We start from the raw sequence: 288,358 nt of genomic DNA on the forward strand, positions 1-288,358 counted from the left end.
AGAAAACAACTTCTCTTCCTACCTAAATGGAGCACTTAATTCAAAGAGTCACTACTGGAGTTCACAGATTGACATTTCCTTCCAGTTCCTTGGCCTTGCACTGGAGAATGGTACCTTAGCCAAGACAAACTCGTGGCATAATTGTTGCAACTTTCTGTTAGGAACATATCTATGCTCCTAAGTAATCTGGTTACTTAGACAAGTTAGTCTGGTGTCACAGAGTTGAATAAGAACATAATGTAGAACTTCAGACAGTGTTACCATTCATACTTGAGAGGTAGTACAGGATTAAAATTCACATGGACATCAGAGGGTTAAGCTAGTTCATCAATTTAATTCATTCATGAATGTTTAGGTTCTAATAGGTTATTATTAACCTTTTAAAGTTGATGTCATTTATAAATTTTCATTTATGTCATAACCCTGGCTGAATGTGTGATTTTCTATGATTTTATATTCTAAAAAATGAAGTTGCTCTTTCCCCATTCCCTCCTCCATTTTTAAATAAAATAGCACTAATAGAATAAGTTAGTGACACAGGAGTACTGATCTGATTTTGTGTGAATTTAATGGGTAGATATTATAGGGAGGCAGATTTTAGCCTGATATCAGGAAAACTTTCTGGCATTGTCTTATTAACTGGTAACCTATCCCATTGCTGGCAGGATTCAAGTAGTAACTGTCCCTATCACTAGATTATCCTGCTAAGGATGTTGTAGAAGGGATTTACGCATTGGTGTAGATTCTGGGCAAAAACGACATTTTAGAGCTATTCTATTCTAGCTCTAAGAGACTATATACTACTAGTAGTTATACTAATACTATTAATACTACTTCTACATTTTGCTATTAATAGTAATAATTACCAGTTGTAAGCATGTATTATATGCTATATACAGTGCTAGACATTTTACATATACATCCCAGGTAAGCCTCGTATCGACCCTCTGTAGATATTATGCTCACTGGTGTGGATTAGAGACCTAATTGTTCTCTATTTTTTTCTTCATGTGTGTTGTCTTGACCTGTCTAGTGGACTACAAACTCATTCTTAGGAGAGAAGTAGTGTCATATACTTTGTATTATTCCTTACAGTTGCTGCAAATATGGAAGGGTGGAACAGATGCAGCTTAAAAGTTGTGTGCTCAGTTCTGTTGTGCACGTCACCCTGACAGGTTTTTCAGAAGACTCCTGAAGCTTTTTTCCTGAGTCAAACTTCCCAAGTGGTACATACATTGGAATGGTTCCTGCAGAACTCTGAGATCATTCTTACTGAATGTTTTACAAAGGGAAAGGGAAAGAAGTAGAAGTTGGGAAGAGAAGGAACAATATCCAACCTGTAATCACCTCCTCTTCCCCACCAGGACAAAAATTCCCTTACTTGCTTGAACAGTGTTCATTTCAGGATTTTGGCAAGGCAGGGGAGGAAATTTAATTATGCCTGTGAATGACAGATCACTGTATTAAAATTATTGTTTTAACTCACTGGAATCAATTGCTCATATTATTTTGTTGTCCTACAGATGTCTCTGTTAATGTCAATGGAATGATTATAGTGTCAAGATGTTTCGCCCACTGAAATGTGATAAGATGTTTATGGTTTGACATATTGAAAATAACATTTGTTATATAAATGCCAAGCATGATCACTCTCTTGGTCATTTACAGCAATGAGAAGAGTAACATGCTGGAACCCTAAATGTCACATGGCCTACATAAGAGGTATTTTATGGTTGCCTACATCGTCATTACGATCAGTCAGCTTTCTATAGAATCATATTTTTTATTATGGCTATTTGCAAGCAATCATTGGTGTATTTACCATTTTCCGGGTTTTAATATAATTGTAACTCAGGGAATTTGAAATCCATAAAGTTTTAGATGGGATATGCCAATTGGATAATGAAAGTGATTTGGAAGCACAGATACTCTGTGGGGGATATCATCTTTGTTGAGTAATGTGAAGGCTCAGAGTTCTGCTTCTGACAGGTGTAAATAAAGTTTGGGCCCTAAAGAAGGGGCATGTGGCTTTTGGGGAATATTAGCAGGGAGGCTGCTTTTTAATCCATGGATTAATACTAGTAGATTCTATTTGAGGATCAGATCTGTGCTATGCAGGTTGGGGAATGGTATTCATTCTTCCTTCCACACACCTAGGATGAAATGCTAGTGTTAAAAGGGAACTCAGTGGTCAGCTGGCCTCACATTCTAATCCTACAGTCAAAGAAATCTAGAGACTAATCAAGAAGCAGAAGTCACCTAGTCGCCATGTCTTGAATGACATCTTTGACTTCTAGTTCAGTGGTCTTTCTTCTTTACCCCTCACCCCTATAATTCTTTCTAAACCTTAGCCTTCCTCGGTCTTATCTAAAATACCCCAAAGCCATGGAAATGGTTACTATAATGGAGCAGCTACAAATTGGGTATTTTCTCAGCTCTCTGCCATCTTAGTTTCTGTGTAACCTTGGGGAAGTTACTTAACATCTCTAGGCTTCAACATTCTCCTCTATAGAATGGGAAAATAATAGTGCTTCCTCCAATAGGGTTATAATAAAGATTAAATTATTTAACATATGCAATGTATTTAAAACATTATTATTAATCGCAGTTTATTTGTCTTTAATAATGAGCATTTAATTGTGTGTACATTTAAATTACTTAAAGGGCTGTTTTTTATGGGAATTCAGAAAGACACTGAATTAATGTTAATGTTTTTTTGGTGTAATTATTTTAAGATTTCTTAGATCTTATCTGAAACATCAATTGGGAATTTTTAATTACAAGTCCAAAAAAAAATAATTCATCCTTGGATTATTTGAAGGGAAGCTCAAGGAACATTAAAGATTATAAATTTTCAGCTCCATAGTCACAAAGATTTTCTTATCATCTTCAGAATTATGTTTTTCAGGTAGGGTAGGAATCGAGTTTTCCATCATATTTTCAAGCAATATTCCTAATATTGTTTGAAAGTTGTGTATGTTTGTGTGTTAAAGGAACTTTCTTTATAATCTCTTTAAATACCTTTAATGATAGTGAATCCTACATTTTTGGACTACTGTGGGCTTGTCAGCTTAGAATGCAAGACGTATTCAAATCTTGCTGATGTAATGGATTTTGTTTTTTAAAATTTTAATTACACATTTGAAGCCCCAATTGCACCCTAAGGATTTAAGTGCTTATGGAAACTCAAACTATGAATTACACTATTGCAGGAAACTTTCCACTTCATCAGATTAGTATCACCATGCATTCCACAAATACGTTTTGCAAAATTTCCCAATATCTAGAAAACTTTGATACTATGTTATAAAAGGGTACTTAAATATAGATGAGAAAGATAGATGTTTGTCTTCTCCTTTTGATATTGATGTTAAATAAAAGATGGAATGTTTTTGTTTAAAACCAATCCCTCATTCTGCACCCACCTCCCCACCCCCGCATCCAACACAATAAGTAAAGGGCAATGTGAACAAAGTCTTCCTTTAGATCTGTTATTCATTTTAAGTGTGTGTTAGGAAAAAGGTCTACTCTGGGTATAAAATCTAGCAACAAAAAAGAGAATTGTAAATAGAAAAATAAAACATGTAGAGGAGACAAATATTCTGTGCACACAGATTTAAAATCCCAATGGGGAACACTTGTCAGAAAGAGAGACTACACACACTCATTAATTTAAAAATAAGTTCCCAAAGAGTAACATTCCAATATATTAATTTGCCACAATAGATTTATCCATTGAAATCAGTCCACCAGTCTTGACCAGCAAGTAGGATCTTAATTTTACCATCTAACAGTTCAATTGAAATAGAATAAAGATTTTCACATAAATATCTTAGTGACATAGACTTTCCTGGTTGACAATGGTAAATTTACTCAACGTTCAGTCAATTCACAGGTAATGAAACTCTTTGTTAAGTGTTATCTCCTCACACAGTAGCAGGGTCTTAAATGGAAAAGGGTTCTGTTCATTTTCTATTTAAATCACAGGAAGAGATTATAGAATTGAATAATGAAAACAGCTTATTTTTTGGAAATCAGTTAAAAAATCTGAAGTTATGAATAGAAAATAATAAAAGAGAAATAACTGTCTGGATTTCCCCCCTTCTTTACAGTGATATGGTAGAAATATAAGGAAAATGCTTGACATCCTTTAGTTAGGAAATCTGGTCCCTTTACTTGCTTACAGGGCTCAGTTTTGAGTAAGAAAAGAAAGAATATTTTTGGCTGCAGCTTTAGTAAACAATGAATGATGAAAAATATTGCAGAAATGTCTTCAAGAGATCAGACAATTGAGAACACAGACTATATCACTTTGATATTGTCTACATTCCTCCACAAAGCTTGGCAAATGAATAACTGAGCCCGATTTTGGTGGAACGAGACAAGGAAGTACTAGTTCCAGCATCAAAACAAGCTTATGAAAACAACCAACCAACACAAAACAGTTATTTCTTCTCCTGAATAATAAAGACATCATGTTTGCATATAGGACAGCTTTTGCATTATTGCTCTATGTATAAGAATATACTGAGGAACTCATAACAGACTGCACATTACAAACTTAAGGTTCTTTGGTGAAGAATGAAAGAAAACAGTATTTGAGCTTTAAAGAAAATGATCTCATCCATTTTGCTTTTATCTATTGATCCGTTGGATCCTCTCACAGAGCAGGGAGAGGTACTGTGTGAGTTTCACCATGGCAACGATCACCACGCCCCCAGCCATCATACAAGTTGGCCAGAACAGTGAATGGAACAGCACGTTGGAACTGTAGAGTTTGGTTAGGATGACACTCTTCTGGTTTCCTTCTGGGTCAGAATAGCAGGAGAAGTGTTGATACTTCCTGAAGTTTTCCATGACGACATTCACCAGGGACATGGATTCTTCAAAACTTTTTCCACACTTAGGTATATAGGAGCACTGTGGAAAACGAGATAAACTGTCACCAGAAGGTACTTTCTTTGTACATATCTGATACTAGGAGGAGATGGGATACTGAGGTCAACTTAATGATCTGTGAAATAACCATGATGGTTATTCTTTTCATATTCAAACCAGTGTCTCCAGAAACCCCAAGACCTCACATAGTAATAAAAACAATGTTTGTAGCTGTCTGACCCAGATGTACCTAAATAGTTCACTCATGTATAGTTTAATTGTTGATTAGAATTGGATGACTCCAGTGGATTCTTTTTACCATAGCTGAGCATGGTGAGTTTTAATTATTCCCTATTGAACCTACTTTAACATGGAATCAGAGTGTCAATCTTTCTGTCTTTTATCTATCCACAGCAGTCCCTGTAATATCAGAAGCTACCAGGTCTCTCAGGGAAAGTAGTTTATTCTTCTCTTTTTGGCTTGGCTTAATTTATTCAGCCAAGGCAGCTTGGTTACCTTGCTACTGTAGTGAAGGAAATAGCTATACCTCCAGTGAGTTTCTGAAAAAGAATCCTGGAAAGTACAGAAATACTGAATAGTTAAAGAGCTGTGATGAATTGTTGGTGCCCAGTTAGCGTGGCAAAGTAACTTTTTCCATAAACCAAGGAAAAATAAAACAGAACCAAATGAATTTACTTTTCAACCATCATTCATCTGAAAATTTACACTATCTTTTCTTTGATCTTTTCCCTCTCTTATCTTTCTTGTTATAGCTTTTCTACATGTCTCTCCTTTCTTCCTACATACTTATGTCCTTGGATTTCTTTCTTTGTATCTCATTTCCTTCCTTGCCCTGCCCTGACTCCTCACCTCACTATATTTTCCCCTCTGTTCCTTCTTCCTATCCTTTCTCCTTTCCCTGCCCTCTCTTTTCTAGCTACAGAAGGAAGTAAAGAATTTTGAGTTTTTATGATTTATTGCATATACTTTTTACAATATTTATTTATTTATTTACATATTTGTTTTAGGGGTACAGGTCTGTGATTCATCAATCTTACACAATTCCGAGTGCTCCCCATAGCACATACCCTCCCCAATGTCCATCACCCAGCCATCCCATCCCTCCTACCCCCCTCTACTCCAGCAACCCTCAGTTTGTTTCCTGAGATTAAGAGTCTCTTATGGTTTGTCTCCCTCTCTGGTTTCGTAGGGGAAGGGAGGGAAAAATGCATATACTTTTGAACACACTTTTTTCCTAATTTAAAAAGCAGTCTTTAAGTATATGAAATCTCTATGACCCTTTTCCCTTGGTCTGTAAATGGGCAGTGACAAAACTGATTTTTTGAAAAAGTTAGGAAGAAAGTGATTTAAGTCACTTTTCAGGGAGATGTGTGAGTCCTAAACTAACTCTTACCTCTCTTTATAATTGCCTCCTAACAGGAAAAAAAAAAAAAATCCGTGCCTATAATTACACACATTATCAAATGGTTAATTTAACTGATTTACCTGAATTGGTTTGTGACAAGATCACAGCTAATCTATATAATGTTTTGGTGTAAATTAGAAAACTATGCCCCCTCTTTAGAACACTATTATTTTCTGTTGAAAATTGTCATAATACACTGATTTTATGAAAAAAAACCTACTTTTTTTTTTACTGCTGTTACCAATTTATAAGTCATGCTTACCAATATTCACATCTATGACTTTTACCATGTGACTGGTACCCCCAAGGTTGTGCAGTGCACAGCTCCCACAACTGTATGTGGAGACACAAATGAGGTGGGCTAATGTTGAACTTTGAGGTACATTGATGGAAGCTTTGGGGCTGGGATCCTGGAAGATCTATAGATTTCACAGGTAGAAAATATAAAAGAAATGGAATGAGTTTTGCTAATGGAGTATGTTTGGATTACTCTTTTCTTTCACTTTATTGCTGGGCACGCAGGCACCTAGCTTTGTTTATAGTGCTGTAATCATTGGATTCTTTGACTCTAAACAGCAGGAAGATTCTTATTTAGTTAAGAATGGAGGTTGAGCATGCTGGTATTTATGGTAAACCAGGCTTAAAGTAATGTTCTCATAGCAGGGCTGGTTGACACCTTCAAATTTAATCAGCTAAGAAGAAATGTGAGTACACTCATAAATATGAGTACAGCAGAGAGCTGGTGCTAGCACGACATTAAGGGTCTGAAATTATTTCCAAAAAAGCAGAATTTCTCAGTGAGTTACAACCTAGTATAAAATTAGCCTATGACTCCATGAAACAAATTTTCTACCAGTTGGATGTCTTTGAATCAAAGGGTTTAAGGCAGGATGGAGATATCTACCTTGATCATTTTTTTCCTTCTTCAAAGCTGCCTCATGTCTTTACAGTTTTTAAAAATGTTACCTGAAGCAAAGCATTAAAAAAAAAATCACAGATAAGCCATTTGTGGTTGAATTTGAACAGAACCAATTTAGATTACAAATGCTCAGGCTTCTGTATATTTTTGTGCCAAGACAGTTTATAGTAGTAGTTCCCATGGCTAACAGGACTAAGTTATTGAAGTGATCTCAATAAAAATGGCATTCCATTAAAAATGGAGTTTTTTCTTTTCTTATGCTCTTGTGAATTGGTCTGGCTTTTAATTTTTTTTTTTTTAAAGAAATGTTTGTCAGTCAAATGACAATAATTCTGTCACTAAGTAAGATTCTTCCAAGTAAAATGAGATATAAAGTACTTTTGAGACCGTCTAGCAAGGTTGCAGTACAGGTTTAATACTGCTTATTAAAGTTTCAAGCCTTCAGGGTCTCAAATGTGTGTATTTGGAATGGCCAGATAAGGCACGTTCCATACATGATCGGACTGACTCTACCATATGTCAGTCATTCATTTACTTTTATTATTGATGGGTCCTTCTCTTGTCATTACTAATGCATGAGATAGTATAATGAGCCCAAGTTGTGTTATCTAGATCTGGTTACTATGTTTCTGTAGGCAATTTACTTTGCTCCTCAGAATCAACTTCTTTATCTGCATAAAGGGGTTAACAGAGACTTCCAGACAGGGTTTGTGTGAAGATTAAATGATGACTATGCATAAAGCCTCAATAAATTTTCACCTACATATTTTCTTACTGGAGTATCACATTGTCCATGTGATCTTCTAAAGCCTTTGACCAAGTGCCACATATTAAACTCTGAAACCTCTAAGGAGGGCGAAATTATTAGTTATGTGGTGTTCACAGGGGCAGTCCTGTTCAAAGGCTCTTATCTTATGTTCCTAGCTTTTGTGTCCCAGGAGATTTGACATTTTGTTGAATCCTGTACTAGGATTCTAGGTTTCTTTCTCTATGGCTCAAACTATAGCCATGTGTATGTTCTTGAGGCTGGTATGAATTTGGGGTGAAGATTTAATGATCTCATGATTTTATCACATGTTTGGTGGATAATTTTATGTGATTGATTTAGAATACACAGAATGCATTTCAACAAATGGAAACTTTACTATCTATGCTTACTTGGAAAATGTAATGTAGACTGAAAAGATTAAAATCCCAGCATTTTAGATCATACTTTTTTTGGTGGGAGGTGTGGGATAGGAAAGATTTAACTTTTAGATTCTTAGTGATATATAACATAAAGGAACATAAGAGTAATCATTTTATATACACAAGACACTTAAGTACTAATCAAAGTATGTTAATATATACATATTTTTTTTTTCCATGACCTCGGGTTATTCTTTCTTTTGTGCCTTAACATATGGAAATAGAAACCTTGCAAACCTCTGAGGCAGCCATTCAATGGAAGATTTAGTTTCACATCTCTCTTCTTAATCCAGAGTTTTGTTAATAAACCTTATTGCTTTCCCAAATCCCTTAAATTCTCCTTAGTATTAAAAACCATAGAGCTCGCCCACAGGTATGACCTTTCCTCTCCCAGCTGAAGAAACCCAGCTCATGGCAACTTCTTTTGTTCCCTTCCAGGGCAATGAAGGTCCAGCAATTGCATCTTTTCTACAATTCTTTGAAAAAGTGACTGAAATTTTTCTTAGTCTAACTTCCAGAATCTTACACATCAATAGAGTTATTTTTATTCTGATGATGGACAGAAGTTTTGAGAAACTACCTGTTGGGCTTTGCTTAGACATGCTTTGCTGTGCATGTGAAGCAAATAGTGACAGGCCTTCACCCTAAAAATAAAAGATGTGTGGAGAAGTGGGGGCAGGGGAATGGGGATGGTTTGGCTGAATAACCTCATGGGTCAGCCTTTTTTTTTTGTTTTTTATGATGGTAGAAAATGAACTATCAATTCTCAGCATCATCTCAAGGGAAGGGTTTATTTTTCACTTGTTCTTTTATAAAAAGAGAAGGGGTTTATTTTCAGAGAGGGGTTAGAAATTTAATGAAATCTAATCAATGTTGATTGTCTCTAATGTGTCAGGTAGCGTACTAGACAGAGCCATCAAAAACAGAAACAATACAAGATAGGTCATTAGAAAGAAACAGGAAGATATTACAAAACAAGGATAGGGTGACACAATGGGACCAGGAATGAAGCTAAGAAGGTTTTGAGTAAAGATATACCCTTCACAGAGGTGGGCTCAGAACTTGTTAGTAGCCCGAGCATCCTAAGCCCACCATGACCATGGGGTAAAAACAAAAAAATTGCTCATGTGAAACAGACATATTCTTGGTTCTAAAGTCAGATGGACCTCTTTCTAGCGTAGAGATCAGCAGCTGGAAGCCTTGGGTTACTCTGGTCCCCACGTGTATTTTGAACTTCCGAGTTGTTTTTTTTTGGGTATCAGTAATGGGCAGAAGAGGTGAGAGAGTAAATTCAGATGTTCCTTTCTTTCCCTTTTGAGACTTCTTGTTTCTTATCATCACTTCTAGAACAGCGAATCCCACAAAATTTGGTTTAGATTTGTTTAGTTTGCACTTCTAGTGTCTGTTTGACTTTGGCAAGTGGAACTCTGAAATGTTTGGGAGAGGAAAACAGAATTCACACTCTGCTATGCACAAACATTTCTTTCAGTATTGAGACACAGATCCCTCCCAAGAGACGTGTTCCTTTTCTGTGTTCCAGAGCTTTCACCTTTGTTACGACATTTCTGCTTGATTTAGAGTAGAGAAGAAGTTAAAAGGACCTAGGAAATCTACTAACTAAATAAAAGTCACCTGGAGCCTTGAGATTACTTAATACCCAGATGGCTAAACCATGGAGGCCAGCCCCTCCCGGGTCATGATGTATGCAATTAGGCCTAAAGTAAGTCACATACCTCTTCTGACCTTGCCCTTTGCCATGGTCCTCTTTCTCAGCAATTGGAAAGGAGCAGATTCCTTCTCCATGCGTTTCTTCTTGATGCTTAGTGCAGGCTTCTTTGGGGCACACTCTTCCTTTCATTTCTGCACAAAGGTGCTCTGGGCTGTCCCAGAATTTAGTTTTGGGAGCAATGACTAAACTTTGTCAATCATAAAAGTATTTCCGAATCTCTGGCCCATAGGTAGTTTCAGCAAATGTCTAATAGATATCCTTCAATTTAAAATGCTAATTATGGGAATTTCATCTGTCACATTTTCGGGCATGTTTCCCCCCACCCCCTTCCCCTTTAAGGGTGCACTTCTATCTGTTTAGTATCTATTCTGTGTAAACTCGTGCTGAATACACATCCCTGCCTTCCCTATGGATCACAGATAATTCTATTCCTTGTGCAATGGCCTTTTGATCCTAAGCAGCTCTTGGGATATGATGGAATGGCATGGATTCTCACCTGTTCACTAAAATATGCCATCCAAGGATAAATATTTCATAGAATTAGATTTTTCATCTTTTCAAGAGGATGCTCTAATGTTTTTCTCTTTAAGAGACAGCAGGATGAGATGAAGAGACTTAGATTTTTATTCAGACCTAATTAGTTAGTGAATGTGTGACTTTGGGAAAATTATTTCATTTTCTGAGCTTAGCTACATTATTGCAAAAAGTGGAGATAATAGTGGTACCTAATATGTGGGATTGCTACTGTAATTAAGTAAGTGAGTTCATGTAAAATATTTAATATGATACAATGGCTGGCACGTTGTAAACTCTTGATAAAATTTGACTATTATTTTAGGAGTGTGGTTTTAGTCAGGATTAAATGAGATGATTTTTATAAAGTTTTTACCCGAGTGCTGGGGACACAGTATATAGAAGACACTTGATAAATGTTTGATCCTTTTATTTCTTACCTAGATTTTCAACTTCCTTCCATTTCTTTCCTTTAATCCTTACCCTATCAATGCAATGCAGAGGAATTAAGCGCTTCCAAGCTTTGCTTAGGATTTTGGGATCTCACAACATCCAAACTCAAAGCTAAATGAAATCTAGAGCAGTGGTTCTGCCACTGTCTGGAGACATTTTTAGTTGGAGGGAGGATGATGCTAGACATCTAGTGGGTAGAGGCCAGGGATGCCGTTAGATATCCTACGTTGTACAGGGCAGAACCCACCCTCATAGAACAACAAAGAATTATCCCACCAAGACATTGGTAGTGCCAAGGTTGAGAAACCCTCGTCTAGATATGCATATTCTCTGCATTTAGGAAACCCAGAAGGCTTCCAGAATGGGTGACGAAGAGAGGGACGGTGGTGAGTTTGGAGTTGCAAATACTTGGCTAATTTATAGAACTTATTCTCCACCAAAAATAGCTATCTTCCCCATGACAATTATCTATAAAATAGAATAGAATAGAATATGGTACTATCCCGCATACCAAAGAATGGATGTGATATTTGTTCTTTGTCCCTGTTTCTGGAACAGAGGTCCTAAAACCCTTGAAATTTCCTAAGTGATAAGAGCTATAAAGGTGTCTTTTGTTAGGTTAATAAGGTTACTTTGGGATGACACTTAAGGATGGGGCTGGCTACCAGGAGAACCCCCCCCCCCATGTGATTAGAGGGTTAGAACTCTCAGTCTTAATCCCCTGACCTCCTGGGAGAAGGGATGGAGATTGAATCGCTTGCCAATGGCTAATGGTTTAATCACTCATGCCTATATAATGTAGCCTCCATTAAAGACTGATAGAACAGGGTTAGGAGAGCTTCCAGGTTGGAGAGCGCGGGGAGACCTGGAGAGAGTGGCATGCTTGGAGGGGGCTCTGTGCTCCTCCCTGTATTTAGCCCTATATGGCTCTTCCATCTGGCTGTTCCTGAGTTGTACCATTTTAAAATAAGCTGGGACTCTAATAAGCAAAATGTGTCTCTGAGTCTGTGAGCGACTCTAGCAAATTAATAGAGCTTAAGGAGGGGGCTGCTGGAACTCTGATAAGCTCTGATGAGCCTGGCATCTGAACTCCAGGTGGGGGTAGTCTTGTGGGACAGAGCTCTTAACATGTACAGTGTAATGCTATCTCTGGGTAGATAGTATCAGATTTGAGTTGAATTGTAGGACACTCAGCTTGATGGTGTGAGAAACACCCCCTCTTCCTGCCCCACACACATTGGAATTGCGTTCAGAACCCCTTTAATGGATATATTTTCTTGTCTTATACCAAACTTCATTTTAAATCCACTCTCAGACCAGATAGTCATGTTTTGAGAATCCCTGGTAGGCAGAATAGGTTTTAAACTCCCAAGGGAGATCAGCATTGAAGAATTTAACAACCATAGTGAATTAATTCTCAGCCACTGTTTATGATTCCTCTGATGGAGGAATCATAATCCTTGCGGCCCTGAGAGGCAGGGGCCCTTGAGCCCACTTGCAGCTCCCTGGAACGCTCAGCCAATTGCTCTACAAGAGCATGCCCGCTTATCAGCTTAAGCAGCTCCAGTTGTAATGTTGACAAGAGGCTGGGCACTGGGTTTAAAGGTTGAAAAAGAAAGAGTATATGAGAGAGTGTGAAAAATTAAAAATAAAATTCTTTTGGATCTTTTCTACAAAGATACAGACAGCTTGACTGTTTCTTTTGCCTCCTGTTTTCTCAGATCAAACTTGGTCGGTAATGCCTTATGTATCTCAGTAAAACTCTGCCCATTTCTTGGTAACTCTGGGGAAGACTGTTATTTTTAGTGAGCTGGGAGGAGGGTAACAGGAAGGAGGGATCCACATAGAGATTATTTTTATGTTTTCCTCAGGAATATCCTGAATATTCCTCATATTGCATGAAGACTGTGCTTTAATGTCCTTCAGATGGGGAAGTAACTGTACTTTTAATACATATATTTCTTTCTTTTATTTTTTATTTTTTAAAATTTAAATTCAATTAGCCAACCTATAGTACATCCCTTGTTTTAGATGTAGCATTCAACAGTCTGTCAGTTGTATATAACACCCTGTACTCATTGCATCATGTGCTCTCCTTAATGCCCATCACCCAGTTACCTCCCCTCTAACAACCCTCAGTTTGTTTCCTATAGTTAAGAGTCTCTCATGGTTTGTCTGCCTCTCTGATGACTTCCCATTCAGTTTTCCCTCCTTTTCCCTACGGTCCTCTGCCTTGTTTCTTATATTCCACATACTAGTGGATCCATATGATAATTGTCTTTCTCTGATTGACTTACTACATGTATTTCTGATTAAAGACAGAGGACGGCTATCCAGGTGTGAAGAACTGTGGGGCCAGGAAGGTGAGCCACCTCTGGTGCCACCTTTTCCTTGGGAGTGTATGCTGATTCTAGAAGGGAGCTGAGAGTCTAGAAAACTGGATGGCATTTTGGACAGCCTTGCAGAGCTGGGGGCAGGAACCATCATTGAGGGCCTATCAGATAGGGAGCCTGATGACCCCCCATTCACTTTGTGTTGGGACCCTAAGGACTGCATCCTAGGAATAATGGCAACCTGAAGTAGACAGATCCTCAAAGGGACTTGAGTTCAGACTTGTATATCTCAAGTTTATGAAGTCAGAATGAGGTGATCACATATGGCTCATACACTCAGGAACCTGGCAGAAGCAAATGGGAGTACTTTTTGGAAAAGATGACATGATGACCTCATCCTAGGCTTAAAATTATTTTTATAAATGATTTTGCAAATATGATACCTAATAAAAAATAACCAGACATTACAAGACAAACATGAAAATGAACAGGAGAAGAAAATCAAACAGCATTGGTACATAGCAGCCTTGGATATTGAAGTCCTCAAGATAAACTTTAAAATAACTATAATTTTATTTTTTATGTTGAAGGACTTAAGAGACAAAAATGAGGGTATTTCAGAAAACCAGAAATGGCAAAACAGACTCCGATGGATATTCTCAAAATGAAAAAGACAGTACGAGAAATTAAGAATGCAATGGCGGGGGTTAAAAGTAGGTTTGTCAGAGCTGAGGAATGAATTACAAATTAGAAGCTAGGTTAGAATGCAGAATGAAGCACAGAGAAATTAAAAAGAGGGAGAGTAAGTACACAGGAGATACAAAGAGAAAGCTCGGCATAGGGCCAGCTGGAGTGCAAAAAGGAGAAACAGAAGTGAATCGGAGCAGAGATCATATTTGTCCAAATACTGACTGAGAACTTTCCAAAATTGATGAAGAACATCAAAGAACACCAAAGGAAGCCCTGGGAACACCAAGTAGGCAAATAAAAATAAATGTATACTCTGCCACATAACAGTTAAACCATGGAAAACCAAATCAAATGACCTTTAAAATAAACCAAGATTACCTTCGAAGAAGCAGCAATTAGCTGAGAGCCGATTTCTAAGTAGTAATAAAGCTTGCCAGAAGATAATGGAATGTATCTGAGGTGCAGAAACAAAGTACCAGCCAAGTTAGAGTTTTATGTTCAGTAGATGTATCCTTCAAGTAATAATGTCTGCATGAACTTAGAGTATCTATTGGATAAAATGGCAATAATATGTAAGTTGAGAAGATAATAAGTAGGAGTGAAGATGTTTTAATGTCCTTAAGTAGTCAAGATTGCAAGTTGTAATCTCTAGGCTAAACCCTAAAAGAATGGTAATACAACAGATAACTTCCAAGAAAAAAAAAAGGGGGAATGGGATTATAAAAATAATCTAGTGAGGAAAGGATGGTCTTTTCATAAGCGGACGTGGGCAAATGGCTGTCCACAAGAGAAAAAAAGAAACCCAGAAACTAGACTCCTGCATAAAAATCAGTTCCACTCTAAATGTACTCTAAATGTGAAAGGAGATGATACTCTAAATGTGGAAGGAGAACTAATAACGTTTCTAGAAGATAATTTAGGAGAGCGACTTTGTGAACTCAGGACAGGTAAAGACTTTTTAAACAGGACAACGAAATGCCAGAAAAACCAACCAATCAACCGAACAAAAAACCCAAAAACCAAAAACCAACCAACCAAACAAAAAAACCCCCCAAAATCAACAACAAAATAGCTCCCTCCCCAAACCCAAACATCAAAACAACCACCACCACCTCCACAACAGCAAAAACAGATTGACAAAATTTGACTATATTAAAATTAGAAAGTTCTTTCATTCAAAGACATCATTAAGGGAGTGAAAAGGCCACAGAATGAGAGAAGATATTTTCAACACATAAAACCAACAGAGGCTCATAACTAGATATAAAAATTCCTACAATGAATATGAAGAAGAAACAATCTGACAGAAAAATGGACAAGGGACTGGAACAGAGATTGCACAAAAGAGATATCCAAATGGCCAATAAATAAATGAAAAGGCAGTTGGCAACATTAGTCATCAGAATCCCAAGGAGATATCACTACATTAGCTAAAATTAAAATTACAGGAGATACCAAGTGTTGGTAAGGATTTGAAACAATAAAAACTCTCTTATCTTTAGGGTTGGTGGGAATTTGGAAAACCGTTTGGTATTTCTACTAAACTTTCTCAGATAGGTGTACCCTGTGATCTAGATATTTCATTCCCAGGTTTATACCAGACAGAAATGTGAATGCTTATACATCAAGAGACATATACAAGAATATTCATGGCACAATTATTTGCAGTAGCCCCAAAATGTACATGACTGAAAATGTCCATCAACAGTAGAATGAATAAATAAATTGACACATTCATACAATGGGACATGATACAGTAATGAAAATGAATTGCTAACACCAAGTGGAAGGGCTCTAGCAAACGTTAAGTGTTATGTGAAAGAAGCCAGACACAAAGGGAAATATTCTGTGTAATTCCATTTATATAATATTTAAAAACCAGACAAAACTAAAAGATGATGTTTAAGGATATATGCTTAGGGGACGACACTACGAAGAAAAATACAAAAAAAAGTAATTGCCATATTGTCAGGACAGTTGTTATCTTTGGCATGGGACAGAGCCTGTAGTTACTGGGAGGGGGCATGAGGGATATTTTTGTGGTGCAGGAAATGTTTTACTTCTTTACTCTCGTGGTGGTCTCTATAATAAATGCTTGAGCTGCACACCCTTTCATTTCTTGCATGTTTCAGTATGTGTGTTATAATTCATGGTTAAAAGCAAGGTAATGTGGCAAATAAACCAAACGATGAACTAGTATTATGCTGACAGCAGACAGATACAGGTCCTAAATTTTTAACTGAGCCTTCCTATGGTAGGTTCACTCCCTGTTTATAGCCTAAATAATGCATTCACAGGGCCGTAGTGATAAAATGTCAAAACAAGGAAATGGAAATTTGTCCTACTTTTGGATGCCTCTTCACCTTTGGCCAATTTCCAGTTCCACAGAGATCTGAGAGTTTTATAGGCATTCACCATTACAGGTCAGCTTTGATTTAAAGATCTGACTTGAGGGAAGATCTTGAAAAACAAACACTTGTGGGAGAGCTAAGCTTTATATATTTGCAGAACAGGGTTAGGATTGGTATTATTTGTGGCTGCCACAAACCAAAGGAAATCAGAGCAGACATTTTCAAAAGACAGACTCTGAAATATTCATTATGTTCAGTCCTCAGAGATACCGGCAAGGATTTTTTAGTTACTGTGACCAAAAGGCAAGGTGGATTTTCTTACTTTGTGTCAATATATCACAAAGCAAATCCTATGTTCTAGCATCTAATTTACAAACCACTGCATTTTTTCCCATACATATGTATCATTTAGGTGCTGATAATTGTGATGAAAATAAGTTTTTACAAGAAAGAGTGGGGTTCATGAGGGTTGTATCCTAGTAATGAGGGCCAACTGTCCTACTGGAGAGTAGCATCAGGTTCTCTTGGCATATCTAAATTGCTATCATAAATCCAAAGCTCAATATATTTAACTTAAAATTGATAATGGCAGGTGGGTTCTGTTGACACTTTACTGGTGATCCTAGACCTTATAAATGCAAGTGTTATGTAGAGCTTTCATACAATACACATTTGTTGAGCATCTACCCCATAGATTTGAATATATCAGTGCTGGAAAATTCAGCCTCTATGAACATAATATATAAAAAGAAAGAAACACAAACACATACACTATGACCATGGATTGAAGGGTCCCCCTGTGCAGGCACTGTGGTCTGCTCCATACCTTACATACACAGCTCTGATCCTCAAAATGACCTTGCAAAGATGTTAGAGAAAAGGAAGTTGAAGCTCAGAGAGATTAAGTTACATCCCTATGGCCACAGCACAAAGTGACAATGACTGTGGGAAAGGAAAATACTGTTTTACTCCAGTGCTCTCAGATATATGATGAATACCTGTTTTTTTTTTTTTTTTTTTTTCTGGCTTGTATGACTTGGACTAAGCTGCACATTTGCTTTGAAAGACTCAGTCTATTTGTGTATAAAATGATAGGATGTTTACTCTTCTAGATGAAAGTAAAGGGTAAATCTGCACTACCACAAAATGGAGGAATGATTTGTCTGCAACATGCACAGAAAATAAATGTCTCCCAGGCAAGAGTCAAATAGTTCTGTGAAGGGATGAGGCAGGGCCTGCTTCTCAGTGGTATTTTCCTTTGAATGCTGGCACAGAGGAACTTCAGAGGGAGATGGGCTTAGCGTGGGAGCTCTGTGGGAGGTGACCGAAATGTGGTGTGTGTGCGCCACGCTCTTACCTTCTGATTGATTTTCATGGTCTCTTCGGTGTGGTAGAGAAGGAGCTTTTCACCAGAAGAAGTCAGGTTAACGTATACCTGGAGGCAGGGGTACTGAGAGAGTTTCCAGCAGTCCGGACCACAGCTGAAGGAGCAATTAAATGTTTCTGTGATGGACGCATTCACCAAGGTGCATTGAGACTCCTCAGTCCACACGCTACAGAGAAAGGGGAGAGGGAACAAACACAGGCCTGGATACTAAGAACGAGGAAGATGTCATCAGAGGGGATCGTCTGTCGACTCCTTAACCTGAAGAATCTTTTCCAGATCTATCATACAATCTATTTGTTAAAGTTTACGCCTTTGAATAGAGTAGCTTTAGGCCAACTGCAATATAAACATGAATAAACTTTGCCTGCCACTTGAAAACGTTTCCAGTGACTTCTGTCAGACGTACTATAATATCCAGTGCTTGGTTTAAGTTAGGTTCTTACTTCCTTCTCACATTCACTGGTAAGCATAAGGCATCTTTTATATCGCAACCTGTATTCACCCTGAGCTCTACCTTGTAAGCAGCTTCCTGCCACACACCAGGCCTCACTTGTTATGTCTGCCTAGTTGGTAGGCAGTGAAGGTGTAAGGGAGAAAGGGAAGGGAAGATGACAAAGGGGTGGAGGGGCTTGACATATAACTTGACAGACAGAAGGACTGTGATATATTTCTTTTCTTTTTCTTTTTTTTTTTTTTTAAAGATTTTATTTATTTATTCTACAGAGAAAGAGAGACAGTGAGAACAGGAACACAAGCAAGGGGAGCAGAAGAGGGAGAAGCAGGCTTCCCGTGGAGCAGGGAGCCCGGTGTGGGGCTCAATCCCAGGACCTCGGGATCATGACCTGAGCCGAAGGCAGACGCTTAACACCTGAGCCACCCAGGCACCCTCTGTGATATATTTCTTTACAGTCTTTCTAATAAGGGAGAAAAGAGAACTCCACCCTTTTATTGTACCCAAAGGAATCACTTGTGGCATCTGTCTTCACCCTACTTGGTGCTTTATATACATTTCCAAAACTTTGTAAGGTGGGTTAATTTTTTTAAAAGGTGAAGGTCAGAGAAATCAGGAAACAGGTAAGGGCACACAGCTAGTAAGTGATGGAAATGGTGATTCTACCCACTCCTCTATTTCTCGAAGACCCGGGCTCATTCCATGGCTCTGTGTTGCCTCCCTTTGAACACAGTGGCAAAGAGACCCTTCTATGGAGATAATGGGTTCATGTCAGTGCCCTAGGAACCTCTATTAGAAAGATCAAAAAAAGGAAAAAAACCCTCCAGCTGCCCATTGGTTAGTTTTTCATTCCAAAATACTTATAATTTTATGATCAAGGATAATATTTGTGATTAAGAAGTGACACACTGGCAATCAGTTTTTTTTTTTTTTAATTTTATTTATTTGAGAGAGAGACTGAGAGAGAGAGAGCATGAGATGGGGGAGGGTCGGGAGGGTCAGAGGGAGAAGCAGACTCCCCGCCGAGCAGGGAGCCCGATGCGGGACTCGATCCCGGGACTCCAGGATCATGACCTGAGCCGAAGGCAGTCGCTTAACCAACTGAGCCACCCAGGCGCCCACTGGCAATCAGTTTTACTTCTGGGTATAAGCTGATTACCATAATGATCAGAAAACAGCACATTTTCTTTGCAGATTAATACCCCCTCCTTTGGCTGGACATGTGTTGACTTCCCTTTTCACGTCCGACTTCATGCCAGGCCAGGATACTAGCCCTTGCCCCCTCCGGTGTGGCAAGTTGTATTTTCCTAGGGCATGGATGGTCAGGTTTTGCTTATACAAAGGGGAACAAAGTCTCAGATGGTTCTAAGCAGGTGTGAAGATCTGAAGGCGGTTTGGGGATCAGTGAGCACTCAGGCCTGAGGCGTCAGCGCTTTCCCTGAGAAGGAGCACAGCTGAAGACATCAGAGCCCCAGCACAGAGCAGCCACAAACGGGGAAGATGACGCCTTAATTTTAGCAAATTACTGTATTTCTGCTACATTTTGCTTCTAAAACGAAAGTATTAATTTAAGTAGAGAAATGAATGCCACAAAATCGCTTGATTCTCTTTCAGAGCGAAATCTCAATTTTTCATTGGAAAGGGCCTCGTTTCTTTACGCTGAGCCACTGTGAGACTTTCCCCATTAGTTACAGCAATACCAGGCTGCCCTGTCCTCAAAGCATCCAATTTATGGACAACAGTTAGCTAGAGAGGCTGTGGGGATTTATCACGCGGCTTACTCAGGGGGAAGTACACTTGCTGTTTCAGTATTTAATGGCCTCCCTATCTATTCAGTAAACCTAGGGCAAATATTAAAATAAAAAGGGTTCAGACTCTGTTATTGTTATAAGTTGATGCATAGCAGTGTTTCTCAGCCTTGACAGCACATTAGGATCACTGGGGGGAACTTTGAAAGATACTAGTAACTGGGTCCCACTGCAGACCATTAAATCTGACCTTCTGGGGGCGATGGTGGGGGTGCTGGGCATCAGTGTTTTTTAAAGTTTCTCAGAAAATATAAATGTGCAGTTGAGAACTACCGAAGTGTGGGGTGATGAAGAGGGGCGTGGGCTAGAAAAGGAACGATGGTGGAGAGCAAAGGTGTGAAGAGGCAAGAATAGGGACTCTGGAATGAGTGGGATGTGGGTTTGAATCTTATCTCTGCCATACGCTATTGTTGTGTGATATCAGGCAAATTATAACTATCTTGAGCCTCAGTTTGGCCATTTTTACAATGAGTGTATTCATATTGAACTTCCCTTATAAAGTATTCATGAGCATTAAGTCATGTCTGGAAAGTCCCTGCACATAGTAGGCAGCCTATACACAGAACTATTCTTATCATTATTATTTAATAACATTATTAAAAATATTACGTGCCAGGCACTGTTCAAAGTACTTATTGGGAAAGAAGGTGAGGAAGAGGACCTTAGGGCTGATAAGCTATGGGAGAGGAAGGAGAAGGGGAAGACCAATAACCGTGTCCCAACAACCCAAAGGCATTACCTCTGCATGTATGAGCGCAGGAGTGTGATTCCCAGCAGAAAGTACATCATGATGGAGCAGACCATCATGGCCAGTCCCAGGAGAATGGCCCGGTCCTCTCCTGCCTTCAGTGCTGTGACAGTTTTCCTTTTGTCCAGGAGGTCATGGTCCCTGATTTTTTGGTAAATATTTCTGAGGTTGAAAATAATACAGTCTTACATGAAGTTCACAGTTAATCAGCACACCCCTAAAGAGTGGGTAAGTCTCTGCCCATGCCTTCCTAGGGTAGAGGGGCCTAGAGGAGCCCTCCAAACCTACCTGAATGCAATCAGATCCCAGCATGTGACTGACAATTGCCTCCCAACACACACGTGTACACACCAACCTTGAGCAGAAAAAATCACCCTTCTTTACTTGGGGCCCGTGTCTAATTGGAAATGCTTTTTCCTTCTCTTAAATCTAAAGAAAGAAAGCACTCCCTTCAACTCTTAAAATACTGCTTTGGATTTGCCATTTAACCTCCAGCTGGTCATCATTGATCTTTTTATACTCTCTGAATACCTAAGGGAGCATTAATTCAAATAAATGGCAGTAGACATCAGAAATCTATCAACTTAATACCTTATTTCCCTTCAGTAGTAATAGACAGAAGTTATTTTGGTTAATATTTTTCTCAAGCTTAAGGTTGCTTAGGGCTCTGTTGACTTGAGATTTATAAGCAATGTGAAAATGTGGAGTGGTGACCCAGTCTTTTTTTTTTATAGATATAAAACACTTGATTGAGTTTCGAAAAATGCCAGTCAGGGCCAGACTCCATAACTTTGGATAGTTTTATTAGTACTTTTGTTTTTTATTTTAGAGCTGAAACTTAGGGTAAGAAAGAACATGAGATTGGACCAAACTGGCTCCTGAGTTCAAAACCCGACTTCCCACTTACTACCTGTGTGATCAATGCAAGCTCCTCAGTCTGATTCCCAGTGTCCTGCAAAGTGGGAATAATGTTTAACTGCATAACAATGGTTAAATGAGATGACCTAAGTAAATTATCCAGAAGAATGACTGACATGAAGCATTTAACAAGTGCTCCCATTGGAAAATGGGGTGGGGGGCTACAGCTCCATGACAGGAGCATCAAAATATCCTAAAATTGCTACAATCTTCCAAAAAATTTCTAAATGACAGAATGGCAGGGAAATGAATAATGTAGAAAGCTTATGAGTGGAAGACTGGATCTGAAACAAGATCTGGAGGAGAAGACAGAAAAGAAGAATTTGCTGGGGTGCTGGATGCTTGGAGAGATAAGTGAGAAGTGTGGGATTCGGTAAAACAGATGACCAGGGAAGGAGCAGCTCGGGCTCCTTTAGTTTCTATTTTGAGAAGGGAGCTTTGGAGTACAGGGGTTCAGGAGTAGGGGAGTTGCTGGCCTTATTTAGGGCCTGGGAACAGAGAGAAAGACAAATAGAAAGCTGAAAATGAAGAAACTCTTATACCCCAACATACACAAGAATAACCAGATTTTCCTTTAAATTTTTTATCACTAGTCATTCTTGTTGCTTGGAAAAGAAACCAGAGTAAAATCCAGAAAGGAACTTTGCAGGGGAGGGAAGAGATGCCTGTTATTTGTACAATTGTGTGTATATTCAGGGCTTCTATTTTGCTTTGTGCTCCAGGATGGCCTTACTGATATTTATGGTTTGCATGCCATTCTGGTTGGCCACTTCATTCTGGGCTGGTTGTTAGATATTTTGATTCCCTGTAGAAGTGTGAGAACATGTATGGACTTAATATTTATTTCCAAAAGGTTATAGGGTATTTATTAATCTAGTTATTAGAGTGTAAAATTAACCAATTAGCTTATTATTATTTAAAGTTCTCTTCATGAGGTAGTTTATACAAATCTACTGTTTCCTTCAAGAGTGGGCCCATTGTAGTAGGAGAATCATAGCTAAATAGAAGCCATCTTTTTGTGGTCATGTTCTTCCTACCTTCCCCCTCTTCTCACTCTCTATGCTCATTATCTTCAATGCCAGAAGTCCTGAGAGTCCGTATCTTCCACTATTCTCCAGCTCCCAAGCCCAATTCCTCCAGACTAGCTGCTCTGCTCTGTTTTTGACTTCCATAGGCTGGCCACCACCTGCCCGCTAAGTTTTTCCATTTGTTTCCTGAGATTTCCTTTGGAAAATGAAAGATTTATATCAAAGCTCTTTAAACTTGACTCCTTCTTAACTTGAATTAAAAAAAAATCTGTGCCCATTAGCTGCCAAAGCCAGTAGTAGGCAGGAAGAGATGGGCTCAGCCTCTGAGTGACTTCAAAGAGCTGTTGTAATGTGATGTCACTAGGCTATTATTTATCAAAATGTATTTAATTCTGATGGCTGCCTCTGAGATTTGCATTTCCTGCAGATGGAATCCAGCAAAGGAAAACAGCAGTCTCACAGTTCCAGAGGATTAGGCTGTCACTCCACATCACTTATGTCAGTCCATACCCATGAAAGATGCAGTGTAATCAGTCAGTTATGTCACCAGGACAAGAAGCATATAAAAATGATTCAAATGAGCAATTTAAAAACAAATCACAATCTGGAAATGGTTAACAAATGTTCTTCATATGCTCTGAAATTGTAGAGAAGAAGGAAAATGATTGGTTTCCACACAGGCCAAAATGTATCAAGGAAATCAGAATATTACTCAGCAAAAATAAAGTGGATGAGTTGGGTGGGCCATACCCATGAAATTCATCAATAAATTATTATTGAATTCATGGATAAATTAAGGAATGAATGATTTGGGAGAACAAAGAGCTCAGTTTAAGTCCATACACTTATCTTGAGTGCTGATAGCCTCTAGTTCCTGGGGATATGGCCCCTGCCCAAGACAGACATGAAAATAAATATCAACATAGGGTAGTGAATTCAATGATGGAGCAATTCACAGAGTGAGTACAAAAGAGGAGTAATTTTCCTCTAGCCTGAGAGAGCAGGACAGGAAGCAATGAGGCATTAAGGTTAGGGAAGGCTTCCTGGAGGTAATGCCTTAAGCAGAATCTTTAAGATTGAATCAGAGTTAACCAAATGAGACAGGGACTCAAGGGGATTTCAGACAGAAGGAATCACATGAACAAAGGGATGAAGATTTGCAACTGTTTGGTGACTGTCAGAAACTACAGACATTTTCATATTACTGGGATGAGTGTGGGGCCAGGGAAATGGGACAGATGAGTTTGGAAAAGTGGTAGGTCATGAAGGATTTTGGAAGTCATTCTAAAGAGCTTGGCTTTTATCCTGTAGTTAACAGAAAGCTGTCAGAGTGACATAATCAGAACTGAGTTTCAGAATGATCACTCTGGCTGCAGTGTGGAGATTAGATTAGAAATGGAGCAAGACAAATCAGAAAGGATTAGGAAATTTTTACTGTAGTGTTGGCAGAGGATGATGAGACCTGGATATAGGATTGAGGTAGGATAGATGGAGAGAAAGGGATATATGGAGAAATATGTGGAGATAAAACTTTAGGGTTTGGTAATTGATAGAATGTAGAGGATGATGAGGAAGTCAGAAGGATGTAGTTTAAATTTATGCCCAAGTACTTGGCTTGGATCACTGGGGAAATGGTCAAAAGAGTTAAAACTGGGATTCTTATGTCCTTACTCTTCAGGGTTTCCAAGAAAGGACTTTTGCTGCTCTGGCTAAGAAGGGAGAGGCTGATGGTGCCTTTATACATTCTTGCCCTCACAAGCATAGTGTCCTAAGCTCAGGTGGAGGAGTGACTAATTTGATTGGTGAGATGGGCCAAAGCCTGACAGTCAAGGGGCCAGGTCTATCTTTGGGGTGAGTTTGAATATCATCATTCATGTATGGCACAATTTTTAAAAAATCCTCTTGGACTTGTCTTTGTTCAGGCCTGGTATGCCTTGGCCTTCCTTTCTCCAGGTAGTAAGCCCCAGTTGGGGAAGGCAGTATTCACAGCCTGAGGCTCATGGTTAGTTAGGTGGGCCCTTTCACGCCAAGCTGTCTTCAGTGCTATATTTCAGGCTTTATACTACGAAAGCTTGTGCTGTGGGAGTTACTGTGCCACTACGAACACAGCTGGTATTTTCTCTCTCTTTGGTTCTTTGCATTTATTCTCTATGAATCTACCTGAAAGGGGGCAGGGGAAGACACAAGGGAATGAAGGCCAGTATGGTTCAATGAAGTAGAGGTCTCAGGAGGAAAAGTTTGAGGCATGGCTATAAATTTGGTTTTGAATATGAGAGATGTCCAACAATGGGAAAAGAGCATGAATTTGGATTTATAAGTTTGATGCAGATCTAGCCTTGGTATGTTCCAGAAAAGCAGTATGTTTGAGCTCTGTCGAGGCAGTCTTGGCTTCATGGTGAACTATGAATCAATATGGTGGATATAAGTCAACATTTATAGATGGTGACAGCAACAAATAGTAGATATGTACAGTCTTTACTACATGTACAGGAAGCATTCTGTCCAAATCTTTTTGGTGAATGGGAGTTATTAATAAATGTACAAGCCAAATCCAACAAAAGTCTGGTAATAAATCCACAAGGCAAATCCAAGTATAACAAAATATCTTGCATAGAGATGGATTTTCAATTGTCCAATAAAGCTTTTTTTCCCAAGCAAATTTGGCACAATACAATTTTATTTCGAACTCCATATCTGGATAGCTTCTTAAAGTTTGATATTAGGACTCAGTCTATAGTTCATAAACCAATTATTTATGAGATTATGTGATAACAAACATGGCTAGAAAGAGTAAAGTGTGTAAGATTTTTCTCCTTAGTCTTCCCTATTTAAATTCGGATTCCCCTGGTAGTTAGCCTGCTGGGAAAAAAATATTCAGATTAAGGCAGGGTAAGGGTTATTTATTAATTCAAGATTCCCCTGGTAGTTAGCCTGCTGGGAAAAAAAATATTCAAGGTTAAGGCAGGGTAAAGGTTATTTATTAATTCATTTGTTTATTTGTCAATATTTTAAAATCCTCATAAGATGAAACACATCATGCTGAGTTCTGGGGATACAAAATGAGTAAGACATGTCCTGAGGGGGCTGGGTGAGAGACCAGGAAATTGATTTGAGAGAAGAAAAGGAAGCAAATCAATGTTCTGGGGCCATTTGCCAAAAGATCAGTTACTGAATAGCTAATTCACCAAGAGCCGATTTGCTGAAGGATCACTTTGCTAAATGAATAGTTTGCCTACTTTATTACACTTAACATAGACTTATTTTAAGGAGTATTGTCTTAAGTATAGTAAATGAATATGCATGCCTTTTTGTTATGGATATTGTAAGATTGATTCAATCAAAAAGTAAATTTTTCTTATGAATATATATTTTTTAGCAGCATTGTAAGATTTGACTTTTTTTCAAAGCTAAGCTTCCTAGGGAGACTGAGTCTCTTTTTAAATATATTCTTATGAATACATTCACAGATATATCTTTCTTGACTCTGTGTGCGAATATATTCTTCTAATAGTTATAACAAAAATTTAGTGTTTCATTTGGGAGAATCTCAGTTTACACCTATTTTTTTCAAAACTTTTTTAGAATCATTTGCTGTTTTCCTAACATTTTAGCATCATTGAGATTCTTATGGAAAATTTCATACTGACTAATTTGATAGATTTGCCAATTTTATCAATTAACCAAAATTTGTTTCTTTTAACTATTCATAAGGTTATGGTAATTAATTTTGGACAGGAATTTTAACAGCTTTTTGAAGATTCTGTAAAGTTTCATTTGAAAAGTTTTTTGTTTTTTTTTTTTTGTCCTTATAACATCATCTTACAAAATGTTTAAGTTGTCTCTGCTCTGGTCCTGCTATTACAACAGGAGAGGTCTGGGTAAGAATGGTGGGACCCTCTGCTGGGGGAAAGTTGAAGAAGTTGAACTGTGTGTAATGTGCAGTTTGGCAACATGCTAACCCATAGAACTATGTACGGTTACAATGATCATATTGAGTTTCTGGCACATAGCTAAATTTGAGAAATTCATTGAAATAATTGGCCTTTTTTTTTTTTTGTATAGTGGCTTCAGGCAAATTGACTATCACTGTGTTGGGTATTCCTTGAACTGGGCATTCAACAGATTGGTGGTAGTAAACTGTCCCAGGGCTATGCTTTATAATCAGGAAGGTGGTGTAGAAGTGTGCCAATGAAGGCTATAACTTGATTTCAGCAGCAATGATTAAGGGTTCTATAACAGACTGAAGTGAGTTTTTGATGAGCAAACAATTGAGAAAGAGAAGGGTATCAGGCAGAATGTGAGAGATTAGTAGTTGAGTGTGGTTGGATTCTAGGATCTGGTGGGCGGGGGAGGCAGGCAACAAGCTGGTTACATACGCAGGGGCCAGAGGTAAGGGACCCTGTGTGTGTTCTGAAGTTAGAAGAACCACTAGAAGAATTTAAGGAATGAAATGATATAATTACATTTGTATTTTAGAAAGATCACTCAGTGTGGCTGGTTGTTTAAAAAAGTTTATGTCTGGAGGTAGGGAGAGGCTGATTCTGAAACTCTTCCCATGTTTCAGGTGTTTGATAAAAAGGAGTGGAAAAAAAGGAGTAGCAGAGGAGATGAAAGTTTAGATCCAAGCATCATTTGTGTCCAGAATAAGTAACACTGTGTGTTTTAATGAGATTCTCTCCTCAGAGAAACAAAAGACACCGAGAGTGCTAGAACACAGAGAGGGCAGGGAGATAGGTCCAGAGCTGTGAGAGGACCTGGGGAGGGTGTGGAAAAGAGAAGTAGAGAGGATATGAATAAAAGTAAATAATTCTGTATATCTGAAGTTACTTGGGGGAGATGCTTCAGAAACTCATACGTAATAACTAACATACTGAATATTTATATTTACGTCATTTTGGCCTAATGAATACTGAGCTGCTTAAGAATTAGAGCCAGACCACATTCATCTTTGTAGCCTCAGTCTCTTGCATTTATTAGGGTCACAAAATATGTTCCTTTTATGTGGGCTAGAAATGACTACAATATGCTTAGGTTGTGAGGTAGCCAGCATAAGGAGGCTAAATGGCCAATAGAAACCGAATAAATCAGAGAACCATGGCTAGAACAGGCTCCTGGCTTTTTTTTTTTTCCCTATCAGTGCCCATTGGACTCTACCATCAACAAACTTAATATTCTTTCCAGAAAAACTTCAAGCTTTCCAGGCACTACTAGCTCTCATTTCTAGACTTCAAGGAAAAGTGTCTTCTGTTAGATCTTATGGGGTGAATCTGTGGGGCAGTGGATTGCTGAGTGCCACCTGAGCTGAAATGAGCAGAGTTGCTATATATTTCTGTTCCAGGAACACTAAACCCGCTATCTCACATGGCAGACTGGGAGTAGCATTGATTAAAACAGCCATTGTTCTGTCTTTTGTCCACGAAAGACTTCCAAAGACTTTTTGAGATGTGCTTCTTCATATGTATGTCCTCTTCTATTAGTTCCAGATTTCATGTTTTTTCCCCTTGAGCTAGGAGGTGTATTTTTATGCAGTCCATTTTGATTAATTGAATTATTATTCTGTTTCCAATCTTTTAAAGTATACATTCCATTGGGTGAAATGTGCTTTGAGTTTTGGGAACAAATGACAGTCACTTTTAATACAGTCATTAATATGAAAGGTTTTGTCCATGAACCTAATGTTATTGTGAACTTATTAATCCACAGGACTTCCCAGGAAGTCTTGTAAGATTATTTTATGAATAATAGACAAAAGATGAGAGCAAAATTATAGAAACAAAAGTAGGAGTTATTTCTTTTTAGTCCTGCCTTTAACTTACCAGATCACACAATTTCCCAGTGATATCTTATTTTTTAATTCTTATTTATTTTTTACCTGATCTACTAGCATATTGGAATTGATAAAAAGTCCTTAGTGAAAAATATAGAAGGAAAGAGAAAATTATGTGAATCATTTAGATAAATTAAGGTATCCTTATAACGTAAAGCACCTTTGAGAAGTATTACCTTTATGTTGACCACATTATTTGGCTCTATTGCAATAATGTTATAAAAATAAATAACAACAACCAAAAAAAAAATAACTAGAATGGCTCTATATATGGAAATAAAAATCAAGTTCCAAAGAACTCATAGGTCATAGAATAAAATGTGATAATTTAATCTATTAAGGACTTAATGATAATAAAAACACTGTAGAGTGACTAATGGGATGTGACTAAACCAATACATAGTTAGAAATGTATAATATTAAATGCTTGTATTAGATAATAAAGGGGCCTGAAAATTAATATGCTAGGCATCTAACTTAGGGAGTTATAAAAAGATTAAGAGAATATATTAAAAGAAAATATAAGAGGGAAATAATAAGTAATAGAAGATAAATTATATTAAAGGATCAATGAATTCAAAATTAATTTTTTGAAAAGACTAATGAAATAGACAAATCTCTGACAAGACTGATCAAGAATAAAATAGAGAAGGGACAAAAAAATATTAAGAATTAAAAAACCATAGATACATACAGCATGGATTAGAAAGATAATAGAGGATATTTAAAGCAACTTTATAGCAAGACATTGAAAACTCTGAAATACATAATTTATTGAAATATACAGCAAATTCTTACAAATATATAGCTTACTGAAATTGATTCAGAAATAAGTAGAAAATCTAAACAGTTCTAAATTATTAAAAAATAGAATCATAAATTTAAAATATCCTCATGATGGAAATACCAGGCTCTGATGTTTTATAGGTGAGTTCTACCCATATCATACAAATCATTCTGCAGTATAGAAGAAGATGGAATGTTATACAACCTATTTATGAGGTTAACAAATTTTGATGCCCAAAGCAAATCAGACAACACAAAAAGGAGAATTATGGACCAATTTCATTCATAAACATAAATGCAAAAATTTTAAAAACAAGTTGGCTTACTAAATCTAGCAATACATAAAAGTGAAAACACATCGTGATCAATTTGGGGCTATCCCAGGAATATAATGTTGGTCATCATTTGAGTATCTATTAATGTTACATATTATATAAACATATTAAAGGGTTACCATTATATGAAGAGAAACATATTTGATAATACTTAACATCCATTCATGATGAAAACTCTTACTGAATTAGAAATATATAGGAACATTCTTTTTTTTTTTTTTAAAGATTTTTTATTTATTTATCTGAGAGAGAGAATGGGAGACAGAGAGCATGAGAGGTGGAGGATCAGAGGGAGAAGCAGACTCCCCGCTGAGCAGGGAGTCCGATGCGGGGCTCGATTCCGGGACTCCAGGATCATGATCTGAGCTGAAGGCAGTTGCTTAACCAACTGAGCCACCCAGGTGCCCCCAATATATAGGAACATTCTTAATGTGGTGAACAATATAGAGGAAATACCTATAGTAAACCTGATACTTAATGGTGAAATGTTTAAAGGACCCTCTTTATGAGCAGGAACAAAGCAAAGATGTTACACTATTGTCTGTTTTATTTAACATATAGCATAGCATAATATGGAAAGAAAATAACTGAGTGGTTTATTTACTGATAAAAAGAAGCAAAAATGTATTATTCACTAATGATATGACTATGAAGAAAATACAAAAGAATCTATAGATAAATTGTTACAATTAATTAGAAAATTAGCATAGTTGAAATAAAAGTTGATATATCATTTCCCTTCCCATGTGCCTGTAAAAGTAGAAAATGCAATTTAAACATTAAAAAATCAGTACTTAGGAGTACTTAGGAATAAATCTAATGAACTATGTGCAAGTTCTCTTTAGAGAAATTATAAAACTTTATTGGGAGACATTAGGGAAGACAAATCAATGTAGAGATTAATTATATTCAGAGAAAGACTTGATACATAAGGATGCAAATTTTCAATAAGTTGATTAATAGATTTCATAAAATTCCAGTAAAATTTCAGGAAATTCAATAAAAATTTCAAGCAGGGTAGGTATGACTTGACAAGCTGGTTCTAAGATTTATATGGAAGTACAAACATCTAAGGATAGCAAATACACTCCTGAGTACAAAAGAATAGGTGGGTGACTTGTCCTGTCAGGTGTCAAGATTATCACAATGATAAAATTTGTAAGCTCAAGGGTGGTGTCTGTCTGAGGTAGACGAAGTTGACCAGTGAAACAAAATGGAGATCCAGAAACATCCATGTGTATGTGGAAACCTAATATATGATGCCTGTGTGCTTTTAGATCACTGGGGAAAGGATATCCTATCTAATAAAAGGTGCTGGGCCAATTGGTTACCCACAGAGAAAAAAAAAATTGGATGCCTACTTCACAAAACTCAAAAGTCAACTTCAGATGATTAAAGATCTAATTGTGAAAGGCAAACCTACAAAATGTTAAAGAGACTGTGAACTTGGAGTAGGAAGGGATTTCAAAATGTTCAAAAAATTGCTAACTTAGAACACATTAAAATAAGAACATATGTTTATGAAAAGTCACCATAAAGAAAGTGCAAGCAAGTATCAAACTGGGAGAAGCTATTTGTGCACGATAAACAGACAAAGGGTTAATATAAATTTTTACGAAGAATTTCTACAAATCACTAAGAAAAAGACAAAAAAATCCAGTAGAAAAATTGACTACATATTTGAATAGGTACTTCACAGAAAAGAACAAGGGAAATAGGCTAAGTCTTATTAGTAATCTGAGAAATGGGAATTGAAAGCACAGTGCCCTCTTGATTAATGAAAGTTAAAAATCTGAAAACCCTAGGCGAGGTTGTAGAGCATTGAAATCACATTAATGGCTGCTTCGGAAAGCAATGGCATTACCTGGTAGAGTGGAAGCTGTGCATACTTTTGAACCAAATATTCCTAAATTAGGTACATATGCTAAGAAATATTTGTACAAAGTGTACAAGGAGATACAGACAAGAGGGATTCTAGCAGCATTGTTGGTACAAAAAGAACTAGAAATAATGCAAATGTCTATTAGCAATAGACTGGATGACTAAATGGTGGTATATTCATATAATAGCATACTACACACCAGAGAAAAGGAGTTATAGCTACTCACATCAGCCCTGTTAGATCATAGAAACATAATGTTTGGTGAAAAAAGTCAGTTGCAGAATAATTCATAAACCATGATTCCATTTATATAAATTCTCCAAACGTTCAGAAGTAAACAATATGTTGTTTAAAGATTCAAATGTGATAAACTCAAGAAGAAAAAGCAAGGGAATGATAAACAGAAAATTCAGGAAGGTGGCTATCTCTGGATAGGGGCTGGGAAAGGGAGAAGGGTGCTATTAGGGAAGTATCCTCAAGGGCTTAAAAAATTCTGATTGTTTTATTTTTTAACCTTAATGAAGGGTACTCAGATGCTTCTTATTTCACCATCCTTTGTGTGTTAACATGATAAAAATTCCTTTATATCAGCTCACTATTCAATAAAAACAATCCAAAGAATATTTGATAAAAACTCAGCTGTAATGTCCTTAGCCGATAAACTCTCCCTTCTTTAAATTCTGAATGAGTTACTGTTGCTGCTGTTTTATTTTGCCGCCTGCAATTTAGGGATTAAGCTAAGCTCACCTAACAAAGAAATTTGCTCAGAGATGAAAAAGAATTCCTTCATACTGCTCGTGTGTGGAATGGAGGATAAGGATAAAAATCAGGGTTTTGCATTTACAGATGATCAGAACAAGGACTGTCTTTGAATTCAACGAATGAAAAAAATGCGAAATTGACTTCAACTTCCCTTGAGCCATAAGACATTTGGTTTCAGAATTTCCGGTGGACTTTTCCTTCCACTTGGTTGCTCTGCCTGTCTGTAAGCTATTTCCTGATGTTCCAGCTTTTGAGGAATCCCAGGGAAGCCAATATCCTGACCAGCTTGGCTGTGGTCTCGCGAAGAGGTGGTGTGGAGTGGAGCTGAGGACTTCTGGTTGCCTGGCCTCTGGGATTGCTGTAGGAACCCAGCTGCAAAAGCCAGACCCACAGAGGCCAGGTTTACAGAATAAGAAAGTGAAGGTGGAGCAATTACCAGCAGTTCTGGGCAGTGCTGCCAGACAACGTAGGTAATTTATTTCCAAGTAATTAACTTGAGGACCTTAATTATCTGGACTCATTATCAGCCATCATCACCTTCATTATCACCGTGATCACTGCCACTAAGAGCATCTTAAGAGAGCAATAGACGCTGTTCCAAATCACTTTTAGAATCTGAGTCCTATCCTACAAGAGTCTTGACTTAGGCAGTGAAGGTGAAGGTGTGGTCAAGGGAGAGGTACAGACGAATGAACCAACATCAAACTAAGGATACTGGCTTAGTAGCAGATTCTGTTGCTGTATCCATTGGCTGTTTTTCCACTTGCCTTTGACTTTCAAGGCTAAAACCATTCAGATGGATTTCACAGGCCTTGGCATTTCTACCCCATAAATAAAGCTTGCTGAAAATTATTTCTTATAGTCAATATGTAATTATTTTAAATCTCCAAGTTATTGGAATCATAATTTGAAAATAAAAGAATGAAAGTAAGTAATTTAAGAGTTTCATATAATTTTAATGGTGTAGAATATGAAGCTAATTATTGGCTACCTTTAACTCCACAAACATTGCCCATATATCATATCCACATGTTTACTATCTCTCCTTTGATATGCAATTTTCAGCTGTAACTTAACACAGTCTCTCCCCTGCAGGCTTGGACCTTGACTGCTGCTCCAAGTTTCTCATGTTTGAAAGAGCCCATGGGGGCGCCTGGGTGGCTCAGACGGTTAAGCATCTGCCTTCGGCTCAGGTCATGATTCCAGAGTCCTGGGATCGAGTCCCGCATCGGGCTCCCTGCTCAGCAGGAAGCCTGCTTCTCCCTCTGCTTCTCTCTCTGTCTGTCTCTCATGAATAAATAAATAAAATCTTAAAAAAAAAAAAAAAAAGAAAGAAAGAGCCTATGTAAGCTGTGGGATGGATGCAGGGGAGAGAATATGACCTTGAGTTCAAATTCTGATTCCATCACTGGCTAGTTGTCGGACCCTGGGAAGTTATTTAAAATCTCTGTGCCTCAGCTTCCCCATCTGTAAAATGGACACAATAATCTCTATCTTATAAATTAAGAGAGCAGTTTGTGTAAAACATGTAATATACAGTAATTGCTTCTTAGGTGTTAATCTTTTTGTAAAGAAATTGTATATATATATATATATCAAAATATACTTAATTAAATTATTCAATGAGAATAAATAGAAGGTGAAATAAATCACACTTCACCTGCTCTGATGAAGTCTTCAAAACCTCAGACAGGCTAGCCACTGAAAGTCACAATATTGCTGTAGGGAAACAAAACCTCTGCCATTTTTCACCATCACACGTTGGTGGGCTTTTTTCTTTTATTTAGGAAATGAGATGACATGCAAAATATGGAATTTTCAAATGACACACCAAGTTGTAGTCTTATAGTAAAGATCTTGCTGAAAGAGGATTCACTTACTCGGCTTGAAAGCAAATGAAAAATAACTTGATTAAGCATTGAGAAAAAGCATGTGGAAACCTTGAGATGAACAAAGATAGGGAATTTTCAGTTGATCTTGTGTTGTGATGAGCACTAGGACTTTGTTCAAATGCTAGTTGCCTTCTGGGCTGTAATTTTACTTAAACATCATATCATTATTTTTCCCATAATTAAGATAGTATAACACATTACAAAGGACTTGGAAAATGGAGAAGTGAAAAACATGTTTTTCCTTCACGGCTTTTTCCTGTGTATACATATTTTTGTTGCTGCAATCATAGTTTGTATGTAATTTTTCAACTTGATTTTTCAGTTACTATTATGTCAAAGCATTTGTAAGTGCTAAGTGATATATTACATTCCATGATTTATTTAACAGATTTTCTATTATAAATACTAAAGTTGCTTCCAAGTTTTTTTTGCTGTTATATATAGTTAATTCAAAGAACAATTCTGGTTTCAGAATTTTTCAAAGGATTTCCTCTCTAGGGTAATACTTTAAAAGGAAAAATAAAAGTACCAGTTCTCAAAACTGCATTCAAGTAAACCTCCCTCAGGTTCCTTCTTGTGTCCAGCATCATTTATCAAGCCTGGTTTCTATTGGATTCTGCAAAGTTGCAATATGCTGGTATAGATAGTGGTGTTTTAAACTTCACCAAATCCAAGAAATAGTGTAAGGTCAATGAGAAAAGAGAGAAGGAGAAGAAAATAAATGGAGAAAAAACCGAATATTTAAAAATGGCCAGAGAATTTTATGAATGGATTTATTCCCTAAACCCAGGTGGGGGTGTGGGGGGGGGGCTGGACTGAGCTGTGTAATTGTCATTTTGTCTTTTATGAACATAGCCTTTGCCTTTCAATCTTTCTTCTCAATCCTCCATTCCTCCCTTACCTGAGACTATTCTTCTAAGGACGTTGAGGGCTCCATGGACTTGTCCATCCTCTTTTCATCCTTACATAGTTTCTGCTTTCCTTCCCTGCCATATGTCCTTGAAATGCAACTTTCATCATTTTGGTTCAGTATTTACTGAGCATTTACTGTGTGCCGGGTGCAGTGGTGGGGGCTGGAAATTCAAAGGCGAGTAAACCACAAAGTCTGTGCTGGTCAAGATGATGGTGGGAGGCTGTGAGTGAATGGATATCTGAAAGTAGGACTGGAGCTAGCCAAGTGTTGAGTGGGTGTGGATGTGCATGGGTGAAGCGCATTTCTGACAAGGAACAGCCTTTGCAAAACTGCACAGAGAGTGCAAGGGGAAAGGCCAAAGTTTCAGAAAGCCTACTCCCTTGGTGTAGAGCCCATCCCATGTTAACACTTGTGAAACACAAAGCTCAGTTGCCTCATGCTTTCCTACTGGCATGCTGTCTGTGTAGTCAGGTTAAATGATTCTGAAAAGCCCCCCGAATCCCCGTGATTTACCTTTTCTCATCATGTCTGTAAGATGAAGAGGTCCGGCCACTGGTCCATATAAACATCTTAGAGGATGTTGGTCCAGGGGCTCCTTTCCTTATGGTGGAAGTCCTGGAGGAGTGGTGGAAAGACCTAGACGGGAACACACTGAAGTTAAATCCATTACCTTAAGTTTGGGAACTCTGTATCAACAGCAACCAATAGCTTTAGTGGACTGACTCTCTTAAATAAGGTTTCTGTTGCTACAGAGCAGTGCTTCTTAAACCTGGCTGCACATTAAAATCAAGTTTTTCAAAAGGTTCCTCGTTGTTTCTAATGCACTGCTAGGGTTGAGAGCCACCGCCATAGGGAAACATGGCTTTCTAATTGGTGTTAACATCATATTCCTTCCCCACAAATCTAATTTTGGTATGGTTTCACACCCTGTACTACACTGTATTTTTCCAAAAATTTGGTTCAGATTTAGATACTAAAATTCTATTTCTCCTTTCCTATTCAAACTGTTTTCCTTGATGCTGACAGATGTGACATATTGGTGATGAAACATCAACTTTTAAATATGCTCTGCTGTTGCCAAAGCTGTGGGTTTGTTCCATGGTGGCCGAGTCTCTGAGGAAGTCACAGAAGCAGAAGACCAAGCAGATACTCTCTGGCTCCCGGAGGCCAGGTTTATAGGATCCAGAGTCAAGCTCTTGGAGGAATGTTGTGTTCTCTTGGTTAGGATTTGGCTTATGGGTTTAATTTTTTCATCTCCAAGCATAGCACTAAAAGTAGTTAGCTATTATAATTTATTTTCTACATAATAGTCATTTTTTAGGGATTTAGAAACATGAAATATCATAGAATCATAATCACATCTGAAAGTTAAAATAATATTGAGCTAATGGAACAAAGGAAGGAAGGAAAGTGATTTCTTCATGATTCACAATCACTTGTGGCTTTCCTTTTGGTTGAACACTATATTAACGGGAGGCATGAGACTGGAAATATTAGCTATTATATGATATATTAGCTACTACATGTCAGGCACTTTGCATATATTATTTATGCATATATCATGAGATGTATATGCATACATTTATGTTGTGCTGATATTATGAAAACTGCAAGGTGGATGGTGCTATTATTTCCAGATTACAAATGATGATTCCAGGAGATTGAGATATTTGCTCAGATTTAGAAAAAGTGAAGCCATGCTCCAAAACCAATGTCTGCCTGCTTCCAATTTTCATGCTCTCTGTAGAAAGATATATTATGGTCTTAGCCCAGTGATTCTCAAACTGTAACATGCATATGAATTACCTGGGGGATTCTGATTCAGTGGGGTCTGGGGTGGGGCCTGAGTTTCTGCATTTCTAACAGCTCTCAGGTGATGCTGATGTTGAAGGTCTGCAGAAAACACTGAGCAGCAAGGGCCAGAGCAATGGTCTTAGAGCGAGTGGTTGGCTAGAGGCCCAATTTTGTCACTACCTAGCTGTGTGGCCTTAAGAAAGTCACTTAACTTTACTAGGGCTTGGCTGTTTTTAATTTGTAACATAGAAAGTGTGAAACAGAGAACCTTTACGATTGCTCTCAGCTCCAACATTTTGTGATTCAGTAAATAGTAGAGTGAATCTAGGCATATTCAAGGCATTGTGTACCGCCTTTCTGGGACGAGGTCTAGGAATAGATCTCCTTCTGCAACCCTGGGGTCAGCATCGGAGATAGAAGGAACAGAGGCCAAGGGGATAGCAGGGGCTTGGTAATCCGTATAGATGCAAGAAGTCATCCTCCCATCCCCAGTCTCCTAGGATAAATGGTGGGAATTAAAGGATACACCTAAATGGATGCCCTCACCAGTTTTAGAAGGGCTTAGAAGTCAAATCTGCTAGCTCTTTAAATGACTTGGATCTGAGATATTTAAAGTTGGTTACGTTCCTTTTTGAAGATCTTTAAAACATATAAAATAAGATAGAGATTAAATCCATTATTAAAGCCAGTTAGCCTTCAGGAAATAAGAATGATTTGAATCTACGTTGAATGACCTACTCCATAAGAATGATTGACTTAAACTTCCAGGAAGTTATTTCAACACTGACTCTGGCGGAATCTTCTGCTCACCTTAGTCATTCCTAAAGGACTAGGGATGTGGAGTAGATGGAAAAGTGACACAGTCTTGAGTTAAAGTAAAGCAATAAATTACTGAGGTCCTGCCTTGTTACTGGTTATTAACCAGCATTTCATAGACACACCATGCATATTATAAATGCTTTGAAATCATTCCAAGGGAAAGGAGCTGCAATGATTTTAATATACTTAGGATACTTTCAGACTATGTGTCATTATTCTAGCGTGGCACCCTTGCTCTGTTGTTTTAAGATGATATGGAAAGGGGAAGACGAAAGATGTATTCATTCTAATTAACTGTCTAAAGCTTGTTGGAAAGGACTTAATGACTCCTCCAATAAGTGGATTTGGAGTTTCTCCAGCCCAGTTTTCTTTCATAAAGACAAACTATTATTTAAACCCTGCTAGGTTTGTTGTTAATTAAAATGAAAGGGAGTAGCTGCTTTAAGGACAACAGTATAAAGGTTCTGTGGAAGGTGAAAAAATTTCCAGGCTTCAAAGAAACACCCAGGATATGTTAATGGAAGCTGGTTTGGAGGTTTTCTTGGCTCAAAGGCAGTCCTCTTGAACTGTTAAATAATTACCTCAACTCCGCTCACTTTCTAAGACAAGGAACATCTCATTTGAGTTGTGATTAGGAAAGTGATAAAGAGACAAAAAAGCACTTTCTACAACTTTGTAATTTGGAATCCTAGCATCAGCAGAGACCTGCGTTAGCAGAGGCACGGGCTATGGGCAGCGGGAGGCAGCCTGGATCCAATTCCATCATGAAGTGACCTAGGACTTTCAGTGAACCTGGCAGAGCCATGACCGTATGACTACAGACGAATGAAGTCGGAAAACCAGCAACCCTAAAAGACGCCATCTCAGCCTTGGATGAAAGCAGGTTATCCGCGAGACTGTAACAATTTCTTTGGGTCAGGAACCTATAAAAGGCCTCTTTCCATTGCTCAAGCACACCCCTCATGAGTTTCTACTTCCTTGACTCAGTTTGTGCCTTCTCTCGGCCTCCCTTCCCCACCTGGTGAATGAGAGCCTTTGTTTCCAGGGCTGGCTCAGATGTCACCTCTTCTGTGAAGCCTTTCTTTGACCCAGGTTGGCAGCTTCCTCTGCTCTGCTCTCAATTCTTGGTATTCAACCTCTGTTAGAGCAAAGCATGCTCTATCCTGCTTGTACACAAATCTGCCTCCCCTGCTAGGCTGTGGGTAATGCAGGGCAGGGCTGCACCTTACGCACCTTTATGGCACAATGCAGTTCACACAATGCCACCCTGGTTATGTTTGCTGCCCTCACTATCCATTTGAAAACATGATTGTCGATATGACTTTGGCCTCCTGTGCTGGGCTCACTGCTCCTGGGTGCAGCTGTGGCTCCTTCCTGACACTTTCCTGAGCTCCAGATGTCCTTCCCTCTTCCCACTCCCACTTCCTCTTGCTCCTTCTCCTGACTCTCCTGCTCCCTCTGTCTTTTTTCAGTGACTTGGGCAGAAAGTTCTATTGCTCGCTGAATTATCATCCAGTAAGGTTTTCTTTAGAAAGGCAGCATGGCCCCAGGAGAGCAGATGGGGCCTATGCATTTGTTTGCCTCCTGGCATCACCACCTACCAACTATGTGACTTTGGACAAGTCAGTTGAACACCACTACATCCTTGTTTCCTCAGCTGTAAAAATGGGAATGGTGACATTTGTTTTTCTGGGTTGCTTGGAGAATTGATGAAATAACAGACGCAAAATACCTAAACTAGGATCGAGGCACATAGTAGGAACATACTAAACATCAGTTTCTTTCTTTTTTCCTCTGTTATTAGTTTTGATAGCAAAATGGACTGGATTTTATCTTTTTTTTTTTTAATCCAATTAACTTGCTTTGTACTTGTTCATCGAGATTATTGATTTTTTTTTTTTTCCTATGGGTCAGTGGCACTCTCAATAGAGGAAAAACAGTTTTCTCAGATACTGAGATAATAAAATCTGAAGTACTTCCTCATTCATATTAAGTTCTGATACCTATCCTGAGCAAGAAGAGCAGAAAGAGAGTGTCCCTGAACCCTGGCCACACCTTACAATCATCTGGGGAAATGTTTGAAAAATACTGGGTCTCCAGCCAGACCAGTAGAACCTTTGGGGTGGGGCCCTGGCTTTGGAGTTTTGGAAAAAGCTGTTTGGAGATCCTGCATTGGGGTTGCAGCCAGGGCGAGAAACAATTGTTACAAATGCTCAGGTTCTGATTTCATTTCAGTTGAATCCTTTATGGAGACTCCTCCTGTCTCTAGAAGCTTCAGCGGGGGAGTAACAGTTCTGAGTCCTACTCTGTGCAGTGGCTTCTCCACTGGTACCCATGTCGAGGCCTTGAGGTGACAGCCGCAAGGACAAGTGGCATATGAGGCAGGGAAAGAGCATGCGGATGCAGTTTTCTGGTGTCAGTGGCCTTGAGCTATGCATATGGGATGCTCTCAGCGCACTCTGCTTTATTAAACAGCAAGCAGGAGCCAGCAGAACTATTTAACACATAATTACATGTCTAATCTCGCGTAAAATTGTAACACTAATGACATCACAGCAGCAACTTAAAAGGTCACTCTGAGCACAGAAATTTAGGAATGCTTCTAATCTGTGAGACTTTATCTTTGCAGATGGCAAATTATATGTTCTCCATAGGAACTGAGTTGTTTTGGCTTCAGGGCCTTTGGAGGGAGAAGCCAAATGTATGGTGATAATTTTAGACCTAGTGATTGAATTTAGAAAACACTGGTCCATCTTAAGAGCAGTTTTAAATGTCTTGGGGATGTTTTTTTCTCAAAATAAACTACTTCGTCTTGTTTTAATTCATTTGGGTGTCCATTTGTTGGCATTTCTTACATGTCTTGTAGGTGCCAGGCACTGTACTGGGTGATGGGGGCACCACGCCACCGTATCTGCTTCTAAGGAGTGCACCATCTATGGAGGAGTCAGGATAATAAATCAACACGCCCTCTACCACAACTGTTCTTTCTAAAGGGTGCTGTGACTTCCCAGTGGGCATATCTAATAGTTACTTGTCTCTTCACATCTTACTTAACTTGCTCAGCTTACTGAATTTGATCCTAATATTGTTGGTCATTTTCCACTTCTAAAAATGCTTTACAAACTTGATGCATAGGATAATGCTCTCTTGTTTCTCTTTCTCACTCTCTAGCTGCTCCTTCCATTTCTTTGTTGGGTTCGTTTCTCTATCTGCCCCCTAAATGTTAGTATCATTTGGGGGACTAGCAAGTACTCTTGAAAAGTCTCTTGACTTTGAGAAGTTCTTTATAGATCTTGGATACCAGCCATTTATCTGTAGTGTCATTTGCAAATATCTTCTCCCATTCTGTGGGTTGCCTCTTTGTTTTGTTGACTGTTTCTCAAACTCAACACCCAAAAAACATATAATCAAGTCAAAAAATGGGCAGAAGACATGAACAGACACTTCTCCAAAGAAGACATACAAATGGCTAACAGACACATGAGAAAATGTTCATCATCATTAGCTATCAGGGAAATTCAAATGAAAACCACATTGAGATACCACCTTACACCAGTTAGAATGGCAAAAATTGACAAGGCAAGAAACAACAAATGTTGGAGATGTTGTGGAGAAAGGGGAACCCTCTTACACTGTGGGTGGGAATGCAAGTTGGTACAGCCACTTTGGAAAACAGTGTGGAGGTTCCTCAAAAAAAATTAAAAATAGAGCTACCCTACGACCCAGCAATTGGACTACTGGGTATTTACCCCAAAGACACAGATGTAGTGAAAAGAAGGGCCATATGCACCCCAATGTTCATAGCAGCAATGTCCGCAGTAGCCAAACTGTGGAAAGAGCCAAGATGTCCTTCAACAGATGAATGGATAAAGAAGATGTGGTCCATATATACAATGGAATATTACTCAGCCATCAGAAAGGATGAATACCCAACTTTTACATCAACATGGATGGGACTGGAGGAGATTATGCTAAGTGAAATAAGTCAAGCAGAGAAAATCAATTATCATATGGTTTCACTTATTTGTGGAGCATAAGGAATAGCGTGGAGGACATTAAAAGAAGGAAGGGAAAAATGAAGGGGGAGAATTGGAGGGGGAGATGAACCATGAGAGACTACGGACTCTGAGAAACAAACTGAGGGTTTTAGAGGGGAGGGGAGTAGGGGAATGGGTTAGCCCAGTGATGGGTATTAAGGAGGGCATATACTGCATGGAGCACTGGGTGTTATATGAAAACAATGAATCGTGGATCATTTCCTTATGTATTGTATGGTGACTAACATAACATAATAAAATAAAATTAAAAAAGAAAAGAAAAGAAAAGTCTCTGGACAATGCCTCCTAACAGGAATGTGAAAGACCTTTCTTTCCCAGTTTGATGCCTGAAAGACTGACTGAATGGCTCTGTTTGCGGCTCAGTGGTAGAGGTAAAGAAGTGTATTGCTGAACACTAATGGCCTTTTTGAGAAGAATCAAATAAAAGAAAATGGGTTCTGTGAATTATTATTTCAGACTACTTTTCAACAGCTGGGTTGACAATGTACAGACTCCTCTGGCTAGAGATGGGTGTGGGAGTTACTTGCGACCTCTGTCACATATGTGGGGCAACTGTTGTTCATGTAATCAGGATGTGTTTGACTTCTGCTTCAGGAGGATGTAGCCCCAGTTAAATAATGGACCTGTCCTTTCGCCTGCTGCTGACTTGGCTCATTGAGCTTAGCACTTCAGAGGCTCTGGGCTTCTAATCTTCACTCTGTAGCTGAGTAATTGTATGAACAAAGGCAAAACACTCCTTTTTCCTCAGTGTTGCCACCCGTGAAAAGATGACTGTGGAACTGAACTCTATTCTTTTAGTTAATTCAGTATTCATTTCTTCATTAGCAAAAACTTATTATTGAAGATGTGACATACGGCAGGCACCGAGCTAGGTATTAGGGATATGTTGGTGAACACAGCACGTATGACCCTTTTTTTGTGGACCTTATGGTCTAGAGGAGGGGACAGACTGGTCAGACGGGTGTGCATGGGGGCCTTTAATATAAGATTGTTATGCATGTGTGTAATGACGTAAGTTTTGCATTATATCTACATCAAAAATGACTATCTCAGGGCTTAGTTGAAAAAGCTTTGAAATTAGTTTCAGGTTGAAATCCCAGCTCTACAACGCAGTAATTATGTAACCTAAATACATTGTTAGACTTCCCTGAGCCTCATTTTCCTCATCAAGAAAATCAGAGTAATAACAGATATCATAAAGATTCACCATGCAGATAATTTGAAATAATGTATGGCATTGAGTAGGCACTCAGTAAATGTTAGTGTTTTTCATTTGGAGGAAATAGTAGAAATTTTTTTTCCCAAATTGCCATACCAATACATCAAGTCCTTCTGCTTGAGTCATTTAAAAAAAAAAAGTCTTATGTAGAAATGGAATACACATTTCTACATGGGCTTAATTAGTCCAGTATTCCATAATTCATTTCTTAATGAGCTTTTCAAGCGGATAATCACAACTGATGTTCAGTTTGATTCCTTCTATGCTACATATTTAAAACTGGTTTAATTGTTAAACATTCACTCTGTTGGGCATCACACATACACAGCTGGTGTAAGAAAACCTGCTCATAACTCACGTGTGCCTCAGATTGGTACAAATGACAGATTTATGCTGAGACCATCCATCTCTTCTCGGTGAATGTGGTTTAATTCTTCTATTTCAGTTGAAAATTAAGGATTCCAAACTATAATAGCTTTTTTACAGAGAAGAGCTAGAAATGCCAATAATAAACATAAAGGTATGAGGTTCTTCTCCAGACCTATATAAATAATGCATTTATAGGCATTGTTTCATTTAATTCTGTAACGTGTAGGAGAGCTCTCAATATTTACCAAAGAAGGAAAGCGATAATCAGAAAAGTAAGTTATTAGGCTTAAGTCACAGAGTTATTAAGTGATGATGTCCGATTTTCAATCCGAGCCTGTCTAACCCCGAAACCCACGCTCTCTCAACCTCTTTTGAGGTTTTGAGAGCCCTTTTGCCTCCTGGCCTCTAATTCCTCATATATAACATGAGGGAATTGAAAGAGATGAGTCTAAGTTCCTTTCATCTGAAAAATTTTATTTCGTTCTGCTTTGGAGAATTGCAGCCAAGGTCTGTTCCTACGACTTGACTTCTAATTTGTCTTTGGTGAGATATAATTTCTATTTTACATTCTATTAATTTCTTAAATGAAATCTTCAGTAATACTCATGGGAAAGCTAGTAAAGTAGACGGAGGAGAGATTAAGCGCCAAGTAAGACGGCAAAATGAAAGCCCCTCAGTGATCCTTGAAAAGGTTTTCTGTAGACCCAGGCATTGCTGTAGAGTTGGACATCTTGGGTACAAACTTTGTTTTGATGTTAGGATTCCAACAGACTCTTCTACTAATTTCTCCTACTCCCTAGGCTGCTTCCCCATACAGCCCATCTCTAACCCAATTGTTAAACCATCACTCTATCCCAAGGGGGAGCTATGATAGTTGAAATTTTAGATGCTCTAGCAGACTGGTGAGAGAGATATTTTGGGGGCAAAAACATATGGTTCATAGGTCCAGCTGTGGTGGTCACTGAATGAACTCTATTTGTCCATGGCCTCTCCCAGTAGGCTCTCTGAACTGACTACTGATAATACATGTAAAATTCTACTTGCTGAACTTGCTGTTCTCAGCTCCAAATTGAGTATCCCAGCTCTTTCTTTTTGCCAACAGGACCATTCCTTTGATTTATCCTTGTCTTTAATTGCTAAATGGAATAGAAACCATAAGCTCTGAAAGCAGAGAAAACTTGAGTTCAAGCTCCATTTCTGCCCTTTTGCTATCAATATTACATTGGATACAAGCTAATTAACTTATCTGAGTCTCAATTTCCTTACCTATGAAATGTAAATATGATGCATCCCTCAATATTTGTTGTGAGGATTAATTAAAATAACGAACCTGACATTATTGGCAGCTATTTATTTATATGTAGCTATTTATTTATGTGTACATAAACAAATGTTTATTTATATATCCTAATATACTTAATATGCCAAATTAAGACCATTATCCTAATGAAGGGATTTGAAATAGAATTCCAAAAAAATCATTGAATATTAGCTGGAAGAGATATCAGAAATATTCTAGGGCATATGCCAATATTGAGGCTTGGTGGTTTTGGGTTTTCTTGGATAAAGTTTTTTAAGACTTAGATAAAAGGCAAATGTGTCTAATTACAAAAGTAGGTTTTTACAATGCAAAGGCACTAAGCTGGCAAAGGAAAATATTTTTAAAATTCTAAATCATACTTTGATCCAGTGGAAGGAACTGTACTTAAAGATACAAGAAAAAAAAAAATCAGCAGCAGAAATAGTGATTCCTTTTTGATGGCTACAAGTTGAAGAAAAACCCATTCAAACTATTTAGACTTTATGGTGAATAAATATGAAATTAGATAGTCCTTTTTTAAATCTATGATTTTACTATTGTCTGGAAAATACCTGATATGATAATTCAGTTGCTGAGGATAATTACAATATAAATAATATAAATACCTTGAGATAGTTTGCTTAAAGAGCTTGAATCTTCTCTTTGTTGCCTATATGATTTTGGGTTCCATATCAGGGACTAAGAGAAACCACCTAAGAAGATGAGTGAGGGTCAGAAATTAGAATCCTAGTTATTCTTCAACCCACACATTTACCTCTAAATGACTATACAAATTGGAAAGAGGCAGCATGGATCAAGGAGGCAGATGGGAATCACTTTTACCTCTTACTTTCATTTCTTCCTTGCTCTCTGACATGGGATGAGTTAATTAACCTCTCTGAATCTCAATTTCCTTATCTGTAAAAATGAAGGTTGTAATGCCTCCAAAAATTGTTTCAGTATTTTCAGTATTAAGTGAGAAGACATGTCAAATTTCTGGGACATCATGGGTACTAATCAATGTAAATCTCTCCCCAAAAGGAACTGATTTGTTTACCTTGTCCAACATCTGTTATCAAGACCCACACGAACGGTCCCTTTTCAAGTAGGGAAAAGCAGCCAATGCATATGGTTGGTTTGTTGAAAAAAGAGACACCAATCCATTTAGAAGCATTGATTAAAAGTTGCTTCATATTAGAAGATGTTAAATATATAGGGATGAATGAAAGAAGTGATTTTCCTGTCCCTCATGCCTCATCACTCAGTCTCCAAATTCTTGTATATAATTTCTTACTGTCTCTAGAGAACCACTGTCCAATAAATGTATAATATGAACCACATATGTGATTTTAAGTTTTCTAAAAGTCACAATGAAAAGAATAGAAAGAAACAATAGAGATTAATTATAATAATAAATGTTATTTAACCTAATATACCCCAAATATTGTTGACATGTAATAAAATAAAAATGATTAATGGAATAATTTACACTTTTTACAAAAACTAAGGCTTTAAGATTCAGTGCATATTTTACACTTGTAACACATGGCAATGTGGATTAACCACATTTGAAATGCTCAATAGACACATGTGTCTAGTGGCTAGTGTTTTGAACTATTTCCAAATCTACCTTCTGTCACTACATCAATTTTTGCAACAATAATACATCATCAAGAACAATAATTATTTTCATTTATTGAGTACTTGCCATGTGATGAGTCCTGTGTTTTATGTGCATCACATTGACAACTACCCTATGTTATGGAAGAGGAAACTGAGGCTTAGAGAGAGTAAATAATCTGAAGATCATACAACTTTTTTAAATGGCAGATCTGGTATTCACATCCAGGTCAGTTTGATTCTAGTGTCTATCATGCTATCTGTCTAGATTCCTCGAATAGCCTCCTAACTGGTTAGTAGCCTTACAGCAGGACATTTTGACACAGTACGTCAAAATAGGCACTTCAAATTGTAATACCATTATTTTATTATTATTACCAAGTAATTTTTGTCATAGACATTCCCGACCTTCAGCCATCTTTGAACCTAAACCTATCTGTTCTCACATTCATGAGGACCAGCCAGACCCTCATTTCATTCCCAAGTCACTTAGAGGTGTAGGGCTGGGGTGAGGTGCAGGGATGTAATCAGTGTTCAGAGTGGACCAAGATTGCTGGTGAAAATGCCAGCATTGTCCCTAAAAAAGCGTTGAAGTTTCCTTAGCTGATTCCAGATCTAGAGCAGGTGCTATGCAAGAAGAATCATACCAAGTAACAAGGCATCTATCAAAGACTATCAGGATCATTTCAAAAAGATTTAGGAACTGACTTAAAGATGCAAAGAAAGAACAATCTGTCAATCAGAATAATAATAAAATAGATGGAAATATAGCAAATATGTTTCATTTGTGATTTCACAGTATTATTTTAAAAAACTAACTGGTTACCATTAGAAGATGCTAGGAAACAAACTTATTACTTTGAAAATTGTTCAGTATAGGAAAATAATCATTTATCCTACATTTTCAATATTAACTAAAGCATTGGGAAGCCAAATAGTAGGTGAAGTAAAGTTTCTCTTTATAGAAGCCTTTCACCTAATTAAAGAGGATGGGATATTAGAATTAAACTATTATCATTTTTCAACTCCTAAGAAGCCAAAGTTCCTAGACTTTGATCATCAATGACTGTTGTCATCAAAAAAGAAAGCCAGTCACAATATCAATTATGAATTAGTCTTGTCAAGAAACCCCCAAACTTGAATCTGATCAATCCTCTGGAGCCAATGAGCAATTTATCGAAAACAAAGAGAACAGAAGAAATGTTATAAAATATAGTGGGAATGCAATCATTGAAATTGAGACTTTGAGGACAGACAACCTGGAGTCTTTAATAAATAATTGCTAAGATAAGATAGAGAAGGAACTTGTAGATTAAATGAGACTTAAAAAACATTATTTACCAGTTGTAATGTGTGAATTTTATTTGGATTCTGATTTACAGACTGTGAAAAAAAAAGTCATGTTCTCTTCTGTTTTTAATCTTTATTGCAGTCCAGTTCCTCTTGAAGTATTTTTTCTAAGCATACTTTTAGTCAGGTTACTTCCTTGCTTAACATCCATCAATGGCTTTCTATTATCTGTAGGTAAACCCAAGGAAGATTTCACAGGTTCTATGTGCTCTACTTTAAGGAAGATGTTATGTGTGAACTTTAAGGAAAGTTTCCTAGAAGAAGGGGAATTGATAGGATAAGAAGGGGAAGAGTATTAGGCAGAGTTTCTGGGAAGGACAATCGAATAAGCTCATTGATGTGAGCATAGTATGTGGAGATTGGGTGGGAGGTTGGAACTTCTTGAAGTGTAGGGTCGATGTTGTGTAGCTGGAGAGTGAAGAGCTATGAAAACCAAGTCTGGGAGGAGCTGATACTTGTTGCATTGGGATTCATCATTGTACTTTCTTTTTGCTCCCTAAGTATCAATATAAGATGAAGCTCTTCTTGAAAGCAATGATTCTTAATCTTTTCCCCTTTGTGACACACATTCACATCACTTTACTCCATGAGCATGACCAAGTTCTGAAGGTCAGGCTGCAGCATAGGTCCCCAGTTATGCACCAGCTTTAATGCGGTGGTCTTCATAAGCAATCACAGTGCAGTGTGTCTTGTTACCCCAGCTGAAAACCCCTCTTGTGGTGGTGGTGGTGGTAAGGTAGAGTCCAACAGCTGGTAGCAGGAGTTGGGGTCAAGAGTGCTGGAGCTACAGGGAGGAATGTTCTTTTAACTGGCTAATAGAGCCAGCAGACAAATCCAGGTCAAAGAATGAAGTGCAAATACAAACACCAGGATTATATTCAGATTTAAAGATTGGCCATAGTGTGTTCCCAAGAGAAAAAGGTGGTTAAGGACCATGGGGAATGACACACTGGTTTCCTGTCCTCTCAGGATTTGAGACAAGCTTGGCTCCAGGATGCAGGGAGTCAGCCTGGTAAGTCAGGGAAAGGATCCTGGCACAAGTGAGGCAGACTTGGAGGCAAGTGCTTTCCATCTTTATTCGTGTGTGACTCTCTGCTTTCCCCCTTATTGACTGTGTGGCTTTGAGTTGACAATTAAGCATACCTTAGCTTGTTTCCTTATTTTTAAAATGGAATTATTATTGGCAAATGGAAGGAAATCAATCAGGTAGTTCTTTTTAATGGATTTATCTCAAAGCTTCAGTTATGTCAAGGTCAAAAGATGACCTATTTCTTTTTCCGGAACATTCTCACCTTATATAAACTGATATATAAAATCAAAATAAAGCTCTTCTCAAACTCATGTTTTCCACATTGCTTTTAAAACACTTCAAACAAATTGTAGAGGAAAAAGATGGTCATTGTTTCTTTCAAGGAACAGAATTCTGTAAGAAACAAAAAGAAATGCAGCTGCAGTAGCCAAGGATAGCTGCCACTTGAGTACATTTGGCTAGAATAGTCCATCATGAATTGTTGGTCCAGGGAGATTGTTTCAGTTGCTGTGGCATACATAGATCTAGAGTTTACACAGCGCTTGGATAAGCAGGGTTATTGAGGGAAACTAGATGACAAACCAACCTAAACTAGTGTTAGTGATATCAATATTTGTTTTATGGAATTTACCAAAAAGAATCAATTACTATAAACACCTATTCACTGTTATCTGACATGGTAAGCCCTTTGTCATCTGAGACTCGTAAGATCCTTAGAGGCCATTCTTCCCTTTGTATCTGATGCTTTAACCCTTTGAAATGTTCTAAATGAGGAGTTATCTGGCTATTGATTAAAAGACTCCAGTGGAGAGGAATCTACTTTCTCTGGAGAAAATGTCCCCCTTCCCTCCCAACCCATTGTTGGACATTTATATTTGTTGGAAAGTGTTTCTATAATTTGAGCTGGAATCTGCCTTCCTAGAGTTTCACTATTGCTCCTGGTTCCACAGTCTGGATTGCTTTCCAGATGTTTCATTCAGCTGTAATATCCTGCCAATACTTCTTCACTATAAACTGAATGTTATCCAACTGTTTTTCACATAACATGATCTCAGTTACTTTTCTTATTTTAGTCCCCTCCTCAGGCCATACTCCATCGGTTAATGTCTTTCCCAAGTATCATGAGCAGAACAATACTAAAATTTCTTATTTAACAGTGCTATGTATCTTAAATTAATTTAGTTGCCACAGAACTTCTATAAGATAGGTACTCTTATTATTCCTATCTTACTGATGAGGAAACAGAAGCATAGAGACTTTAAATAACCTGCCCAAAGTCACGGAGCTGATAAGTAGAGAGCTAGAAAATGAACTCTAGCTGCCTACATTAAAAATCTACACTCTTAAACACAGCACAATTGTATTTTTCTGAATATAGTACTTCTAGTGTCATCTGATTAGTGTTGAGAATGACAAAACTATCACCTCCTTCTATGTATGTGTCCTGAGAGACCACATTCATACTTTTGGCTGGTATGATTGACCATGATACATACAGGGGATTAAGTCAAGAGTCAGATCCTGAAATTCCACACCTGCCTTGCAAAGGCTATGCAGAGGTCCTTATCTTGAAGATGATGGAGCCCTACTTTGCATTTAAGATGATGGCGTCCCATTTTGTATTTTTTGATATCTGTCACATATTTTTGAACAAAAGGGCAAACCACATGATCATATCTACATATTTGAAAATTACTCTGAAGCTAGTATCGAGGATCAATTAGAGTAGGATGAAATGATAAGCAGGGAATTAGATGATGGTGAGGGCAATAATCCAGGCAAGATCCAGAGGAAGTGGAGATGGTAAAGGATGAAGAGATCCAGGCAATGTTTGGAAGGTTTTGAGGTCAGAACTCGGTGACTGAGCAGATTAAAGGTAGGCAAGGTGATGGGAAGAAGATTATAAAGGATTTTCAGGTTTCCCTTGAGGACTGTGTAGATGGTGGCATCACTTATCACATCAGGCAATGTAGTAAAAGGAGCGGTGTTTTGGGGCAGGGTGGATGGAGTTTGGGGGAGGGCAGGGGGTGATCAGGTAGGATAAAGAAAATGCCTGGCAAAACATCCAGGAGAGAGGGCTGCGGGCAGTGGACGTGTGCAGGAAACCAGACGGGAGGCCCAGCTGTAATCAGGGTGCTACAGTTTGGCTTTTGTTCTTGGGAGCCCCAGAGGATGAAGTCTCTGAGCTGCCCTTGATGTCTTCCTGTGTCAAAACTCAAGCAAAAGCCCTTCTTTATTGCCTTGTCAGTTGTAAATGAATTTACTTTTACATAAAGAATGATGTTTGACAAGAGCCATATTCATCACTTCAAAATGTTCCCCGAATACTCTAGCAGGGTGACCATTTGGTATAAATGGCATGTCTGATGACTGTAAGTGGTTCTCTCTCAAGAAAATGAATTCCTATTGTAAGAATCTAATATTTTTAGTGTGAAAATACAGGAAATTGAGGTCCCAAGAAAATAAGAATTAGGAGTCTACTTTGTCTAGAATACAAATGTTAAGTCATTCTTCTTCAATTTCCTCTCTAAAAAAAGTATTCTCCTTTTTAAATTTTAAATCTTTTAAACAATTTTTGTGAGCTTCTTATTTACTGATGCATTCATTTATGCAATATTTGTTAGAAATGTACTAGGTCAGATACCATACAGGATGTGAGGGATCAATTCCCTGTTTTCGGCCATTATCAGAAATATGGGAATTCTTTTTTTTTTTTTAAAGATTTTATTTATTTATTTGAGACAGAGAGAATGAGAGAGAGCACATGAGAGGGGGGAGGATCAGAGGGAGAAGCAGGCTCCCTGCCGAGCAGGGAGCCCGATGCGGGACTCGATCCGGGGACTCCAGGATCATGACCTAAGCCGAAGGCAGTCGCTTAACCAACTGAGCCACCCAGGCACCCAGAAATATGGGAATTCTTAAAAGCAATCAAATGTTTAAGCATAACAGTGAACATGGTGAATTGGCAACAAATATTAATTTGTGAACTGCTGACCATTTTTAATAGCCTGTTTATTCTTGTCTGAATCAAATATTAATTCCTGCTCCAGAGTATCAAAGATGAAACCATATGTCTCTGAACTTTGATGCATTTTCTGGAATCAGGCTGCAAATATTACATGAAATAGAGAAAAGTGATCCTGGTTCAGAAAGCCGTTCTGTAACCTGCATTTGTATGAGGATGGTTCTGGGAGGACTTGTTAGCCTCTGGAAGTTGAAATCTTTTGCTACCTTACAGAAGAGCTTCTAGTCAAAATTAAGGTCAAAGAGACAAGGAAAATACTGAGGTGTTAGATAGAGGGAACACACACGGGACCTTTAAAACTGCCCTAGGTTTTCAAATGACATCTAAAATGTTGGTATAGTTTTAAGCGGTTGTCCCTACCATCTGCTCTGAGAGTAGGGAAGAGAAAGATGGTAAAATTGTTCTCAGTTTGAGTGGAGAAAAGGAAGTTCCTGTACTTCTAGAAGTAGTTCTTGGGAAGCCTATTACATGTGTGTCCTTTCCAGTCCAGAGCTGGGTCCTCCCAGGGTGTGCTTTCCCCAGTGTCTGTGACACAGGTCTGGCCCCACGTGCCCGCACCTGTCCTGGTATAGGAATGAGAGCAGATGACTCCCTGAACTCCAAGTGTTTTCTTGCTCAACCCCTTCAGATCTAACCACTTCCTCAAGACTGAGATGGAAGCAAGGGGGTCTAAGGAACAGAGGGCCCTAGGACACTGTAATGGACTGAATGTTGGTAATTCCTAACCCTCAAGGTGATGATATTAGGAGGTGAGGTCTTCGGGAGCGGATTAGTTCATAAGGTGGAGCCCTCGTGAATGGGATTACTGCCCATATAAAAGGGACCCTAGGGAGCGCCCTCGACCCTCTGCCATGTGAGGACACAGTGATAAGATGGCCCATCTATGAATAAGGAAGTGAATCTTCACCAGACATGGAACCTGCTGGCGCCTTGATCTTGGTCTTCTCAGGCTCCAGAACTGTGAGAAATACATTTCTGTTGTTTATAAGCCACCCAATCTGTGGTATTTCTGTTATAGCTAGTGGACTGCATGGACTAAGACAGATGTAGTAAATGCTCTGTAGATCTCTTTCTTATCTCGCTCATCCTTATTTCTTTTACCCTCTATCTTTCCAAGTTCCAGTCTGAAGAAAGGGGTAGCACTGAAGGCTAGGATTGTAATTGAAGCAGAAAACCTTGTCCTATAAAACCCTGAGTTAATATGTTTGAATAGGGGTACACCAAATATTTTCAGCTCTGTGGCCGAAATGAAAATATAATGGCTTTTTGTTTATAAATGAGAACCGGCAAATGGAGAACTCCTTACCTCATGCAGTTTGGCAATCGTTTCGGTAAGAGAGGATGAGGTGTCATAAACTTTCAGAGGAATATGCCTCGTAAATTTCTAGAGTCCCAAAGAGGGACATTGATCTGGAGTGTGGGTTAGTGAGGAGGGTGAGGAGGAGGGGGTGATGAACATGCGTAGGTGGTCATTTCTAAGATGTGTGCATTCTCCTCACTATATTCCAGTAAAGATAATGTTCTGAGTATAAGAGTGTCCTGTTGTGTTAAAAACACATTTGTCTGAACAAAAGGGTAAAGCCTATTTGATTATTCTGGACTCAGATTCAAGAAGGGGAACAAGCTGGCCTGAGATTATTAAGCATTTACTGCTATAAAGAAGTAATCACTATGCAAATATATGACTGGATGATCTGGAAGCCTGCCTGGGGCCATAAGATGCCCTGGACTATGCCAGGTTTCCCTTTGCAAGTAAGGAAGTTGTAAGGGGTATCAGCAGCAAAAAGTAATGGATACCTTCTTCTTCTGAAACTGTCAGCAGAGCTCAGAGCTTTGAAGTCTTTGAAGTGATGGAGGCAAGTGCTATGGTGCCACTGGCTTTGAGATCTAAAGAAACCACCAGGGGCGTTCGGGTCAGGCTAAATATCTGAAAGTGTTCAGGAGATGGTAACGGGTGACCAAGCTGAGCTAAGTCAGAGAGCGATTGCTACCAGTTACATAAGACCCCCCACAGGCTCTAGTTCTTTAAAACTTGCCTCAAACGAGTCACTTTTTCAACATGTATTTATTGAGCACTGTTACACGCAAGGCATTGTTACCTGCATAGGAAAAGTTAACAGAGGATAAAACCGATCCTCATAAAGCTACTAAATTAAACCATATAAAGTTGTGGATATTTGGCCGTTTTTGACCCATGCAAATGGCAATTCTATATGGTTTCACCTAACACATTCAAGTGGGGATAAAGAGATGAAAAATAAGCGAGACTGTACATTTTTCATGTCATTTGGTGACAGGTGCTTTGGGGAATGTTACCCAGGGTAAGGAGGGCGATGCTTCTGTAGGAGGGGCTGATCATTTATATACAGCACTCAGGGAAGCCTCACTGATAAACTCACATTTTGGTAAAGAAGTAAAGCCAGTGGTATGGAGGTAAGAGATTTCTCATGCGAGGCAGGACAATAGCAAGTGTAAAGACGTTGAGATGGCCATGTGCCTCTTGTTCCTGAGGAACAGCAAGGAGGCCAGTGTGGCACTAGCCAAGCTGTTGGGTGGCGATGGCTGGAGGTGAGTTAGAGACTTAGGAGGCAGGCAGCCAAGTCTCCCAGGGGCTGGAGGTTAGATCAGGACTGTCTTTTGCCCAGGGTGACATGAGCAGTCATTGTAGGACTATGAGCATTGGAAGGGCATGATCAATGTAGATTTCCCTGTAATCACTGTGTCTGGTGCGTTGAGGGCGAGGGTTGAAGCATGGAAAGAATCATTTTTTGAGGTTGTAGAACTAGTCAAGGCACAAGAGAATGAGCTTGTGGAGTGCTGTGGTAGCAGTGGGGGTCCTGAATATATTGTGAAGGTAAAGCCTGACCGGATTTGCTGAGAGTTGATGGTAGGATGTGTGAGAAAAAGAGGAGGTGAGGATGATTCTGAGTTTAATACGCGATTTTGCTATTGTCAGGTATACACAGATAAATTACCACACAAACAGATAATTAAAATTTAATGAGCACGTATGCGCTTAAAATCTCTAACAAGATTTTGTGCAATTGTTTTTCCCAAGAGTGTCTGTTGGATTTACCCTGTGTTTATAGGCATTTCCATTCATTCACTGGAGGAGTGATCCTGGTACCAATAAGACATAAAGGCTAAGAGCCAAACAGAACTGGCTTCTGACTCTGCCACTTAGCAAAGGTATGAGGTATTTTTCCTGGAAGCCTCAGACACCTCTATTAGATGAGGTGAGTAAAACCTACTTGGAGTGGTGGTTGTGGTTAAATGAGATAATGCATGTAATACATGTAAAAGATAATGCATGGCTCTAAAAAACAGCAAGGCTATTTTATATAAGGTCGGTGATAATAAAATGTGTACGGACACTATTGGAGTGCTTGGCAGCCCTCTGCAACACTGTTGCATGTTTTATCTTATTTTAACCTCTAGGAGCTTTTATACTGAGAATCATTTTTTTTATGATGGTTTGTTTTGTTTTTATCTTGGTAAAAATAATAGTCATTCTATCTCAAAAACTTCACTGAAATTTTGTGATACTTGTAAATTAATAAAAGTAATTAAGTGAAAACTGTGCTAGGCCCTGCCTGGCCCCTGCCCAATGTCACACTTGGTCTCCACCTTCTGGCTATACTGACTTGAGGCAACCCCTCTTGATCAGACTTGGACACTCAATGTCAAGGTAACCCTGATGCTCCTGTCTCTTGCATTTCTAAGTCGTTAAAACTAGATTTCTGCCTTGATTGCTATCCCTAAATTCCTATAGATGTAACCTAAATAGTATCCTTTGATCCTGTCTGAGAATGGGGGAACTGACTTCTTGCTGCAGCCTCTCTCAGAACCTGGAGCTTGGTTCTTTGTTTTTTTTTTAAGATTTATTTATTTATTTATTTATTTATTTATTTATTTATTTGAGAGAGAGAGAGCATGAGAGGGGGGAAGGTCAGAGGAAGAAGCAGACTCCCCGCCGAGCAGGGAGCCCGATGTGGGACTCGATCCCGGGACTCCAGGATCATGACCTGAGCCGAAGGCAGTCGCTTAACCAACTGAGCCACCCAGGCGCCCCTGGAGCTTGGTTCTTAAATACCTGCCTGGTGACCACAACCCTATTATCAGGGTAACCACAGAATTTAATGCCAAAACTGGAACACTTTGGAGAGTGAAACATAGAGCTATTAACAATTATGCAAGGACAATCCTATTTATAACTATATAACCATAGGTCTGGATTTGCATAAGACAGTCCAGTTTTTGCCTGTTGTTTCAGCATCCCATTGGTATTTTTTTACTCTTGAATTGTCTTGATTTGGACAATAAACTGTATAACCCACCAACTGAGTTATAGAAACCTACTGGGAGCAGATCTTTTTCTGTTAAATGGTAACTTTATCAGAGACTGAATTCCTATGTAATACATGGATCTCTTTCTAAATTGTACTCTGGTTCATTTATATAATCTTCTTATTCTGGCATCAATAAAATTTTGAATACTATAACTTCATGGTACAGGAGAGAACTAGTCCATCATTTTTTTTTTCCTGCCAAAAATTTCTTGGCTATTCTTTAGCATTTATTCTTCCAGATGAATTTTAGATGTAGTCTGTCAAGTTTTGTTTTAAAAATCTTAGTATTTGGATTGGAATTACTCTGAATTTTTGGGTGAATTTGGAGAGAATCTATATTTTTCACCAAATTGTTTCTGTATTTCCTGCCTTTGTGCTTGGACTTCTGAATAACATTGCTGACTGTGGATTTGCAATTCTTTTTTTTTTTTTTTAAAGATTTTATTTATTTATTTGACAGAGAAAGACACAGTGAGAGAGGGAAGACAAGCAGGGGGAGTGGGAGAGGGAGAAGCAGGCTTCCTGCTGAGCAGGGAGCCTGATGCGGGGCTCGATCACAGGACCCTGGGATCATGACCTGAGCTGAAGGCAGATGCTTAACGACTGAGCCACCCAGGCGCCCCTGGATTTGCAATTCTTATGCTCTATTCACCTTTTGGGATAGCCCAGTGGTTGGATTTGTTGCCTGTCTCCACAGTTATTTTTTATGCTACACAGCGGGTCTAATGCCTTACACAGACAGTACCATTTTTCAGGGTCTTCTACTGTGTCAAACCTTATGTCTATCCCACCCCAGCAGGAAGGCGCTGTTTCTCATTTCACCCTGACTGGTGTGAGAACTGGTCATGCAAGGGCAAACCATAAGACATGATAAATGTACTTTCATTAAGCAGTACAAGCATTCTGTACTCTTAGAGAACTTGAAAATGCATTTACATGGTGCACACTGTAATGGGAATATAATGGTTAAAAAAATTAAATGGTTCCAGGGAATTCAAGGTATATTAGAGACTGTACATATCAGGGGTGAAAAACTAAATTGATGAGGTCAATTAAGGAAGGCACATTTTGAAAACTGAAGGAGTCTTTGCATTGCAAGTGGCAGGCTACCTTTCAACATCATCCTGCTGGGCTGCGGGTGGTGTTTTAGGGTTTGTTTTACTTTGAACATTAGACAGTCCCCTCTGGGTAAGGTGGAAATTGCTGTCACGTTGCTGTTCAATGTTAGTACATCACTTGGGCGTACTTCTCTTTCAGGCTTCACTTGTGCAAAAATAAATGTGTGAAAATTAGAAACACTGAATTGATGAGTCTGGCTTAGTTTTTTATTTGCTCTGTAAGCTAGAGATGGGGCTCTTTTATTATTCTCTTTGTTTATGTGAAGGGAATTACGACGCAGGTCAGTGGGATAAATGAGGAGAAAATGCAGATCTGCAGCCTGAAAAGTAAATGTTCATTGACTGTTTCCAGTAAACGGAGGGCTCCTCCAGAGAAGTGAAATGGCAAAGCAGGGATCCTGAGAGCAATGCTTCTTGACCTTTTAAAATTCATGCCTCCCACAGTGCTTTTCATTCTGTTTTCTGACTAGTCTTGTGTGATACTGTGCTTTATAATATGAAATACATATTTGGTCTTCTTCCTGTTTCTGGCACAGAGCTCCTAAAACCCTTGGAATTTCCTAAGGAAAGCAGCAAAGGTGTCTTTTGTTATGTTAATGAGGTGACTTTGGGAAAGCACCTTTGGTTGGGGGCTGGTTGCCAGGAGAATAGACCTTGTGGGTTGGAGGGTTGGAACTTTTGTACCCCTAGGCTCTGGGGAGGAGGAAGGGGCTGCAGCTTCCATCAGTCACCAATGGCCAATGATTTAATCAAGCCTGCTTATGTAATGCAGCCTCCCCAAAACCCCACAAGGACAGGGTTAGGAGAGCTTTTGGGTTGGTGAACACACAGAGATTTGGGGAGGGTGGTGTGCCTGGGGAGCGCGGAAGCTCTGAGCCCTTTCCCCACACCTTGCCTATGCATCTCTTCCATCTGGCTGTTCCTGAGTTCCATCTTTTTACAATAAATGGGTGATCTAGTAAGTAAAATGTTTCCCTGAGTTCTGTGTTCTAGCTACTCTAGCAAATTAATTGAATCCAAGGGGGGTGGGTTTCAGGAACCTCTGATTTATAGCCAGTCAGTAAAAAGCACAAGTAACAGCCTGGAGCTTGTGATTGACATAGTGGAGGCAGAGGGCAATCTTGTAGGACTGAACCCTTAACCTCTGGAATCTGATGCTGTCTCCAGGTAGATAGTGTCAGAATTGAGTTGAGTTGTAGGATATCCTGCTGGTGTCTGAGAAATGATTGATATTGTGTGGGAGTGTGGGAGTCATTCCATACCCTCCCCAACACACACACACACACACACTCACACATGGAAATAAGGTCCGAGAGATAGGGTTAGGCAGAAAATCTCAACCAAGGCAGCACAACGATTGGGGGAAACTGGCTTTAGGAGAGAGACTGTTGCACTACTGGGGAGGCAGATGGTCCAGGCATCAAGGTTTGAGGTCCAGGGGAGAGCAGGTTCTTAATAAAGTGTTGCTGAAAGAATCTTTGAATAAATTGTTCTGGGGAATCTATACTTAAATTCCTATCTGCATGGAGTGGATAATGGAGGAAGATCTTCTATGGGAAGAGACTTTTCAAGAGCCAGTCAAATTGAACATGGACACCACAGTCCCTGGTAATGCAAATGATTAGATCAAAGGAGAAAGTGTCTGGACAAAAGTCCTGACCAATGGATTGACCCAATGTAGAGTGTGTGTGTGTGGATAAGGAGCACTCCATCTCAGGGCTAAGGAGGCACACACAAATTCAGGCATTGGGCTGTAGATGTCAGGTGGGTCTTGACTGAGATTTTGTGGGTGAGGAGAGAGAGAGTGTGAACAGGGGAACAGTGGTCATAACTGTGGCACCTCATCCTAAATCTGAAAATAAAAGCTAATACCTAGTTCTACTCACAGGGGTTGTAGATGGGTGAAGAGGATGTTTTGAAGTACTGGCTCCTTGTACAATAGTAAGTTCCTACCTTTGGCATTTATTCAAGAATTTTACACAAAATTTTTTTTTTTTAAAGATTTTATTTATTTATTTGAGAGAGAGAATGAGATAGAGAGAGCATGAGAGTGGGGAGGGTCAGAGGGAGAAGCAGACTCCCTGCCGAGCAGGGAGCCCGATGCGGGACTCGGTCCGGGGACTCCAGGATCATGACCTGAGCTGAAGGCAGTCGCTTAACCAACTGAGCCACCCAGGCGCCCCACAAATAATTACTTTTTAAGAGTTTGGTTTGTGTTTCTGTTTGCAACACATGAAGAGACATGGCAGAAATAAAATAACAAAATATGAAAATAAAATAAGAAAATATGAAAATAAAGCAATTCAAAATAATAGTGTAGTTGTCACAAGGTGGTGAAATTAATTACTAGATCACTTATATAAATGATATTTTTCATAGGAGTCTGGAAGAAGGAGATATCTTTCTGGGAAGGTGAGGGAAGCTTTTACATACGAGGTGGGATTGGAGATGAATTTTTATGTTTCAGTGAAATTTGGAGAGGCAGAGAGGAATGGAAATGTACAGAAGTAGATGTGGAGAGGAAGAAAAGCATTAGGTGTATTGCAGGGATGGTGTGTTGGAGAACAAAGAAAGTCTTAGATCAAGAATAAAGGAGGGAGAGGGGGACAGAGGAAGGTTGAGAATAGAATAGAATATATGGAGTAGGAAAGATGGGATAGTTTGTGTCTTACAATTGCCATCTTCTTAGTAGAAGTAGGAGAAAGGGCATTTAATTAAATGTGAGGGAAGCAGAGATAAGCTTGAGGGTATGATAAATAAGGAGAAGGTCTAGAATATCAATTTTTGAGGGGTTCTGGAGACTGGGGAACAGACAAGTGGCTAATAAAAGCATTGCCTTGTACAAAACCAGAGAGGATAGAGCCCCCCAACCCCAAATACACACACATACTCACACATATACACACATATAAACACATAGCCAAACAGATTCTAGCAGAGCTGATCTAGAAGCCTGACTGGCATGTGCTGAAGAGGAAGTAGGTGGGTGTTGTAAGAAGAGAATTGGTGACAGGTTGTGCAGGGGGCAAACTAAAGCATGTTTATTAAAGAAAATGTCCTTTTCTTATCTCCTCTCATGCTCCCTTTAGAAAAATAAAAAAAAGGTACAATGAAACGTCAGCAAGAAATGGGAGGTGGTTTTATTTTATAAAACAGAAAATGAGCAAGGCTGTGACAAGTCTCCTCTCTCCTCTCTTAAGGAGAGGGCTAGAGTAGTTGGCAGGTGGCAGGCTTCTTTCTCTAGCATGTGTTGGGTGTAGAAGCCACAACAGTGCCCTTTAGGAAAGAAAGAACGGACTCTAGGAGTCCATGTCCAGTCTCACACTCTGGGATGATTATTTCTTTGGTGCCTACTTTACAAGAGGGCACAACCACCATATTTGTGAGCAGGAGGGTACAATTTTAGTTGGATGTGCTCACACTGTCAGGATTGCTGTACTACATTATTCATTGCAGACATGAAAGAAGAACAATATACTATTTCTTTTTCTTACTGTTCTAAATCTAATTCATTGTTCTCAGTGATTAGTTTTCATAGTGTCACACGAAGTATTACATTTTACTTATACTGGTTCAGTTATTGCGTATCATTCTGGGTAATACAAACCCAGACAAACTCTGTGCATTCACATCAGTTTTATGATAGTCTGCATAGGGCATCAATGCTCAAAATAATCAGTTGTTCTGATTCTTACTCCTTGACCCCAGGAGGTAATATGTTATAATAGTAGGGTACTAAGGATGTCTGTTTTTTGGGTGACAGTTTATGAAAAATCAGTTTATAATTCAGTATACTACCATGTTTCTTGTTATAATGAGTTTATTCGCACAAAGATCAAAATATACAATAGCATTTGTTTTCAACAAATGGGAGTTAGATTTTGTGTTTGATTGGCAAAATGGCAAATGGGTGACAGAAAGAACACTGGACTATGAATCAAATCATAGTTTGATTTTAATTTGGAGTTTAATTCTGGCTCCTTCATTTACTGTCTAACCTTGATCATTTAATTTCCCTGAACCTTGGTTTCCTTTCCTATAAAATAATCCAAATCATGACTTGATTCTAAAGTGGTTTCTTGGTTCAAAATGTCACTCTATTTAAAAATGACAATAACTTTGTAAATGTTGACTTAGTTATTTTCAGTCCCATTCTTCAGATGATGAAACTGAGGCACTAAGGTATTTTCAAAGTCATGTCACTAGAAAATGGTGGAAGTAGGACATGACCCTCTGTTTTCTACTTCTGAGTTGAAGATTTGTCCCACCACTCCACGGTGGTGTTTTTGGCTTGATTCCTTTACAAGAAATTGCTGAGGATCAAAAGATACCATCTAATCTTCCTCTCCACCTCAGCCATTGACTCCCATGGTCTCACCCTAAATTTTTATCATCATCAGTAACTGTATCATCTCAGGATCCTATTCCCTGATCAACAAGCACTGTTTCAAAGTTTGTTTGTTCTAAGATTCTCTCTGCTCCAATTTTTTGATCTTACTGAGTCCCCCAACCCAATGTCACTGCTTCTTCTCATTATCCATCAACTTGTCACCTCCTCTTTTTACTTCTGTCTTTACCTAAATTGATTTCATGGTCTTTCACTTTATCCCTCCCTTGCAGATACCCTTAACTCCTTTGCCTCACTTTTCTGTCATTGTTTTTGTTGGACTAAACCCCAACCTTGGGTAAAAACAACTATCCATCTTCGCTGTTCCGATACAGTGGCAGCCAAACTTTACTGAAGAAAATCACAAAGCCTGACTTACTGGTTTTACATTAAATAACGGCTGTAAATTTCACATGGCGGGGCACCTGGGTGGCTCAGTTGTTTAAGTGGCTGCCTTTGGCTCAGGTCATGATCCTGGAGTCCTTGGATCGAGTCCTTCATCGGGTTCCCTGCTCAGCGGGGAGTCTGCTTCTTCCTCTGACTCTCCCCCTCTCATGCTCTCTATCACTATCTCTCTCAATAAATAAATAAAAATCTTTTAAAAAAAAATTTCACATGGCATTCAGCCATCACCTATAGTTCTCTAGTGAGTTCTCTCTCTCTCTCTTTGAAACAATTAATTCATCTCTTCACCTTTCCTGCCAAACGTCCCACAGTTTCCAATTCCCTAACTAATGACCTTGCCGTTACCACCACAGATCTATATGATAGTCCCCCTTATTCTGTGGGGGATATGTCACAGGACCCCCAGTGGATGCCTGAAACCATGGGTAGTACTGAACCCCATATATACTAGGTTTTTTCCTATATAGGCATACTTTAGAGATATTGCGGGTCTGCTTCTAGACCACCACCATAAAATGAATATCATAATAAAGCGAGTCAAATGAATTTTCTGATTTCCCAGTGCACATAAAAGTTATGTTTATACTATACTATAGTCTATTAAGTATGCAATAGCATTATGTTAAAAAAGTAAATACCTTAATTTAAAAATACTTTATTGCTGAAAAATGCTTAACTATCATCTGAACTTTCAGTGAGTCATAATCCCTGATCACAGAACACCATAAGAAATATAATAATAATGAGGGGGGGCGGAGCAAGATGGCGGAGGAGTAGGAGACCTGGATTTCGTCTCCTCTCAGGAATTCAGCTGGATAGGGATCAAACCATTCTGAACACCTACAAACTCAACAGGAGATCGAAGAAAAGAATAGCAACAACTCTCTCATCAGAAAAGCGACCACTTTCTGGAAGGTAGGACGTGTGGAGAAGTGAATCTGAGGTGATATTCGGGAGGATAGATGGCGGGGGAGGGGCCTCCGTCGGCCGCTTCTGGCAAGTGATAGAACCACGGAGCACAAAATCGGAACTTTTAAAAGTCTGCTCCGCTGAGGGACGTCACTCTGGTGGTTAAGTGGGGGTGGAACCCTCCGGGACAGTGTGGTCTCAGGACCCTCAGGGTCACAGAAAGACCGGGGGTGCCTGAGTGTGGCAGAGCTCCCAGGTAACGGAGCAGGGAAGCCGGCTGCAGAGGCGGAGCCCAGGCGCGGGCTCTCAGCTCGGGGTGGCCATAAACCGGGATCCGCGGCACAGTCGGGCCCCTGCTCCTCCGGCAGGGACCCCACAAGCGGCAGATCCGGGGAGACTCACCTTCCTCCCCCGGGAGGAGCTGCGCGGGAGTGCACCGCAGGGATCTGCTGGGTTTGGAGACTCCACACGGGGTCGGGTGCCAGAGATAGAAACGCGGGGTCACAGGCCGGGTGAGCACGGGGTGCGGCCGGAGACCAGGGAGATGGGAGTGACTGACGGCTTTTCTCTGGGGGCTCACTGAGGAGCGGGGCCCCGAGTTCGCGGCTCCTCCGGGGCAGAGATTGGGAGGCCGCCATTTTCACTCTCCGCCTCCAAAGCTGTACGGAAAGCTCGCGGGGGAACAAAAGCCCGGGAGAGCAAACCCGAGCAGATTACTTAGCCGGGAGGGGGCAAGGGCGGGGCAATTCCGCCTCCGGCAGAGACATTTGGAAACCACGGCAACAGGCCCCTCCCCAGAAGATCAGCGAGAACAGCCGGCCAAGACCAAGTTTACCGATCAATGAGAACGGCAGAACTCCAGCGCTAGGGGAATACTGCACATAGAATTCATGGCTTTTTTACCATGATTCTTTAGTCTTTCAAAGTTAATTTTTTTTTAACTGTCTTTTTGTCTTTTTATTTCTTTTTGAATTTTTCTTTTTCCCTTTTTCACCAACATCTTATCAATCCCTTTTTTTAAAAAAAAATTTTTATTTTTCATTTTTAGAGTCATATTCTATCCCTTCATAGTAGTTACCCATATTTTTGGCTTATATATATAAGTTGTTCTCTCTTTAAAATTTTGAGATAGTTTCATCTAACAGATTAAAATATACCCTAAATCTCTAGTATATGGTGTTTTCTATTCCCTTGCCTGATCACGTCCTCTCCCTTTTTTCTTTTTCTTTTTTTAAATCCTCTTCTTTCTTTTTTCAAACAACTTCTTATCAATTCCTTTTATAAAATTTTTTATAATTTCCATTTTTACAGTCATATTCCATCCCTTCATCATATCAACCCTTATTTTTGTACATATATAAGTTTTTCTTTCTTTAAAATTTTGGGAGGCACTTTCTTCTAACAGACCAAAATACACCCCAAATCTAGTGTGTGGCACTGATCTATATACCATATAGATCATATTTGATCACATTCTGGTTTTTCTTTTGTTGTTGTTTTGTTTTGTTTGTTTTTGTTTTTATCTTTATCTTTTTCTTTTTTTTCTTTTTCTTTTTTCTCTCTTTCCCTTTCTTATCCCACTGCTTCAGGTCTTTTCTGATTTGTTTAGAGTATATTTTCTGGGGACGTGGTTACTCTGCTAGCATTTTGTTCTCTCATTAATCTATTCTCCTCTGCACAAAATGACGAGACGGAAAAAATCACCTCAACAAAAAGAACAAGAGGTAGTACCGACTGCCAGGGACCTACTCAATACGGACATTAGTACGATGTCAGATCTAGAGTTCAGAATCATCACTTTAAAGATACTAGCTGGGCTTGAAAAAAATATGGAAGTTATTAGAGAAACCCTTTCTGGAGAAGTAAAAGAGCTAAAATCCAACCAAGTAGAAATCAAAAAGGCTATTAATGAGGTGCAATCAAAAATGGGGGCGCTAAGTGCTAGAATAAATGAGGCAGAAGAGAGAATCAGTAATATAGAAGATGAAATGATGGAAAATAAAGAAGCTGAGAAAAAGAGAGATAAACAACTACTGGATCACGAGGGCAGAATTCGAGAGATAAGCGATACCATAAGATGAAACAACATTAGAATAATTGGGATCCCAGAAGAAGAAGAAAGAGAGAGAGGGGCAGAAGGTATAATGGAGCAAATTATAGCAGAGAACTTCCCTAATTTGGGGAAAGAAACAGGCATGAAAATCCAGGAAGCACAGATAACCCCTCTCAAAATCAATAAAAATAGGTCAACTCCCCGACATCTAATAGTAAAACTTACGAGTCTCATAGACAAAGAGAAAATCCTGAAAGCAGCTCGGGAGAAGAGATATGTAACCTACAAGGGTAGAAACATTAGATTGGCAACAGACCTATCCACAGAGACCTGGCAGGCCAGAAAGGACTGGCAGGATATATTCAGAGCACTAAATGAGAAAAATATGCAGCCAAGAATACTATATCCAGCTAGGCTGTCATTGAAAATTGAAGGAGAGATAAAAAGCTTCCAGGACAAACAAAAACTAAAGGAATTTGCAAACACAAAACCAGCCCTACAGGAAATCTTGAAAGGGGTCCTCTAAGCAAAGAGAGAGCCTAAAAGCAACATAGACCAGAAAGGAACACAGACAATATACGGTAACAGTCACCTTACAGGCAATACAATGGCACTAAATTCCTATCTTTCAATAGTTACCCTGAATGTAAATGGGCTAAATGCCCCAATCAAAAGACACAGGCTAACAGACTGGATTAAAAAACAAGACCCATCGATATGCTGTCTGCAAGAGACTCATTTTAGAACCAAAGACACCCCCAGATTGAAAGTGAGGGGGTGGAAAACCATTTACCATGCTAATGGACACCAAAAGAAAGCTGGGGTGGCAATCCTTATATCAGACAAATTAGATTTTAAACCAAAGACTGTAATAAGAGATGAGGAAGGACACTATATCATACTTAAAGGATCTATCCAACAAGAAGATCTAACAACTGTAAATATCTATGCCCCTAACATGGGAGCAGCCAATTATATAAGGCAATTAATAACAAAAGCAAAGAAACACATTGACAACAATACAATAATAGTGGGGGACTTTAACATCCCCCTCACTGAAATGGACAGATCATCTAAGCAAAAGATCAACAAGGAAATAAAGACTTTAAATGACACACTGGACCAAATGGACTTCACAGATATATTCACAACATTCCACCCCAAAGCAATGGAATACACATTCTTCTCTAGTGCCCATGGAACATTCTCCAGAATAGATCACATCCTAGGTCATAAAACAGGTCTCAACCGGTACCAAAAGATTGGGATCATTCCCTGCCTATTTTCAGACCACAGTGCTTTGAAACTAGAACTCAATCACAAGAGGAAAGGTGGAAAGAACTCAAATACATGGAGGCTAAAGAGCATCCTACTGAAGAATGAATGGGTCAACCAGGAAATTAAAGAAGAATTAAAAAAATACATGGAAACCAATGAAAATGAAAACACAACTATTCAAAATCTTTGGGATGCAGCAAAGGCAGTCCTAAGAGGAAAGTATATAGCAATACAAGCCTTTCTCAAGAAACAAGAAAGGTCTCAAGTACACAACCTAACCCTACACCTAAAGGAGCTGGAGAAAGAACAGCAAATAAAGCCTAAACCCACCAGGAGAAGAGAAATCATAAAGATCAGAGCAGAAATCAATGAAATAGAAACTAAAAGAACAGTAGAACAGATCAACGAAACTAGGAGCTGGTTCTTTGAAAGAATTAAGATTGATAAACCCCTGGCCAGACTTATCAAAAAGAGAAGAGAAATGACCCAAATCAACAAAATCATGAATGAAAGAGGAGAGATCACAACCAACACCAAAGAAATACAAACAATTATAAGAACATATTATGAGCAACTCTATGCCAGCAAATTAGATAACCTGGAAGAGATGGATGCATTCCTAGAGATGTATCAACTACCAAAACTGAACCAGGATGAAATAGAAAACCTGAACAGACCTATAACCACTTAGGAAATTGAAGCAGTCATCAAAAATCTCCCAAAAAACAAAAGCCCAGGGCCAGATGGCTTCCCAGGGGAATTCTACCAAACATTTCAGGAAGAATTAATACCTATTCCTCTGAAACTGTTCCAAAAAATAGAAACAGAAGGAAAACTTCCAAACTCATTTTATGAGGCCAGCATTACCTTGATCCCAAAACCAGACAAAGACCCCATCAAAAAGGAGAATTACAGACCAATATCCCTAATGAACATGGATGCAAAGATTCTCACCAAAATACTAGCCAATAGGATCCAACAGTACATTAAAAGGATTATTCACCATGACCAAGTGGGATTTATCCCTGGGCTGCAAGGTTGGTTCAACATCCGCAAATCAATCAATGTGATACAATACATTAACAAAAGAAAGAACAAGAATCATATGATCCTCTCAATAGATGCAGAAAAAGCTTTTGACAAAGTACAGCATCCTTTCTTGATCAAAACTCTTCAGAGTATAGGGATAGAGGGTACATACCTCAATATCATAAAAGCCATCTATGAAAAACCTACAGCGAATATTATTCTCAATGGGGAAAAACTGAGAGCTTTCCCCCTAAGGTCAGGAACGCGGCAGGGATGTCCACTATCACCACTGCTATTCAACATAGTATTGGAAGTCCTAGCCACAGCAATCAGACAACAAAAAGAAATCAAAGGCATCCAAATTGGCAAAGAAGAAGTCAAACTCTCACTCTTTGCAGATGATATGATACTTTATGTGGAAAACCCAAAAGACTCCACCCCAAAACTGCTAGAACTCATACAGGAATTCAGTAAAGTGGCAGGATAGAAAATCAATGCACAGAAGTCAGTGGCATTCCTATACACCAACAACAAGACAGAAGAAAGAGAAATTAAGGAGTCAATCCCATTTACAATTGCACCCCAAACCATAAGATACCTAGGAATAAATCTAACCAAAGAGACAAAGGATCTGTACTCAGAAAACTATACAATACTCATGAAAGAAATTGAGGAAGACACAAAGAAATGGAAAAACGTTCCATGCTTATGGATTGGAAGAACAAATATTGTGAAGATGTCAATGCTACCTAGAGCAATCTACACATTCAATGCAATCCTCATCAAAATACCATCCACTTTTTTCAAAGAAATGGAACAAATAATCCTAAAATTTGTATGGAACTAGAAAAGACCCCGCATAGCCAGAGGAATATTGAAAAAGAAAAGCAAAGCCGGCGGCATCACAATTCCAGACTTCCAGCTCTATTACAAAGCTGTCATCATCAAGACAGCATGGTACTGGCACAAAAACAGACACATAGATCAATGGAACAGAATAGAGAGCCCAGAAATGGACCCTCAACTCTATGGTCAACTAATCTTTGACAAAGCAGGAAAGAATGTCCAGTGGAACAAAGACAGTCTCTTCAACAAATGGTGTTGGGAAAATTGGATAGCCACATGCAGAAGAATGAAACTGGACCATTTCCTTACACCACACACAAAAATAGACTCCAAATGGTTGAAAGACCTCAATGTGAGACAGGAGTCCATCCAAATCCTAAAGGAGAACACAGGCAGCAACCTCTTTGACCTCAGCCGAAGCAACTTCTTCCTAGAAACATCGCCAAAGGCAAGGGAAGCAAGGGCAAAAATGAACTATTGGGACTTCATCAAGATAAAAAGCTTTTGCAAAGCAAAGGAAACAGTCAACAAAACCAAAAGACAACTGACAGAATGGGAGAAGATATTTGCAAATGACATATCAGATAAAGGGCTAGTATCCAAAATCTATGAAGAACTCATCAAACTCAACATCCAAAGAACAAAGAATCCAATCAAGAAATGGGCAGAAGACATGAACAGACATTTTTCCAAAGAAGACATCCAAATGGCCAACAGACACATGAAAAAGTGCTCAATATCGCTCAGCATCAGGGAAATCCAAATCAAAACCTCAATGAGATACCACCTCACACCAGTCAGAATGGCTAAAATGAACAAGTCAGGAAACAACAGATGTTGGCGGGGATGCGGAGAAAGGGGAAACCTCCTACACTGTTGGTGGGAATGCAAGCTGGTGCAGCCACTCTGGAAAACTGTATGGAGGTTCCTCAAAAAGTTGAAAATAGAGCTACCATATGATCCAGCAATTGCACTACTGGGTATTTACCCCAAAGATACAAAAGTAGGGATCCGAAGGAGTACATGCACCCCGATGTTTATAGCAGCCTTGTCCACAATAGCCAAACAGTGGAAAGAGCCAAGATGTCCATCGTCAGATGAATGGATAAAGAAGATGTGGTATATATATACAATGGAATATTATGCAGCCATCAAAAGGAATGAGATCTTGCCATTTGCAACGACGTGGATGGAACTGGAGGGTATTATGTTGAGTGAAATAAGTCAAACAGAGAAAGACATGTATCATATGATCTCACTGATATGAGGAATTCTTAATCGCAGGAAACAAACTGAGTGTTGTTGGAGTGGAGGTAGGGTGGGAGGGATGGGGTGACTGGGTGATAGACACTGGGGAGGGTATGTGCTCTGGTAAGCGCTGTGAATTGTGCAAGACTGTTGAATCTCAGATCTGTACCTCTGAAACAAATAATGCAATATATGTTAAGAAAAAAAAAAAAGAAGAAGAAGAAGAAGGTAGCGGGAGGGGAAGAATGAAGCGGGGGAAATCGGAGGGGTAGACGAACCATGAGAGACGATAGACTCTGAAAAACAAACTGAGGGTTCTAGAGGGGAGGGGGGTGGGAGGATGGGTTAGCCTGGTGGTGGGTATTGAGGAGGGCACATTCTGCATGGAGCACTGGGTGTTGTGCACAAACAATGAATCATGGAACACTTCATCTAAAACTAATGATGTAATGTATGGGGATTAACATAAAAATAAAAAAGAAGAATTTATAAGAAAGAGAAAAAAAAAAAAGAAATATAATAATAATGAAAAAATTTGAAATATTGTAAGAATTACCAAAATGTGATTCAGAGACACAAAGTGAGCAAATGCTCTTGGAAAAATGGTGCCAATAGACTTGCTCAATGCAGGGTTGCCATGAACCTGCCATTTGTAAAAAAGCAGTATTGTGAAGTCCAGTAAAATGGGGTATACCTGTACATACATGCCTATGTAAAGTTTAACTTATAAATTAGTCACAGTAAGAGATTAACAACAAAAACTAATAAAATAGAATAATTATAATAATTATAACAAAATACTGTAATAAAAGTTATGACTGTGCTCTCTCTCAAAATATCTTCTTTTTTTTTTTTTTTTTTACAGATTTTATTTACTTATTTGACAGAGAGAGCGAGAGAGCACAAGCAGGGGGAGCAAGAAGAGAGGGAGAAGCAGGCTCCCCACTGAGCAGGGAGCCTGATGTGGGGCTCGATCCCAGGACCCTGGGATCATGACCTGAGCTGAAGGAAGATGCTTAGCCTTCTGAGCTACCCAGGTGCCCCTTAAAATATCTTCTTATACTACACTCACTCTTGTGATGATGTGAGATGATAAAATGCCTATGATTAGATGAAGTGAGGTGAATGACATAGGCCCAATGGACATAGGTTTAAGCTACTATTGACTTCCTGACAATGTCAGGAGGAGGATCATCTGCCTTTGGACTGTGGTGGACCATGGGTAACTGACCTTCGGTTCTCCACCTCTCTTCCTCTTTATTGATTTAGTGATTATGATCATCTAATTAGCAGGATTCTAGAATATTCCATATTAAAAAAAACCAAAAAATTTTCAGTGATCTTACATTTCCCATTCATTGCCTCCTTGTTTTTCTGCTCATCTTTACAGCAAAACTTTTCGAATGAGTTGGGGATACCTACTGTCTTCTCTTCCTGATTCTCCATTCAGTCCTCATACATTCCAATAGGATGTTAATCCCCATCTCTCACTGAAACCTCTTTTCAAGGTCAATAATGATTTCTAAGGTGCCAGAATCAATGGACAGATCTTTATTCTAAATTTACCTGAACTCTTATCGCATTCAATATAGTCGACTATTTCCTGAGCAACCTCCTCTTTTGGATTCCATAAACCACGCTGTCTTGCTTTTTCCTTCCATCTCTCTAATTGTTTCTTCTTGGTCTCCTTGAGTGGTTTCTCAGTTTCTACTTGTTCTCCAAATGTTGAAGTGACTTCTCTTCTTTGTCTGTGCTTCCTAGATGCCCTCACCCAGTTCCATCACTTTAAATACCATCTATGGCTAAGTATCTCCCAAATTTGTATCTCCAGACTTACCTCTTGCACTCCAGACTCCAATTTCTCAAGTCATAAACTTAAGAATAACTTTTGATTGCTTTCTCTACTTCACCGTGCTTTCCCACATCCAGATAATCTCGATGCTTTGTTGTTTATATCTCCAATATACCTCTCAAACCAGTTTTCTTTTCTTTGCTACTACTACTACAACCCTGGTTTAAGCTACCAACATTTCTCCTATCTGCACCTCAGTAATAGTCTCATTTCTGATGTCTCTGCTTCTTTGATTTTCCCCTTATTGTCGATACCTTACAGCAGTTAGAGAGGTATTTTAAAGGAGGAAACTAGCCTGGACTTCTCCTTGCTCTAAATCTGCTAATGGATTTCCATTGATTTTGATATTTGAACTCTTGGTGGGCCCTGCGTGCTCTCACTGACATTATTATGTCCTATTCTTCTCCATCCATCCACACTGGACATGATAATTCTCCTCAGGGCCTTTGCACATACTGTTCTCTCTTCCTAGAATGCTTTGCTCCCAGCTCTTGGCTTGGCTAGATCCTTCTGATCTTTTTGTGTTCAGCTCAAGATGATGTGTCCAGGGAGGCTTTGAATCACCACTCTTTCTAAGAGTCCCAATTTCTTTTCTTTTTTTTCCCCCAATTACTTTCTACCATTCAAAGTTTTTCTTTATAATCATTCTCACAACTGAAATTAGTTCGTGTATTTGTTTATTTGTTTACTATGTGTCTCTCTCAACCAGAGGGTGAATACATGACATTAGGAATCTTGTTTATAGTTTTTCAAATTTTCTCCAGTGCTTGGTATGTTTCCTATCACCTGGTAGGCTCTCACCAAGAGTATTTGTTGAATGAATGCATGTGCATAAGGGATGTGAAACTGCTTGTTCATTGTGCTATACTGGTGTAACACATTCTATTTTTCACAGATGAGCTGGATTGCTTTAGCAGATCAGTAACACAAGTGGTCTGTATTGGGCACTAAAAGGTAAAAATCATAGGCCATATTGGCTATATTTGCCACACAACAGCTCTCTTTCCCATATGAAAAGCTATCTTTTGTTTTGTAGAATCAAAACTAGACTAATGGGTAGACAGTCTATGGATAGACTGTAAAGAAATGTTGACTCAGGTAAATAATATCTATTAAGAAAAGTTTATGGGGAAATGGGATTGCATAGGATGAATATAATTTTATTTCTTCTATGCTTTGAAAAAACAACATTGAGCTTCTATTGCTTATTCTATATGAAGGTCCGAGAAGAATACGCAGTAGTACTCAGACACCACAGGAAATAGTCTTAAAACACTGATATTATAGAGGTAAGAGATGGGAATCCAAGAGTATCCTCACCATGATTCATTCCTAGCTTCTTTGTCCAAGCTTGAAGGATTTTTAAAAGTAAGTTAAAGCTTATTCAGACTGAGAGTTAATGCAGACCCAGAGAAACTGCCCATATCTCAAGTTAAGTATCTTCGTAATTACAGGTATGCTACTTTGAAGGTCTCACACCTCTCCATTTTCACTGAATTCAAGAGATCAAAGAAATCATCCAATATCTTGATGTCAAGGCTCTGAAACTCAGAATTACAACCTGTATACATCCTTAGTGGCAAGTCAAATTATTAGATATGTTGATCTAAAAATGGTATAAGTAAGTAAAAAAGTAAACCTTAAATACCTTTTTTATAAACACCCTTTCATTTCATCGTCCATATTTGCATCTTTTTCCATTTGATACATATCTCTGAGGAATTGTTTGGTTTATAAACATTTCTATTTAGAGGTCATATTTGTTATTTAAATCAGCGTAGCACAATATCCCATTTCAAAGCCTTGCCTCCCTATAGCCACCCTTGCTTAGCTCCTCTACACTTTTCTGCCTTTGATTCTCTTTTTCCCTTAAGTTTATTTCATTCTTATAGAAGACAATGCTGATAGGTACAAAGAAAAGCAAAGGAAGAAGGGAAAATTACCAGCCAGAATCAACTGTAGTTAAATTTTGAAATATGATACTATAGGCATGAGGCTAATTTTGAGGCTAGTTTTGACAACAGTGTTGGGTGAAAAGTTGGAAGAAGGTTGTGTCGTAGATGTAAATTAATTTTTGAAATAGTTTGGGCAAATCCAAAAATAGCACAGCAATAACATTGACATTTTGCTTTACCTGCCTGATACAAAAATGTGGTGGTAATCCAACTGGGGTTAAGATTTTTGACTTTTTTTTTGTTATTAAAATGACCTCAACCAAAAGACAGAATATTTCTAAGATACTAATATGAATTTTTCCATTCCACACTAAGCTTTAAACAAAAATTCAAAATTATAACTTTTAGAGTTTCCAAACCTGAAGAGATGATGCTACTTCACACCCCTAATATGTAATGGAGAAGAAAAATAATGCTAAACTGCAAAATAAGTATGAGAAAGTTCACAAAATGACATTTGTCATAATGACTGTTATAAAGATTTTTATTTTTTAAATATCAGGTTCTTTATGGAGCATTTATTGGGCACCCCTGCTTTGCAGGTGCCTAGGCACGTCTCCTGTCATTGCCACCCCAGATGGAAGAGTTGCTGACATTGCCTGCCACAGCAATGGTGTTCTCTGAGCTGTTGGTCATGCTTCCCTTCCTCTCCTGCTGGCATTAGCATCTCTGGGATGCAGGGGGATCCTAATGTGTGCCAGCCAGAATGGGGAAATGGTCCATCTGCTCTGTGCTGGGCTTTAATTTCATCACCAGTGATGGCTGCAAAGCAGATGCCTGAATATGGGGTACTCAATGGCCATTTACTCAGAGGCCATGGTAGAGGAACTTCAGTTAGGCTGTTTATAGCCCATAACTCAGAAAGAGGGCCAAACATACTAAACAGGCTGTCTCTGAAGCTTGGAGGTCTGTGCATTCTCAGATTGAACTGGATGGGAAGCTGAACATGCATTGTTTCTAACCCAGTGATGTTGCTATGTAGTGATATGACCTTGGGCAAGTCCCTTCACCTTCATGCTTTGTCATAACAATGTGTCATCTGTAAACTGCAGATTATAGAATGTACTTTACCTATGTTCCCTGCCTGTTGTGAGGACATAACATCAAATCTCATTTATTCATCTGAGCACAGTACAAATGCTGCCGCCTTTGTACTCATCAAAAGGATAATCATTCTTTTTGATTTCTATGGGCATTTTATTAGCATCTCTCTTTAGACACATAATAAATATATTAGCAAACATTTATTAGATGTGCCCACTTTATTCCAAGTGTTACTCTAAATAATTCAGTGGTTATGGGTGATGGGGTAGAAGGGGGAGTAGTGGAATCAAGTACAAAGATAAGTAACTGAGTTCTTGAGGATTTACTTTAAAAATGATGCAAATTAACTATATTCCGTATGATTCTTTCCCAACAACTTCTAAACTGTGATGATGGAGCCTCTTGCCTATAAAAAAAACCTTGACTACCTCAAAGTATCCAGCAACATACCCTGTGGAAAGTAATGACCACATATTGGACACTTACTAATACCAAATGTTTTTCCAAATGCTTTACATGAATTAACTCATTCAGTCATCACCACAAAACTATTATCATACACATTTTGCAGATGAGATCAGAAAATGGCATAGAGCAGTTAAGTAACTGGTCTAAGGTTGCACAGCGGGTATGTGGCAGAGCCTGACACAGGCAGCCCTGACTCCCTAGTACACACTCTTAATTACCATGGTTACTTTCCATGGTAGTATGTGAATGAGTGAGGAATGTGACTGTTTTAAAGAGTGTAAAGCACTTGTTAAGTTTAAGTCATTACTGCTGCTTTTGCTCTATATGTAACTATTACTATAGGATTTTACTTGACATTGTATAACATTTTGGGGGAAAGAAATCTCAGCATTCTACTTTTGATGTTGGAGCTCAAGTACAGATAGAGAGCACCTGACCACAGTGGAGCAAACTTAGTATAAAAGATAAATTCAGCTGTAGGAGAACTAGAAAAAAAAAATGTCCCTAATTTCTTAACCTTACCTTGGGGCCATGACACTTAGGCTGGGTGACTTCTGATTATAGGCTTAGCCCACAATGATCTCTTCCCCAAAAGACTCTGCATGAGTTTGTCTTTTGTACCCCAAACTGATTCTTTGCTGACATTTTTACCCCCAATATACACTCTTTAGTACCTGAGCTAGATAATGTAGCCCCATCTTCAGTTTGCCTTCTCTTTTACTTTGTGGTTATATCTTGCCCATTAAGTCTTTCTCAAAGATCTCCCTCTCCCTTCTACTCTGACTGCCGTTAATTTCAGTATCTCAGATTATACCACTGTAAAATGTTCCTAAGTAGCATCCCAGGCTCTGATCTGTATTTTCTCCAGTATTTACTCTGGCTTAACATTCTCTAATTTATGTTGATCAAAGTCACATCTGATAATATCCCTCTCTGTTAAAAGTCATTAATGACACCTAATTGCCTCTAAGATAGACCATAAGCTTCTTAGCATTGTGGTCAAGGCATTCCTCAATTGGGTCCCAACCTGCTTTTTGGATATCATCTCCCATTGTACTTCCTTATGTTTTTAAAGATTTTATTTATTTAAGTAATCTCTATACCCAACATGGGGCTTGAACTCCCAATCCTGAGATCAAGAGTCACATGCCCCTCCAACTGAGCCATCTAGGCACCTCCCATCATACTTCCTTATTAATCCAATACACTGTAGCTACACTGGACTATTTACTGTTCTTGAAATGGATCATATGCTCCCATGTCTCCAGGACATATACCCTACCTTCTTAAAAAATTCCTTTCCTTCTCCACCTGTTAGAATATTTGATCTTCTTCAAGGCAAGCTCAAGTGTCACTTCCTGATTACCTCAAGATAGAATTCATTGTTATTTCTAACAACTCTGTGTTTATAGTTATCTTCAGACATTCTTTTTGTTATAGGGTGGTTAATATGCCTTTTCCATAATAGATTGGAAGATCCTTGAATTTAGAAAAAATTAAGTCATCTTTGTAGTTACATACTACCTAGCATGTAATTTTAGCTAGGCCTGTACACCTAGTCCTGTAATTTTAGCTTTCTGAATGTGTAGAGTTCTACTCCCCGTATAGAATGTAGGCTTTTGGCGGGCAGTGACCATTAACAATATGAGATGGCTTCTGTATTTGGGGCTTTTGTTGACTTTACATTAGCTTTTAGCAGTTAACATGCATGTGTAGGGGATCAAAAGGAAGCTATTAATTCTGTTCCTACTTCCAGTGATTGCTGCTAAGAGAAGTAACACCTGCAAAGCATTGGATACATAATAGAAGGTCAGTAGAGGTAATGATTGGTTAGCTTTATGGTTGAACTCCTTGGCATGTCATTTAATGTGAATGATGTGAGCCATCCAATCTCAGGACTGATAGTCTCCTGTAATAAAACACATGTGCAGTTTAATTCTAGAATACTCTCCAAAAGAACATTTCTCTTCCCTTCTTCCCCATTGTAACTTTAGGCACTTTTACCATGAAGCCAGTTGCTCTAGAACAAATAATCTATTTAATACTATCTCGTAAATGCTTTTAATTTTGAAGAGCTTTATTATCATTATTGTTATTATTTTTATTTTATTTGTTTGTTTCTAAACTATTTCTTTGTGTCCCCTTGTTTTGGTCTTTGTGCAATATAGAAGAAAGCCCCACATTTGCAGATTACCATGCCTGAAGCATAGTAGGCAACAAATATTTGTTGACTCAAAGAATGGAGAATAAGTGAATGACCTCCATGCTCCTTAGGCAAAAAGGACAAACTATTTATTTACATGAGTTGTCTAAATCAGTCATGCAAAACTCACTCAGGCTTTTAGGCAGCTGGGATTGGTTTTCTACCTTGGGGCAGATGGATCTACTCCTCCCTCAAATAACAAGTAGATCCATTGAAAGAAGAGTGCCGTGGTGGATGCAGGTAGAATTGAAAAGAACATGAACATTACATGAGGCAGAAAATTAATTTGTCTGCTGGAGTCGATGAGGAAGTTACAGTGGGAAATCAATGACTATTAATCTTTGTAGGATCTCTCCCTCTCTCATTATCTAATGAGGCTCTGTCAAGCAGGAAACCCATAAACTCTCTGCAGTCTGAAGAACAGTGTGGAATCAGGGTTCTTACAGGAAAATCTCACTCTAAGGTCTGTGGGTGTGGAAATCTGTCTGAGTCCTTCTGGGCAGTGTGTGCTGAATGACAAGGCAAAGCTCCACAGTGATTCCTAAAACCCAAATGGGATTAGATGAGGGTGGGGTGGGGGACAAAGTTTATGAGGACACTCCTTCATCTATCAGACCCTGGGATAAGGTGCTGTTCGGTTTTCCCTTCAGACTGGAATGGCTGACTGGCCATTCTATTGCCCTCATCAGTGGAGAATGTTTAGAAGCTGAGTTGACTGAGAAGTGGGTCTTTTGTAGATGACTGCCACAGATTGGAATAATACCATCAGATTATAACATTAGCTACCTTTTTATAACATTAGCTACCTTATATTCTTTTTTTTTTTAAAGAAAAAACAGCACCAAACTCTATCTCCTTTCCCCCTCCTTCTCAATATCCCTAAGTCCCCATGTCCTATTTTTCCAAACCACTTTTTTGGTCAAGGTCATTGACTAATAAGACCATGAGATCTTAATGGCAGAACAGATTATTTTAATTTTCACTTGACCTCTTTTCTAGGTGATTTCCTCAGCAATGAGTGTGTTCCCATCTCTGCACTCTAAAAGTGGTTGATGGATGTATTCTTTCACTACCAGTTTAGTGCAGATTGTGTCTTCCTACTTATTTTTTCGTAAGAAAATTTCTAATCTGTTCTTTGTGTCCCTGCATCAACATTTGTTGACTGACTAACATTTGAGAGTTTAACAGCTAATATTTATTTGGACACTTCTTAAAACACATGTCCTGGGACTATCCAAGATCCATTGGCCCTCAAGACACATGTCATATTCAGAGGAATCTCTGATATAGTTCTTCTGTGATTTTCACATCCATGCCCTTGGGATAGAGCCCGTGTCTACAGTCTTACATAGTTACTCTGAATGCCATCACCAGATTAAAGGCAGAACAAAGTGCTGAGATGATAAATTTAATCAGCTCTCCCAGAGGTTAGAAACATTTCTCAGACACCTATGCCCTGACACATCTATATTCCAATCTGTTCAATTCGGCTGTCACAATTTCACCCCAATTTACCCATTGCAAACCCTTGAAATGCTGCCTTTAATTAATTCTCTGCACTCAGAACTTTGAGCAATGCCAAGTGAGTTAATTACCCAAGTTTATGGCTTTAAGCATTTCCTAGATGCAAATGATGAAAGTTCTTAGCGAGTGCCAGCACCCAATCTTCAAAGACTGTTCTGAGGAGCAAGAGGTAGGTGTGCTGGGTTCAAAATGACCAGATGGCACAGAACAGTATCTAGATGAAATTTTCACTATCAACTAGCAGATAGTTGTTTTTAGAAACACCCTCACTTTATTGAAAAAGTGGGAAGTTTCAAAGGAAAGTTGTAATCTGCTTTTGAGTAAATGGATTAGAATTGTTACTGTATACATTTTCTTAGGATAAGTTGCTTATTGCCCGGTGCTAGAATTTGAGGTCAGGTAATGGTCATGGATGCCAAAGTGTCCTGTTTTAGTGGAAATTTGTTTTATAAGGAGTTTCTCAGGAGGGAAGAAAGGAAAGAAATAATCTTTATTTTCTTCTTCTCTGTAGGCATTCTAATACATCATATGCATTCCTCATGATAACTGTGTGATAGGTATTAATATCCCCATTGTTATAGATAAAGAAACTAAAGCTCAGGGGCGCCTGGGTGGCTCAGTCGTTAAGCGTCTGCCTTCGGCTCAGGTCATGATCCCGGGGTCCTGGGATCGAGTCCCGCATCGGGCTCCCTGCTCCGCGGGAAGCCTGCTTCTCCCTCTCCCACTCCCCCTGCTTGTGTTCCCTCTCTCGTTGTCTCTCTCTGTCAAATAAAATCTTTAAAAAAAAAAAAAAGAAAGAAACTAAAGCTCAGAAAAATAAACTAAATTAAAGATAGTTGAAGGATTTGAACTCAGGTTTGTCAGACTCTGGGGGCCATAATTTCTCCATTAGACCACACTGTTTCTGTGGGTAATTTGATAAACACCATTCAACCAGTAGGAAAGTCATTACAAAAGTTTTTCTTGCTCCCCCTGAGATCACTGGGAACCATTTGTTTGTTAAATTGAGATCCTGGTTTGTTGCAATCACTACCACTTGTCAGTAAGAGATAGGTTTCTTCAGTTTCTTAAATATAAGTACTTGTCCTGCCTCTCCTAGTACAGGACAAGTCTCTGTGACTATTTCAACATAATGGACATGGTGTCACCAAGACACAAGGCCTCAGGATAGCTAAGGAATAGTTTTGTGTTCCAAGGTAACTTCAAATGTAATGCTCTAATCTCAGTTTTCAATAGCTAGTTTCCATTTGTAGACATTAATCCAAAACTGTTAAAAGCGTAAAGCTCACAGTATTTCCTGTGGGCCTGGGAGAAAGGATATAGACAAAAGCCCAAACTCTTAATGGAGAACCAATTAGTATAAATAAACTTTCTACTGAGCACTAGGAAAAAAGGATTTTATTGCATGCTGCCTAATTTTTTACCCCCACTCATACATCATCATTTTTTTTCTAAACATTGAATTTTTGCAGATTATTCTGGGAGTCTTAGTTTCCCCCGAGCTCCCCTTCGCTCCCCAAAATGGCATCTGGCAACATTTGAACTGGTAAGAACTGTGTGTTGACAGAACTGTGAAAGGTTTGTCACTCCTTAGTACATAAGCAGGAAATCTTGATATAGGAATCAAAAGGGAAAAAAAGCAAATGTTTACTAGAGACGATTTATTGTATCAGGTGAGCAAAGTACTTTTATAGTAGACTAAGCTCCATGGTATGGACATAGCTGAAATGTTTTTCATTCTTTGCTTTTTACTTGCTATTGTTGAATATAGTTTTGGCAGTAGTTACTTTTGAGTAAAGTGATGGCCCTAAGCTGGGCAGACTTTGGCCTCCATATACACAGAAATATCCCAGAGGAAATAAGAAAGGTTCATTGATCTCCAAGTCAAAAATCCAGACGGGAGTCCTACCTCTGGCAACAATTAACAGAATGAGCTTTGGTTAGTCACCATACTTTTTAAAACCTCATTGTACATGTAGAACGAGTACATTAGAAATGTCAGTCATATTTCCTGCCATACCTATAGCCCCTTTTATCTGGCCCTACTTGAAACAAGTAAACTCACTGCCTACAGCCCCAGCAAACTGACCCCGGTGGATGCTGACAGAAGGTGGGCCGGCAAACTTTGAGGGGATTTGTCATGAAAAGGTGAGCTGGGATTTGAAATAGAAGTGGGGCCAAGAGAGATCATGGTGAGTAGAAGTTAGGAGTATTTCAATCAAGCAACATTGAGATAGAGAAAAGATTTACAGATTCAAGGACAAGACTAAGTCAGTTATTATGGTAGCACAGTCATTAAGACCATAGGTTTTGGAGTTTGTGGATTCTTAACAGCTGTATAATTATCAGCAATTTATTTAACTTCTCTAAGACTCTGGTTTCCTTTCAGTGAAATGAAGAAAATAATAGTACTTTCATCATAGGATTGTTGTGAGGATTGCATGAATTAATACACTGAAAACCCTTAGAACACTACTTGGCACTTCAATAAATCCTTTGTCAGTGTTGTGATAACTGTTATTGCCTGAGAAGCACCATGCCATGTGCTGTGTATAGATTTATGTCAGTGAATCCTTCAACAACTTTGTGAGGTAGGCTCTATTAATAGCTCCATGTTAAAGATGTGGGAAATAAGGCACTGAGAGATTAATTAACATCTTTATGGTCACACAACTACTAAGTAGCAGAGCTGTCATTTAAATGTGGGTTCTTTGGCTCCAGAGCCTGCTTGTTGACCATTACTTTCTGCTGTCTCTCTGTAACTGATGTAAGAGGAGAGCAGAGCAGAGCAGAGAGTGGCCAAATACTAGAGATGGCTGACAACTGGTTTTAAGAAGAGTAAAATAAGCCCAAGGAGACTTAACGGCTGCCCTGGGTTCAATTACAAATCCAAGGAAGTCTGATCATGCTTGTTCCTGGTCTTGGAGTCCCACAAGATCCTCGTATATCCTTCCAGAAGGTATCCCTTTTCATGAAAGGGCTCCCATTAGCCTCTGCTCTGAGCATCACAGCAGCAACAAAGGAATTGATGAGCTGAGCCAGTGGGTACCAACCCTTGCTCTGCCTTGTTCTCTAGGATGGATGAAAGGTTTTTTGTTCTAATGAAACAGGGGTTGCTTTGTTTTGGTCTTCACCATCTACTTGACATTTAGTGTAGCACATAGTAGGGGTTCCTGAAATACTCACTGAATGAATGAGTAAAAACCTATGATGCATTAAACAAATGTAGAGTATCATTACTTCCTTCCGATGATTGATGTCACTATTCTCTTTCTTTCAAAGACTAATTCCTCATGTACCAGGCTATATAGTTACAGAAAAGGACCTTCTGTTAGAAAACTGAGAATTCGTATTATAGTCATAAAACTAAGTGGTTCAGATTTCTTTTACTTGAAGGACTAAGAGAGCAAAAAGGCATTTCAAGTTATTATTCCATATTTATCATGTCAACAATTTATCAGGCATGCCTAACTATAAAAGGCCCATTATAGCTTCATTTAATGTGAAATACTGTGTTATTAACTTGCTATATTAAGTGTATTTCATCCTAACCATAGTAATTTCAGAGATCACTGTCTCTTCCCATCTCTGGTAGTAGTTAAAATAAGATTTAACTTCTATCACCACAGCACATCATATGCTAGTGAATATTGACCTTCTTGAGGGTCACATGTCTGTACACTCTAAATTAGAATCTGTTAATGATATCATGTCACCAATCCCCAGAAATAGATGTTTTCCATTCTGACTAATGTTGCATTCTCTTCAAGCAATGCCCTTCTTTATCTGGCCGAAAATTCATAGCATGACTAGTGGTCGATGAATCTGAACACTTCTCCAGCTTCCCCTTGATCCCCCTGCATTAAATGCTTAAAATTTAATGCTGCAGCTTAGAGCACCATGAGCTCCAGAGAGAAGTAAATGAAAAGCCAACCTTTTGGGCTGTATCCCTGTGCAAGCTTTTGTGTTTGTGTTCCCCCCTTCCTCCCACGGCTGCTGAAAGAGTTTGCTGTCAGAACACTCTCCTATCAGAACTTTGTGGCTGACACAATGCAGAGATTGGAAAATGTCACTATTAAAGAATTACAGTAAGCAGGGCTCTTACCAACCAAGTCCATTTGCGCCTGCAGAATTTTGTCAACACAGCAGGGGCCTGGGGGTTCGAGTCATTTGTAGTAGCACTTGAGAGTCTATGTTTGTTTTTCTTGGGGAAAATTCAGAAGTTAAGAAAGCTCAGCTGTTCTGAGAATTTCTGAGCCTCCGTAGCCTTGGAGGATGGAGCTATAAAGAGGAGATGGGGAGGGGGTTTTGGGGTGGAAGTGGGGGGCGAATATAATCTGCTATCCGATATGGCTGAGACAGGTTACTACCATAATTTATTTTTTGTTTTTGTCTTGATAAAAACTTAGAAATTAAATATATGTTTTTCATGTCTAGAGTTTATTTATTATTCTAACATTTTTATCAATGTGTTTTTTTTTAGATTTTATTTATTTATTTGAGGGAGAGAGAGTGAGAGAGAGAGAGAGCATGAGTGGGGTGAGGGGTAGAGGGAGAAGCAGACTTCTGGCTGAGCAGGGAGCCCAATGTGGGGCTTGATCTGGGGACTCTGGGATCATGACCTGAGCTGAAGGCAGATGCTTAACTGACTGAGCCACCCTGGCGCCCCAATTCTAACATATTTAGACACTTATAAGTATAACTTCTTAGTAGGGGCTGAAACTTTGGGGAGAGGGCTCATGCTGAGAACGGAGAACATTGTGTCCAGTTATGGCCACAGCCCCCCTGGGCCCCTCTCTGCCCACTCTGCTTTACTGCTATGTAGCACACAGTGGTCCTATCTTCAGGCTTTTCTTCTCTTTACCTTTTCCCTGAGCAATCTCACTTACAGACCAGGCTGTATCCTAGTATTTCCTCAAGATCCCACTCCAAAAATCATGTGGTTTCCTCTGCCCTGAACCCCACACAGGCCCGGGAGACATGCCTGGACAAGGCTAGGTATCTTTGCCTCAGTCACCCAGTCCCCATCTGGCAGGGCAGGGGGCGGACTACTTTTTGGCCAACATATGCCAGAGCACAGTGATGGGAGATGGTGGTGCCTCACAGCCATATTGAAACAATATTGCAAAGCGTATGAGGCCATCAGCTCAAAACCTTTTTAGGGATTTCCCCATCCCCAGCCATATGCTTGGTACTATAGGTACGTTTGTCTTCCTGTATCACTTAGGGCATTTTTTGACAGTTCCTCCATTATACCCTGATTTGTTCCCTCCACAAGGGCTTTCCATGAATGCCTTGTTGCTCTTCAGGGAGGCAGAGAGAAGAGCCTCAGGTTTCAACCAAGAAGATGTTAATTATGTTGGTGACAGACTTGCCTTAATGGGGCTTTATTGGCATCTTTGCCCCAATCTCAGAAATTTTAAACAAAGCAGACATTTACAATTTTGCTTTTGTTTTCACCTTGACCAAAGAAAAATCATTATTCCTATGAGTTGAGTAATGATGCATTGGGGCCAGACGGGAGTAAATTTTGAGGAGTATCCAATGTCATTAGAGTTATTTGCTTTGCCACGGTCATGATTCCACAAGCATAGAATGAGCATCTGATCAGAGAGATTTTACTATAGCTGAGACCTGGGTGTGCAGGTGCAGAACCTATCTGACAAAGGCCCCTGCCTAGTTGGAAGAGTGTACTATTCCACTGGAGGTTTTATGAATGTGAGTAGCATTTGAATCTTCCTAAATGAATGTACTTAATTTTCCTAATCATTTACTGTAGAGTAATTTTAATGGTTGAACCCCATGAAATATATACTGACAGTGAAATTGCCATTATAAGGTAGTCTATGACTTTCAATGCTATGATTCCTTAGTGAAATGTATTTTTATGATGGATATTAACAGTTGGTTAGACTCTCCTTACCAGCCCATTATATCCATAAATCAGTGCATCTGCAGTATTTAAGAAAGATGAATTTGTTAAAACTTAGGTTTATTCTTTCACATAATAATCTTTAGTGCTTATTAATTACCCAGTAATGTTGAATTCTCTACAGTCACTGGACAACTCTAAATCTAGCCTATGAGTCTTGGTTAGATGTGGAGTTGGGATTTACAAGAGAGAGATTTAAATCATTTGTAAGGCAAGTTCATTCATTCAGCAGGCATGTACTGATGGTCTGCTATCAGCCCAACCCAAGCTAGACTGGAGGTCTTGCCAACAAGAGGAGGATACAGGTTGGCTTTTAAAGGTCTTGCATTCTCTGAAATCAGAAACAGCAAGCCCAGAGAATATAAACACCTTCCCTTTTCAACCCCAGCCCAGAAGCAAAGCATTGTAGTGAGAAGAACCTTCATAGGAGAAACAGGAAAGAAAGCCCTGTTTTTAGGGGCAAACCAGGCTCAATTAAGGAGGGAAGGGAAAACAGGAAGAATGGATTGATGAGGGGTAAGAGGTCTTTATAGAAAACTAATACAATCAATGGGAAAAGAAAAATAAGAATTGTCTCCTCTTCCTCCCAAGAGGGCTGGGAGAGGAAGGAAGCAGCCGTTGAGTTTTTACTAGGTGCCATACACTGTGCATATATGCTGTTCCAATGATTTCTTAACACAGCCCTCTAAGTAGATGTTATGTCCATTTTTTAGGGAAGGGCTTGAGGCTAGAAAGGTTAAATAGCTGCCAAAATTCACATTCTAGTATACAGTGAAGATGACGTTCAAATACAGCTGTGTCTAACTCCAAATACATTCTCTTCCACGCAACAGATCTCAATGCCTTGATTGCAAATTCACAAGCATGTTCATTCATTCTTTCAGCAAATATTGAGACCCTAAGATATGTCACACAGTCAAGATTATTTTTCTCTCATTTTCTTTTTGGCTTTCCTGCTACTCTCTTTCCTTGCCTTTTGCTTCATACCCTTTTAAGGTCCTCTAAACTTGTTACTTGTGAAGGATTGATGATTTTGCATCCCCGGTCTACTGTTTGGGAAGTTAAATCGTTTTGTTGCATTGAGCCTCTGATTTTTCTCCTATAAAGTGGAGAATAGTAAGAATCCCTACCTCATGATGGTGGGTAGTTTAAATGAGGTAATACATCTGAGAACATATGTTGGGCAGATGGTAGGTGCTTAGCATATGCATGCTCATTAATGTGTTCACAAAAGAGTCTTTCTGTGTAATGGAAGGTGATACAGACACATTTCTGGAGAACAATAGTCCTGCTGATGGTAATGATGGTCAATAATGATGAAGAAAATCCTTAAAGACAGAGGTCACAGGCTACCTGCCTAAATAGGTGTTTTGTGTGGTACACTCAATGTTAAAAAAAGTAGTTGCCCATATTTAAAATGAGAAAACTTCGTATAAAAATCACAACTTTTTGATTCTCTTGAAAAGTGGGAAGACCTGTCAAGTGTAGGTTGGTATTCCCACATTAACTGGAGCCAAGCAGTGACCACATGTCCTGGTTTGCCTGGGATAGCCTGGTTTGTGCCTATTTCCTTAGGATAATTAATGGTAGCATGCCTTTTCTTTTTGGTTTGGACAATATTTTAGGTGTTCCCCTCATCTCTAGTGTGCAATATTGACCACTCACCTCAACTGCCTATTATCACCTTTATGTTATCTGCCTGCCCCTGTAGGCATTTGAATTTGTGACCTTTTTTAAGGGCATCTTATTCCTCTTTACTTTGTTTCAATAGCACACTGCTTTCCAAAGGATGCATCCGTTTGGAGGTCAGGAAGATTTAGCTTCTCTACCTTTAGAAACTATATTCACCAATCACTTTTGAATGCAAGGAAAATGTAATGTCCTGTGAAGTGGCACCTGGCCTATGGAGAGCTTCCACCAGCCTTGGTAATTCACTGGAAAATTTGGTCAGACCTAGACTGTCCAACTAGACAATTCATTTAGCTCTGCAAGGAAAAAAATATCCGGAGTTGTCCCTCAGAGGCAAATTCATTGAAACATTTAAACAGTGGAAATAAGATATTATTTCCATGGCTATCTAATAATGGCCTATTACTTTTTTAAAAAAAGATTTTATTTATTTATTTGATAGAGAGAGAGAACGAGCAGGGGGAAGGGCAGAGGGAAAGGGAGAACAGACTCCCCACCGAGTGGGAGCCTGACATAGGGCTCAATCCTGGGACCCTAGGATCATGACCTGAGCCAAAGGCAGATGCTTAACTAACTGAGCCACCAGGCACCCCATGGCCTGTTACTTTTATAGAGCTCCTTTCCTTTGACATAGAAGTCTCTCCTTCAACATGTCACTTGAGATGGGAAGAAAAGTGTTTTTATTTCTAGTTGATAGATAAAGAAGCTAAGAGTTTAAGCAACATAGCCTAAAGTCACATAGTCCATAGGTTATAGAAGTGGGTCGGGTCTTAAGTTCTAACAAATTCTGTACTTCTGCATCCCCCCTGCCACAATATGCATGCATGTACACATTCTTTTTCTGTTATCTAAGGACATTAATCTAGAGGCCCCTCATACACACACCATTTATCTTATAACTTTTTCCTGATTACATATCAATTGATCACTGGAAATTGTATACTTTTATAAAAATATATGACCTTGCCATGGACTTTCATTATCCTCTGCTTGTTGAGAGCTAGAGTGATTCAAGTAAATATGTATTGTAGGCATACCATGGGCTAGATATGGTCCCTGATTCATGACACAGTCTGGTGAGAAGGGGAAACTGACATTAGTCAAATAATCACAAAATATGTAATTAGAAGTTGTAACTGGTGGAAATATGGACGGTCTCTGCCCTTAGAGGATTTTGCATTCCAGTGAAGGAAAAGGACTGGGAGTGGTAAGAGGGCACAGTGGAGGGGGTAGTAGGGTAGATCTACTATGGAGAGCGAGAGAAAGCTTTTCTTAGCAAGTGAAATTTGACTTGAGGTCTAAAGTGGGTCTGGGGGTTGTGTAGGAGAGTTCTAAGCAAAGCAAAGAGGATGTGAAAAGGCCCTGAGACAGGAGGAAGTTTGTCTTCTGGGAGAAGTTAGAGAATACTAGTGGGTTAGAGCTCAAACAATGAAGGGGAGGGTGTTACAACCTGAAGCTGCCAGATCACATGGGACTTTGGGGCCATGTTGAGGATTCTGGACAGTACTCTGAAGGCAATGGAGAATTAGTAATAGTTAAGCGAGGGAGTAGCAGGATCAGATTTGAATTTTGAAAACATCAGTGTTGCTGATGTTTTAAAGTAGAATAGATTGATGGAGCAGGGCCAATGGTGGATGTACACGTGTTATAATGCTGGAGGGGCTGGTGGCAGGGATTAAAGGGGGAGTGAAGATGGAGAGCAGACTTAGTGTGGGATTAGAGACAGAGTGTCAGGATTACTCCTATGTTTCTGTCTTGAGTGGTGGTGGTGTCATTCATTGAGATAAGGGGTGTAGAGGGAAGCAATTGTGGTGAAGGTGAGAGTAACACTAAAGAGTTGCTACCAATGGTTTGTCAATGGGCAAACATGCCGACTTTTCCTCACCAACAGACACCAATGTCTTCTGATCTCTTGATGGGAATGTATTGTTGCCAATTTGTGTCCATTTAATAGATAAACAGATACTGGCACCTACTTGAGTTTTTACTAAATATCAGTATTCTCAGCAAATGTGGTTATTTCATATTACACAGCTCTCTTCAAAGTGAGTACTTGGGTTTCACTGACAAAAATCATGGCATTGGGGATCCACTTAAAAGAATTTTAATCTGAGTAATTTTGTCATGTCTGAGCTGTCTTTCCTGATATTACCCTCAACTCACATTTTATGTGCAGCTCCCTTAAACCATTATGCAGAAATCTAGTTTTTTTCCACATTAAACTGTAATTGTTTTTTTTTTTTTTTCCTATCACTACTTTGAAGGCTTCTTGAGGGCAGGGACCATGCTGTATTCACATTTGTTTTCTAGGTGTCCAGGATATGCCTGGCGGGTGGGATTTATGCAGCAAATGATTGTTGAGTGAATATTTTATATCATAGACAAGTTTTATTTTTTATTTTTTTAAAGATTTTATTTATTTATTTGACAGAGAGAGACACAGCGAGAGAGGGAACACAGCAGGGTGAGTGGGAGAAGGAGAAGCAGGCTTTCCGCTGAGCAGGGAGCCCGATGCGGGGCTCGATCCCGGGACCTTGGGATCATGACCTGAGCCGAAGGCAGACGCTTAATGACTGAGCCACCCAGGTGCCCCATATAGATAAGTTTTAAATTTGTCATTCATTTGTCTCATTTTTGTCCCCACTGACAATGTACTGCAATGACTGTAGGAACGCTTTCTAGGAAGTAGTGAGGAGGAAGTTTGAGACCTAAACCGAAATCTTTCAAGCTGTAGTTGATTAAGGTGCAAAGAGAAGGTGTTTTAGTCCCTTGCATTATGAAATGTATACTCAGAACCTGCCTGATTTGGGGAAGAGATGAAGGTAGTTTACCATAATGCCACTGTAACAAAGTTTGGTTACAGAGTTTGGGAGGGGAATAAACTGGGATCTGGTCTTACCTCAGCTTCTACTGTTCTTTAGTGAAGCTGGTAGACAGCCTTTCCGTGATTATTCTACAGACTTCTTGTAAATTACCTGGGTAGGGTCATTCATGCATCAGAGATCATTGTTTGGTACCAGCACCTCAATTAATTTAAAAGATTAAACATTCTTGATTAGTTTGTTTTTTAAAAAATACTTTGTTTGTATTATTCCTCTCCCTGACTTTCCAACTTATTCTTGACAATATTCTTGATGTAAGTCCACAGGGAACTTGCAGAGTCTGTATATTCAAGAGGCTCCTTTACAAGCCCTTCTTCTGAAAGCCAGTGAACATTTTGAATGTCATCCAGAGCCATCTATCAAACTCGTTACCAATGGGCAGAGGTAAATGAGCCTCTGGGGTTGGGTCAGGTGCTTTTACCGCTCACAGGGCTTGGTCTTAGACGTTTGTCTTTAGCCGCAGAACAGCAAGGTCCAGAAAGGAGAGTACAGGCTGTTCTTTGACGAGAAAGACAAGTAAGCCAAAGTGGGTGTGAACAAGGGAGTCTCCGCCTAGCAAAACAAGTGCAGAATTTATTTTTTATTTTTTATTTTTTTAATACTTTTTTTTTTTTTTTTAAGATTTTATTTATTTGACAGAGAGAGAGATAGCGAGAGCAGGAACACAAGCAGGGGGAGTGGGAGAGGGAGAAGCAGGCTTCCCACAGAGCGGGAAGCCTGATGTGGGACTCGATCCCAGGACCCTGGGATCATGACCTGAGCCGAAGGCAGACGCTTAACGACTGAGCCACCCAGGCGCCCAAACAAGTGCAGAATTTAGAAGCAACCCCTTTTAAGCTATAAACATTCACTGTGGCCCTGTGGCATTTTAAATGGTGGGTCCCTTTAGATAGGTTATCTTTTAAGTAACATTGAGTTTTCTTATGTGGCATGAAATGGATATTTCTATTTAATCGAGCGTCTTGATTAATTGAAAGTTATCTTCTTTGCCATACTTAAAATACTGATGTTCAAGTTACTGTGCTCTTCTGGAAAAGGCATTATGTGGTGTCCAGAGAGATATTGGGTTTGCAGCCAAGCTCTGTTATTCACTAGTCTTGCGTCCTCAGTGAGGTACACCGTGAATATTAAAAGGGGTATGTGAAATGTGTAGCAGATTTTATTTGTACTTATATAAACATTTTATTAGTCATAACTGGATCATCTCTAATGGTGGATACACCAGTATTTTGCAAATATTTTCTTCCCCATATGAGTTATTAAAAACTCCTTCCTTGTAGTTGCTGAGGTCCACAATCTTGATCCTTCCCTTCTTTCATATCCCACACTCAATTGCTCAGGACATCCTACTAGCTCTATGTTCAAAATACATCTAGAATCGATCACTTATTACTGCCTCTGCTGCTACCACTCTGACCCCAACTACCATCATTTCTTACTTGGATTACCACAGTGTTCTGGGTCTCTTTGCTTTCATTCCAGATTCCTTACACTAAAGTCTACACTCAACAGAAGCTAGATGATCACTTAAAAATTGAAGTTGGATCATATCATTCCTCTTCTCAAAACCCTCCATTGACCACCTATATAATCCAGAATAGAGGTCAAAGCACTTATAAGGACTGATAAGGTCCAATGTGATTTGGCTTCTCATTACCTCTCTGACGTCATCTCCTCTTGTTTACTGTACTCTAGCCACACTGGTTTCCATTCAAGTGCCTTGAATATAAAAGATATGCCTTGTCTCAGGGCCTTTGCACTGACTGTTTCTTCTGCCTATGTTGCTTTTGTTCCACCTCTTTATATGGCCAACTTTGTTATCTGTTTCTAAAATGTCACCTTCTCAGCAAGACCTCTCCTGACCATCTTAAATTATAAACTTCTGATGCATGCCTCCTCAAATCCCTATTTTACTCTTGCTCTATTTTTATAACTTTTTGTTATAGAAAATTCCAAACATATATAAGAATAGAGTACAATGAAGCCCCAAATATTATCACCCAATTTCAATAATGAGTAACTATGACTAATCTTGTTTCATCTACCCTCACCCACTACTTCTTACCCTAGATTATTTTAAAGCAAATCCAAAATCCTATAATTTCATTTATTAATTTGTTATACATTTGTTATATATAATATTTGTTATATAGTCCATTGTCATTTTTTATTACTCAGAATTTTATTTTTAAGCACTATATATATATATATTTATAAGTGCACATATGACATATTTTATGTACATGGATTAGGTGGGTGTTTAAGGACAACATAAAGTGTCTACTAGAAAATTACTGAAGTACAGAAATCCAAAAATCATATAATTACATTTGTTATACAGTCAATTCTCATTAGTTGTGGTAGTTATGTTCTATAAAGTTGCTACAAACACTGAAGTAGCATATACTGAACCATTGCTTCTAAGGGAAATACAGTGTTAGGGTTCTATGAGCACTTGGTCACATTTTTGTCAAGCAATCAATGCATAAATTTGTTTATCTGTGTTTCTATTTAAAGACACCTTATTTAATATGTTATTGGTTCATTAACATTGAACTCATGGCCCATAGCACTATAACTTGTGCCTGAATGAAACTTATCTGATACACGTATTTTCTTCATATGGTACATCACAGCCTTCTTGTGTTTAGGAACACTACACAGGACTTCAGCATTATGCTTGGGGGCCATTTTAAACTGTAAAATCACTCACAAAAGGTACAAAAATGTGAAAAATGTAGCACTAAATAGATCATGAAAAGGACACTTGTTTATAGTTATGAAAGCTGAAATAAGAAAGCAGATCATTGCCTTGTTTGACTTCAGTTAAAAGCTTGTGCATGTCCATGAGTGATTGTGAAAACATTATGAGTATTGATTTTGGGGTTCCAAATAAATTGTAGCAAGTAGGAGAAATTGCAAATATGGAATTTGCAAATAATGAAGATTATGTTTTAATATTTACCTAACAGAAAGAGCTTCTTTTAAAACACATATCACGGTATTATTATTTCACCAAAATTTTAACAATTGCTTAATCACCAAATATCTAGTCCTTGTTGCACTTCCCCAATTTTGCTAAGTCTCTTTTAATCTATAGATTCCTTCTCTACTTCTCTCCCTTTTTCTTTCTTTCTTTTTTTATTTGCAATCCTTTGTTGAAGAACAGATTGTTTCCCATAGTCTGGATTTTGCTGATTGTCATTCTAGTGTTGTTTAATGTGGTACTTTGTCCCCTGTACTTCCCACATATTGGTAGTTAGATGTATAGGCATAATCAGTTTCAGGTTTTGTTTGTTTTTCTTTTTTGGAGAGATTATTTTATGTGTTGTGTTTTGTACTTCCATCAGAGAGCACATAATGTCTCTCCCTCATTTTGTCATGAAAATAGCCATTGGTGCTCATTTCTTAGATCAGTAGTTCTTAAGCAGTGGTTTTTTTTTTTTTTTTTTATTAACACATAATGTATTATTTGTTTCAGGGGTACAGGTCTGTGATTCATCAGTCTTACACAATTCACAGCTTAAGCAATGGTTCTTAAGTGATTTTTCCTCCCAAGGGATATTTGGCAATGTCAAGAGACAATTACCAGCATCTGGTGGGTAGAGCTGGGGATGCTGCTAAATATTGCATAATGCACAGGACAGTCCCCCACAACAAAGAATTATCCAGACCAAAATTTTAGAAAATGGTGATACTCTAATTCTATCATTTCTGCTTTATTGATTAGCTGAAATACTTTTATAGAGAGAAACTTGCCCTCAAAGTTTAATCGTTGACTTCATTTATGCTGAGATACAAATCATATAGAAGTGGTAGGATTTAAACACAGTGGTGCTCAATATTGTCCCATTTTTGGCCATTAGGAGCTTACTCAAATAAGTACCTGTTTTGCTCTGTTTTCTTTCTCTTCCTTCCTTCTTGCCTTCTGTTTTCTTTCCCTCCCTCCTTTTAATAAAATATATAACTTACTTATTTAATATATTTATTATATATTATATATCCCCCTATTGGAGCAGGCATATTTATTTCTTTTGCTTGTGAGTATATTTAAAATAGTCTCTGGTACATAGTTGACACTTAAATATGTGTTAAATGAATAAAGAACATTGAGTGATAGGAGGGGGTACTATTTTAGATTGTGTGATCAGGGTTAGTCTCTCTAGAGGATGCATTAATATAAGATCTGAATGACAAGAGATGCCAGCCATATGAAGAATTGGGAAGAGTGTTCCAGGCAGAGGCAAGGCTTAACACAAAGGTTCCGACGCATGCATTAGCTTGACTTATCTGAGGTTTGAAAAGAATACCATTATGGCTAGAACAGAGTGGGTAAGGAGAAATGGTGCCAGCCAAAGTTGAAGAGGTAGGCAGGGTGAAGATTTTTATAGGCCATGGTGAAGAGTTTGTATTTTGTTGTTTGATGAGAAGAAATTGGAAGGTCTTAAGTAGGAGAAGCCTTGATTTGATTTACCTTTTGAAAAGAAACAGTCTCGGTGCTATGTGAAGAAATGGCCTTTGAGGGGAAAGAGTGGAAACAAGGAGACCAGTTAGGAAGCTGTTGGAGTCCTTGAGAACTAGATGAGCCAGGGAGGGGGAAGGTGTATGTGTATGTGCTGGGGGGAGGGGGTGGTGGTGGGGGGAGGTGGTAGTGACAATGGAAAGAGAGAGAAGCAGTTCAAATATAAAAAAACTGAAACTGACTTAATAAATGCAATTACCTAAAATGTCTAGTAGGCTGTTATAATATTAAGCAACTGCACAATGGGCAAGGTATGCAACTTGATAATTTGCGGATCAAATGACACATCAAAACACACATTTTTATAGCAGCACATGTTTGTCATTAGTGTTTTCAAATATTTTCAATCTCTAACTTACTATAAATGGTTGGATTGTACTTCCTCATTTCCTTGTGGTCGGTTGGGCCAATAAGTAGTAAATAGAAGTGGTGTGTGTCACACTGGGCTAGAGCACTTACATATGTGTCAGTGTAAGACTGTCTAGAGGACTCTTTTCCACTGGGATGGCAAGATCATGGCTACTTTGTCAGCCTGGGTGCCCCCCTCCCAGTGACTATAATGAGACCCCCCCCAACAGGCAAAGGATAGGTAGCATGAGTGAAGAATAAACCTCTGTTGTTTTAAGCCACTGAGATTTTATTTTGTTTTTGTTTTAATTGCAGCATAATTTAGCCTTCTATAACTAATACAAGGCATAAAAGGCAAAAGTCTTAAAGACAGAAAAATCAAAGCATCTTCCAGGAAGTGTCTGGGAAGGACCACTGTTTAAAGACAATCTCTACAGCCTGTTGAAATATGTATTATAAGTTGGGATGAAGAAAAGTATAAAATATGCCTGGAAATGGGATCTAAAAAAATGTAATATTCTGCTGAGTGACCATTTTATCAGTCTATTTAACAGGAGAAGAACTTTCTGAAAGAACCTTTGACCTGGCTGAGTTCAGCCCAGCACTGGGTTAATTGAAAATCTTACCACATGAAATGTAAAAGTCAGGATAGCAGGAATCCAAAGGAAAATGACTTAAAGAGATATGGGATTTTAAGATCATGGGTGGTACTGGAGATTAAACAAACAAATACAGTAGAAGAAGAGGTGGAGAATTAATGAAATACCTGACTGGATTTTGGTCTGCTTGCAACTGCTGAACCTGGCTCTGGAAGAAACAATCATTTCAGCCATCTTCCTAATCAATACTATGAGCTGGGGCCAAATTGATTGTACAGTACACGAAACATAGTCTAGGAGAAGCTGATGAGATCTAGACACCATGATGTATTTGGCCTGACTCACTCACTTACTCCATGCTGCATTTTGGTCAGCTTTGATAAAAATACAGTACTAAGGAATTTTTGTTTTTCTTTTCCTCATGTCCTAGTGTCCCCTTGGTTAACAAAGCTGACTAGAATGTGGGTTTTTTGTTGTTGTTGTTGTTGTTTGTTTGGTTTTGTTTGCAGTGTTTGTTCAAGATTTGCTAATCTAGCACCAACTAAATAACTTCTTTGCCTGTTTGTTTTTCCTACATTTCATTTCTGGGAAATAATGTGATAGGCTGGAGAAATACACAAGCCTCTCTTCTAAAGAGTTAACCAGGCTTAAATATGCATTGACATACTAACACTTGATCCCTTGATTCTCAGCCCTGAGGGCAGGAGGTTGGGTAAGCTTGCAGGAGATTGAGATAGGTGCAAATGATGAAATAGGAATTGCATGCCCGGGTAACTTTCCAGAGGTGGAGAAGTTCTCAGTTTAATAGAAGGTGAGATACCAAGTCTGAAGTACATTTACCATTTTTTTTTTTTTTTTAAGGTAGAGTGTGTCCCTATAGAAAATGTCATTTCAAGGAGCATAATTGCAACTGCGGGTGGAGGCAGGCATCCTTCTGCTATAAAAGTACAGTAGATTCAGAGGGAGAACGTGGATGAGAGAAAGCCGAACCTTCCCAGACCTGATGCTGACAGAGGCTACTGGTAGGTTCCTCTTGTAAAGAGCTGACAAGCACACAAATTCATCCCCAAGTCAATCTCATCTCTTTTGCTTCTTAAACAGACAGCGCTAACGTGATTCATAACTTGGCTTAGAAACAGTCATTCATCTGATGGTGTCGTGGGTAACATTGGTTGATGCCTTCTTCCCGACACTCTTTATGTGAAAAATAAGCAATTACATTTCCTTTCTGCAGTTTCTCCCCTTCTCCTTGGCCTATCATATATCCCAAAATAACCTCACTGATTCACTGGAAAGATTTTGTGGATACAAATATGTCTTTAATGTCCTTTGACTGCTGGATCTAAAGATATGAATGCCGTTACCGGATGTGTGAAGTCACCCATCTTTATTATGCCTGATTCTTGTCCCATTTCTTTAATGAAAAATCACAGGCAGGAGACCTATTGGAATGAAAGAGCAATGTTAATATGCATTGTCATTTTCAAAGCCTGTTCCAGAGCCAGGTGTGAAGTGATGGCTCAATAATTGTTTTGTGTGATGAATGAGTGAATTCACCAATAACCACATTCTCACAAAAGAGTCATAACTTTCAAGGCACTCACAGTCTATTGCAAGAAACAGACAAGTAAGCAGATGGTATCACTGCTTTTCAGAAGTGTGATGTACATATTGTTAGCACTACGTGTGGAATGTAACAAGAGCTTATAGAAGGGACATTTAACACAAATTGGAGGGGGCTGTATTAGTTCCCGTTGCTGCTATAACATATCACCACTAACTTAATGTCTTAAAACAACACAAATTTATTATCTTATAGGTAGGTTCAAAGTCTGATACAGGTGTCATATTATCTTAAGTGTACATTTTATGTTTGCTATAACAGCTTTTCTACTTGAGGACAACTATAGAAGTGCAAACAAATAATATATTTGAAAGCCTATTTCATAAGAAGACAAAATGGAACAGACTCTCATACATTAAAATAATTTCAATGTTCTTCAGATTCAGTGTATGTTAGAAAACATCTAAAGAAATATTTGAAGAAAAAAAACCTGTGAGCCCAGAATTCTATAGCCAGTGAAAATTTCCTTCAGGAATTAAGGTGAAATAAAAAAAATTTCAGACAAAGAAAAACCAAAAGAATGGCCTGTTCTAAAAGAATCAGAAAAGGAAATTATTCAGAGAAAAGAGAAATACCAGAAGGAAACTTGGAACATCAGGAATGAGGAAAGAGCAACAGAAATGGTAGATATAGTAGACAAATGATATAGGTAGGTTAAAAGTAAAAGAGTAGGAAATGATATACTATGCAATTATTAATCAAAAGAAAACTGGGGTGGCTATATTAATATCTGAAAATGTAGACCTTTGAGCAAAAGAAATTACCAGGCATAAAAGGTAGCATATTACATCATAATAAAAGAGTCAATTCACTAAGAAGAAATAACAGTTCTAAAAGTTACATACTTAACTACAAAGTTCAAAATACATGAGGCAATAACTTGCATAACCAAAAGAAGAAATGGATAAATTCACACTTATAGTTAGAAATTTCAAAATTTCTCTCTCAGTGATCCACAGAAAGAGTAGACCTGAAATCAATAAGGACATAAAAGATCTAAACAATATTATCAACCAGCTCAATCCAATTGATGTTTATAGAACATTCCATCCAATAGCAGCACACAAAATGTTCTTTTTTAAGTGAATAGGGGAAATTCACCCAGACAGATCATATTCTGGGCCAAAACAAACCTTAACAAACTGGAAGAAATTGAAATAATACAAAGTATGTTATCTGACCATAATAAAATTAAACTAGAAATTAATATCAGAACAATACCAGGAAAATCTCCAAATACTTGGAAATTTTAATTTCTAAATTTTTAAATTCTCTAAATTTTCTCTTCTAGATAACACATACCTATTCTGTATGTTAAAAACAACAAAAATACTGATGAAAGAAATCAAAGAAGATAGAAATAAATGGAGAGACATACTGAGCTTATGAATTAGAAGAATCAATATAGTAAAGATATCAATTATCCCCAGATTTATCCAGAGATTTAGTGCAATTCCAGTTAAAATCTTGGCAGAGTTTCTTAAAGATACCCGCAATCTGCTTCTAAGTGTTATATGGAAAGGCAAAGGAATTAGAATAGCCAGAACATTTATGAAAATGAAAAACAAAGTCAGTTATACTACTGATTTTAAGACTTACTGTAAAACTATAGTAGTCAATCCACTGTGGTATTAGTGAAATCATAGACACATAGATAAATGGAACTAAATAGAGTTCAGAAATTGATCCACACAAATACAGTCAACGTATTTTTTTTTTTTTTTTTACAAAAGTACAGACAATTCAATGGAGAAAGGACAGTCTTTTCAACCAAGGTGTTGAAACATTTAGACATATATATGAGAAAAAGAACCTCACTTGAACCTCATACTACCTTATACAAAAATTAACATGAAATGAATGATAAGCCTGAACTTTCAGCATTAAACTAACAAAATTTTAGGAAAACACAGGAATAAATCTTTGTTACCTAGAATTAAGCAAAGAGATCTTGGACATGACACCAAAATTTATCAAAATTCATTATTTTTGCTTTGCAAAAGACTCTGTTACAAGAATGAAAATACAAGCTATAGACTAGGAAAAAGTATTTGCAAATTACATATCTGACAAAGGACTTGTATCCAGAATATATAACAGAACTTTCAAAATTCAACAGTAAGAAAATCAAGAACTTAATTTTTAAAATGAGCAAAAGTCTTGGTATACAACCAAAGTAGATCTAAAGATGGAAAATTAACATATGTTGAAAAGATATTCAACATCATTAGCCATTTGTGGAATTTGAGTTAAAAGTAAGATAAGAGAGCATTACACATCTATAAAATGGTTAAAATTGAAACACCACTGACAAGTCATACTTAGTGCTTAACAGGCTGTGGAAAACCTGGAATTTTCATACATTGTTGGTGGGAATGAAAAATAGTACAGGCATTCTTCCACAGCATGACAGTTCCTTATAAAGTTAAATATGCACTTAGTATATGACCTAGTGATTATGTCCTAGGTCATTTAGCTCAGAAAAATGAAAACTTATGTTCACACAAAAACCTATACACAAGTGTGTATAGCAGATTGTGTATAATCCCCATAAATTGGAAACTACCCAAATATCCTTCAAGTGATGAATGGATAAACAACTATTGTACGTCCAGACAACTGAATACTATTCAGCAATAAAAAGCAACAGACTATGCATATCACAACATGAATGAATCTCAAATGCATTGTACTAATTGAAATAAGCTAGACTCAAAAGACGACAAACTGCATGATTCCATTTATATGTCATTCTGGAAACAACAAAGCTATGAAACAGTGGTTGCCAGGGGCCAGAAGTGGGGCAAGGATTTGAGTACAAAGGTACAGTAGGTTGAGGGAACTCTGTTTTTATTGTGGTGGGTGGTTACATGAATCTATACATGTGTTAAAATTCAGACAACCAAACACCAAACAAACAGTCATATTCACTGTATGATAATTTTAAAACATGAGAGAAAAAGAAATATTTGGACATAAGATGGTAGAAGCTGACAAATCTGCTGCATGTCCCAGTTTATGATCTTTTTTTTTTTTTTGATGTTGAACAAGAGAAAACATAAAAACTGTGAACTTGTTCCACTTGAAAATCATACACATTCCCAAGCCACTGGAAGAAAACAAGCTTGGGAAGCTAAAAAAATCAAAAAGAAAAATAAATCAAACTTTGAGAAGGAATACAATGAAGCCAAATGCTGTCAGCCGCCCTCTGAGAGCAGGGTTAATCGCTTCTGAAGTGGCTCAGAGGCCCAGAGCAGAGTCACACCGGCTGTCACCTAGGAGTCATAAAGCAAGGCCCTCCCTACCTGTTCATGGGGGACGAAGGTCAATGAGGCATTACCATAGCCTGAGGAGAAGGATCTTGAAAGAGAGCTCACTGGAATGTTCAAAGATCCTACCACTCCCTTGTGGTGAAAGGACACGAGTAAGAGGAAAGCCCAGGACTCTGGCCGACTTGGAGCAATGTCAGCCTCCCCATGCAGGATTCAGTCTGCTGGAAGGAGAGTGTTGACTACTCCATAATTATAAGGGAAAGAATAAAGCAAGTGCTGAAAATGCAAGAAACTGGGCTAAAATGTCACACACTGTGCTCCGTAAGCAACCCTAATGCGAAGAGAACTGATTAGGCCCTGCCTGGTATAGGATGCTCAGGGAAGATTCACAAGGCTTGGCTGGAGGCTATGAGAGCTAATAGTTCAGGGACCCATCCTGCCTTTGGGGGTCCATAGCCTGAGATGAACCCCATCTCCCCACCGCCTGGCTATCTCCAGAAGGGACAGATCTCATACTCTCCACAGTCTTCTAAGGCTGTCTTTTTCATCTTTGCATGAATAGTCTAGGAAGGTGCCTGACATACAGCAGATACTCAATAAATGCTTGCCGAAGAAGTTGATAATGATAACTTCGTACACCTCAAAGAGCCACATAAGTATAAGAGATTACTGTATTTGTTGAGGAGATGCCTCCCTGAAGCTACATTATCTCCCAAGTATAGAAGTTGGTTATCACGTTTGATGTGAGCAGAGGGGGGTTTTTAACTTCAACTGTCCAATTCTCTGGAGGAGTTAGTTGAAGCAAACACATGGGGAGTGTGGACCCTGTAGTCTGGAATTGGGGCAAGTTTCCCACATCAAGGTTGTACTAGTCTCTGTCAATATTTGGAGGGCCTGGGAGTAAACTTCCTGCGGGCATAGCCAAGGAAAAAAAACAATGACAGCTTGCGAGAGACATGATCAGGCAAAGGATGCAAGGTATGAGTAAGAATGCCCAGGCTGGTTCTGAGGAGCTTAGAAAAAGGTGGAAACATGCCGTGCAAGGCAGCATGCAGGTGGATGGTTCCTGAACACAGTGGTGCTGGAGGCCATGCTTTGGGAGCAGGTGCCTAGTCTAAAAACCCAAGTCATATTAGATACAAGAATAAAAAACATAATAGAAGCACTAGTTTTCTTCCCTTCAGTTTTCTATTTATATCCGGATACATCTTGATGTTGACACAGATATATTTTAGGTTAGACATGTTGGAACTTGAATAGCTCATCTTTTTTCTTTCTTAAATTGCTGAAATTTGCCCAAATGTAAAACCCCAACATGAGCCTGACAAGCTGATCATTTAACTTACTCTAAAAAATAGTGTTTTATGTTTTTAAAAGCAATGCCTAAAGAGAAAGACTGACGCTACTATTACTGTGAGTACGAGCTCCTCTTTTTTTTTTTTTTTAAAGGTTTTATTTATTTATTTGGCAGAGAGAGAGAGATAGTGAGAGCAGGAACAGAAGCAGGGGGAGTGGGAGAGGGAGAATCAGGCTTCCTGCAGAGCGGGGAGCCCGATGCAGGTTTCGATCCCAGGACCCTGGGATCATTACCTGAGCTGAAGGCAGACGCTTAATGACTGAGCCACCCAGGCACCCCCGAGCTCCTCTTTTTAAGTGAGCCAAATCCTGAAGGGACAGGGGATGTGCCTAGAAGCTCTTTGGTCTCTGGCTGGGGGTCAAATATGACCTGGTCCACAGAATACTGGGCCCCCGGTAGTAACCAATGAGTCAGTGTTGGAAAACCTCTGCCCCTGGGATGTTCCTAAGGGCTATGGTATTAAGCAATGTAAGTTCTAATTCTGGTTCTAGGTCTTACCTGCTCTGTGACCTCTACTGAATTACCTTTCTAAGGGTAAATTTTCTCTCTGACAAAATGGGGGAATACTAGTATTTAGCTCATAAGATTATCATGAGGACGATAAATGAGATAGCATATGAATGGTTAGCATGTCTCTGACATAAGTGCTCAATAAATATTTGATATTATTGTTTTTATGTACATTATCTAGGCATTCAGAAATGTCAGAAATATCACATGGAGAAGAGAAGCCTAGACCACAGCTGGAATATAGGAGATCAAACTACAGACGTCTGCTCTGTCCCTTGGGAATGAGCAGTCCATGGTTAATTTGAAAGAACCATTGGGAGTTGGAGGAATTGTAGACTTTGGTAAGAGGAATGTGTGCATTCAGTTGGAAACAATTGATAGTAGGACAGACACCCCTCACAGGAAGAGGGCACTGACAGGGAATGGTCAGACAGCATGGGAAAATCTCAGGTAATTTCAGCATCTCTACCCAAACCTCAAGCAGGGCTGAGGGACCACTGCAGACCTCTGACTTGCTTCCTGAAAATTCAAGCCCTGTTCACCCAGGATCCTGGTCAGTTCTGTTTAGTTGTCATCCTACTACGAAAGGGAAGTTCACTAAGCCAAGGGCCCTTTGTTAAATCATGTGATTAAAACTAGAGGTGGGTAGGAAACCAAACTCCACTGATGAAATACACAAGTATCTAAAAAATGCCAAGTGCACAGAGTGTTTCATAATCTCTAAGTGAATCAAAGGCAACTCCTTATTGGGTATGGCAATAAATCCAACCACAGTAGCATGGTATGGTTTCCAAATAAACTAGATTTATAGTAGGCCTTCAAAAACAGAAAGATAGTCCAGTGATGCAGGTCCTAACTTGTCCCTTCTTGAAATAAATACTGCATCCTTGCTGAAAACCACATTAGCTCAAAGACACAGGCAGACCCTACATCAAATATTGGGAAAGTAGACTTCAGAGGAACAGATCACACAAAACTTCCATTTGAGTCCATAGAAAGAAACTTTCACTATTTGCCTCAAATAACCACCAACTTTCTGAAACAAACAAGCACACAAAACTGCACCATTGCTCTTCATCTCTCTTCTCCCCAAGTGAACTGAATATTCAGGAGTTAAATTCTCTCTGTGGTTCTTGCAATCCCCCTAGAATAGAGCTCTAAAAGGAGATAGGCAGCAGTTTCAGAAAAGCATGAGGCAATAATCAGCCAACATTGCTTACCAAAGCACAAAGCTCTTGGGAACACAAGCCATTATTCAAATCAGCCCCAAACTCTCTTTTTAAAATCCTCCAATTGAAAACGTAGGCTGGAACCTTTAAAATCTCTCTGTAATTACCTCCAAAATAAACAAAGTGGTCACATATTTTTTTTTTCTCTTCAGTCTATAGAAATGCCAGGGCAGACATACAGAATTTCAGGATCAGGGAAGAAGAGCTTCAGAAAGCAGGAAATGTGTTATTTCTAGGTAAAAGACTCTGGTTCAGCTGTGCTTTCCATGGTCAATCTCTCCTCAATCTTCCAAAGAGAGAGGGGCCCAGCCTCAAGTGCAAAAGCTTCATCTCATGCTGACAAACATTAGGTGTGACTCAAGTGGACCTTATCTGGTCACTACTGCTTCAAAGCCTCCACTGGAGCAAAACTGTCCACCTGCAGATTAACAGGCACAAACTCTTTCAGCGGACCCAAAAGAGCCTTCTTGATATCATTGCCAGCTACCTTTCTAAACATAGCTCACTCACTCCTGCTCATCGTTCCTCTTCGTCATTCATAAGCACCTCATGCTTTCACCAGAGTCTTTATGCTTACGCACGCTCTTCCCTCTGTCCCAGGTGCCCTCCCTGACTCCACTTGGCAAATTCCCAGTAGTCCCCCAAGACCTAGTTCAAAGTTACTTCCTCTGTGATGCCTTCCCCGGTTGTCTCTGGAAGAGAAAGCTGCACCTTTCCCTGACCTCAGTACATTGCATCTATCCTCTAGAATCTAGAGGAACACTTGTAATATACCTGTTTGAGGGTCTTTCTCTGCAGTGAACCCTTCCAGGCAGGGACTGTAACTTATGTCCAGCATAGGACCAAATACTAGCAAGTCTGAAGGAATATTTGTTGAATAAATATTGAAATGAAATGTTTTGGGGTAAGTCTAGAAAAGCGAAGAAGGAAGGTCATATCTGATATTTTCATGTGTGTGTGTCACTGAAGGAAGGGACACCGCAATTTAATCATAATCAGGAATCCCTTCCTTAGAAAATTAATACCAAGTTTTTCTGGCTAGTAGCTCTTCTGAAGGGTTCCATTTCCTCATGGATAATAGAAAAATGTGTGGAGACCTTGAGAGTTAAACAAAATAATTTTAAGATTTTCACATGTAAAGGGAATTTCTATATTCCTTTAAAAAAGCAGACTAAGACAATACAAATACTTCTACAAGGTTAGCGATCAGAGGTTTGTGCATTGGGGGGGCTCTATTACTTGGGAACTTCTATATAGGTTTGGCCTATGGGGCTGAAATTTTTCTAATGGTGGCCAATCTCAGACCACATTGTTGGAGGAGGTCACGGAGAGGACGTGACCTCTGGTCGACCCAAAGCCCACCTGGGCAGTTGGAAGCTCCTCACCTGCCCTTGTTCTTGCCCACCACTTCTACAGCTGGAGCCATTTTAAGGACGCTGCTCTGAGTTACTGATGTGTTATTGAGACCAACTGGATGGTATTCGTGAATGCACTCAGTTAAGGCCTCCATATAAGCTTTTAAGAGGGCTGTGGGTGGGTGTAGAGGGCTATGTGTCTTGTGGCCACTCAGGATGAGTCTTGTAAGTTCCCTTGCCTGTGAAATCTGTCACCAGCAATATGGAGTGGCTTTCCGCTTTCTTTGTCTCTTCTTGCCCTCTGTTGGTTTGCAAACCAACACACACGAAAAGTCTCCTTCCTTTAAGTTGTACCCGGGGAGCCCACCTAAAGACAGGTTTGTAGGAGGGTGCTCTCAGCATGGCTCCGCAGGTGGCATTATAGGGCACTGCTGAGAGCCCTAGAGAAGTCATTCCATGCGGCAGAGATCATGTGCCTTAGGGTGGGAGGGTGGCACAGCAGGAGTCTGGTCCCAAGCAGTTTGCCCCCAACAGGATGTGGAACTTTGTACAAGGCAATTCCTGTCTGCGGTTTGGTTTCTAGATTTGTTGGACCAGATCTCTAAAGTGATCTCTAAGGACATTTTTGCTCCAAGAGAAGGTGACTTCAGGAGCAGTTAAGTCCTTTTCTTCATTTTTAGCTACGATGTTATTTTTCTTATTTTGGATGCTCTTTAAACATTCACGTGGACCCGCTTTATAGTAGGAGCTGATTTTGTATTGTATTTTATAATTAACAGTGACTTGACTTCAGAAACTTCCCAGGAATGAGATGCAGTTTCTCTTGAGTATTTGCCTATATCCAACATGAAAGAATAATAATAAAAGCTTATGACCGCAAGATGAAGAGGCTCTAACATTTGCAGAGTAATCGTTACATGCTGATCACTCTATCTGCTCCAAGTGAATCTGTCCTTACAATGATCATCCGAAGGCTCCAATTTTCCCTGATTTTACAGTGAGGAGACTAAGCATTGTCTAAGACCAATGGGCTCAATTCATATTTGAATAACCTCTTCCCTCTTTTTCCAACGGAATGTATGTATATATAGTAAAAGGAATACTAAAGACAAAAAAATATACAAAAATGAATTCTTGTGTCTACCCCCTCCTAGTCTATAGCTGCCTCTCCCTCTGTTTGGTTTTAATTTCAAACATGGTGATTTTTTTTTTTTAATTTTTTTTTACCACTTGCTATTCCCAATTCCTAGATGTGTTGAAGCTCACAGAATGAAACAAAATTTCCTTGAATAATATAAAATACCATTTAAAACTCCAGGTTAAGGAGGCAGTCTGTGCAGTGGTTAAGGCAGCAATCTCTGCCTCTGATAGTTACCACGTGTGAATCTGAATCCTGGCTCGGATCTTTTTCATGCATGTGACCTTGAGTAAGTTACTTAACCTCCCTGTGCTTGAGATACCCCTTCTGTAAAATGGAAAGAGCAGCTCATGCTTATGGATTCCTAAGAAAAGGACATGTATGTAAAACGCTTAACCTTGCAGCGCCTCCCCTACAGCATGCATGGTATAAAAGTCTGCTATCAGAGGATTTTCTCTCTAGGTCGAAGTGCCACGAGAGCAAAGTGTCTGCCTTTTCCACATAGCCTCTTCCGCACCCAGGCCAGTGACCGGCACCTGAGAAACTGTTAATAAATATTTGTTGAGTCAATGTAACACCCACAGGCATTCACATTACTGCAGCCTCCTCCTCCAAGTCTGTACACGTTATTAATTAATACTCAGACAGTCTCTTGGGCTAGGTTTCCAAAATAACAGGTGAATTTTTCATCAGTCCCAAGTTCCATCCATTATACACAAGGTCTACAGATTACAGCACCTGGGTGGTTAGGCCCCCCTCATAAATATGCTAATCTTATTATTTCCTATTGGGGAAGAGTGGCCTGGAGCTAGGGTATACTATTAATCTCCTGGTTTGAATACGGATGCTAAGGTAGGAGCACTTTCAAACTTAGGGGCACAGTAGAAGAATTACACTTGCAACATCAAGGTGGGAAACACAGACTATCTGAATACTTCCTGGTCACAGTGACCTCAGCAAGCGTTCTGTCTGATGGAGAGGATGGAAGTGAGGAGCCAACATTTGTTGTAGGTCGCCCTAGACCAGGAAATGCATCTTCGTCAGTCCTTGTAACTACACTGCATTTTACATTTCCCACTTTCCAGATGTGGAATTAGAGGTTCAGGGAAGTTACATAATTTGCCTAAGGAAACATAACATGATTTGAAAGAAGGGCCTCTTATCCCAAAACCAGTGCTTTCTCTGTTAAATCAAGCCTGGCACATGGAAAATTTTCAGTAAATGGCAAATATTAAAAAAAAAAAATAGTAACTTTATTTCTTCTGCCTGGCCAGAGATGATATTGGATGTGATGCTGGGCCTATTCTTAATTTTAAGTGGAACTTTGAACCTTTTCTGAGGATTCAGTCTTCTCTGGCTTTCGGGGGTGAAACTGGGTTCCTTGGAAGAAGGGGCTTTCTTGGCTGAGATATTTCTTGCAAGCACCAAGTGAAGCTGATGGTGCAGCTGGGCTGTATTCTGTGGTCTTCCACAATGTGCACAAGAAGCCCACGGGATGCCTGATGGGAAACTAGTATCCTGTCCCGCCCCTACCACCAGTTTACTAAAATAGAATCTTAACAGGTTAGGTCTGGAGGTCTGCATTTTAAAAACCTCTAGGTGATTCTGGTGCATATTAAAGTTTTATGAACAAATTCTAGGACTTTGGAGGACACTGTACCTGGTGGACCCCAGGGACCGGCCTTACACACTGAATCTAGAGAGGCTGGGGAGTGGGGGACGGCCTCTGGGCTTCTAAGGATGAGGACAAGGTCTTCCAGTGTCTAGGCACCAGGCCTCCTGCTCCTATGAGGAATGACAAAGTATGGCCTCTTGGTTCTGAGAAGACAGTGGGGAATCCATTTTCAGGGAAGAGGTAGGGGGCCAGGCCAAGGAGAAGACTGTCTGGCACTTACCAAGGGGACCAGGCTATGAAAGAAGTTTTGGGAATTTAGGATTAGGTAGGTTCTCTCTGTGTGAAATGAGAATAAAATAACTATTGCAGGCTGGATGCCAGGTTAAGGGCTAATGATGTCAAGGGCTTTGTTTGTATTGTGGTTTTTAACCTTCACAGTGAAAATCTATGCAAATGTGCACAATTAAAGTTGAGGCATTATGGCATGGTGGTGAAGTGTGTGTGTCCTGGAAGACCGGGTTTAATTTTGACTCCATATTGGCAAGTGCCATATCCTTACCCCTCAGAGACTCCCTTTTCCCTGTGTGAAAAAAAATTAATGATAATATCTACTTCATGTGGTGGTTGTGAGAATGAAATGCAATGAAAATAAGCTAATGATGTAAAGGGATTAGCATAGTTCACAGGATATAGTAGGTTCCCAATTAACACCCCCTTGCCAGCAGTTTCCGTAAGGGCAGGGCTGAAGCCCACTCAGTTCATCACTGTGTCCCCAGTTCTTTGTGCATACTAGGCATTCAACAAACATTAAATATGGGTTGAATAAATGAGTGCATAATGGAAGTAACAGGAGGCATTTGAAGGCCAGGGCCTCATCAGAAACCTAGGGAATTATAATATTGATACTATAAAATGGTTTATTTATTTATTTTTTTAGTAAGAGTTTTTTTTTTTTATTTTTTCTTTTTTGTCATCAAGTAAAGAGCTTTTAATAAGCTTAAGGTGAAACATTTTGGGATATTATTATTATTATTATTTTTTTGTTATGTTAGTCACCATATAGTACATCATTAATTTTTGATGTAGTGTTCCATGATTCATCGTTTGCATATAACACCCAGTGCTCCATGCAGTATGTGCGTGCCTTCCTTAATACCCATCACTGGGCTAACCCATCCCCCTACTCTCCACCCCTCTAAAACCCTCAGTTTGTTTCTCAGAGTCCATAGTCTCTCATGGTTCGTCTCCCCCTCCGATTTCGCCCCCTTCATTTTTCCCTTCCTTCTTCTAATGTCCTCCACGCTATTTCTTATGTTCCACAAATAAGTGAAACCATGTGATAATTGACTTTCTCTGCTTGACTTATTTCACTTAGCATAATCTCCTCCAGTCCCATCCATGTTGATGTAAAAGTTGGGTATTCATCCTTGCTGATGGCTGAGTAATATTCCATTGTATATATGGATCACATCTTTATCCATTCATCTGTTGAAGGGCATCTCGACTCTTTCCACAGTTTGGCTATTGTGGACATTGCTGCTATGAACATTGGGGTGCATATGACCCTTCTTTTCACTACATCTGTGTCTTTGGGGTAAATACCCAGTAGTGCCATTGCTGGGTCATAGGGGAGCTCTATTTTTATAAAATGGTTTAATATTAAAATAAAATTAAGATCCTCATGGAAGACTGAAATCTTTCCAAGCTTTGCTCCCTACCCATTTAATACCAGGAAGAATTTGAGTGTTTTGAATACCTTTTGTATGCAAAATGGTTTCTCTTTGGTCTTCTTCCCTCCCTCCCTCCCTCCCTCCCTCCCTCTCTCCTAATTAGGAACCCTCTGAAAACAACCTTGTCTGTAGGACTTGGGTCCAGTTATAAACCTCTACAAGCAAGGGGGAAACACAAATCTGCTTTCTTCTAGCTGGCACACAAATCTAGAATCTAGGATTATTAAGGTTTGGAATGAGACACCTAAGAATTGTGTCCTGAGAAGGTTTTCTCCAGAGTCCCTGATTGTGGTGCATCTCCTTCTCCAGTGGATGTGCTTAGTTAAGAGACTGTGATAGGAAGAAATGAGAAGTTTGGAAATGATTGTAATTTGAAACCTAGGGCTCTGGGAACCCCTTGCTCTGTGAAGGAGCTAGAGTTGGGGCCCTGCTTGATTCCTATGGCCTGAGGGCTCCATGAAATTCAGTAGCATTTTTAACTGTATTACTTCAGGTACCTGGGGGCACCTGCCAGGACAGGGGATCTGAGTGCAAGGCACAGACCAGGGCCACAGTGGCTGGTTTGGGCAGCCTGGTGTAGGTGGGCTTCAGGGATCAGAAAGGGTGAAGATGCATTTCAAGGGCATCGGCTGTTTTTTTTTTTTTTCCCCCTGGGTTCTCTGAAAGTCTTTAAAACCCAACTATGAATTCCAAACAAGCATCTTATCCATATAATCTGTTACATTATCTATAAAAATGGTGGAAATATTTTTCTCCCAGAATTGTAGTGAGATGAAATAAGATCTACACAGAATTGCTTAGATGAACAGTACAAACAAAATCCTGGGAAGACTGGTAAACAAGTAGCAGAACTTCATTAAACTGATGTATTAATTAAAAAAAAATTCTCGGGACACCTGGGTGGCTCAGTCGGTTAAGCGTCTGTCTGCCTTTGGCTCAGGTCATGATCCCAGGGTCCTGGGATCGAGCCCACATCAGGCTCCCCGCTCAGTGGGGAGCCTGCTCTCCCTCTCCCCCCTGCCCATGCTCGCTTGCTCCTTCTCGCTATCTCTTTCTTGCTCTCTCTCGAATAAATAAATAAAATCTTTAAAAAAAATTCTCAACTTCCCCTAAAACAGAATTTCTACTTGACAATTCTGTTAGTTCATTTGAAATTACTAAACTTAACTGAATGAACAGAATTCTATTATTTAGAAATAACCCATAATTTATACTTTTTCCTACAGAAGTGCCCTTTCTGATGTTTAATTGGCATAGAGTCTGACTGTATAAAAAAAATGAGTTTCTAAAAAAAAAAAGCCCCACATTGTGTTACCTTGTCCTTTGCTATTGATCTAGCCCTGTGATAGCTGCTAGTGACAAGTCTCAGAAAACCTGTATAAAATCAAATGCCCTCTTCCGTGGTTCCGTTTCAATACTTTGTGTGTCACAGCCTATGGCTGGAAGTTAAATTCAAGACATCCTCAGAGCTGAAGTGCAGGTGACTTAGCTATAAGGTGCCTGGAAAGCAGGAAGTATGTTGCCTAGCAACCAGAAGCATTTGACAATATCCAGTACATCTCCTGTTCAGTGTTCTCAGCCTTCCTGTTTTTCCGATTCATGAAGCAGATGTCAAGCCTCCCGTTTAAATTTTTAAGGCATGAAACACCATAGTGAAAGGCAGGGACCTCGCTTTCATTTGCAAACTAACACATTGGCTTCAACTCCAAATCTTGGGGAATTTGTAGAGACTCCCTTCCTTCATGTTGATTTCCCCTTCCTCCTCCTCCAAACAGAACTAGTACAATGCCTTTTTCCCCCCTTTTAACCTGTAAGAAGAGTTAAGCTGCTTATAAACTGGGGATGCTTACCCAGAATATTGATAAAGAAGGCAAGAATAGGAAAAGACTTGAAAAGATCGTTCACTGATTCATTTATTTGTTCTTTCATTCATCCTATGGTGAATTAACAAATAAATGCAGTATTGTTTAGTAAATAGCGAGAAATCAGACACATTTGAGTTCAAATTCCTACCTCACTCTGAATTACCTCATTTGAAATTATTTAACCTCTTACCAAATTTCAAGTTTCTCTTCATAAAAGGGAATAATAGGACCTGCCTTACAGGTTTTTTTTTTTTTTTTTTTTTTTGAGACTATAGTGAAATAAAGTAGGTAGAGGGATCAACATAGGTCATGGTAGAGAGGGAGTGCTCAAGAAATTATGGGTGATACTATTGCTACTTTATTTTTGTTGGTAAGTTCTCTAAGTCTACGCTGTGAAACAGAGGTGTCTGTAACTTAATGGAAGCGAGTATAGCCTCTGAGTCAGACTACCTGATCAAGCAAGTTTCTTAACCTCTCAATGCCTTGATTTTCCCAGGTATAAAAGGAGGCTAACAATAGCATTTTACTTCACATGTTGTGAGAATGGAATGAGAGACTACATGTAAAGAGTGTAGCCCAATGCCAGGCACATAGGGTTAGCACTCTACGAAAGCTGGCTACCATCTTCATCCTTCTATATCCTTGGCAGTGGACTTACAAAGATGAATAAGTCATGGTCCTTGGTGTTGAGTAGTCTCCTGGGGGCCCAGGCATTTGCTGGGGCACACTTAAAAGTAATTACCTAGAAGGGGACATTGATAATAAAGGTATAAACAGAAAGCTATAGAAGCCCCAGGAAGGGTGTTATGCTCCTAAGGCAGCTATTGGAACTGGTTCTCACACTTGGCTACACATTAGAATCACCTTTAAAAATGACTGATGTCTGCGTTCCCCTGCCAGAGATTGTGGCAATTGGTATGGGCCATAGAACCTGGGCCTCAGGAGTTTTTGCAACTCTGGGATGACTTTAACGTACAGCCTAGTGTTGATACCCATCATATTTACTGCAAAATTGGCACAAGTATCTGCGAGGTGCCATGAGCTTCTTACCCTTGTTATGTCTGCTCTGCCTCAAGCATTTTGGGGCAGCAAGTGGAATAATGGCAAACAGCAATCTCTTTGATCTTCCAGGTGGTAGTATTAGCAGTAAAACTAATACAGTAACTGCTATCATTTATTTGGAACTTCCTATGGGCCAGGCACTGTGCCAGGGACTTCTCATGTATCTCATTTAATCATCCCAACAACCCTAAGGCTTAGGGGACTTTTATCTCCTTTGCACAGATGAGAAAACTGATGATCAAAAATTTAACTCGTTTACCCAGAGTCTCAAGGTTAGTAAGTGGCAGATGTCTCTGTCCCCCACCCCCCAACTCAGCCACAGGCTGAGGTGTCCATAAGAGACCTTGAAACCAGACCCTGGAAATCAATACCACTGTCCACTAACATGCTCTCCCGGGCCTTTCTCCTTGAATTTCCACTTGAAAATAATAATAAAAGAAAATTGAAGCATGCTTGCTCTGTGATATTCCATTGGCTGTGTTTTGTGTTGAAATGTTAAATACGCTAGCTGTGAGGCCTCCGGTGGGGAGGAGCCTGGGGTTGCCCTGGGGGGACAGGGCCTTGGTTTGGACTGCAGCGTGGACCTGTAGAGGACAGGGGGTTGGGGAGGTAGGGAGAATAAGTTGAGCATTAGAGCTGGGTGGGGGTGCGGCCACAGAAAGCTCTGTTCTTGTTTATCACGGAAGACATCTGGGCCTGACATAGAGACCAGAAGCCAGGGAGGGCGGGGACACAACTTTCTCCTTTCTTGAAGTTCCTGAGATTACAGTAGCCCTGGCCTGGATTGGGAGTGGAAGGCCGTGAGGTTAGCAAGACAGGGGAGACAAGACCAGACCTGTGTCTAGTCAGATTTCATCTTCACCCACTTGGAAATAGTGTAGACCTAAATGTGGTGGTTCTACACACTGAAGAGGACAGGTCAGTGAGGGTGGCTAACATGGCCTTACACATAGAAAGGGCAGTGTATAATCACAAAAAGAACGCTAACTGTTGTTTGGGGGAGGTCTACTCTGTGCTGGACACTTTGCATACATTATCTCATTTAATTACTAAAAATCCTATGAATTTAGAATTATCATAGAATACATATAGAATATATATATATATATCAGATAATAATATCGAATCTCTAATACTAAGCTTTTTGCTGAAGATCAAACAGCTGGTGATTTGAGAGCTAGGCAAATGCCTCCTGTCTGTGGCTACTGACACCAAAGGCAGGGAGGTGGGGGGCCGTGAAATATGGAGTTAACCAGTGTGTGTCTTAGAGTGGATGTGCACATCGAACTTTCAACAACTGGTCATGAGATCTGATGGGCCAAGGTTTTCCCCTACCTCCCTGAACGCTTAAAGGTGTCTCCTGTGGCCTGACATGGGGGTGGTGGAAATGGAGACCTGCTAGGACTAAGGCCAAAGTGTGTGTTCCATGTTGGTACTTTTTTCCTTCTGCTTCTGGGTTTATTTTTCTATGCAAACCCTTTTTAGAAGAAGGGGATGGGGTTTTATTCCTCTTAACATTGATTCTGGGATACTTGGCATTCTATTTCCTGGAGGAGATGGTTTTGACTCTAAGTTTGGTGTTTCCTTTTAACAATAATTATTTCAGATATGCTATATCTAAATAACAGTTCAAAAGGCCTAGGAATGAGTAATTTTATTTATTTATTTATTTATTTATTTATTTATTTATTTATTTATTTATTTATTTTTAAAAGATTTTGTTTATTTATTTGACAGAGAGAGACACAGCGAGAGAGGGAACACAAGCAGGGAGAGTGGGAGAGGGAGAAGCAGGCTTCCCGCTGGGCAGGGAGCCGGATGCGAGGCTTGATCCCAGGACCCTGGGATCGTGACCTGAGCCGAAGGCAGGCGCTTAACCAACTGAGCCACCCAGGCGCCCCTGGAATGAGTAATTTTTAAAAAGTTAGAAAAAAATATTACAGACAACTATAAAAGGCATTCTTTTTTTTTTTTTTTTTTTTTTTTTTTGGGTCTTTCCCCAAATACAAACATCAACCCTTCTGGGGTGTGTACGTATGTTATGTGGGTGTGCGTATCCGGAACTTATTTTCAGACGTTTTCTGTGTGATTAAACTCTAATTTGAACATTCCGGTGATCATAAATTTTATGGAAATAAAACCTCATTTCTATTACTTGAAAGTAGCCAATGAAATATGAATCCACAATTCATAGTATCTCAAATGGGTTCTCCTCTAGGCTAGTCCCACCTATGGGATGGCTTGTGGGGCAAGTCAGGCCTAATTACTGAGAGGTCTCTGCAATGCCTAAATAATCTCTCCCACTCCACCTGCTGCTGCACAGTGACAGCATGGTTGTCAGAGGCCTGTGACTCAGAAGTAACCACCTGGGACTGTGGCCAAGGAAACATCCCTATATGGACACCACTGAGGGGATAGGGCCAGAGACTCAGGGTAGGTCTCTGCTCCAGTCAGATCAAGTTGCTAGAGGGGTGGCATAGGGATATAGTCAGTGGACCATTTCCCCTGAAATGGTTGGATTGGGATCCCAGCTTGAGGGCTGAGATTGGGAACATGGTGTTCTCTGAGAACTGGGACCATGGATTTATGGGAAGGGACCTGGGTTTTGGTTTAGAGGACTTTGGAGAGGTGGCCAAAGGAGAGTTTGTGCTAACTTGGATTTGAATCTGAAGAAAGGGAAAGGGTGGTGGTGGTCGGTCCTCAGAGGGGAGAACAGAAGCGGAAGAGGCTGGAGACTTGCGGAAGTTGCATTTTCTAGAAGTCAGGAACTGATTATGGTTGGAAAATACTGCGGCCACTCAAATGTCCCCTTTATTCCTAGCCTTAACTGAAAAGCCCCTGGGAGTGGGCTGGTACTGAGCACATGCAAAGGAGGCAGAGCTGAGTCCTGATTCTCTCATTAACTGGTATTACGACTGAGAAGTCAGTTACACTTTTGAGTCTCATGTTCTTAAATTGCAGGAGAGGAAAAGTGATTGCTCTCTTGTTCTCCCATCTGACAAGGTGTTTTTTAAATAAAAGTTTTCACCTTTGTGAGAGGAGAATATTTGTTTAGAGCAGCTCTGTCCAGGAGAATTTTTTTTTTTTTCTAAAATGATGGAGATGTTCTATAACCCTGCACTGATCGATATGTAGCCACTAGCCACAAAAGGCTCAAATTGAGCACCTGAGATATGGCTAGTGAGTCTAGGCTACAGAATTTTAAATGTAATTAAATTCACTTAGCTTCACCTTTGGTTGATGCCCAAAACATTTTGCAAATGGCAGAAAACAGGGAAGAGATGATCTCTTATTATGTGACCTTTCTCCCTGGGGACTGCCACCCCTGTTTAGAACCATCGGAGATAATTGTTTGAGTGTAATTTATATAGGAAATTAAACATAGGGCATGCCATTTTTTACCATGGTACTTGAAACTTAATTGTTTTCCATGGAGGATGGAGATTTTAAATAAAATGATCTAAACATAAAAGCACTTCATCAGCTACTAAAGCTGTATTTCTCAAATTCCAGCATTATAATTTGAGAGGATCCTCTTCTCCAGGGCATGACATTCATTGGTCTATAAAGAAAAGCATTTCTTTTATTGCTTAAGAAATATACCTTAAATTTTCCTCCTGAATATTCCTTGAGCTTTTAAAACTCTGGGAATTGTGTTGATTTATGCCATCCTTCAAACCACGCTATTTCTCACTTTAACATCTTATAATAAACGCTTGAAATTGCTCAGATTAACTCCTTTTGAATTATTCAGTATTTAGAAAGAGCTTGGGTCTGTGGCCAGTAGTGGTCCACATGGAAGAGCCAAGATCTATACATTCACATAAGCAGATACATGTTCACAGGACAAGGCCTATGGAGAGCATTTATACCATTTGCATGACTCAAAGCTTTCATGATGCATTTAGGCTATGTATATATTTTCCCATGACTTTTGGCCCAAAGTTAACTGAGTACCATTAATTAAAGAATAAGCGTCCCCTTCCCCCCCCGCCCCGTGATTAAAACACTTGTAGTCTTCATGATTTTCAACCTGAATAATAGACTTGAATAGCTACTGTTTTTTTTTTTTTTTCTTTTTTTTCTGGGCATCTGAAAGGGACTTACTGGGGTCTCTACATGACCATCTGACCGAAATGACCAGCTGGAAGCCAAAATGGCACAAATAGAGAACTAAAATATCTCCCTGTTCTTTTTCTCCCTTTTTTTTGTTTTTGTTTTTTTGTTCTTCTTCCTCCCCAGCCACATCCTCTTTGTTTTCCTGAAAGCTTTAGGAATAGTGGAATGGTGGAAAGCATGTAGGCAAATCCCAATGTCAAAGACATTCTAGCTCGGTGGCCCTGTGCTCAATTCCAGCTTCCTCTCCTACAAAACAGGAATATGAGTTTCTGTTAGAGAAGAAAATGTCAAGGATTCGATACCTAGCAAATGAGAGCCCCTTAATAAATGGTTATCAATATTATTGGTAAGACTTCATGGTTATTCTCTTTATTTTCTGATCCTCTGTTCATTTTTGCTTTCCTCCTTTTTTCCCCTCTTCTTTCTTTTTTTTTTTTTTTAAAAGATTTTATTTATTTATTTGACAGACAGAGAGACAGCGAGAGAGGGAACATAAGCAGGGGGAGTGGGAGAGGGAGAAGCAGGCTTCCCGCTGAGCAGGGAGCCCAATGCGGGGCTCAATCCCAGGACCCTGAGATCGTGACCTGAGCCAAAGGCAGACGCTTAATGACTGAGCCACCCGGGCACCCCTCCCCCTTATTTCTTTTCTGTTAATGTTAATCATCCTTTTCATATTCCTCTCAGCTATCTTAAAATTTTAAAAGAATAAGGCTATATGAATAATTAGGTAATCTTCATCCCTTTCTTTGTTTAAATTTCCTTCTTTAGTCTGCTCATAGTCCTCCCTGCTAACTAGCCCATCTCTATATTTCTATATTATATATTTTAAAAAGATGGTAAAGTTGAGGACACCGTAGGATGAAGATACTTAAGAGTAAAGGAAAAAGTATATTAAGTATCCACTTTATATCAGACACGGGGATAGACACCTGCAGAAAGGAAGGAATGTGTGGTCTGTGTACCCTCACTCCATTTGCTTCTGTGAGCAGAGATTGGACAGTGATGGGCTCAGACTTGGTTCCTATCCCTTCATTAACAGTTTTCAGCACTCGTAGTTACATAGAAGTGGATGCTATTAGAATTTTAAAGAAAATCACCAGACTTGATTTATTTTTGCTTCAAAAAAAAAAAAATCCCCTAGCATGTAAGCAGCTTTGAGTTTAGATTGGCTATTATAGTAAAATCTTAGAAGGGGAGGACCTTTGGCTCTTTTACATCAGTGGGGCTCAGTTTCACATTCACCCAGGCAGACTCTCTAAGTTTTAGGACTCTATTTTAAGAATATTTCTAAAATGAACAATTTCTTGGGTTCCTTTTTAAAAATTACTCTTCAAGAGGGTCTTGTGACTGAGGATGAATTGGAAAAAGATGAGCTCTTGTTTCTCTTAGTGCTGTTGGCTGAAGTATTTCCTCTGTGTCTTTTTAAATCTGCTACATTAGAATTGGAAGAATATTGAGAATTCTTATGTTCTTGAAGGAAATAGCCATGCAATGACACAGAAAATTTCTTCACGTCTTTTGATCCATGTTTCCTCTTTCGAGAAAGAAGGGCATTGGGCTGGCACTGTATGGTTTGAATTCCTTTTAAGGAATTGGAGTTCCGGGGCTCAGGTGATTTAACGAACCACTCTGGTTCAGGGATGGTAAACTGGAAGAGAGCTTGCCATACACTTTCCAAAATATTTGTCTACTTCTTAAGGGGTTAGGCACAAAATAGAATTTTAAAGAAATTTGATAAATGTTTTAGACAGTGAAGTGAGATTCCTTTTTTTTTTTTTTTAAGATTTTATTTATTTATTTGACAGAGAGAGAGAGAGAGAGAGCACAAGCAGGGGGAGTGGGAAAGGGAGAAGCAGGCTCCCCGCTGGGCAGGGTGCCTGATGTGGGGCTGGATCCCAGGTCCCTGGGATCATGACCTGAGCCGAAGGCAGACACTTAACCTACTGGAACCACCCAGGTGTCCCTGAAGCGGGATTCCTTAGTTGATAGGAGAGAAGTACTGAATTGTGTACCAGCAGACCTAGTGGTTTTTTTTACCTAGTTTGGCATCCATAAGCAATCAATATGAACTCTTCGGGCTTTAGTTTTCCCACTGTAAAATTAATGTAATTGCATCTGCATAGAATTATTATGAAGATTGAATGTGATTATGCACATGAAAGTACTTTGCAAACTCAAAGGCTTTAATAGATGTTTAGATCTCTGGATCACTTGTTCGCTTTTGGCATATGTTGCAGAAATTCCATATACTGCCCTTAAGTTGGTTGAAGCAGTGACCTTTAAGCTTCATTCCAACCCTTTGTCTACCACATGAAGATCTTCCTGTGGGCGAACTATCCCCAGTCAGTATTGAATATACCACTTTTTTTTTTTCTAATGGGAAACCTATTTTATGTCAATGGTATGCTCTTAAAACTTTGCATAGTATATAATTTGAATAACTGAAGGCTGATTTTCCCAAATCAGTAAATGTAAAAGAGAGTGCATTTCTGGAACATGGAAATCTACAGCCATTATGGCAATTCCTCCCTCATTGCCTCTTTCTTTCTCCTCCTCTCTTATTACTTCTCTTGTTCTCCCCATTTTCCTTTTCCTCTTCTTCTTTTTCTTCTCTTTTCCTCCTTTTTCTCTTCTCTCTGTCCTCCAGAGATGCTTTATAGATCTAGATACAGAATTACCTACTATTTATAGAGATTTATCTCCAAAATCAGCAGCTCATTGTTTCTTGGTACTTGTTTGGCCTTCTTTAAAGTACTTTAGCTTATCTAATCTTTCTTCCAAAGTTATTTATTTTGGGAGTTTGTTTTTTGCACTGGCAACATGATTTGATTAATGATTAGAAACTGTTACAGTATTTATTTATTTATTTTTAAAGATTTTATTTATTTATTTGACAGAGAGAGACACAGTGAGAGAGGGAACACAAGCAGGGGGAGTGGGAGAGGTAGAAGCAGGAGTGGGAGAGGGAGAAGCAGGCTTCCCGCCGAGCAGGGAGCCGGACGTGGGGCTTGATCCCAGGACCCTGGGATCATGACCTGAGCCCAAGGCAGACGCTTAATGACTGAGCCACCCAGGCGCCACTGTTACAGTATTTAAAAAGGAGTATATAATCATAACAGTGAGTGCTACATATTTCCATTTCCATTCATGGAAACTCAGTTTAGCTAAGTTTAATACTTCAAAGATGACAAGTGCAACAGCCTATAAGAAAGCAATAAAGAATGAAAACCCTTGAATGTTTCCAACCTATTTCAACATGTGAGTTTTCTTTATGAAGTCCAGCTACACCTAACCACTGCTGGAGTCCCTGATATATCCCCTTTCCCTTTGGTGAGGTTTCCCTAGTAATAGTTAATAATATTTCATCTTTTCAATGGACATATTGTGAAGTGATGGTAAGTGTATGACTGGAGAAGACTCAAGTTCAAGTCCGGATCCCATGACTCAACTAACTTTAAGACCTTGGATAGACAACTAACCATTCAGTCTATATTTCTTTCTTTAGACAAAGGAAGAGGGGAAGAAGTATTTCTCAGAGTATTTGGGTGTCCATTGAGATCATTTAGATGATTGTGTTCTAGAGCTTCTAAAGTGTTATATAAATGCAGTATGTTATTACTGGTAAAACAGCTCATCTTTGAAAACTACTCCAAGCACAATAAAATGGGAGAAAAATAATCTTAAAAAATCTGATTACCAAGAAGCTTGCGTTACCAAGTCAATCTATATTTTTTTTACTACCCTTATAGAGGAGAGAATGTCACAGATTCACTGTAACAACAAATTTACGCTATACCATGTGGCACTTAGTATTTTCTTTATATTAGGATTTTCTGAATGTTACTTCATTTAAAATTTTGTGATACATACTAATGCTCTGAAGATTTTTGTTTGGTGTAAGCCCAAACTGATAAGTTCAAAGTTCATTTCTCTGTTTCTTGTATTTTTAATACTTAGTTTTTTTAACACATGAAAGACATGGAAACATTTGTTCAAATAGGAATATGCACTGATAGCAAAGCTGATAGACCTTGCTATTCACATTTTTTGATGGGAATATGAAGGGAGTTCACCATATTTATTGAAGTCTTACTCTGTTTTTTTTTTTCATTTTCGCCAACTTCCTTTTTTTTCCTTTCACAAGAATGAAAGAATATACAAGTATAAACAAAACAAAATCTACAAAGACATGAAATTTGAGCTGGAAGCTTGGTAGTTAAAAAAATTAACATTCCAAATTTCACATTTAGGTAATTTTTTTTTTTTTTGTCTTCTCCTTTTATTGTCCCTGGAATGGCAGATAGGGTAATTGCATTACCTCTGAGATGGGCATTCTCTGGGTATAATGTAGCAAGTTATGAATGAAAAAGCATTCTTAGGGGGTTTTCAGCCTCAGAGTTGTTTTTGTGCTGCATGAGTGCTATTTCTGTGAGTACTCATTATAAATTCATCTTTTGTGTTGTTAAAATAATTAGTATGTTTTCACTTGAAACCTGAGGTGACAGATATCAATAAGATTTGATGACAAATCTTATAAAGTTGTCAGAAAAAATATCATATGCTTGAATTTTAAAAATCCATGCTCTAGCGGCTAGCCACTAGCTTTATTCTGGAGATGAAGAGCAAAATTTATGTCATAAGACTAAACCTCAAACTATTGTCCCATAAAATATCTTTCACCTGAGCACTCAAAATCTCATTAGTTTCTTTTATTTCAAAACTGCTAAACTTTGAGAATTCTTATCTGAAATGTCAAAAACAAAGGAGAGAGTTGTTATAGCCCACCTCATTCTTGGTTCCCAATTTTGCTCACCTTAAACCTAATCTCTTTTCTCCCCTCCTATTTCATTAATAAGTTCAGGAATATTACCCAGACTTTAATTGATAGTTACCTTAGCAGTAGTAGACCTGAAGTTTTCAGTAAGATTTCAATTGCTTCAGGCAGTTATTTTTCCTTCCAATTACATTCATTTGTAGTTTCACCTTTAGGAAGAAAGCCTATTTAAAAATAGGTAGTTTATTAGAAATCTTCTGTTTCCAAGGATTTTTGGATTTTTCCCTTTATCTTCATTTAGATTTTCAGAGAAGACAAATAATGTAAATACTGAAATTTTCAAAATTGTAGCGTTGTCCCAAAATTCTGTTGGTTGCACAGGAACAGAGATAGCAGTCATAAAAATAAAAAATAACATAAATTGAATAATAAAAATTGTGGTTCTGCATCAAACTTTATGTTACAAACCCGTGGTGACTTTCACAGTTTTTGAAACTTCCTCCCTGACTTGCTAGTGCTATTTGTATTTCCTGTAATTGTTTTACTCACATGATTCCTGGGCATTATTCTAATTTCCACAGGCAGCATTGAGCATTCCACTGGATACGTGTCTTGTCTTTCATGTTCTCTTTGTAGAAGTCTTCCTTTAGCAATAGCTACTGGATTCCCATTGTGCAGCCACGTAGAAACTCCAGACTCACAAACCGAGGCTTATTACAAAAATATGAAGAGAATCAATGAAGAAACTTTTGGATGTGAACATTAATCTTCCTTTTTTCAAGCCATGAACCAAAAAATCTGATCTGACTTTCCAAATTATCCATGTAGTTCACTCTCTTCATGAGAGAGAAATCAGGAGTCAACCCTTTTTTAGTGGCACTGCAATTGTTTTGGAAAATGTCACTGCTGCAAAGATGTAAAGGTTTCCTTAGTTCCTATTTCCAAGAACATCTTCGTGCAGATTCCTGGATGGAAATGCAGAGCTCTGTGTGTTATTGTTAGTCTCCTCCACTGGGCCATTTTGTCCTTGGATGGTATTTGTTTTCCTAAGTCAAGCATGCTCAAGAGATATTCCCCGTCTATCTAAATCTGTTCAGATTTCCTATAAGAGGCACTTGCTAATTTGCTTCCGAGTTTAAAAAAAATAATAAAAGCTGTCTGTACTTCTTGCCAGTAGATATTCATGATCCAGAATAGCTTGGGATGTGATTTGCTCCTCTTTTAAATAAAAGGTTTTCTGAACTAAGCAGATAGACTATGTCTTGCTATCACTCTGATTCATCAGGGAGTCTCCTTGGTAACTAGCTTTTTCATTTTGTGTTTTGGGAAAGTTCTTTCAATTAAAAATGAACAAATTAAAAATTGTATAGCATATACAAATATGAACCTAGGGACATATATAAAAAGGTATTACTAAAAGGTGATATTTTCCTATTTGTGAAAGTGTGGGAGTAGCAAGGTTTCTCTCTTTCTCTAACATAATGAAATGGGAGTGGGTTATAGAACACTAATTAGGGTTATAGATTTTAAAAATGGTGTTTTAAACCATATATCATAAATTCACAAGAACCTGTGGTTCTGGTAGTCAGTGTTTTTTCACAAAGCTTGGGAGAAGTTTTCACTTTACCCAGAATTTGTAACTTGAGTGGCACTTATCTCTAATTTAAAATGGTAAAGGATAATTTACTCAGAAAATATTGACTGGACTATTAAATGCTTAATTAAGTTTTCTTCTTTCAGTTTCTACCTATCATTGCTTGTTCCTTCAGATTGATACTGTTTAAAGGAGGCAGCACTTGGCAGACTATGGGAACATTATTGATGAACTTCATAGTAAGGAGATAAAAATTGCCTAGTTTGGAGTCGATAACAATGACAAAAATCTTCTCACCTGCATGCCAATAGCTCTGCAAGGCAGTGTGATGATGTTATGCAAAAATGAGGTTGCTAAAGTATTAAATATTAATTTCTTAATTTAAAAGTAGAGTCAATGTTGATATGGCTAGCTGATTTGGCAAGGATGAGCAATCGCTGCCTTGATCTCTGACTGCCTTTAGCTGGTACTAACACTGACAGGCTAATATTGTGGCGCTAACCCTATGCCTCAGTGTCGTAAGACAATAGTCACTCCATGGGGTGTCTGAAAGAGCCACTAAAACAAGCATTCTCAAGTGTAGATTTCTTGGGCTAGAATATCATTATTGCTAATTGTGGCCCATTTAATGAGCTTTTAAAATACTGACAGCTACTGGTCTTAGGCCCATCCACACTCCCATCTGTCAAGGGTGGTTAGTGGCAGAGCCTGGGCATGAATATAAACCCAGACCTGCCTCACGTCACAATCTTTGCTCTTCACCAAGATTGCTCTACCTTTTACTCCATAGACCTCTCTTCAATTGTCTGTAACCTCTACTCAGGTGGCATTAGGCAGAGGCGGTGTCCTTGGAGAAGCTGTCCAGCATTCAAAGTTCTGAAGAAATATAAGAGGAAGGAGCAAGCCTTCCAGATGGATGAAGGACTTAGATATTTGTTTAGGTAAGAAAGGGAGAATATGGCAGATGAGTGTTTTTGACCAGTGTTTGATAAGCCTATAAAATTGGGGTCCTTAGTAAAGACAAGTAGTTGATGGGTAAAGGTTAAACTGAGATCGAGGCTGTGCTATTCCACATGATAGTCACTAGTCACATATGACCATCAAGTACTTGAAATATGGCTAGTCCAAATTAAGATGCCCTGCAAGTGTAAAATACACACCTGAATTTTAATACTTAGCATAGAACAGATTGTAATATATTACATTAATAACATTTACATGGTAACATGTTAAAATGATAATATTTTAGATATATTAAAGTCATCAAAGTTGATTTTAGCTATTCTTTTTACTTTGCTTTAACGCTGCCATTAGGAAACTTAAAATTATATATATGGCTCACTTCTGGGGACTGCACTATATTTCTACTGGACAGTGTTGATTTCGAGTTTGAATTTGAGGGGACTATTGCTTAGGAGATGTTGAAGGGAAGATCTGACTAGGTAAGTGATAAAATGAAAATTATACTTGAAGGTTGTATTCTTATAGTTGTTGCAGAATAGAAAAATTTGCAGGGAGAAGACCTTAGAGGAGAGGAAGAGATGGCCGATACCATCATTGTGCAAGCACTATGTGCCAGTCACACTGGTCCATTATCTTTCTTATTCCTCACAACAACCTTGGTATGTAATTATTTCTGTTTTAAGATGAGAAAATTGAAGGGTAGAACTGCTAAGCAATTTGCCCCAAATTATCTAACTTAATGAGAGAAGACTGAGGATCCAAACTCAGACTCATTCCATGTTCTTCCACTTGACCAGGCAGATGGAGAATAATGGCTGGAGCTGCTGGGTCATGACTATGGAGATGGGGAACATGAAGAAAACAGAGCAACAGAAAACTTAGCAGGCCTTGAGAAGAGACCAGTGTAAATGGCTGGGAAAAAGGAGATATAAACAAACCTTAGGATCAAGAGCCCTGGAAATGTAGAGTGAAGTAAAATAAAGATCCAAGTCCCAACTTGGGGGTTATGATGATGGAAAAAGTGCTGATCTCTGCAAAATCCATTACATGAATTAATTGCAGTAACATACATGAATTGGGCTCTCACTGTAGTAAGACACCGTCTAGCTGGATGAGAGGCAAAAGGAACAACAAAATAGAGTCTCTAGTCTTGTCTACTTGCGCGGGCAAGAAATAAGCCTCTGAAACTGGTAACAAATCTTAAGGTAGTGCAAATAATGGCACCTGCCTAGGAGGTAGAAGGTATAACTTGGTTCTCACCCTAGATTTTTGGATAACTAGTAGTGTGGCCTTGTGTAAATTACTTAACCCTTCTAATGGTCAGCTTTCTTATCTGTAAAGTTGGCATAACATTATCATTTCATGGCTGTTAAGAGGACCCAAATCCAAATGAGTGAGAACCAATATCCATACACATACACCTTATGAATTGTAAAGTGCTAGAACTGACTTGAAAATCCATTCATTAGCTAGTAATGGGTTAGACAGATATAGGACCACTGTTTTTTGGGGATCCTTGTTAAATCTACAGATGTTGTCAGGCTTCTGACTCATTCCCAGTAACACCTGACTCATTCCTAGTAGCACCTGGTAGTAGTGAATTCCATGGACACTGTCAGCTATTTTAAGAAGTCACATTTATTAAGCAAATATAACTAATTTTTACTTCCTACAGCAACTCTGTAAAGTTGGTATTGTTAGCCTCATTTTACTAATGGGAAAACCAAAGCTCTGAGTTTTAGCAACTCTATTAGTATGTGTGACATGATGGCCTTAAATCTAGGTTCTCTCACACAAGTTTCTGTGCCCTAGCCTCCAATTCCCAGAGTTGGATCCTTTTTTTATTTGGAGTAGGACCCAGGTATGCATATTTTGAAAAACTTCTAGAGATTGCAATAGGTATTGAGGCTTAGGAATCACTGCTCTGGCAAGCTCTTTGGGACAAGTGTATTGTGAGGCAGCTGGGAGCTTGGACTGTTAGAACAGTTTCAATCTGATTCCTGGAGCATCTACTGATTGTCCTAATCCCATCCAGCAGGAACACACAGGTAGCCTGAAAATCTTTCAATGAAAGCCCTTTAGACACTTCAGGTGTTCTTTGGGGTCATATGTTGAAGGTATCTGGGGCCTAATAGATAGTCTAACAAAGTTTTCAGGCTCCAAGTCTGGTATTTTTTCTTTACTGGGACACTTTTTGCTGGGAGAATAGGGGTGAGAATTAAAGGCAAGGTAGTTAGATGAGGAGAGTGTGGGTCTTTTCTGGATGCCTAGACTGGGTACGTATAAATGCAAGTAGAGAGCCCTAGGGGGAGATGTCAGAGACATAACCTCAGTAGTTTCAAGAGCCAAAAGGAGAAATTAGAAATTCCTGGTATTTTTGAATTGGATTCGAATATTTTTTCAGTTAAATTTAATATTAAGTATTTTAGCTATGTTTCTGTTTTCCTGCCTTTTAGATTTCCCAAGTGATAAAACAAAACAAAAACTCCTCAAAAATAAAGAAAGGGAAAAAAAAAGATTTAGGTAAAGAACAGCCAAAGTGAGTGACAGCTAGCCTCCAGACAGCCCAGCTAGGAGGTGTAGAAGCTGTCAACACAGCTGGAGGACATGGGCAGTCCTGGAATAAGTGTGCTTCCAGCCAGACAGGCCTTAAAGAGACCTCTGGGGCCTCACTAGGCAGGCACTGGCAGAGTCAGATTAAAAGAAAAGGCACAACCCTTCTTCCATCTCCAGCTCCCTCTAAATGTCTTTAGATGACATTTCTAAGGACAGATCATCTTGTGAATGGGGACATTTTAAGCAGGCCTGCCTCAGTTCCTTGTTGGAAAGAAACTGTTTGGTCATCTTTATTTTTAAACTGTCAACACCAGAGATCCAAGGGGACAGATTAGGTGGGCATGAACTTGGGTATAGCTCCCTTATTTCCAGAGATCCTGAAATGTGCTGTGGTCTCTCCTGCCAATCCCTGAGAGCTCCTTGAACATAGTCTTCACCACCAGCTCTTTTTCTTTTTCTTTTTTTGGGGGGGGGGGTGTATCTAAATCAGCATGCTGCTCAGACTTCCTTGTATAAAATTATATTTTCATGTGTCCTTATACCCAGAGAGACTGTAGGCTCTGAGAACAGAAGTTGGGTTTATGGAATATCTACTGAAAATCAGGGGCTATGCTGGAGATTTTAATACTTGTTCATTCATTCCACTGGTAAAAATTGAGCCCTTACTCAATAATATCTCATAGTAGTAATGAAAGTAGACATGCTAATGTATCTTGTATCTTTTGGGGGAGGCAGCCATCAGACAAACAAATTGATGAGTGAACAAAACAATTACAGCTTATTAAGTGTTAAGATGGGCATAAACAGTGGTGTGATTGGTAGAGAATGGTAGAGAAATGGAAGGGTGTCAGGAAAGTTCTCTAGGTCCCATTTAAATTGAGTCCTGTAAGGTGATGAGAAAGTCACAATCATGCCAGTGACTAAGGGAATCCTGTGGCAACAGGTCATTGCATGTCCCCACGTTATTTCCAGGACATGTCCATTTCCTCTTCCTCAATCACTCAAGTGCCTGACACATAGAATACAAAAAGCATTTGCATTTGTTCCTTTTCTCCTTCTGATGCAGGTAGTCAGAAGAATCTTCAGTGGGGCAGTCTTCTGAGTCCTCATGTACTGGTGGCTCTGCATGTTTGTGTATATGTCAGAAATGAGTTGATCAGCCTGCATAAACTGTTTCCCAAGGCAACCCTATTTTGCTCAGCCATTCCCATTAGGCTGCTACATTCCATGAAAATAAACAAAACAAAGTCTATTTGTTTTCTTAAGTAGTATTGCCAGGTTTTCCTCTCTCCTACCTTCTTCCTCTTTCTTTTGCCTTTTTGGCTAATTTCTTACAAACTCTGGTTCTCTCTACATGGTGTACAGATTATAGGCTAGGATTGTCAGGAAGAGGCTGGGAAGTGAAGCACAGAGATGCTGGTGGGAAGACCAAACACATGGGACCATGGGCTGGGGAGAAGACTGGGGGCTGTGGTGCTTCATCTGGGCCAACAAAGAGGCTGCCTACAAAGAGCAGGCCAAGTCATGGCCCAGCTTCCCTGCAGGGCCAGGGTTTCTGTGTGGGAGCCCCTTCCCATTCCTTGTCCCCTGTCCATCCCATTGTCCACATTCTTCTGATTTCCTTCATTGTTCAAAGTCTAAAGTTGTCCTTTATGTAAATGTTCTTCTTAATGTCTTCCAGTGTTTTTCATAAGAAAAGTGCTATCATTTATAAAACTACAAATAAATGGAGGATGGAAAGAAATCTCTGAGCCAAGGGGCCCTCTGTGAATTGATGTCAGCATGGAGAGTTTGCCAGAACTCGGGGAGTGGGAAATAAATGGTTTTGTTTAATTTGGTTTTACTTATATTAATGGGAGCAAAGGTTCTATCATGAGGAAATGAAAATTAGGCTAAAGAAGCCTACTCTCCTCTGACAGGCTGAGTCATTCTCCTTTGGCTGTAGTGAAGGGGGCAGTTGACTCTGGCCATTGCCTGATGCTGACCAGCTCTGTGGCCCAGGGCAGGCCACTTACCTTCTCTGAACCTCCATTTCTTCATCTGATTTGGGAGGAAATGCCTCCATCACTCTTGGGAGAATTCAGTGAGGTAATGCCGCTGGAATGTTTTGTAACATGCCAAACAAATGGGAGGCATTATTTTTCCCTCGCATGGGAAGGTCAGGAATAAGAGTGTCAGGCAGACCACGAGAATAGTGACTAGAGTGTAAGCATATTGACTCTGCTACCCAGCATCTGTGTCAGGCCTCACAGACTGCCTTAAGGGCATTTGCCATGAGAGGTTACTTTACTCTCAAGTGGGTGATATTCTGTCTCTTTATAGGTTATTGTTACCTGGGCGCCAATGAAAAACTTGGGGCCTAGGGTAGGATATAAGATGGGATCAGGGGAAGAGGTCTTAGGAGGAGGGAGTTGGTGCAATCAAGAACAATATGCCAGGACCTTCCTTTTGAAGAGACAAAACGGTGAGCTTGGAGAGAATGGTGGGGGTTAGAGGAAAAAAAAATGGGAGGGTGAGGAGGATGTGAAGGCAGAATTTGGATGTTCAGGAGAAAGGAGAGCAATGAAGTAGTCCTGCTATCAGTCTCAGCCCTAACTTTACCCCTCTCTGTGTGTGTCTGTCTCCGTGGTCTGTCCACCTCTCTGTCTGCCCAAAATTGGACTGCAGCCCTAAGCCTGGTGTGAAGTCCTTGTCCTATGTGCCCACTGGGCTAGTCTTGTCACTCATGTCACTGAGTATGTCTGGGCTCTTGGGCTGGCCTTATGCCCTGAATGGCTTCCAGTTCTTTATTGCGGCCTGAGTGCTGCCATGATGCCAGCCTGCTTACCCTACCCTGCTCCCTTTCCAGGCCTAAGTACTTTCCCTAAACCTCTGCTTCAGCCTAGTATAGGAGCATTAACATGAGTCTGGGGTCAAAAGATTTGAGTTTTTTTTTTAATATTTTATTTATATATTTGACAGAGGCAGAGAGAGAAAGAGAGAACATAAGCACGGGGGCAGTAGAGGGAGAGGGAGAAGCAGGCTCTCTGCTGAGCGGGGACCCTGATGCGGGGCTTGATCCAGGACCCTGGAATCATGGCCTGAGCCAAAGGCAGCCGCTTAACTGACTGAGTCACCCAGGCACCCCTAAAAGATTTGAATTTGAATACTCATCTTATCACATAGTAGCTGGGTGAGTTTAGGCAGCTGAATATCCTTTCTGAGCCTCAGTATTCTTATCTTTAGAATGGGGATAATATATGTGTTTTGAACATTTGTGAGCTAATTCACAACCTAATAGACTTGACACAAAATATGTGTTCACTAAATGGTCAATATTATGGTTATTCCACATAGAGAAGCCTCTGAAAGCCAGCATGCTCCTACCTGCCTGACAGGAGGCCAGAGACTCTCTAACCACTGGATCTGAAATTTTCAATATCAGTCTTCATTTTGTAATAGTGCTGTGGACTCTCTAATTTATACTCTGGCCTCTATTATTCATGGTATGCCTGAAACTGAGTCCATTCTCTTGTCTCCAGGAGTGGTCGAGAGCAGACAGTTCCACTTTTAGATATACTTTTCTAAGAAAATGTGTGAGCACTAATCTAAGATTACTTATATTTATCAAAGCAAACACTTTAAAAAAGAAAAACCTAAGGAAAAAATGCTTAGATGCTAACTTGCAGTCTATACTTACCCACGCTTGCCCTTACTCAGGTTTTGTCCTGAGTCTACCCTGAGCAGGTGTGGTAGAAGTTCTGACATCTACAGAAATCAATCCCTGTGGGAAACTGGCAGTTCATCCTTCTAAACTTAACTTCACCTTGATCTCCTTGGAGTGCCCTCAGAAACATGGTGGTTGGTGTTTACTACTCAGTAATTTAAATTAAATACACCAGTGCTTATTAAAAGGCTCATTAGGCTTTTAAATAATAATAGTTTTTATAATTGGACATAATGAATGAATTAAAAATCTATCAAAATCACATTTTAAAATTATATTATCCTTCATTCAACATTTAATAAATACTTGCTGAATACCTACCACATGCCAGACCCATGGTGCTGAGGATTCAAAACAATAAAAATCTCTGCCCTTGTGGAGATTCTCTTCTACTGTAATAATTAGTACAATTAGAAATGTGTATTATTGGAAGATAATTGTTCAAGGCACACGTTAGGTAGGAAAGGGGGATAGAAAGTGCAGGACCTGCAGTCATAATTGTGGTGGTCTCGCCAAGAACAGGTGAGCCACGTAGAATTCTGGGAGAAGAGCACTCTTGACAAGGAGAGCAGAAGGTGAGAAAGGCCCTGAGGCCAGAGCATGCCCACTTTATTCCAGGAATAGCAAGGAAGCCATGGTGGCTATACTGGACCGAGTAAGGAGAGAGCAGTAGATGAGGTTAGGCTGTGGCAGACAGATTGTGAAGGGCTTGGGAGACCATGTAGGGACTTGGGCTTCTAGTCTGGGAGAGGTGGGTTTTGAGAAGAGGAGTGTCATGAGCTGACTTGCCTTTTAACTGGGTCACTCTGACTATCTTGTTGGGAATAGACTGTAGTGGGGCAGAAGCTGGGAGCCCTGCAATAACAGAGGTGAGAGATGCAGGCAGTTTGGGTTAGTGTGGTAGAAATGGTGGTGTCAAATTCTGGCTCTTCTTTTAGGTAAGATCAACCAGACTTGCTGATGGATTTGATGTAGGGACTGAGAAAAGAGTCAAGAATGTCTCCTAGACTTTTGGCTTGAGCAACTGAGAAGTTATTGAGAAGAAATGAGTGTGGGTGAAATAGGTTTGGAGAAGATCAGGCATTCATCTTAAAATGTTAAGTTTAAGATGCATATTAGATACCAAGTGGAGATGCTGAGTCAGCAGTATGATCTAGGAGTCTGGAGTCCAGGGTAGAAATATAAGGAGCTGTGAGTTTATGAAAGATGTGTAAAGCCACAATATTAGGTTAAGTCATCCAGGGAGTGGATGGAGAAAGAGTGAAGGAGAGACAGAAGAGATGAGGAGTAAACCAAAGAGATGGGGAAAGAGTGGCCAGTGGGGCAAAGAGGAAAAAAGGAGAGAATGGTATTATTCAGTAAGCAAAGAAAGGAGGAGGGAGAGATGAAATCAACAGTCAAATACTTCTGACACATAGGTAAAGTGAGGCCTGAGAACTGATATTTTGATCAAACAAATAGATCAAGGGTCAATTGGTGGAGTTATGTGGGCAAAGTCTAAATAAAATCAATTTAAGAAAGGAAAGGAAAGAATTGGAGAGAGGGAATACAGACTTTTAAAGGAATTTTACAGTAAAGAAAGGTAGAAAAATGAGGCAGTTCCTACAGAGAAGTGGAATTGAAGAAAGGTTCTTGAAGGATTGGAGAAGAGTAGCCTGCTTTTAGGCTGACGGTAAAGATTCATGGAGAAGAAAACTTGATGGTACAGTGGTGGAGCACTGTCCTGGGTGGGCATGGAATCTAGTGCCCAAGGGTAGGGGTTAGCCTCTCATAGAAGTCTAAACAGCTCATCTGTAGCAAGAGGAGGGAAGGCAGGACTTAGGAGCACAGATGTTGGAGATGGGGAAGTACGGTGGTGGGAGCTTGAAGAAGTTCTCTTATGGTTGCTTCTGTTTTTTTAGTGAGTAGGAATTAAGATCATCAGCAGAGAGTGAAGATGCAGCCATAGGGGCTGGAGATTTGAGAAATAAGATGGAATAGAAGAAGATCACACTTGACTATTGACTAGGGAGACATAATATGCTTGCCGTAACACCCACTTGAGGTTTATGGTCATGAATAAGTGAGACTATCTTCTATTGTTGTATGTTTGTATTCAGCTATTTCCAACTGCATGAGTAGAAGTGCAGAGTAAGTGGAAAGCTAAATTTAACCAAGGTTAAACCGAGGTTGAGGTTTTGTCAAGTGTGATGAAGATGGGCAATGGAATTGAGGAAGCATGTGAAGGAATGATTAAAAGAAAAAATATAATTGTTATGGACTTGAAGCTGGGTTAAGAGAGAAGGTAAAATAAGGACATGAAGGAGGCAAGAGACAACAAAAGGGTAGAATGATCAGTGCCTTGTTGATCTCGGGGTCATCAGTGTTTTTTGGCAATGTACAAGAGGAAATGAGCTGGGGAGACGGGAGGTGGTGGTCAGAGAGTTGGATGCTTCAAATTTAGATGAAAGGCATGTTGGAGGTTTGGGGAAGGACAAGCCTGTAGGTGTGACCCTTGGAATCAGTGACTGAGATAGGAAGGTGGATCATATTGTGGGAGGGAAAGAGTTTCAGAAACTGAAAGGGAAGCCTCATCAATGTGAATATTAAAGTTGCTAAGAATTTAAAGAATTCCCCAAATCTAGGTTAAAGATACTGAAAACATTCATTTAAGACACACTATTCTCTTCCTTAGCATGCACAAATCTTATGTTGCTCACTATGGCATTTCACTATGGGGATATGAAATCAACTAACATTAGCACACACCCTTGTGAATGTTAGGTGGCTCTCCTCTGCATTTCCCTAAGCAATCTTTATGTTGCTCTAGGCTAGCAGTTACATTGCAATCATTCTTTTACATATCAGTTTTCCTAGCCCAACCATAAGTGCCTTAAGGACAAGGATGCTATTAGTTCTCATAGTAGACTCAGGCTGGCATAGTGGCTCAAGGGGTGTACAATAGTTATTTATTCTATGTAGCATAGGGTGGTTAAGAACAAGAATTCTGAAGTCTGACATGACTGGGTTCTAATCCCAGTTGCCTCTTATTAGCCACATACCCCTGGAAGAGACACTTAAGCCTATTTCCTCATCTGAAAATGGGGGCAAGAGTAACACCCTCTTATAGGGAATGTGGTAAAGAGTCGATCAGATGAGGCTTTACGTGAAAAGTGCTCAGTCTAGTACTGGTGCATAGAATATGCTTCGTGAACTTTCACTACTGATGCATGAAGGCAATAAAACTTTATGTTTGACTGGGTTATTTCCAGAATGGCACACCACCACATCAGCCAGCCTGAGCTACAGTCCTTCAGAGAAAAAGGGTATTGGGAGCAAGCTGGCTGACTGGTGTCCAGTGATCCGATAACATGCCTAGTGAGAAATGATGAAAGAATAATTTTTTTTTTATTATTAGTAGAGCAGACTTCATGATCTCTTGGCAAAGGTGTGCACCTCTCCATACATACAACCCAAGAAATGCAGTGGCTCTGTTTCCATAGCTACTCAATGAACTGAGTGGTGTTGTGGGTCCTGCTTCTGCGTTGTCAGTGGTTACATTATTTTATCACATGTTGACTAAAATAGAGCACACACATATGATAAATGCTCATATTTAAGCAAAGAAACTACTATTTCACAAAGGCACACTCAAAGAAACGTTCCTGTACTCTTTGTTTTCTGGGAAACAAGGACAGACCCAGAGCAAGGTGAATGGGCTAAAATGCATGTTTTCTCATGCCAGGGTAGCCTTTCTTCTGCTCCTCATTAAGCCTCCCATCCTTTTGATTGACCAGAAAACTGTGCTGTGGATCATCAATTTCACCTTCTGTCTGTATTCTGTTCTTTCTCCCTAAGCTCAGATCTTGCTACTCTGAGACACTGGGGGCTGAGATAATGAGTCTAGACTGCTCATTTTCTCTGTCTAGCAGATAGGAGCACCTGTCATGTGTGCGCAGACTGCCTCTCTAGAGGTTGGGCAGTGGTGGTGTATTTGGACCCCCTCTCTTTCTGAATGCCACAAGGATGCACAATTAAGGGAGAGTCCAAACATCTTATGTCAATCCTTGAGCAACTGAAAAGTGTCTCTTCTTGTCTTTGAGGTTAGAATTTGAGTAGAATTACCCTGAATTGGAAACTTGAATTCTAAGAAAGTTTTCATTCAGTGGACCTAGAAGTTTTGGGGAAACAATATGGATGTTTTTACATACTCTCTAGATCTCTTTAGATTTCTACAGGTTCAAGCCAACACCCACTAAGTGTTCCTTTTTTTTTTTTTTTTTTTTTTTTGTAGCCTATGCGCCTATGGTATTTGAGAGAGAGTGGGATGTGGCAGGGAGGTGACTTTCAGGAGTCTATTCCTTTTTTTTTTTTTTAATATTTTATTTATTTATTTGCGTGAGAGAGAATGAGAGAGAGCACATGAGAGGGGGGAGGGTCAGAGGGAGAAGCAGACTCCCTGCCGAGCAGGGAGCCTGATGTGGGACTCGATCCCAGGACTCCAGGATCATGACCTGAGCTGAAGGCAGTCGCTTAACCAACTGAGCCACCCAGGTGCCCAGGAGTCTATTCTTTTAATGCAAGCATCAGATTGAATCTTAAACAGATTTCTATTCCAGAGGTGATTCCATTGTCACCTGTTACTTGCTTCTACATACAGTTCTCCTTGGAGGAGGAAGCTATTCCTTTGCGCACATCCCTAGGCAGAAAAACATCTGAAGGGTGAGTCAGAAGACCTAGATTTTAGCCACAGAGTAGTTACCCAATGAGTGGGTGACTTTGGGAAAATTACATCACCTCCTCAAGCCTCACTTCATTCTTAGCAGAATTAGCAAATTAGCTGCCTTACAGTAGAAGCAATACAGCAGAGTGGTTATACTTTCTGGCTAGGAGTCAGATAACCTGGTTCAAATCTTGTATTCAAAACGTAAGAACTATGTGACTTTGGTCCTTAATTTTATCACCTGTAAAATGGGGATAATAGTTGTACTTAGTTTATAAGGATTGAGGTCTTCTGTGGGGCAGCCCTCCCATGAGTCAATCAATGGGCCATGATCTTTAGGTAGGTTTATTCGGCTAACTTTAAACCTACCCAACATCAGTATTATAAAGCCCTTAGACACTGGCATGTAGCATTAAGTTGTTAGTTGTTGTTATACCTCTAAGGTGACTTCCACCTTAAAATTATCTTTTATTTAACATCCCTTGCTTCTTTAGTCCCCATTTCCTTTATCTAATGAGTAGAGCCCAGAGATGTTGCTAGACTTCCTATAATGCACAGGACATATCTTTTCCCCACCAACAAAGAATTACCCTGCCCTTGAGGGTTGCTGGAGCAGGAAGGAGTTTAAAGGCTGCTTTGAGAATCTCTTGGAGATGCATTTTCTTTTTCTTTGCCAAATACGTGTATATATTGGCCGTGGTGATGCTTCTGGCTCTTTGTGAGTGGAGAAGGAGTAATACCCATTTTATGTCCTTAACTTTCTAGGGGGGAAGCTCAAAAAGTCTAGAAGAATAGCAAAAACCTACTCTGTCCACCCTCAAATAAAACTCTCAGCAGTATCCACTTGTGCTTTCTTGCCCCTATCTCTATGGTTTGTTGCCTCTTTACCCTTCACTTGGGACATGGTCCCTATACTGCACATCCCCTCATCTTTCACACCTATTAAAATCCTACTCATCCTTTAAGGAGGAAAGGACTCAAATGTGATTTTTTTTCCATGATGGTTTTCTAAATCCTCCAAGTATTTTCTTTTGTCCCTCTGACTCCCAGAGCCCGGTGATTTACTTCTCATGACCCATCTCCTATCCTGCCCGGTATTACAAGTGTTGCTGTTCCTGCTAGTCATGTCTCTTAAATGTTAAGTCCCTCAAAGGCAGGAATTGCTTCTAGTTCTTCTCTGAATCGTGTAGAATTTAGCACACTATGTTGTACACAGTAAGGGCTCAACCAAAGGTTGTTGAATTATAGTATCAACCCCATGACTTAAGCTCCACTCCCACTGGTCACTGCAGGTGCCCATGACATCCCTCAGCCTGCACAGGATTCCTCTTTTAATGTTCCTAGTTAGTACTTTCACAACCTCCACAGTTACCCCTTCTTCCCTCCTTTCCTTAGCGATGTGCAAGCTATTTTAGGAATGCAGCACAAAGCGGCAGCTGCTATTTATAAAGCAGGAAGTGGTCTGTAGTCCCCTGTGGGTCACGTGTCTATCCATCTTCATTTATGTTTGAAAGAGGTGTTTTTTACAAGCTCTTGGGATTTCCTTTTTTCCCTATCACACCACCTACCCTACTCACTACTCCAATCATTGAGGATTTTAACTTTATTTTTGCCTTGGCTTTAATTTTCCATTCGATTTGGATTTCTTCCAGGTTCCTTCTCTCTTCTCATAAAAAAGCAGAAGCAAGAGAGAAAAACCCCACTAAGCTATGGAAATGTCTTTTTATGAATTGGACCTCAAGATGAGAACTTCATTACTAAAGGAAAAATGAACCTCTGCTCCTGTGATTTGGTAATGGAAATATGGTGTTTTATAAAGTCTTAAGCATTTCTTTTTTATCGTGGTAATATATAAACCATTTAATGTTCTAATCACTTGCTGTTGAAGACTGGAAGACATGGTAATAGTAGCTTTATTTCTAGCACTGACGAACTGAATTTGGGTCAGCTCATAAATATGCAGTGTTCACACACACGTGTGTAGGAATGGTGATTCAGATATACACACTGGAGCAATGCTATTGATCGCACAGATTTATAACTTCAGGATCTTATGAGTAATGAGATTCGTTATTTCAGGTCTTTAAAGAACTTCTGAACTCAGTCCCCTGACAATTCTCCTTCACTACCCCCATCTAACCTTGCTTCCGCCAGGTTTATAATTTTAAAGATAATCACATGTCTTGTTTCCTTAAAAACATCTGTCGGTTCTCCACTATGTACAGCATGGGGTCCAGAACTCCTTAGTGTGGCAGAAAGGGTCTTTTCTCCACTCCTATATATCTCATTACCTCCTCTCCCACTCCTGTATTCAATACACATTTTATTCTAGCCAAGGCAAGCTGCTGTCCTTTCTTTGAAGACACTGTGGACCCTTCTGTGCCTTTGACCCTCTCAACAACAGCTTCCCAATTCCTGGAAGGCTCTGCTTGTCCCTACACCCCCATCTCCTCTTGACATGCCCCTATTCTTCCTTATATGAAGTGATAAATGTGAAAAGGACTAGCAGAGGGCAGGGTCAGAGCAAGGGCTCAGTAAATAAATGTTCAGTGAATGAATAGACAACTGAGTTGGCAAATTCAAAGGAAGATCTGTATCTTATGAATGGGTTATGTTTTGGATATTTAGAAGTCAGTTTAACTCAGCATGACTGATTCATGTATAATATTGTCTTCATATGAAAATATACACCCTTTCCTTCCTTGAAAGCTCTCAGTGGCAAAAGAGGACTCTCTTTCTCAATAATTTTCACAGTAATTATTGCCCTGAGGCTCCTGCTGTATCATCCTGGGGGAGCAGCAGTCCTAGGGGGCAGGAAAGGGATGGTTGGGCGGGAAGGTTGATACTCAGGAGTGGGGCTTTGGGAGCCCAAGGCCTGGGAGAGTAGAGGTTCTGAGGGAGGTTTATATTAATTTGCTAGAGCTGCCCTAACAAAGTACCACAGACTGAGTGGCTTAAACAACAGAAATTTTCTCACAGTTTTTGAGGCTAGAAGTCAGAAATCAAGATGCCAGCAGGGCTGGTTTCTTCTGAGGCCTCTCTCCTTGGCTTGTAAATGGCCGTCTCCTCCCCGCGTCTTCATTATGATTTTCCCTATGTGTGTGTAGGTGTGTTAATTTCCTCTTATTATAAGGACACCCATCAACTTGAATTAAGGCCCATTCTAATGACCTATTTTAACTTAATCACCTCATTAATTATCTAGTCTCCAAATGCCATCACATTCTGAAGTACTGGAGGTTAGAACTTGGGCCTATGAATTTTGGGGGGATACAATTCAGCCCATGCGAGGATGGTAATGGGGGCATCAGTGGCTCTTCAGAGGAACCCTTGGAAGGCAGGGATGATGCTCTGCCCTGGCATTCGTCACGGTGCCTTCATTGTCATGGTCGGCATTCAGTACAGGTTTTGGAGCTTCCACTTGGAAGTGCAGTAAGATTCAGATTATGTCTCTCCAATACATACGTGAGCTTTTCCTCTCAACCTCTTTTTCTTTTTTTTTTTTTTTAAGATTTTATTTATTTATTCATGAGAGACAGAGAGAGAGAGAGAGAAGCAGAGGGAGAAGCAGGCTCCCAAGGAGCAGGAGCCCGATGTGGGACTCGATCCCAGGACCCTGGGATCACGACCTGAGCCGAAGGCAGACGCTTAACCATCTGAGCCACCCAGGTGCCCTCAACCTCTTTTTCATGTATGAATTTTATTAGCATTTTGTTGACCTCATTTTTTTTTTTTAACCTTCCCATTTAAATCATCATTGAAAATACCACGATCCGTGATCAAAGGGCGCCTGGGTGGCTTAGTTGGTTAAGTGTCTGCCTTTGGCTCAGGGCAGGATCCCAGGGTCCTGGGATTGAGCTCTGCTTTGGGATCCCTGCTCAGTGAGAGCCTGCTTCTTCCTCTCCCTCTGCTGCTCCCCCTGCTTGTGCACTCTCTCTATCAAATAAATAAATAAATATCTTTTTTTTTTAAGATTTTATTTATTTATTTGACAGAGAGAGTCACAGTGAGTGAGGGAACACAAGCAGGCGGAATGGGAGAGGGGGAGGCAGGCTTCCCGCGGAGCAGGGAGCCCGATGAGGGGCTTGATCCCAGGACCCTGGGATCACGACCTGAGCCAAAGGCAGACGCTTAACGACTGAGCCACCCAGGCGCCCCAATAAATAAATATCTTAAGGAAAAACAAAGCCATGATCAAAGATTGAGGCCTTCCCTTGTGTAGCCTTCCTGTGACTTGAACAGTGGATCATGATTTTTAGGTAGGTTTATTTAGCTAATGTAAAATCCACCTAACTAGATTGCCATGCAGGCCACATTTCTCCACAAAGATATTTTGTTTATATGTTTATTTCACTAAGGGTCTTTGTGAAATTTTTATTGATGGGTTTTCACCACCTGATTCCTAAAATAATAATAATAATAAAAAGACTCAAGTTGGCTCTTAAAATGTAGACACAGTATGTCTCCAGCATCATCTTCACTTCTCCCTTTTATGACCTTGTTGCAGTTGCCAGTAACGTCGATCTGATCTGTGTGACTTGTTCTCAGTGAACCATGCTGGTGCCTAGTAATTGCCATTCTCTCGTGTCCACAAACCATGTTTTTAAGTAACCTTTCTGGAACACTGGCATCTATTTCCCTGGTCTGCAGCTCCCCAATGACACATGAACATCTACCTTGAATAGAGGAAGTAGGGCTAAAGTATAGAGATCTACACAGCTGCTCCATGGGACATTAGGATTAGCTGGAGTCATACTTGAAAGGCTTAATGGGGAATACTGTCCTAGGACAACTACTCTATAGTACTTGTACTGATGGAAAGTGCTAAGAAAAGCTCAGATCTGAGACAGATGACTTGTGTGGTCTCAGTTTCACCATTATTCTCTTGACATTAGATTACATATTTATTCATACGTTGATGTATAGTCTCACTCTAGGGGACAGACTCCCTGAGGGTAAGAACTTTGCCTGTTTTGTTTGCTGCTCTCCTGCTAGCAATTGGATACATTTCGGATATTAAGCAAGTCACTTAGATACTCCGAAGCTAAAATTGCTCCTATGTCTAATAAAAATACTTGTTCTACCTAACCTCAAGGTCATTGAGAACATCTTAATGAGATGTAAAGGCAATTTATAAACTATAAAGTGGCTTGTAAAGATAAGCAGCTATAAGGCATGTGGTTTTGAATGACAAGAAACAAGATAAGGAGACACTATATAATAAAGAGCTTTACTGTCACATAAGGAGTTCAGACTTGATGAAGTACAAATCAAACCTTTAAAGGAATCTGTTCATTTGCTGGGTTGCCAACTCACAACTCAGCTTAAAAAAAAAAGTGTTGAATTTGATTAGAAAAATCCAAAGTAAAACAGCTATAGCTATAGTTGAAGGCACAAATTGTTGAATTTGTGGGTGACACATGAACCTCACTTCCCTTGTTAATAAATTCCTTTCAAGGTATGCTTTTCCTCTTAGATGAATCCTTTTTATGAGAAATGTCCTTTGGCAAAACCTGAAAGGTGGCTGAGAATTCCTTGAAGCAATTTGTTTAAATAATCACATGAGAAGATCCCTCTTAAACTTTTCTGTAAGCAAACAAATGCCACAAAGCAGAACGAATTTTATACCTTTTAGGAGTCCATTAATTTACTTTCAGTGGCATTAAGTAATGAACACTGTTATAGCAAGGTCACAGTTCCATTTTATATCAAATAGCTATCCTTTCTCATATATGATACATGAGCGCATTTCTTGCTCAGGGCAAAATGTTTTATTAAAATCATGTCCTTTGTTCTTTTGTATAGACTGTTCTTTGTGACAATGAAGATCGTCTGCATGACATATCTCTTTAGGACAGCCATTGTATAATTATACTAATAGAGCTTAATCTAATGCTACATTAATTTTCTTCCATTATTTTCTCCAAGAAGGAAGCCACTATTGTTTACATGACAATGCAATTTCTTTTTTTTTTTTTTTTTTTAATCATGGGAGATTTATATTAGGGACAGTAGAGGAAATAAATCTCAGGGTATGTCAAGCCCTTTCTCAATCCTCTGGGTACAAAGGATCCCTGATAGTTGAGCAAATAGACCAATCTTTATATCTTACTTCCCTGCCCCCATTACCATGATTCTATTATTCAGCCATTCTTGATGAAAGGGAAAAACCTCCTGTAGGAAATGTCAGTCTATCGCCAGGTTGTTTGACTTAGAACCATCCCGTCTGTCACCTGGGCTTGGATTTTTACAGCATTTCACCCGGACTGGTGCAAAAGCCTCTCAATTGGTCTCCCTACCTGTCTCTGCTCCTCTAATCCACCTTCCCTCTGTGGCCTGAGAGATCTTCCTAAAATGCCAATTGGATCATGTTATCCATTCTCTAGCCTCACTAAATTCCCTAACGCCTTAGTATGGTATATGAAGCTCTACATACCCTGTCTCCAGAGTGGCTTTCCAATGTTCACCCTCTTCCCCCATCACTAGCATTCCCAGATGCCTGTAGGGGGAGCCCAAATACTCTTCCACTTTGGAAAGTCCAGTGTGTTACAAAGTAAGGTAATAAGTGTTATCTTTTTATGCATTGAAGACACTTTAGGTATCAACTAGGTCCCTAGAGAGCAATTATGTCAAGTCCAGTCTTGTAATATGAGTGACTTTAGAAATGAAAAATAATCTGTCTTTAATTTGTATTTTGTTAACCTTCTAATGAGGTCCACGGTAGCTCTAAGTCAAAAAGGAATCATCTGGAGATGAGATTAGCAATGTCCTCACTGTATTAGGAGGTGGCAGTTTAAAAATTAAAAGAGAAACTGACACCACCTAGAAAATATTAGGGGGAGTTTTCTTGAAGGCAAGTGTGGTGGAGTAGTTAAGGCCTGAATGGGACCTGAATTCATGACGTCTTAGTTTACACATGGAACACTCATTTATGTGCTGGGTAAGATAGCTTATCATTGATGACTCTCAAGGAATCTTGCCTCTTATATGCAAATCCTTGTGGAGTTCTCTCCCTCATTCACCCTAGGTTTGGGACATTAGCAATGTGATACAAACAACCTTGAAGAGTACATCTTCACTGGGGCTTTCCCTTTGTTGCTTCTCACTAAGAACCCTTTTGCCACCAAGTGAAGACATCTGGGCTAGCCTCCTTGAAGATGAGAGACCACACAGAGAATTCCTGCTGTCCCAACCCCTCTAGATATGCAAGTGAGCTCAATCAGCACCACATGGAGCAGAGATGAATCATCCCAGCTAAACGGCCCAAATTGCTGACCAAAAAAATTGGGAACAAATAAATGATTGTTTTCTTAAATCATTATGTTTTGGGGTAGCGTATGGAGCAGTAGTTACTGATACACTGGAAAGCCAAGTTACCTAAATTCTCTTAGACCCATTTTGTCATTTCTAAATGGGGCTAATTTTAGTAACTTAGGGTTGTTGTGTAGATCAAATGAGAGAATCCATTCAGAGATCTTAGCTTATAATCACTTATAATAAGTGGTTAATAAATATTAGTTATGACAATATTGTATTTCAGACTATTATAGCAATTAAACTATTAAAATTTTATTTCACTAAAGTTTGGAATGAAATACAATGTTTTCATATTTCTTATTTGATACAATTTCTGAGATACACCTACTTTTCATATGTGAACAAATAGAAATTAAATGACACACTTGACAAGCAAGTGTTTTCCAAGTTTGGCCTCTCTTCATTATGTAACAGATGATAAATCTCTGGTTTCACTTTTTGAGTAAAATGCCACAGAAAAGATATAAGACTTTATGATGTACATTTTGTATATGGTCCTCATCCTTGGGCATATTTTATAGCCCTCAATAATCTACTTCAGTGTTTATTTCATTTTTTATCTTGTATTTTATGTGTTTCTAAGTTACCTCAAATTCTTTTTAAAAATTTTGAAGAGGGGACACCTGCGTGATGCAGTCAGTTGAATGTCCAACTCTTGGTTTCTGCTCAGGATTGTGGGATTGAGCCCTACCTGGTGTCCATGCTCAGTGCAGAGTTTGCTTAAGTTTCTCTCTCCCTCTGTCCCTCCCCCCTGTGCACTCTCTCTCTCTCTGTCTCTCTCAAAAATAAATAAATAAATCTTTAAAAAAATTTTGAAGAAGAATTAAAAAAGGAATATAAAAATACTATCTGAGTAATGATGTAGTCCTTTGAAGAATTTACAATGTTAGATAAAGTTGAGTAAAGGGCAGTAGGTGAAAGAAAACAGTTTGGCAAAGGGTTTTCTATTTTTAGGACTATCTAGGAGAGTAGAAATTTATTTCTATGGGGCGCCTGGGTGGCTCAGTCGTTAAGCGTCTGCCTTCGGCTCAGGTCATGATCCCAGGGTCCTGGGATTGAGCCCCGCATCGGGCTCCCTGCTCTGTGGGAAGCCTGCTTCTCTCTCTCCCACTCCCCCTGCTTGTGTTCCCTCTCTCGCTGTGTCTCTCTCTGTCAAATAAATAAATAAAAAATCTTTAAAAAAAAAAGAAATTTATTTCTATGACCATGCAGTACTTTCAGTCCTTTAGAATAAAAACCTATGCTTATAATGATGAAAACAATATTTATTCAAATTCAGAGTTAATGCCTCTGAAATATTCTGTGTGGCTTTGGTCATACCATTTCTGAGATGAATATCAACAATAGATTTTTTTAAACTTATGGCTAAATCTAGTGCCATCTGTTATATTCTTGATTAATATATCTGAACTTCAGTTTCCTCATCTGCAACATGGAATGATAGTAGCCATCTTACCACGTTATAAAGATTATAGATGGGCTTTGTGCCTGGAATAGTGCTTAGATTATCGGATGTGTTCAATGAGTTGAAGACATATAGAGCAGAGCTTCTCACACTTTAATGCATACATGAATCACCTACAGATCATCTGACAAATCAGATTCTGAGTCAGCAGATTTGGAGTGAGATCTGAAATTCTGCTTTTCAGTAAGCTCCCAGATGGTGCTGGTGCTTATGGCCCATGACCTTACTTTGAGTAGCAAGCATAGAAAGCTGGCGTTGGTAAATTATAGCTCATAGGCCCAATCCAGCAGTTGCCTGTTTTTATAAATGAAGTTTTACTGGAACAAGCCATATTCATTTGTCTATGTACTGCGTATGTCTGCTTATACACTACAGTGGCAAAGTTGGGTGGTTGCAACAGAGGCTGTATGGCCCACAAAGCCTAAAATATTCAGGATCTGGCACTTTACAGAAAAAGATGGTCAATCCTTAATATAGAGCACTGTAAGTTCCTAACACCTTGAGGGGGCAATGTAATGCTGTTGAGGGAGATGGAAGGATCTGTCTGGGGAATCAGGTTATTATAGTGGGTCTCATGGGGTCCTCAGACGCTGGGAATAGGTGGGACTTGATCTGTGAGTGTCAGGCACTGTGTATAAGATGCAACAGGGCTGGATGACAGATGACCAGGCTCTGGAGTCTTGGTGCTGCCAGTTACTACCTCTGTGACCTTGAGCAAGTCATTTTAACCTCTCTTTGCCTTGGTTTGCTCAACTGTAGAATGAGATTCATCAAACCAATTCATGGGTTCTATTAGAGAATTAGTGATCATATATAAAAGATATTTAACATTTAACCTGCTTTCGATAGGTAATAACTGTATTATGGTCGATGTGTCCTCCTAAATTCTTATGTTGAAACCTAACCCCTAAGTGATAATATTAGGAAGGTGGGGCCTTTGGGAGGTGATTAGGAATTAGTGCCCTTATAAATGAGGCTCCAGAGTGCTCCTTAGCCCCTTCTACCATGTTGAGAACACAAAAAGAAGCCTGAATCCTGGAAAAGTATCCTCATCTGACCATGCTATGTCACCTTGAACTCAGACTTCCAGTTTCCAGAGCTGTGAGAAATAACTTTCTATTGTTGATAAGCTACCCAGTCTGTGCTATTTTGTTATAGCAGCATGAAGAGACTAAGACACACTGTTCCTATGGCATTGGCCAGGAAGAGAGAGTCTTGTTGGTTGTGAGAGACTGGCTGCCAGAATTTCAAAGCTTTTGTGATGCTCAGAGTCAAGTGGGTAGCTATTTCTGGGTTCCACACAGTCCTCTTTGAGAAAGGGTCCTGGTGAGAGCTTGGTCCCCAGGTGGTTGGGCTGGGTTTCATGTCAGCACTCCAGTCCTGGTGGTAATAGTTTAGAACCCAAGACCAAAGTCTTATTACAGGGATAAGGAAACAATGGTGATTTTATTGAGTACTTCCCATTGTCAGTTGGTGTACTAAATATTTTGCACACATTATTTTCTTTTTTACCCCCAGTTTTATTGAGAAATAATTGACATACGTCTCTGTGTAAGTTTAAGACCTACAGCATGATGGTTTGATCGACACATATTGTGAAACAATTACCACAATAGGGTTTATGCCATTCAGGGTGTGTCTGCTGGTAATGTCTTTGGGGAGGTGGATTTGCTATTTGGGCAAGGGAACTGTTTGAGCTCTGAGGATAGGGATGGGGGTTGGGGTGGGGAGAACAGTTGGATAGGACTGCTCACTTGGTTCCCTACCCAAGTGAGGCTGTAGGTTCCACAGTTGCCTGGATTTGCTGGTCAGTCTTACTAGATGGTTGGGACTGAGTACTATATTTAGTAGTAGATGGGGCTATAATTGGCTTCCTACCCTGGCAGGGTAGCAGGCTTAGACCCAGGACCTGCACAGCTTGTTGTTTGGAAGCTCAACTGAGGCCAGAGTGTGTACTAAATTTCCTAGTCAGGTGAGGCAATTGGTTTTGCTCTGTAGATGGGGGGAACCATGGGCTGTGCTCTCTGTTCAAGTGCCACTGTAAGCAAAGTTATTGGATGGGCTATGTGGTTTCTCATGTGCTCTGGTTAGGTTCCTTAAAGGCTGTATTCAGCAATGAGCAGGTCTATGAATTAGACTCTCTGTGTGGGCACAGTGGGAGAAGCAGCTCTAAAGCCAGTAAAGCTCTTTGTTGTCTTAACTCAAGTTCCTGTACCCCAAGTTCCCAGGCCAAACAGGGTCACTGGCTTTGCTCTGCCAACTATTGGCTCTGCTGCCCTTTTCTAAGGTTGAGCATTGCTGAGTTGCAAAGCTTCTTGGCTGGTGATGGGGCCAGAAGGCACTTTCCATAGCAGTTGAGGCTAGGCTTCAGCTCCAGGCCTGGGCAAGAAGGGGAGGGGCCACTCCAGACTACTCTGTTTCCCAAACTGGCTCTCCAATTGTGTGGGGATGGGGGGCAGGAGATACCCTCAGCCTTGGCTATGAATTAATCCCTCTGCTTATGCATAACACTGGAACCCTCCATACCCATAACTGGCTTTCTCTGGGGTGATCAGCTCTGCCCACCTACTTTTTGGCTCCAGTGTTGCTGGGCCACACAGCTTCCAGGAGTTGTTGCCAGTTCTCCTTGTCAGACGGGGCTGGAAAATACTCTCCACAGCAGGTGAGGCTGTGACTCTGCTCCTTCCCTGGGCATGGGCAAACCTGGTCTAGGGCCAGCAAGACTCCCCATTGAGGATACAAATTAGGTAGATCTGTACCCTGATAGGTTCCCCAACTTGGTTCTTCAAATGAGCAGAGCTGCTGGTTGGGATCACTACTTGGGCTCTGCTGGTTTGTGCTTGGTCTGCCAAGATCCCTAAACTGGTTGTTGCAAGCCCTTCCCACTTCCCTCACAGTCTGATTCCCAGTGGTTGCATCTTGCAGATTCCTCTGCAATCCCAGTAGTGCAAGATCAAAATAGAGGCTCCCACAAAAAGATCCCAATGCTTGGGAACTGTTAGTCTCCCCTGGTTCTTTTTTTCTCACTAGAAGAGCTAGAGGCTCAAGGGAGACATCTCCTGGTCCTGTGCTGGCCTGGGGGAGGGGCCATGTCGTCAATGTGTAGCTGCTTCTCTTACCCTTCTAATGCAGTCTTTCTTGGTCTTTGTGATATGTGAGGTGGGGCTTGCTTCATCCTCACCCTCATGTTCTAGGATTCTCTCAGAGGTGTCTTGTTCTTGAATAGTTGTTAGTTATTCTTGTGAAGGAGAGGGAAGTCAGGAATGACCTATTTTGCCATCTTGATGACATCACTACATTATTTAATCTTCTCTACAAACTCTGCAATGTAGATACTATTCTCCTAAGAAAGTAGAAAACTGAAGTAATTAAGTAATTAATCCGAGGCCAACCACGTAGTAAGTGGCAGAGCTGCATTAAGACCCAGAACTGTCTGATTCAATATCAAAGCTCTTTCTACTTGGCCATGAAGCTTCCATACTGTAAGCTAGAGGGGAAGGCTGCAGCATGGTAAAAGATTAGTGTTCAGGGTCTCACCTTAGACCTGTTGGAATTCTAGTTAATTGTGGGAACATCAGTTCTAGTCTTCATTCACTGCTCAGAAGGGGTCTCCTAAAAGCACAGACAGCCTGACTAATAGGGTGGGAAATTGTGTGGAGCTTAGAGAGCAGGTTGGATAATAATAACAGTAATAATAATGATCCTAGCAATGGCTCCATTTATTAAGTACTATGATGGGCCATGTGCTCCATACACATGTCTAATTTAATCAAGATAACTCGCTATGAATTAGGAATTACTCATTTCAAGAGAAGTTGAGTAGCTTGTTCACAGAACCTGTGTGATTTTCATTATGAATCTGAGTGGACAGATAAACTGAGCCATGGAGCATAGGGATTGACCAACTCTGGGGCCACATTTGGTTCTGATACTAGCTAATGGGGTAAGCTTGGACAAATCATGTATCCCTCTAAGTCTCAATTTCTTTACTATAAACAGAGGGAATTTCACCAAATAATATTTTGTGGATATCTGAGCTCTAACATTTTAAGGTTCTATGAAATTTACAATAAACTTGACTAATATTATTTGTAGATATTTGAACTTTTAAGAATTAGAGTTTTCAGGAACATGCTGAGAGTTTTAACTTCCAGAGTTCATAACATTCTTTTAAATATTTAAAGGTGAAGGACCATGTCTAAATGTGGGTTTGTTCTTCGCAGATGTTTTGTCTGGCTGGCAACTGAGGATTTAGAACATTCTGCCTTGAAATCAAATTGTATAATATTATGCTTCTGTGATTTTCACCTGGCAGTTGTCACATCAGATCTGGCCTCCATTCTGGAAACATGCACAGAATTCCAGAGTGAGTGCTTCACACATGAACTGACTTTGCCATTTGAAATGTTAAAAACATCCTTAGTCTATTGCTTTGCAAAGCTCCCTTAGCAGGAGGGGCTGGAAGGAAATGTGTGTCTTTTGAGTGCCCCTTCACTTCACTTCACTATGGGATTTCTGTTGAGGCCCAAGCTCAGGCATTTGCCTGAAGAAGTGATTTGGTGTTCATGTAGTATGATGGGGTGGGAGCTGTCTGCCTGACGTGTGATTCCTGTTCAGTCAGTACTGTGCATGCCAACCAGACCTAGGGAAGGTATCCTAATTCAGGAAGATAATATTCTGGACATATCATAAGCTTTGGTGTAGTTGTCTGAGAGGTCCTTTAAGTTTATCGTTTTGGGCATCATTACTGAGTAATTCACTATGTGTACTATACGGCACTCTACAGGAGGCTGGGGGTGAAGTAACAAAAGGAGAAGAAAGGGCCCTCTGGGCTTTTTTCCCATTGGTTGGCATGTATTCTATCCAGACTGGGAGGCAACCAACCACACATCAACTAGTCAGTGAAGAGGTTCAGCTTTTAAACTACTGCTAGAGAATGTGACACAGATGTTCAGACGAAAGAAAAATGGAAGAAAAGGATCAGCACAGAGGCTAGAAAAGTGTTCTTGGAGTATTTGGTAAGGTAGGTTTTCCAGTTGGGTGCCAGAGGAAAGGGGAGAAGGCTATAAAAAAGGTAACTTTGCCCTGATTCAATGATGTAGGTCTATTTGTCACTCATGAATGGATGTCTTGATTAAATTTCTCAGTGATGAGCAGCCTAGCAGCTTACTGGACCAGCCTTTTGGCAGTATGAGGAAAACCTGTTTCTTAAAGTGTACACTTGGGAAGTTTGAGAAATGGGCTGGGGAAAATGGCATCCCTTTGGCAAGATTTTAAGTTTTGGAGCCGATGGTAGCTGTCTCCTCCTAACCCATTGTTTTTCTTCCTCTCTTGCTTTCCTTATTTCTCTTTCCTGGACCCTTTCCATGCCTGAGGGGGTTCTAAAGTGCCAGTTCCAAGATGGAAGTAGTGATAAAATGGGGCCAGGCCAAGGTCAAGAACTTGGGAGAGTGTGGAGCAAAACATTAATTATGGAGCCACAGATCTCGCTGATGACAGGCCACAGCCATGGCAGCAGGCTTCAGTCATCGATGGGAAGATTGCTAGGTGTTACCTCATTTTAAAATGGACTCCTGTGAAGTAGGTGTAACTATACCCCATTTCACAGGTAAAAACCTAAGGCTTAGAGAGATGACATAACTTGATCAAAGTCACATGGAGCAGCAGGGGTGGGATTTGTTTCCAGGTCAGTCCATCTCCAAAGTCTAAGCCCTAGGCTGAAAGCAAGAAACTAGAAGCAAAGCTGGAGTGACTGAGAACCTGCAACTAAAGACAAACCCTTACATCCTAAAAAGATGCAGAGCAATTAGGTGTGAACTTCATGAGCCTGCACAAATGAAGTCAGAGGCCTGTCCTCTGTGGTGTAGGCCCCTTTGGGGGCAACATTAGCAGGAGGGAAGGTGTATGGGCTCTGGAATCAGTAAATGCCTCTGCCATACCCTGGCTCTGGGGCCTTGGACAAATTGCTTCCACCCTGTGAGCCTTATTTTTTGCATTTTGCAGGGATGTAGTGACAACCAAGACACGGAGGACAGTTAGCAGGCAGAGGGCCAGCACACTGTAGGTGCGAAACCTCAGAGGCCCACTTTACATTTGGGTTTCACCAAGTACCTTTTTTTTTTTTTTCCTTCAGCTGAGCCTGCTGCTTGTCTCCTTCACTCCAAGGAAGGCACGTTTTAATCATTTTGATATATGCTATTTAAACTTCACACATGAGACTTAGAATATGGGCTGAGACGAGTTCAGCGTTCCTTGAGATGGTTGCAAGAACACCCTGTCACCTTTCCTATTAGACCGATTAACACATTCCTGACATCTGCTATAATGCCATTATTCAAGATGAATTCTCAGATGATAATTTCCACTTTATAGGAATATCATTTCAATTCAGCATTCAATAGCATTAATGCTTATTAACCTACTAAAGAAAAGAACTTGACTGTTCCTAGAGAATCATTTCTTGAAGCTCCTGGCTTTTATTCCTGCTGGAATTTAGTTGTCAGAAATAGAGTTCCATTTGCATTTGGTAGACTGTGAAGATCTCTCAGAAGAAATTAAACACAGATCCCCAATTTATATTAATGTAACATAATTGAGGTCTTAGTTGGCAAACTAGGTCATGTTTACTTGAAGCCTGCTTTTATCATGTTTGCATGTCTGGATATGAGACCATTGCTGCCATTTTCAAAAAGGTAACTACATGCCTTTTGTGGACCTCCTTTATGGAGAATGTACCAGTCCCCCTTGGTTTCATTACCATTCCATCTCCTGTTAAAGGGGCCTGACAGCTGCTGGGATACAGACCTCCTGTTTTCCCTGGGGGGAAAAAGTGAATTGTGATGACAGGTTGTGAAATTCAGGAAGTCTGGGGAGCTCTCATGCTTTACAAAAATAACTTTGCAGTGTGGGGCTCTGGGGAAAGCCTCGGAGGACCAAGGCAGCTACTTTGGAAATGTGGCTCCCAGATCTAAGGGCCTGGCAGGGCATTCTTAGCTGGCACCCCTGGAGGACCCTCCCCGCCTCTCTGGAAACCCCGCTCCTTGATCAGTAAGCAGGAGTACATCACTGCTTCTGTGGAGCTGTCTCATTCCCTGCATTTTCTCTGTCTTGTTTTGCGTTTTCCTGAGAATACTCTATAGAAGAGGCTGAAGAATCTCCAGGGAAATCAACAAGGTTGGGGCTTTACTGCCCTGGTTAGGCGTGTGGCTCTTTCACAGTTACTCTAAAAAGCTTTCCCCTTTCAATTTCTCAGCACTCCATCTGGACTAGGGCTGTGATTATTCTTCCCCATTCCACTTTCTACTTCGTGTGGATGAAACCCAGAGATCATTATGCATCAGATCTTTGTCACTGAATTTCTCACCCGTGGTCTGAAGCTGCCTTATACCACTTTAAATCTGGGTTTGGGTATCTTCTTATTTACATGGTGCTATCACATTTATGGGAGAATTAAAATTAATACTCAAGCATGCATTCTTAGTTTGTCCAAGATTTTCTCTTCCACGGAAGGGGGTATTTAAATATAATTCAGATTACTAAGACCCACACACCAAGAGCTAACATTTACTGAACATTATGTTAAGCACATGATAGACTTTATTTTACCTGTTTCATTCTTATGACTGCTCTCTGAGGTAGAGACCATTATGCTCCCCACATTGTAAATGAGAAAATGGAGGTTTAGAGAGCCTGAGTGAGATTATGTAGCAAAGAAGTGGCAGAGCCTAACGAACACTGAACAGGTCAGATTGAATATAGAGCTACTCTTGCAACAAGGACGCCACAATATCTTTCAATAAGTACGGTAATAAAGTTCCACTTTACCTTTTGTGGATTGAAACAGGTTGCCTCTGTGATCTTCCTCACCAAAGTCTCAACATTGCAAAAGCAACACTGAAAGCAAACAACTGTTTTTTGGTCTACAGTTTAAAGTCCTATATGTAAAAGCACTTCAAAAAATTGCCAATTTTGGCTATTTTTTTCCCTCTATCTCATTTTTTTGGCCATTAATTTTATTATTTCCTCTTATTTTGGAGGGTTTGCTCTATTGCTCCTTTGAGTTGAATACCCAATTGAAATTTTTGGTTCTTCTTGTTTTGTGATAAATATATTCAAGATTATATGTTTTCCTATAACTACTATTTTAGTGATGTCTCTCATATGTTGACATAAGATGCTTTTACTGCCCCTCAGCTTGAAGTATTTAAGTGTGCATAAATAAAACCAAAAGCTGCTTCTTTGAAGAGACAAACAGGAAACAACCTATGGCAAGACTAATTAAAATAAAAGATGAGTATACTTGAGGTCTAGAATGAAATAAGAAAAATAGACACAATAAAACAAAAATATAGTAAATCATTGCATGCTAGCAAATTTGAATGAAATGAAATGGATACATTTCTGGAAATGAATAAAATGTTAAAATTGGCTTAAAAAGAAAGGGAATTGTTTAGCTCTATAACCTAAAACCTCCAGGTTCAGCCCGTCTCACAGATGAGAACCAAACTTACAAGAAATAGGTAGTTTTTATCTTATGAGTTTTTAGAAAACAGAAAAAGGGAAAATTGTCTAACTCATTTCATGAGTTAGAAAACTGAGACCCAAGACAGATACATACAGCACACAAAACTTACAGGCCAATTTCACTGATTATTATTGATGTAAAAACTGTAAATGAAATATTAGCCAAATCCAATGTTGTATATTAAAAAGTCATAATCATGGTTTAATTCTAGAACCATAAAGATGATTTGACATGAACAATTTATAAATGTAATTCAATACGTTAATGAATGGTGAAAATTTATGATACCTAAAAATCTTTTAGACAGAACTCTTATTATTTGAAAATGACATCATTTATATCAAAAATGAAAAAGAATACACACATAAACTATGAAAACTAATAATGTTTAGCAAATTTACTGGGTATAAGGATAACTTAGTATTTTTTATATTAGCAAAAATCAAATAGAAAAGTGTAGAAAATGTAGTATTATCAAAGGCTGTGAATATAAATCACCGATGTAGAAATTACTCTAAAAAAGGATGCATAGAGCCACTATGGATAAAGTGTAAAATCCTATTAAAAATATAAAAGAAACCTGGGTAAGTGGAGTGATAGTACTATGTTTATAGATGGGGTGTTGTTGTAAAGGTGCCTAATCTCTAATCTGTTGATGTATATTCAATTAAAATACCAGAAAACTTGACAAGTTAGCTCTAAACACTATCTGGAGAACTAAAGGTCGAGAAATAAGCTAGTTTTTAAAAAAGAAAAGGGGAATTTTCCTACCCAATATTAAACATATAACATCATTAAATTTAAACATTTAAAACATATTAACAAGGTTGCAGTTGTATGTTATAAATAGCTTCACAAATCAGTGGAGAAAAGATTATTTTATAGAAGACATTGGGAGAATTACTCATATATGGGGGGGAGGGGGAGAGGGGAGTTGATCCCTACCTCACATCATATGTAAAATATCTGTAACCAAAATAAGTTCTGAATGAGAATAGTACAAATAAAAAGAAAATAGAAGGCTATGTTTGAGAATATCTGTAATTTTTAGATAGGGAAGAATTTCTTGAACAAGACCAGATTGCTTAAAACATAAAGCGTAAAGGTGAAAGATTTAATTACATTAGAATATAGATTATATTCAGTGAAGGCGAGCATAGGTAAAACTATCAGAAATTACAAACTGAGAGAAGTTATTTGCAAAGCATAAAACAAAGAATATAACATCTAAACCATAGAATTACAAATCAATAAGAAATGGCAGGAAACCTCATAGAAAAATGGACAATATTATTTAGAAGATGAGATATCTATATGTGGATATAATTAACCTAATAATCGTATCAGGATATGAGGAATATCACAATACCATTTATTTAGAGAAATGCAAATTTAAACAATGAAATACCACTTTATAGCGACCAGATGACAAATATTAGCACATCAAATAATGTCATGCCTTGGCAGAGATATGGGTAATTGAAAAATAGTACAGAAATATGTCAATGAAATTAAGTATGCAAAACTTGATGCCTCCGTATGTATATATACCAAAAAAACTCTTAACAGATTCCTAAGGATACATGTGCGATGATGTTTATTTGTCAAATTGCTTATAGCAGCAGGATGTAAAGCAATTAGGCGCCTATTGCTAGGAGAACAGATAAAGGTGATCTATGCATACCATGGAATACTAAGCAGCGCTTGGACATAAGTTAGGTTTACATGAAAACAGGACTACTTAACTTAAGAGCAGTGTTATGAGGACAAAGAAACAACTTAGTTTTAACCTAGTATTTTTATGTATATTACATATGAACAACAATACTATATATATTTCAAGAATACCTTTCTCTCTACATGGATGTGTGGAAGCAGGGTGAATGGACATCTATTCAGTATTAGAGTCAGTGCCTATGATGAGGAGGGGAATGGGAGCATTGGTAGAGGAGAGGCAAAAAAACAGGCTTGCATGCATTCATGATGAGAGTCTGTCATGAGCTGAGAAATAGGATTAATTCAATTTTGTGCACCTGAAGTCAATGAAAAAGGGTGGGAAGGGAAAAATATGTACTTTATAAATGGGATGAGTGGTTTTTACATTTATATTGGGGCATTACTGATCCTCCTGTTTGAAAATAATAATAAATCACTATGTCTTTTATCATTTGGCTTAAAACGAGAACCTTATTCTTCATTAATTGTTAATCAATGTTTATTTAATGACTATCTTCCCTATTTTAAGGCAGTCAGATAATGTCCATATTGTTCATTTCTCTATCCCCAGGACCTAAAACATTATGACTGGTCCGTGATACATGTTCAATAAAGATTTTTAAAAGAAATCAATGAAACCGAGTTGCTTATCAAAAACAACATGAAGTGCAGGCTATCTGTTTTTGAGCACTTAATATGTGATAGTAAGTAGGGCATATTCTTAATCTTCAGAGCACTCAGATGTAGGCTTTCTTGCTTGTGCTTTGTAGATGACAAAACTTCGGTTCAGAGAGTTTAGATAACTTTTCTATGTTTGTAAGTGACGGCACTAGGATTTTAACTCAGGTTGTTTGATTCCAGAGGTCTTTTAGTTACAGGACATGGCCAGATCCTGATAGAAAATAGCTATGCTCTTTTTCCCATTCATTTTAGTCTCCAAATTTTGCCTTGAGTGTATTTCTAGAATAAAAAGGGAAACATGGGAAAAGCACACAAGTAACAAACTTAAACTGCCTAAGAGGAATATTCTCCCTTTGGCTTATTTTTCCACCTGCATCATTATACATACAACCCAGAATGATTCACCAGAAGGTGGGCCAGGCCTTAATGTTGGTCTGGATAGATTATGAATTAATCCAGCAGGATCAAAATCTAAACATATGTTATAGTTCCTTATTATATCTACTTTCAATTACAGGATAACTGTAAGATCGTATTTGTTTTCCTTAGAGCTTACTAGCATTTATCCAACAATGAGATATATGAAGAGGTGGATCCAGATTAATTATGTGAATATGTAATAACTTTTACTCCTGAAAATGCCTTTTTAATAAAGATAACATATCTGTGGTGCTGGCATAGTTTTAATTGAAGTCATTTTTCTCCTTCTTGAGTGGAGGATAAATGTTCCATAATGAACTTTGTCACCGTGGCCAGACCAAGTTCATTAACAGCATGACGCACTATTAACTTACTATCCAGAATTGTGGTTTTGGAGATTGATTACAGAGAGCCCTCTACCACACTCTCTCCTGCAGTCCTATCTGAGCAATTCTCAGATCTGCTGACCTAAAGGAACGGACGGCTTCAGCAGTGCTCACAATAGTAGATCCTGACGTCTTTCCAGGCAATGTCATGTCTTTGCTGGGCGACGGCATTGATGACAATCCACTGCCTCGCAACTCTTACTTTTGTATCCATCTTTAAGTCAGAAGAACAGATGCCATTTGCCCCTCAGAGATTTAGCCTACTTTTTTCCGGCCTGCATAGCTAAATTATGCTAAGTCTGGGCCAAAATGAAGCCAGGAGTTAAACCAAGCTTTATAATTGGGAGGAAACAAATTAACATGCCTGATTATAATTACAACCTGTGTCACAGATAGTGAGCCATTGCCAGATCCTTGCCTGTCTGTTTCCAGAACCTTAATAGAGTCTGCGGCCCAGCACAGGTGGTAATGTACCTTGGGCTCTGCCCTACAGCTGTGTGATTTCCCTGTGATCTTGAAACTGTCTCCCTAGGACTATGAACTAGGTAGGGAGACGGATGCCTTTAGGAAACAAATGTTCTCAGACTTAACTTCTCTAGATACAGTCACCTTTTGTGATACAAACCACATTTTCTTGTGTTCATATCAAAAACTCTTTTGGAAGTAATAACTTTGAATTCAATGAAGTGCATGCAGATGGATGCCAGAAATGGAGAGCCTGTCTTCTACCTGGAATAAATAAGTGTCTCCTTATGTGGTTCTGGGAGGACCCCTGTAAAACACCTGTCTCCCCACTCAAGTGGTGCCGGAAATTCTATTAAAGTTGTTCAATATCTAATACATTTCCTTCTGTTGAAAGGGAAATATAGACACTAAGGCTTATTGGTTATGTGGACACACGTGGGTTTCCAGACCCTTTCATTCTTGGTGCTTCGCCTTATTCCCTCCCTCACCATCTCTGTGAGCTACTCTCAAATGCCTGCCAGAAGTAACTATATATCTTGGCTGCAAGTTTTCTCAGGTCTGCGCAGCAAGACAGGAGTTCCATTAAGAGATGAGGTTGTGTTCCACCAGGGAACACTCCTAACTAGAGACTGGATAAAAAATAAAAAATCCTGCTTTCTCTAATGTCCTTCTACACTGGTTTCTAGGGCTTTCCTGCTGGGATTCCCTATCGGTGGCCTGAAGAGGTAGCTGGGTTTATGTCATCCCTTCACCGGCTGGAGATCTTAATTTCTGGTCTTAATTCACTTCTTCCTGTAGGTGTTTCTTTCTCCTCACAAAGAAATGACTGGCACTAGAATCATTGTTTCAGGCTTTGCCTTAGGAGAATTCCAAATATGAATGGCAGTGAGAGAGCACATGAGAATCTTGGATCCTGAACAAGAGAGGGGTACTACCATTAGAAAAAAGAAAATGACAAAACCCAAGAGCATATCTTTTAGGGGTGAAGATCTGTGAAGGGCATTTTCCCATATATTTCTCCACTTAGAGTTCTGTGTGGTATGTTCTTATCCCCCTTTTATAGATGGGTAAATGAATGCTTGATAAAATGAACTTGTTCAATGCACAACAAAATTGAGGGAAAGATACAGAGATTTTTTTATACACCTCCTACTTCCACACGTGTACAGCTATCCCCATTATCAACATCCCCTACCGGAGTGGTACCTTTATTACAGTTGATGAACTTAGATTAACACACTGTAATTACTCAAAGTCCATAGTTTACATTATGGTTCACTCTTGGTGTTGTATATTCTATGGGGTCCTTGTCTTTTCTGAACTTTACATTCTGAAATAATTATAGACTCACAGGAAGTTGCAAAGAAATGTACAGGGAAATACTGTGCACCCTTCACCAGTCTCTCCTAATGTTAACATTTTATACAACTATAGTACAATATAAAAAAACCAAGAAGTTGACATTGGTATAATCACTAGAACTTATTCAGATGTCATCAGTGATTTATGCACTCGTGTGTGTGTTTATGTAGTACTATACAACTTTATCACATGTTTAGCCTGTGTAATCACTCCTCCAGTCAAGACATTCAACATCACAAGACTCTCACATGACCTCTTCATAGTCCTTTCTGTCCACTCTATTCCTCTCTCTAACCCCTGCCAACCACTAGTCCATTTTCCATCTCCATAATTATTTTATTTCATGAATGTTACATAAAATAAGGTAGTAGATATCCTTTGGAGATCAACTTTTTTCACTTAGCAGAATTTCCTTGAGGTTCATCTAGGCTGTTTATAGTAGTTTTTTTTTTTTCTTTTTAATACTGAGTTGTATTCCATGATATGTATGTACCATAGGAACTTTATTTTTTATCTCTCAATTTCCCGCATGGCACCTGGCACGTGGTTGTAGCTCAGCATGAGCTATGTGAAAGGATAACTGACTCTGCAGATAACTTACTGTGTCAAATATTTTGCATGAGTGGGGGAAGCTGAAGTTGGTTATTTCTACACCATTTAGAAGAGCCAAACCTTATGACCTGCTGATTCAAATTAACCACCATGTGTCCCTCTAGATGACCAATCTCTTCATTTGACTGATGAAGAACTGGATTAGATAAGACAAACTGACAAAACAACTGTATTTACATGTGGTGTGCTCTGGCCAGATTTGAAATTGGTGGTATGTTTTAATTCAGCCTTTCATGTCTTGATAACCTCACGTGATTTTTACCCTGGCAGTGAAGGTCAATAAAACTTGAAATCCCAGAGAATGAAATTGCATTGATGATGGAGTTTAAGTGTAAAAATCTGATTGTCAGAACTTTTTTCCCCTAACTTACACTTCCAATAGTAATAATGTTTTCCATTTCTATTGTGCTTGAAAATTATAAAAGGCAGTTCTACATCTATCATCTTGTTTATTCCTGAATTAATATTGTGAGGTATATGGTAAGTACACAGCACTGGTGGGGCTGAGTATTATTGTCATTGCACTTGTCAAATGAGACCACAAAACTACAGAAGTGTCAGGTGATTTGCCTAAGACTGAAAAGCTACTTAATGAATGGACCTGGCTAGAACTCTGATCGTCATTCCACATGCATCCTATCAGACTGCCATTTCTCATGGATAAGCAAACACTTTTTAGAAAACAAGAAATCTTTGCTTTTTTACTTGGAGACTATTTTCATCATTTGTCTCTCAAAATCTCAATGTCAAAATATCCCATGTATGTATTCCTACAATATTCACTTGCTGAAAGTCATGTTTGTAAAAAAAACAAAAACAAAAAAACAAACAACCCCCCCCCCGCCAAAACAGAAGCTCTATCTTGATTTTCCCCAAGCAAATCTTAGAGATATTTAGAATAGAGTACTGTATGTTATTACAGATGATTGCAGTAATTTATTTTACCTGGGAGCAAGATCCTAGCTATTTAGTAAATCTTATAAAAATCTCCAGATGGCTTAATTATACCATTTTAAAAACTGAGCATATACAAATAAAATGGATAACCAAGCACTATTTGGAAACATACAGTGATGAAAAATAAAAGGAAAATTTGAGTCTTTAAAAATCTTTTCATTCATGATAAAAATACAATAAACTAGGAATAGAGGGAAACTTCCTCAACTTGATAAAGAACATGTACAGAAAACCAACAGTTAACCTCATACTTAATGGTTAGAAACTGGATGCTTTCTCCCTAAGATCAGGAACAAGGCAAGAATTTTCATCACTTCTAATCAATATCATACTGAAGGTCCTAGTTACTGTAATAAGACAAGAAAAATAAATAAAAGGTATACAGTTTGGGAAAGAAGAAATAAAACTGTCTTTTATTTACAGATAATAGGATTGTCTATGAAGTAAATTCCAAAGAATTGACAAAAGGTTTCCTGTAACAAGTTATTATAGCAAGGTCACAAGATACAAAATTAATATACAAAAGTCAATTGCTTTCTTATATACCAGCAATGAACAAATAGAATTTGAAATTAAAGAAAAAAGTACTATTTAAAATTGTACCCCCCCCCAAGAAATACTTAGGTATAAATCTAACAAAATATGTAAAGTATCTGTATGTACAAAACCACAAAACTCTGATGAAATTAAAAAAAAATAGATATTCCATGTTCATGGATTAGAAGACTCAATATTGTTAAGATGTAAATTCTTCCCAACCTGATCTACAGATTTAACACAATCCAAGTTAAAATCCCAGAAAGCTACTGTGTAGATATTGATCAACTGATTTTGAAGTTTATCTGAAAAGACAAAGTTCTTCCTGAAGAAAAACAGGATTCATATTACCTGGCTTTAAGACTGACTGTAAAGTTAATCAAGACAGTGTGGCATTGGTGAAATAATAGATACATAGATCAATAGAACAGAACTGAGAGCCCAGAAATAGGCCTAAACAAATACAATCAACTGATCTTTGACAAAGGAGAAAAGAATGGAGAAACAGGAGTCTTTACAACAAATAGTGTTGGACCAATTGGACATTAATATGCAAACAAACCTGGACACAGATTTTATACCTTTCACAAAAATTAACTGAAAATGGAGCATAGACCTAGATGCACAAAACTATAAAACTTCTAGAAGAAAACATAGGAGAAAACCTAGGTGACTTTGGGTTTGGTGATGAGTTTTTAGCTATGACAATCAAAGCACATTCATGAAAAAAATATATGTTTGTCTTTATTAAAAACTGAGAACTTTGGCTCTACGAGTTGGAAATCAATTTTTTGTTGTAATATTAAATTTTTAATCCAACTGAATTTTTGAGCATAGACAAAAAGAGGAAACTTTTCAAGATTTTGAGACTTACCAATAGAAGTCACATTTTGTGCCCATTTTATTAGACTGTAGTAAGTGGTGATATATAAAGTTCATAAGATTGTGAGGGTTTTTTATTTTTAATATTTCAATATTACATGGCACTATTTTCTTAGGCAAGGGAAGTCAACTTGTATTTATTGAGCACCTATTCTGTGTCAGGCACTGTACTAGACACATACATAACTGCAAGAGGAAATCTCTCCCACTCTTAGCTGTGGAGTTCGTACATCCTCATGCTACTCGCTGATTCCATCCCTCATTCCATACAGAAGTAATAGAAGAATGTTCTGTGGGACACACATATCAAGAATTTGACAAAAAATAGAGAAAACTTTTAATTTCAAAGGTCTTTCTGATGTTCTATAGGATGAAGTGGTGGATATAGATGTAAATGTGCTATCGTGGGTCCCCCCCCCCTTTTTTTTAATGTTCCAGGAGGCCTTAATGGACTCACAGAAAGTGGAAATACAGGAAGGAAATGCAGCAGGAGAATGGACAACTTAGGATCAGGTTGAGAAGAGCCTCTTTTTCCCAAAGGGGAAAGTTACTCCTGAGGGTGAGGAGCCAGGGGTCAAGTTAGAGATATTATTTTCTTTATTCTATTTTATTTTATTTTATTTTATTTTTTTTTGAGAAGGAGAGAGGAGGAGTAGAGGGAGAGGGAGAGGGAGAGAGAGAATCTTAAGCAGACTCCATGTCCAACATAGAGCCTGGTGCTGGGCTTGATTCCACAACCTGAAATCATGATCTGAAAGAAATCAAGAGTCAGTTGCCTAACCAGGCACCAGGCATGCCTATTTTACTTATTTCTATTAAGAACTCTGCCATGTAGGTATTATTTTAACTATCTTATAGATAATGAAGGGAGTCTGACAGGATAAGTAATTTTTTTCAAGATCACACAACTAATAGCAATAGCAGAGGTGGAGTTATACGCTTGTTTAACTCTAAGGCTAATATTCTTTCTTCTCTTTTAGGGGTGGTTAGTGTAATGGTTAAGTGGGTAGATTCTAGTGTCAAGTTACTTTGGCTCATTTTCTGGGATTTCCATTAGCTATTTAATCTTGGACAATTTATTCAACATTTCTGTGCCTCAATATCCCCATCTGAAAAATAGTGAAAATCCTATACCCCATCAGATTGCTGTGAGAATCAAGATAACTAATAACAACTTTTTAATGTATTACATTGTACATAACAAAGGATTGATACAGGTCAGCTAGAATTATTCCAACATGCCCTTGCTTCTGTCATAAACCATATTTTTTTTTAAGATTTTATTTATTTATGTATTAGAGAGCAAGAGAGAGAGAAACAGCATGAGAGGGGAGAAGGTCAGAGGGAGAAGCAGGCTCGCCGCTGAGCTGGGAGCCCGATGTGGGACTCGATCCCAGGACTCCAGGATCATGACCTGAGTTGAAGGCAGTCGCTTAACCAACTGAGCCACCCAGGCGCCCCTGTCATAAACCATATTTTAAGATGCTATTGGATTCACAGATATCAAAAAATATCTGACCAGCAACTTGAATCTTAGAAGGGCCATAAATAAATGACTGATGCTATTTTAGGAGGCTTATGTGGAAGGAGTTTCACCATAATTTGTTAGTCTAAACCAGAACAGCCCATCTAAACCGCTCCTCTAATCCATATGTTCTTTCCAATATACTTGTGGCTGAAATGTAATTTATTCATCTCTGTCTCCTCTAATGAGGCATTCAATACCTCAAATCTATATATGAATTGGAGCCATAATATATACAAGCTACTACATTAGTTATACAAGGAGTTTACAATCTTGTCAAGAGTGTTTTTAAAAAAATATTTTAACATAAAAAGTGAGAAATGCAGTAAGAGAAGTGTAGATTAAATACTGTAGGCGTCTAGGGGTAGAAAAGATTGCTTCTGGCTGGAAGATGTGGAAGAGCCTTAGAGAAAAGGTAGCATTTGATTGGTGCCTTGACCCAAGAGTAGTTTCAGACATGTAGATATAATACTGAAGGGGAATAAAAGCAGGGATAATATAAAGGAAGGACGATGGAGTTCAGTAAGTGAGAAGTGTATGTTGAAGAGCTTAGAAGGAAACAAACAAAAGTTTGGTTGAAATCGAGTTGTGGGAATCAAAAGCAGTCTTGGGAATTTGAATCTTATGCACAGGCTAAAGGGTACAATTGAATGTGTTTAAGAATAATAGGCTCTGACCTGCCCTTTGGGAAGTAACTCTGGTGGCCAATTACAGGCTGGGCTGCAAGAGAGAGAGAAGAGGTGAGGAGGTGAATGAGGTATTGTGAAAATCCACAAGGAGTTCTGAAATAAGGTGCTGATGGTGGAAAGGACATATCTGCAGTAAATTGTGGGAGTAGACCTGGGAGCACTGAGCCATATTTGGATGAGTTTCCAGGGACTGAGAGGAATCTGATAAATTTCAAGGCTGTGTGGCTAAGAGAATGCTGGGAATCCTGGATAGAAACAAACAGTGGGAGAAGTGGAATTGACAGAAACACTGGGGGACATAATGAGGATGAAGTTTACCTCTTGCACCTCCAGGTGGAACGTCCAGTAAGGTGTTGGAGACCGGAGATGGGGAACCCGTTGATCAGAAATGGAAAATAAACACCATATGCAGGGGTCATTATGATCCTTGGGTTTCTTCTACCATCCTTGTGACTGACTAGTATCCCCAGCTTCCCTCCATGAGTTTGTTAGTGGTTTTTCCATAAACTGTCTCTGCCAGCATGATCTTCATTTTACTTATGCTAGATCCTTTACATTCACCAACCCATATAATATTAACATCAGATGGTGTGAGACTTCAGAAATGTTCTTGTTCTATAATTTCACTGTAAGGATGATGAGACAAAAGATCAATGTAATTAAGTAGTCTCTGAAGGTTATTTGGTATTAATGATGGATCTGCTCACTTCTCTGCCAGTGGAGTTCTGCTGTTTCATGAGATACCTCTCTCCAAAGCTGCCCTGTATCCTAAGATACTTCTGCCCACCTCTGAGTCACAAGAAACTCCTGACTTCAGGAAAAGAAAAAGCAATGCTCAGAAGAGATTCCACTAAGAGAGAAAGATTGTTCTTGAAAAGGAGGCCCCAGGTGGCTTGCTCAACTTACTAGGCTAGTTGTGCATATTTGTTCCACATTAAGATGAATAAAACCCTGGAAGCTTCAAGGTAGCAAGAGGCTGAGGGAGTGCACTTTCTCTTTCTGATTATGTATTTTTAAAAGTCCCCAACAAAAAGTAATCTCACTATTTAGGACATGGGTCCCTCTGTCTGCATTTATTAATGGTATTTCTAGAAAACATAATTCATTGAAATCAAAGGGATGTTTTGTGTTGCAAGTAATTTGCTGTAAATCCCTGGGTTGGGGTTGAAAAATTAGGAAGAAATAAGATACTTATTATCATATCAGAGTCATGGATTCCAATCACATCAAATACTCAAACAATGAATTAATTATGTCTAATTTTAAACCCGAAGTCCAAAATTAGTTTAGTTTGGTAAAAATGAACATACTCTATAAGGTATGCAGGTAGAATATCCTTTTTGTGCTTCATTAACAATGATGTTAGCAAAATTATAAAACTCTAGCAGTAACAATTATTTGTTGTGCTAAAGACTATGAATTAGGTCATGAGCAATAATTGAAGTATTGAATTTTTATAATTACAATACTTTATTTACCATGCAGTGATCTTTACAATGATTATAAGCTGAAAAACAAACAATTTATGCCAAAATATAAATGTTTAAATGTGGCCATATGGACTCTGGGTGAATGACTGGCGTGTGAAATAGAGAATGTATGTATGGATGTCAAGTTTTTCCAGCTCTCTGACTTGACCACACAGCCTGGGTGAAGAAGGAATTTGACAAAGAAGACTGGGTGGGTTGCCAAATGATACCTCTATTAATTTACAGAAATCTGTGAAATGGAACTCCTCAGACCTTCCACTGCACCTACATCTAAAGCTGTCTTTTGCCTTTCCCTCTGCCTGGTATCAAAACTGAGCTCATGATGAGGAAGGTGTGTGTGTGTGTGTGTGTGTGTATAAATCTCCTTCTACTAAAGATGGCGTTATGTCCTGATAAACCCATCGTAAGTTGAAAATATCTTAGTAAAGTAAAAAAAAAAAAAAAAAAAAAAAAAAATATATATATATATATATATATATATATATATGTCGAAGTATTATAAGGTATAAGTTGTATATGTTGTTGTGTATGCACCTGTGTAAGGGAGATTTTAACGATTGAAAACCAGAATCCCAGGTCTGTTGGAGACTTGTCTTAGTAACCTGTTTGTCCCCAGTCTTCACCAGCCTGTTGGTAGGGAGAAGACAAATCAGTATTTTGTATCCAAATAGTGCTGGCTCTTAGCTCTCCCCAGTTCAAGCACACTGGCAAAGTACCCTCTCTAACCAGGTATTTTGGCCCCTCTCCCGGGCTTGTGAGCACTTGCTCAATCAAGTCTTTGTCCACTGGGCCTTGCTGGCCTTCCTCCAGGCTTTCCATTGCAGAAGAGCATGACTCTGTATAGACTGCTATCTCCTGCTGTGTCCCAAAGCTGAACAATCACACACCAAAACAGAGACACATTGCCTTTGATCCCCAAGTCCAAAAGCCTCAATATGTTTTACGGGGGGCAGGAGAAGGGACGCTTTTCCTCTCCACTGTGCCACCACATCATCCACTGCCTCCATCTCTCTAATTTCGCACAGGCTTGGTGAGACCAAGATCTGCCACCTCAAAGGCAGTTCACGGATCAGACAAATAGAGGTTTGCAGAGCCCCAGGCACTCCATAAATTTAATTTCAATTGCCCCTCCTTCTGCCTGCCTCAACATTTCTCCCTCGGACCTCAGATCAGAAAGATGGCAGCTGTTCATTTTGCCTCTTAAGAGTCTAGCATTGGGTTTCACAGCATTAGACCGAACTATGGGTCTTAGTTGGCACCCAGGGTTTAAGAGCTACTCTGTGTGCTGCCTTTCCCCTCAATCTACGCTCTTTTTGTACTGCAACGTTCTTGTTTATTATGGAGATAAAGGCAGAGCGACACATCCAGTAGTCAGAGCAGGCCCTGTGTTTTCAGCCTCGATTTTGAGGTGTGTATGTTTCCTGAGGCATCCTGCTGCTTTGTTTCCAAAGGAAACAAAAGCATTAGAATGACAGAGTCTTGCCTCCCAGATGATGCAGAATAATTTATGATTTCAATTAAACTGTTCCCAAACCTGTTGCACTGTCAACCTGTTGTAGTGCATGCAAACTAAACAGGCCATATTTTTATTTTAAAGAAAAACCGTTTCCAGGCAAAGCTGGAAACCATGCATGACATGAAGCAGTGGAGAGAATTGCTCTTTTCTCCATAGGAGAGTTAACATCTAGATCCATTATGTTGAGTATGCTTGTATGGATTGAAAATTACATTAAAACAATAAAGCCTTAGTAAAATCCAAATTAGTTCACCAAGGGAGTGGCAAGAGAAGCTGAAATCCATAAGTCGAATTTTAGTCTATAGCTTTGGTCCCACCTTTTCTCACCAAACCCTTCAATTTGAATTGCAACAGATAGTACATGGGAGATTTGAGTTTCCCTTTCTCATTCTTTAAATACCCTGACTCCAGTCAGAGGGGGCCATTCATCCATCTAGCATCCACCATGTGTTATTTGTTCCTAAACATGGGCAACAAAAGGGAATCAAGGAACACCAGCTGGACAGGCAGAAGCTGGGTATTTTGTTGGCTTGTTGTGGGTTGTGGAATAAAATGCAAACAGGCTCTTTTGGCTAAGAAGCTTGGGTCCCTTAGCCCTTTCTCCCAGTGTAGGTGATTGGTAACACTAATAAATTATCAGTCCCTTTTTGGCCCAGGCTAGACAGGAAGCATCACTGTGAATGACATCTGTACCAGAAATCTCAGAAGGTACTGAGACGTTTATCAGTCCCAGAGAGGAGTGAAGCTCAAGTGGAAAGATGGCCAAGAGGGTTGGGTAGTGAGTGAGAAGTAATTTTCACCTCCAGGAATCATAAGAAGAGTAGACAGAGGCTCTGCCTTTCTTGAAGTTTCATCATCTGAAGCCTTTTGAGAGTTAAGCTTCTATCAGGAAACAGTGGAAACACTTCCTCTGTCTTAGGGATGCTGTGTAGTTTTATAAAGTTTTTCTTTTTTTTTTTTTTGGTTTGTTTCTTTGCTTGTAAATAATGCCTCACATCAAACATTACCAAACAAGAATTTATTTTTTTCAGATAATCATAATTTGTTTCTTAAAACACTAAATCTAGTTAGGCTTTCAGGGAAATTTTTCTAAAAACTATTCTAGCATTTCTGACCTTAGGGGGCAGAGCCCACTGATGTTATGGAATATACTCCTTGGCATTCTGAATTTCAGGCCCCCATCTACAACATCAATTTGCATCTACTGATACATATAATAGCTTCTGTCGTGTATCTGGGAAGGTAGATATAGGAAGGAGAAGAATGGAAGAAATGACATAGTGTCTGTTACCCTGCCATTTCCTTGGATTTCATGTAAATGTATATCTGGAGCTCATAGTCTAGTTATCAGGACCCCAAAGTGGACACAACTGTTTTTAAGAAAGAATTTGTGATGTTCTAGACCCAACCTAAGCTTGATTAGGGTCCAGGTGACAAAGTGTAGCAAAGAGTTTGGAAAGGGTTGTTCTTTCTGTGATTGGAATCAATATAGCTTAATAATAGTCCATGATCTTGGAATTAGTAGTGGCTTTACAAGGTAGATTAGGGGTGGTAATCTTGTTTGGAGTGCTAGGACACTTCTTTGGAAATTGAGTTTTATGTTCACACACATTTTAATTTATTGTAGATTTAGTTGGCAGTGATTTTTAGGAGAATTTTGCTGGAAATTGTCAGGGATGGGGGTAACTGAAGCCCACCCAAGCCATCCTGGGACACCCCCCTTCTTGTCATGGTCTTCACATTAACACAAATGGTTCAATGGTAGCAGGTAATCTCTTAAAAGCAACTTCAGAGAAGTAGACATTGTGGTCATCACACATGGAAGTAAGAGCAGGAGAGAAACAATATGGTGGACACTGGGATAGGGTGAGATCTTCTCTCAGCATTGGAGAGTCAGAACTGTACTTGGCATAACTATAGATGGGAATCTGTTGGTAATGCCTGGTAACATTGGGTGTATATTAAATGTTCTCTCCTCATTCTAGATTTCTCAGAACTGCCCTTGTAGAGGACAGAGGTATGTAGAGCATTTTGCCTTACTCTACATGGACCCATACTTAATGAGGAGGTTCAATTTGGAATTCCATGTTGGCTATTCCACAAGCCCAACTTCTTGAATTATTTGTGTTCATTCCATATTTCTTTGAGGTCAAGGAGTTTCTTATTGATCTTTGTATATCTATCAGTGTCTGTCATAAAGCTGTTCATGTAGAAGTTACTCAATAAATGTTATATAACAAAGTATAAAGATGACTATGCACTCAGATTATTGGTAGCCTTATTTCTCAGAGCAGGACCCTGTTTATGTGGTTCTAGACTTCTCTGATTTATGACAGAGAGTCCCAGTGTGATTTCAATGTTTCTTATGCTTCCTGAACTCCCATACTCATCCCAACTAAATCAAACCTTACAGATAGGCCTGACACTTTTATTGCTCTTGAATTTGATGCAGCTTCTCAGAATTTTGATACAGTATTTGTCACCATCTTCCTTCCCAAGAGAGATGAGCCATTTTGCCCATGATAATTTTTCCTACAGAATTGCTTTCAGTTCACCTTTGCTTGCTCTATACCACAGAACCTACTATTTATGATAAATTCAGAGGGAGAAAGTGGTGTGAACAGATGTACAAATGTAGGAAAATTTAGAACTATCTCTAGAGAACAGTGAGTAACTCAATATGGCTGGTACCAAAAACACAGGAAGAGAGCCAAAGAATAGAAGTTTGGAAAGTTAACTGGGGCTCCGAGTAAGGAATTTAGGCTTATGATGTAGATAATTAGAAGTCATTTAAAATATTAGAGAAAAAGAGTGATCTGAGTGAAAATATTCTTTACATACATTAAAAGCAACTAATTAAATTTACTTCAGTTAATAAAGTAAACATTGTATTGTTGAGATAAGGATTAAGAGAAGGTATTTAAGTAGACTAAGATCTTACGGTGGAAATAATTATTTTTGGGCCATGAGCAATTTAAAACTGGGAGTATTTTCTTAGATATAAATATAATATAAATATAAAAAATACACATAGTTAGAAGTATTCTGTCCAGGGAAGCCCAACTAAAATTCTTCAAAAGACTTAAGCATTTGAGCATCTCCCTTTCTCTAGTATGATTTTTCCTTTTTCCCAGATCCCAGGAGACCGTATGGTGTTCCTTGATACAAAAGTTAGAAAATAGCGTCCCCTGGTAGAGTCTATTATACATGCTCCTACATGGTCTATTGCAGTTGTATCTCCCAATAATGATGCTTCAGTTCATTTGAACCATACCCTGAACTGGGCACTTAAAAAACTCCTCGTTTTCTCTATAGTTTTAAATTATAATTCCCTAAGAATATTGCTAGATCACAATCATCAAACCTCATTCTCTAATCTTAGAAATGATGGCTAATGTACCTTCTCCAGCATTTGACTACATCTATTTTATGATTTGAGTTCTGTTACAGAAAGTTAAATGATCAATGCACTTTAATCAACCGAAACCAGAATCATCATTTTTGTTCACAGGTTTCCTTTTTCAAGAAATATTTGTTTACGAGATGAACTGGGAATAGTCTAGTATTAACAGAGGAAAGCCAAATGCTCTTTACTTCCCATATTCAATCCTTTCAGCATCATGCATTGGCACAGAATCCAAGAGAGGAGAATTAAGGAGGGAGGGTCTTGAGGAAGGGTGGGGCAGTGCCAGGGGAGAGTTCCATATAAGACACATAATAGCCTAGGTCTAAAATCACTCACACTAGAAGTATGAGTTCGAATATATTTTTGAAAACATTACAAATATGGAGGAAGATTTTATATAGTTAATTTGTGGCTAAGCTTTCTTCTTAATTAAAACCAGCTAAATGGTTAGTTTATACTCAGGGACATTGGCCAGAGGTTCACACTGGCTGCTTCCACACAATTATAGCTGGCATCTTGAGCACTTTCTGGATGTTCAAGTTTCATTTTTCTTCCTCTGTCAAAATTTATATTCCTGGCTTTTCTTTGGAAAATCAGTGACTGAAATATGAGCAGAATATTTGATTGCACTGGGGTGCTATCCCCATAATATCATTCGTGGTCTTTGAGAAGCAACCACCTATTCAAATACAATGTTATCAGGTTAGCATAGTCAGGGTTGAAATGGCCTGTGAAATACAGGTGGAGATAGCGCAGCATAATCAGCAGCTGTGGGTCTGTTCTTTTCTACCTGTGACCTGATGAAAGAAAATTAACAAAAGGTTTTCAGGGATAAAGTTGAGGAGGTATCTGAACATTTGGGGGGAAGTTGTTTCCTGGAGAATGTTATTATGAAAGTGAAATAAGTCAAAATGAGATATCATTTTTCTGATGCTCTTAGAACAAATGTGAAAGTTCCCTTAAAAAGGACTAAAGGTTTTGGGTTTCTGCATCTCTCTAGTGATGAAGCTCCTGACCAGACATAATAATAGCCTCCTAGGATTTTCTATTATAACTCCCTAAACAGATATTCAAAGTCACACACTCTGACTTCAATCTAGTTTCAAAGGCAAGCTTAATAAAATGACATAGCATAAATTGATTATGGTATTTTCTTTGTAGTTGTACATTTAAGGAAAAACATTGCCTGATAACCAAAAGATAGGGTGATAATGAACATAAAGAATTTCAACTTTTCTTGAGGGTCACCTCAGAAGTTTAGGCTTTTAATAGAGAATGAAACAAATCTCAAAGTTTGTAAATAATCTAGCTAACTCAAGCTCTAAACCTCAGAGAGGCAATCGATAAGTTGATATTACTAGGACTTAATTTACAATGGACACCTAAGCATTTATAAATTGCTTTTCTAATCTTGGATTTTATCATTGGCCAGTGTAAGGTAGCATAGTGATAGTAATAATGATCATTTGTTGAATGCTTACCATGTGCCAGACACATTATTTAATCCTTTCTGCAGCTGTTTGTGGGAGACTTTATTATAATTTTCACCTTATAAATGAGGGACGAATGCTCAGAAATGTTAAGTAACTTGTTCAGGTCTGACATTTAATCAGTGGTGGAACTGGTGTTCATATTCAAGTCTCTCTGATTCCAGGCTTCCTTTGTTGTTTTTTTTGCAATATCTTTTATTGAGTGAATATTGCCAGGAATAGAAGTTTACAGGATTTCCCACTATTTCCCACTTTCCTTAGTGGTATCCTAGGGTAAAATCAAATCTCACTTTGTAGGGTACGTCATGTCAAGGTTTTATCTTTGGCAGTTAATACATTTTGAGGGATATGCACAGATGACCCCTGATTTATCTGAGAAAGGTGGAAAAGTGAACAGATGGGCATTGAGCATATACTATGTGCCAGGTTTGTAGGCACAGTATCTCCTTTGATCCTCATGACAGTCCATTTTGCAGAGAGGAAGCTGGTTCAGAAAAACTAAATGACTTGTCCAAGTTCACCACGAAGTAGGTAAAGAGTTGGGATTTGAAACCAAGGCTGTCTGACTCTAGCTCCCCCACTTCTCTCCCCTCTTGCACACTGCTCTAGGCCTCCTAATGCACAACCTCTTTTGTGGGAACCTCTGTTCTCTTTTTCTCCTGATAGAACTATTAGTATAGGTTAGAAGATGGAAAGCTACTCAGATTCTTCTGAGAGCAAGTTACTAACATAGAGGTCAAATGGATCACACCGAATAAATGATCTATTGTCTCAATGAGTATGTTCAAAATGGAGAAATTGACCCTAGGCAACATTACACATTTTCCACAGTGGAATTCAGCTATTTTCTTTAGTCAGACATTTTAGTGCAGACATTTTGCAGCTGTGAAAATGAATTTATGTGTTTTTAAAAATCCAAGGCAATAATGAGAATCATTTTTAAAAACACTGAGCTGTTCATGGGTTGGGTGTCAACCAATCAAGGATAAAAAGAAATAGGGACACTGGAAATAATTTTTTTTTTTTCCTCTGAGGCTTGATTAAAGGAAAGCTGGGATCTGCCTTTACTTGAATGCTTGTGGCAGTTTAAATTTGCCCTAGCATGGTTCAAGTTTCCTATGGATGAGGGGCCTCGGGTGAGCTAACAGCTCTGGGAATTGGGCCCAGACAGAAATAACAAGTATGTACTAATCTACATGAAACTTGAAGCTCTAAATTGAGCAGCTGTGTCTGATGTAATTTCTCATCCCTGTGGTGCTATTGTCCTTTGGGTATCCTATGATGTGAGACCTTGTCTCAGGAGAGCTTCTGGGCAGGTGTTGTCCCCATGAGATTAGACCTATGTCTTACCCAGCACTCAAGGAAAGGGCTAGCTGGGGTTGACCCCCATGACATCATGGATGGCTCTGACATAACATTTTAAATGGAGGTCTTGAATATAGTCCACCATTATAGTAGACATCTATAGGGCTTTTTTTTTTTTTTTTTTTTTTTTTTTTTTGCAAAACAGGAGTTGGCACAGAGGCAAACTTATGAGAGAAAACCTGAAATAAATTACATACACTTGCTGAATCTTAAATCCAAACATTATTATATTTATTTTCTACTGAACTAAGAGATAAAACTTTTTTTTTTTTATTAAACCCCAGTGGACTGGTTTGAACCTGTAACTGATTCATTAAACTGGAACCAGATTAGAACATCAAAATATTATCTAAATTTCACATGAGTCACTGAATATTATTCAGTTAGAGTCCTTGGTGCCAAGGGCTTGTTCACTATCCTATCAGAACTAAAATTCAAGTTCACAATTTTCCCCGCCATGTGTCTATCTGTGTGGGGACCTAGATGCTATGAGATGCCTTGGTAGTAGAAAGGGGAGAGGGAATACCTACTAAACCAGTGCTTCAAACATTTTCTTTTAGCTACAGATTTTCTCCCTCCCTCCCTTCCTTCCCAAACTGACACTGAAAGTCAATGTAAGTCAGATAAATGTGGTTCTGTGCTGTTTGAAGCAGGCCCTGAGGCCCCAAGCCCAGGTGAAGGATGATCTCTGATGCCCCTCTAAGGAATACCAGCACACCATGGGACATGGTTTGAAAAGCCCTGCACTAAATGATATTGTGCAGGATTTGGGTTCTTTGGCTTCAAGCATTCCTTTGGCATAGATGATTCCTACAGTTCTGTCTTGACATCTCTCCCAAATGCTAATCTCACTTCCAGTTGCTAGCTATCCATTGTTCATATAGGGTCCTTACTGGCATTCCAAACTTGACATGTCTAATGCTGAGCTGATTTTATGTTCCTCTTACATTGGCTCTCCATGTTAACATGGCCACCATTCTTCCAGTTAACCAGACTTATAACCTGTTAATTCTTTAGTTGATTCATTAATTTATTTCTTCTCTCCAACCAAGAAAGAAAAAAATGTCCTACCTTGTTATGAAACAATTAAAGCACTCTTGAGGTCAGGCTTTGTCTGTGATGCTATGCTCAGATTTGAAGTGAGCAGTGGGGTCAATAAGGGGTGCTTGCACAAGGAGGGACCAGCAGGTGCCTCAGAAGAGGATACAGAGCTGAGGGAGCAGTTAAGAGGTTTTTGGAGTCATGACATGGACGGGGCTCAGACCTGCGGCAACCCAGGAGAGCATCGTCAACGGTGATTGGTTTAACCCCATGTGTGGTAATTTTCACCTGGGTTGTCTTTAAGACACTCCACGGCCTCATGCAGTCAGGGGGCTAGGTTCTTCTTTTGGCTTTACCATGTATTAGCTGTACATCCATGAGCAAACAACTTTCTGAGCTACAGCATTCTCAAAGGTAGGGAGTAATAGTTCCTTCCCTGCTTTTGAATTTGTAGTTAGAATTAAAATAATAATGAAATATGCATCATAAGTTTTAAAGTGCTCAGTGCAGGATGGTGGTGTTAGGTAGTAAGCTCTCTGAAGTCAGCCTTTCATTTGTTCATTCAAATATTTACCAAATGCATACTGTGTCTAGGTGCTATGCTAGGCACTGGACAATACAGTAGTAACTACAAACTCTACTTTAAAAAAAAAATATATTTATTTGAGAGAGAGAGAGAGAGACAGCAGGGGTAGGAGCAGAGGGAAAGGGAGAAGCAGACTCTGTACTGAGTGTGGAGCCAGATGCAGGGCTTGATCCCACAACCCTGAAATCATGACCTGAGCTGAAATCAAGAGATGCTTAACTGACTGAGCCACCCAGATGACCTACAACCTCTACTTCTTATGGACAGATTCTTCCCTACAGAATAGATGGGGAGGCATATTTTAAACAAATTGTTACTCAACTAATAGTTTTGAGATAAATTACCAGTCTTGTTCTAAGCCTTTAACTTATTTAATCCTCCTAATAACTTTATGAGAGAGGCCAATAATGTGATCCCATTTTACAGATGGGGAAACCAAGGCCAAGAGATTAAACAACATTCTTAGGGGTCTCGAAGATAGTAAGTAGTAGAGACAAGAAAAGTACTTATTCAGTCTGGCCCTAAATTCTATGTTGATACTACTAATCACTATTTCAAACTATCCCCTGTATGTGATCTGGAACATCTGGTGGGTGAGAGCAGTCACTTCCAAATTCCATTGATAACTACTTCTGTGTTTAGTTCCTTTGTCAGAAAATAGGGGAGAATACTACTACCTTCTTCCTGGGGTTATTTTGAGGATAAGATAATACTTGTAAAGGAATCAACACAATAACCGACATCACAAATTCACAATAAATGTTAGTTTTTAGCTGTTGATTATGATAAGTGCAATGGAGTAAAGTACAGGGCGCTCCAGGATGTAAAACAGGAAGACCTAGTTTTGACTGGCTGAGAGGGGCAGGCCAGTACTCCTGGAAGAAACGCTGAAGCTGAGACCTAAAGGATGGAATAAGAACAAAAGTGTTGGAAGTACAAGGTTGGAGCGAGCATCCTGTGTAAGGACCCTGGGAAAGAAGGCTGTTAGTTCCTTCCAGGAAAACAGTGGAGATCAGTGTGGCTGAAAGAGATGGAGCCAAGAAAAAGCAAGAGTGGGAAGTTAGGCTAGAGAGGTGGGAGGGGGGACTTCTCTGTTCCTCTCTTGTCATTCCCACTCCATCAGGCTAATGTGAACCCCATTATCTCAGGCCTAAATTATTTCTGTGACTTTCTAATTATTCTTCCTGTCTCTATTCTCTTGCATCTTCCATTCATTGTGCATATACAAGGCAGCTGAAGGTCCTAAAACATTCCTTTGATCATGGCACTGCCCTACCAAGAAACCTTCAGAGGTTTGCCATTGCCTATCAGATCAACTCCAGACTCCTTCACCAAGCATGCAGAGGCATCTCCAGTCTAGTTTCTACCTGTTTTGGGTCTTCTCTCTCACAGCTACCTTTCGCATGCCTCAAACTCTTAGCAATCTTGCCCTACTCTTCCCTGCCTGGAATGCATCTCTCTTGCTCCTTTGTTTCCCATCTTGACTTGTAGAAGTTTCAGGTCTGCAAAAAATGTTATTTTTCCCATGAAACCATCCTACATCATGCCAGTCAGAAGTTATGCCCTTGTCTTTGAGATGCCATAGTTTTTTGGTTGTATTTCCTGGCTGTAATTTTTCCTCTAAAAAGTTCACAGAAATACAAATTCATTTTTTTAAATGTAAAACCTACATGTAGAAAAGTACAGAGTCATCCATAATTCTATTACCCAGTCTAACTATTGTTGGCATTTTGCCATGTTTTTTTTTTTTTTAGTTGCACATGTGGAGGTTGAGAACTTAACTCTTCTATAGTTTTCATTATAATATCACATCCATAAAAATTCTTTCAAAATGTTATTTAAAGGGCTGCATAATATTCCAGTGTAGGAACATACCATAATATACATAACCATTCCCTGATGGGAACTTCAGTTTCTTTATCCATAAAAAGAAGGCCTATTTCCTAGGTTGCAGTAAAGATTAATTGAGACATGTATTAAAGTCCTCTCAACAGTGCCTAGTACTTGGTGGATGCTTAATAAATGATTGTTGTTCCTTTTATTTTGCCAGAAAATCTCCCCATGATTCATCTGCTCTCAGCTGAGGGAAAGAACACATATTGGGGAGGGAGGGAGTGTTCCCATAGAGGGGACTTCTCTCTGCCCCTGAAAGAAATCACAGTTCTGCCTATGAGAAGCAAAAGGCTTCCAATTCCCTCACAAGAAAAACACTCTTAGACTCAGTAAAAATTATCCAGGAAATGCACGGGTTTGTATCTTTAGCAATTTGTTGGGTCAGGGAAGGAGGTTGGAAGTTTTAGTAAAAATGTGGTTTGAAGATGGTATCATTAACTAAGTTTGCTTATGTTTTCTGTGACCCTTATTTCTGCCTATAATTGTAGATTTTATTTTTTTATTTTTTTAAGATTTTATTTATTTATCAGAGAGAGAGAGACAGAGGCAGGCAGAGGGAGAAGCAGGCTCCTTGCTGAGCAAGGAGCCGATGTGGGACTCAATCCCAGGACCCTGGGATCATGACCTGAGCCGAAGGCAGACGCTTAACTGACTGAGCCACTCAGGCGTCCCTATAATTGTAGATTTTAGACTTCAGACTTTTCTAGCTTAATTGTTACAAGCAGAAATACCTTCGGGCCTAGTTGTTTGATACTCTAATAAATCTTCATAATAAAATGTCTTACTTTATCTCTTGATTGCAAGTCCAAGAGTGATCCCATCCCTCTGGTGTTTAGAGCCTGTGAATCTTTGGTAATTCTATCTGGCAGCCATCTTTTACCAAGTTACACATTCAGTACTTTGAGTGTTTCTTTAGGTCTCTATTCTTCCAGCCACAGCTGAGCAGGCTGCTTGAGGATACTTCTGTTTTCTGCATTTCAATATCCATATGATTTCTGCCTTTTATTCTTAGCAGAGACAAGCAGTTCCATATCTTAAGTAGACCAGTAATCCCTGTAGTGGATGGAGGATAGTGTATGAGGCTCTTGAACCTTGCTCTTCTTCTTTCACCAGACTGTAAACTCTGAAGCCAGAGGCCATGTCATGCTCTCCCCTGTATCCTCAGAACCTAAACTGTATCTAATACATGGTAGCTGCACAATGAGTCTGAGCCGAGAGAATTAATGATGACTGTTGTTTCCTCCTCTTAGTAGAGAAACCTTTCTAGGACATAGGCTTTAAGATCTAACAGAGCTAGGTTTTAATGACAGCTCCACCCATTGCTGGCTGTGTGTTCCCAGACAGGTCATTTATCTTCCCTTGCCCCAGCTTCTCATCTAAACAGTGGGGAAAATAGTTCTTGTCTTGCCATATGACTAAAGGAGATAATATGTGTGAGCAGGCTCACCACTTAGTACGCTCACAGCCAAAGAACTCGCTTTCCTTTAGGAGACATCCCAATTTAAATTTTAAATTCTTTTTACCTCTCCTCTCTCCAAGATGAAATTTAGGAGAGAGCAAAATGTGAGGGAAGGGCTGTAAAAAGAAGTGGGAAGATTGGAAAATGGCAAGGACACTGAGATTTTTTTCCAGTCACTTTTTCCAATTTTTACTTTAGTGACTTTAATTTTATAAAAATAGGTTCTTGTTTGTCAGTCAGAAAGATTAGCTTCTCTTAACCTTCCTATTTCTCCCTTGTGAGTCATAAGTGAGAAGGAAGCATGAAGGGAGTACAGAAAGTGTCAAAACTTTCCATGCTTGTCCCCTGAATGGAAGAATGAGGCTCCCTAGGCCTGTCCTGGTAGTGACATACTTGGTCTGTCCTTCTCTTGAAATCAGGTAAGGTTAGGGAAGCATTTGGGAGGATGGTTCAGTGCACATCTATGGTCAGATGGGTTGTGAGGATAAAATAACAGAATTCATGTAAAGAAAACTTGAGCACAGTATCAGAAACATGATGAGCCCTAAACAATAGCAATATTTATGATGGTGATTGATGATAATGATGATGGCTGGAAGGAAAGCCCCACAAAGACAGGTAAAAAAATAATTGTGTTAGTTTTGCTAATTTTCTTAAACCATTTTACTGAAACATATTTGACATGTAAAAAGTTATATGTATTTAATATTTACAACTTGAGTTTGGGGTGATTTCTTTTTATTTTGTATATCTCTTACCTTATTGCCACTTTATTATTTTTATTTTTTTAGGGTGGGTGGGGTAGGAGGGGCAGAAGGAGAGGGAGAGAGAGAATCTTAAGCAGCCTCCATGCACAGCAGGCAGACTGATGCAGGGCTCGATCTCACGACTCTGAAATCATGATCTGAGCCGAAACCAAGAGTCAGACACTTAACCGACTGAACCACCTACGTGTTGCTGGGGTGATTTCTTTTTAAATGTAGGAAAGTAAGAATTTGAACTTGTGGAAACATAATTTGACGCTGGTTAAAGTTTTTTTTTTTTAATTTTTGATTACATATTAACTATAAGAAATAAAACTAAGTTTACCTTTAAAAATACCACCTATAAAACTATTGTAATTTTATTAAAATCTATCATTTTTTTTTCTATTGGTATACATTGAAATGTGCTTAGGATGATGTTTTCTTAATGTCAAGGATGCTTTCTTCTCAGTAACCTATTTTCTTTCAGGTTACTTTAAAATTTTCACTCTTGTATTTTTTGAAATTATTTAACTTTTTTAAAAAATGGTGATAACATTTCTTTAGAATAACACAATGGTTTTTAAATACAAACTAACAAACACAATTGGAAGCAAACATTTTAATATCCTAGTAATAACTAATTGCATCATAGGAATTTGGATAATTGTTACATTCTAAAAGGAACGTAGAAACAACACACAATAAAGATGACCTTAAAGAGAGCCAATATCTAAGCAAAGAGAAAAAATAAAACATGTCTGCCTCCCCTGCCCTATGCCACATTTCCCCAGTGAGATGGATAGGTGTCTGTCTAGTACTAAAATTCCTCTAGGGAAGAAAATTATTTCTTTGGTCATCCATTCTAGCTTGGTCTAGGGAGGAAGGAATGGGTTGGAAGATGAGATATCTAGATCCCATTTTCCATTTTCACAAATGGTTTGGTATGAATCTGTAGGCATATCATGAAAGCGTACTCTCTTTGATTTTTCCATCTATGAAATGGGGGTGATAAAACCAACCCTACATATATTTTAGGACTGTTTTAACAATTTAATAATTGGCAGTTTGAGCATTTCAATTTGCACGAAGTGTCCAGACAGGTCAAATGACATTTATCAGCCTGTGGGTGAAACTGTAAATCCCTATACATCCTTGTTCACTTTTCTTCTTGGGTTAAAAATCCCTGGGAAGTCCTGTTTTTTTCCCAAAGCATTTATGTTGTTGTTTTCCTTTAGAAATTTAAATTTCATTTTCTTATCTCTATTTTGCTCCTGCCTCTCTCTGATCCTCTATATCCCATGACTATTTATAATTTTATTTCTCTGCAATGTGTATTTTCATGTTTGTTTCAAGTGGTTCATTATATGGACCCATATTTTTAAGCTCTCCTACCCCCTCTGTGTTCCCTGGGTCTCCCACCATATTCATATTAAAATTTTATTTAAAGGAGAACCCTAGAGCTACCACAGAAATGTCATTCCTGCAAGCTGAGTAGAAAAATGGGTCCCATGCACATCGATTGACCCTATCATTAATGCTTTTAAAGAAAATCTGGTTTTAAAGAAATGTGTTAACAAGATACCAGAGCACAGAAGGAAATTTCTCGTGTTAGGTATTCACTAGTTTGACCTTGGAAATTATGAATGATTTCTTTGTCTTCAGTATTTGCTAATAGATCAATTAGCAAAGCTGAAACATGTGAACACACACATTTTCTGCATGAACTCTGAAGGACTAATGTGAACTGAAGTAATAATGACATTTACTTTATTCTCTACCCCGGTGATCCTATCTATAAATTCTCAACTATAATAAAATACCTCCGTTGCTGAGAATGAGAAACAAACACAGCTCTAATTTTAGTCCCGAAGTTTGGACACTTGAAGAATAAGTAGTAGACTGGTGTAAGCAGAGGTTTGAAGAGATGCAAAGGTATTTAAAAAACAAGCACACTGGTTTTAAGCAGGCAGCAACATACCCAATCTGCAATCCTTCCTGTCTTTTGGTTTCACCATTTATTATCCACTTCCCCTCAGCTGATGACACATTTTGTGTTCTTTAGAACTCAAAGATCTTTATTCTAGGAGATACATCCCATTTGACATTGTACTGTCCCTTTCCTTATACCTGATTCACCACTGAGTTTCTGTGTTTAATCCTTAAAGTCCTTCCCCTCTTTAATACATAAACTGAGGGGCATATACTGCAGTGGGAATAGTACTGGTCTTAAATCTGACTCTGGATCTGATCCTAGAAAGCTACTTGACAGTAGGCAAGGTATTAAATCTTTTAGGGTCTCTTTTTATAGATAAGTAAAACAAGTAGGTTGAGTTTGATAATGTCTAAGCTTTTGTCAAGCTGTGATTCTGCTGGTCATAATCTCTTCTATTAGAGTCATCAGGATCCCGTGTCCTGTTGACACCATTCTTAGGCAAGCCATATCTTAGATAGCATCTAATCATCTAATCCAATTGAGTAATTTTACTTACTAGGAAATTGATAGATGAAGAGATTTAGTTTGTGTCCAGTAAGTTAAACAACAACAGGGTAGATTCTGGGCTTTTTTACATAAGCCAAGTAACTTCAAAATAAATATCATAAGTCACTCACAAATCAAAGGAATGATTTAGTAAAGGGAATGCTAACTGGTATTGGTTAAAATGAGATTTTCTGGATTACTCTGAGTTTGAAAATCAAATCTTGTCAGCCCAAACTTGTGAATTACATTTACACTTCATTCATTAAAAAAATCTATAAAACATTTAAAATCATACTCTAGTTTTTGAACTAAAACAATATGCTACACTTAGATTGTGAGGAGAAGGTAATGGGGATTTCAGAGACTCCAAAGCACTGGCCGAACGCTATAAAAGATTCATGGTTCTGGCTTACATGGTGTTTCCCCAGGCTTAATGGCCTCTCAGCATGCTACTGGGTTGGATGCTATTCATTTAACTGTTTGTGGCATAGTCTTTGTATTTGGGAATGCATTTCATAATTTCTCTTGATCATATCTGATTCTGTCTGTCTTGTCTCCATGCTACCTCACACTCCGTTCTAGCTGTTTGTCCATCCTGTGGTTAATTCTCACTCTTGTCCCCACACAGCAGTGATGATGACGCTTACACTTAAGGAACAGCACTCCCGTTGGGTGCCCCAGAAGGGGGAGACTGTTGGGCAGGGGTGGCAGGGAGGAGGGCGTGCTGAGGATGTGATGAGAGAAACAGAAGCAGGATGCCCATGAGGGAGAGAACTGAACAGAACTGTAGCTGTTGGTTTAGCCTGCTGGGTTACTCTGGAAAAAGGCTGCCATGGTCATCGTGGGATGGTGCTGGGTCTCCTCGGTGTGAGAACTCTTGTTCCCAGGCTTTGAGCTGTGTTGCAGGCACTCTTTTCCTTTCAGACCAATATATGTGCAATGTCAGTTTCATTTGCCAGCCTCTGAGTTTGTTTTGCCATGGACATGACATTTTCAAATGTCTCTGTACATAGAATTAAGGTGCTTAAGCAAGAGAACCTGCAGTAGAGTTTCCAATCCACAAGAGGATTTCCACTGCACAGAATACGCTATCATGCTGGCGCTGCATCTAGTTCCCTCTCTTATCATTCAACTAAAGCGCTTTCCCCAAGGTCACCACACTTTGGTGTTTCTAAAGCCAGCGGATGTGGTGACACTCTCTTGTTTGCCCTCTCTGCATTTGTCGATCACTCCCTGCTGGAAATGCTCTCTATTTGGTACATTTCCTGGGCAGTTCTGTTTGCCTCTCTGACCATTTTGGTTTTCTTTTTTGTTTTCCTCTTGCTCATTCCTGAAATCACCATTTTTATTTCTTTTTTTCAGGATTTTGTTCTAGGGCTTCTTTTTTTATCTACCTGCTCTCTCTGGGCCATGCCTACAGCTCCAATCTCTATCTCTGTGCTTATGCTATACCTTCCCAGGACTTTAGCATATATCTCCAGCCTATTTTGCTATTTCTTTTAGCTCTCAAATAATGTACATTTGACTACCTACTTTACAAACCTTTGATACAACATCCATTTGATTATTGCTTTCTACTTACATAACTCAAAAGCAATACTCTCAAGACACAAATGCCATTTTCTGCCCCAAATCAGCTCTTCCTTTTCCCGTGTCTCAGGGAGTAACATGATCCTCTGACTCTATACTCTGAACTCCCTGTTGACCTTGATATACAGTTTGTCACTGAGAACTGTCAATTCTACCGTTTCCATACCTGCTTATCACCACTTGTACCGCTGGTCCAGGCTGCTACTAATTTCTTACTGTCACAGCCGCTTTCTAGGGAGATTTGCTTCCAGCCCCCTCTAATTGCCAACTCCACGATATTTTTTATATTACTAGTTCTCAAAATGTGGTCCCCAGACCAGAGGCATCAGCATCACCTGGGGATTTAGCTGAACTTCAAATTCTCTAGAGCTAAAACATCAGAAACTCTGTGAGTGGGCCCAGCTGTCTGTGCTTTAATTAGCCCTTCTGGTGGCTGTGGTGCTCACTAAAGTGTGAGAACTCTACCAACCTCATTGTCTGATTGACTTCATGATCATCCTACTGAGCTCTTTACCCATCACCATGTCAGCCTCTCTCCTGCCACAGGGCCTTTGTATGTGCTGCTTCCTCTGCCTGAAACTCACGCCTCCTTTTCACCTGGCTGAGTCCTCCTCATGTCTCGGTGTTCCTACTTAGATGCAGCTTCCCCCAGAGCTCCATTAGGGTCTTGCCTTAAGCATCCCATAGCACTCTGTGGCAACATCTATTTTTCCATGGCCCCATTTATCATAATTGTTGATTTTTCCTAGCACATCCTCTAGGAACTCCCTGAGGATTTGGACCATGTTTGTTCTATTCACTGAAGCTCTCCCAGCAACCAGAATTATTCCAGGCACATAGTAGGTGACCCACAAAAAAGATTTTTGGACAAATGATTTTGGTTTGAGCCCGGTATCTCTGTGGCTTCATGCTGCCCTATAGCTATTCCAGATTGGCCACCTTTTCAAACTCCCCGAACCTGCACTTCACCCTGTATTCCGGGCCTCTGCCATATCAGTCAAGGCATCTGAGCTGGTGGTCAGGGCATTATCCTGGATCTATCCTTCTTACATAACCCTCCTCCCAACCATATGAAGACCGTCAGTAAGCCTGTTGAGGAAGAATTATGCAGAACCCTGTTATTAATTATAGAGACATCTAATAATTCAGTCTGGCAGAAACCCTTCAATTCAGCTACTCTCCTCCATTTTTTGCCAAGGCTACTCAAGGTGGGCAGGCAATTACTGACCAGATATTTGCATAATGGCTTTCCTTCTGTTGCCTTTGTTCTTTTCTGGCCCCAACAAATTGAGAGCACCACTATTAGTCCTCCACTTCTTCTGATAGGAACGTTTCCTACTGATGTGTAAAATTTAGGTAACTTGCTTTTTCAAAGCACAGTGCAGAATTTACTATTGGTGCTATCAATTTTGGAATATGAGAGGAGGAAACAAGGCCTCCAGGTGAAATAGAATGAGGACCCTTTATGTTTATTTTCTTTACCTTGTGACCTAAATAGAGGGCCTACTGAGAAGAAGCTAGGAAAATAATGCAGTTTTTTGCTTTTCTATAATCTTTATACCGGCTTTCCTTCTGAGTCAGCTGTGGAAAGACATTCGCTGACCCCAAGTTTATGCGATCCAAAGAGTTTTGTGTTATTTTCATTCAACCCAGGGCTCCCCACAGGGCCACAATCATTATAGAGTAGGGGGGCACCCAGAGACCTTGACACAATCACCTTCTTCACCTCTTATCTCTTCCTGCTCCTGCTTCTCTATTCCTACCATCTCTGCCTTGTGGTCTGCCCACGAACCCCCCCCCCCCAAAGGAGCAGATTCCTCCCCAATTAACTTTTCTAAATTCTTAAGCAGAATTCTGTTTTTTTAGATGAACGAAGCTGCTTTTTATAAGGGTGTGTAGATTTTACTTACTAAAAGTCAATGTATTCCTCAAAAAATTAAAAATAGAATTACCATATGATCCAGCAATCCTACTTCAGAGCATGTATCCCAAAGAACTGAAAGGGTCTTGAAGAGATATTTGCACACCCATGTTGACAGTAGCACTATTGACAGTAGCCAAGAGGTAGAAGCAACCCAAATGTTCATCAATAGGTGAATAGATAAACAAAATATGGAATGTACATACAATGGAATATCATTCATCTTTAAAAAGGCCGCATGCTACAACATGGATAAACCTTGAGGACATTAGGTTAAGTGAAATAAGCTAGTCACAAGAAGAAAAATACTATATGATACTACTTACATGAGGTACCTATAGAAGTCAAATTCATAGAAACAAAGAATGGTGGCTACCAGGAGCTGGGGGTAGAGGATAATGGGGAGTTATTGTTTAATGGAAATAGAGTTTCAGTTGCAAAATGAAAAAGTTCTGAGATTGGTTGCACAACAAAAGAATAGACAACATTACTGGACTGCCCAGTTAAAAATGGTTAAGATAGTAATTTTCATTGTATGTGTATTTTGCCACAATTTTTAAAAAAGTAAATGCACAAGAAAAAGTCAATGTATGAGAATGAATTTGAGAAATGCAGATATTTGAAATCTTGTGTCTTAGGTGGCTATTCCTTCTTAATATTCAACATATGTTCTGTTTTGTTTGTATGATATTAAAAAAAAATCCTGTGGACTGGTGACTCTCCCATATCCCCCTTTAAAACAACTTGCCTTATAATTCCAGGCTATTCACCAATTAATGATCTCAGGAGAATATTGAATTAAATTTGAAACATAAATTGAACCATTGTTGATGTGCTAAAATTTGATTTATGTCACATTGGAATTTTTGTCAATTATTCTTTTAACAGTAATTAAACAAATGTTTTTAAAAACAAATTGAAGGCAAATGTTTTATAACCTTTGCAAAAACTCCATAAACCCTAGAGTTTTGGTGAACCACAGTTTGAACACTATTGCTCCAATAGACCGTTAGTTTTTACCTGGTTTCCACCTCTCTCCAATTCTCCACACATCTGCTAGACTTATCTTTCTAACACAGAAATGACCTTGACATTTATCTGCTTAAACATTCTTGGTGTAACTTCATCCCTGTAGTGTGGTGCTCAGCCCCAGCTGTACCTGGATAGCATTGAAAATTGCCACTTCAGGACCTTCCCCAAGCCAAATAAATTGAATCTCTTAGGATGGATCAGAGTATATTTCAGAAGCTCCTCAAGTGTAATGTGCAACCAGAATTTAGAAGAACTGGCTTAGAAGAAAGTATATATACTCCTTAACACGCCTCACAAGACCCTGATAATCTGATCTTTCCCCAATTATGCTTAACGTCAACATAGGCCTGCACACCTTGGATCACATGAGGTTCCTGGGCATGTGCACACTCGAATTCCTTCTTCCTGCTTGGGCTGCTCCCTCTGACTCTAGCCTTTTCCATTCTATCCCCTGACAGATTGGCATTCCACCTTGAAAACAGTTCAAGTATCACCAATTTCATGTTGGTTCCTCCCTTCCATTACCCTTCCCTCCCTCCCTCCCTCAACTGATCAATGAACAAGCTCTACTGCAACTATAGCTTTTTCTTTTAATCTCTCCCTCACTAACTGTCTGGCTTATTGTTGATGTTTATCACTGGGATAAGTTTCCTTATCAGAATGAATGAATGAATGAATGAACAAATGAATAAATAGAATATCTAACAGATTCCCAGAAAGTATGATCACTGTACCTTTATGTACCAATTAAAATTCTGTAGTGCTTTACAGAATTTTATTATCTATAATTTGCATCTCAGAAAAGTGATGCTGTTTAGTTATCACTTGACTGGACTCAAACCCAGGGTCCTCTATAAATCCCAAGCTCATCCTACCAAGCTCTTTCCTACCGAACTATTCCCTGGGTTCAAATGGAGAGAGTATAGCTAAAAGGTCGGGTAATATGAGCTCATGACTGTGTACTCTGTAGAGATTTTGAGCTGGTGTTAGACTCTAATGAGAAACTTAAGGTCTGTATACCTCATCTGTTGTCCTGTACTTTTCTAGATTCCTTGTCATCAAACTAACCTCCTCCAAAATTTTAAGAATCTGATTTCTTATTAAGGCTTCATGATTTGCTTTCTATGCCATTTCTTCTCTTCCCAGAATTTAATATTTGAAATATTGCAGAGCCAACACAAAAGAGAATTGCAGCCAAGGAGATTATAAATGGGGTCAGTTTTTTACTAGTGTAGCTTGGTCAGAGATGGAAAGATGAAAATGAGTGCCAAAATGCCTTGTCCATAACCATGTAAAACAGTACCCATGGCAGTCTGGAAAATGAAGGGTGAATGACCCATTATTCAAATACATTAATGTGAAATTACTGACATGGTGGTACTCCAGCACCTCCAAGATTTCTGCTTCAGGAGTCTTAATGCAATTCATGGTGAATGCTGTGTTTGTTGTATCACTATGTTAGTAATGGAAATGACATGTGACTTTGTCCCCACTTCCATGCTTTGCATGCCAATTTTATCACAATCAAAATTTTCCCCTTGATTATTCTGTGGGCCTGGCTGTGCAAATTCAGTGTTGTGTGCATTTCATGAGGAATGAAGCTGGGGAGAGGCAAGTGGCTTTTAGATGCTAGAATACTTATAAGTGAGCTTTACTTTCTGCAGTACTGTGTCCTTATGGGTCATTTTCTCTGTCATAATGATGATATTGGAAACAAACTTTAAACTAGACATTAATGGAATGGTTATTGAGCTTCACATTGTGTATCTTTGTACCTATTAACATCACAATCAACATAACATTCCAAAGTGCCCTGCAATCATAATTGATTCAGCAAGGCAATGATTTCCAACTGGCTGAGGAGCCTCCTTTATGATGTGATAAAAATCCATTATGGGCAAGAGGCATAAGAATGTCAGCTTGTGACCTAAACTCCTCCCCATGATGCCTGTTTAGGGCAGGTAGCTCGAGACTGTGTGACTAACCCTGTTCCTTTATGAGTGTTAAGTGTCCACAGGATGTCTGGCACTGTGTAGAGAAGAACAGCAGGCACACCTGTGAAACCTGAGCCTCAGGATGGAAACCCCACTGACCCTCTTCTCTTCTCTCCAGCCATAAGCCACATTGAAACCTTGATTTGAAGCAAACAATGGAGTAGATGTGTTAACTGGAAGAAGTTCTCTTATAAATTGCATCCTTTGATTTTGGTACAGATTTATAGGAGCTGTTTGGGAAACAGATTTGGAGCCCGATACAAAATTGGATCTTTTGTCTTTTAGACACATGGAAGTTCTTTTCAATCTGGCTGTTGTTCAGTAGTTATAACACTGTTTTGACAATCTCCAGGGTGGTGGTCGTCAGTGGGGCAGGGGGTGGGCAAAGGGATAGAGGATGGGAGAGGACCATGAAATATTCTGAGGGATCATTTAATGGAGAAACAAGAAGCAGTTAACCTCATCCAGAGCGGGGGGAAAGAACAGACAATAATTTAACTTGTGTTGATGTTGTCCCATGGGGAGTGGGACAAGGTCATGAGGAGGGGAGGTGGTAGTGCAGAATTAAGGAAAGAGTTTGGACTTTGGATTAATATAGACTTGGGTTCATATCTCAATTCTTCCAGTTACTAGCAGCTACGTGACCATAAGAATTGGGTCATGTCATTCTGAGTTTGTTTCCTCATTTGTAAAATAGAAAATGTCTTTCTGGTTAGAATTATTATATAGTTTAGATAACATGGGGAAAGGCCAAGTGTGTAGCAAGTATAAAAATCAATGGTCTTTGTTCTTATTCTGCATTGTTGTTGTTGAGGAGAGGTTATTAAAATAGATCATCTGCATCTGGATACAGGGGAGTTTGTGAGTAGGACTCAGAAACTTAGTTCATAAAGGGAAGGTGTCCAAGATGGGAGGCTAATGATGGAGAGATGTCAAATCTGAGTGGGGAGCAAATATATGCCTTGACATCTGAAGGTACAAATCCAAGCACAGAGGTGGCAGGGTTTGACAAAAGGGTGAGGTGGTTGAGTGGAAGGTGAGTCCAGACATATTCTCAGGCACATTTTTCTCTTCCATGGTGCTGCTTTGGAAGGCCCAGGTTTCCATACCTGAGGATGTTTCTAGAGATTTAACCCAGATCCAAAACATACATAGTGCTGCTGACCTGCTGGTTGGTAGCCAGTAAGGACCATTTATTTTTTTCAGTCTTCACTATGAAATGGAAAAGGACTCATGCTTCTCATCCTGTGAAAGTTTTATTGTTCTGCAGCTAAAGCCGGGGCAGACTTCAGGCTCCTCAGGGAGGTGACAAATAGAAGTGGCACGTGCATTTGTTGTAACTGCAAACTGATAAAGATTGTAAACTGTAAACCATCATGTGATGATATGAGAAGTTTTTAATGTGCCCAAAGACCTCTTTTGGCTGTGATATCCATCTAAAACTCAACAGCCTCATCATATTGATATATTGATTTTTGTTTCTTTTTGCAAATATATGACCACTGAGGTGTAGAATTAGAAGACTCAGTAATTCCATGTTTAAGCTGATAATTGTATTCACCATATCTATAATGAATAGTCTAATAAATAACTTCATTAGTTGTATGTTCTTGGAAATGAGAGTTGCCAACAAGTTTTCCGTAAGAGAATAAAGTGAAGAATGAAATTTCTTTTAAACGATACTGTTATGAGACTTTTGTATTATTTACTTTACTCTGCAAATTGGTATCTCAATCAGCATAATTAATTCAATTATTCATTTATCTCACTTTTTAAAGTGTTTTTATGTTAACATTCCTCTTTTATATTTATATTCACTTATAAATAATGCCTACAGTTGACAACTTACAAATGAATTTCTCTAGATATAATCTCTCCCTTAAAGTCTAAATCCAACCTTCTACAGTACATCCCCACTTTAGTGTCCAATAACCATCTCAAATTCAACATCCCTAAGACTGAACTTCTAATTTGCTACCATCCCCTGTAAATGTGTTTCTTCTGCTATATCTCAATAAATGGCTACTCCATTTTTCCAATTGCTCTGACCTCCTACTTGGAGGTCATCCTTGATTTCGTCTTTCTGTCATACCCTACATGAATTCATCAGCAAATCCTATTGACTCTAGTTTCAAAATATATTCAGGCTCTGGCTACTTTCCACCATCTCCACTGTTTCCAAACTAATTTCTTGCTCAGACAGTTTCTTCCTAATTAATCTCTCTGCTTCTATTCTTCTCACACTTCCTTGCACCCACAGACCATTCTCACCACAGCAGCCAGAGTGAGCTCTATGTTAGGTACAAAACACATCATGCCACTCCTTTGCTATGATCCTTTCAATTATATTCCATCTAACTCGAGTATAAGGTCCTATATGATCTGCCCTATTTTCTGCCTCCTACATATCTCCTAATATTCTTCTCCCTGATCACTTTGCTCTTGCCTCAGTGGCCTCTCTGCTATGGATCAAACATCACACATATTGGGTACATAAAGAGGGAGGGAGGAAGCATCCCAGAAGAAGAGAACAGCATCCTCAAGGTCTTGGTCCTCAAAGAACTTAGCATGATTGGAATTTCAGTGCCTCTGGGGGGGTGAGTCTATACAAAGATATGGGCTTAGAGCCAGGGAACGAGTGGTCTGGTATGTGATGTCCAAGAGTATGGAAGATGATCAACAGTATTTCAGGAAGTAAAACTTGACAAACTACAGACATTAAATAGCCAAAGGTCAAAAAAAGTAAGCCTTGTCCAAAAACCAATAGAATAAAAGTTTGTCATCAGCTGGTTTTCAGAGTAGATCTCAATGGGGAAAAAAAATCAGATCAACGACTCAAAAAACTACTTAGAAATCAGTTTAGGAACCTTAACTTAATTCAACAGAAAAGCAGACTCATAAAGGACCAAGTCATGTTTTTTTGAAACCGTGTTCTCTGGCTAGACTCTATAGTATATTTAATTGTGGATTTCAAGACAAAGCTCATTCAGTTGCCCCTCTAGGAGGAACTGAGTCAGGTGATATATAACTTCTTCCTGGTTTGCTTATTTTATTGGACACTTTTTTCATTTCTGTTTCTTGTTCCCAGATGTATCATTTTCCATTTCACACATCATAAATATGTACATAAATATTTTAAAAGTTTCTGTTTCTTCCAGGTTGAATATATGCCATTTAATAGATACTAGTTCTAACTGAAGAGTACCTAAGGTGATAAACTGCTCTGGCCTTTAAGCTTAAATAGCATCAGGAATAGCATGTTTGAGTTGGCAGGGAACTTAAGAGATCATCTACAACATCCCCACCCCAGAGACCCCACTGTCCCTACTTCCTTTAAAAAGAAAAAAATCCAGTAGCAAGGAGACTTGCCAAACCTCATAACTGTGGAGGCCAATGATTCGGAACCACAAATGATGTTTTCTGAGGCCCCATTACAGTAAAGCGGTCACACACACAAAATAAAAGGAACTGGTGTGCATAGAAGCCCTGGAAAACATGCTAACAACACAGGCCCTTCTTATAAGATTCTGATTCAGTAGAAATTTTCACTTTTCTAAAAGGAAATTTTCACTTTTCCCCGCCATGATGCGAATGCAGATGGCCTGTGTACTACGGTTTGAAAGTGGCTTAAAGGAAACAAAATAGGCAGGCACAAACAATGAGTTTACCAAAACATAGAGACCTTCTAGGATTCTAGTATTACCCAGATGCTAGACTGATCAATACTACACTAAAAAAATTCTTCGCTACTAACATCTTCTGTTTACGGAAAATACATATAGGCCTTCACAGCACTCTTTGTGGCTGATGCCAACATAACATGATAATTGCAAATCCAGCTGTCCCTTTCCAGCAATTTGAGTATCAAGCTCTTGATGCATTTCACATATGTGTCATTCCTTAAGAGTGTGAGATAAACATTAAATAATGTTAGTGTCTTCAATGAACCTGTGTCTTAGGAAACTAGATATGATCCCTTCTTTGGGGGAGGCAGAAGCTGATCAGTAATACCTTTGTGTTCCACTTAGGACTCTTGGTTTCCCAGAGTCTGAAATAATGTGGTCAAACTATGCCTTTGAAAATGCTGTGTGAAGACTAAGTGAAAGATCACACATTATGTAGCTTGAACATGATCTGCAGGTACCCGTATGATTAAGATAATTCAGACCTTCCATAAATATTGCCAGTAAAAGCAATAAGCCCTCCCCACCGCCAAAAAAAAAAAAAAAAAAAGCTTGTGGAAAACAGTGTATACTACAGATGTGAGGAGGATGTACTCTTTTGGCTTCACATGAAATATACAAGCTTGAACTGGGTTATTATATATATATATATATATAAAAAGATTGCATAGAACTGAAGCAGACTTTAGGAATCATCCAATCCAGTGATTTTTACAAAAAAAAAAATTGTAACTGCAGACTTTTTTTTTTTTTTAAATGAAGTTTTATATAGAACCCCCAAATATAAAAAGATAAAGGCAGAGATGCTCTGAATGAAGCCAGGGTGCAGGGAGAGGCTGGTCTGATCTTCTCAAGCTGCTGACTGTTGGACTGGATATCCTACATCAGAGCCCCAGGGCTTCAACAGAAGAGCACTGTTTGAGTCCATGCCTTCTTTTTTTAGAGCAGTAACTGACCATAGAAGTTAGGGATTTGCCCATAGCAGGAAGGGGTGGAGCAAGATTTTAACAACTCATCCCGACAGTCTCTTTGTACTCGGAAGAAGGGCTGGCTAAGTGCTGCTAAATTCCCTGGGTTTCTTCTGGGAAATTGGTCTACAGCAAGGAAGACAGGAGCGCTACCTCCCCACCAGGAAGGTCTAAGGCTGAGAAGCCACAAGCTCCTCGTTTATGCATACCTTGAAGCTCCCTCGGTAGAGTTTACGGTTCTACAACAAGAATGCGCTCTGGAAAAGGAAAAAGCAGTGAAAACCCGGTGATCTTTGCAATTCGAAGACAAGGGGTATGAAACATCACAGTCAGCCCTTCCTTTAGGCAGACTTGTATATATGTTGACACCTCAAACGAATTTTTATTATTTTAGCATTGCATCTTGATTGTATGTGGGAAGTCTGAGATTTTCCTCTGGCAGTTCTCAGGTGTGTGGGACTGACAGAGAAGAGGGGAATCACTTTAAATAGAGACCCCTTAGAAGGGGATTTGAGAGACATCAGCCTCCTCTCCATTCTAGAACATACCATGATTTATAAGTTTCCTCTGCAAAATCCTGAAGCCATTTGCTTTCAGTCACTAATCTTACGTTTTTTTAGTGGTTTGTGCAACATCATTCAACACAGTGAAATGAAGTTACTAGACTTGCCTTTTTTCCCCTTCAAATAGAGACCAGGAAATCTCCCTGTTTGGGGGAAGAAGAGTGTAGTGTACTAGTTCTGTTCCAAAACTATAAGTGCGGTATGATTTAACTCTACAGTGGACCTTTGAACAACATGGGTTTGAACTGCGTGGGTCCAATTCTACAAAGATTTTTTTTTTCAACAAATACAGTACACTACTGTAAATGCATTTTCTCTTATGATTTTCTTAACAGTTTCTTTTCTTTAGCTTTATCGTAAGAATACAGTTTAGATACATATGACATGCAAAATATGTGTTAATTGCTTATGTTATTGGTAAGGCTTCTGATCAACAGTAGTAGGCTATTAGTATATGTGGATGTTCAACTGCATGAGGACAGGGGGTTTGTTTAGAGGTCAACTTTATTTTAAAAAGTGATTAAAGTATTAGATGAAAGGAGGATGGTTGAGGGCATGAGCATTGGAATCAGACTCTGAGTACTGTTTTAACCAATTATAAGCTGTGTGACTCTGGCAAATAACTACTCTGTGCCTTAATTTCAACTACAGAGAGAAGATAATAATAGTACTTATTTTATAGTGTTGTTATTTTATAAACTACAATCCTATAGTTTATAGGATTAAACAAGGTAATGTACAAAGCTCTTGGTGAAGTGTCTGCCACATAGAAAGTTTTCAATTAAGTGGTCAGCTATTATTAGTTCTGAGTGGTGGGACAATGGGTGATGTTCTCCCTTAATTGTCCAAAAATAATTTAATGCAATTACGTTATGGTATGACAGAAACTGAAGTTACAAACATAAAACAAAAAGCACCCATTTTTGAAAAATTGAAAAATTTGAAAGCTCCTCCCTTTCCCAAATTCAGTGTCAACCAAACCGATGTTTAATTTTTAAATGTAATAGTGTTTATGAAGGGGAGAAAAAAGGAATAAGGTGAATGGACAGGTAAAATTGTCCCACCCACTCTTCTTGAAAATATCCCTTCTCCCTTCTTTCCTCTCAACTGCCCGTTTGTGTCTCTGTCTTTTTGGCACCAAACAAGGGAGGGGAAGTGGGAATAAGAGGAAGAATGAGAAAGGTGATATGCAATTTTTCTGGTTAAATGTTCCCAAGGTTTAAATCTAAGGGGATGGCATTTTAATCTCAGGCCAACCCTCCTCTCTGTCACACTTGTGGGCTGTTTTGAGTGTATGGATATGGAAGCGGATCTGACTTGATCTCATCTTTTGATAAGTTTAGATAAAAAGATCATTAAAAAGTTTCTAGCTCATAATGAACAATTTAAAATGTTAGGACTTTCTTCAGGCCTCTTGCTTTAGAGAATGGCAGAAGGGAGTTCAGTGACCAGGCTTTCACTTTGCCCTGCCATTTCGGTCAATTAACCAGGAGGCATCTATGGAATGGCTACTCTGGGCCGTGGTCATAAAACTGATCTGAATGGGTCTCTGCCTTTCCAGAGGGCCTCACACAGTCCTTTTTCAGATGGGAGTGGATCCTGATTGGGCTCGCTGAATGAAGGCCGTGGTCTGAGTCCCCACCTGTGATGTGGAGGCTGTTTCTGCCTGGGGATTATGGATGGGGATTGTCTGTGGGCTCCTTAAGCGGCTCCAGTCGAATCAGCACAATCTCAGGGTTTGAATGTGGGCTCAGGCAGAGCCACGTGTGCTGACAAAACCAAATGCTTTTTAGTGCTTTTATCAGAAATCTGGGGTCTAGGGGTGCCCGGGTGGCTCAGATGGTTAAGCATCTGCCTTCGGCTCAGGTCATGATCCCAGGGTCTTGGGATTGAGCCTCGCATCAGGCTCCTGGCTCAGTGGGGAGCCTGCTTCTCCTTCTCCCTCTGCCTCTCTCCCTGCTCATGCTCTCTCTCTCTCTCTGTATCTCTGTGTCTCAAATGAATAAATAAAATCTTAAAAAAAAAAAGAAAAGAAACCTGGGGTCTAGAAACCTGCTGTTGACCTGACTGGCAGGCTTGGAAGGTGAGAGCTGAGTGGTTGAAATGTTGGAGTAAAAACCTATTATATTTATTTGTTATGAGCTTGTATTTTAAATCATTTTCTTTTTAGATAAACTTGCTTTTATTTTTATAAAGGGCCTTTTTTAAAGGCTGTAGAAGATGGTTTGAAAACAAAACAACCTAATAAGTATTTAGTGTTTGATTTGAGCCTGAGGGGAATCACTTTATGCAGAGACCTATCGGGCCACTTAGTTGTATGACCCGAACGGTTATCAGCTGTTGAGTACTTTCTAGGAGCCGGGCCCTCCGCTGCCTGTTTTATAGCCATTAGCTCAAAAATTACTCATGGTAGTCCATTGCAGGACCCTCCTGTTTTCTCCACGAGGAGCCCAAGGCTGAGAGTGGTGTAGTAATGCCTACGACAGCCATGATGTTGGGGGGGAAGCTCAGCCTCCGTGTCTTCAAATGTGAAATGAAAATCGTAATAGCTACCTTCGAGGGTGCTTGTCATGGAAGAAATTAAGATACACACACACACACATTAAAATATAAATTATATGTAAACTGTATTATATATAAATTAAAATATTAAAAATTATATGTATACACACATACATATGTGTGTCTGGTACATAATAAACATTTAATAAATATCATTATTTTAACAGAGGTCTCCTTTCTACAAAGACCAGTTTGCTTCTGTAGAGGATATGTCGTGAGAAGTGAACAAAGAAGCTTTCATTTGGTTTGTTAACACATTCCTAGGGGACAGTTTAGGTACCTTCTATCATCTCCTTGCTCAAAGTTTCCTGAAAATCCTTTCTCTCTCCTATCAGTGAAATGAATTATTCACTCACAGGAAACTTCTACTTTTCCTTCAGGTGATAGTGGCAGGGATTTGAACCTCTCATTCAACTCCAAGTTAGAATGAGCCCCTCTTCTATCTGGGTGCCTTTTTTTCCTGCTAGGCTCTGACCGACTGAAAGGCAGGGCCTGATTTTGGTGAAGATTATATTCCTTGGCTTCTTCAGGTGTTCTGTTACTTGCCATGGCCTAGTGGCAGAGTCACCTGGACCCTCAGACAGAAAGATCACTGGAAAGTGGAGTGAACCCACAGAATTCTGTTTGTTGAGGAAGAAAGATCCTCGGATTCCAGGGTTTCTTTCTTCCATCCTGGATTTTCCAGCACTGCCCCGGCCTTAGCTCAGACTGGGATAATCCATCTCTATTGGAAAATTTATTAGGAGTTATTTATTAAAGATGGTTAAATGAATGGGGTGCCTGGGTGGCTCAGATGGTTAAGCTTCTGCCTTCAGCTCAGGTCATGATCTCCAGGTCCTGGGACTGAGCCCCATGTGGGGCTCCCAGCTCAGTGGGGAGTCTTTCTCCCTCTGCCTCTCCCCCTGCTTGTGCTCTCTCTCTTTCTCTCTCTCAAATGAATACATAAAATCTTTAAAACAAAAATCTTTAAGTGAAGATTTTCCCTCATAGAAAAATGTACAAAAACTGAAGAAGTTAACACCCATATGGTATTAGTAGAGGAATAGATAAATAGACCAACGGAGCAGAATAGGGTGCAAATCATGCCCTCCAACCCATCTACTATGCTTATGTGATAAATGTGGCATTGTAAATCAGGAAAGGAAGAGGAGACTGTTAGGCCCATTTGGAGAAAAATAAAAAACAATATTCCTCTGATATCATCCAAAACAAATTCCAGGTTGATTAATATTCTAAACACAAAAAACTCTATTATCCTAGAAAAAGTATAAAGGAATATTGTTTTAATCTTGACATCAAACCTGGAAACCATAAGGGAAAAGATTGGTATATTTCCTGTAAAAAAATAAAAACCATGACATAAAATATATGTAAATGTAGAAAAAATATTAAAAAACATGTTAGTAGTGGTTACTTTTTGTGTAAGTAATGCAAAGGGCATGTGGTCATATATTACTTGGGCTACTAGAGAAACATTGAAAAGAAACATGTTTAGTGAGAATGTATTTGTATTTAGCTATTGATGTATCTGAAAAAATGATAGGGTTTTTAATCACTACACAATTTTATCACACAATTGTATCAATCCTATTTCTTTTATTAGGAGAGATTATTTTTTCATCTTTTTTTTTTTTCCACATGCTTCTAGAAAAACTCCCACCCCTTACCCCTTTCTCATCTTCTGAGAAAGATTGTAATAGAAGAGACTGCCTTCAAAAACTGACTTCTAAAGACCCAGGATTTATTTTAAGCTGAAATAAAATGTTGACTAAAATAGTCCTTCCTCAGACTCCCTGTTTAACCTGTTACCACAATTCCTGCTTTCCGCCCCCCCCCCCCACTGTCCACTGGAATATCACAAAATTCCTTTTTAACTGGGATCTCCACTGGTGTTTGCAGCTGGAAATTATTTCTATCTCTTAGGGCAGGCGAAAGTCAGGGTTGGAGGGAACCTTAAAATTCATCTAGTCATAATCCTCCACCCCAAACTTGGTTACCCTCCCAGTATCCCCTCTTGGTCCCTGAAGCTTCCCCAGTCTGAAGAGGCAGAGGAGATGGAGCAGAGAAACTGGGGGAAGGGAAGCTGTGGCAATCTTTACACCCTAAAATCATACCAAGTTTTATATATCACTCTACGATTTAGAGAAAAAAAATCAATTAAAGATCATTTTATAAAAGGCTTTACTTTCTGGATAGAACTTCTGTTCCACCATATGTACTAAGCAATAAACTTACATGGCGGTGTTGGAGCATTTATGAGAATGAATCATTCCTAAATTCTCAGCTTACATTATCATATAAATGATCACTTTTGTTTTCTTTCCCAATAGTGCTATAATCTCTAATAAAGCAGTTTATACATGTTTTAAGCGAGACCATAGTGCCCCAGAAAACTAGCATCATACTGCTCTAATAATAAAGATGCAAAATTATTCAGGCAGCTTCCATCGGATGCCCGTCTCTGGATCAAGTCCCAGTGAGTCTACCCTATGTCTGTAAGGAAAACAAGTCCAACTGAAACCCGAATACAGAACTGTATGAAGTGTCCCTGGCTTGGCATATTTACAGACCCAGATCAGACTGCTGATGATAGAATCTGCTCCCGGTCTCAGACACTCTCCTCTTCCCAACCCTAAAAACTCCTCCTGTAAGAATTTGGTTCTCTAGAAGAGAAAATAAGTGGAAAATAATGGTCCTACCTTTGATGCATGGTGGCCATGATATGGACAATTAAAAAGAAGTTCTCTAGTCTAGTGAAAAGGTTGGCTAATGTAATAGTTTGAACTTAAGTGATGCAGATTGGCTCTGTGGAAAAAAAAAAAAAAAGAAATGACCCTGAGGGGGGGAAACAGACCTTCCTAAATTTGATCATATATCATGTGGGACAAAAGAGCCATTGAAATTAGTGTTTGTACAACTGTATTATGATGATGCTGTTTTCAGCAAGTTGTGCCCAAATCTTGAAACCACAAGCACTTTCAGAGTTGATAATTGCCTGAAGAGATAATCTACTTTCTGTTCACTGAAATTTAAGTGAAGGAAAGCGTATACTGTCTAGAGAGTTTTAATTGGCCTGAAAGCCTTAATCAGATGATGAATTTTCCTCTGTGGGCCCCTTTCTTAGTCTGTCAAGAAGAGACTTGCTGCTAAATACGAAAATGTTGGCAGACAAACATTCCTTAATAGAAGTAAGAACATGGTAGATAGGTGCACACAAATACCATATACAAATAATGGCTCTGTCTCAGATGGTTTCTGCTTGTTTTTTGAGGAGGATGGGGGAAGGGGAGGATTGCAGTCTTTTGACAGGGGGAAAGAGCAGGTGTAATAATCAACTTGCCTTTCTGTCAAGAGAGTGCATTTGAGTGGGTCCCCTTTACCTGATATTAACCTGGTAGAAATCTGACCATTTGGTCCAAAATCAGGAATTAGGGATTTTATTTATTTATTTTTTTAAGTACAGACTTTGGCTCTTGGAGGGTGGGGGAGAGAGAGATGTTCGTGAGATTGAGCAGGCTTTCTCCTGTAACATCAGAACAACCATTGCCTGGGGCAAAGTACCCTGCAATGTCTCCCATTAAGCCTCACCAATTTATCTTGGCCTATAAATGTAAAAATCCTCTAATACTCCAACCTTGGACCAATTTCTCATTCTTGCTCAGGGATTTTTATGGTGGACAGTGGGCTACTCTGGAGCCACTAAACTTATCTGTTGGTTGGGATGTGAATACCATGAGCCACCCCTTCCCTCACCTTCTAGAAGTGGAGATGCTAACGCCACCAGCCAGGACAACCTCTTGGCTAGCTGCCTTTTGTCTTCCATACGTCTCCTTTGTGAGTCCCCTTGCAGAAGCTGGACATCACAAAACATCACAAAGATAACATTGTTTTTGGTAAAATAAGTGATTTGAACCCAGGTTTTCCTGGCTGCTGATGGCAGATGGTTTCGCCTGGAGCTTCACAGACCTCAGGTTTCTACTCTCCTCCTGCTATTGTATTATGTTTCAGGCATGAGAACAGATAATTATAATACTGGGGAGTGCAGTGAACAGCCAGCTATGGGAACAAAAAGATAGGAGCCACTACTCTGCCCAGTTTCTTCCAACCTGTTTCAGTGTTTCAGAGTTTTCTGAGTGCTTTTATGTGCATCATTTCATTTGGTCCTCAAAATAGCTGTGAAGGAAGTGGAGTAGACATTATTACCAGTCTTACAAATGAGAGTTCCGTGCCTCAGAAAAGTTAGGTAACTTTCCAGGATCACACAGTTAGAAAATTTTTAACCTCGAGAAGGGAATTTATATTCTGCTTCCAAATTCTAGCCTCTTGAGATCATCATGGTGAGAAAGCCAATCAAAGGCAAATCATTATTGTTTTAACACTTTGTGACTCAGTCATATTGGAAAATAATAGTTCAGATTTCTGAACTGAATATTTATGGTCACAAAACATTGTCTCCACTGAATTAAATAATGTGTTTGATAAATTCTCAGCCAAAAAGAGACTGAAACTAAGCATTATTGAGTTTCCTCTTTATATAACTTAATTCTAGTTTAGATGAGAAAATGAGGTTTAGCCAATGAGTAGTATAAAATTAGCCAAAGAAGAAAATGTAATTGCTCATGTTACTTTGTGAAATGCAAATAGCAGATGGATCATATTTAAACAGACAAGTATCCTGTAAGTATTTTATAGCAATTTTTATAATAACTTCTACATTTCTGAAACATGCATTTTGATATGTATTAATATGTCTAAGGTAGCCATTTTATCCACCAAGTAAATAATGTGCACTCTAAGACTGTTCATGTTAAGTTCTAAACCATGTATTATACTGAACTCAGAGTACATTATTTTTCCTCCTATAATCAATTGGACACTTAGAAAATTATGCCACCCTGAAAGAGGACTAAGTTCACTAAGTTCTTAATTTGTGCCCCAAATTTTACATACACCATCTCTCTTAATCATAAATTTTATCATTGAGGAGCTGAGCTTCAGAAAAGTTAAATAATTTGCTTATAGTCACTCAACTATTTATGGTAAAAATATTTAATGCAGGTCTTTTTTCTGCACTATGCTGTTTCCCAAGAGAAATTATTGTTTAATTCTCATAAATGTACATACAAACCAAATCATATAAAAAGTCCTAATTCTGGAATGTCTAAAGAATGGATGTAGAAAAAAGATCATTCTGCAGAAGAAAGCTCAATGTAAACTAATTGGTGAAGGGGAATTAGTGATGGATGTAGGAAAAGGTCAGTCAAAAAAAGTGACCTACTGAACAATTTCCACCAGTATTTGTAAAATTAGACAAGCCGTGACTGGTAATTACATGATCCTGCCTACGATAAAAAAACAAAGAAACAAAATATTTTAGTCATGCTACTTACCTGTTTTTATATGAATTTAGGATGATGTAGAAAGATGGCAGGATCTGAGAATGTAACCTTTAAACTGAGGAAAACTTCTGACAAAAATTATATTTTTGTGAGATATAGGTGTGGAAATTATAGTGCATTTAAGCTAAATAAATGGTAAAGTGAAAGGATTTTGATTTTAAATAATGTTCCTAACAGGGATGGCATGAATATATGCACATAAAGTGTTTTTCCTAGTGAAATTTAGGCTGGGGAATGTTCTCTCTATTGAACACCATGTGTACATATTGTAAGCATTTTTGGATTACTCACAATTTCCAAAAAGTGGGATTGATTGATGCCTACCTGGCTTGGGATTCAATGTCCTTTCTTCCTCTCTATTTGATAATAGTAAGATCATGATCCCTTATATGTAAAATTGCCTTTACATCCTTCATTTTGTATTGGCTTTTCCCTATCAATAATCTTATGGAGTAGGAATCCTACCTGATTTATCATAATTTCTAGTAAGAAATCTATCACTGAATGGTCATTTTATTATCTTGGATTTGTGCTTCTACATACTTATAAGTTGATTCTTCACAGCTCATAATAGCTAGTATATATAATTTAAACTTGATAAGTTAATTTTGAGCTTGGTTGGGAGGGGGACTGGTATAATAACTTAGCAATCTTGGTATATTTTTCTTATGGTATGCGATATAACTCACTATTGACCACACTAGTGACTCAACTCCTCCTCTCACAGGGCACCCCTTCCTTCTGTAACCACCCAGCCAGTTAGCATCTCTTCCCCTCCTCACTCCTGGTCAATCTTATTATACATCCTAATACTTCTACAGCATTTATCACCAATTGAATTGGTCTTGCTTGTTTATTTTCTTACTTTTACTATTATCACTCCAACTAGAAGGAAAGCATCATGAGGACAAAAACTTTAACACAAATCTTGTTTACATTGTATCATCTAGTACATAAAACAACAGGAGAGTGAATGAATGAAGGTGTGAATGAAAGAAGACAACTAAATGATCAACTTTGAACCAGAGTCCTTTCCCCCTGATCAAAGCTGACTGGACAATGAATGGTTGGCACCTGAGTCAAGGCGGGGGAGGGGTGGCAATCCTTAAGCTGCACAGGGATATCTGATATGGCCTGGTTTGGAAAAGATAAATATATAGAGAGCAGCCCTAAGGTAGAGTCCAAGGTGGGTAAAGACAAGTGGAATCTGATGGAGAAATGCTCACAAAGCAGAGCAAGAAAAGATAGGCAGGGGAGAAAGCAAGCTCACATGTTTCTGTAGCAAAAGGAAGAGAATCCCTGTGAAGAACTAAGTTAAAGTGGTGGAGACAAGGAGTGAAAAGGCACAAGCTCTGCTGATCGGGTCCTCAGTGCTACCTTGATTTCCAAATAAGCTTCAGCTTCCAGCTCTTCCTCCACAAGGACCTGCTTTGTCTGGCATCTCCTCGTCTGTAGTATAATGTACTTCCTTGGTTTCTGTACCCTTAGCAGACCTCTGTTTTTACATCTAAAAGTGCCTAATCCAAATATCCTCCTTGATGTCTAATTTAGAGTGCAACATGTTCCATTCTGCTCTTAGAAAAAACATCTAACGATGTAACAGGATTTTACAGTTTATGGAGTGCTTTAATGTATATTTTGCCATTTTGCCTGACAGCAACTCTTCTCTGTGAAGTGGTTCTTGATTTCCTCTAGGTGGGAAATTTCTCTCTTCTGTACTTTGTTATCACTTTAATCTCTTTTAGCATGTATCACAGGCTTTATTTGTGTAAATGCTTTATCTTTGCTACTAAATACTAAGCATCTAGAAGGCAGAGACTATGTCCTGTTTATTTCATCCCTCACAGTGTTTAGTATCATGCCTTCTATAATGTTGTTGCTAAATAAAATCTTTGTTCAAATACTGAACTGGTTTTAAGACCGAATATAATTTGATTCCATGAACTCTGATTGCACTTATCTATCTTAATGAATTAGACCTTAAATTATACATTTTGGGGTTATTTAAAATATTTATTTCCTCAAATATATTTGTATATAAATATAAAAAATATTTATATTTGTGATTATATTTGTATTATAATCCACAGAGTCCACAACAGTTTCTGGACAATGTTCCACAAAAATTGCTGTATGGATTTGTAAATAAAGGATCAAAAAGAACATTTACAATAGGCATCCAACTATAAAATTAGTAACTTAGTTCCAGATCTATTTCTTTTAGTTAATCTAAGCCTTTGTTTAGATTTTTATTCTTTAAGATTATAATTTTTCATAGTATGTCTCCATGAGGTTCTTCAGATTTGGGGATTGCTTTTCCTACTATGCAAGTCGCATTTGAGGATCGAATCTCAAGTGAATAAGGTTATTATCCATGGGATCCACATTTGCCTCAAAAATGCTAGAATTTCCTTTTGTTTCATTTTGCTATTCTGTCTTTAAATATTCAGAACTGAAGAGGGGAGAATAAAAGCAGACCAACAACAGAAATGCACAAGATTACAATTTTTGCTCAAGGACAGTTGTGATAGCCCTAGAATTTTGCATAAGATAAATAAATCTCCCTTTCTGTTCTCACTGGGTATAAGGCTCTAGGCAACTATATTATTATATGCTGAGGTCATATGTTTGAGATCCTTGGTACTTTTACATGAATATTAGTTAGAATAGGACATAGGAAAGATCAGACAAGATAACATTTGGTGTTTGGATGATTCTGCCCTTTAAAAAAAATCAGTGAATTTCTGTTTCCTTAGCTACTCTGTTAACTGGGATATTTACACATTCATTGATCATTCAATACACATTTATTGAGCACCTACTGTATCTTGCTAGGTACCATGCCAGGAACAGAGGCAATAAGATAAAACATGGGAGGAGACACACAAACAACTGACTACAGAATCCTGTGGTAGGTACCAAGGTAGAACCTGACAATTTACTGCAATTGAGATATGCCCAACAAAAGAGGATCATCAACCCTGCTTTGTAAGGGATTAGAAAGATTGCTCAAGGAGTTTTATGGACTGATGCTTGAACTAAGTTGAAGAAAAAATGGAGTTTTCAGATAGAAAAGTCATATAAGGACCTTTCAGAAAGAAGGGAGATTATGGGCAAAGACACAGTAATGTAAAATGGGCTCTACTGGGTAACTGCACAGTTGTTCGGTTTAGCTGAAAAGAGAAAGTAGAGTGTTGGGGAAGGATTTTGGAGAGGAAAGGAAAAGTAGATAATGGACGGCTTGTAACATCATCCTAAGGAATTTATCCTTTATTGTGGGGGTAGTAGGGAGCCATAGTAGGGAGAGATTAAGAATATAATAGCAATGCTGGAGTTTAACTGTGTGAAATATAATTTGGGGGAAGTAAGTTTGGGATAGTGAAATGATTTCTCAAGTTGATACATACATATTGTTAGAGCATTTGAAAGCAGCAATTGAAAGAAGTGAAATAATATCTTGCTATCAACTGCTATTCCTATTCTTCACATGAATAGCAATTTTAAAGTTCAGAAATTATTGGCTAAAGCAAATTTAAGCGCATGGTTAAATACCATTCCAGAAAACACATTATACCTAGCTGTCTACCTGCCTATTTTATTCTTTACTTCAAAGGAAAATATAGATACATTGCAGAATACATGAACACAAGTGAAAAGAGAGGCGAGTGGATTATTATCCACCTTCATGGAAGAGCTGTTTCCAATACATGTGTCCAAAGGAACATGAGGAGTAGTGGTGTAGAATAGAGCTTGAGTCAGAGGAACTGTTTTTTTTTTTTAATTATTAAAAAAATTTTTTTTAAAATATATTTTTTTAAAGATTTCATTTATTTGACAGAGAGAGACACAGCGAAAGAGGGAACACAAGCAGGGGGAGTGGGAGAGAGAAAGCAGGCCTCCCGAGGAGCGGGGAGCCCGGCACGGGGCTCGATCCCAGGACGTTGGGACCACGACCTGAGCCGAAGGCAGATGCTCAACGACTGAGCCACCCAGGCGCCCCAGGAACTGTGTTTGAGACCCAGTTCTAACATGTTAGTCATATGACTTTGAAAAGTTAATTGATTTCTCGGATCTTCAATTTGCTCATTCTTAAAATGGGGTAACAAATTCGTGCCTTAACTATTTTGTATGGTTACTGTGAGAATCTGTTGAGACAATGTTGTAAGTACAAAAGTGCCTAATTTATATGTATTTTCCAAACAAGGAATCCTGAGAAATGCCAATAGCAAGAGATCATAAGTCATTATTAGAGAAACTTTCTTCAAAATGCTTACACATATCCACTCTAGAAACTATCTCCAGGCTCACCCCTCTCTGTTCTGTTTTCCATTCTGTAATGCAAATGTAAGAATTTATTTTTATGAACTGATGGTGCCTGAATTGGAAATTTTACCATTATGAATGTTACACGATGATTATTTCTCCAAGCAAATAGTACATTTTCCAGGACTAGCCTCATGGAATATATACTAAAGAAATGTGGTTGGGTCAGTGCACATGGTTTATTTTTAATTAAAAATTTTAAGGAATAATAGTTTAGTACAGAGGAAAGAGAATTTTGAGTGGAATCATTTCACTTGTTCATTTAACTGGCTTAATTAGGCTATGAAATTATATCCATAGGGAAAATATAGATTCACATATTCACATAGTTCACCTCACTTACAAATATTCAATTACCAAATATTTATTTAACATATTATTAGAGGTTGTTTGGGAAGATAGATTAGCAATATTAGAATTGGAACTTCAAAGCACTTCCAGTGGAACTTCAAAGCATCTGCAACTCTGGTAAACTCAAAAGCTTGGCTATTTTTTATGCTCTTTATCCACAAAGTAATTACTATGGCAGGATAATATAGACCTGATTAGAGTCCAATGAAAGAGCACTGTTGAGCTCTGTCAGTTAACTGTTCAGGGTTGTAAGAACTGGCTGGCTGTCCTGTTTGAGGGAACTGGAATGAGTATCCATAGACCCCACTATGGTGAAAAAAAAAAAAAACTGTCCACAGAGAAAGGATCACAAAATATTTTCTTTTTCCTCTTCATCTTAGAATCTGAAAACTCCAGCTTACTGTACCAAGATTGCTCAGGTTCCTGGCCAGTAGAGGGCTATTTTTTTTTTTTTTAAGCCAAGATGCTGTCCAATGTACTGAATTTAGTATAGGTTGAGAATAACTTACAAAGATAACTGAAATAATGGAACTTATGTTTTGAGGCCATTTTTTTTCAGTAGTTAGGTGAACTTGAATGGAGAGAACTGTTGGGTTGAGTGTTTTAAGTGGCTCTTTCTCTTCCTGTCATTATAATTAGAATGTAAGCTCAGTGAGTCCTTTCATGCACATTTACACAGATTTTTCCTTCTGCACTTATTTCTCATCCATGCTGCAAATTGATGATAAAATTGTGTTAGATCTATATCATCTAATTGTAGGCAATGCTGACATATTTCACTGCATAGCATACTTTTTTCAATTCTTATACAATACTACTAAATGCCTATCATAAGAAAAGATGACTTGTTTTATTGCAAAACCATAATTTATATCCCATCTAATCCTCAATACATAAATTATTAGGTGTCATCTACATTTTAGATTGTTATATATGAAAACAATGAATCGTGGATCACTACATCAAAAACTAATGATGTATGGTGATTAACGTAACATAATAAAATTAAATTAAATTAAAAAATAAATAAAAGAGAAGCTATAGAAAAATGAGAAGTAAAACTATAATCTAGACATATATATGTGGGACAACTAAAAAGTAGAAAGAATGAAACTATAATGAATTAGAGATTTTATTCAAAGGGCATATAGGGCCTCAGTATTTATAAAATATATGGTTAATTTATTGAAGTAACCAAGGCAGATGTGGTGTTATGGAAACAGTACAAAATGTTTAAATGAGAAGATGGCTGGCTTTCTCTCTTGGGAAAACACTTCAAGTCTGAATTGCAGTTTCCTAATCTGCAAAGTGATAATATAATATTTACTACATAACTTTGTTGAATTGTTACACTCTATGAGGTGATATAAGTAAAACTTTTGTGTAAATTGTAATGCAAGATAACTTACATTTTTGATCAAAGCTCCTTTTCTTCTTGGTAGAGTCCATGGATTCTATTACTCATTTCCTTCTTTTTTTGTTAAAAAAAATAACACTGATGCATTTTATATTTCTTTTGATGGTCATTTCTTTATGAGGAGGTTTTGCTGTATTAGTTGGTGTTTTCTGCTCTTCTTTCCACTTTTTGCTCCTGAATCAAGTATTCAGGCTTTTTCCCCCTCCACAATAGCTAGTGACAATTAGAAATTGAGGGATAAAGCCTTTGTAATTCTGAGTTATTAACAAAAGAAACTTTTATTTTAGCAAGAGCAAAAAGACATCATTACTATTGGTCACTGTCCAGAGAGAGCTTGGAAATATTTTAATTATAGTGAACTCCTATTGCAGCAGTGTTCATTTTAATGAGACTTGACTTTCTAGTCTTATCTTTACTGAAATATTTTCACATTTTCTCCACTCACTTTTTCCTTTTTCAGACCAAATACAAATGTACTTTTAGGAGCATTTTTTTTGGTGATTAAAAAATAATGATTAAAACATGGTCTTCCTTTAGAGGGTTATAATTTTTCTTCCTAACATAATTATAAATACATGAAAACCAGAAAGCCTTGAGAGAGAAGCTTAGATATGTAATTTTAGAAAAATTGGTGAGAGACTTAACTTTCAAGATAGTGAAATTTCAAGATAGTGATGACTTGTAAAGGGCTGAAAGTATATTGAGTGGCCACAAACCACTTCACTCTGAGTATTAAGGGAAACATCATTTACAGGAGAAAGAGCCAATGCAAGCCAGCCTAGATGTGATAACTAACACAAAGGAGAACAGATGTGGCTACTTTTCAGGTATCTTGTTCAATGCCAGGAACAGGGAAACAGTATTACAGTGGGTACTATTACCTGGAAATATAACTTGTATAACATGATATTTTATCTTCAGCCTCTTTTTGATGTGAATGAGGAAAAATGGCATGCAATAAAAAGATATAAGTTGAAGGAAGCATAGATGCAGAAGCCATTGTCAGAAGCAGTCCTGCATCATCTCCTAAAATCACTGAATTTTAAGATAGAAGTTCTGATGTTTTTAACTCTATGAGAAGGTCAAAGACAAGTCCATGGCTCTAAATATTTACAATTGTATAATTCTTGATTATTTGCAGTTTAAATGTATAAAAATATACAATTGTATAATTCTTTACAATATAAGATTTTTTTGGTAAGTTATCCCTTTAAATTAGTGAGTGCTCACAATGTCTAATGAACCACATCCTGAGAAAAACACATCCTTTACCCTGAGAGAGCTTAAGTCCTGGTGAGGTCTGGGGCATGTAAACCACTGAGTATAATATTACAGAAGCTCAAGGAAGGAACCAAGAAAGGATATTAAAGTAATTTATTGTAGGGAACTCTAGTTGGCATCTACCATTTTGTCTTTCCTACATCTTTCTTTTGGAAATTGTCCCTTTTTCTCATCATATGTTTCTGGTAGGGCTATCAATCACAGAGCACTGCTCCCCACCCCACTCCAGATGTGGTCACATGAACCAAGGTGGCAAATCAGAATGCTGTGATCCGTGCAGGGCCAGTCAAATCTAAGCAGGGTCATGTGGAGTCCCTTTCTGGGTAATTACTTGGATGTTTGAAAGCCTTTCTGTGTTTCTGAGGGCAAAGTCTATGTAAGTCAGAAGTTGCTGGTGGCTATCTATTCTTAACACATGGAGAGAAATTTCTGGAAGATGCAGCCAACCCAAAAGACAAGAAGCCAAGAAACGAAGAGAGGACATTTTTGAGCAGCAGATCTAGCTATGACAAAAGTAGTCAACTTCTGACATTTTTACTTATATGAGCCAATACATTTTATATTTGTTTGGTTGTGTTTGAGCTGTATTTTTGTCATTTATATCCAGAATTCTGAATAATAGGCTCAGTTCTTTTGAACCAAGTCCTAATTTTATCTGTCTACCATCTTAAAGATTTCTCTGTACATTCCAGTTAGGATAGATATATTTACTAATTCAATAGGGATTTCTTGAGTGTCTTTCAAGTGCTAGAGAGGCACTGGTTATTCCATACTTCTCTCCCTTTCTTTTTACCATTCCTCATAAGAGCTGTGGAATACTATGGCTATTAAACCGATTGAATGTGTCCAAGGTCATAGCATGAATGTCATCAGAAGGTTTTGTACTCTTTCAAAGAGGAATTCTTTCCTCTGCCATTGTAGATGCTCAATATATCACTGGCATTTATAAGAGTATATTTGGAGGAATTCACATTTTGTCTGTGATTTTAAATGGACAGAGAAATGTCATGGAAGAAACACTGGAAATATACTTCCAAGCTAGGACAGTTGCACTTACAGAAGTGCAGTGATTGGTCCAGTTTCAACAATTTTTCAACAGCCTTTTAAGTCTGAGACATTTGTGAACTTACTTTCACCCAGATAAAGGGAAAAAAAGACATTGTTCTTTCTTTCTGCCTTTTGGTTACATATCTTCTCCTTCACCTGTGTCTGATTATATATTATATTATAAACCAACTTTTCATATTCATGGAAGCATAATGTAGGAATAGGCTTTCCGTATATTCATTTTTTAGATAACTGAAAATTATCCTCTTACATGACAAGATTGATTTATAGAATTAAACTATTTGAAAGGGATCTTTTAAAGTTAATTATGTATTTTCATGTTTTTTCAAAGCAAGGTGTAATAATAATATAGCTACCATTTTTAAAAATATTTAAGTAATCTCTACACCCACCATGGGGCTCAAACTCTTGACCCTGAGATCAAGAGTTGCATGCTCTTCTGATTGAGCCAGCCAGGCGCCCTTATAGCTGCCATTTAATAAGTGGATTCCATGTGGTGATCCCTTTGTTAGCCATTTATAATTTACATCTCATTTAGAGTTATCATGGAAGAGATACAATCCTTACTTAATAGAGGAGGAAGCTGCGGATCAGAATGGTTAACTAACTTAACAAAGATCACAAAACCATAAGGAGGTAGAGCTGGGACTTGAACTCAGATCTGACTCTGTGGCTACTATTCTTATCATGGTGTCATCATTAAGAACATAAAGTGTATGCTTTGCAAAGATTACACGTGATCTCCCTGGCCTCAGATCCTCTAAACTATGCGTCCTGGTGTAAATGGCCACACTTCTGTCCTATTGATTTATGTCTGACATTTATAATTTTCTCTGTATTTTCTCCCTTATTGTCAGAATGCTAACTGTAACTCTTTAGTATTTTAAGTAGGTTTGGCAGAAGCAAAATGTGTCTTCCATTTCAGTTGATTGCTTCTTAGCTGCATTAAATTTGAGTACATTTTCTAGGATAACTGATCCCAGGTCCTCTGTAGCCATGTGGAGACAATGATGATAATGGTAGTAATATGGTGATCATTTATTGAATACCTTCTATAAGCCACTAGATGTATTACATATATGGTCTACTTTATCTTTACTTTTAGACCTTTCTTTTGGTTGCTCAGGACTTTTCCTGCTTATTTTCTAGGTCTTAGGTAAATTTCAAACAGATAATATTGACTAATGGGTAAATGATACCTTGTTTAAGTGAGCTACTTAGACATATATATTCACATATATGCACACTCTGAAGCTCTGATTATTTACATTGAACTTTTTACCTCTGGTCAAATATTGGCAAGGGTGAAGATGGGATGAGAAAACCCAGAATGGTGATATGCCAAGAACACTTTTGATATAGTCATGATGTGCTGGCTGGAAAATAACTACTTATGTTAAGTGCTGAAAGGTTTGAAGGCATCTTATTAATTCATGTGATTACTTGTTATTATGCATCCTCAGTACCTACAGCTCCAAGAGGTAGGAAGTTTATCTCTAAATGAACGCTTCTCAATTGTACTAACACCAGTGTGTTTTGGTGTAATTTTTCGTGTGGAGCCATCAGGTGGTTAATCTGTAGAATATAGTGGTACATTTTAAAGCACAAATCTGCTTGATAACATTTGCAGTTTGCATTGTAAATGATCTTTAGTAAAATGATTTTTGCTGAAATATCCCCACCTGAGGAAATTTCATATGAAGTTTTCTTGATTTTTACACTCTTATCTAAATGTAAGTCAAGGGATGGATTTTGATGTTTGTCTTTTTTTTTTTTTTTTGTAATTATTCAATACTCTGCTCCTCTCTGACATTGGGTTCAAAATAGAAAATAGAGGGGTGCTTGACTGGCTCAGTTGGTAGAGCATGTGACTCTTGATCTCAGGGTCATGAGTTTGAGCCCCATGTTGGGTGTAGAGATTACTTAAAAACAAAAACAACAACAACAACAACAAAAAACAAAATAGAAAACAGAGAGACAGTAGTTTTCTGGAAGGAGACAGGATATATTACCCAGATGGGCTGACCTGTTCATTTTCATTTGGGTTTGGATACATTTTTTTAGGTGACTTGTATGTTAGTCTCTAGGAGTTTTCTCCCTGAGGTGAAATTGCCACGTAGGTATGTATGTGTGTACAAGCATGCATGTATGTTTGTGTGATGGGTCAGGATACTGCCTACTTGAATGCTATAACCATTGAACTTTCAGATGTGACTTCAGTTTGTATTTGAACCTACATCTATAAGTAGCTAACAGGGGTTCTCATGATGGAGTGATTCTCATAATAGAGTTATTCTCATGATACTTCCCCACTCATAAGAGTCCATCCTACTCTAAAGAGATTATTCATTATCACTTTGTTTTATTTGTCCACTCTCAGTATCCTTGGAACTTCAGAAATATTTTTAAGTGTTTGTATTCATTGTTCTACTGTGTCCTAGTTGCATTGTTTCAAGGATCTGTACCTCATTAATATTTATAATCAAGAGTGTTGTTAAATATTGTGATATTTCTTAAAATTCAATTCTTTTGCCTGCCATGGAATTTATGCTATGAGGATGTGATTTACTAGAATCCTGATTTTCAGCAAGATGCTGCCTGAGAAAAGCCAGAGGAGATGCTGAAGGTTTAAGTTTGGAGATATAAATGCCTTGAATGGAGTATGTGGAAGTGGTATAATCAGGGAGAGCTAGGTGTATCTGACCATGTCTGCTGGGGTAACTTCATAGAATAGTTGGAACTGCTGTAAAGAGCTGCACTCTCGGAAAAACCAGCTGATGTGACACGACACTGTCTAGTACAGATCTCCATGTCTAGAAGTGTGTATTCTTTGGCAGGGAAGTGCATTTATAGTTGCTGCCATGGCCCCCATCCATGCTCGAATCGATTTTCCCTGGAAAGTTTTCACTTTTTCTGTCAGGTAATTCTACTTTGCATCATTTTGCACCCTAGATAGAGTAAACTCCTATCAGGAAGTTTGCAAACTCCAAATTGCAAACTTAGAAGTAGGTTCTGGAGGAAGCATTGTGCTGAATTCTGCCTGCCAGCCGCTGCTTGTGTGACTTTGGGCCCACTAGGACTTTCCATCTTCTTAAAAATGGAACAGCACATATTTGTTTAAAATAATATGGAAGAGCAGAAAGTAGAAAGTGGTCCCTTCCACCCTAGCTCCTCATTCTCATTCTCTAGATATAACTACTATCAATCACTCAGTATGTATTATTCTAGACCTTCCACTATGTACATACAGATGTATGTTTATTTTATTAATAAAAAGTTGACTTTGCTACATATATTTTGTATCTTGATATTTACACTCAAAAATATTTCTGAGAGATCTTTCTGAATGAGTTTAACTTCATCTACTTCATTCTTTTTATTGCATTCAAAGTGTTCTAGAATATAGTGGTATCCTAAGTTATTTTACTGAAGAACCTTTAGATTGTCCCCAGATTGTCAATATTACTAATAATGCTACAGTGAAGACAATTGCACATAATATCCTTGCACATTTGTGAAAGTCTTTCTGGGGAATAAATGGCTACAAATGGAATTGCTGAGGTAATAAGTTTGCTCCTTAAAATTTTTGATAGATTCTGCTGAATTACTCTTCAGAAAGTTTTTATTGATTTATAATCCCTCAAAAGTGTATGTAAGAGTAGAATGAGTTTATTAAATTGAACTCTGATTTTCTTTTGTATAAAATGGGACTAAATTACCTTTTTCTTAAGGTTAGCCTGAGAATTAGATATAACACAGATAAAGCATCTCGTACTACGCCTGACCAAAAGTGGATACTTAATAAATCTTTATTTTCTCCAACTGCTCCACGTTACACAAAGCAATAATGAAACAATTTTTAAGTGAATCCAGTTTTTCCACCTGGATTATACACAGTGTTCCCAGCCCTCTGGCGCTCATATCTACATCAGTACTGAGTTTCTTAATTTAGTAAGAGTTAGTTCTGGTCACTGTTGTCTTTATATTATTGGTCATTAACCTTCTATGACACATGGTGCCCATTGTAATCAGAATTTCAGTATTTTAAAAGTACTTTGCAAATGTCTTCTCAGTCTTTTGTTATACCTCTTTGTTTCCATGGATTTGGAGTTTTGAGACATGGATTTCTGTTTTGAATGATAAAACATGGAAGTGCTCACATCTGTTTGGTCTGACAAAAAATCATAAAGGAGGGTTTGAGAGATTTGCAGATCCTAAATTCTGATGCTTTTTTGTTGGAGGACTCTGGGGGCATTCTGGCAGTTCCTTTCCAAAGTCCCCACACTTCCACTGAGCCCTCCTTTACTTGATAGGATTGTATATACCTCCCATGTACTTCAGTTGATTCTTATCTCAAAGCTGGGATGAATCTTGTCTGAGAAATGAGATGTGATGCATGACCATTTGGTTAGAGGAGAAGTGTCTTTCACTTCTTTTTTTTTTTTTTTTTTATGCACATGCAACTGAATCCAAGTTTACAAGTTACCTTAGAGAACCATCCAGACCTGGACACTGGTAATCTCCAAGTCTCAGTGGACTTTCTGTCAGAATACTGCCGCCCAATCATCCCCACGAGGTGCCCACCGTCCAATCACCCACCACAGAACTCATTTAAGTTTTGGACAGCTCTGAATATCAAGTCCATTTTATTTAACTTAATAGACACTTCTGCATTTCTTACTCTGTGCAGACACTGTTCTGGGTGTTTTATAAATATTAACTTATTTAATCCTTACTGGCTGCCCCTGTTTTTCTGGTTCCAACCCTTAAGGAAAGATAAAATATTTCTAATACCTTCTCTGTAAAACAGCCTTCAAATACTTTGAAGACAATCACCAGGTTCCCCAGGGCCTACTCTTTTTCAAATTAAAGAATTCCAGTTCACTCAGTTGTTCACATACTGCACGATTCTGAGTTATTTTATATCCTGACCACTCTCCTCTGAATGTCCTCTGATTTGTTAATGACTCTTTCAGAGATTGCAACCTGTCTGGTTCTGGCCCACAGATGTGTTTTGCTTGGCACAATGTCTTTTTTCTTTATTTTGTTTTTAACTAAAACAGAAAAAGCAAGAGAAAATGGAATGCCTTTCCACCGGATATGCATTCTCCAGCTTCCAAGTTTCTATTAGCACCTTTGTTTTAGTCCTGGCTTCACTCAACTTGGCCCCTCAAGCTGTCTGCATTTGGGACCCCTGCTGAAATGTAATATCCAGAACTGAACTGAGCTGCAGTCTGGCCACAGCGCAGTGGAGGGGATCCTTCCTTCTATCAATATTGCAGATGCAGAGTTCTCTCTCACACAACATATTTCCTTGCAATGCATCTTTAACCCATAGATCAGCCATTCCTCCGCACAGCTTCTGAGGCTGGATTTGATCGTTTTTCCTTCAGAATAAAGAATTTACCTGCACCAAGTCATTATTGAAGAGTATACACTTTCTTGACAGTTGAGAGATGGAGGCAAGGAGAGAGTTTAAAAAACCCAGCATTTCCCTTTGGGTCTCTTCCCTAGCCTGACAGTTTTTGGGATTTCCTATCTCCTCATGCTTTCTTTCAGCACCAGCACGTAACTTGACTGCCCCCTGCATCCTTTCCCAGAGTCCTCTTTCAGGGGTTTCTCGATCTCTTTCCTTAATAACACAGAACAACTTAGTCCTGGGCCAGTTGTGCCAACCCTGGTGGTCACAACTATTGTTTTCTCAGCCAACAAACAGAGCCTCTGCTTATCAGGAACTACTTTCCAAAGAAGGCAGCAAGTGACTGCCGTAACCAAATGTATTTTTTTCCTACCGCAAGAGGATCACTTGTTTTAGAGCTAGGCAACACATCCAATCCTGTGCTCTCTTCCTACAGATGGAGAAACCCAGATCTGGAAAGGTCACATTCGTTAACTAAGAGAGCACAGCTAACAGGAAGGTAGATCTCTGAAGCCAGCAGGTCTGTATAGATTAAATTGTCCTATATATGATCTTACTAAAAACTCTGAATTTATAAAGTAACAGTGACTAATCCTAAGTGCAGTAAGTCTTGGTGATATTATTTTAGATTTGACCTTGTCTTCTCCAGAGCGGATCATTAAATTTCGTCCCCCCTACACACACACTATTGTTGCTGCATCCCAACTTGTGGCTAAAAGGCTGCTGTATTCCTTCCCCTACTGAGTTTTGCCATGAAGTGCCTTTGGGTTTCCTGACAGAGCATCTTGAGAAAGGTGAAAGAAAAATCACAAAGTGAGCATTTCCGGCTACACTAACACTGGAATCTAATGTAACAAAATTACAGAATGATGGGATTTTAGGGTTGGAAGACCTTATCTATCATCCAATCTGATCCTCCCCTACTTTTAACCCTGAGGAGGTTTAGACCCGAAGGGATCAGCCTTTGCCGAGAGCCATAGAACCATTTACTTTCAGAACCAATAGTAGAACCAGGCTGTTCTAACTAGTCTAGTTGGGTAAGTCCATACTGCTTTCATGTAAAAACAAACAAGAAAGCCTACTTCTCAGCATTGTTTTGTGTTGATTGATAGTAGAGGGGATCATGTGCTACTTACAGTAATCTCTTAAGATTTTATAATAATCCTTACATTATCCTGTTAAACTGGTTGTAGCTCTGTGCTTAATAAATTGAAATCTATTATTCATAATGCCATCTTGTTCTGTTCAAATAACATTATCCTTATGACTAAAATTTTATGGATTCATACTCCATTTCATAGCACAGTGAGAGGATAAAGCATTAGAACAAAGAGTTTTCATTTGTGAATTCAAGTCAGTAGCTATTTTTCAAGTACCTACTGTGTGCCTAGCATTATCTTTGATACTTGTGGTAGTCCAGAGGCAATATATCACATGACTTTTAGCCTCAGAGAACTAATGTTCTATTGTGCATGTTGAGTATCCAGAGACATCCGGAGAATAGTGCACTATTGTCTCTAAGGAGGTGGGATGGTGGATCAGGTAGAGGCATGGACTTGAGATCAGGCAGCATTGGGTTTGCACCTTGGTTCTTTTATGTATTAGCTGTGGTATCTTAGTTAAGTCTCAGTGTCCTCCTCTGCGAACAAAAATAACACTTACTTCATAGGGTTATTTCCAAGATTCTGTTAAAAGACAAGACCGAAATCACTTAGCACATGCCTGACAGATATTGCTCAAAAATGTTACAGAGGGCATCACTTGAACAGGTAGAATCAAGATGGAGGGGTACAAGTGGGAGAGCCCTGCCCTTGGTGAATTGTGGACGATTGCTGTGGGGCCTTTACGACAGGTGTCATGGGTGGTAGTATCTTTCAAGCAACTAAAGGTTTTGCAATTCTCCAGTGGGAGTAAACCACAGACTACGAGAGAGTTTGATAGCCATTAAAACCAGGGCTCCTCGGTTGGGAAATTTAAAAAAGAAAGAAAGAAAAATATTGGCTGATGTTTAAAATCTTTATTATTTTGTGCCAATAAAGTCACTTTCTTCAAAGCATGTTAGAGAGAAAAACCAAATTTCTCAACACATTTCTGGGAGGGAAACTTGGGCTACAGGTCTGAAATATTTAGACTTTATTGGTTGATTGACTACTGGTTGATGGATTGGTTGAGTTCCATTTCTGTAGGTCAGCATAGCCAATTTGCCCACAACAGCAATCTCAAGCCTTGAGGAAGAATCCTAAGAGTAAAGTTGGGAAGAGCAGTCATCTCACTGGGGCATTATCTTCAATTTAATTTTGAATTATTTGTTCTTGTGAGAAGTGTCCTCAAGATAGACGTCTCCCCTTCCTTTGACTGTCAGCATTTCCTGTTCACTTTAGGTTCTCAGACGAAGGCCTCCTGATTGGTTGTCAGTTACCTGTGTTCCCACCCTGCCTTATCTTGAACACCCTCTGTTGTTGCTAATAAATTAGCCACTCAGAGGAATACATTTGAACCAAATGGTACAAAGTACTTTGGAAAGACTTGAAACATTCTGTTTGGTGATCTAAGATAGTCCAATGAACTTCCTAATTACTTGCTGTATCTTGCTTCCTTCCTTCCAAGTTCTTTTGGTCATCATTATATATATTTTCTCCTTTTTTTTTTAAGGATTATTTATTTATTTATTTGAGAGAGAGAGAGAGAGAGAACAAGCATGAGAGAACAGGGAGAGAAGCAGGAGGGGGACAAGCAGACTCTGTGCTGAGTGCAGAGCCTGACATGGGGCTTGATCCCACGACCCTGAGATCATGCCCTGAGCCAAGATCAAGAGTCAGGCACTCAACCGACTGAGCCACCCAGGCGTCCCTCTCCTTTTCTTTTTTTTTTTTTTTAAAGATTTTATTTATTTATTTGAGACAGAGAGAATGAGAGAGAGAGAGCACATGAGAGGGGGGAGGGTCAGAGGGAGAAGCAGGCACCCTGCCGAGCAGGGAGCCCGATGCGGGACTCGATCCAGGGACTCCAGGATCATGACCTGAGCCGAAGGCAGTCGCTTAACCAACTGAGCCACCCAGGCGCCCCTCTCCTTTTCTTTCTTTCTTTCTTTCTTTCTTTTTTTTAAACAGGGAAAATAAACCAAATGTGGGGAGGGAAAATGGCTTTAACAATGCACCTGTATAATCTGAAAGAAAAAGATTATGCCTAATTTGAAATGAAATGTTTCCCAAACAACTTCGCAGTCAAGCTATTAATAATAATTTTGCAAAGCTGGTGACAAATATTAGAGCACATTGAAATATTAGGGATCCGTGAATTGCTGTCAGTTTGAATTTGTACATATTTTCTCATCACTAAAATTACTATGATCTAGTTTGCAGAGGAAGAAAATCTGTGAAGTAATACTATTGTCAAGTATGTTTGTGTGAGACCATTTGTATGTATGCAAAATTAGAGATCTCAACACAGACTTGGATAATTAATACTAGTAAAGATCAAAGACTTGTTGCCTAAAACAATCAATTAGGATACTTTTTCTAGAGTTCTCTACATGTTTGTATCCATTCTCCAATTCAGTCTGCATGCCTAGACAGAGCTTTTTTTGGAAAATTGATCAAATAGAAGAAAATTCTGGTAGTAAAATAATTGAGCATTTGAAAGGCTGAGAAAAATCCTACAATTCCATTACGTTAGAGCTGAAACCTACAACTTGTGAATGAACCCCACACCATTTTTTAAAATATGAGAAAATACACACTAGAATCAAGAAACACCATGGATCCAACAGAGGGAAGAAAAATTAATTCTCTATGAAAGGAAGCAATGCTTCCTTTCCCAGTTATCAGTTATCAGCTCCCTGTACTCCAGAGTTTTTGGTCTTACAGATCATTCCAAAGCCAGGAAGCATCGCCTTTTCCACTTTTCCATCTTCTAGCCATTCTCTGACACATCCAAACCAATACTGTTCTCTTTAATTGTAGCTTCTTTCTGCATTCTAACCATCACCAATTCCTCTGCTAACTCAGGAGGATGAATGCAAAATAAACACACTTTTCTGGGAGAGTCTAGCTTACCTACAGTACATGTCACCCAGTTACTCTGCTCCGTCAGTTCTTCCCAACATGCCCACAGGGCTCCTGAGATGACCCAAGAGCACACTGCACACTCGGATAGGTTAAAAGAAAAGGAGGAAAAGAGAAAGGTGCTCCGGGATGTTTGTGTTCGTTGGTCAGTGTCCTCCCTAGCTGTGCGGGATGTGGGAACAGAGCATTCAGCCGTGTAGGGTAAATAGCAACTAGCCTAGTGCCTGGCACAGCTGACCAAAGGTAGTGAAAAAGCCACTGATGCACAGAGCTGAGAGGGAACCATATTTACTCCAGTGCTTTCCTACTTTACACATAAGAGACCGGAAGTTGAGACATGCCTTTATTTAATTAGATTAATTTTAAAAAATTATATAAAAAAAACCCCATGGAACTGTGATCCACGAGATATTCTATGTATTTTGTTTTAAACTATTTCAGAATATTTTTTGTGGAGGATGACGGTGACAATGAAAATTCAGTCAGAGATGGAAGGGACTTGAGAGGTGACTGAATTTGTTCTTCTCACTTTATAGATGAACAACCCCAGGCCCTGAGCATTCTGGCCACTGTCCATGTACTGAGGCCATGCGGTGCAGGGGACCCACTGACCTTGTTAGCACACACTGCCCCTTCTTAATTACCTGGAATATGTCTTTTTACAGTTTTACAGGCTCTTTCTTGCTACTTCTCTAGGCTTGCAAGTTTTCCTCCTCCTCTTCGGTTGTATTTCAAACAAGGTACTGAGTGTGGCGACTGAATTATTACAGTTATCTCTGTATTCTATGGACAATTTAAAATTGGCTTGGGTTAAAATGGGAAACTTCACACTAGTCATAAGAAACTCTTAAGAGACACAGCAATTCAATCTGGTTCACATAATAATAGCAATAAAGAAGAAACTGAACATTTTTTTCCCCTCTCTTGCAACGAGCTAAAAACAATTTTCTTATTAACCCTCACAAAAGAGCTGCAGCCATTTTTCTCACTGAGGACCTTAACCATAGAGGTCATGAGGCAGAGTGCATAGTGCAGAGTGCTGGTGTGGGAACAGAGGACTTTGTTTCAGGGTCCCTTGGTGGTACTAACGTGCTATTTGGTCTGGTTGAGTCACAGAATTCTCTGAATCTCTGTCCACTCATCATTTAAACAGGAGGAATTGGGCAAGGTGATTTCCAAGATGCCTTCGTGGGCGGGTTCTAAGTGATTTCACAGACATTGGAGTCTACAGTTTAGATTTTCTCCCGTTTGATACCCCTACTTAAACAAGTCTTCCTTAAGGCTCTGTAACTTTACTATTCTTCCAGATCTTTCCTATTTATAAATTTTCTTTTTTCTTCTCCTTTTCCTAAGAGGAATGGGAAAGACAGTAATGCCTTTTTTTTTGTGTCTGGAGGTCACCAACCAAAAAAGATAGAATAAGGCAGTAAATGGACAGTTACTTTATTTATCCTTGGTGGAATGCTATGGTTGTTTGGGATTTGAAGTTTCTTTCATGAAAACGTCAATCCTGCCCCTTCCTTCAAGTGTCTCACATTCTACTTTATCAGACTGAAACCATCCATTATTTCTTTCAAAGTTCTTTCTTCAAAATGTTTCTATTCTTAATTCATCCTTTCCTTTCTCCTCCACCCCAATACAAACATAACCCATTTTAGAAGAAGAAGAGCACCTTTGACATCCAAAAGCAACCTTTATTGTGGCCTTAATCTAATGTCCAATTCTTCTGAGTCAGTGGTTCTTCTATCTGGATACATATTAGAATCACCTGGAAGAACTAAGAAATAATACAGGTGCCTGTCCTACCCCAAAACAATTTAATCAGAATCTCTGCAGATCAGACTAGGCATAAGTATTATTATAAGGGTCCTAGGTGAGTTTAATGTTTAGAAAGGCTTGATAACCAGTGCTCCAGGGTCTCAAAACATTAATTAGCCTTTATTCTTCAGCTGTAATCCATTTTACTGGCTCCTTCGTCAATCTGCAAATGTGCTCAGCCTTCTGTTATCTTAATAAAAACACCTTCTCTTGTCCCTCAAGCAATGATTCCATGTATCATCTTTCCTCCCACTTTACCCTCTCATTTGTTCTGCTCTGGGGTCATTCCTGAAATAGCTTTCTTTGAGGTCACCACAATGGCCAAAATAGTCCCTCTGTCTTCACCGTCCCCAGGCTCTCTGCAGGGTCTGACATTCCTGATCATCATTGTTTCTGTGAAATTCTGTCTTCCCTTGGCGTCTGTGATTCTGAATTTTCTTGGTTTCTTTCCCAGGTCCCCAAAGGTTCCTTTAAAATTATACCTCAAAGTGGCCCTAAAGTGTAGCTGCTTCTCACAGGTTTATCCTAGTTACTTGTAAATTCTTGATTTGTTCTTTCCCCCAGGTGATTGCCTAAATTTAAATGATCACAGTCGTGAAAATGGCTCTGAAATCTACATGCCCCTCCTGAGTTGCAATTTATATCTCACAAGGAGACATTCTTACGTGGATGTCTTTCCTCCATTTCAAACTCAATGTGTTCCAAACCGAGCTTATCCTCTTCTACCAATTCTATTCCTTCTCTGTGATCCCTCAACCAACCCTCTCTTCCCAGTTTTCTGGGCTTAAAAAGTATGGTTATCTGTCATGTTTCTCTCTCTTATTTAATCCCCATATCCCACAAATCCCCAAATTGAATCTTTCCTCTGTCATTTATAAGACCTCTATTTCTCCTTCTCACTTCTAATTCTTATCCAAGCCCTTGTCTTAAGCTACAGATCAAATATCCAGTCTTTTATTTGCTGTCCCAAATTCCCAGTCAAAATTAGCCTTTCCTTTTGTGGTGGTTCCAAAGCACTTTGTGGGTCTAGTATGAAATTTAGCACATTCTGCTTTTTACTACATCCCTGTGTGTACAGTTTTCATTACTTAATTGTAACTCCTGAATGTCAGAGACCATATCCTTTTGCATGGAACTAATATTAAACCTAGAGACTTACAATTTATCTGAGTAAACCAGACACACACACATACAATACAATGGAAGTGGTTATGCACCATAAAGTTTAATGGTGGCACAAGGCTTTGTGAACATAGGTGATACTTTTATTGCCATGACCAGTTTGAATTGATCACCCATCATACCAACACATATTTTATATATGCCATTTCATTCAAACTCCCAACAAACCTGCAAGGTCAATATTATGACAATTCATTTTATAGATGCAGAAACACACTGAAAACATGAAATGACTTGCCCAAGGTAACACAGCTAATAATGGAAGAACAGGGGTCAAATCAGATATAGAACCTCATAGTCTTCACACTGTGTGTGTCCCTCAGATTCAGTCCTACCCTGTGCTCACACACTGTGAGATGATGGGCCAGGGAAGAAGAGACTTGGCTAGGGAAAGTTACGTGGATAGTGAAGAGCCGTTTTATTGCTGAAAAATAGTAAGGTGTTCTGCTTGTTCTTTCTTTTGACTCTCATCGCTCTTGTAATTTCCCAATTGTAGAGTGAACCTGAGCAGCAGGCAGTGTGGCGGGCTTTCAGTGGGCATGGAGGAAGTCACTCTTTTGCTCTGCCGGCTCCTCTGGTCTGTCAGTCCCTCACTTACATCATCTCTTTCCTTCCTGAAGGCACAGTCTCTAACAAATACCAATTAAAATGACAAGAACTGGGCGCCTGGGTGGTTCAGATGGTTAAAATGACAAGAACTGGGGCGCCTGGGTGGCTCAGTTGGTTAAGTGTTTGCCTTGGACTCAGGTCATGATCTTAGGGTCTTGAGATTGAGATCAGGCTCTGCATCAGGCTCCCTGCTTAGCAGGGAGTCTGCTTCTCAACTCTTCCTCTTCCCTTCCCCCTGCTTGTGTGCTCTTTTTTTCTCTCTCTCTCTCAGATAAATAAATAAAATCTTAAAAAAAATAAAATGATAAGAACCTTGGACTTGGTCATATGTTCTGATCAGCTGACTCCTGAGAAAGAATTTGTTTGACAGCCTCATGAGGTCCTCTCCAGAAAACTCCTGTTCATGATCAGGTCACTTGCAAAGGGCAGGGGCCTGGGTCCTTCACACAACCCCCATATGCCTTTGGAAACTCAGCAGTACTTTCTTTGAAGTAGTCATAAGTATTAGTCTGCAAACAATTTGAGGGCAAAAGAGCCTGTCCTTTTTATTAATCTTTATATCTTCCTAGGCTACTGACTCTGAATGTGAATAATGCTTATTTCATGGCAATAGTGTGAATTTGAGTTCTTTATTTTTAAGGAGAAGCAAAAGCGTAAGTGCTTCCTCTCGAAAGGGGCCCAGTAATTGATTGTTCACAAGAACTGAATTAAACTGATTTGCGGTTGGGTCATTTCCACATCAGAGGAAAAGGAAAGGATTGTTTTTTCTAATAAGGTTCTGTGAGACCCTGATAAGAAAGAAATGTTTTTTCTTTAAACATAAATTTTTATATACTCTCAAAATCTTACTATAATTTCAAGTTCTATTCTGTAACAACAGATGAGGAAAAGGTATGGTATTTTGGTATCAGTTGTAGTTTCAAGATCTGCCTCTGATAAACATTTCAGGTTTGAAATCTTATAAGTTCATTCAAATTTACCTACGACCATAATGCTCTGAAAGTTGTTATTTTAAATGCAAACTGCTTTGGAATTTCTTGGTAATGGTGATTAAGAGTATAGACTCTGGAATCAGGATTGGATCATCTGAGGTTGAATCAAGGTTGTAACACTTACTAACTGTAACTTTGGACAAGTTGCCAGACCTCTCTGTGCCGCAGTTTCTTTGTCTGAAAAATAGAGATAATAAAACCTATTCATAAGTTTGTCAACAGAATGAGATGACAGAGCATAGTGCTTGATTCATGAATAAGTAATCAGAAGATGTTAGCCATTATTAATTGTAATAGTTTCTGATAAAATAGTTTGGCTCTGGCATACTCCTTTTCAATGATTTCTTCCAATTATCTACTCTTTTTCTCCACCTACTCTTACTCCCTCTCAAGTTTTCATTTTGGGGTAAACCAATTTGAACAATGCCTGGTAATAAAAGAATCTCTGAAGCTATCAGTAAATGCTCATTCCTATCCTCAGCCAAGAACTCTGTCCCTTTCTGTCTCTGAGGCACTCTCCCCACCATTACTTGCATTTGAGTGGCTTGCCCATACATCTGTTTTTTTATTTTGTTTTCAACAGGTCTTCCTAAAAGTCTGCACTGGCCAATATCTAGTTCATCTTGCACGATTTTTTCATCAAATCCTATAAGCACATCTAGACCAAGACTAGCCCCAAACTGGATTTCTTGTTTTTTTTCTTCTTCTCCTTCTTTTTTTTTTCCCCCTAGCACGGTGCCAGATGGCACTCAGGTTATGATAATAAAGGGAATCTGTTTTCTTCCTCATATTTTCTGTCTCTGTCATAAATCTTAACTGAATTTAGATGAACAGGAATTTAGAAGTTCAAGTTTTAGGTGAAGATTCAGTTTGAATTTCACTTTAAATTTTTATTAAAAATGATTTGCTTTTGCAAATTGAATTAATTCAATGTCATTTTAGTGGAAGCGTTTTGACAAACAGTGATAAAAATCCTTCCAAGATAACACTTTGGCATAGGGCAGTTTTGTTTTGTTTTGCTTATCTTTATTGAAGAACTACCAGTAAGAAACTCCTTAGGTCTTATTATGCCTTTGAAACATGGATAACATCAGACTGCACTACCTAGGAAAGAAGAAAGAAATCTGAACACCATTAAAGGTGCTGTCAGAATTCACAAATCTAGCAGACTGCTGAGGCATAAAATGTGTAACTTATTAGGTCATTGCTTCCGAATACAAATTATAATAATTTCAGGGTAATAGAGTGTTTAAATATCTACAATTTAAGGGAAGCAAAAGCCAGGAAAATTATTATATTTGCTTGAGTTAAAACAGTTACAGACTACAACAAAACAACAGCAGCAACAACAAAAACTTACAGAAATGGGAGGACCTGTGATCCAAAATCTACCTAAACTAAGGAAAGGTGATTTTATAGGAAAGCAGCTCATGTACTACATTGGTGAGATCAAGGCTGATTTGGGGAAAATGGGGTGGGAAGGAAATAAAGCTTATAATGCCACTGCTCTATATTAGTTTATGGAAAGTATTACGCAAAGAGAATTGGGACATAATTTATATTTTATCAGAAATGGGTTGTCAACCTGAATTATCTGAGAGATTGGTGGCAGAAGAATGAAATCACTTTTTAGGCTTTGTTATTCAAAAGCTAAGACTGCAGGAAAATAGAAAACCAATTTGATTTTATGTTAAGGAAAATATGTGAGGTCTGTTGCAAAACATTGTGCTCATTTGCTTAACTCTCCCTTCCCTTTTGCTCCTTCTCAGTATGGAAGCTTGTAATGGGAACAGTGTCAAATCATTCTTCCACAGTTAGTATTTGGAATCATATCTGTAAAAGTTGCTCAGCATCTGGATGAGGGCCAGCACTATGCATTAGGGGTTTACTTAGTGGGTAAGGAGAGAGCAGAGATAGATGTTAATCCACAGGAAAGCAGACTGTCCTGGTCAGACCTGTGTCCGTGAGTCATGTGCTTCCCTCTGTTTCCTAGGGCTCTGGGCATGACCCTCTTGGGACCTCACAGTCCAGGCCTGTGCAGACTGGCACCTGAGCAGAAAGTATGTCAAATGCAGTGCTTGAAAATTTGGGAGTCAGCCTGGTGTCAGGTTGAACCCCAGTTTTGCCACCTACAAGTTGTGTTACCTTGGGCAAACGCATTACTCTTTCTGAGCCTCAGTTTTCTCAAGTATAGAATGGGAATAATAGGAGCACTTGGGTCTTTCTGAGCTGAAAATGAGAAAATGCTTAGCAAATGCCTAGCATCATGCCATAATCTTGCTAGGGGTTCACAAGCTACAGGTGACATTATTATGTAAAGGGCCTATCACTTACAAAGTGCTCAGTAAAGGTCTTGTTAGCAGTGACCATATCAAAAAAGAGCAGCTATTTCTCCATGGTTGTTGTCCCCCAAATCCTCTCTGGAAAGGTCCATGTCTTGGTGAAACAGTCTCCAGAAGCAGAGGTGATGTGTTCATAGTGAAGTGAGGCAGTGTGGCTTGGGGTCTGGAGTCAGAGGAACTGGCTCAAAGTCTGGCTCTGACATTACTTGCTGTGGGACTTGGGACAGGCCTTTTAGTGTCTTTGAGCTTTAGTTTTCCTGTCTTAAAAACCTCCATTTTATGGTGATGCCTCCTATACCGAGTTGTAGGACTCAGATGAATTCTGTGTGAATTCCATGTGTAACGTACACAATGAAGTAAGACGCAAGTTCACCAACTACCAAGAAGCCCTCATGACCCTCCTTTCAAAAGAAAGGGTATCTAAACCACTCTTGCATCCTTACTGGCTCTTTATCAACTGCCCTCACTCCTGCTTAACTTTTTGAGGAAAAATTCTTTTAAAGAATGGCCTGCTTCCTCACCATCTGCTCGGTCTTTTAATGATATTGAACCTAATTTTGATGCTTAACCTTGTTTTGGAACGTGAGCTCTCATTTCACCGGTGAATTCGTAAAATCCAAATCACAAATACAAAGCCCTCCCTATTTGAACTGTTTGTAACATTTGACATGATAACCCGCTCCCACCTTAATCATAACAGCAGGCAACATTTCTTGAAAGGCTACTTCCTACTGCACTGTACTAGCCACCTGCCTCTGGGTGGCAGGTATTAAGGCTTCACTTTATTTAGGAGGAAACTGAGGCACAGAGATGTTAATTAACTTGCTCAATGTCACAGAACTGCCACATAAGTATCAAAAAGAAAAGAAAAAGAGAGGTAGATTGGAACCCTGTTAATACTGATGCTTCTTCTTGGAGCTTTATCCTTTTCTTAGCTTTGATTTATAATCTTTCTCTATGAAAATTACCCAAAGCACTGTGTACCTTTCTTATGGCATCTGTCTCACTCCTAACCCCTGGAATGTGATATATAATCTATAATCTCTTCGAGGACATCCTTTAGCATAACGCCTTGTTGGGACAAATTATTTTTTAACAAAGTGAGCATTAGACAAAGACTCTTTCCTTGGACTGATAAATATGAAGAGTGAACACTAAGTAGGAACGTGAAAACATCAATTCCTTCCTGGCTCGTATACAAACAACGTAACAATGACTTTCTCAAGCTCAGAGTTCCCTTAGGGTGAATTGGTCAAGAGGTTTCTCCTTACTATTGCAGGGGTAGAGAAACAGAGCTGAAGCGCCCAGATGTGTACACTTTGTTTAGAAGTTGCATTTGGAAGCCTCATTGCTGTTCTGATTGATGACAAAAGATCCCAGGCAGGGGAAGTATAATGTGAGTTAGATAAACTCTAGGTAAGGTAATCCTCAGGAGAGGAATTTGAGCAAGTTTGTGTGATGCCCAGAAGGACCATAAATAAGAGACAATGAGTGTTGTTACATTTCCTGCTGACCTTTATTTAACAGAACTTTCGTATTAGAAAAGAGCTTGCTTTAGCTTATTCTTAAAATTGCTGTTTGTTCACCTGCTTTGAAAAAGGAACAGGCAAGAGTAAGCATGGAGGTAGATTAAGAGTTTGCCTACTTGGTGGAGTGTTCTCTTGATCTCTTTTCTAAGATTATAATTATATGAATATAATGAATATATATAATATATACATAATATTATATAAATATACACATATATATTGGGCGAAGGGGCTGATATATGAAGTAGATGCAAGGCACAGTGTGGGACACAATGGTATTTTAAAGGAAAATGTACTAAAATAGAGGAGGACTGCTAGATATAATGAAATTTCGATTTTTATAAGTGAAAATAATTGAATATAAGCAATTCATATGGTTCAGCTTTTTACAAGATACCTCAACTTATACTGACTCAAATCCTATAATGTAAGTGACACTATCCCACTTAACAGAGACAAAGCTCAGAGAAGTTAAATGGTTTTCCCAAGGGCATGCACTAGATGAATTTTGAACTCAGGTCAACTTTCTTTCTACTCCATAGAAGTATCTTTTTATAAATGTGTCTCTTCATGAAATTTAAAAGTAGAATTAAAAAAAAAAAGAAAAATGATGTATGTGTATAACTATGTAATAAGTAAGTAGCAAAATATAAAACCTGCTGAAAGAGCTCAAATCCTGAAGAGGTCCCCTCTAGCTTGGGGGACAATGAATGGGAAGGGGGAGGGAAAATGGAAAGGGTTGAGAGAAGGTTCTATCCAGAAGGTGACATTGGAGAGTGGGTACGAGTTTGACAGGTGGAAATGGAAAGGGGGGCACATTTCTTGGGTGTTTGAAGTGCATTGGGCCAAGGGACAGAGGCATAAGGATGTTGTGATAGGTATGTTTGAGGGGTGGCAAGTGGTACAGTTCAGTTGTAATATAGGGTGAGAAAGGCAAGGTAAAGATTAGCCTGGACAACTTGGAGGACTGTGATCATCTGTCCTGTTGGATGAGACTTGATTTGCTTGGCCAAGCAATAGCCACTGAAGAGCTGTGATGACAGAAGTTCCATGATCAAGGTCATGCTTTGGAGCTACTCATTAGGAAAGGCTAAAGGGAGAAAATAGGATGGGAAGAGATTAGAACAGTTTTTTCTTTTTTGTGATAATTTATATATGATTGGTCTACCCAGGATGTTTATTAAAGTTGCAGGCCTTACCCAAAAAGATTCTGATTGAATACAGGCCACATGAACTGGTATTTTTAAAAAGCTCCCCAGGTAATTCTTCTGCCAGAGATTTAAGGATAGAACTTTGAAAAAAAAAATCAGACCAAAGGCAAGGAGATTGGTGAGCAAACTATCATAATAACCAAGGTGTGAGAACAAAGGGGCTTTATTCGTATAGGGAGGAATAAAGATACAGACACATAAGATTTTTGAAGGAAGACTCGATAGGACTTAGGCCAATTGGGTCTATAGTTGGGGAAGGATTCAAAGAATAGTTGGCTTTAGAAGCTGGGCCATCAGTAGCACAATGAATAGAAACCGGAGGCAGAGTAGGTTTATTAGGTCTTACTAGGAGTTCAGTTCTGCCAAGTGAGTTTGGAAGTGTAGACAGCAGCCATAGGGAAATGTCTACCAGGTGGCAGGCAATGTGGGACTTGGGTTGGGGAGCAAGGTCACAGTTGAAGAGATTGTTTGGGATGAAAGTAGAGACAGCATTTTCTTTTTCTTTCTTTTTTTTAAGTCTCATGCTTTTTTTTTTTTTTTAAAGATTTTATTTATTTGAGAGAGAGAGCACGCGAGCAGGAGGAGGGGCAGAGGGAGAGGGAGGAGCAGACTCCATGCTGAGCAGGGAGCCTGATGAGGGATTCCATCCCAGGACCCTGGTATCATCACTTTAGCTGGAGGCAGACGCTTAACTGACTGAGCCACCCAGGCGCCCTGAGACAGTATTTTCAATAACTGAAAAGTATAACAAAAAATAAGGAAAGGAAAAAGAGGATCCAGCAAAGAGGAAAGATAGGAAAGAACTGTAAAGTAGGAGGGACCTGGGAAATTAAACAATTAAAATCAAGGAAAGAGAGGATTTCAAGAAAAAAAAATCAATCATTCTGTGTGTGTGTATGTGTATTATATGTATATAATACACATACACAGAATGATTGATTTTTTTAATTATATATATATAATACACATACACACACACATATATAAAATATAAAATGACTGAGGGTCATGAGGATTGTGAAAAAGCCAAATTGGGTGACTTTTCCTGCAATCACAGGAAACCAATGTGGTCATAATTCATACACCAGTGCTTTAAAAAAAAAATGAATGGGGAGCAAGGAAGTGGAGGTGGTAAATATAGAATACAATTTCAAGATGTTTTTTGATCAAAGAGAGCTCTAGTCATGTTCCAGGGTTCATAACCTCACCATCTATCCAGTTACTCAAGTCAGAAATCTAAAATTGTCCTCGACACCTCCTTCTTTACCCACGTCCTCTCAGATTTAGCCCATCACCAACTCTCTGATAAGACTTCTTGAACATGGCTCCTTCTGGCCACTTGTCTGCCATTTCACTGCTACCTGGTCTAAGCCACCCTCATCTGGATTATTACAATAGCCTTTCCATTGACTTCTCTGTATCCACTTGCTCACCTCCATTTTTGATCACCACATTGCAGCACCTCAATGGCCGAAATAACTTTGCAAAGCACAAATATCTTCTCAGCTTTCTGCTTAATACCTTGGATGACTTTCCATTGCTCTTTGCATAAGGAGCAAATTTCTTCACAGGACCTGTAAGAGCTCACCTAGCCAGATGCTTTTTTCCCTCTTCAACCTCATCTTTAACCACATGCTGCTTAATCCCTGTTCTCCAGCCACACTGGCCCTTCCCCAGAGCACAGTCCCCATTTACTCTCTGTAACAGGCTTCCTTTCTATCTCATTCATTAATTTAAAAAATTGATTGCCTTTCACTAGAGTGCAAGCGCCATAAGAGCAGGAAATTCCCACCCTCTCCCACCCCTCACCCTTTCCCACACGCAGGTGTGACACTTGAAAAATGTTGAATAAATGAAGGTGCCATGCTTTAGCCTTGCACATGCTTTTTCTCTGCCTAGAAAGCTTTTCCTCTAATCCCTGCTGCTTTCACACTTGCTTTTTCTTTTTTTCCCCCACTTTCATGCTTTTTCATTTAGCATCTTAGTCCTTTCTTTTTCAGAGAAGCTTTCCCAGATATTCTTGACTACACTAATGTCTCTAATTAAATAATCTCTTAGCACTTATTACATTCATAATTTTACATTTATTTCTGGGACTATTAGAAAAATATCTTTCTCATCCAGGACTGTAACCTCCATGGTTAGGGATGAGGTCATTTGTGAGCTGGCTCAACATTGTAACCCCAATACCAGACATAGCGCCTAGTCCACAGTGGATACTCAGTAAATATTCATTGAATAAATGAATGGGTAGTTGAATGAATGCAGACATGAAATGAGGACTGATCAATTAAGGGCTAGCAGAATGGAAAGTAGATTATAGATTTTTTAATGTGGACACCTGAGCACATCAATCTAGGGTAAGAATCTTCTTCCAGTAAACGAACTAAACACCATATGAAATTGAAATTACATGCAAGGCAACTTTTCATATAGGCATATAAATCAAAGCATATCTCCTATTTTTTATACCATTTTTTCACAGTTTCATTTCAGCAGACACTAGATCTACTTGTCAGGGGGGAAATTGGCCTAGAAGATTGAGAAGCAGGTTGTAACAGACATTATTTTTTTATGATTTTATTTATTTGTTTGATAGAGAGTAAGCTCAAAGCAGGGGGAGTGGCAGGCAGAGGGAGAGGGAGAAGCCAACTCCTGCTGAGCAGGGAGCCTGATGCGGGGCTGGATCCCAGGACCCCAGGATCATGACCTGAGCCGAAGGCAGACGCTTAACCGACTGAGCCACCCAGGTGCCCCTGTAATAGACAATCTTTGGCTAGTTTTCTTTGTACCAGGGCTATTGTTATCTTTTATACACCCAAAGAGATCTTCTCAAATTTGGTAACATATTATCTAAGCCATCCTTCTCCTTTAGATATGAACTTTCTCTCTCTCAACTTTTTTTTTTTTTTATCATTCCAACAGAGAATTGAGTCCTGTACTGTTCTATTTTTATGTTTTTAAAGCAAATAGTTACCTTGAGTTGTCTACACAGAAGCCCCATATGACTGTTGCCAAGCACCACACAGGATCAAATAAAACTGCTAGGAAGTGAGGTTAAAGCAGTCATTGGTTATTTCCACAGAGAGGAAGAAACAGGATCAATCCTGTTAGAGTTTTGCCTCTAAAGTTAGGTATTATTTTCTTCCAGATGTCAGGTTGTTTCTCCCCCCGCCTTAATTTCTTCATTTGGAATATACCAGGAAATGAAGAAAAAAAAATCCAAAGAAGTCAGTGGCTCCAGATTTACTACAGAAATACAGTCCCTCTGAGGAAATTCCAGTTCACTTTGATGGAGCTACCAATCCTTCAGATGGTCAGAAATTTTCGAATGATTGTACAAAACGAAGCTCAAGACATTCAAGAATTATCTTATGGGCAAGATTTACCAAGTGCGGGGCATCTGGGTGGCTCAGTCAGTAGTCGGTTAAGCCTCTGCCTTTGGCTCAGGTCATGATCTCTAGGTCCTGGGATGGAACCCCACGCCCTTGGGCTCCTTGCTCAGCAGGGAGTCTACTGGAGAATTCTCTCTTTCCCTCTCCCTCTGCTCCCCCCCGCTCATGCTCTCTCTCTTTCTGTCAAATAAATAAAATCTTTAAAAAACGAAGATTTACCAAGTGCTTCTCTCTCTACCTCATGAAGTGCTGTATGCAGCACAGCTAGAATGATCCTCTGCATCTATGAGAAGCAACAAAGATTCTAGATTAGCCTTTTTTTTTTTTTTTTTTAACTTCCTAAGAGTTTCACTTTGAAAGATAGTTTACTTTTGTGGATAAGAGTTATGGATACTAATAAGGTCAGATACTTGACCTTATTAACTTTCCAGTGAAAAATTTAATAATTAAAAGACTTAAAAAAAAAGTCTAACCAAACTCATTATTTGTAAAGTCCTGAACTATGTCACAAAGTACAATGGAATTCCCCAGACACATGCAGTGTCATAAGGGCTTTATTTTGACAAAGTTCCAAATTGAATCCTCCTTCGGTAGAAGCCTACGTGGATTGGTTTTATAAATTATTTCCAATGACAGAGATGTCTGTGAGTAATATAATTCTATGGATAAACAGGCAACATCAGAACTCACAAACCCCCTTTTCTTTCCTGTTCCTTATATGAGAGCCCTGTCTGCACCACAGTGCACAAAGGGGATTCAGTGCAATTAAGATTTGTGTGGTTTCTAGAACCTTACATCTCCAGTCAGGCAGCCTAGTAAATAATGATAAGACATTTACCTGATTTCTGTACTATGGCTCTACCTCAGGGAATAGGGTGAAGAGAGAGAGTATATCAATCAAAAAGTTATTTAAAAAAAAATCATATATATTTAATACAGCTCTGTTCACCTAAGAACTATAAAAATGTCATGTCTGCTCTCAAGGAGTTTGCAACCTAATTATCTGGGCTAAAAATTATACTTTAAAAATTAGTTACATATTTTACTACTTGCCTGACTATTCTTATTTACACACTGAGTGGGTTTGTTGAAAACTGAAAATGAGCTTCCATGTCCAGAATATTCTGGAGTTTTAATTTCACACTCAGGAATACACCAAAGTGACAAGGAACCTGCATGTGGGATTCCTCTGACATTTTCCCTATTTAGTACAAATGCTGGCAAATGTAAACCAAAGCCCTGCTGTCTGGTGGTGTAAGCATCTTCTCTCTCTTTCCTAGGAAGTCAGCAGGCTTGACATTTTGGCAGCTGATTTATTTTTCCCCTCCCCCTGAGCTGAAAATCTCACCCAGGCTCATCTGTCACCCTGGCTTTGATGAGGGAGGGGGTTAAGGTGTTTGCTGTCTGAGGCTGTCAGACTTGAAGTTGGCTTCAAATGAAAAGCTCCACCATACTCTTTAGAAAGCCAGGGTAGCGGCTGTGGGCAGACAGAAGAGCAGAGGAGGGATGGGGGAATAGTCAGCCAACAGAAGCCAGAGAATATGAAGAGAAGAGATGAAGAGGACAGGTAAACGAGAAGTTAGTAAGCACAGGGCAGGTCCAGGTGCATGGTTTATTTGTCCACTTGGTCATTTACCCTTCTTAGGTCAAACTGGACACTAAGAAATCTAGCATAGACCTCCTTCCTTCGTTCGTTCCTTCGTTCGTTCGTTCGTTCGTTCGTTCGTTCCTTCCTTCATGAATTACTTCTAGAGCATTAACTACTTGCTAAGAACTCTACCAGGCCCTGGAAATACTGAGATGACTATGACCCAGTCCTCGACCTCCAGGGACTTAAAATTTAACTGGGGAGGAGGGGAGCAGATTAGTTAACCAAAGATCACAGCACAGTGTGCTAAGGGCCATGGCAGAACCATGCACAGAGTGTTCTTAGAGACAAGAGGAGCAATATCCTGTGAAGATTTAAAACACAAATCAAACCTTGAAAATCTGTGACATTTTAATGACAATGGCACATCCACACTGTTGGAGAGAGGCGGTACTACTGGGACCAGTTGCACTTAAGGAGGGGAGTTTGAGGAATGACGCAATATTAAAGGAAACGCAAATGCACAAATGTGATCATTAGTGATACAAACCGACCTTCAAGAATCTGAAATTGGAGTTGTTTGGTGTCAGATGATGTTCAGAACTGATGAAAGAAAAATTTAGCTTATGTAGTAGATTCATATTTGAGAATGTCTTCCAATAGTTTAATTGGAGGTGCTACTTTTTATTAGGCAATGAAAGGAAATTGAATTCCTTTGTATTAAGAAATTGGTAATGTTAAATCTAGAATAACTGATGATGCCAATTGCCAATTTCAGGCATGTCTCTCCCTGAAGTCCTATTACATGATGTGTTCATGGATCGGTTTAGAAATAATAAAGCCCGGGTAGTCAGAGTTGGAGTGGAGACAGGAGTGTTGAAAATGGAGCCTGATAAAGCTGAGGGGAGGCATTCAGATAAAGTTCCTTCCTTCCTTCTTTCTTTCTTTCTTTCTTTCTTTCTTTCTTTCTTTCTTTCTTTCTTTCTTTCTTTCTTTCTTGCTTTCTTTCTTGCTTTCTTTCTTGCTTTCTTTCTTGCTTTCTTTCTTGCTTTCTTTCTTGCTTTCTTTCTTGCTTTCTTGCTTTCTTGCTTTCTTTTCTTTCTTTCTTTTTTAAAGATTTTATTTATTTATTTGACAGAGAGAGAGAGCACAGACAGGGAGAGCGGCAGGTAGAGGGAGAGGGAGAAGCAGGCTCCCTGCTGAGCAAGGAGCCTGATGCCAGGTTGGATCCCAGGACCCTGGGATCATGACCCAAGCTGAAGACAGACACTTAACCAACTGAGCCACCCAGGTGTCCCAGATAAAGTTCTTTTAACATGAATCTATAAAATTGGGTTTGGTATCTCAGAAAAGCTGGTATTTTCTTGATTTTTCCAGAATTGCTTCTTGCATTTTGGGTCTAATCAGAAATGAGCAAATGTGAATTATTTCCAGAAATTCTGTTTCTGGTGCTGGCCAGGTGCTCAAACACCTTGAGCTTTTACGTGATACCTCAATGCTTACCTGGTTCTTAAATGGTATCTACGGGCTGACTTTAGCAGCATGTGATGCCAAGAAATAAGACCTAAAGGACATACTTGAAACCAAATCTCTTAGTGCCATGATATATATACAATGTTTAAAAGTTTCATTTAAGATAATAGATAAAGGGAAGATAGGTACTATGTGTTATGCACATGCATGGTGTTAAGAGCTATGCACAGACTACCCCATTTAATCTTCACAACCCCGTAAACGATGTGCTATTTCTACCTATGTTTCTGCTGAAGCAAAGGAGGCTCAGGGAGGTTTTGACAACTGGCAACGGGCAGAAGTGGGATTCAAACCAAAGTCTTCAGGGCTGTGAAGCTGGGGTTTCAACATTCCCTTACACTGCATGTCTAAAGACTGAGGTCTTCTTAATGAGTAAATTAGTGTTCATTTAACTTCTTTCACAGGAGTTTAAGTCTCCTTTTTGTTTGGGGAAGGAATACATGAAGCACCCACATTGTTCACAGAGGAAAGAAAAGTCTTTTCTTCAGATTCTGCCTTTTAAAAAATTCCCCTAATTACTGGCAGCCTTTAGTCACTAAATACATTAAAGAAGGTTAATCTGTCATTCTATTTGTGAGGAGTCTCTGTGGCTAAAGGGAGAATAAATTTCGAAAGCTTATGAGTTCTTTGACCTTGAACAGTTTGAGTAACTTTTACACCTTAGTTTTCTTGGCTGTTCAGTGAAAAATATAGTATCTACTATTTGAGCATACTGTGAGGATAAAATGACAATAACAATGAGAACACTATTACTTTTTAAACATCTCCTCTGTGCCAAATACTCTAACGAGGCACTGATTCACATGATCACATTTAATCTCTAATCCAAAGAGGTACCAGTGAGGTAACTGAGGCTCCGTAAGATTTTAAAAAATTGCTCCTAGTCACATAACTATGAAGTAGAGAAGGTGAGAGTCAGATCAAGCCTATCTCTTCCTACAGCCTGTACTTGTCTTAGACGCTGTGTCCTTTTCACGTCACACTACCTCTCTAGAAATATTGGACTTTACTATTTGTACCCACTTTGGACTAAAAGATTATTTGATTATACTTTAATTATTTGAAGACATGTACTTTATGAATGCTAGAGAGGTCACTATTAACAAGACCGTGAGACTAACCATGCTGATTCTGAGAGCAATGAATGGAATGTAAATGACTAGTACCATTATTAGTTAATGTTAGTTGATTCCTATTGCTAAATAAAGTACTGGGACTTGTATGCTCAGAAAGGGGTACTGAGCCCAATTTTATCTTCCAACCTGGTTTTGCCATCCTTTCTCTCATCACTAGCAGAGAACAAAGAAAAATATAGAACATGTTTATGTCCATAGTTATTTGTACAGATCTGTGAAGATGTCTTTTTGAAAAAGAAGTCATCTTCGGATAAGATGAAGTTAAGGCAAATTGAATTTTTATTTGCTTTGACATAGATTGGAATCAGTGATGTGATATTTTTTTCCCTTCTGTGTAGAGAGGAGAAAGAAAATCATCTTGATAAATCTCCTTGACTTTCCTCAAGGTGTTCAGTATCTTTCTCTTTGGAAAAAGCAACAGGGCATTTTGACACGGCTTTGACCCTCAGGTTGATAAACTTATGCTTGTAGCCTATTGCTACCAAGATTTTGACGGGGACAAATATTCAGTTCCTATATTCATTAGTTTATTCATTCGACAATCAATGCTATAGATACATCTGGGAACACAACCAAGTCGCTGTTCTCATAGAGTTTACATTCTAGCAGGAGAGACACAGACAATAACAACTCAACATATAGTAAGTTGGGGGATAATTTGGTATGCTATGGAGAAAAAGCAGGGACTTGGAATAGGAAGCATGCAAGAGGGTATGATTTGGCAGAGACCTGAAGAAAGTGAGAGACTGAGTCATGTGGCTGTGTAGGGGAAAAGTTTTCCAGGTAGTGGCCATAGGCCCTGAGGTTTGAGAGTACATGGCAGGCTCGAGGAAGAACCAGAAAGCCAGTGTGGCTGAAGTAAAGTGCTAAAGGGAGAATGGAAGGCAAGGGGTGAGTGAAGAACCCTGGACTGATCACACATAGCCTGTGGACCACTGTGAGGATCTGGCTCTTATCTGTAGTCAGATGGGAAGATGTTGGAGGCTTTTGAGCAGAAGATACTATGATTTAACTTCAATACGGGAACAGCCACTGGTATTGGATACAGAATAGAATGTGTGGGAGCAGGGGAGACAGAACGTATTGCTATAATCTGATGGTTGGTGGTAACTTGCCCAGAGTGGTAGCAGTGGGAATAATAATTAAATTCTAGGTACAGTTTGAAGGTAGAAGCAATGGGATTTTCTGTTCCATGTGAAGGGAAGAAAAGATTCAAAGAGCATTCCAAAAATTTTCTTCTGAGAAAGTGGAAGAATCGAGTTTCCATTTCCATACATAGGGGAAAATAGGAGAGGAGGACATTTGGTGTGGAAATTCGATTTTGAACATGTTGTGTGAAGTGCCTATGAGACATTTAAGTGGAAATGTTATATAGGTAGTTGAATTTGTAAGTTTGGGGGTTAGGGGAAAAATCCAGGTTAGGGATTAAAATTTATGAACTCTCTGTGTATGGTTAGTTTCTAAGGTCTTGAGATGAGGTTGGAATCATTTAAGAAGTAAGTATAGATAAAGAAGAGATTTACAGTTGAGCCTTGGACCACTCCAACATTTAAAGATTTAGAAGACAATTAGGAGCCAGCAAAGGAGATTGAAAAATTCTCTACCTATAAAGTAGGGAGAATTACACACACACACACACACACACACTCCTTTTCTGGTAAACCTGGGTTAAGAAGTAGGAGGCATCAGTCTACTAGAAAGGATGATGCCAAGTTTTTGTGATGTGACAACCAAGAAACCCAAGGAGAAAGGGCCTCTGATAGGGGAATAGCACTTCTGCCCAATCTTGCTCAGACCAACAAATGACTTTAGAATTTGGGGTGAAGATAAAGTGGATGATATGAAGTATGATAATGGGGAAAAGATGGCAACATGGTTGCAAAAGGAGATAAAACTGCATAAGTCTCCTTGTGACTATTAATATAATACCTGCTTTTTGAAAAAAATTAGTGACTATAAGTAAATAAAGAGAATAAAATGCACCATTAATACACACTAAGAGAACCTCTAACATTTTGGTATACTTTTTTTCTAGTTTTTTCATACACACATATGTATAAAAATTAGGATTATATTGTATAGACATTATTATAGTCTTTTTAATTTGATATAATAACAAGACTATTTTTGGAAGATTCATTTTTTATCATCTTTTGGTAAGAGGAGAAAGCTGATCAAAGAGAAGATTGTGTTACTTGAGAAATGTCTGGTCCAATATCAACCAATAAAGTAGAGTATGAGTGTGTGTGTGTGTACATGAGAGAGACAGAGAATTAGGGTGATTGGGACTTGGTGAATTGTGTCTTGGTGACTGAGACGTTGGCTGTGTTACCTCTAGGGACTGAGAAAACAAGGCTGACTAAAGCTTTGCTTATTTTTTATGTCTGGGTGGATTCTGGACTTGTTTTCTGGATAGCTGGAGAATTGTTGGTTTTTCATTACTAGATTACAGCACAAACTGAAAGGGAAAAATATGTGTAAATGCTTTGGTTGATACCTACCAATGTAAAGAGGTAATGAAATTAATTTGCGATACAAAGTAGGTTGTTTTGACTAAATTACTTAGTTTGGTTTTCCCCACATCTTACAAAGAAAATAAATTCCGTATTTCCCCTATGTTTTTCATGTTGTGGGTCCAGTCTAGACACATATACCTTGAAGATTTAATATGGGAATTTTTCCATAAATCTGTGAAAATTGTGAAGAGTCATTTTAGTTTATCAGTAAAGTGTTATGAGCATGATGACAGCAAAATGATTTTTCCTATTGACAACTTTTATGGCACAGACTGATTTTTTTTTTTTTTAAAGATTTTATTTATTTATTTGACAGAGACAGAGAGAGCAGGAACACACGCAGGGGGAGTGGGAGAGGGAGAAGCAGGCTTCCTGCTGAGCCGGGAGCCCGATGTGGGACTCGATCCCAGGACCCTGGGATCATGACCTGAGCCGAAGGCAGTCGCTTAACCAACTGAGCCACCCAGGTGCCCGGCACAGACTGATTCTAAAATAAATGCTTGATGAGATTAGATTCAGAAGATATTGGCAAGACGAGAGCCAGTGAAAATCTCTTTCAAATAAATATAATTAATGAAAACAATAGAAATAACATTCAGCTGTAAACTTCTGACAGCAGTATGTAAAGTGTGTGCCTGTGTGTGTGTGGGTGGGTGTGTATTTCTGTTTGTGTATCACAAGCTCTCTTGTTATGTATGGGTTCTTGATTGGTGAGCACAATTGGCTAGAGGATGGGACTTTACAAGGTCAAGGTCACACATTCCACTGGCCACATAGAGGCAGAAAACTATGTCACAGTCATCAATTGCATCAGAAATTTTATACAGTCATTTCATGGCCATGTATTCTTGGTCACAAAACAACTGGACAAGAGAGTTGGGCTGGCTCAATAATATTAATCACACTATTAGGAAAAATAGGCATACAACTTTCAGCATAGATGCCATACCTTACAGGGCAATGATTTCCACTTTGTGAATGGCAGAATATATACAGACGCTCACAAATGTACAAACTCAACTGCATTAGATGAGAGAAAAAGCCCTACTTAGCCTTAACTCCAATATTTGGCTGAAAACAAGCATACCATAACTGTCTCTCACTTTTTTCCTAGTTAATACTGCATTAATATCAAAGTTTTAGAAGAATATTAACATTCTTTTATAAATATACCATTATTCTTTGTACCTTTATTATTCATTATAATCAAATCAGTGCATCAGAATCTAGGGCTTTTCAAAATCTAAAGCGACATCTTTACATTTTGGCGTTTGGGAAGTCCATCGGGGGAAACAGTGCAACAGCATCGAGAAACGCACTCACGACAGTTCTGCCACTTCACACTGAGGGTCATATGCAATGACAAATGCTGAAACTTGCACCATAGATCAAGTTGGGGAAACATTAGTTCCTGACCATTGCATTTTTGCTTTAAAAATCTCAGCCTACGATCTCCTGACATTGCCTTTTCTGATCGAGCTATACCGATCCCATAATAAAGTACAAAACAGTGTAAGTTCCTCTGCAAACCCACTCACGATCTGCTCGACTTTGGAACCCAACTGCCCTCTCCTCTTCCAAGGAGAATTGTGCTTTTATGGTATTCGTTAAAAAAAGGAGAAGAAAAGAAAAAGGTACAACGTCAAGTCCATAACCTCTAACGAATCACTATTTCCATCTGCAGCCTGGCAATAGGCTAAAAGCAGGAACAGGAAGAGAAAGCCCCTTCTTTTAATCTAAAACTCTTGCAAAACCGTTAACACAAACAGTGTGGATCAGCCTTTCAATATGCAAAATGGATGAAGGTACCCAATTTTCTTTGATAATAAATTAAATCTGAAGTAGTTCCCTATCGGGGACATCCGTTGTAATCTTTCAGTTTCCCCCTTTAAAAATTAGATGCTGGCTATCAAAGCACGTTGGCCATGGGAATAAAATATTTATCTAACAGGTTTCAAGTCTCAACGACCACTTCCTCTTCTTGATTTTTCTTAGACCTTTATGCCTCCCACCTACCACAGTCTTCCCTCAACCCTACTGACAGCCTAGCTGGCACCACAGATAAGAAGCGAACTGTTTTTTCCATGACCTCTAAGCATTCTACTCCAAGGGAAAAGCAACGTGGAATGCACACTCAGCAGGCTACGAGCCCGGAGCCAGTTTGTCCTCAAGGCATTTCTGCAATAAAATCTAATACTATTCACTGTGTTTTGCTCTAAGCTGATCCGTCCCCCACTCCCCTCTCTCCCCTTCCTGCTCTCACTCCGCACCTGGCTGCAATTCTTGACCCACAGGCACACAGCAAACAAAAGCCCGAAACAGCAACAGATTCCTTTGTTTTACATGCAAATCCTACCTCCGGTAGTTGTCACATCTTCCTCAAAAGCCACGCTTAATTTTTAATGACAGCGATCCAGTGCAGTCCTCCAAAGAGCCACCGGTAATCATCATTGCCTCGCGTGCCTAAAGCCTTTCTGGACCATTAATGTCACAACCCTTGCTAACTCATAGCTTTAATACTCTCTGCTCAAAATGTCTGAAAGAGTTTGGGAGGACAATAGGAGTGACAGGCACGCTAGACAGCCATGCTTGAAATTAGTTATCAGAAGCTCCGTGAAAGCTGCTTCACACTGTTTTTAAAGCGTGCAGGAGGTAGGATTTATTAGCCTATGATAGGCATGCTGTTTCTGTTTTTATTAAATACTGTAATAGGCTGTCTGTTAGCAATGCTGTGATAGGTCCAACATCACTTCCCACTGCTTTCGAATTCTCGTATTAAAAAGGGAGAGAGGGCTCAGACTTCCTTAGGAGACCGAGGCGGACACCACCCTGCCTACTGGATCAGATCCAGATCCTCTATAACTACAGGGGAAAGAATTCCTTGTGCAAGTGCTATTTTTATGTGGAAAGTGAAGTTGGGAATAAACACTTTAGGGTTCCCCAGACAATTCTCTCACTCCCAGCAAGGGACTCCTGCTCTCCCCAGTTACAAAAAATAAGTGTCCTCTGGAGTTAGATAAGAGAATCAGTCTCCGTAAGAAAACGTTCCTCATCATTACTGAGGAAGGATTCAGGGTATGCCTAGATGCCAAAATCTCAAATGATGTATCAAATGGGCTGAATGGATCAATGGGCACATTCATTATTTCAGGCTAACTTACAGAGCTTTGTGTTCCCGTTTGAAGCAATCGTGGGTTCACTTTTGACAGCAAAAGTGCGAAGAACGAAGGGTGAGTGGAAGGGGAGGGGGTGATCCATGCTGGGCAGTCATGGTCATGGAAGATGGAAGAAGGATTTCTTACCATTGGTCAGAGATGAGGCTGGAAGTGCTACTCAGAAAAGTTGCTAAGTACTTTTCCAATAGGGAAACAGAAAAAAGTTCTTGGTAGTTCACAGTAACAGAGAGAATGTGTTCTGCTTCAACTACCTAGATTTTGTCCTTTTTTCCCTACTGTTCTTTCTCTCCTCCTGCTATCCCAGGAGCAATAGTTATGTAGTAGTTGCTATGGAAACTGAGTGGTCGCTCCAGCAGAGGGGCTGAGGAAGGGCAGCAGATGGAAAGCGGACAGAAATGTACTATGGCTGGCCTATAGAATTGAAAATAGGGAGTTAATGAACACACAAAAACTACTACAAAACAAACCGGAGGGAATGATTGTAAATCACCATTATTTAATTACTGGTCGTTTTGTTATCTGGAAGTACTATTACGATCACAGCTTCCATTATTAGATTATATGTAAGAACTGAATATCTGATAAAAGAAAGATACTTTTTTTTTTCGCTTTTTTTTTTTCTTTAAACTCCTGGTTGTCAGTTTGAATATGCCTTGATTGTATGTGAATTTTAGTTATTTCTTGACTGGTCACAATTTCTGCTCAGGAATAAAGTGTGATTTAGTGGGAAAATCTCCTTGTATCACGAACTGTAAGCATGTTTCATTCTGAATGAACATCCTTGTAGTGGTTTCTCTGAAGCAAAACCCAAATAAAAAAATACTGTAATTTGAAATTCAATAACTATTTCTGCTCCCATTATGTTGGTAGGACAGAGGAGATTTTTTTTTTTAAATTTTTCACATTCGCAGTTCCTCAAATAGGGGGGAAAAGATTTTTTTTTTTTGTATTCCAGGTCCCAAACCTTCCACCAGCCTTGTGATCATGCAAAAGAAACTAGAGTTTCTTACCAGAGTAATTAAAATTTCACGGTTGTAAGGAGTCAGGGGAATTTTCGTCTTTAGTGCCTCAGTTTGTAATTGGAGTAACTGACAGTACTGAAGGGAGAACACAAACATTCCAAAATAAAATTGTTGGGAGGCTATTCTTCAAGATTTTATGCAAATCCTCTTCTTAAATAGGCAGGCATATCATCCAAAAATTTGTAATGGAAGAAGGATTATTTCAGGGGGAAAGGATTTATGATATTCTCTTAAAAAATGAGAGGGTAGTATTATAAATTGAATATCCCAATTATTTTTTTCAAATGTCAGAAAGTATTTAATGGCAACATATGACAACCTAAACACCATTAACAACACCATGTATCATTTGTGGGGAGGGAGGGAGAGAGAGAGGGAGAGGGAGACGGAGGGGGGAGGGGGAGAGGGAAAAAGAGTGTCAGAAAACTTCCCAGTTGAATATTTCCCTCCAATTCTATGTATGGTTAATTCAGGAGTAGCTGCTGCTCCTACAGGAGACAAATAGGTAAGATTTGGATCCTGGGATGGAGGGAGAGGGCTGGTCTGAGGGCAGGGGTGGTTAGTGCTGCTTTAGCGAGGTTCTGTCCCTGGCAGAGCAAAGATTACACGACTTCTCTGAAGATGAAGGGGGATTACTGAAAGGACCCATCAGATGGGAGTGGGGTCAGGTGCAAAGTGGTTTGTTGGAGGTCCTGGAGGCTGAGCAGAGAATGAGGAAAGGAAGCTCAAGGGAGGGAAAGAAGAGGGAGAGGGATCTATGAGGGAGGAAGGAAGGAATTTCTTGAGGTGGCCTGATGTCAGAACAGGACACAGGCTTTGAAATAAGGAGGCTTGATTTCAACCCTCAGTTCTGTGAGCCCATTTGGGGTCTCGTGTAAAATGGGATGCTAAAATGGCTGTTGTAAGACCACCATGACAAGGGACATGATGAGGGAGGAGTACGGCTCTTCGTTAACTGAATGCTGAAGTAAGTGCTAGTTCTACCTGAGCAGCGAGAAGGAGGGGCCAGGAGGAGGAGGTGGTACAGTGGGAAAGAGGAGGAGTGAAGGAAGGAAGGGCAGGAAGAGAAGGAGAGAAGGAGGTGGAGCTGGGGAAGAGAGTGGTGGGGGGAGTAGAAGAGAAGTTTTCCTGTGAACTCATAGAAGATAGAATTTCTTGTTTGCTTTGTTTTCTGGATCACATGCCAATAACTGCTGTTGCATTTTGGTTCTCCCCCTATAAAAAAGTTTCAGATAATAAAGTGTTCGGAGCTCATACCCTTTTCAACAACAGAAAAACTTAGGCTGAACTTGTTGAAAAGCATGTTCTACCATTTCGGAAACAGCTGATCTGAGGATTGAATTTAGTCGTTCTTAGCATCGCTGTTTTGGATGGTTCCCTGGAGAATGAAGTTTGGGGCAGCAGAAGGCAGGAACTGGAGTGATATTTCAGAGCTATATTGCCAAACACATTCAGCCGGGGTACCCTGTGCATCTGTAACTTGACAACATTTTCAACAACATCTGCTCTCTGAATGCACATAAAAAAAAACTTGTTCTGGAAAGAATTTGTGTGTGTTAACAAATATTAGGTGGAGAACTGAAGCCTGTGCAAGAGTGTTGTGATCACATAGTCAGAGAGTTTACAGTTGACACACACAGCCTGCAAGTGAAACCATTTAATGAATGGAACAAAGAATGCATAATTTCATTATGAGTCATCACTATTAAAAAAAAAATGATAGATACATAACCAGAAAGTGTAGCTATCTGTTCCAGATACAAGAGCTAATTATATTTTGGAGTATATAATTTATGCTCTGAGTAACTGCTTTTCCTTTGTTGTGACTATTTTTCTAGGAACAACAGGAAAGTTACTGTAGAAACCACTTCCTTCCTGTTATATTCCTGTCAGTGCTGAAGCTGACTCACTCTGAAGTCCAAGTTTAGATCCTTGAAAGAGGCACTCTCTAGTATAAACGTGAAATTTTGGCCCTAGAAAATAATGACAAGAAAACAGTTGAAGACAATGTGACATTTAAAGCACGTGTCTGATTTCCAAGACACAATGAAATGCCGTTCATGGGTCTACCTCACTTTTCATGAAGATATTCCTTCTGATTAGAGGTTAAAAAAAAGTTCAGTAAGGATATGATAATTTCTGAAACTTTACATGTATATATATTCAAACACATCATATTTGATCATCAGAACAAAGTTATTGGGAGGCAGGGCAGATATGAATAGTCCCATTTCCATCTGGACGACTGAGGATGAGGGAGGTCAAATGATTTTCCTAAGATCACATAGCCTGTAAGTAGGTCTTCTAATGCACAATCCAGTGCAATTTTTACTTCATGAAAGTTTACACTTAGCTCCGAATATTTGTCCTGAAATATTCAGAAATATAAGCACTAGAAGAATTTTTTTAACCTTTATAAAGTATAAATTGGAGCTTACTGCCATGTTTTTTTTTTTTTTTTTCCTTTCCATCTGGCATATATTCAAGCTGGGTTTTTCACTTTTTTGTTTTGCAGCCCTTCATGTTTTTAAGGTAGAGTTGGTAAACCTTTTAAAAAGATAAACAATAAATTTTTACAATCCTGCTGACTACAGAATGGACACTGAATAGGATTTCCTGTTAATGGCAGCAGCAGAACAGGACTCTGACCTATGGGCCTAGAAGCACGAACCCACCTAGTAAGGCCATGATTTGGATTGTCATCCTGAATTCTTTGATTGCATTTCTATCTGCTTAAAAATTAGAGAAAGGCCTGCAGAAACTCCTAGCCCCACCTTCTGTCAGCACTTAGTCCTTTCTGTAGGTTCCCGTAAATGACCATTCTGTATGCTTGTAGTTGAAATGGGAAAAGGAGGTAGACGATTATAGAATATATACCTCGATGAATTTATCTGAATTTTCAGAGTAGTAGAAAAACATGCCCTCTCTACCTCTCTACCATGCCCCCTCCCAGCAAACACAGATAGAGATGCCCGAGCCTCGCCCGGATGCCCATGAGAAAGCACTGGTACCAGCTAGTCTAGCCAGCTTTCTGAAGCCATCATTCTTTAGCTGAGCCATTGCATTTGGCGGACAGCTTATTGGGGCTGCCTTTCCATCCTTCTGAAGCCTGTCAGAGTATTGGACATAAATCAGCTTAAAAATAAAACGTAAAATAGAACGTTGACAGTTGTTGGAGTTTTATTTCATTTGGATTCTCCTGCTTCCCAGGGCCTCACTGCAATTTTCCTGCTTACTGGAAACAGGTACTAGAGCATGGTAACCCTCAGGGCATAGTGCATCCGTGTGTAACCAATGAGAAGATGATCGCTAGTTACCGTTATTATTATTATTATTATTATTATTATTATTATGACTTATGGTGTTGCAGTAATGTGTACACCATATAGCATTAGACACAATACCTCCTGCTTTCAATGGAAGTTAATTAAAAGACCTCTGTCTTAAAAACAAGACAAATCCCTTTTATGCAGAAGACTCCAAGATTAGGTACAAAGGACAAAGATTCACATGTATGTTGGTGTTTACATTCATTTGTATATTTTAATAACTTACTTTATGTGGCTAGATTCTTAGGGTGGGGAAAGAAAGACTTGGCAAAAACACTTGAACATTGATTGTAAAAGGTCCTACTTTACAAAACTACAGCAAAATCCTGATAAATCTATTAGGCCTTTGTTAGCTGGAGAATTTCTAAGTGTTTACTCAATGTTAGACTAGGAAACTTTTCCTAAATATTTCCACATTTCATAATTTACTTAGACTAAGAGTCAGCAAAATGGATGTCAACAAATACATTTGTATACCGAAATGTATTTGTGAAGTTACTTTTATCAAGGGTGTCATATCAAGGTTAGACATGATAGTGACTTCACGGCATTTCCCACTTTTCTCCTTAAATACAAAACACTGTTGAGTTCTGATGATTTAAAAAGTGACATATGCTCATGGTTGCAAAATTGGAATATATAGAGAATATAAACGAAAGTCTTCTGTGATTCTATAATCCACAGGTGATTTCTATTAATAGTTAAAAAACTAGGATTATATAGCATATGTACATTTACATGTTAATTTTCCCCTTCACTTTATAACATTTTCCATGTTATTTTGAAATCTTCAAATCTTTTTTAAGGGATGCATAATATTTTGTCATATGGATCTTCCCTTATTTTAAAAAAGCCTGTTATTGGGGCACCTGGGTGGCTCAGTTGGTTAGACAGCTGCCTTCAGCTCCGGTCATGATCCCGGGGTCCTAGGATCGAGCCCCGCTCGGGCTCCCTGCTCAGCGGGGACCCTGCTTCTCCTGCTCCTTCTACTGTTCCCCTGCTTGTGTTCTCTGGCGCTCTCTCTGTCAAATAAATAAATAGAAAAGAAAAAAAAAAAAGCCTGTTATTGGACACACAAGTTACTTATTTTTTCTTTAGCGTAATGCTTTACTGAAGGTCTTTTTACATAAATCTTAGGCTATATCTCTGGTTCTCTAGTTATATGTATTTAGGACAGATTGCCACATCTGTATCATTGGCCTGAAAAGTCTGACCATTTCAAAGCCTCTTGGTGTGTATTGCTAAGCTGCTCTCTTAAAAGGTTGTACCATTTTCAAAGTTCCACTGTGGCATGCCCTCCCCATGGCAGAGTAGTCCTTGGAGTGGGAAGAGGGGGCTTTGTTCTCTTTCACACGGAGAGGTTTATTTCCCTTTCATTTTGCTTGTGGGACTGAAGTGGAAGTCACGAGCCAGGTAAAAAGAGGGAAAAGGAAGAGGTTTAATAATGTGAGAATTTTTGTTTCAATTTCCTGAAGTGGAACCGTTTTTATTCCCACTGTGGGGAGAGGGAAAGTGGAGAACTACTGCAACGTCTAGGGCTTACATTCATGTTGTTCCTACTGCTCAGAGCAGAATCTCTCCCCAGCGGTGGCCTTTGAAGCCTGGGATATTCCTACTCCCAGGAGATGCTGTTGTAGTCACAAATACACAATTTACATCTGGTGTGTCTTTCTGAAAGTCCATTCACTTAAAGATTTTGGAGGCAGGGGTTTTGAATTTTCGTGTTCTGTCAAGTTTTAGCACAGGTATAAATAAGTAGAATTGCTTTTCCAACATCATTAAACCTGGAATTTTTTAGATAAGCTCAGCAAACAGTATTTTTATGAAATGGAAATCAGTGGAAATCTGGAACTTTCTTTGTCTTTAAGGAACTCTTGAGGCATTCGTCAAAATGAATAGAGAACATACCCTTAGTTAGAACTGATGATGCTAATACAGAAGGGTGGGAGCATATGATTTCTTGGTAAGTAAGAGGAGAACTTTGTTGCTTGTTATATGAAAATGGAGTTTGTTACCTTTCTAAGAATTCAGTAGTTTTTGGATGTCACATATGCAAAAATGGCTCCCACACAAATCAGATCAACATCCTGCCAAAATTTCATTCAATCAAATCTTAATTTACACAGGAGTTCATGTTTTAATTCCTGCCAGTGAAGTAACTCAGACTGTGTGTGTGTGTGTGTGTATGTCTGTGGTTGGGGGGATAGATTTTAATGCTATTCCTAATTTATCTTTTAAAAGTATACTAATTCTAAAATTATGTTTTCAACTGGGATCACTGACTGGTAGTTAAACAGAGTATATTTCAGATATGTCAGAAAATATGCAAGATAAGGAAAGAAATTCAGAATAACCTGAAATCATTGAGACATGTGTCAGAGCCAACATCCCTAAAGCTCACCAGAAAGCACTTGATAGCGACAGGGCTGATAACATTACCCAACTATGTCTGGTAAATGTGTAATAAAAAGCTGCAGTCAATCAAAACAGAAGTATAGAACGTACCCAAATGTTTGTTTAAAACATGGTTTTATTACTATAGAGATGGAAAATGACCTTTTCTCTTCTTCAAGATAACACTGGATAAGTATTCCATGAAGTCATCACTTCGGCAGGGAAATTTAAATACTAATCATACAAGTTTAGAAGGAAAAACTCCCCAGAATTTTGCCACTTAAAAACAAAGTCTTGGTTAGATTACTATAATGCATTGCATTGTAAAAATCAAGCAAGCCATTCAAAAGTGCTTGACGTTATCCTGAAGTTCAAAACATTATCTTTTCCATTTCCTTTGGAGGATGAAGCTCATGGGAGAGAAGACAACTTGGTAAAATTTTAACTATGGACATGGCCAGATGGCTGTTTGTGAAAATTAGAAAAAAAAAAAAACAAACCTACCCCTTCATCAGGACATTTGTGAACCACCTACTAGAAAATTGTACTGATAAGTAGGAAAAAAAAAAAACCCAAAAACAACAACCTAGGATTTCTGTGAAATGAATGATAGCCCCATGATCATAGACTAGAAAGCCAGCATGACCACATATGGTGGCTTTGTATATCTGAACCAAGAAGAGGTAGCATAGGAAATTTAATGCTGCAAAATTTTTGTTTAAAAAGAATGAGATTAACCCTACTGTTTTTTTATTAAAAAATATCAAGTTGTAACTGACATACATTACATTAGTTTCAAGTGCACAACGTGATTCAGTATTTGTATATATTGCAAGATGATTACCACAGTAAGTCTAGTTTAGTTGTCATCATACATAAAGAATTTTTTTTCTCGTGATGACAACTTTTAAGATCTACTTTCTTAGCAACTTTCAAATATGCAATGCGATATTAATAACTGTAGGTGCCATGTGTAGATTACACACCCATGACTTATTTATGTTATAACTAGAAGTCTGTACCCTTCTACTTGTTTACCAATTTTTGTACCCCTCCTCACCTCTAGCAACCATCAGTCTGTATCTATAAGCTTGGCTACTTTTGTTTTTAGATTCCACATATAAGTGAAATTATATGGTATTTGTTTTTCTCTGTCTGACTTATTCACTTAGCATATAATGCCCTTAAGATTCATCCATGTTGTCACAAATGGCAAAATTTCATTCTTTTTTATGGCTGAGTAGTATTCCATTGTTATATATACCACATTTTCTTCATCTATTCATCCATTGATGAACACTTAGGTTGTTTCCATATCTTGGCTATTGTAAGTACTGCTACAATGAACATGGGGGTGCGTGTATCTGTCTGAGTTAGTGTTTTCATTTTTTTCTGAAAAATACCCAGAAGTGGAATTGCTGGATTGTATCATGGTTCTATTTTTAGTCTTTTGAGGAACTTCCACAGTGGTTGCACCAATTTACATTCCCATCAACAGTGTAGAAGGGTTCCCTTTTCTCTTCATATTCACCATTTGCTATTTCTTATCTTTTTGATAATAGCTATTCTAACAGCTACAAGGTGATATTTTATTGTGGTTTTGATTTGCATTTCCCTGATGATGAGTGATGTTGAACATTTTTTCATGTGCCTATTGGCCATCTGTCTTTTTTGGAAAAATGTCTATTCAAGCCCTCTGCCCATTTTTAAATTGGATTATTTTTGTTATTGAATTGTAAGAGTTCTTTATATATTTTGGATATTAACCCCTTATCAGATATATAATTTACAGATATCTTCACCCATTAAGTAGGTTGCCTTTTCATTTTGTTGATGGTTTTCTTTCCTGTGCAAAAGCTTTATATTTTAATGTAGTCCCACTTGCTTATTTTTGCATTTGTTGCCTTTGCTTTTGGTGCCAAATCCAAAAAATCACTGCCAAGACCAATGTCAAGGAGCTTACATCTATGTTTCCCTCTATTTTTTTTATGGTTTCAGGTTTTACATTCAAGTCTTTAATCCATTTTGAGTTAATTTTTGTATATGGTGAACGTTACCCTTTTCCTTATATTTTCATGATAACTTGGATGTTATTATTCATTTTTATTTGATCCTTCATTATTAGTGATATTAATTTCTGTGATATTGATTTGAAAATTACTTAATGGTAAACTACATGATGAACAATCAGTTAGCAATGTTTTTAGCAAGAACAAAAATGTATAGATGAAGAGGAGATTCTAAGACTCTATATAGTAAGCCGAGTACAGCTCACTTCTCCATTCCTTTCTCCAATCTGCTAATAGTTCTATGCAGGTATGGCTTTAAGTTCTGTTGGATGTCCTGTGGAGAAAACTCCAAGGAATGGTTAAATGCCTGGAAACTGACTTCTGGAAGTCATGGGGTGGGGACAAGAAAAATTGCACGTCCTGGAAGGCATGACCCATGGGACCTATGAATTCCTAAGGAAAGTCCTTGTTGGAATGTTTGTCTTTTATATTCCAAGGAAAGAAAAAGCAAAACATGTGGGTTGACTCCTCTCTGGCCCTGAGCCTGGGAGACAGTACAAAGGTATCTGAAAGCAAGGAGGCCTCTTTCAGGTGCCCAAGGAGGCACTCTCTGCCCACTTCTACACCAAAGTGCTATGGGAGTAGAGACCACCTGCCCAGGAGTGCTGCTACTTGGCTTCTCCAAGGATCATATGTAAGCCCCAGTCAGCCAGCAGAGAAAATAACAAATCCCTAAGGGAATTTAGCAGTTAGAGGGAAAAAGATGATTTCAAACAAACTGAATAATGATGAAGAGACGAATGATAATATATTTATATGGAGAGAGAGAGAGAGAGCACATGAGCAAGAGCACACTAAATAGATGATTTTCCATCTAAACTATTTTCCTGGATATTGAAGAGGCTTGGCTGGTCACTATTACAATGAAAGATCAAGTGCAAGATATATTCAAAGCACAGAAAAAAAAAATACATATATAAGAGTTGGGGATTTAATCCAGAAAATCAAAGAGGTAAAAACAGGGGTTACAGGGGCAGAAGATGGAAAAGTCAAAAAAGAGACAATGATTTTTTTTTTTAAGTACCAAGAAATTGTTTTCCTTGAGCAGAAGAAAGATTTGAAATCTGTTGCAGGCAAGACTTACAGTATTTTTCATGATTGTCTTAAAATAGTAGTACCCCTGTGGATCTTTGTTTAATAAATGAGTATGTATTGAAAGAACCAAACAATCAGTGGAGGCAGAAAAAGAAGACATGGTACATAGTGACACCTGATGCACAAACATACCCACACAACTGGATAGGGGAAGGCTGACTGGCAATATATTGTCAAAGTGCCGTGTGAGGACGCGTGAAGCAGAATGGTCATGCCGAAAGGAATTCTGATAAAAGCCTGGAATGGAGAGGGAGAGGATTAAGTAGAAGCATTCTGAAGGATTCCTTCTTGGGGAAGGGAAGAGAGAGTCAAGTATTTTAAATCTCCTATTGCAGAGGACAGGGGAGGAGACAAATTGATGAGTAATATAGCATCTTGGTTGTGGAAACAGAATGTTCTGGTGGGAAAATATTTAATATTTAAAAATAGTGAGTGTGGGAAGGCAAGATAACCATTGATGGAATGGAATAGTGCAGTAAAACTCCCAAATTAACATCATCAAAAATCCATGACAGCATGATTAAACTAGTAAAAATTGGAAAAAGAAAAAAAAAAGAAACACCAATATAAAATAAATAAGATAACGTGGCAAGGAATTAAGTATACTCGTTATTTTATTATTTGTAAATAGAACTTTAAAAGACTGAAACTATCAGATTGGGTTAAAAACAAATTCAACTCATGTATATACTATATATAGGAAAATAAAATTAAAGTGATAAAGGTTGAAAATGAAGAGGTAGAAAAAGAGATACTAAGCAAATACAAGCTAAAAGAAAGTGTGTGGGAGGGCAATATTAATGAAAGTCAATATATTTGAACTTAAAAACACTATACAGGATAAGACAAGACATTATATCATGATAAAATGATAATTTTTGAAGGAGTAATTGTCATAAACTTATATTACTCTCCTATCAAGTATAAAACATAAATCAGCAAATTCATAAAACAAAAATTATAGAAATTCAGGGGAACACTTTTAAATGTCTTAACAGGGGACCTTATATTAAGTGATTGACGGTACTCTCTAAGAACTGGACAGATTGAATATACAAAACAAAAAAAAATAAGTAAAGCCATGCTGTCTTTTTTGCCTTCTGTGCCTGCTCATGTCTCTTTCATTTTCACCTGAGCAAGTCCTCATGTTTAATACCCAACTCCTACCCTCCCATAAAGGTCTGTGCATTTCTCTAATACTGTTCTTGAGAAATGCTGCATGAACACAGAAATGTGGTCCAGTTTTCCTTTGTGCATCCAGTGTCTAGCACTGTGCCTGACACACAGAACATATGCAATAAAAGTTAACTCCTGTATGAAGAGATGAACCCATGAATACTGTGGATTCTGTTGCTTAGCTTCCTTTGCTTTTGTCCTCCCTAGTGACAGTGATGGGGGTGACTTCCCGCCCAGAGACCTACTCGTGATGATGACAAAACCTGTGCCTTTGTAGATAGATGACTTTTGTTTATGATCCACATGCATAGTTGCTGAATGATGCTGTGAATGCATTTCACTTACGTTCCACTTCCTGAACTGACAACTGTGTCCGTGTCTGCAAGATTATTTGTTCCTTTGTTCTGGCCATTGTATGATGACAGTATGGGGGGTTAGAGTGGGGGCAGAAGAAATGTTCCAGAAGCTCTGTTAAGTGACCCAGAAGAGGTCTTTACCTTGCAGATGGTGTTTCATATGAATTTTCTAGTGTCCTGCTGGGAAGCCTTCCTTGGCTGATGACTCCTGGAACATTTGGACAACCATTGCCTTGTAGCATATACACCTTAGTACTTGAACTGCATTTCTTGAGATTGTCTAGGGGGAAATTAATCCCGAATGGATTCAGGGAAGTTCGTTTGGTGAGCTTGACTCTGCAGCTGCTAGAATTGCCTCTTCTTTTAGTTTTTAGTTTTTTGTTTTTTTTAAATTCTAGCTTCTGCCATCTGCTAGCATAGCCCAGGTGTGCAGGATTTTCTTGTTCTCCTGTAAACATGACTCTGTCATCCCCTTTATTTGTCTGGTCATTAGTTATCAGATGGTTGATGTTTGATCATTCCTCAAAACATCTGCTCCAGATACTACTTCTCCAAGGGAAATGAAGAATAGCTAATATGGTTGGCAGTTAGTAGGTTAGGTTTAATTGCTTTCTTCTAATTTCAGTCAACTTGCACAATTTTTAATCTATGTAATTCATACTCAGTCGTCCAGTTTATTTGGGTGTGTAAAATGTGCCACATGGAAATCAACATCATAGTCCTCTACCTTCAAAGCTCATGTCACATACCATGTTCTCAGGTCTCCTCTGACTCTATCCAGAATGAGTTAGGATTTCCTCTTCTATTCATATCTGTATTTTATTAGGTGCCACTTTTCACTGTAGTTGTTTCTATCCCTTTTACTGAGAGGTGGAGTTGGGTTGGATATGTCACTTAACAGTGCAACCTCATTTATTGATACAACTGGCAAGTTCTTAGAAATTAGCAGATGCTCAGTAGAGACATACAGCCTGACTGATCTGCTACCATAATTTGAACTCCTTGTACCACTCTGGTGAGTCCTCAAAGAACACAGGAAAACAGCAGTAGGGAATGCTCTAATAGGAAATTTTCAGTAATGTTTCTGTAGAAGACTAGTTTAGAGGTAAGAGCACTGGATTTGTAGTTGGAAAATCTGTGTTTCATTGGCATGTCTGCCATTTTTGAACTATGGCTCCTTGGAAAAGTCGTGCACGTTCAGCTTTCCTATCTGTCATATGGAGGTTCTAATATATCATGGCCACCTCAGAAAGTGTTGTGAGAACCAAATCAGAGGGCATTTGATAAAATGTGAAGCACTATGCAGAAGAAAGCTGTTGAAGTCTCTTCTGCTCAAGATATAGGTCATATGATATTAATTTTTTACACTTAAATACCATTAGAAAAAATGATTTGTCACATATGCTATATTCAGCAATCCAAAAGAGATAATGAAAGTGATTTGCCTTCTGCGCCTAACCAAGGCTTTAGTAATCCCTCAAAGATGGAAATATGGCAGGTTACAAAAAAAAATGAAAAGCAAGAAAGTAATTGGAGCATTCTTTTGCAAAACTGGTTGCTGACTCTCTTTAGTTCTGAAACTAAATGGGAATCCTCGCATTCATATATTGCAGAACACATCTGACCAAATCAGGTCGTCTATATAAGAATTTTATAGAATAATTCCAAAGAAATCTCACATTCTTGCCCTTCTTGATATGAGGTCAAAGAATTCACTTGGTTTCAAAGAGACCCATGTGGCTTTTAGGAAGTTGCTTCAGCTTCCCCACCTTCTGCATATTCTCCTGGGCTTCAAAGAATGCCTACTGGCCTTCCATTTGTCGAGGGATGGATTACTGACTCAGCACCATCTCTCTGGCGGCGCCTAGAATGACTTAGAAAACTTCAAATTCTACTTCCGTTTGGGAGTCCCACAATCACTACCTGCTTTACTAATTTCCCCAAAGCCTTCAAATAGCAATTACCGCTGTTCCTTTTTTGGGGTAATCAAAAGCAGCTTAGAGACTGAATTATTCACCTCTCTTCTGGAAAATTTGGTGCGCAGGGGCCTTTATTGGGACCCTATACTGCTTTCTTCATCATCTAGGACAGGCATTTTTTTGCCTATGACCTTGAATTAATTTTATGTCAACTAGTTGTACTTACCCCAAAGTATTGGAGCTAATTTGAAAAAAGATTCAAGGTCTATTATAGTGATGGCAAGGTAATTGGCAACATGATGTCTGGAAGCTATGGTTACAGCATCCAGAGGCATCTGGCATTTGCTAATGTCCCTGTAAAGCTAAGTAAAGTAGGACAACAAGTGGAAGTTGAACCGTTAGACAAAAATTACCCAGCAGCCATCATATAGGAACACTTGATATTGATGGAACCAGCCAGAAACTAGCTTCAGAAAAAAGGATAAAAGGATTAAATTTGAAAAAGACCTTCAGCAGGCAACTGAAGTATGTTTGCTATATGACTGTACCCAAAATCATAACCGATTTTGGGGGGAATATGAGAAACCACAGATTCATTTCAAAATCATCAAAATGTAGACTTAAAATCTTAAAATGTTTCTCGAGTCTTTCCTACAATTTTTTCAAATTTAAAATTCAATTAAAAAAATTTTTACATCTCGTTCTCATATTGTCTTTTTCAGTTACAACTACTTAGTGTTTTCTAACCAATATACTAAAAACTGAACATAATAAAAAGAAATACAGACCAGTTTTTTGGAAAAGAACAGAGAAAGCCAACTGAAGGGCAGAAACAAAAATGGAGTAAAGATGGACGCAAAGAAAGATTTGTAAAAATGTTACACATTTCTTCCCTGACCCCTTTGGGATGTCATTGATTCAAATATTACTTACCCTGGTCATAGACTTCATTCTACCGAACATCCCTTGATACATTCTTAGGCTAGCATTATTTTCAAAGATCATTCTCTGCTTATGTTTCTTGTCTGAAAAGTTGTGCTGACTTATATTCCAGGACCTGTTATTCTAGGCACCTGTTTTTGATGGGATATTAGCCCAATTAATGGGAATTAATAAAAGTCTGGGAACACGAATTAGATAAAATGGGAAATTACAGGCCTATATAACTCTAACTTTTTAAGAGGAAACTATTATAAAATTCATTTTTCCAGAACCCTAGAGCTGATATAGAATTTAGCCTAGGAATACCTGCCTTCAAATCTGAGTTTTGCCACTTACTTTCTTGTGAATTACAGCAAGCCTCTCAACTCCTGGTCTCTCCTCTATCAAATGGGACCTCACAGAGTTACCACTAAAGTTCAGTTATGTGAAGGTCCTTCTAATACTCTAAAGCACAAATGCTAGTTAGCGTCACGGTTACTGTTTATCAATCAAGCTCTCTCTGAAAAACCGAATCTCATTTAAGGCAAGAGGACACCTGTTTTCATTCCCATAGATGTTCTTTCCCCTGGCCTTGGTAATGTTTTTAAATTGATCTTTGTAATGTAGTGTCAACCTTTATGGAATTATGGCTAAGAACAGGTACAGTTCCCCAATATGTTTCTAACATCTGACCAGAATCACAATCTGAGAATGATTCTTGAAAATAAGTGGTAGTCCAGGGACATAATAAGCGATGTTCAATAGGAAGAAGTACTGGGACCAGGATAAGTCACAATTCAGTCAACGACAGAGTAAATACTCCAATGAGACTATTATTTATGCTGATGACAAGATTGTATAACCTGGGTTTTACTCCTTTCACAAAAGATAGGTTTGGAATTCAAAGTGACCTTGGGGATTTAGAAAGGAGATCAGAAATAGACACAATGCAGTTGTGTCTGCCTCGTTGCAGAGGTAGATGCAGGATGAGGAGAGGGCCGGAATGTGCCCAGAGTTCTGGCGGAAAGACCTGGCTGCGTGTGAGGACGCAGGAAGAGAGCGAGAGGTCCTGGGTAGTTCTCAGATGGCCTGTGAGTCAGCAATGCGGCTGCAGTTAGAAAGCAAGCTGAGTGCTGCAGGGCCCGGCAGGAAGGTGGTGTGGAGCGGAACCCGCAGGGGCAGCTCTTCTTACGGGGACAACTGGACAGGCCACATTTGGATGCCTTATCTGGGGAGCTCTGTGGACTACTTGGCTCAGGATTTTGTCTCTGATGAAACACCTGTAAATATTTATTTTAGACACCCTCATTACCTTTGCAGAGGGTTAAGGTGGCTTTACTCTTTCAGATGGGAGCCATAGAGATGATTTACATATTAGACACAGCAGTTATGTGAAAGGCGAATTCTATAGCTTTAACCCCCTTTATTAAAAGAGTATTTGTGAGTGGTTTAGGGATATTTCAAATCTTGTGAGGACCTCTAACTTTCAGCCCTTATCATCTCTTGTATTAGTATTTCCATAAGTTGCCCACTCAGAAGGGTGCTGTGCATTGCCCTGCCTGTCTGGTCGAAGCTCCCTCCCTTCCTGGACAGCCCTGTTCCCGTTTGCCTGCCTGCCCAACTGCTCCTCATCCTTCGGCCTCAGCTGAAGCCTCACTGCTGTGTGAAGCCCTTTGTGACCTTCCTGGGGAGAGTTACATCCTCTGTGCTTCCTCTGCTGTGTCTTGCACATTTCTTTGTTAAAGGCTCATTAATCACACCAGATAGAATTAGAATGTGAGCTTCTTGAAGGTACGGATAAAATCTTATTCATCTTTGTATTTTCATTACCTAGAAGGGTCCCTGGCACATGGTGCCTGCTCAATAAATATTTATTGAATGATAAAATGAAGGAGGGAATGAAGATAAACATATTAGTATAAAATCTAGTAAATACGTGAAAAAAAAAAAAAAAAAAGCCCAGTATTTAGCCTGAAGAAGGACCCTCTAACTTTGTGCATTGCATAGTGTGTACCCTACAGGTTTATAGGGAATTATATTTGAAGCTGAATTTTTAGAGTTTCCAGTGAGCTATAAGGAAGAAGTCTTTGCCAGTAACACCTACCAGAGCCCTTCCTCTCCTCACCTACAGGGGAAGAGCTAGACTAAGTCCCTTTTAATTTTAAGATACTTGATTACTTCATGCTAAGCTCCAGCACTTTCTATTCTTTGGCCTGGACCAGTTTCCTGAGGGTCCACGATGGAGACAGAATCAATGTGAAGAGCACAATTCCACCTTCAGTAACTTGCTAGGGGCTTCCTCTGTTGAAATGATCCAAAAGTTTAATGAGTGAAGGAATTTTCATATTGTCTCATATTCATTTAATAATGAAGAGCCATGTGAAGCCAGCACTTGTGGTTTTCAAAGCTGTAATACATAAATGTGTCTTTTTGATTCTGTAAGTCTCTCTTTTCAAGTAAGTTTGATCAGAGGGAAACAAAAAATCTTTACTATAGCATTGTCTCCAAATGTTCTGCTTCTGTCATTCGAGTGACGCATTTGATGCCTGTTGATGATTTTAATGATCTCTTCCTCTCTGAAAGATGCTGGTCTCTAAGATGTGATCCCCTCCATCCACCAGCATTTTTGGTTCAGAAATAAACAAAGCAACAAAACCTGCATCATTTGTTTGCCTAATGGCATGTATTTAAAAAAAAAAAAACACCTCCCTCCTTTCCTCCCGCCTGTTTTTAATATTTATCTTTCCATGAGTACATGCAGCTGTCTTCAGTGTTGTCAACATGTTCCTAAGAAGGCTGACTGGGGTGTTGGCAAACGTCAACAGCAGGAAACCTCCAGCCCCTGACAGTTAGAGAAGACTCCCCTCTGAGCGGTGAGTTTAAGAAGCACTGATTGTTAATTTTTTTAAACCTTAGACTCTCAATAAGTTTATTAATGTCATGATTTAATTGTCTATTTTAAAATATTATGATTGCCACAGTGCCTCATGATTTTATTAGTTTTTTTTAAATTAACAAACGAGTTACGGATATTTTAATTGATAGCTTAATTTTTAAGAGTCTAGACGCTATATAGTCTGTAAGTCAGAGACCTCAAGACCTCAGTGAGACATATGGTAGGGGTGAGAGCATAAGCTTGGGAACCAGGCTCACTTGAATCTGAATTATGACTCTGCCATGTCCGAGCTTCGTGACTGGGGAATGAGCGGCTCTGTGCCTCAGTTTCCTCATTTATGACATAAGATTGACTTTATCTCCTTTGTAGAGTTATCACTAAAATTAAATGAGTTCCAGGGTGCCTGGGTGGCTCAGTCTGTTAAGCTTCTACCTTCAGCTCAGGTCCTGACCTCAGGGTCCTGGGATCAAGCCCCGTATTGGGCTCCCAGCTCAGTGGGGAGCCTGCTTCTCTCTCTCACTCTCCCTCTGTACTCTCTCTCTCTCTCTCAAATAAATAAACAAAAAATCTTAAAAAAAATTAAGTTACTATGTGTAAATCTCTTAGTACAATTTGAGATACATAGTGAATTTTTGATAAATGGTAATGAGCAATAGTGATGATGGAGAATCTTGAAGACGCCATTTTTCAGCAGGTGGCGTTTGTCCTGTTTCAGAGAACTCAAATCCTTATTTGTAAAAACAAACTTCCCCTCCTAGGATAGGAAAGACTTAAAGGTTTTCACTGTGTTGTCAAATTTCTCGAAAAGCACAAAACAGCTGAAAGCTTCGTTCAGACTTTGTAATAGCAGCACTGACATTTTAAAGCCCATTCTATGTAAATCTAGACACTGCATTTATCATTTATTTTCTGATTCTTAACTATGTGTCTTGGGCCTTTATTTATATACTTGGGTGACAAATAAATTGCAGGAGTATCCATGGCCATTTTTGTCTGGGTGACCTTCACTTAGTTTCAAATACTTTGCAGACATAGATTCTGACAAACAGCAATATTTGGGAGAAATTTACAAAAGAGGAAAGGATCAGTGGGAAAAAAAGGTATTACTATTTTAAGGTAATTAATATTTTGGTTTTCTTGGCAGTAAAAATAGGACTTCACCAGATGGCAGATGTCTTTTTGGTTGGTAATGTCGTGCTGTATTTTGAATGAAGGATGGCAGGGGGAGGCGCTGTTTAAACACAGCTTTTTCAGATCATACCAAGGCATGCAATCTGGGCTTCGGGAACAGGGAGGAAATGAGTGAACAAGTAAGGTATTTTTATTGCATAAGCACACGAACTTCTTTGTTTTCTTGAGAAAATGTGACTTTTTCAGGTGAAATTGGGCACATGAGGGCTGTGGAATTCTGTGAGACGTGCATGTGTTGGAAATGGAGCAACATGAGGACAATATAATTCCTGACGTCTCAGAGCAGTCATCTGCAGGGTAGTTAGGAGAATGCCTCCCTGAGGAGACTTGCAGGGACAGAATGGAGTGACAGGGCAGACAGGTGTCCCTTACTCTAGATTCCTCTGTTGTGTGTTTTCCTTTTATCGCTCATGGACCGATTTGAGCCTCCTTTAAGCCCCTAGGAAAGGCACTGGGGAAACAAAAGTATCCCCAGTGTAGCTCACAGCCTGGTGGAGACAGAAGCCAAGGCCAGAGTAAGGTAAGAGCAAGGCCAAGGTCTCTTAACTATGGCAACTAGTGGCAGTTAGACCTGAGTCCAAGCTTTTTCTCAATTTTATACTCCCAGTGCTCTCCACATTGTTTTCTGGGGGCACCAGGGGACCAAACGGCTGAACCAAGAATGGGCCTCAAAGATGATAATAACTGACATTTATTGGATACCTACTGTGTGCCAGGACCCTTACCTGTGTAATCTCTGCTCCCTTGTTAAGCCCTCAAGACAGGTATTTCTCCATTGCATTGGAACTACAGGATCATAGTGGCTGAGGAACTAGATCAAAGTTACACAGAACTGTCACTGAAGCTCATATCTTTCTGGAGCCAAAGCCCATGTTCTTCACATGCTATTGCAGGGTTCTTTAGGGCATGCCTATGTCTTCTGGATTGTTCTCATTTTCTTTAGCACCAAGGTGAGGATGAAAGGAAATATATATAGTTATAAGATTATATATCCAGATTTTAATGGGCCCCAAAACATGAAAAAGTATGTACTATTATTTTTTCCTATCTTTTTTTTTTTTGCTATGCCAAAGAAGGGTGGTATGTGAAAAGGACGCTATTCTGGAAGGTAGGTCATGCAGATTTTAGTCTGAGTTGTACCACTAGAAAGCTGTGGTCCTGGGTAAATCATTTAACCCCCCTGATCCCAGTTACTTCAATAAAAATGAGGAGTAGACTAAATTACTGTTTGTCTAAATTTTCTTCCAGATCTAATACTCAAAGATATTTTATTATTTTATTTTATTTATTTGAGAGAGAGAGAGATAGCAACAGAGATAGTGAGAGAGAGCGTAATCAGGGAGGAGAGGGAGAAGCAGGCTCCTTGCTAAGCAGGGAGTCTGATGTGGGGCTTGATCCCAGGACCCTGGGATCATGACCTTAGCCAAAGGCAGGTGTTTAACTCACTGAGCCACCCAGATGCCCCTACTCAATGATTTTTTAAAAGGCCTCAAAATCCTTCACTAACATGAACTTGCACTCCCTACCAACCACCCTGTTTTTATGTGAAATGTTAGGGTACACATACAGCAGATAACTTATTTTGGATCCTCTTTGAGCGCAAATAGACTCTTGCCCTCCTGATTGAGTCCTTGGTCATGCTACTAGTAGATTCAGAAGCACACTTCCCAAATAATTACCAATATTCATGGAGATAATTAACTTACACAGACAATGCTTGAAAATATCATCTGATGCCAGGAATGTTTACTGAAGATTCGTTTATTTCCCCAATCAGCTGAGGCATGAGGGGGAAAGAGAAGATGCTTTCATGGTTTTATGTGCTCTGTGGGTATATTCTTGGAAGTCTCCCTCGCTTTATTATTTGCTTCCTAGACTCATTAATTCTGTTGAGAAAATTAAAGAAGCAAATGCTAGTAAAAGAATTGAAAACTCTAAAATTCTCACATCAACATATGTTATCATGAAGAGACTGTTAGTAGCTGCTGATTTGTTGAGTACCTCCTAAGCACAGATGCTCCACACCTATCATGACCACTTTTCATGGTGAACTTTTTAGGTAGGCATTGCCTTTTATTTTTTCTAATCAGCTTTATTGAGATATAATTCACATTATCATCTTTCCTTTTATCAGCATGGATAAAAAAAATCTTACAGAATTTTTGCTATGTGCTCTAAAGAACCTTTTATTTACGATAAAAATACTACATGAGCCCAAATATATTTTGTTAAAAGGACTGTGTTTTCCATTATGTTCCCTTCAAAGGAGAGAACATGATCGTGGGAGGTCAATAAGGCATTAACTGTTGTGAGATTAGTGATCTAGCTCGTTCTGTACGTGCAGATGGTGGCGCTCCTCAGCCAGAGCGTGGGTGCTTGTGATGGGCTGCAGAGGGTTTCCAGGGGTACACTGCTGTTCTATAAGCATTTACCTTAAATCCTGTACAGGTGTTTTTAAAGATTTTCTTTTGCTCATTGTCCACTGGTTCAGAATCTTAGAACCACCCAGATTTAGAGCTTATCTGATTCAAGCTTCAATTTTCCAAATGAGACAAAGGACACTCAGGCAGAGGAAGTAACTCGCTCAAGGCCACATGCTCATCTAAGGTGGACTTGAGATAGAATCTAGGCAGCCCTATTTAATTTGCTGGACTCTATAACCCTCGTTTTCATCCATGTTAATACTTGATCTGAGTGACCGTAGGGTGAACCCAGGCCTTTGGAGCCATGGTAATACCAAAGTTTGTCCCTGCCATGTAATAGAAGTGCAAGTACATGTCATGAATAAAACCTTTAGACATTATCTTGTTATAGGGAAAAAAGTTTGTTACATTAGGTCTAATCTAGGTATCTTTTAGAACAAAGAAGGCATCTTCCACTATTGCTTCTAGCAGAATAAACTTAGTAGGAAGTCCATAATTTAAATATATTAAACAATTTGGAATATAGTTTGCGAGAGAGAGAGCGCACGCACGTGCAATTGCGCACAAGCAGGGGAGGGGCAGAGGGAGCAGCAGACTCCGCACTGAGTGGGAGGCCAGATACAGGACTCATTTCCAGGACCCTGGGATCATGACCTGAATGGAAGGCAGATGCTTAACCGACTGAGCCACCCAGGCACCCAAGGAATACAGTGGTTTCTATCTAAAGATAGACCGACACAAATTTTCTCACCTGGAACATTTATATTCTCTCTACGTTATAGATACTCAGTATGATCAATAATTTCATGTTACTTGATTAACCCATACTTCTGATATTTTAGGAAAATACTCTTATTATGCTCCTAATTATCCTCCTAAATTCTTGACTCTGCTTCTTTTGCTCTGGCCTCTGTTTTTGTTCTACTTGTTTTCTTTAACACACACACACACACACACACACCCCTTCCATAATATAAATGAAAATAATTTGAAACGTTTTGTACTTGATATATGATATATGATTAAGATTGTTTTTTACTCTTTATTTCAGGGCGTGCCACATTTCTGTTTAATATTTTCAAGTTCCTTTTGTATTAAAATACTGTTACAAGTTGGCTTCTCTGGCAGTAAATGCTGAGATGGAGTTTGGGATGTGTATGTTTCCTAGGGCTGTAATGACAAAATACCACAAACTGGGTGGTTTAAACAATAGAAATGTATTGTCTCACAGTTCTGGAGGCTCAGAGTCTGAGATTAAGGTGTGGCAGGGTTGGTTCCTTCTGAGGCTGAGGGAAGGATCTGTTCCAGGCTGCTCCCCAGCTTCTTGTAATTTTCTGGCAATGTTGGCATTCCCTGGCTGTGACAGTATCACCCCAATTTCTGCCTTCAGGTTCACATGCCATTCTCCTTGTGCGTGTCTCTGTGTCCAAGTTTTCCCTTTTATAAGTCCTCCAGTCATGTTGGATTAAAGCCCGCCTCACTTCAGTATGACTCCATCATATCTAGTTACATCAGCAATGAATCTATTTCCAGATAAAGCCATGTTCTGAGGTACTAGAACATATGAATTTTGAGGGTACTCAATCCAACCCATCCAGGGTACAAAATGTATACCTCCAAGGGAAAGGTACAAGAAGCAGAGGAAGAGGTTAAACCACTGGGCAGAGGAAGAGGTTAAACCACCATGCAGGCCCCACAAAGCCTGAGACAATCCGGCAACAAGCTTCGGGACAAATATTGCCCATTGGCAAGTCCCTCTGAGAGGACTTTATACCCTACCTCTCTCAGTCATCAGGTATGGGTTGCCTGGGAAGGGCTTCCTTTGGGTAAGCCATCTTCTGAATAAAGTCAGGCTCTGAAGGAACTGATAGCTAAAGTCTGGCTGTAGATTATACTCCTCATCTGGACAGCAAATCCTTCTATGAAGGGGTATCTTGGTGGTGCATCTCCACGTCTATCACAAATACATAAGTATTACTGACCTCTTTATGGTTAAAAAAAAAAACACCAAAAACTTGATCTGGAAAAAAAAAATGCTAATCTTATAAAAATATCTATCTTTCCTGCTTAAATACCTTGAATGTTCTCCATGGCCAGGTTAAGGTATAAATCCCCTAATCTAACACTTAAGGCACTCTGCCATTGGACTCAGATTTATGTTTCAGTCTCTGTACTCTGCAACAGAATCCTCTGTTCTAGCCAAGCTGATTTTTCTCTATGTAGGGTATGGAACTCAAGCGCAACTTCTTCCTTAATATCTTTTACCTATTGAGAAGTACAGAGATATTAGAAAGGTAGATTACAGTCCAGTTGGAAAAGTCTTGAAGCCAGACTAAAAGGGCTGTAATTAAATCTATAGTCTAAACCAAGAATTGACGAAGTATAGCATGCAGAACAAATCCAGCCTGCCATCTGTTACTGTGAATAAAGTTTTATTGGAACACAGCCATGCCCTTTCTCTTGCATGTAGTCAGTGTCTATTATTATGGTTCAATTCTGCAGAACTGAGTAGTTGCCACAGATACTGTGTAGCCCACAAAACCTAAAATATTGACTATCTGGTCCTTTACAGAATAAGTTTGCTGGCTCTTTTATCCAACCCTTCTTTTGTAGTAGAAGAAGTATGGCTTTTCTCTTGAAGTTTTCTGGATGGTTCCTGTTCGGACTGATCTTTACAATCTTTAAACTCATAAGGCACATAGTGGTTTTCCTATGTCAGGATTTGTGCTTCTAAGGTCTATGTCCCTGTGAAATTGTGATTTGTAATAAGAAACATATATATATGTGTACACCTATATATATATAGTATATATATTTTTGGTTTTCATCTATTTCTTGGACAGAGCTTCTAAAATCTTTGAAGTTTCCAAGTGATGAAAGAATCAAGATGTCTTTGTTTTGACTTTGGAAAGCCCCTAGGTTCCCTAGGGACTGGTTGCCCGGGGGGGGGGGGGGGGGGGACAAACCAGGTGATTAGAAGGTTGGAATTTCAGCCCTCCACCCACCCCCAATGGGCAATGATTTAATCAGTTTTGTCCGTGTAATGAAGCCTCGATAAAAACTCCAAAGAATGGGGTTGGAGATCTTCCAAGATGGTGAACATGTGGAGATTTGGGGAGAGTGGCAAACTCAGAGAACATGAAAGCTCTGTCCCCTTTCCCCATACCTTGCCTTAAGCATCTCTTCCATCTGGCTGTTCCTGAGTCATATCCGTTTATAATAAACTGGCAATGTAGTAAGTAAATGTTTCTCTGAGTTCTGTGAGGCACTCTAGCAAATTAATCAAACCCAAGGAGTTGGGGGCAGGGGGTTGGAACCTCCAAATTATAGCCCATTATTCAGAAGTACAGTTGACAGCCTGGATTTGCAACTGGTGTCTGAAGTCAGGGTTGGCGGCAGTCTCCTGTGACTGACTCCCTTAACCTGTGGAATTTGCTGCTATCTCCTGGTAGATAGTGTCAGAACTGAGTTATAGGACACCCCGCCTAATGTCAGTGGATTGCTTGGTGGAAGGAAAAAAACCCAAACATCAGAACTGCTGTCAGAATCTTAGTCTCACAGCCCTAAGCAGATTGTGAGCGTGTGAGCACAGGCTGTGCCTTCATTTTATTTTGGATTTTCCACAGTGTTTCACGGGAAGTATCTCTTAATGACATGGAGATTTGTTATCACTTGCTTGAGAGGCAGTTTGTTGGAATGTGGAAAAATGGTCTTTGGAGTCCAGTAGATCCAGCTCCTCTGTCTTATGTGTGTCACCTCGGGAAAGACCTAATTTCTCTCAGCCTCAGACTTTTGCTCAGCCCTGGTATGGCAGTCACAATTTTGAGGCTACAAGTGTCTTACGATGGTACTTGACCTAGGAGATAGACTTTTGTTCCAGGCTAAAGCGAGTGAGATATCCAACAGTTCTCACACTAAAGCAGAGCTAAGGAGAGGGCATCACGCGGAAGGCATTACAGGAGTGGTTCATCTACCTCAGGCAAGAACAAAGAGGAACAGATAGAGCTCTATGCTTTTCTCTGGGGCGTTAGTGGCATTTGGGGAGTGATAGTCTTCTGAGGTGAGGGAGTGTCCCTCTCTTTGTAAGATGTTTGTCTTCTCTGTTCCCCTCCCACTTCTAATAGTGTCCCTGCCCGCCACTCATTCAGCCATAATAGCCCACACACAGTTCCAAATGTCCCTTGAAGGTCACTACTATTTTGGCTGAGAACCACAGCATACTTCCAATAGTGCTAGGGGTCTTGCGTGTGTTTTAGAGAATACTGAGGAAAGCAAGTTGGGGCTGTGGAGACGCCCACAGAATAGCTGTACTCAGCTCTGTTTTACATGACTGAGATTTTGTTTGAGAAGATACCTATAGCTAAAGGTTTTGAAAATAGAAGTGCAGTTCTACAGTTGAAGTCAAACATTGCTTAACTGTAAAGGCTGAACTATGAACAGTATCAGATCAAAGCTGAGAAAGAGTCCATTCAACTCAAGGAGGCACGGAGCTGGAAAAGAAAAGAATAAAGGGGTCCTGCCCTATCAAGGCCAATACAGACCCTCCCCTACCCTCTAGGAGTGGACACAAACGCCGGCAACCTAGTGCGATCATAATGACAATACTGTCCATTCATTTAGCACCTGCTGTGAGCTACACACTACATATATACAATTTCTACACTTACAACTATGTCACGTGATAGGTAGCAGGCAAAAATAGTCTCATGGTAGTTGAGCCATGTCTCTATACTCACACAGCTAGTTAGTGACTGAACCTGGATTCAAATCCATGTTTTTTTTTTAATTTTTTTTAAAGATTGTATTTATTTATTTGACAGAGAGTTAGCGAGAGCAGGAACACAAGCAGGGGGAGTGGGAGAGGGAGAAGCAGGCCTCCCGCCAAGCAGGGAGCCTGATGTGGGGCTCGATCCCAGGACCCCGGGATCATGACCTGAGCCAAAGGCAGACGCTTAACGGCTGAGCCACCCAGGCGCCTCTAAATCCATGTTTTACTATAAAAGCTTACCAAGCTACGATATGATATTATTTGTAATTTGTTCTTCACCTAACATTTCAAATTAACAAATATTTGTGTTGGGCTCCTGCTGTTTGCTGTGCTTATGCTTAAATGCTAAAAGATTGTATGTGACATTGCATATAGGAATTTATTTTCTTCCAGTTAATCCATTGCTTGTCCTTTTAAAGGCTGCCTTCATGTAGTTAAGTGTGGCACTTGCCTTGGGGTGACTTGGACATGCTGAGCACAGGGCACCTCCTCTAGAAGGGCATTCAAGGGGGCCCTCTTCCTGTGTCACTTACTACTCGGGGTTGATATAACATCCGAATCAAACATCTCCCCAGGGGACAGTTTTTCTTTCTAGCAAGTCTTAGGAATGGTTCTGGGAGGCAAATAAAACACTGAAAACTGGGGACTTGTGATTTTCTTAGGCAGAATAAATGTGTGCCCTTACAAGAGCTCTGTATCATGCCTGAAATGATTAAGTGGATTGCTATTGTTAAATAAATAGGACCAGCAAATTGATTCCCATCAATGAGATACAGGAGTCTATCTTGTAAAATCAGCTAAAATACCTAATCATGCACAGAAGTTAGATATGAAACCTTTATGTATACATCAATAATAAGTCATTTTTATGAAAGGCAGATACCAGGGTTCCTCTTCTTTTGCTCATAACACTTTCCTCCCATATGTCCCACCTTTGACAACATACAACACAGCCAGAGGTCTGCACTATTTCTCACTTATTTTCTGGCTTATCACATAGATCAGTTGTCTGTGAAATGCCGTAAGGACGTTTCTCTGTATTTACTTAAAGTGCTTATACAAATTGCTCCATTGCTTCAGGATATGAAGTTCTATAGGAATCTGTAGTTTTTACGTCTGTCTTAGGGTGTGGTATCTTGGAGTTTCCTTGTCTTCTTTTTTAAAGTAAAGTATGTGATAATGAATTGGTTCAACCCACCCTAGACAAAACCATTTTGGTGAAAACATCAGGTGTTTTACATCCCCCCCCCCCCCCCGCCACGTTCATGTGGTTACAGCGAAAAGTGGTCTGATAAAATGAAATCAAATTGTGATGTGGATGAAGACATTAAGGGGAGAAGCACACCACACTCTCAGCCTAGGAAACTGGATATTCTTTGCTTCTCATGCCATCGTCTGACTTCTAGGCTGGTTGAGTGGCATTGGGCAAACCATTGTTAGTCTGAGCTAAGGTGTTCTCAGCTGCGAGATGAGTATGTTGAACAGGGGCAGCGGCACTTGGCAAGTCCATCGCCACGCCCTTGTCTGGCATCTACGCTGGATGGTGTGGATCGGGCATGGCTATAGCGCCCACAGGACCAAAGTCTGGGTTTGTTGTCCTTTTTAATATGGGGCTCTAGGCAGTATTTCCAAATGATTAATTAAATGCAGGTTGTCATCTCTAGTGGAAGGACTGGTGGGCTCTTTCCAGCTCCCCTTAATGAGCTACCATGTGAAGCCCTTCTAGAGATTTTTACATATGCAAAAGACTATGGGGAGTATAATATTTAATGAAAAATAATGACTTTCTGACAATAAAAAGTTACCAGAATAGAAGAGAAAATTTGGATGAGTATAGATGGATGGTTGAGACTTTATTGATAACCTTCAAATCATATGCCTTAAATACCACCCTACACTGTCTCTGAAAACTCATTCCATTTAGACATTTAAAAAACTAAGGAACTCAGTTGCTAACCTACAGTTAAAAGTTTTCCTATTACTTTAAAGAAATTGAATAAAGATTTTAAATGTTTTTTTATCTAAATCAAAATTCTGACCACTATTTGATAAATATCCTAAGAGTCTCATTAGAAATAATTACAGCCCACCCCACTTTTTTGGGGTAGTGGGTGAGAGAAGAATTTCTGTTTTTTGTTTTTTTTTTAAGATTTTATTTATTTGACAGAGAGAATTAGTGAGAGCCAGAACACAAGCAGGGGGAGTGGGAGAGGGAGAAGCAGGTTTCCCGCGGAGCAGGGTGCCCGATGCGGGGCTCGATCCCAGGACCCTGGGATCATGACCTGAGCCGAAGGCAGACGCTTCACGACTGAGCCACCCAGGCACCCTGAGAGAATTTCTAAAATATAAAGTGCCAGTAAAATAGACATGCTTTTATATTTTCATTTTGACTTTTTGGCTAATGTTCAAATGGTATGGAAAACACAGTGAAAATCCTCATGAACGATTTATAGCATCATTTAAATCGTTTTATTGAATGAGAGACAGATATTTCTAAATGGGCATGATTACAGTCTTCCATATAAAATAATAAATTAAAAAAAATTTCCTTAATGTTGTTTAGTAGTTTATGATAGAAAAATGTGGTCTAATAGGTTTGTTTTATTGGATTACCTTTTCATTTATTTAATCAACCAGGAGCCTATCGCACTTTACAATAACGTTATTTTATTAGTTTTTATTTTTTAAAGATTTTATTTATTTGAGAAAGAGAGAGAGAGCACACAAGCAGGGGGAGGAGCAGAGGGAGATGGAGCAGACTCCCCGCTGAGCAGAGAACCTGATGTGGAGCTCAATCCAGGACCCCAGGATCATGACCTGAGCCAAAGACAGATGCTCAACCAACTGAGCCTCCCATGCGCCCCAGTAATGTTATTTTAGAAAAGAGGAAAATTATGGGTTCAGGGACTAGGCTAACTGCCCAAGGTCTCATCTCTACAATGTTCTGGAAAAGAACTTGGATTTAAGTTTCTTGACCTTCTGTTCTAAGCTCTTTAGCCTACATTCTGTGCTTTTTTTTTTCCAAAAATTTTATTTTTGGGTCAAATTACTTAGAAACAATTTACTTTTTATTTTTTTAAAGATTTTATTTGTTAGAGAGAGAGTGTGCACAAGCAGGTGGGAGGCACAGAGGGAGAGGAAGAAGCAGACTCCCCACTGAGCAGGGAGCCTGAGGCAGGGCTTGATGCCAGGACCCCGAGATCAAGATCATGACCTGAGCTGAAGGCAGATGCTTAACTGACTGACTCACCCAGGAATCCCTATAAACAATTTAAATATGAATAGGAAGCAATGGTTTTAGTGGCAACAAAATAGAAGGAATACTAAAAAACTGCAACATTTTGGACAAATGTAAGAAGTTTTTATTGTGGTTGGGTTTCTTAATTTACAAAGATCTGGTGCTTGCCTCAAACCCTCCACTGATAGGATTTTCACAGATGATATGCTCTTTGTATTTATTGTTAACCATGTAAACATGCTGGGGACACACACACACACACACAGAACCCCCTCCCCATTCATATTCATTCTTTCTCTCTCTCACACACCCCTTTCCCCCAATCCTGTATCCCGTTCCTATTCTTTGTTGGGGGAGTTATATTAGAGCTGGTCACAAGAAACACATATTCTCAGGTTGCCATTTATCTTGTACCTATTGGCAGACTTGCTTATTTTTCCTTTTGATGAGATTGTAATCTTTTGTAAATGGTAAGCAGGACAGAAGAAAGCACCTGTTCTGTTTCCATGTGTTTGTTTCTCTCAAACTACAGCTCTCCTTTAAACTTAATTTAGCCAAATGACTCATGTAATGTTATAATGATATCACCCCCAAACAAGCTCACTTCTCACAGTCATACCAAAATCTTTGCTACCAGGATCCTGTGAACTTCCCTGTATCCTCACTGGGATTTGATCCATAATAAATACTGGCCACATTCGTTGACTTGAATAGAGCCCATTGTTATAAAAGACATAAAAGTGTGCAAAAAAGGAAGTGCCATAAAGAAGAGAGTTCAAGCGGTGGAACTAGACAGATCAAGGGGTTTACTTTTGGCTCTATCGTTTCCTAGCTTGCCTTATACAAATACTTTAACTTTTTTGAGACTCAGCTCTCCCATCTGGAAAATAGGAATAATAATCTTACTGAACAGCACCTAGCAAAGTTTCTAATACAAAGCGGATGCTCATAAGTCATTGTGATTTTTATTATGTTATTGTTATTATGATTATTAATTGTTATTAGCAAAAACCCCAAATAAGGGAGAATCATAGAACTTGGCTGTTTCTGTTTTGGCTGGGTTGGGAATGAAACATTTCCTGTAGGGAGAGCTTCTATAAAGTCTGCTTTTAATTTGTAAGGTAAAGAGAATCCTGTACCAGTATATGGAGAGAAATTTGATTTAAAATATTATATGGATTAAATTTATACCGACCCATAGACTTAATCAGCCTCATTAGTACTCTTCCTGGAGCCAGTTAGTACAAGCAGCACAGCAAAATCCATTAACTCCCATTTTAATCTAATTGTAATGTAACAGTCGATGAGCAAATGATGTTGACTGTATGGAATTTTGCTGTACATCCTCCATGACTGAAACCAACTACTTATGGTGACAGAGGGATCCTGAGGTCAGTGAAATTTCCCTTTCTGGTTTACTTTTACAGATTGATGTACAGTGCTATGAGAAACACTTAAACCTGTCCCACCACATGAGATATCCAGACTCTTCATTCATTCACTCTATATTTTATTCAGAAACAACCATTGTTTCGAGTCTTGACAACAATAATGATTATCAGCTAGTATTTGTGAAATGGTTACCTTGCTCACTTCATTAGCACAGGAGAACAAAAGACAGCTTGGGCATGGGCTTGGCCTTCCTGTTGCTTACTGTCTAGTAGCGAAAGACAAATGAGAGTAATAAGGTGTTACAGACTCTCTGATGGCATTGTCTAAGGACCAGGGGGAGTTTGAAGGCAGGAGTAGTTAATCCCAAATTTTGTATGGGGCATTCAAAGCCCTTTGTGATTGCACCAGCCTAATCCTTCTGCCTCATCCTTCACCATTTTCCCCACCCCACCCCATAATACATACACATCCGTACTCCATGGTGTATTAAACTGTACTCATTGCTCCCCTGTATTACTTACATTTTTCTGTACACCCCTTCACAGTTGAGTTATTTGAATTTTATGATGACCTGAGAGTATCTCTAACTTGGTAGGAAGCCTAGATCTTGGCTGAGACTTAAATCAAGGCATCTATGGAAAAAAGGTTAACATCTTCCAGGCAAGCGAGTCCTTCCTCATTGAAAATTTTGGGGAGTCACATCTCTAAAGAACTGTCTAATCAGTACCTGGTTTCTTGAGTGTAGTGCCTGAGGGAAAAGCCTAAAGAATTCCATTTTATTAACCAATCCAAATTGCTGGCAAATGTTTTCCCTGAAGGATTTTCTAAAAAGTAGGGATTGAAGTCTCAGTGGTGAAGAACATGAACACACGGACTCCAGCAAAACATTTTCTCCTGTAGGGCAATTGGAGGCAGTAGGCCTGAAAACAATACCTATATAATTTCCATCACAGATTTTTGACTCTTGCATCTGATGTGAATCTGACTAAGAAATCCAGGGCAACAACTTTATACCCTGATCTCAAGAGTCATGTTTTGCAGAACTATAGTCTCAGAGGAACACATTTGTAATGCTAGGCTTATAAGTATACCTCTGTGCCAGAAGAATTCAAGCCTGGCAAGTCTCCTTTTTACTCTTCATTTATTCCACAATCTTTGATGACTTACTGTGTCTTAGGTAACACTTGAAGAAACAACCCAAGTTGCTGCGTCGACTTGGATGACTATTAAACCTGCTCCAGCCTTGACTCACCTAGATAGTGAGAAGGCAGTGGTTAGGTTTTGATGGTCAAGTCCACAGCTGCTGTCTGAAGAGTGAGCACATACTAAAGTTCTGGTGATTTTTCTTGAGGGTAATAAGGACTCTTTCCCATCATTCCAAGAGGGTTTCTGCTAGACTCTATTACTGAACATGGTTCTGATAGGAGATTTGTCAAAGGAAGCCAGCCTGGCTAAAGTTTTCCATTATCTGACTCACTTCCTTAAAATATAGTTTACTAAATTAAAAAAAAATTTTTTTTTGACTTCCCTTTAATGATGACCATGGTATAGTACCAAATTTTACAAGGAATAGTAAGATGTCCCCAAAGTTGTAAAATGAAGAAAGCCAGATCAAGAAATACTGGCAATTTTTGCTAGACGAATTCCTAGTTTGAGAGAAGTGAGAGCTAAAGAGAAGGGTGAAGGGTAAGATCCCTGGCTGGTGCTGGAGATGATTCTGGAGTCTGTTAGTCACATATTTCCAGGGAATGTGTAAGTCAGAGATAATTACCTAAATACTAAAAAACAAAACAAAACAAAAGCCCAGCAAGATGATTTAATGAGGACTGAAGCACATATAGCCATAACATCCCTACATCTTTGCAGACTGCAGCTTTGAGCCATGTCTGGATGGGCAAGGATTTATTTCTAGGCTTTTCATATGCCAAAGGGGTCTGGCAGGGTGGGGTTGGGTGGGGGAAGAAAGGATGTGTTTCAGGGCCAACAAAAGGTCCATAACTCTGGAATATGGAGAAAAGGTTAGGAAGGGTGGCACAGGAAGTGAAAGCTCATAAATTGAGATTTAATGGGAAAGGTTAGGTTTCCGAGAAGTGATACACGTAGAGAGAGCCAAGCTGGTTCCTAATTTCTCTCACATACTCAGAGGACTTGAAATTAAAGAGAAGTTTCTATTGCTCTCGTTATTTATGTGACCTTGAGCAAGTGATTGAACCTTTGTAAAGATCAGTTTCCTCCTCTGGAAAATAAAGGGATTGAATTAAATAATCTTTAAGGTCTCTTGCAGCTCTGCTATCTATGAGATTAGAATCACTGATACTTAAAGGGATTAAAAGTGTTATCTATCCACTTCCCTTCTCCCCAACAAAAACAAACAAAAATAGACTATAATCCCCATAGAAATTCTACACTCAGATGGTTAGATTGCTAGTGAGTTATTAACAAATACATCAAGCACTTTGTCATTAGGTAAAAAAGAAATCTTAACAGGATCTCTTAAGGTCTGCTCTGAACTGGGTTATAGAGCCAGCTCATCCCTGTCTCACTGTGCCCCGTGCCTCTTTGCTCCCTCATCCTATCTGAAGAGCTGTGGTTCCTGCAGCAGCATGACCTTCTGTCTCACCTTCATGCCTTGGTGCCCCACCCAGTGCCTGGCTGACTCTTAACACTTAGGACTCACCATAACAACAGATTCCACCAGGAAATCTGCCAGGCACCTTATTTCCCACTCCCAAAGAAAATGAAGTCTTATTTAGTTGGCCCTATGTTTTTTCTTTTTCCTCTCTAGTATCTGAGCATATCTCCATTACTGTAATTTTAATTGTTTATTTACCCTTCTCCCTGCTAGTCTGCAAACTCCTTGAGGGTAAGTGTCTTATTTATCTTTGAATTGCAAGACTGAGCACTTTGTTTGGCACAAGGAAATGCTCAATCAATGTTGCTGAATCAATGAGTGCATAAATAATTTAACACTATTCAGGGAAAGATGCAGAGACAAAGCAACATATTTAAAAGACAACCCAGACACATGTCTGCTTTTTGTAATAGTCAATTGCAAATGAATGCTCTGTCACCTTCCCATTGGGAAGAGTCTAACAGCAGAGGTAATACTAATCACTTCCCATTTGCATGCAATTGCCAATTTTCCTGAGTCGTGTTTAGCTGGTAGCAACGGAGTCTAATCTGGTCCCGTCCATTGGAGAGCATTCCATTCTAATAGCTGCCTTGCCATAAGTTGGAAATGCATCACGCACAAGCTACTTGTTTCTGCATCATAAACTTCTAATGTTTCTTTAGGCTGATAGAGTTTTGTATGTCTTGAAGTCTGGAGATGAGCCAAATATTCTTCTTTGTTGACGATGTCTTAGATTGCCCCCTCCTCTTGTGCCATCCTCCTGTCCCAGTGCTCAGTGGAAGCCTGGATTTTTGGAGTTAGCAGATATCTTCTCCAAGATGCAGTTTTCTTCTTAAAATCAGATCGAAGTTTCCAGATGCTGACTATAGTTAAGTGGTCATCCGTCCTTGGAGCTTATGCCTCAGGGGGTTGCCCAGGTCTCCGTTCTGGGGATTTGACACTTTAGTCAATCCATACTACCCCTCTCTGCCTCACAACCTCCCAATCCTCCTCCCTCTATTTCCCTGGGTGTGTGGGAGTAAGTGCATGATGGTGGCAGGAGTTGGAGAGTGGCCGGCCCTCTGCACGGAGCCACTGATGGCTCAGGACGCATCCCAAGGCAAGGTATTGAGATGGGCCTGGGAATGCAGAAATGAATAGGACATAGTTCTGAACCCCAGGAAGATTACAATATAACAAGGAGACAGATAATTAAATTACCGTATGGTGTGATAAATGTAAACCTAGGGGCAAGCACAGACTGTTTCATGCCATTTCTTATCCCCTGGACACCAGAGTGGAGCAGTGCAGTTTGTAAAATGTGGTCCCCTACTGCCCTAGAAGGCCTCTTTTCATTTGTTCCTTCTGAGGCATTACATGTGTGAGGTGCCAACGCCACAGGAAGGAGACTCCCATGTCTTCGCCCTCTCAGAGCTCACGGTCTGGTGGGGGAGATAGACATTTAATATGTTTGCCGTCTAACCTTTCTTGACATGGTGGCAATATTTACAGGGCATAGTGAGGACAGCGGTCTGCACTGGAGGGCACATGAATGAAAGGGAGGGGGAGAGGGAGAGAGGGAGAAGGCTTTTTTGAACTGAGACTGGAGAGATGAATAGATGTTTACCAGGCTCACCAGACAACAAAATGGCTGACTCTAGGTGGGATGGGCATCAGCAGTGCAATGCCAGGGGTTCAGTGGGTGGATGGAGTTACAGAGGTGGTAAATCCAGGTGGTCTGAACCCAAGAGGAAGCACATGAACCTGCAGGGCCTTGGACACCAAAAGAGCTGTAAGGTAAACGTCATCTTACTTCTGCAGAGGGGGGATGTCAAGGCAGAATGTGGCCTTTAGGAATCCTAGGTAGGGGGTGCCCCGAGGATTTATTTCATATTCAAGTCATAAAGAATGAAAAATAATATTTTAGGTCTGTTCCTTTCTGGTGTGTCTGGGAAATCAAAGGTGAACATTGTTCTTACTGAGGAGGGAGGGGAAGGGTTTTACCAGTGGCATACTGGTGATGTGCAGGAACACAGCAATCCTTGGCAGATACCCACATCTTTTCTTTAGAGAAAAATTTGAAAATTCAGTGTCAGAGTACTGAAAATGTGAAGGAAAATCTTGCTGAGTTCCATAGATTGGGTCAAGGGTACAATTGCTCTTTCTGCTGAAACTCCTATAAAGTGGCTCAGCTGGAATTGGCTCAGGAGCTGCAGAGAAGCGATGAGAGTCCCACAAGTGGAGACACGGGTTGGCAGAGGCAGAGGGGAATTTTCTTAAATCACCACTTGCAGCATGTTAGTCCTTCTCAAAGACTTAGATGAGTCAGAGATGCCTTCCACTTGAAGCTCAAATTCCCCTGAGTGGCCAGCTAGGACCTACAAGTTGGCCCCATGCTCCCTCTTTACTCTTATTTATCACTGAAAAAAAATCTCAGAAATTTTTATTTTGGGGGCACCTGGGTGACTCAGTCATTAAGCGTCTGCCTTTGGCTCAGGTCATGATCCCAGGGTTCTGGGATTGAGCCCCACATTGGACTCCCTGCTTGGCAGGAAGCCTGCTTCTCCTTCTCCCACTCCCCCTGCTTGTGTTCCTGCTCTCGCTATCTCTCTCTCTGTCAAATAAATAAATAAAATCTTAAAAAAAAAAGAAAAAAAGAATTTTGGTTTTGTCTTCTCTTCTACTTGAAATAGCTTCTTCGTTATTTATGAAATGGACAATCATCATGAAAGCCCTAGTCGGGTCTTTTCTTGCCCACTCTTAACCTCTGCTTCTTTTCTCTCAACATTTCCAGTCTACTCCAGCCCAAACTTACTGCACTCACTGATACTTTCTACCAAGTCATTTACAGTCAGGATTATCCTTGTGTGTATTTATCCTGTGATGGTTTTGTAGATGTTGGCTTTATCTCCTAGATAGATAATAAGTTACTATGGGAAGTTTCCTAGTACCTAGCACAATACTGGGACACCACGTGGAGCTAAATATAGGCATGCAGATTGTGCAGGTGCTTCAGATAGTTTAAAGAGGTGGATTTGAGTTCCACTGGATACCTAATGCCTTATATTGAGTTTGAAAAGTTGTAGGGCCTTGTTTGCATTCTAGCCAGTCATATCAGTTTTCATGGTTTATTATGATTTTTTTAAAACCAATCACAAACATTTTTTGGCATTCCTTAGTATGGTTTGTGTGGGTCTGGGGCTTTCATTTTACTTTAAAAATATTGTCAACAACAAAAAGTTTGGAGTAAAGAAGGAAACGTTGACAGGTAACAAGAAAAAAGTTTATTTCTCCCTTCTTGTTTGAAGCATTTGCTCCATTGGGTTATGCAACTCAGACCTCAAAAGCCATTTGGGAGCCTGAGAATTTAAAAATCATTCTCATTCTTGGTCTAGTAGCTGAGGGTTTCCTCTAAGTAAGAGGAAAAGTTTTCTTTTATGATAATTCCAGGTGAAAATAAAGGTCTATCAATGACAGTGATGGTTTTTAGGAGCCTTGGGTTGTAAATGTCATGGTCAATGGTCAATCTGTTCAGCTCTTTTATTTCAACAGCTCTGGATTACATGTGTTATTAACTTCCTCAGTCTTGTAGGCGTCTAAAATCCACCAAAACGGCCTGTGACATGGAAAACAATAACCAAAAGGTGACACTTTGGGAGAGGTGACAACTCTGGCATCTTAGTCACATTCACCAAATATCATCCCATTTTGTTTCTGTCCATTTACAGGGCTGTGTAAGGCAGCTTGGGAAGAGATGAGTGTGGGATGGGCAGACCTGGTGGGTATCCCATCCCACCACTTCCTAGCTTTCTGACTGAGAGCAAATCACTTAATCTTACTGATCATCAGTTTAGGGATCAGCACCATGCAAGATGGGAATAACACACACTGCAAAATGATTATGTATGTTTCTGCATGGCCTAGCACAATATCTGGTATTACTAGACACTCCGGGAGCTAATGATTACAGGGCTAGGTTCAGAGGCATCATGATACTGGGGATAGAACAGAGGCTTTGGAGCAGGATCTGGTTTTCAGTTCTGGTTCTTCCACTTATTAGCAGCAAAAATGGATAAATTATGTATCCACTCTGGGCTTTAGATTCTTTACTTGTAAAATGGGATAGCAAACATACCTACCTTAAAGGGCTGTTATGCAGACTTAAAGAGTAGTAAGGCATGTGAAGAGTAAGGTCCTGAGTCTAATAGTGTCTGGCACATGGTGCGCATATGACCATGTTATTTTATTTCATATTCAAGTCATAAAGAATGAAAAATAATATTTTAGGTCTGTTCCTTTCTGGTGTGTCTGGGAAATCAAAGGTGAACATTGTTCTTACTGAGGAGGGAGGGGAAGGGTTTTACCAGTGGCATACTGGTGAATGTTTAACAACTGCCTATCCTTACCTGCCGCCATGCCGCCGCTCCCCCCCGCCACCGCCCCCCACACACACTCCGTGTCCTTGAAAGGCCTAATCTGTAGCATTTGCTGGTGTCCATGGTGTAGATTCTCCAGCCTGGCCACTCCAACTACTAATATGACAGCAGTGAGCACAGAACTGAGAAGAGGTACTCGTAAATGGCTTTGCTGGCTGTTGTTACTGCTGCCTCGAGCCCATCACTGGGGCTTGCTTCTTCCTGAGCACATGTAAAACACAACGGCTAGAGGATCCTGCCACCTGGGTTGCTCTGTACATATTGGCAGTGTCCCTCAGCATCCTTGACTGTCATCATATCCTCACAGAACTGGGAAGTCAGGAGACTGGGGTCCTCCTTCTGACTTTCCAGGGAACCTGTGACTTTGGAAAAGTCCCACTTAACCCCTTTGAGACTCAACAAAGTCCGACCCCTGCAGGGTTTCTAAGACTTTCCAACTCTAAAAGTCATTATTCAATTATTTCAAAGATAGATCTTTTCCATGGCTTTTTTCTAGGTCACATGTCTTTTTATCTTGGGGCAGAATGGAGAGACCTTGGATTTTAACAAGCTCTGTAGGAAAAAAAAAAAAGTGCTCTTTATCTTTATTGGTCCTGATGAATATTTGTTCTCTGTGAAAGGGATTTTATTGGTCATTACAAGAACACATTCTGAAAAGAACCTTGTCAGTGATTAGGTATTTGAATAAAGTGGGTTTTACCTTCCTTTCAGAGTTATTATGCGGTTTAATGAGATAATGCAGCACGGGAATACAGTTTGGAGTAGAAAGTGCTGACCACTCTTAAGGTATTATTTTAAACAGGCCTTTCCTATTTGCAAAAGTGTAGCTATGAGAGAATAAAAGTAGGTATTTGAAAAAAGTATTTAAAAAATATCTACTATAAGCTGCAGTATATGCTGTTTACAATCTCTGCCTACAAAATAAATGATTGCATGCCACATGATGCCATATTTTATTCCTTTTTATTTTTAAACTTGAATTTTTATTTTATTTTATTTTTTAAAGATTTTATTTATTTGAGAAAGAGAGAGAGAGCACACAAGCGGGGGGGGGGGAGCAGAGGGAGACGGAGCAGGAACACAGCAGGGGGAGTGGGAGACGAATAAGCAGGCTTCCTGCGGAGCAGGGAGCCCATTGCGGGGCTCAATCTCAGGACCCTGGGACCATGACCCAAGCTGAAGGCAGTCACTTAACCGACTGAGCCACACAGGCGCCCCTAAAATTTTATTTTTTTATTGGAGTATAGTTGACACACAATGTTACATAATTTCAGGTGAACAACATAGTGATTGAACATCTCTATAGATTATGCTATGCTCACTGCAAGTGTAGCTCCCGTCTGTCACCACACAATGCTATTACAATATCACTGACTGTATTCCCTGTGCTATATCTTTCATCCTTATGACTTACTCATTCCATAACTGGAGACTATTCCTCCCACTCTCCTTTAGCCATTTTGCCCATTTGCCAGTGATACATTAAATAATTAATGATCTACACTTTACTATCAGAAATATACAGATATGTTGCTTTACAGAGATTTTCACAAAGCTATAGAATTAAAACTTAATAGGAGTCCATTTTATTTTGTTTTGTATTAGAATAATGCCATGAGGCACTCCAGCCCCCCTGACACTGCAGGATTTAGAACACTAAACCTGAGAGAAGAACCTGCATGGAAACATACAAAAAATTCTGTTTGATTGAAAAGCAGAAAGTGTCTAAATAAAGAATTTAAAAGGATGTGAAAAGTACCAACTCTTAATTTATCTGGCTTAGAGGTTTATACCAGAAATCCACCAATTGTTATCTTTGCCTTTTTGCACCAGCAATGCTTAAGAGCTTTATCTTGGCAACACCAAAGCATCCACTGACTGTGTTATTTCAGACTAATGTTCTGTTCATTCAGTGAATAGTTTGTGAATGGTTAGGGTTGAATGAACATTTCTGGTTATTCATCCCTTCCACAGTTTTGTCGCACACCCACTATGTAAGATGCTGCGGGGATATAGAGAGAGCTCAGACTTGAGAATTCTGTAGGAGGTTGAATGGTGTCCCTCCCCCCCCAAAAGAAACGTCTGTGTCCTAACTCCCCAAACCTGTGATTGTGATGTTAATCGTATTTGCAAAAACCCTTTTTCCAAATAAAGTAAGAATCTGAAGATGAGGAAATAATCCCAGGTTATTCAGGTGGGCCCTCAATCCAGTACGTGTCTTGATGTGAGAAAGGCAGAGGAGGACTTGACTCAGACAGGAGAGGAGACAGTGTGAGCACAGAGGAGGCAGGGATTGGCGTAATGTGGCTGCAAGTCAAGGAATGGTGACAGCTACCAGATGTTAAAAGAGGAAAAAAGTAAATTCTACCCTGGAGCCTTGAGAGGGAGTGTGGCCCTGCCAACACCTTGATTTTAAGCTTCTGATTTCCAGGACTGTGATGGAATGAATTTATGTTGCTTATGTTATCATGTTTGTAGTAATTTGTTATAGTAGCCTCAGGAAACTCATATAGATCCTCTCTCCAAAGAGAACATATTTCTTTCTACATGATATTGTTGCCTTAAGTTTGATTAGAATAGGAGTTTGGAAGAAGGAGAGATGCTTTCTGTTAGAGATATTGGGCATATTTACTAGAGGAAGAAGGGTTTGGGAATTCTCCTAAAAATGAAGAGGATTCCGATTTAGAAAGAACTGATGGCAGTGGCCCAGGAGAGTGGTGACAGGTGGGGGATGGTGGAGGTAGATGCCTCCGGGATGGAGGTGGAGGTGGGGCATGCCTCCAGGCAGAAGGAAGCTTGCGCTCAAAAGCTTACAGTCTGTAAAGTGAGAAACTTATACAGAAGGAGGGGGTTGATTAGTTGGGAAATGGGAGAGACTCGTAATCCTGTAACTGGAAAGAGCTTTGTGTGGCCAGCTAGAACATGGACTTCATTCTATAATCTACAGGCAATTGGGAATTCATTTTTAAGCAAGAGGATGCCCAGGGTCAGAACTGTGTTTAAGAAGGCCTTTTCACCATGGCAAGATTCAGATGGAAAAAGTACTGGAATGTGGAAAGACTGGTTAGGAGGAGATAGTGTTAATCCAGAAACAGGGGTGTTTTGGGTGGAACTCTGTATCTCCCAAATTCATTTGTTGAAGTTTGAACCCCCAGGGCCTCAGAATGTGACTATTTGGATATGAGACCTTTAAAAAAGGTAATTAAAGTGAAATGAGGTCATATGGGTGGGCCCTAATCCAATGTGAATGGTGTCCTTAAAGAAGAAGAGACTAGAACACCGACAACACACAGACTGAGAGGTGACCATATGAGGACGGTGGCCATCTGCAGCCCTAGAAGAGAGGCCTCACCAAACCAAATCTGCTGACACCTTGGTCTTGGACTTCTAGCCGTAGTTTCTCCAGACCTGTGAGAAAATACATTTCTTTTGTTCGATCACCCAGTCTGTGGTATTTTGTTATGGTAGCACTAGCAGACTCATACAAGGCATTTACACTAGGGTAGCATTGGGACAACACACACTGTTCTACCTGGAGATTTTTGATATGTGCTGTTATTTGCTCTTCTAGATACCGTTGTGGCTCACCTCAGTTTAAAGATACACAGCTTAATTTCATGACCTCCCCAAAGGAGTTGTACCATTGCCACGAAAGTATGGTGCCTCTTAAGGCACAAGAACAATACCAGTTTTATAGTTGCTATAATATTGCTTCTTTCCAGGATATTAAACAGGATCTCTTCTGGTTCATAAGCTCCATGCATTTTGCTCCTGCATTCTTGATCATAAATAATGATATAGGACAAATGCTCAGGTCTTTGTTGGTTGAGTAATGAAATATGCCCATGCCCATTGCCTGAGCTTCTGGGCATCCAGACACAGTCATTCATCTCGATCCTCCTCTTCCTAACCTGTCCAAAATTTACCCATCAGTCAGGTTAATGCCTGATTAAGCATATGGACTTGTGCTGAAGGTGAACAGCAGTTGGGAAGTAAATGAAACAGATATGGACCAATCTTGTAGTTAATATTGCAGGTTTCTAACTGAGAAGAAAATATTTCTGGGACATCAGGATGGAGTGTTATAAAGTGACTCATCAAAATACAGCAGGAGCCCTAATGGATGCCCCCTCAGGGTGCCTGGGGTGGTAAGTTTGATGTTTTTGGCCCTCTACAGTGGGGAATTTACAACTTATGGGAAGCAAAGGAGATAAGAAAACTCAGAGTAGTCTTAACATTTTTCCCATTTACACATTTTTTTTTTTTCAAATCTCAAGGGAGACTCAGCTATGTTGCGTAACCCTGGGCTGCATGTTAAGGTCAGCCATAAAGCTGACTGAATCTGCCGAGCATCCAGCACCACCCTATTTGTTCTGGGGGAGAAGGAAAAATCTAGGCTCTTATGGAGCTGATGATTAATCTGGGAGGCAGGCCACATACTTAATACCTTATCAATTATTGTAAGTTAGTGTGGAACAGACTGAGCTAAAGTTGGCTAATTTGCTATGGGGTATTAGATGGCACTGATTATTTTATAATATTTACTCAAGAATGAACCAAGTGAGATGGGAGCCATCCCTGTGCCAAAGAGCTCTTTGGTCAGTTAAGCACACAAGAATTACTTAAGTGAAATAGCCACGTAATAAGAAACAGTGCCCAGATGAGTGGTGGTGCTCTGTATGTGCTTGAGAATTAGGAATTTCAGAAAATTAAGAGGACTATATAAGCCAGTTTAGTTGTAGGAGGCTTCAAGGAAAGTAGTGTTTGGGATACTCATGAATTCACTTATTATTCATCCACTTTCCATTCACACAGCAAATATAATAACTTGTATACAATGTTTCAGGTTCTGACAAAACAATGAAGACAGACATGGTTTGTATCCTTATGGAGCTTACAGCCTAATGTGAGATAAAGGTCCATAATTGCATGATATTAATTATAAACGGTGATGAGTGCTTTGAAAGGAAATTATTAGGGGGAGTTGTCTGGAGGAATGGGTAGTTAGAATGATGCTGAATCAAGCACCCAAAGGATGAGTAAGAGAATTAGGCAGTGGAGGTGGGAAGTACTCTAGGTAGAGAACATAGTATGTGCAGAGACTTGAGGTGGAGAAGGCACTGCCCAGCTGCAGAAAGGCAAGAAAGCCAGTGTATCTGGAGCATAGTTACCAGGGAGAATGGCATCCAGTGGGATGAAAAGATAATACTTGTTGCTGATGTTTTGGGGATCATGAACATCTTTAAAGATCTGTTGAAAGCTATGCATCCTCTCTCCAGAAACACGCACATACGTTTCCAGTTCGGGAAGTCCACAGATTTCCAGAAGCCTCTTTATGAATTTCAGAGTAAGAAATCCTACCTTAGGGACAGATATGATTGGAACCGGCTCTCAGGAGGAGAAAGGGTTTTCGCAGTGAGAGAGAGGTTGAGAATGAGCAGTGTTTTCAGGATTGTGGGAGGCAGGAAGTTTTCATGAGGCAGGGTTATTAGTCTTCCTCCAGTTCCATTGCATGCTCTCAATTCACAGAAGTCAAAGTGAATAATAGGGGACGGGATATTGCTATGCTTGTATGCATCTTGAATTTGCTTGCAATGCTGATAGTGGCATTTGGCCTTTAGATAATGACTTCTCTCCTTCTCCTGGCAGCTCTCCTCCCAGTGTGGTTCCCATCCCCACCAGTGAGTCTGTACAGTGTCTGAGGCTATGGCAGAGAAGTAGACTCCATGGCATTGACTTTCTGACTCAACGGGCTTCAAAAACATCAACACGAAGCTGTTGAATACAAACCATCTCCTAATGCATTTTTAATTAGTATTTGGCCAGTTAAGTTAATCAATTTGTAAAATATGTGAAAGGAAAGGCCTATTAAAACAGAAGCCATGTTTGGTGAGGTAAACCTTTCCATAAACTATAAACCAGATACTTCCTCCAAATGGAAAATGTGGGCAGGCAGGTAAACAGATCCCCCGCAGAGCCTATTTTCTATATTAATTATCTTGCTGTGCCTTAAATGGTTTTTGTTTGGGTGTTAAAAGGTTTGTGAAGATGAGATTATTTAAATGGCAAAAATCAATTTTCCTGAACCTGGACAGTCTTTTGCAGTCAACTGTAAAAAAGCCAAAGGAGTGGAGAGAGAGGGTAGTTTTATACATCTCATTTGTTCTTTTTAAATGTGAAAACAAAATGAATTGTTAGTGCAAAGAAAATCATGGTGCGCATGAGAGGAAAGGAGTAGGTATCCGACACGGTTGCCTGTCTTAGGCAGATGCTGGTCTGGGCGGTGGGGTCATCCAGTTGTGGTGGCCATGGCCCAAAGCCTCATCATGAACTGTACTCTCTGAGATGGGAAGCTGCTTAGTTCAGGTGTCAGGAGGGTGCAGGCAGAAAATGAGAGAGAAAAGGGTGCAGCATCACGGCTCAGAGAAGGAGCTGTAACATGTCCTGAGAAGAGGGAATGCCATCTGTCAAGCTGCAAATGCTTTCTCCTTCCCCAGGGTGAAGGTGTAGCTTGAACAGAGTTTGATTTTAGTTCAGCAGATGAGTACGACTCTCGTCTGCCAAAGGCCTGTGCTCAGCTCTGAGCTGGATCTGTCCACAAAGAGCTTCCCTATGGGTGGAGGAGAGAAGCCTTGTGCATCGTATAATGGAGGCAGAGCAGGCTGTCCTATGGAGGGACCATGATCAAGATGCCCACAGTATAGTAAGCTTGCAGTACAAGTTTGGTGAGTGTTATTAGTCAACTAGGATTGCCATAACAAGATGCCACATACTATTTTTTAAAAGATTTTATTTATTTATTTGAGAGAGAGAGAGAATGAGAGAGAGAGCAGGAGAGGGGGGAGGATCAGAGGGAGAAGAAGACTCCCCGCCGAGCAGGGAGCCTGATGTGGGACTCGATCCCGGGACTCCAGGATCATGACCTGAGCCGAAGGCAGTCGCTTAACCAACTGAGCCACCCAGGCGCCCAAGATGCCACATACTGGATGGCTTAGACAATACAATTTATTTTCTCCATAGTTATGGAGGCTACAAGTCCAAGATCAAAGTGCCAGCAGGTTTGGTTTCTCTGGAAGCCTCTCTCCTTGGCTTGCCAATACACCCCTTCTTGTTATGTGCTCACATGGCCCTTTCTCTGTGTGCATACACCTCTGGTGTCTCCTCTTCTTCTTACGAGGACACCAGTCCTATTGGATTAGGGTCCTATCCTTATGATTTATTACTTGATGAGTCTTTTTAGTCTTTTCTTTAGGAATCCCTTCATCTCTTCATCTCCTTTTTCTCTTACTTCTCTCTGCCTCTTCATCCAATTTAGTAATAACCATTTGAATATTAAAATGATAAATGAAATTTCTCTTGATGTGAAATTCTCATGTGAAAATATCATTCAAATTTACCTAATTCAAACTTATGCTAATCCTATACTTCATGACCTTAATTACCTCCTTAAAGACCCTATCTCCAAATATAGTCACACTGAGAGTTAAGGCTTCTACATAGAATTTGAAGAGGTGGCATGGGACACAATTCAGTCCATGACAGTGAGCAAATAGATGACTGATTGAATGAAAGAGGGAATAAAAAATATAAGTCTGGAGTGCTATGAAAGTTTTGAGAAGAAAAGATTAATTTTGACTTGAAGAATTAGAGACATTTTTTAGATTTGTAATTTGAGCTAGGTCCTGAATAATGGTGGGCATGTTGCTAGGACAGTATGATAGTAGGGAAGTGAAGCTATGTCGTGCAGAGGACACTGGGGGCTTACAAAAGTCCAAACTTTTAAGAAAATCATCCCTTGTAACTCTCACTTTAATGTTCTCCATACAGGAGAAAGATTACAAATTGAATATAAAACCTCATCATATATTGAAATTGCTGAAATATGTAGTTTTAATTTCATATTATGGTAAATTGAAAAGCAAAGGGGGAATAGGAAATTTTAAAAGATGGTAAAATACACATATAGGTGCATACAGAAGAGAGAAGAAGAAAACAGGATGCCTGGCTGGCTCAGTCAGTAGAGCATGCGACTCCTGATCTTGGGGTTGTAAGTTTGAGCCCCAAGTCGGATATAGAGATTGCTTAAAAATAAAAAAATCTTAAAGAAAACAGAAAGTTTCTTTAGGAAAAAAAAGTGAGAATGGATCCTTCCATCCCCTTGGATTCTGTCTTCTGGAATCATGAAGGGAGGCAAGCATTAAGCTCATTTCTTAATCATTCATTCCTCATGAGAATTTGAAAACACATCCAATTTATCTCTAGGGAAAACGGAGTGTTGTGAAGTACATTTGAATGATATTTTCAAATCATAAGGATTTATCACTTTTTTTTTAAATCAAAACCAGGTAAAAACCAGCCCCCAAACAAACCCTTAAAGGCAGTTTTGAAGGAAAGGTTACCTTCCAGCAGAGACTGTAGAGAAGCAGGGAGGGTCCTTCCTGACTTTGTTTTGGATATGGTGGGAGGCTTAGGGGCTGATTGAATATTTTTAAGCTTCAAGTAATACTTGGTCCCACTTGGTGAGCTGTCTTTTCTGTCTTGGCAGTCCCCTTGCCCTTTGCTTAACTACAGGCCTCTCAGATCATGGCCATGTTGATCATAGTCTCCAAATCCAAGAATGTTCCTTAAAACAGTACAGATAACAGCTGGCTGATTCACCCACTCAAGGGAAAGTGAGAAGATTGGAGTCTAGGTAGAAGAAGCATTAAAAGCAAGCACTTGCAGGAGAAATTTCCCAACTGATTTTAAAAAGACATTATTTGTTGAAACACTAGATTTTTAGGTGGATTGAGAATGCTTCTCTATTTCTCTCCATTTTCCTATAATACAGATGTCAGCCTTTCCTAAAGGGGCTGTTTCCATTAGTGTTGCATTTTATTGAGATCACTGCCTCTCACCAATGGGTTAGAGCCATTAGTGCTCCGATTTTTAGCCATCATGACCTCTCATTACCCAAGCTGTTTTGCCTCATGATCACATAAAGCACATAATAATAGAACCACTGGCATTTTAGATTTCATTACAATTCATATTTTGTTTAGCACTTTCCCCCCCTTTACACTTTAATTTCTGTGCATGGCTGAACTGCCTCATTCCCACAGAAATGAAGTTAGACCCAAAGGCTGCAGGCGCTTTGGTTCTGGAGGTGATGATTCATTTCTGAGCTTCTGTGTCTTTCTACGCCCAGTGGGACAAGCACATGGTACACAGAGTGCTTTATCTTTTTCAGACTGTGTTGTTTTCATTATTGTTCCTAAAAGTAGATATGGAAATAAATCTTTGCTCAATTATTTTTAAGGCCAAGGGCCATTAGAAGTCATAGAGCTTGGGGTGCCTGGGTGGCTCAGTCATTAAGCATCTGCCTTCGGCTCAGGTTATGATCCCAGGGTCCTGGGATCAAGGCCCGTGTTGGGCTCCCTGCTCAGTGGGGAGTCTGCCTCCCCTCCCTTCCAGCTCATGCTCTCTCCCCGCCTCTCAAATAAATAAATAAAACCTTTAGGAAAAAAGTCATAGAGCAAGAGCATCTAAGTGCATTCTGGGCGATAACCAAAGACTCGTTTTTTTTAATGGATATCTGCTACTTTTGGTTGAGTACATATATGTACACATATGTACATAATTTCAACCTTTTTTTTTTTTTTTACACTGAATTGACTATTGACTATTTCTTAGTGGGTCACTAAATTGATCAGTGCCTGCTTGCTGAATGAAATGACCATTCCCCACCCCACACCCTGACTTTGTTTGATCTATCAGTAGAATACTGGCTTGGGTGTATGGACAAAACTTTAGCTGCATGCTAAAAATACCTTTGCCTTTCTTATTGTTTTTGTGGTTGTATAAAGAGTATCAATAAAATCTGAACATAATCCTTCTGAGTGAAGTAAAGTCGTGACCTCATATGCTGCCTCTATGGGAAACATTTTTTTTTTCTCATTTAAGTAGTGTGAGACTTGTAGAGCTTCCTCCTGCTACCATCTTTGGGGGTCACACCACAGGTGAAGGCTCTGACATTCCTTTTAACATGTGTTCATAAGGACTGCTCATCTTCAGAAAAACCATAAGAAAGAGTGAGCCTAGGCTGCCTCTATTTTAGCACCACAGTCAGATCTTTGTCTTTCCTATTTCATGCTACTGTTTCAGCCACCAGAACACCTAGATTTGAGGCCTTTTACTTGCTTTGTCTTTAGTTTTGTCCAGCACTTTAGATTTGGCTCATTTCCTCTTAGCCCTTCATTGAGTTTCCTGCTCAATCCTTTTCATCTTGTTGAACTTCCTTAACTTTTGGCCAATTGGGACTTCAAATATCTTCTCTAATCCAAAACAATGCCTAGATCTTTGAACTTATTCCACCACAAATATGAATTCAGTTAAATGTGAGTTCAAGACACTGAGAGGAAGGGTTTGGTAAATTTCTGGAAGATGAAAAGTAGGTGAGAAAGATTGCTGGGTAAATGAGCAGAGGGAGCCAGAGTTAAGAGCACCCACAGGGAAAGTATAATGGAGGCAAGAATCACTTTTTAAGGGAGGGCTTCCCCAAAGGGGTGATGGGGGGTATAAGGAGCTGAAGCAGGGTGAAGGATGAAAATCAAGGAGATTGCTTGGAAATCTCTCTCTTAAATGGCTACACAAGTGAGTCTTCTCACTGTAGTTTCTTGATTTGCCTCTTGGCAAGCATAAGCATTTCCCTCTAATGAGATAGAGAAGGCTAAATGAGAAACAGAGGTCCAAAGAAGTCCTTCTTTTTTAATTAATTAATTAATTTTTGTCACTCTGAGAGTTTTCCAACCTGCCTGCCCCTGATCCACATGTGAAACACAATGGAAGCCTGCTAGTAAAAAGGCCCTGCCAACGTGTAGATCTTTCCATCAGGGTGGAGTCAGAGAGGGGCTCTGAGATTAGTGACGGGATATGTCTTTTTTTTTTTTTTTCAGTTTCAGAGGTAGAATTTAGTGATTCATCATTTGCATATAACACTCAATGCTCATTATATCAAGTGCCCTCCTTAATGTCCATCACCCAGTTACCCCATTCCCCCATGAGATCCTCTCCAGCAACGCTCAGTTTGTTTCCTATAGTTAAGAGCCTTATGGTTTGTCTCCCTTGTCTTCCTCTCTGTTTTTGTCTTCTTTATATTTCCTTCCCTTCCCCTATGTTCATCTATTTTGTTTCTTAAATTCCACATTTGAGTGAAATCATGTGGTATTTGTCTTTCTTTGACTGACTTTGTTTAGCATAATACATTCTAGTTCCATCCACATTGTTGCTTTAACACTCCTCTCACAGCAATGGACAGATCATCTAAGCAGAAGATCAACAAGGAAATAAGGACTTTAAATGACACACTGGACCAGATGGACTTAACAGATATATTCAAAGCATTTCATCCTAAAGCAACAGAACACACATTTTTCTCAAGTGCACATGGAACATTCTTCAGAACAGATCACATACTGGGTCACAAATCAGGTCTCAACCAGTATAAAAAGACTGAGATTTTACCACGCATATTTTCAGACCACAATGCTTTAAACTTGAGCTCAATCACAAGAAAAAATTTGGAAGGACCACAAATACATGGAGGTTAAAGAACATCCTACTAAAAAGAATGAATGGGTTAACCAGGAAATTAAAGAAGAGTTAGAAAAATATATGGAAACAAATGAAAATGAAAACACGATGGTTCAGAACCTTTGGGATGCAGCAAAGGCGGTCCTAAGAGGGAAGTATATAGCACTACAGGCCTTTCTCAAGAAGCAAGAAAAGTGTCAAATATACAACCTAACCTTACACCTAAAGGTGCTGGAAAAAGAACAGCAAGTAGAGCCTAAAGCCAGTG

The 288,358-nt window shown here is 39.2% G+C and overlaps 1 protein-coding gene across 4 annotated transcripts; it reads right to left on the reverse strand.

Moving 5' to 3' along the window:
- Positions 1-954: 954 nt before the first annotated feature.
- On the reverse strand, positions 955-238,819 carry KCNMB2 (potassium calcium-activated channel subfamily M regulatory beta subunit 2). 4 transcript variants are annotated; one of them, XM_064585162.1, is made up of 6 exons: positions 238,464-238,819; positions 195,634-195,739; positions 35,731-35,853; positions 20,866-21,015; positions 17,838-18,033; positions 955-4,920 (listed from the first exon to the last, which is right to left on the reverse strand). In XM_064585162.1, exons 2-6 carry the CDS (start codon positions 195,651-195,653, stop codon positions 4,636-4,638), a joined length of 774 nt encoding a protein of 257 aa, XP_064441232.1. In that variant the 5' UTR covers positions 195,654-195,739; positions 238,464-238,819; the 3' UTR covers positions 955-4,635. The 4 variants fall into 4 exon arrangements, with proteins under 4 accessions (XP_064441232.1, XP_064441224.1, XP_054360293.1 ...); XM_064585154.1 differs by having other exon boundaries at positions 20,866-21,036; positions 238,464-238,816; XM_054504318.2 differs by lacking the exon at positions 195,634-195,739 and having other exon boundaries at positions 238,464-238,818.
- Between the last annotated feature and the right edge of the window lie 49,539 nt (positions 238,820-288,358).

Source organism: Mirounga angustirostris, unplaced genomic scaffold, assembly GCF_029215605.1.
Source record: "Mirounga angustirostris isolate CCGP_5_RB_7025 unplaced genomic scaffold, mMirAng1.0.hap1 SCAF_1, whole genome shotgun sequence".
Lineage (NCBI taxonomy): Eukaryota > Metazoa > Chordata > Mammalia > Carnivora > Phocidae > Mirounga > Mirounga angustirostris.

Coding starts and splice junctions, on each gene's coding strand:
- KCNMB2 (XM_064585154.1), bottom strand. CDS start 195,653: ATGGCCACCATGCATCAAAG. Junction 21,037..35,730: donor TACAGACATGATGAGAAAAG/GTAAATCACGGG, acceptor TTTCAACCTCAG/AAATATTTACCAAAAAATCA. Junction 4,921..17,837: donor CCATGAAAATCAATCAGAAG/GTAAGAGCGTGG, acceptor CGTTTTCCACAG/TGCTCCTATATACCTAAGTG.